This window comes from Euleptes europaea, chromosome 15 (assembly GCF_029931775.1).
Source record: "Euleptes europaea isolate rEulEur1 chromosome 15, rEulEur1.hap1, whole genome shotgun sequence".
NCBI classification, from domain to species: Eukaryota; Metazoa; Chordata; class Lepidosauria; order Squamata; family Sphaerodactylidae; genus Euleptes; species Euleptes europaea.
Genome location: NC_079326.1, coordinates 58,160,725 through 58,449,082, shown reverse-complemented (window position 1 = coordinate 58,449,082; position 288,358 = coordinate 58,160,725). Strand labels below are relative to the sequence as shown.

The 288,358-nt window shown below is 47.1% G+C and overlaps 2 protein-coding genes across 2 annotated transcripts; both read right to left on the bottom strand.

The window, feature by feature from the left end:
• Nucleotides 1–112,218: 112,218 nt before the first annotated feature.
• LOC130487944 (alpha/beta hydrolase domain-containing protein 17B-like) lies at nucleotides 112,219–113,088 on the bottom strand. The gene has a single exon (XM_056861507.1). The coding sequence runs from the start codon at nucleotides 113,083–113,085 to the stop codon at nucleotides 112,219–112,221; it is 867 nt and encodes a 288-aa protein (XP_056717485.1). The 5' UTR covers nucleotides 113,086–113,088.
• Nucleotides 113,089–126,251: 13,163 nt separating this feature from the next.
• Nucleotides 126,252–273,224, bottom strand: CPS1 (carbamoyl-phosphate synthase 1). Its single transcript, XM_056861131.1, has 38 exons — nucleotides 273,099–273,224; nucleotides 261,757–261,866; nucleotides 253,597–253,741; nucleotides 252,202–252,291; nucleotides 250,015–250,071; nucleotides 248,633–248,725; nucleotides 244,368–244,457; nucleotides 242,526–242,654; nucleotides 240,513–240,619; nucleotides 237,907–238,048; nucleotides 233,059–233,136; nucleotides 225,639–225,737; nucleotides 223,719–223,814; nucleotides 219,211–219,400; nucleotides 218,486–218,643; nucleotides 217,643–217,771; nucleotides 212,666–212,810; nucleotides 208,821–209,031; nucleotides 208,130–208,328; nucleotides 204,108–204,284; nucleotides 202,048–202,166; nucleotides 179,950–180,091; nucleotides 176,482–176,547; nucleotides 174,260–174,323; nucleotides 171,791–171,972; nucleotides 170,497–170,691; nucleotides 168,383–168,450; nucleotides 164,066–164,141; nucleotides 158,879–158,956; nucleotides 157,454–157,561; nucleotides 156,659–156,748; nucleotides 148,737–148,907; nucleotides 144,640–144,714; nucleotides 138,882–138,980; nucleotides 130,847–130,906; nucleotides 128,348–128,460; nucleotides 126,575–126,704; nucleotides 126,252–126,350 (listed from the first exon to the last, which is right to left on the bottom strand). Exons 1-38 carry the CDS (start codon nucleotides 273,222–273,224, stop codon nucleotides 126,252–126,254), a joined length of 4,506 nt encoding a protein of 1,501 aa, XP_056717109.1.
• Nucleotides 273,225–288,358: the final 15,134 nt, after the last annotated feature.

Genomic DNA, 288,358 nt, shown 5'->3' with positions numbered 1-288,358 from the left:
ATGCGTGCAGAGTTCCCAGCGAGAAGTGTTTGCCTCCTAGGGTTGCCAACCTCCATGTGGAGGCTGGAGATCTACTGCTATTACAACTGATCTCCAGGAGACAGAGATCAGCTCACCTGGAGCAAATGGCCGCTTTAGCAATTGGACTCTATGGCACCAAAGTCCCTCCCCGCTCCAAACCCCACCCTCCTCAGGCTCCATCCCCAAAATCTCCCAGTATTTTCTCAACCTGGAGCTGGCAACCCTATTGCCTCCGTAGCTCTAAACTGTTCCAATCTACATCTTGCGAGTTAAACTGTACTTGTGTTTTAGGCTGTTAATTCAGAAGCCACAAGGGAACGGGGAAAGAGAGCGGACTTGTGGATCATCAGCCGGTTTCTATCTCTGCCAGGCTCCGGCATATCAAAAGGAATGTGATTCTTTTATTATAGATTAAACAGGCGGAGGTATAAAGGGAACATTATTTCTCTTTAACAAGGCAACAGCCGGCAGGAATAGCCATTAAGTACAGGAACGGGGAGTTATATGAATGCAGTTATCTGTTCCTACATCTCAGGCTCGAAGTTTCTAATTCATATATATGTTTATATAAAAATACTCATGTAAAAAAGGGATGGAGCATATGCCAGGCATTCCTTTCAAAATGTTCTTCTAATAATCTGTGGCCATAAGGGAAAGAAATGTGGCTCTTTTAAAGGCAGCAAATTCATTTCAACACATAAAATATTTTTTAAAAGTTAGAATGGAGTTATCGGTCCCTGATATCAAAGGGCATTTTTGTGTTGCAGGTGCATTGGTCCAGAACAGAATGGGACGCTTTGGAAACTTGGTGCATGAGAGGCAAAAAAACCAACAACAACTGGCAAGTGCCTAGGGTTGCCAACCTCCAGGTGGTGGCTGAAGATCTCCCGCTATTACATCTGATCTCCAGGCAATGGAGATTAGTTCCCCTGGAGAAATGGCCGCTTTGGCAATTGGACTCTATGGCACTGAAGTCCCTTCCCTCCACAAACCCCGCAGTCCTCAGACTCTGCCCCCAAAATCTCCAGATATTTCCTAACCTGGATCTGGCAGCACTACAAGTGCGTCTTGATGAGCAGAACTCAGCCAGGCAAGCCCTATATTGGCTGCACGGCCAGGGGGGCTCCCTTGGCCATGGGCAGCACTGAACTAAACCCTAGCTGAGGTATGGCATGAGGCATTGCTGGGGCTCAGCGCTAGGGTTGCCAGCCTCCAGGTAGTAGCTGGAGATCTCCTGCTATTACAACTGATCTCCAGCCGACAGAGGTCAGTTCACCCAGAGAAAATGGCCGCTTTGGCCATTGGACTCTATGGCATTGAAGTCCCTCTCCTCTTCAAACCCCGCCCTCCTCAGGCACCATCCTCTCTAGGGCAGCCCTTGAACATGGTTATCATATCACCTCTCAGTCTTCTCCTCTTCAAGCTAAACATACCCATATACCCATATCCTGACCAGACAGAAATTCTCTGGGTTAGTAGGAAGGCAGATGTGAGACTGGAGCTCTTTCCTGTCTTGGATTTTTTTTGCAGTGACCCCCAAAAGAGGGGCTTTTCTCTGTTGGCTCCTCATTTATAGCGATCTCATCCCCTCGCCTACCTGCCTGGCATCTGATCTGATCTTCTCGGTTACACTGTTTTATTTACGCAAGCATTGAACTGACAAGATTGGACTGGTTTTCTTTGTTTCGCTTGTTTTGTATGCTGCAATGGCTGGTGAACTAATCATATTTTACCAAAGGGCTATTTTTTTCAATCTGATCAGATTTTATTGATGGGTTTTATATTTCTTGCTCGCCGCCCTGGAGCCCAGATGGCGGAGAGTTGTCATATAAATACCTCAAATAAATAAATAAATAAATAACCCCAACGAATTGTCGTACTAAATGCACATTCATCAGGAACGAAGCCAAATAAATCAAGGCTGTGCATCTGATGTCGATATATTTACATTTCTTTCTCTCCCACCCACCCCCCTTGCAGATTTGTTGCTCTGGGGAAGAAGTAGGAGTCCAAACATTTTATGAAAACTCTACATCAGAAAAAAATACATATCTGATTTGTAGACAGTTCGTGTGTCAGAGGAGGTTAGCTCCCTTTATCCCTCTTCTAGCCACCGCCACAAAAAAAAATACCCAGCGTTGCTGGCGTGAACCAGGCAGCTCCCAATATATCCGTTTATTCCACATTGGCTCAAAGGCTCAAGGCGAGCATAATAAGAACCAAGGAGACAGGTCACACTTCTCTGAAATAGTATTCAAAAAGCCATTGGACTGTATTATTCGAAGGTCTGAGAAACATAATAACGAGTCCTTTCCCCACAACTTTCACTCCATAATAACTTCTGTCCTTAAAGGTTTCTGGGGGGAAAAATGAATAAATGAAGGCATTCTTTTGTTTCTAAGAAATGCCTGTCAACAAAGGAATGTTATAAAAGTAACACTCAAGGTTCAAGGTACAGTCAATCGCATATGGCTAAAGGCTGTTATAAGAGTTAAAAATAATATATATATATAAATCACTGATAAAAGTTACATTTTAGTCAGTAATACTCAAAGGCCTCAACGTAAGCTGAGTTGAAAAAGGGGTTTTAAAAAACGTACCAAGGACAACAGGGTCATTAACCGAGGCTAAAGGACCTCAGAAGCGGCTTCAATTCAATTCCTGCCAGGTGTAAACAGTTGCCCACATCAGTTTAAATGAAGGGCACACCTGTTTGGTTCAAGTGACTGCCTATTGAGAAACTCCCTCACAGGTAGGGTTGCCAACCTCCAGGAACTAGCTGGAGATCTCCTGCTATTACAACTGATCTCCAGCCAATAGAGATCAGTTCCGCTGGGGGAAATGGGCGCTTTGGCTATTGGACTCTATGGCATCGAAGTCCCGCCCCTGCCAGAGCCCCGCCCTCCTCAGGCTCTGCCCCCAATCTCAGGTGCTCCTGGACTCAAATCTAGCTGTTCTTCCGCAGATCAGTGCGGCTTCCCTCTGAAACTATCATTGAATACTGAGTAATCCAACGTCGAGAGACTCAACTGAATATATATGGACGGGTAGATCAACCAAGGGAGGTACCAGGAGATAGAGGTGACCACTGCTCTGGCTACATGATGACCAATCAGCCACAGCATGGTGTAGGGTTGCCAGGTCCCTCCTCACCACTGGCGAGAGGTTTTGGGGGCAGAGCCTGAGGAGGGTGGGGTTTGGGGAGGGGAGGGACTTCAATGCCATAGAGCCCAATTGCCAAAGCGGCCATTTTCTCCAGTTAAACTATCAGCTGGAGATCAGTTGTAATAGCAGGAGATCTCCAGCTGCTACCTGGAGGTTGGCAACCCTAGTGTGGTGAGAGCCAGCGTGGCATAGTGGTTAAGAGTGGTGGACTCTAATCTGGAGAACGGGGTTTGATTCCCCTCTCCTCCACATGAAGCCTGCTGGGAGACCTGGGGCTAGTCACAGTTCTCTATGAACTCTCTCAGTCTCACCTACGTCACAATTATCGCATGTTAAAATGCAGTTATTATGCCAACAAAAGTTTATGTATGTATGTACCTACCTCACAATGTGTCTTTTGCAGGGAGAGGAAGGGAAGGCAACTGGAAGCTGCTCTGACACTCTTTAAAGGTAGAGAAAACCGGGGTATAAAACCCAATTATTATTCTTCACAGACCCTCTGCAAACAGCAAGAAACACACAAGAACTAAAAAAACACCTCTCTGCACTCTCCGCCCATTGCATTTTGTCTGTAGGTTGTGCGGCTTCTTCCCGTACTCTGAAGCTGGTGGATAAAAGCAATCCTTTTTAGGTTTTGCAAAGGAGAGCGAAAAAAGCTTTTCCTAGAATAATTATAAACAGACTGTTTTAATAACTTCCATTGAGTAGTTTGCATCAGGGAGGCTAGAGGGGAGATCATTCTGCGGCTCTGCCATTTCAGGACCCTGAGAGGAAATTTGCAGGGCGCATTAGCATGACAAGCTCGGCAGAGACACAATGAGAAGCACTAAAGCTCCAGGCTCCAGAAAGACACATAAAGATGAGCTTAACAATTACCTGATTCGAAGAGAAAGAGCGATAGCTGTAATGTGGAGCACTGCAGTTACGGGCTGTAAAAGGGACATACAGTGAAAAAGGTAGCAGTTACCCGGCTCTGATAGCACGAAAATGACAAGCATTAGTTATCCGACTGCAAGCAGGACATTTAAGGCGTGATATTATCGTTACCCACGAAGGAAAGAGAGAGGAGACGGCATGAGGTTCTGGTAATGTTACCTGACTCCAGGTGGGAGGAATTATGGCGAGAGTTGCAGATGACTGCAGCTCAGAATTAGACCCGAAGGAATAATCCGCCAAGTTCACAAATCCATTGAGTGTGGTAGGGCCACATCACATGTACACTGGAACAATCCGACAAACTTTAGCACTCCTGTGCAGAATAAGATTCAGCAATGGCCCGCTGCGTCAGAAGCCAGCCCCCCTGAGAAATGTAGCCACATCAGAAGAGTGTGGTTGGAATAGATCAGGGATCCCCAACATGAATCCAGTGGGTACCTGGTACTGCCAACCCCTTTCCTGGTGCCTACCAGGGGAGGGCCATGGCTCAGTGGTAGAGCCTCTGCTTGGCATGCAATTCCCAGCATCTCCAGTTCAAGGGACTAGGCAAGTAGGTTACGAGAAAGACCTCTGCCTGAGACCCTGGAGAGCCGCTGCTGGTCTGAGTAGACAATACTGATGGGAGGGGGCATGGCTCAGTGGCAGAGCCTCTGCTTGGCATGCAGAAGGTCCCAGGTTCAGTCCCTGGCATCTCCAGTTCAAGGGACTAGGCAAGTAGGTGATGTGAAAGACCTCTCTGCCTGAGACCCTGGAGAGCCGCTGCCGGTCTGAGTAGACAATACTGACTTCGATGGACCAAGGGTCTGATTCAGTATAAGGCAGCGTCATGTGTGTACCAGGTGTTCTTAGAAAGTGGGTGGGGGCAGGTGGGGCTTCAGGCCATCAGGGCTTCTGATTGGCCACTGGAGATCTGATTGGCTGTCCAGGTATTTTTTTTAAATTGTTCCAACAACAGCTTCCTCACAGCACAAGGATCTTCACCGCATTACTCCATGTATGAAAGCAAAAAAAGCTACTTTAAACCAATATGTTCATTTTAAAAGCCACCCTGTTAAACAGAGCTGCTGCCTGGAATATTTAAGAGTTACTGTTAGCCTCACTGCCTGACATTGGCAGATGGCTCCGCCTCTTGCGGCAGCCATTTTGTGGTCCCTCCACCTCCATTTCAACCACCACACTACACTGGCTTGTTGGTGTTGTATTCTGTTTAATAAATTATATTTCTGTGTTTTGGGAAGGTGGGGTCTCTTGGGAAGGTGAAATCTCTCTCTCTCTCTCTCTCTTTCTCTTATATATGGTTAGGCTTACCAGGTCCTGTTAGTCCATGGGCGGGAGGTTTCTTGGAGCGTGCGGTGCATTTGGCGCCTGGCACGATGCTCCCACGCATCTATATAACTTCTGGTTTACTCGGAAGTGATGCGGACGCTCTATCAATCTTGGCCGAAACTCTATGGAAACCATAGAGTTTTGGCCGAAGTTGCTAGAGCATCCACATCGCTTCCAGGTATCCCCAGAAGCGACGTAGGCTCGTTGTGCTTGCGGGTGTGCCCGCGGTGCCCGCCGGCCCTCAGCAGGAAGCCCGGTGGATTGGTGGGATTTTACCCGCCACCACTGGGCACTTGGCAACCCTATAAATGGTGGTGGTGGAAGGTGCTGTCAAGTCACAGCTAACTTATGGCGACCTCTCCTTGGGTCTTCAAGGCAAGAGACCTTTGCCTGCCTCTGCACAGCAACCCTGGACTACTTTGTTGGTCTCCCATCCAAGTACGAGGCAGGTTAGCTGCCTTGTTTGGCTGAGATTGGCCTAACCTGGCCCTTCCTGGTCATGCTGTGTGTGTCTCTTAACAACAAATGGTGCTGTAAAACTGACCGTCCCATAGAAGTCAAGAGTGAAAATGTCAACAGCCACCAAATGACTTTGTCTTTTATCTCCGAAGGATGTAATGCTGTCATCAGTTCCACTGAGTTTTCCTGGACTCCTACCTGCCCCAAATCCTTCAATTCAGGGGAATTCAGTGGGCCTCCTCAAACTGCAGAACCACCTTTACTCAACGGGAGCGTTCCCGAGGTTAAAGCCGCCTGGCATTCTCTTGGCAGAGCCCCTGGGCTATGGAGCATCTCATTTCAAGGTCAGAGAAGGGTACCTTTCCCCCCCTCGGGAGCGAGCGGACGCAACAGCAGCTCTCGAAGCCTTCTGGCTCGCCTTCCATCTGCCTCCTGCTCCCCACGGCGCTTGCTGATTGCCAGATTTCGAGAGAAGCTGTTTCACAGGGATGTGGGGAACGCTGCACGGAGATGCCTCATTTGAGAAGTAATGACGGGCATCCATTTACTTACCTCTGCGGCTTGTTTGGTTCACTTGCAAATAAGAACCCCGGAATGGGTAATATTTTGGTTCCTCATCATGCCGGCGCTTCCTTGCCATGGGGAAGGGAGGGGAGGCTGCCGGCACAACTCAAGTGCCCGCTAAAAGCAGATCGCCCCGTGGAGGCTCGAAGTGCCGCCGCGGCTTTCCGTCAGAGGGACCTGCAGAGTAGCATTAATCATCCACTCCATTGTCTGATCGCTCACGCAACCGGGGAAGAAAGTCATACTTCGGTGACCTTTGACAACTGTTGAAATAATCACTGGCAATTTTGACAGCTAACGAGGTGTTGAAAGGGCCGCCACTTTTGCAACAGAGATAGAGAAAAGGATCTGAGGGTCAGAAGAAGAGCAATCTTGCGACGGGGCACGGAATGCGAATTCTCCCCCGTGACCCCCCCCCCAGCGGCTTCTGCAGAACCTGGCCAAGTTGTGTGATCTGTGTAGAATTCCCAGAAGGGTGTTGAATGAGTACACAAAAGCCAAGCCGATGCACATTTACCCAGAAGTCTGCAGTCCAGAACAATAGATGGCCGCCTGATGAAAACAGCAGGGACGCATCTCGCTGTTCCAGGGGAGGGGCCGTGGCTCAGTTTGTAGAGCATCTACTTGGCATGCAGAAGGTCCCAGGTTCAATCCCCAGCATCTCCAGTTAAAGGGACTAGACAAATAGGTGATGTGAAAGACCCTTTTCTGCCTGAGACCCTGGAGAGCCGCTGCTGGTCTGAGCAAACAATACTGACTTTGATGGACCTTGATGGTCTGATTCAGTACAAGGCAGCTTCATGTGTTCATCCCTCTCCATATGGCTTCTCCATCATAGAATCATAGAGTTGGACGGAACCACCAGGGTCATCTAGTCCAACCCCCTGCACAAGGCAGGAAATTCACAACTGCCTCTCCCCTCACACCCCCAGTGACCCCCTACTCTATGCCCAGAAGATTGCCAAGAAGCCCTCCCAGGTTCAATCTCCAGTTAAAGGAACCTGGCGAGTAGGTGATGGGAAAGACCCCGGCCTCAGACCCTGGAGAGCCGCTGCCGGTCTGAGTAGACAATACTGACTTTGATGGATCAAGGGTCTGGTTTAGTATAAGGCAGCTTCATGCGTTCATGCGTACGCACATATATACAAAGGAAGCTGCCTTCTACTGAATCAGAGCATCAGCCCATCAAGGTCAGTATTGTCTACTTAGGCACAGTGCTCCAATCAAATTCAGATTTACCATAAGACAATTTTTATATCACATCTGTTTCACCTCCAGCCTGACCCTTAGAGCCGAACCAAGACCCAAAGGAAAGCACCTTGTTTGCCTACCTGGGCAACTCTACAAAAAGCTGCCATCTCAGGACTCATCTGCTCCTCGAGCTCGGGATGGAAGGTCTTCTTCAGATACCTGGCTAGATACTTATTAGGGGTTTGCAGCAGTGGTCTCAGTCGGTCCTGCAAGATTTCAAAGTAACTGTTTTTAGAAGACGTGGTGTGATATTTACTGTTGGATTATGGCAACAAATTCATGGCCAAGGGGAACCCTTCCTCAATTGCTAGAAAGCAAAGTCGAATTCTGCAAATGTTCTTTTCCCACTATCCTTCTTTGGGATAATTTCATGGTTTATATCTGTAGATGTTATAAATGGTACCTGAGGCACATCTTACGGTGACTGTGTGAGAAAAGAAAAATGAAGACGAAATCGAAAGGCAACCACAGAGAAACAACAAAACAGGACTGTCTCAGGAATCTTGGTTCTGAGAAACTGGCGGGGGGGGGGGGTGTATTTGCTGGAGGTATCTGGACATAAAGAGCAAAGTAACCTCCAAATGTACAAAAATCAGCTTAATGAGGTCTAGATAATCTTTCTCAAGTGTATCTAAACAACCAAATGAATTGGTTTCATTGCCACTGAAGCAACTGAAGATTTCTCGACACATTGGGCTATAATACCTGATTCTTACTCAGTATTTGGTTCCCCCATTCCCCGTGCTTAGGGTTGCCAGGTCCCTCTTAGTCACCAGCGGGAGGGTTTTGGGGCGGAGCCTGAGGAGGACTGGGTTTGGGGAGGGGAGGGACTTTAATGCCAGAGTCCAATTGCCAAAGCAGCCATTTTCTCCTGGTGAACTGATCTCTATCGGCTGGAGATCAGTTGCAATAGCAGGAGATCTCCAGCTAGTTCCTGGAGGTTGGCAACCCTACCTGTACTGCTTTGTTTCAACTGCTGGTATCAGAATAGGGTTGCCAAATCTGGGTTGGGAAATTCCTGGATTTTTGGAGGTGGAGTCTTCGAACAGTGGAGTTTAGGGAGGAGAAGGACCACATCAGGGCATAATTCCATAGAGTCCACCCTCCAAAGCAGCCATTTTCTCTAGGGGACCTGATCTCTGGAGTCCGGAGATCAATTGTAACTCCGGAAGATCTCCAGGTCATACCTGGAGGTTGGCAGCCCTATGTCAAAAGGATCCAAAAACCATGTGCATGCCTAAGTTATAAGTAGGGTTGCCAGCTCCAGGTTGGGAAATACTTGGAGATTTTGGGGGTGGAGCCTGAGGAGGGCGGGGTTTGGAGAGGAGAAGAGCCGTAGTTCAGTGGTAGAGGATCTGCTTGGCATGCAGAAGGACCCAGGTTCAATCCCCGGCATCTCCAGTTAAAAGGGACCAGGCAGTAGGTGATGTGAAAGACCTCTGCCTGAGACTCTGAGAGCCGCTGCCTGTCTGAGTCAACAATACTGAGTTTGGTGAACCAAGGGTCTGATTCAGTATAAGGTAGCTTCATGTGTTCATGAGAGGGGAGGGACTTCAGTGCCATAGAGTCCCATGGCCAAAGCGGCCACTTTCTCCAGGGGAACTGATCTCTGTCGCCTGAAGATCAGTTGTAATAGCAGGAGATCGCCAGCCACCACCTGGAGGCTGGCAACCCTACTTATAAGCCACATGGTGAAAGGTTAACAGAATATTGTCAGAGTGGAATCCATAACAGCTGCTCAGTGTTCTAGAAAGACACTCCCCAAAGTGTGGTTTTGAAAGGACAAATAGGAATCAGCACATTTTAAGATGCAAGGAACATGCCGGTGTCACTCCTCGGCCCTTTCTTCCTGGTCTCATCTGTAGTCCTTCGGCACACACCGCTCCAAAATGTAAGCTAAGAGCCAACTCTTATAGCTGGAGATGTGGTCCTCGCAAGACAACAGTGAGCGTTCCCATGTAGCAATTACTGGAGAACTGTCAGAGACGTCTTCCCCTCCTGCCAGCGAGGCCTTGCCTGCGTCTTTGGTGTTGTGTAAGACGAGGCATCGATTTATAGCGACTGAAATGTTCTGTGCTAATTGTCACTTCCGCTTTGGATAACGCGAGTGATATGTGTACATGCAAGACACCACAGGCAACGTCTGAATATTTAAAAGACACGTAGACTGAGGTGGGGGGGGGGAATGTGTTATCCTAGCAAAGCAGACATTGTCGTCTATCTTGAAAACCTTTCCAGTTATACAAAGTTAAATTGAATTTCAGGGTGTGATGCTAGTTGGCATGCTTTTGTGGAAGTGCATGTCACCAAAGCCAAGAATAATGACTTCCAAATGGGGTTGCCAAACTCCAGGTGGGGGCCTGGAGATCTCCTGAAATTACAAGTCGCAATGAAACCAATTTATCTCCAGACAACAGAGATCGTTCTCATGGAGAAAATGGCTGCTTTGGAAGGTCCCACTAAGGTCCCTTTCCTCATAAGAACATAGGAAAGGCCCTGCTGGATCAGACCGAGGTCCATCAAGTCCAGCAGTCTGCTCACACGGTGGCCGACCAGGTGCCTCCAGGAAGCCCCCAAACAATAGGCATGCTCCCTCTGATCCTGGAGAGAATAGGGGTGCATCGTGACTAGTATCCATTTTAACTAGTAACCATGAATACCAAGGCTCCATCCTCCCCAGGCTCCAAACCCAAATCTCCAGGCGTTTCCCAACCTGGATCTGTCAAGTCTATCCCCCCAATCCCCCACTGGTGGCCAGTTCCCTTGGAGAAGATGGCCACTTTGGAAGGTGGACTCTATGGCATTATACCCCATTAAAGTCCCTCCCCTTCCCAAACTCCACCCTCCCTCAGGCTCCACCCCCAAAATCTCCAGGTATTTCCCAACCTGGAGCTGGAAACCCAATTTATGGTAGTTAAGAAGAAACAAAACAATGGCCCTCAGACTGGAAACGATCCATTTACATTCCAGTTCCCAAGAAAGGAGACATCAAAGATTGCAACAACTATCGGACCATCACATTAATTTCTCATGCAAGTAAAGTGATGCTCAAAATCTTACAGCAAAGGCTGTTACCATATATGGAACGAGAAATGCCTGATGTTCAAGCTGGTTTCAGAAAAGGAAGAGGCACTAGAGATCATATTGCAAATATACGCTGGTTACTGGAGCGTACGAGAGAATTTCAGAAGAAAATCAGCTTGTGTTTCATAGATTACAGCAAAGCTTTTGACTGTGTGGATCATGAAAAGCTATGGCTGGTTTTAAAGGAAATGGGTGTGCCACTACATCTGATCGTTTTGATGCACAACCTGTACTCTGGACAAGAGGCCACAGTTAGAACAGAATATGGAGAAACGGAATGGTTTCCAATTGGCAAAGGTGTCAGACAAGGATGTATTTTATCTCCCTATCTCTTCAATCTATATGCAGAACATATAATTAGGAAAGCAGGATTAGATTTAGATGAAGGTGGAGTGAAAATTGGAGGGAGGAACATTAATAATTTGAGATATGCTGATGACACTACATTATTGGCAGAAAATAGTGAAGATTTGAAACAACTACTGCTGAAAGTTAAAAGAGGAAGTGCCAAAGCAGGACTGCAGCTGAACATCAAGAAAACAAAAGTAATGACTACAGGAGAATTACACAACTTTAAGGTTGACAATGAGGAAATTGAAATTGTTCAAGACTTTCTATTCCTTGGCTCCACCATCAACCAAAAGGGAGACTGCAGCCAAGAAATTAGAAGGAGATTGAGACTGGGAAGGGCAGCCATGAAGGAGCTAGAAAAGATTTTGAAGTGTAAGGATGTGACTCTGGCCACCAAGACTAGACTAATTCATGCCATCGTATTCCCTATTACTATGTATGGGTGTGAAAGCTGGACAGTGAAGAAAGCTGATAGGAAGAAAATAGATTCCTTTGAAATGTGGTGTTGGAGGAGAGGGTTACGGATTCCGTGGACTGCCAAAAAAACAAATCAGTGGGTTCTAGATCAAATCAAGCCTGAACTGACCCTAGAAGCTAAAATGACTAAACTGAGGCTGTCGTATTTTGGTCACGTCATGAGACGACAAGAGTCACTGGAAAAGACCGTCATGATAGGAAAAGTTGAGGGCAGCAGGAAAAGAGGAAGACCCAACAAGAGATGGATGGACTCAATAAAGGAAGCCACGGCCTTCAACTTGCAAGATCTGAGCAAGGCTGTCAAAGATAGGACATTTTGGAGGACTTTCATACATAGGGTCGCCATGAGTCGGAAGCGACTTGACGGCACTTAACACACACAAGAAGAAAATGTGAGTCTGTGATGAGAATAATAAAAATATGCCCTGAACCGGGTGGCACCTCGAGATCTCCTGCTATTGCAATTGATCTCCAGGCGACCAGGTTCAGTTTCCCTGGAGAAAATAATTGCTATGGAGAGTGGACTCTATGGGATTGTACTCTGCTGATCTCCAAGTGGTTTCCCAACCCAGAGCTGGGCAACCCTAGCGGCACCAGTGATAAGGCAAGTTAAGGAGATTTTGGAGGTGGAGCCTGAGGAGGGCAGGGTTTGGGAGGGGAGGGACTTCAGTGGGGTATAATGCCATAGAGTCCACCTTCCAAAGCGGCCATTTTCTCCAGGGGAACTGATCTCTACAGGCTGGAGATCAGTTGTAATAGCAGGAGCTCTCCAGCCAATACCTGGAGGTTGGCAACCGTAGTGGAAATGCAGGGGCTTGTCCAGTGGTGGGGGCAGCCAAAGGCCTGGGCCTGCTAAGTCGGTGGATGGTGGGTGGCGTCCCAAGCACCTCTCACAGGCTCCTCGTCCGCCTGCCCTGCTGCACCTTTCTTTCTGCTGCTCTGCGTGTCTCTCAACTCTAGAGCTGCCAACCTCCTGGCAGTGGCTGGAGATCTCCCTCTGTTACAACTAATCTCCAAGCGACAGAGGTCAGTTCCCCTGGAGAAAATGGCTGCTTTGGAAGGTGGACTGTATGGCGTTATCCCCCACTGAAGTCCCTCCCCTCCCCAAGCTCCACCCTCCTCAGGCTCCATCCCCAAAATCTTCAGGTGTTTCCCACTCCAGAGCTGGCAACCCTATTGCATGCAGTAAAGTTTAGGGCTACTCTGCTCCGCATGCAGACGTTTGGCGACCTTCTCACCCCCTAGAACAGACAAATGACTATTTATAAATTGCATTGAGTACAAAACTCCTGAAAGAAATAAAAAAAAACAGTTTAAGGCCTACCTTGATACAGCAAATACTGACAGGTAAATGAGAAGGGATGTTGACTTTTTAAAATAATAATGCATTATATTCACAACAGCCTGAAGACATACAATAAAAACCTAAGTGGAATCTCACGGTGCCCCTAATCTTGGAGAATTTATGAGGCTGTTGCGTTTTCTCATATCTCGGCTGTAGATGTATGGCTAGAATGATCACCAGTGTTTCGCTTCCATTTAATAAAATGATTGGGAAACCCACTGGGTATTTTTCAAAAGCACATTTAATATAGAGGAACCCATCAATGGTAGCAGAAGGGGGGGGAACACAACAGTGCCTCTGCTGCATAGGATATCAGACACAGAAAACAAATTTAGATCCAGTCCAAAATGCCTGCGCTCCCGCCTGCACCCAGAGCAGCCCATTAACAGAGTCAACACAACCCTCCCTTTTCCTTCCAAACACCTGCTCTTCTGGCATGCTCCAGTATAGCTACAAGTTTTCTTTCGAGGACATGGGAAAAGGGTTCCCAGCATGGTGTCCACGGGCACTACGGTGCCCGCCAGCACCTTTCCTGGCACCCTCCAAGTGTTTTTTTTTAAAAGGGGGCAGGGCTAGGGGGAGCTCATGCCCAGCAATGCTTCTGATTGGCTATGCAGATGAAAAGGCATCCTAGCCCTAGCTTTTGTTGAAAAATTACTGTGTGAACATATGAACATACTTCTACTGAATCAGACCCTGGGTCCATCAAAGTCAGTATTGTCCACTCAGACTAGCAGCGGCTCTCCAGGGTCTCAGGCAGGGGTCTTTCCACATCACCTACCTGCCTAGTCCCTTCCACTGGAGATGCCGGGGATTGAACCTGGGACCTTCTGCATGCCACTGAGCTATGGCCCTCTCTCTGTGCACCCACCTTCAGAGGCAAGGTGGGTGGCAACTGCAGACAGGGCATTTTCTGTGTTGGCACCTCGCCTCTGGAATGTGCCACCCCTTGACGCTCACCTAATGCCCTCTTTAGGTGCCAGGCCAAAACACTTCTTTTTACCCAGGCTTTACTTAGAAGGTTTATCTTATCAGCTCTTTAATGGCCTGCTGCTGTATTATGGATAGTTTTTATGCCTCTTGCGTCTAACGTCTCACACTATTTCAATGGGTTGCGCTACTTATACTGAGCTTTTTAAACTGTAAGCTGCCTCAAACTGGATTCTCTGAAGATGCAGCATTGTGTGTGTGTGTGTGTGTGTGTGTGTGTGAAGTGCCGTCAAGTCGCCTCAACTCATGGCAACCCTATGAATCAAAGTCCTCCAAAATGTCCTGCCTTTGACAGCCTTGCTCAGGTCTTGCAAATTGAGGGCTGTGGCTTCCTTTATAGATTCAATCCATCTCTTGTTGGGTCTTCCTCTTTTCCTGCTGCCTTCAACTTTTCCTAGCACGACTGTCTTTTCCAGTGACTCTTGCCTTCTCATAATGTGATCAAAGTACGGCAGCCTCAGTTGAGTCATTTTAGCTTCTAGGGTCAGTTCAGCCTTGATTTGATCTAGAACCAACTGATTTGTGTGTGTTTTGGCAGTCCACGGTATCTGTAACACTCTCCTCCAACACCACATTTCAAAGGAATCTACTTTCTTCAATGTCCAGTTTTCACACCCATACATAGTAATAGGGAATACTATGGCATGAATTAACTTGATCTTGGTTGCCAGTGACACATCCATTATCTCCCTGACATTCTGTGGTTAGCTCTGCCTCCTGCAGAAGTAGGGTTGCCAGCTCCAGGTTGGGAAATAACTGGAGATTTTGAGGGTGGAGCCTGAGGAGGGCAGGGTTTGAGGAGGGACTTCAGTGCCATAGAGTCCAATTGCCAAAGTGGCCACTTTCTCCAGGGGAACTGATCTCTGTCACCTGGAGATCGGTTGTAATAGTGGGAGATCTCCAGCCACCACCTGGAGGTTGGCAACCCTAACCATTAATCTTGAAACATTCCAAGCTAATCTGTAATTTCCACACCATCCTCTCTCCCTTCAGCCATGAATTCCTTAACCCCCAACTCTTATCTCCTTACCTGATGACCATGTACCCCCCTTACCAAACTATAACATTGCATAAATTAATCCAATTGTAATTTATAACCATGGCAGAAGAATCAAAATTAACTCGCACACTTTATTTCAAATAAATAAATTAGTTCCCCGCAATGCTGAACCTGGTATAGAATACACATCACTATCTTTATCTAAACTGTGTCTCCCCACCCCGAAGGTATCACTTTTCTTAATCACTTTTCTTTTCTTTTTTTGCATTTATCCAGTTATCTCATTCGGTCTGAACCACTCTGACATCTGAGCAGCGCTGATAGCATTTTGCTAGCAGAAAGTTATAAAGCAGTGAATTAAGATGAATGGATTTCTAAACTGCCATCTTGTATTTCATTTTGCATAATGTGGTAGGGCATGGAATTGCATTTGAAAAGTGTTTAAAAAACTAACGGGGTAATGGGACTGGATCACTTGAATCATCCTGGCTGGAACTGGAGGCGTGTGTATGTGTTAAGTGCCATCAAGTCGCTTCCGACTCATGGCGACCCTATGAATCAATGTCCTCCGAAACGTCCTATCTTTAACAGCCTTGCTCAGGTCTTAAGAACAAAAGAACATAAGAAAGGCCCTGCTGGATCTTGCAAGCTGAAGGCCATGGCTTCCTTTATTAAGTCACTCCATCTCTTGCTGGGTCTTGCTCTTTTCCTGCTGCCCTCTTGTCGGGTCATCTTTTTTTCCTGCAGCAGGAAACGTCAGGATGTGACGTCACCCCACGGGTCAGTAATGACCCGGTGCTTGCGCAAGGGACTCCCTTTACCTTTAAATAGGATTGTGCTGTAATGAAATGGTCAGAAAGGTTGCACTGGTAAAGGGTCAGGGACTGCCACACTACTGTATTGCTACCTATCCTGTAAGTATGCTGCAGGGTAGGTAGTTCTACACCACTTAAGGTATTGTGTTCAAAAGCGCATGCTTTGTTTCCGCCCCGTTTGAGATTTCTGTTGGCTTTCGGATATCTGTAATCCAAACCCTGTTATCCTGTTCATTGGGTGTCCTGTCCTGTCGACGGCACTGGTCTCAGAGAGAAAGGCGGACTACAAATGACCAAACAAATAATATAAATAAACAAACAATACACCGGCAGCTAACTTGAAATCTTGCTAATATGAGTTGTCTACCTGTGTCAGCCATGTGAGAATCACAGCTTCTACTCTGCACACTGGAGAAATGCAACTGGCTGTTTTCTAGTTCACAGGATGGCTATGCTCTCTCATGGGATTGTGGATCTAATGTTATAGGACATTTATGCTTGGTAATTAGCAGCGCGTTCCAGGCTGAAGTGCCCCGCATATTTTTTTTTTTTTAGTTTTTCATGCTGAACCGGCATTCAGGAAGTGACTGTGAAGCCGGTGTATACCTGCTTCGCATTTCTTTAACGTGACCGTTTATGTTTGCTCCGCCCCCGCCTCAAAGAATCCCCTCAAGGAAGCATGCAAAAACACAGCTGCGCGTTAGCTATGCAACCAGTGATTGCTAATGGCTATCCAAACGAATGAATGAAGGAGCAGGCAAGTAGGTGTGTGTGTGTGATTTCTCCTTTTGCATCGGGACCGTGAATAGGCATTTTAAAGGTCGCATTTTTAAAACGAGTTTTGAGCGAGCATCAAAATTGACCCTGCATAAATGGCCATAGTGTTTACCTGAGTGGACTGTTCCCACGAGCACATTCCCCCACCCCCTTACATTGGCTACCGGCATACCATGAGAACTGACACACTGATTGCTTTCACCTTGCTAAACCGCAGAGCGCAATGGTAAACTGAGTTTGCTGAGATGAAAGCCTGCGTACAAACACCTTTACAGACTGACAAATGTTTCACCCAGCATAGCCGGCACCTGAGTTGTCTTATCGCCACAATTCCACCTAAAATGATATTTGCAACAATTGGGGGGGGGGGGTTATAGTCAAGGAAACGTCAAAAGAACTTTGAGGACCAAAGAGTTCTAATCACAGTAATGAAATTTCTCAGAGAAACGTCCATATATTTCTACGTCAAAAAACAATAATCAAATTTAATTTAGAGACTCCTTCGTCAGGCAAAACACCTAAGGCATTTTGAAGAACAGCAAATCCATTTTGATAAGACTAGCAAGGTTTTTCATGAGGTGGGAACCAAGTCATAAGTGGCATGTAGGTTAGCTTTACACCATGAAGCATATGAAATTAGCAGACGGTGTACGAAACACTGTGTTAGTGCCTTTGCAGCATTGGATAACATTGTGTATTGTGTTATTATTTCCTAATAAGCTACCTCGCACCCAAGCTTACATTTACATTTGCTATACTGTGACCTCCTAATTTATTTATTTTTAAATTAATCCTCTCCTCCCAGCTCCTTATAGATGGCAAATTCCAATAGTCTTCTTTATTCCCAGGTCATTCTGGAGCCACTTGGCTGTTGCTTGTGTATTTTCTCTCCTTGGCTACACCTACTGTTGTCTCAGGTCTGCTTAGCTGTCCGTGGGGGACCAATCTCCAGTTCCACCCCTCTCCAGTCTATTTCTCCTTCTCATCATTCCCTTTCCAATTGTCTTCCCAGGCAAACCCATCTGCCACCCCAATTAAATGGTCTTCCTGTCTAAGAAGAAGAGGTAGCTTTTATAACATGATTTTCTCTGCCTTTAAGGAGTCTTAAACCAGCTTACAATCACCTTCCCCTTCCCACAACAGACACCCTGTGAGGTAGGTGGGGCTGAGAGGGTTCGGAGAGAACTGTGACTGGCCCAAGGTCACCCAGCTGGCTTCATGCGGAGGAGTGGGGAAACCAACCCTGTTCTCCAGATTAGTGCCCACCGCTCTTAACCACTACACCACGCTGGTTCTCAGGCTTCACTCTGCCTAATCAGCAGACCTCCTGATGCTTCTCCCACCCAATTCCAATCAACTTCAACTCTGACTGTTGTAGGGTTGCCAACCTCTGGGTGGTGGCCGGAGATCTCTTGGGATTACAACTGATCTCCAGGAGATAGAGATCAGTTCACCTGGAGAAAATGGCTGGTTTGGAAGGTTGACTCTGTGATATTATACCTCCTGATGCTTCTCCCACCCAATTCCAATCAACTTCAACCCTGACAGTTGTAGGGTTGCCAATATCCAGGTACTAGCTGGAGTTCTCCTGCTATTACAACTGGTCTCCAGCTGATAGAGATCAGTTCTCCTGGAGAAAATGGCCGCTTTGGCAAGTGGACTCCTTGGCATTGAAGTCCCCCCCTCCCCAAACTCCACCCTCCTCAGGCTCTGCCCCAAAAATCTACAGGTATTTCCCAACCCGGAGCTGGCTACCCTATATTATATCCCATTGAAGTCCCTCCCCTCTCCAAACCTCACCCTCCTCAGGCTCCACACCCCCAATTTCTAGGTATTTCCCGACCCAGAACTGGCAACCCTCTCAGTCAGCCAGCAGTTAACCTGTCAAAACTCCTCCTTTTCTGTTTGAGTTTTGATTTCAAAAACATTGGCTGAGGTTCCTGGAGGTTGGGATTGGAAACCATCCCATCACAGCCTGCCAGGGAACGGAAAGAGGAAATTGCAGGGGGATAGAGGGGATAGAGATGACAATGGGTTTGCCTCCCACAAGTCCTTGCAGGTCCCCTGCCTGTATGACCTGTTTTGACAAATAACTAGTTCTCTTTACCAGAAAGGAGTCGCTGTATTTCGTCATTCCAGCCTTCTTTAGCCGGTCTGAGAGGTCACCTTTCGATTCGAGACTAGAGGAAACCGAAAAAAAGGACTATAATGCATGTATATCTCCAAAGCCCTCAAGTTATTCTCTGAGTATATTCAATATGCTTTTCACAAACTTCGAACAATAAGAAAGGGTTTCTGTCCCCTGAATGTGTTCTGAGATTGTAGGATCCTATACTGATTCTCCTGTCTCTGTTTCCTGTCCATCATATCAGACTGTTTGGGGGAGGGGAGGGTTGCCAGCTCCAGGTTGGGAAAAACCAGGAGATTTGGGGGGCAGAGCTGTATGGTTTTTCTCTATAGAATTCCAGCTTTGTCTGATTCCCCGAGTCAAATTGATGTGTTTGTGTTAAGAGAATCACATTTGTGCACTTTTGCATTGCTGCTGGGGAAAGGTAATTTGATCCAGTAATTTCTGAGCACACACAACAAAACGACTCCAATGAGCGCCACTGGTTGTGCAGACAGAAAGGCCACATTTTGCCTGCATTTTTCAAATTCGAGATAAAACAGGTCCCTGAAAACATGGGCAAAATGCGGGGAAACACAGGGGGAGAGCAAGGCAACCTCTGATGGTCGGAAAAGGCATGCATAATCCAAACAAAGGCCTGAAGTCATCGGAGCAGTGACAGCGAGAGAAGCAGCCATGCATAAAAGTCCAAACTGTGCCTCCCTCTGGCATGACTTTACCTTGATCGCTTATCAAGGTAAAGAGAGCCAGTGTGGTGTAGTGGTTAAGAGTGGTGGTTTGGAGCGGTGGACTCTGATCTGGTGAACCGGGTTGGTTTCCCCACTCCTCCACATGAAGCCATCTGGGTGACCTTGGGCTAGTCACAGCTCTCTCAGCCCCACCTACCTCACAGGATGTCTGTTGTGGGGAGGGGAAGGAAAGGTGATTGTAAGACGGTTTGAGTCTCCCTTAAGTAGGAGAGAAAGTTGGCATATAAAAACCAACTCTTCTTCGTCTTCTTATGGGTGCCCTCATTTGGTGTTTCTCACTTGGCCGTGTCCTCCTGTGTTATTTAGCTATTGTCGGGAAAGTATCTCTTCACTTCCCAAGTAAGAAATAAGAACGCAGAACGCCCCATACCGGATTAGACCCAGATGATGGAGAACATGACACGGAAATCCCATTTCCCAGAGCCAGCTCAGTTGGAATGAATTAGAGTTGTATGGGGACATTCTTGACTAATTCCTCCCTCGTTTCATGAGGGCTTCCCCAGGAGAGATTCCGGGTGTTGGGAAAAGTCAATAAAAATCCGTGCACACAGCCCCTTCTGGGAATTAACACGCCTGCCATGGTTTTCGTGTCGCTGAAAGTGTAAGGCTCCCTGCAATGTAGTTAGTCTTAGATGAATTTGATTCCTCTGTCCTAAGAAAGAGTACAAACACACATTCTAAATTGGGCTTCTTAGAGGCACCTGGTTGGTCGCTATATGAACAGACTGCTGGACTGGATGGGTCTTGGTCTGATCAAGCATGGTTTTTCTTACGTTCTTAAGATGGTTCTTCGCTTTTTCAACCTCTGTCTCGGATACCCATGGAAACTCTGGGGATATCGTTGCTTTTAGAAACTGTGAGAATAAACTGGTCCACACTGGACCAGATGCTGGTTTTCACTTATGCATCGGGATGTGAGATAGTTTTGCCAGCTCCGGACTGGGAAATTCCTGGAGATTTCGCGGGGGAGCCTGGGGAAAGTAGGGTTTAGGGAGGGAAGAAACCTCAACGGGTTATGATGCCATAGAACCCTCCCTCCGAAGCAGCCAGCTTCTCCAGGGGAACTCATCTCTGTCATCTGGAGATCAGCTGTAATTCCAGGAGATCTCCAGGCCCCACCTGGAGGATGGCAACCCTAAAATTGTGAAACCAAACACAGACGCTCTCTCTTGATTTGGGCCATCTGCTTCAAGTTGGACAACTTTATTTTACTATTCCACTAACATACAAAAATTGTGTACCCAACCTTCAATCACTTTTTCCCAAATGATGAATAAATTGATACAATTGGGAAAAAGCAGAATTTGGGATTATATGTAACAGGGGGAAGTGATATATCCATGTCAGAAATCAAATTTGCTGGATTTCCACCGCATCCTTAAATACACCAATATCCAGATTGTGGCTCATGGGAACGCCAGGCAGCAAACTGTGCTTAGAATCTGTCCGTAAAACATATTTGCTTTGCATTCACTCACAAGACACATTCCTGGGAACTATCTTTATTCCCCTAGAAAACATGACAGTTATTTACTTTGACAGATGGCTTCACGTTGTATATTTGTCTGAATCAGAGAATATTTTGAGGAAAGAATGTGTTGTACAACCTGTCAAAATGTTATAAAATACAGGCCAGTATCCATTCTACAGAGTAGACACAGACATTTGAATCCTGGTAAAATGGCCTCCGGCCAAGGGACCTGCCTAAATTGTGTCAACAGGTTCAAGCTGCCAAAAAACTAGGACTGCATTGAATGCTCTTAGATTCAGAAAGATACGTGGCTAAAGCATAGGGGACTGTGGTTTATACTACTGTGTACAGTTTGTACCACCTGTTGCTGTAAGTAGGATCCTATTATGTAATTTTTGCATCATGTTCAGGTATTTCCCAGCCCGGAGATGGCAAACCTTGGTCACTCCTCGCCCTATTCGCTACGTACAATGGCAGTCTTGGGGCCAATTTTGCCAGCACTGGGGCCCATCTGCATGAAGTGTTGCTTCAAGGCTTCCCTGTGGATCACTTTGGTGAAGCGTGTGTTTCTAAAGAGAAGGCTTTTGTCGTCTTCAGAAACAGATCTGTGCACTCGAAAGATGACGGGCAGGAGGGAAACTGAGAGAGAGGAAAAACAGATTTGCATGATAGTGGAAAACTCCTTTGAGTGGAATATGTCCTTTCCTATTAATTAAGTAGTTCCAACGGCTGCATGCACAGTGAATTCCTCGGCACTTCATCGCTCCTCAAGAGCCATCTTTTTTTTAAAAAGTCAGGATCCCATCTGTAGGCCGTGTGTCCTAATCTCGTCATAATTGGATTGTCTGAACAGTTGGAAAAGTACTTCAGTGGGCCGTCGGCTTTTCCGATTGAAATCCCCCCCCCCACTTCGGTTCCCCCCACCCCACTGATTTCAAGCGCCGCCGCTCTCTTCCTCGTCATTCCGAAGGAGCCGCTTTGGGCGCTAATCAGTTTGTTAGCTCGGCTTCCCAGGATGACCCTTGGGTCTCCTTTTGCAGTCTGAGGTTGCAAGGAAGGCGTTCCTCCCGAGCATATTTTCGCCTCTCAAGAGGTCCAGAGGCGTCGCGAGAAATGCACAGGGGCTAGCGAAGCTGGCAGGAGAGGTCTTACCCCTTCCCTTCAGGTTACCAAGCTAAGGCCTAGAGTAGGGTTGCCAACCTCCAGGTATTTATTGAAACTAAAAAATTGTATGTGGTTGCTGTTATACTTAATAAGATGATTAATCATCATTGGAGACAGTATTGGAGCTACTGAGGCTAAAATTAAGGAATAAGTGTGGAAATATGATGACTGTAAGTAACAACTTGAAATAAGCATGATTTGATATTTGATAATATTGTTAATATAGAAGTTTAGATATTTATTGCACAATATTGTAAGATATGTTTATTGGTACAGGAATGGGACTGATGAAGAACTGTGAAACGATCGTCTCTCTAAGCATCGTCACTGTGCACCATCCTTCAGAGAAGATTGTATTTTTGGAATGAATGTGACTGTACTTTTTGTACTTTTTGTAGGAACAGTGTAATTTTCATGTAACATTGGCCTTGTAGTCTTTGTGGATCATTCAAATACACTTATCATAGAGTTATATATAGCCATAGTCTGTGCTTAGTTACTAACCTTAGGTATTGGTACAGAGGTGTCCTTTTGGATTGCTAACCTCCAGGTATTAGCAGGAGATCTCCTGCTATTTCAACTGATCTCCAGCCAACAGAGATCAGTTCACCTGGAGAAAATGGCTGCTTTGGCAATTGGACTCTATGGTATTGAAGCCCCTCCCTTCCCCAGACTCTTCCCACCTCAGGCTCCGCCCCAAAAACCTCTCGCCAATGGCAAAGAGGAACCCAACAACTCTAGGTGACAGAGATCAGTTCCCCTGGAGAAAATGGCTGCTTTGGAGGGTGGACTCAATGGCATTATACCCCACAGAAGTCCCTCCCCTCCCCAAACCCCGTGTTCCTCAGGCTCCACCCCCAAAATCTCTAGGTATTTCCCAACTCAAAAGGCGGCTGAGGGGAGACATGATAGAGGTCTAAAAATTATGCATGGTTTGGAGAGAGTGGACAGGGAGAAGCTTTTCTCCCTCTCCCATAATACTAGAACACGGGGTCATCTGCTAAAGCTGGAGGGTGAGAGATTCAAAACAGATAAAAGGAAGTATTTTTTCACACAACGCATAGTTAAATTGTGGAACTCCCTGCCCCAGAATGTGGTGATGGCTGCCAGCTTGGAGGGCTTTAAGAGGGGAGGGGACACATTCATGGAGGAGAGGGGTATTCATGGCTGTTAGTTAGAATGGATACTGGTTATACTGCATACCTATTCTCTCTAGTATCAGAGGAGCATGCCTATAATATGAGGTGCTGTGGGACACAGGCAGGATGGTGCTGCTGCAGTTGTCTTGTTTGGGGGCTTCCTGGAGGCACTTGGTTGGCCACTGTGTGAACAGACTGCTGGACTTGACAGGCCTGGGTCTGATCCAGCAGGGCCTTTCTTATGTTCTAGTCATGATGCATACTTATTCTCTCCCGGATCAGAGGAGCATGGCGAATATATTAGGTGCTGTGGAGCACAGGCAGGACAATGCTGTTGCAGTCTTCTTGTTTGTGGGCTTCCTAGAGGCACCCGGTTGGCCACGGTGTGAACAGACTGCTGGACTTGATGGGCCTGGGTCTGATCCAGCAGGGCCTTTCTTATGTTCTTACGTTCTTAACCCGGAGCTGGCAAGCCTAGGCTCTGCGATGGGATTCCCCCAGTTGTTCTGCTCTTGAAGGAGAAGGGGAATGCTCCAGCATGAGCACACTTCTTTTGGAGCTACTGGAACGCAGCTACCGAGAATACGAATGTCAATCTTTTTCACACTCTTTTCACGCAAAAGGTTTTAAAAAAAAAAACTTACAGGACCAGCATTTCCAGGAATCTGTAGTCCAGCTTCTGCTCCAGCAGGTCCTCATCCGTGCACCAGGCCAGCTTCTTTATCTTGCGACACATCTGGCACAACAGGTGCAAAACCATGATCAGTCTCCCCTTTTTCACCACACATGGCTCTTTCATGCATTTCCAGGCCTAGTGTAGCTCTACCCACAGGTGGTGGCTGGAGTTCTCCCACTATTACAACTGGTCTCTAGTCGACAGAAATCAGTTCCCCTGGAGAAAATGGCCGCTTTGGCAATTGGACTCTATGGCATTGAAGTCCCTCCTCTCCCCAAACCCCACCCTCCTCAGGCTCTGCCCCCAAAACCTCCCGCCGGTGAAGAAGAGGGACCTGGTGACCCTATTGAAGTCCCTCCCCTCCCTCCTCAGGCTCCACCCCTCCAAACTATCCAGGTATTTCCCAACCCAGAGATGGTAACCCCAAAACCATGTATTAATTCCTGATGACAGCAATCAACCAATGGGAACTCAGTCAGAAAGAGGATCTCAACACTAAAGAATAAACTGTATTTAAACTAGCTTTAAACATTCAAATTTTAATTCCAGCTTTTGTATATTCCTTTAAACATATCATGCCAATAAAGGTATTTGTATTTGGTGAACCATGTATTCTTAACATTAAGGCACCAAAACCATTGATTTGTTTATAGCTTTTGAGAAAAAGAATCAACAACTGAATCCAATTTCAGAAAAATATTGTCTCAAAATCACAAAACAGTATGTTGCGTTATAAACAAGGCTGCCAAAGCCAAGACAGGCCCCTGGGGAAAGATCCTCCTCCCCCCGCCCCAACCATCAAAATTAAGATATTTTTAAAGAAACACAAAATTAAGAATAGAAGTGAGAAAAACCATGGAAAAAACATACACAGAAGTGCATATTTATTGAAAAAGGAAGAGAAGGAATTTACAGGGGGAGAGAGTGGTTGGCCACTGGGTGAACAGACTGCTGGACTTGATGGGCCTGGGTCTGATCCAGCAAGGCCTTTCTTATGTTCTTATGCAATCCAGTCTTTCACTTTAACTCTTCACTTCGTAAGGGTTGCCAACCTCCAGGTAGTAGCTGGAGATCTCCTGCCATTACAACTGATCTCCAGCTGACTGAGATCAGCTCACCTGGAGAAAATGGCTGCTTGGGCAATCGGACTCTATGGCATTGAAGTCCCTCCCCTCTCCAAACCCTGCCCTCCTCAGGCTCCGCCCCCCAAACCTCCCGGTATTTCCCAGCCCGGAGCTGGCAACCCTAAAGGGAGGCCAGCTATGTTGGAAACCATTGCTGCCTCAACCATAAGCAGGGTTGCCTGGAGAGAATAGGGATGCATCATGACTAGTATTCATAAGAACATAAGAAAATCCCTGCTGGATCAAATGAAGGCCCATCAAGTCCAGCAGTCTGTTCACACAACCAGGTGCCTCTAGGAAGCCCACAAGCAAGACGGCTGCAGCAGCACCATCCTGCCTGTGTTCCCACAGCACCTAATATAATAGACAGGATCCTCTGATCCTGGAGCGAATAGGTGTGCATCATGACTGGTATCCATTTATGACTAGTAGCCATGGAAAGCCCTCTTCTCCATGAACATGCCCACTCCACTCTTCAAGTCTTCCAAGTTGGCAGCCATCACCACATCCTGGGGGAGGGAGTTCCACAATTTAACTATGGAAGTTGGGTGAAGAGGAACCCCCTCCTTTTGCTCTATTCTGATGCTCTCTCCTTGGGCACTGGCCCAACTAAAGGCAACCCTGGAGATGGACGGGGAAACCACCCTGGACTTAGACCTGACGGCAGCAGAATCTGACGTGTAATTAATATTCTGGCCATAATTAAAGCTGCATTCATTAATGAGGAGCCTTTTCAGTCCCGTGAATCCCCACTTGAAACGTAAAGCCCGGACTCCGGTTTACCTTACTGTTAGCCGAAAGCCCGTATGCTTACATTACTAAGCCGAAGCTTTGTGAAAGACCTGGTCCCTCCGGCCAAATCCTGAAGATAACTCCCAGCATGAAACAACTCCCATTCAAACCATGGCCCAACTCATGTCTTCAAGAGAAAACCAACCGTGTAACACTGTCATTTAAAAATCACGCATGTCGATTTATCCCACTGCGAGGCACCCGCAGCAGCTGCACATGCGAACCGAGTCCGCGGCCGCGCTCCCGGGCCCACAAGCGTCAGGCTTTGCATAAATCAGCCGTTTCAGCAATTAGGATTTGCCAAGAAATGTCTTCAAAGCTTCCTTGCTGCTAATGACAGATGTGCCGTTCCCACATTTAGTCAAATTTGTTCCTAGGCTGGGCAGCAGCGCCATGCAAGCAACACGGTGCGTTTGCAAAAGAACATTTCTTTGGAACATTTTCCCAAAAGTGCTCTGTTCAGGCTGCACGTTGGAGCTGCCAACAGTCCGATCAACTTGTTTTCAACAGGGGAGGGCCAATTGAAGGGGCAAGGTGGTATAGTCCAGACCCCGGTTTACCCAAGCCCTGTTCACATGCTATGGTGAAAGTGCGTACATTGTACTATTTGCTCTAACCTTTGATATGACCCAGGAAGTCTTTCCTTCTTACATTTTGTCGATCATGGCCCCCACCTTCGTAATTTCCACTCCTACTCTCTTTGATTCCCACTTTAAGAAACTTGAAAACAGCATTTAAGTTTTCGAAAGCAACAACAATATGTTTCAGTATGCATTTTGAGGGCTGTGAGTAGAGTTGCCAGATCTAGGCTGTGGAATACCTATAGATTTGGGGGGGGGGGTTTGGGCCTGAGGAGGGCAGGGTTTGAGAAGGGGAGGAACTTTAATGGGGTATAATACCAAAGAGTTCACCTTCAAAATCAGCCATTTTCTCTAGGGGAACGGATCTCTATTGCCTGGAAATCAGTTGTAATAGCAGGAGATCTCCAGTCACCACCTGGAGGTTGGCAACCCTAGCTGTGAGCTATAGTGTTAGTCTATCAACTGTTTTGTCTGCTAGTTAACTTCAAACTCTACGCCAGGGTCCTAAATTTGCAAGACCTGAGCAAGGCTGTCAAAGATAGGACATTTTGGAGGACATTGATTCATAGGGTCGCCATGAGTCGGAAGCGACTTGACGGCACTTCACACTACGCCAACAGGTGCTTTCCCATTTTTACATCATTTCTGAAACTGCTGTCTTGAATTCTGCAAGAGGCCAGTGGTTCTAATTCTGCAGGGGCAGCGCGCCGTGTGAAAATCAGGGATTCTCCGCTCAGAAACGTCGTCGTCAGGGAAATCACATTGCAGTATTAATGGACTCCCTTTAGGCAGCTCTATTAACCGTCGCGTATTCCTGGGTGACAAAGATATGCATTTTCACGGTAACGGAATCTCTAACAAAAGCTCCGTGATCAATTAACTGTCCCGTTCAATTAGAAAAGAAAGATATCACCCTCCTCCCTTCTGCTGAAGGTGTCCTTGGATACTACCGAGGCTGCAGGCTGTACTCCTTAGATGGTCGCTAATTGTGGCTGAGAGTTAGATCGGCAAAGCCCTCCGGCAGCATCTGAAGAAGTATGGGGGCAGCTTTAGGTCCTGACCACTTTATTAGTCCTGTGGTCTAATTTCCCCCCCCACACACACACACACAACCTTCTTAGTAAAATGGGTTCCTTGTGGCAGAGATGCCAACGGGAGAGGTCACGAGGACTTTACAATTTAGAAAATACAGCAGATGGTCCCCCTTTCCAAGCAGGCACGGGGCCTGTATGTAACCCGGAGCTCAAACTCTCTACTGAACAGCTTAATTTTAATGCCACGGGAACATTGTGGTGGTGGAAAGTGCCATGAAGTCACTGCCGTCTTCTGGTGAACCTAGAGGGTTTTCAGGGCAAGAGATGAACAGAGGTGGTTTGCCATGGCCTGCCTCCGTGTAGTGACCCATGGTGGTCTTCCATCCAAGTGCTGAGAGCCAGCGTGGTGTAGTGGTTAAGAGCGGTGGTTTGGAGTGGTGGACTCTGATCTGGAGAACTGGGTTCAATTCCCCACTCCTCCACATGAGCGGCGGAGGCTAATCTGGCGAACTAGATTTGTTTCCCCACTCCTTCACATGAAGCCAGCTGGGTGACCTTGGGCTAGTCACAGCTCTCTCAGCCTCACCTTCCTCACAGGGTATCTGTTGTGGGGGGGGGAAGGGAAGGTGATTGTAAGCCAGTTTGATTCTCCCTTAAGTGGTAGAGAAAGTTGACATATAAAAACCAACTCTTCTTCTACTACTAACCAGGGCTTAGCTTCCGAGATCCGACAAGATGGGCCTAGCCTGAGCCATCCAGGTCAGCGCCTTTGGAACTAGGGTTGCCAACTCCAGGTTGGGAAATACCTGGATATTTTTGGGGCGGAGCCTGAGGCATGCAGGGTTTGGGGAGGGACTTCAATGCCATAGAGTCCAATTGCCAAAGTGGCCTATTTGGAACATACCAACAAATAATAAGGAAGAACCCCTTGGAGTGTGTGTGGAGTTCCTGTCCCTTGCCCCTGAGTAAACATATGCAGCCTCCTCACACATAAGGTTGCCAACCTCCAGGTGGTTGAGCAAAAAAACACAGCAGACCTGACCAAAACAGGTTATCCAAAGGGACACGTTGTCAACCAATTGTAAGGAATTGCATGCACAAAACAGGTACAAAAACAATAGAAAATACAGTAGAATCATAGAATTATAGAGTTGGAAGGGACCACCAGGGTCATCTAGTCCAACCCCCTGCACAATGTAGGACATTCACAACTACCTCCCCCCGCACACCCCCAGTGACCAGAAGATGGCCAAGGTGCCCTCTCTCTCATCATCTGCCTAAGGTCACAGAATCAGCATTGCTGACAGGTGGCCATCTAACCTCTTCTTAAAAACCTCCAGGGAAGGAGAGCTTACCACCTCCTGTTCCACTGAATTTTCTAACTGTTAGAAAATTCTTCCTAATGTCAAGACGGAAACTCTTTTGATTTAATTTTAACCCACTGGTTCTGGTCTGACCTCCTGGGGCAACAGAAAACAACTCGTCACCATCCTCTCTATGACAGCCTTTCAAGTACTTTCAAGTAGTAGTATTAGTACATGTCAGGACACCAAACTAGTCCTTGCAAAAAGTCCCAAAGTGAGTTCATGTATAGAGCACAGAATAACCGGTTTTGGTCAGTACTGCTGTGTTTTTTTGCTCAGCCCTTATTGTACAGCACATTCTTCGTATTTTGTAACCTCCAGGTGGTGGCTGGAGATCTCCCACTATCACAACTAATCTCCAAGCAATAGAAATCAGTTCCCCTGGAGAAAATAGCTGCTTTGGCAATTGGACTCTATGGCACTGAAGTCCCTCCCCTCTCCAAACCCTGTCCTCCTGACTCTACCCCCCAAATCTCCAGGTATTTCCCAACCTGGAACTGGTAACCCTACTCTCCAGGCTCAGAGGAGCATGCCCATTATATTAGGTGCTGTGGGAACACAGGCAGGATGGTGCTGCTGCAGTCTCCTTGTTTGTGGGCTTCCTGGAGGCACCTGGTTGCCCGCTGTGTGAACAGACTGCTGGACTTGATGGGCCTTGGTCTGATCCAGCAGGGCCTTTCTTATGTTCTTATGTTCTTACTCAGACATCTGTTATTAAACATGGGGCCTTTCGATCACAAGATGTGGCTTCCAAGCTGGCTTGAGTCCAAGTGCCTCTCTTTAGAAAGAGGAGCAGTGCACTGCTGCCCACACGAGATGCGCCGTTTTCTTCGTCGCTGTCGAGATTTGTTCATAGATTTGCACCGCCGTGTTCCCTTTCCTTACCCAGGCGCCGGCACCCACTCCCCACCAACCGGCCAGGCTATCTTTCTCCCTAATTAACTTCATTTGTTCCCCAACATGTGTGCCTCTTCATTATCAAGTGGAGGTTCCTGGGCTGCGTTGACAAGGAAAGGCAGCGTGATGGATGAAATCGGGGGCCAAGACAAAATGAGCCCGCCGGAACGGAGCTAGTCAGCCATTGATCAGGTTGCCCAACGTGTGGATTGCTCTCAGAGATAAAAAACAGAACCATTTTTTTCCCCTTTACAAAATAAGGGCGCTCAGTCGAATCACCCAGGCGTCTTTTTCCCCCCCAGGTGCCGTAATACAAGAAGGCACCCGTGTCCCATTAATTTACAATTTAGAGACGTTAAGGAAATTAAAAGCATAAATCATCTTAAATGGGGCTACACTAAAGTTCAACTCCAGCTATTTCTGCTTACCCCAGTGATTTGAATCCAGGATCCTAGAAGCCCGTGTCCAGCGCCTCTCCCTTGCCTTTAGTATCATGGCTCTTTTCCTGCTACAGGGTCTGCAGCACTTCGCTGTATAAAAAGCAGAAGCAACCCCCTCCCCAATTTCTGATCCACATTCTGTTCCCTTCTTGTCCCAATGGCCGGGTTCCATAGCCTAAGGTAAGGAGGTAGAGAGCTCTCCTTCCCTGGAGGTTTTTTAAGCAGAGGCTAGATGGCCATCTGTCAGCAATGCTGATTCTATGACCTTAGGCAGATCATGAGAGGGAGGGCGTCTTGGCCATCTTCTGGGCATTAGGGTTGCCAAGCTCCAGGTACTTATGCTGTAAAATGAGACACTCAATATAAATCACAGCACAGAGGCTCAACAAGAAGAAAAATAAACCATCTAATGAACAATGCCAAAATCACAAGTGAAATTCAACATAGACACCAAATGCGTAACTCTGAACAGTCTGCTATAATACCAATGGAGTCACAAAGGCACACCGCTAGGATGGGAAGAACTTCACCTGGAGAAAATGGCCGCTTCAGAAGGTGAACTCTATGGCATTAAACCCTCATTGAAGTCCTTCCCATCCCCAAAACCCTGACCTCCTCAGGCTCCATCCCCAAAATCTCCAGGTATTTCCCAGCCCAGACCTGGCAACCCTACTCATAGTCCAACCCCCTGCTCAATGCAGGATCAGCCTAGAGCATCCCTGACAAGTGTTTGTCCAGCCTCTGCTTGAAGACTGCCAGTGTTTATATTCATAGATGGAGAATGCCCGTTGTCTTGCTCTCTGACAACTTATGTTTTCAGTTGTGATCAATGCTGGATTTAAAATTATTTCCATTATAGCTGCTTTTATTGGATTCAGAGTTTTAAAGCGATGTTTCAATGGGTTACAAAGGACTATTAAATGCTGCCCTCCTGTTGTCCTGTTACTCATTGAGTGACCCAATTTTTATTATTTTAGCTAAATTATTGTTTTCATTTATTTGATATTACAAGTCACCTTAAGTGTTTTTTAACTAGAAGGGCTGAAACACAAATCAAATCTTATGAATTAATAAATACCCCAGATCATTAGGAAAAAAATCAGATTCAGCCTGTGACATTTTGCAGACGAAGAGTCCCAGATTCCCACCTGTGGGGCTGGAGGGAGGGATCAGAATCATTTGGTGCCTAAGTCAGAAAGTGTCCCTTGGTGGCGAAAGCATAATAAGACATTTTTTAAAAAATTGGCTCTTTGTACCAGTATTGGGAAAGCTTAAATGTCAAAAAATAAACTCCTCTGCAGCCTGGTACATTTTAATTGCTCAAACAGTTTTCAACGGATTAATATAACCAATTATTCAAGTAAAGCCAGCGTGGTGTAGTGGTTAAGAGCGGTGGAGTCTGATCTGGAGAACTGGGATTAATTCCCCACTCCTCCACATGAGCGGCAGATGCTAATCTGGAGAACCGGGTTCGGTTTCCCCTCTCCTACACATGAAGCCAGCCTGGGCTAATCACAGTGCTCTTAGAGCTCTCTCAGCCCCACCTACCTCACAGGGTGTCTGTTGTGGGGAGAGGAAGGGAAGGTGATTGTAAGCCAGTTTGACTCTTCCTTAAGTAGTAGAGGAAGTGTACCAGCTCTTCTTCTTCTTCCAACTCAACCTTGATGAACACTGGCTTGGCTTCCTGTCTTGAAAACCTCCAAAGACTACAGTCCACAATAGCCATGCAGATTAGCTTTGGATTTCACCCATTAACAGATCACTTCAGGATACAATGGTTCCACATTAACATACCACACCCTCATTAGCACATTATCTTGATACTTACAGGACAATGATTAGCACATTACCTTTGTTACTTTTTGCAGGACAATGATTCAGCTCAAACCCAACCCCTTTCTGACTATATATTACTCTTCCTACACACTTGACACTGAGAGACACTGTCCTTCAGTGTTACTACTCTGAAGATGCCTGCCACAGTTGCTGGCGAAACGTCAGGAAAGAAAATACCAAGACCACGGTCACACAGCCCGGATAACCTACGAGTACCAATGAACTCTGACTGTGAAAGCCTTCGACAATATACTGGCAGTTTACCCCCCTAAAATTTTGACAACGTGCCCAATAAGGCCTCTGGAGTCTAATGTAATGTTGCCAACCTCCAGGTGGTGGCTGGAGTCTCTCGTTATTACAACTGATTTTAGGATTGTCCACTCCAGGTTCAGAGATACCTGGATTTGAGGGTGGAGTCTGGGAGAGAGGGGTGAAGGGAATGTAGGAAGATTAGTAGGGGATAATGCCGTGCAGTCCACTTTCCAAAGCAGCCATTTTCTCCAGTAAAAGTGGAATAAATGTTTTAAATAAATACTTAAGAGATTTATGTAGTCTGGAGCTCGGTTGTAATTCCAGGAGATCTCCAGCCCCCACCTGGAGGTTTTCAATAAGAAACAACAGCATGAGGCTCATATGCAATGTTAAAGTCTTATCTTTACTCTTGAGTAGACCACAATTTTTTACTCTTGAGTAGCCCACAATTCTTTACTCTTGAGTAGACCACAATTTTCCATATAATTAATTCATTACACTCCTTTGCATGAAATAATATACAATTGATAACTATGTACAAACAAGATTCAATACACACGTATAATCAAATCTCTCCAAACACAATATGAAATAACTGCAAAACTTAATGCAGGAAAAATTCTCGTATGGCTTAATTAAGGAGCACAGAGCCCTGTGCCCCCGCCAAGATGGTATGTTGAAAAGAGAAGACTTGGATAGAATCGGAGGAGTCCAACATCCAGATGCCACCTCTAGATTAGTGTGCGTTTCGCCAAAGAGACTGCTTCATCAGTAAGCTGGTCTCCGTATAATTTCCCGACAAATTGCCAACATGCAATGCAGTTTTCACGGTGAATTGCCAGTATTCAACCACTTCAAAGGGTGAGAAGCACCTCTACAAAAAATAACATTTTTTACTATATCATAAGTCCCTCTTAAATTATTATTATTGAAGGACCATCAGAAAAGCAAATCATCATGCTTACCATAAGATTCAGACCACCAAAACCTCAATGGGTTCCCTTTCTTTGTCTTAAGGTTCAGTGGTCTCATTGCTATGGATCCAATTTAATGCTGTTGGTGGCAAACCACTGTCAGCTGCAGAGTCACACACCTAATGCATGAGTCAGGTTATTTCATTTAAAGGAACAGCCATTCAGCATGCCAATAGTACCATCATTCTATTTTGATTAATTTGGAAAGTTATTGTTTACAAAATTATTATTTACAATCTTCTCAACGGGGATGAGGATACTCTTTAAGGAGTTTTAAGGAAATTCTTAAGGAGTTTTAAAGAAATTTAAGGAAAGCCAGAAGGAAGTTAAAGGAAAGTTAGAGAAAACATGACAAGTCAAAATCAGTGTTCAGACCGGCGGGCACTAAAGTTTTTAAAAGGAAGATATATTTCATTTCCTGTCTAAGAAGGATCTTCCGTATGTCCTGCCGACAGAACGGATGTGGTCTGTATTAAAAAATTACGAAAAAAATGCATGTCATTTTTAGTATGCCACTTCTCAAGATAGTGTGCTGTGAGGGGCGCGTCCATGACTTTAGCGCGAATACGTGCCCTATGTAGCCAATGCGTAATTTCACAGGTCTAACTGTGGAACCTATGTACATCCGTGAACAGGTGCATAAAATGGCATAAACCACGTTGGATGCTGTACAATTGCTAAATTGTGTAAGTTTAAATTTGAAATTGGATGAGGTGGAGCTCGCTTGTTTCAACGGAAGACTCAATACACAGACTGAGCATGTGCCACATTTGTGGTGACCAGGTATGTTGACCCCTTGTCTCCCTTTCAAAAAATCAGTTCTAACTAAGTGGTTCCTGGAGGATTCAGTTTTTCTAAGACCAATAAGTGGGGGTTGTGCGCAACCTGGTATGTTATGTAAAATATGCCAGTGTCGGTGCACTATTCTTTTTATGTCATAAGTGAAGTGAAATGATTAAATGGTAAAGAAGCAAAAATCCGAACATTTTGCTGTGGTGTTTCAGTTCGTTTTCTTAGGAGTGACTCCCGGTCTGCGCTGGCTGCTCGTGCTTCAGCGTTGTGTATAATAGAGTTAGGGTAACCCCTGGTTTCAGTCTGACATGAAGTTCACCTGCCGCTTGTGTGAAATCATGTTCATGAGTCGCATTCCGCTTCAGCCTAAGGAGTTGGCTGAACGGTAAATTGTTGCGGAGATGCACTGGATGATGTGATGTGTAGTGTGGTCTACTCAAGAGTAAAGATAAGACTTTAACATTGCATATGAGCCACATGCTGTTTTTTCTTATTGAAAATATCCATTGTACAGCATAGGTAATTTTTTGTATATTTTAGGCCCACCTGGAGGTTGGCAACCCTAACTAATCTCCAGGCAACATCCATTCACCAGGAGAAAATGGCCATTTTGGAAGTTGGATTCTATGGCATTATATCCATTTAAGTCCCTCCACACCCTGACCCCACCCTTTCCAGACTCCTCTCCCAAAATTTCGAGAAATTTCCCAACCTGGAGTTAGCAACCCTCTCTAATGCCATAGAGACCACCTTCCAAAGGGGCCGTCTTCTCCAAGTGAACTGATCTCTGTTGCCTGGAGATCGGTTGTAATCCCAGGTGATCTCCAGCCACTACCTGGAGGTTGGCAACCATAACCAGCACCCATGACTGTAGGGCTGCTAACAATGGGTTGGGAAATACCTGGAGATTTGGAGGGCAGGGTTTGGGGAAAGGAGGGGAGGACCTCAGCAGAGCACGATGCCTTAGAATCCACCCTCTGAAGCAGCCTTTTTCTCCAGGGGGACTGATCTCTGTCATCTTGGGTGGCCAACCTCCCAGTGCTAGCTGGAGATCTCCTGCTATTACAACTGATCTCCAGCCGATAGAGATCCGTTCCCCTGGAGAAAAATGGCCGCTTTGGCAATTGGACTCTATGGGATTGGCGTACCTCCCTTCTCCAAACCCTGCCCTTTTCAGGCTCTGCCCCAAAAACCTCCTGCCTGGCAACCCTACTGTCATCTGAAGACCATTTGCAATTCTAGAAGATCTCCAGGCCCCACCTGGAGGCTGACAAGCCGGATGCCACACAATATCGCAGAAAAATCCTACAGGCTTAAGGTCCGACGGGTTGTTTAACTGAAACCAGCCCAAATTCCACCTGAGCTATAAAGAGCCCCAATTAGCTCCCCAGCAATTAATTTCATTATGAATGCGCCTGAGGGAGAGAGGGCAGCTCTCCAGTTCGGGCCTTTTTGCCCTAGCAACTGTACACAAATAACCCAAAGAATAATTTCTGCTCCAGAGGATTTATTTTTTTTTTGCATACAAGATGCAGCAACAGAACACCAGCGTGATAAAATAAACAGATGGAAAGGGAGCATAAGGTAATCGGCAAGCAATTTTGATTAACTTTCTAAGCCGTTGCAAGCACACACACACACCCCAAAAAAACAGATGTTGAAGCATCGTGCAGATGGAATGGGGGCAAGGACGGCCAATGTCATTCCTTCTTGGGCTGAGATGGAATGCCAAGGGTTGCCAATCGCCAGGTGAGGCCTGGAGAGCCCCTGGAATTATGACTGATCTCCAGACGACTAAGGTCAGTTCCCCTGGAGATGATGCCAGATAGTGAAGGATCTCAATAACTGTCACCTAGGACAGTTTCCAGACATTACAGAACGTTGGAAGTAATTTTGTTAGGATTCAAGCCACTTAATATATTTATATTAAATATATGACATAATTTATAATCTGGATGGTGAACCACCTTTCCCTAACTGCACAGAACAGACACTACCTTATAGATGTATGTCACAAAAACGTTAGCTTGAAGAGGAGAAGACTGAGAGGGGACATGATAACCATCTTCAAGTACTTGAAGGGCTGTCATAGAGAGGAGGGTGCCGAGTTGTCTTCTGTTGCCCCAGAAATTTGGACCAGAACCAAAGGGTTGAAATTAAATCAAAAGAGTTTCCATCTAGATATTAGGAAGAATGTTCGAACAGTTAGAGCGGTTCCTCAGTGGAACAGGCTTCCTCAGGAGGTGGTGAGCTCTCCTTCCCTGGAGGTTTTGAAGCAGAGGCTAGATGGCTATCTGTCAGCAATGCTGATTATATGGCCTTAGGCATATCATGAGAGGGAGGGCATCTTGGCCATCTTCTGGGCATGGAGTATGGGTCACTGGGGGTGTGGGGGGAGTTAGTTGTGAATTTCCTGCATTGTGCAGGGGGTTGGACTAGATGACACTGGTGGTCCCTTTCAACTCTATGATTCTAAGATTCCTTCCCTATAAAACAACATGTCTATGTCAAATGCTGAATGAAAAGAGTCCTTTCATCTGGATAGTGTGTGTGACCCTGTCAAGGTTCTCGGCGTGCTCTTTCATGGTTTCCCCCTTGCGCACTTTCAGGACAATCCTTTCTATCAGGATCTCACTCACAGCTCTGTGGGCCACCAGCGCACCAGGAAGAGCCGGCAGACTGCCAGAGCTTTTGTCATCCTGTTGGTGATGGGATCAGGACATTAGTAATCTTTTCCTTCTTGTTCCTGCAGGACTAACCGATGCGTGAAGATCCCAGTGGACAAGGAAACAGCCACGTATGTTGCAGCCATTAATGGTTTTTTTGATCTGGTGTTTAGCAGCAAGGGAGGCTGACACAACCAATTTACTCTACCCTTAGCAGAGGGGAAGAGTAATTATGGAAGAGGGTAGTAGACTTATCTGTAGACTTTTAGGGTAATGGTATTGAACCGACAATGGGGGGGGGGGAGGCACAAACATCAAACACCAGAGAAGAAGGCAAACATAAAAAGGTCCAATAGCAATGTGGTAGTTGTGTTTTTAGCTAAAAACATTTTGTAGTCAAAAACCTGTGATAGAAAGACCTGATTATTTCAACTGTCTTCTTTGGCTACGCAAGGAGACAAAACTCCTCTGTATTGGAAGGAGAATCCATTTGCGTCTCATTTCAAAAACTCCTCTGAGTAAGATTAACATAGAATCAGAGAGTTGGAAGGGTCCCTACAGGCCATCTAGTCCAACCCCCCGCTCAATGCAGGATCAGCCTAGAGCATCCTTGACAAGTGTTTGTCCAGCCTCTGCTTAAAGATTGCCAGAGAGGGGGGAGCTCACCACCTCCCTAGGGAGCCCATTCCACTGTCAAAAACTCTTACTGCAAAAAAATTTTCCTAATATCCAGCCGGTACCTTTCCGCTAGAATTTAAACCCATTATTGCAAGTCCTCTCCTCTGCTGCCAACAGCTCCCTGCCCTCTTCTCAGTGACAGCCCTTCCGATACTTCAAGAGAGCAATCCTGTTCCCCCTCAACCTCCTCTTCTCCAGACAAAACATTCCCAACTCCCTCAGCCTTTCCTGGTAGGGTTTGGTCTCCAGGTCCCTGATCATCCTCGTCGTCATTGTTGAAAAATGTTGGGAATTTGGATGACTTAAAAAAAAACCTACAAAAATGCTGTTTTTATATTAAAAGTAATTTTTCGTTGCACCTTTTCTGGGTTTGCCCTTTGTCTTCTCTGGCCGAGCCCTCGGCAACCGGCGGCTTATTTGCTGAGCGCTTCGCAGATAAAATCGCTGACTTCTCCAGCTTAGAGGCCACACTTTTGCACACTGCAAATACCAGATGCGGCGACCGTAGCTCCCTCTCGCCGCTGTTGTTTTGGACGACTTCCAGTGATCGCAACCCAATGAGAGAGACAGCTGTTGTCTATCATCTGTTTGCTCAACACTTGTCCTTCATGGCTGAGAACATCTGGTCGGAGGGGAGTGACCGGCAGGCTTAAAGGTAAAGCGTGCCTCGTGGAGACAAAGGTCAGTCACGGGGGTCGCTCTTTTCAAAATTCTCCCTGGGACCTTACCATGGATACCGACTTGCCTTCTGGGGCCAGATTAGGGTTGCCAACCTCCAGGTGGTGGCTTGAGATATCCCGCTATTACAACTGATCTATTACAACTGATCTCCAACTCATATAATATGGGAACAGAAGGCACTTCTCAAAGGAAATTTCCAGAAGGTATTGTTGGAAAACTTCTGTGTTACCCTGTGGCATTGGTGCTGCAAGGTCTCTCAGGGTTCCAGCTTGTTCTTTAAACATCTACCGGAATTTCCTGGCAGAAGGTTTGCAGTTTCTCCTTCCCATGAGATCCAAATAAGCAGGAGATGGGTTGGTTTTTATACCCCAACTTTCTCTACCGTTAAGGAGATTCAGACCGGCTTACAATCGCCTTCCCTTCCTCTCCCCACAACAGACACCTTGTGAGGTAATTGGGGCTGAGAGAGTTCAGAGAGAAGTGCGATTAGCCCAAGGTCACCCAGCAGGCTTCATGTGGAAGAGTGAGGAAACCAAACCGGTTCACCAGATTAGAGTCCACCACTCCTAACCACTACACCACCCTGCGTCAGACACCTTGTGAGGTAGGTAGGGCTGAGAGAGTGCTTGAGAACTGTGACTGGCCCAAGGTCACCCAGGTGGCTTCATGCGTAGGAGTGGGGAAACCAACCCGGTTCTCCAGATTGTCCACAACTCTTGACCACTGCACCACGCTAGCTCCTAGATAGCCCTAAGTAGCAGGCATGCTTCTGACGTTCATCTGAATTTCTTCCTGGATGCCGAGGATTCAATTAAACTGGTCTTGTTTCCCAAATGTAACAGCTGCATGAGAAATTTTCCATTGTTCTATTTCCTTTTTTAAAAAAATTGAGCGCCCACCAAACATGTCACCACAGCAAGCTTCTGAGGATTCAGAGACCGGTTCAAGGAAGGTTCCATGTTCCTGAATGAACTCCTTAATTCTTATCAGTTCGGCTTTGGCGTCTGCGTTTAACCGCCTGCAACCCACGCTCACTGGGGTGCTAAGAACCCTCCCTGAAAGCGTTCTCAGGTCGGGGGGCCTCATTAACACTCAGTCAGTTCATCTAAAGCTGCAACAATCTGTTTACGGCTACCTTTCATAAAGCAGGCATGAAATAAAGTCCATGCTGTGTAATCTAATTTCATACGTGACTGTTGTGTTTCAAATAATGGGCTCCAAATATAGTTCCTGAGTTATGCGTCCCGCTGTGATAGCTTTCTTCATTGGAGCAACACTTGAAGATGCCCTGCTGTAAATAAGCGGGATCAACAGCTGCCCGTAGTCAAGCATTCTCTGTTGTGGCTTCCACCTAGCGGAAAGGCTCCCGCGCTTCTGTTGTTCAGCTGAATGTAAAACAGAATTGCTTAGGAGGGCATTTCATAGAATCACAGAGTTGGAAGGGACCACCAGGGTCATCTAGTCCAACACCCTGCACAATGCAGGAAATTCACAACTATCACCCCCCACACACACACGCAAGCACACAGTGACCCCTACTCCATGCCCAGAAGATGGCCAAGATGCCCTCCCTCTCATCATCTGCCTATGGTCACAGAATCAGCATTGCTGACAGATGGCCATCCAACCTCTTCTTAAAAACCTCCAGGGAAAGAGAGCCCACCACCTCCCGAGGAAGCCTGTTCCACTGAGGAACCGCTCTAACTCTTAGAAAGTTCTTCCTAATGTCTGGACAGAAACTCTTTTGATTTAATTTCAACTCGTTGGTTCTGGTCTGACCTTCTGGAGCAACAGAAAACAACTCGGCACCCTCCTCTCTATGACAGCCCTTCAAGTACTTGAAGATGGTTCTCATGTCCCCTCTCAGTCTTCTCCTCTCCAGGCTAAACATACCCAGCTCCAACCGTTCCTCATCGGACTTGGTCTCCAGACCCCTCACCATCTTTGTTGTCCTCTGGACGTTCCATCAGGGGGACAGGGCGGTAGTACACAGAGTTGGTCAGAAGGGCGATTTCATAAAGGAAACAAGGTTGTAGTTTATTGTACTGTTCAGTTTATGTTGTGTATTCTTCGTACTGCGTTTTCAAATTTTTGTTAATCCAGTTGCATTGCTCATGGGAGGGCTAGTACTGTTTTTCTTTATTGCATCGTTTTTCTATTTTGCTAGGCTTGGGGAGGGTCTACAAGGCTTCCCAGTTGCCCTGTGCAATTTGGGGGGTACACCCTAGCACTCACCCAGTGCTCTCTTGTGGCTGCACTCTGTGGAGGAGGATTCTTGGCAGTGGATAAGTTATCTTCCCTGGAAACTTGGAGGAATACTTGATCAGCTTTCAAGGAAGCTCAGAAAAACCCTGCCACCAGAGGATTACTACAGCTCTGGGCTTCAGGAGCCTCCTTCCCAGCAGCCCCCACTAGTGTTACATTACCATTCATCCTTTCAGTAGTTATGGGGCAGGCATATCATCCCCTCTATACTGGATCATTAGCGAACCCTCCCACCTCATTTAAGAGAAGCCCTATCTACAAGTTACAGTGAAGCAGAAGAAGAAAAAGCAGCAGCAGCAGCAGAAGAGTTGGTTTTATATACCCCGCTTATCTCTGCCTGTAAGGAGTCTCAAACCAGCTTACAATCACCTTCCCTTCCTCTCCCCACAACAGGCACCTTGTGAAGTAGGTGGGGCTGAAAGAGTTCAGAGAGAAGGGTGACTGGCCCAAGGTCACCCAGCAGGCTTCATGTGGAGGAGTGGGGAAACCAACCCAGTTCTCCAGATTAGAGTCCGCTGCTCATGTGGAGGAGTGGGGAATCAATTCCGGTTCTCCAGATTAGAGTCTGCTGCTCTTAACCACTACACCACACTGGCTCTCAGTGAATGCATATACAACAGTACACACTAATTTTAATTTATCTGTGCCTTGAATAATGTTATATTCAACCCATTACAGGTGAATGTGAGATTTTAACCCTACATTTACCCAGGTACTGGTCCCCAGTTTCATTCTTTCATTTTTCCATTCATTGTTTCATTTGTTCGTTTGTTCATTCACTTCATTTATACCTTGCCTTTCTCCCCAAAGCAGCTAATACTGTCCTCTCTTTCTCCATTTTATCATCACCACAACCCTCTGAGGTAGGCAAGGCTGAGAGACCATGACTGGCCCAAGGCCACCCAGTGAACTTCTATGGTATAGCAGGGATTCAAACTTGGGTCTCCCAGATCCTAGTCCGACACGCTCACCACTGTGCCATGCTGGCTGTCATCTGTAAAGTGAACCCTCGTTGGTTCTTTCTTACAAACAGATGCACGTAACAGAGGCAACGGGGCCAGCGATCCAGCCATATAGGGCCGATGACAATATACTGTATCAGGGCGCAGCGCTGCGACTGAAAGGTCCCTCCTCTGTTACTTTGACTTAAAATGATGCTGAGGAAGACACGTGTGGTTTTCCTGAGCACGGCACAGATGTGATTCAGTTGGTAACATTAACATTTGCCTAGCGAAAGAGTTCTTCACCCATAGAATAAAATTTTTATCAATGCTCAACAGAGGATAATTTGGCTTTGGATCCAATTCCCAAATAATTAACACCTCCCCTTTGGGCTGTGGACAAAAGGATTTTGTGTTCAGTTTGTTGACAGACTGATTGGAGAGCAGAGAGGCGACGCCGCTTGACAGTTCCCGCACACAGGCCGCGCGGGGGGGACGGGGACGGAAGGCATCCTGCTATCTGCCCAATCAATTATGCAGACAAAATGAATTCCATCATAATTCTGTCAACAAAATGCTAACTCGCTTAAACTCTTCGCTCGGCAAAATGAATTAACTTAAAATCCTTTTGTCCACAAAACAGATTCAAGCATTTAGGGAAGTCTTGTAAATATTCTCTTTCTATTGGTTTAGTGCGCGTAAGGCAAATATGCGGCTTAACTGATCTTCCCTCTTTCGGGCTGAGAGTGCCGCCGCGGCTTTTCCCTTCACATTAAGTTCAGGCCGGACAGAAGGGCAGCAGGTCCAGCGTGAAATGGCCGAGTGAGCGGACCCTGCCAGGGCATCTGTCCCCCCCAGCCCACTTCTCAATTTTTTTAAAAAAAAAATTAACCACAGACATTTAGCCAATTGAACTTGAGACGGGTTCGAGTTTCAGCCTTCCCTGAGAAATCAGCCTGTCAGTCAATCAAACAGGCATGCTGCAATTCCCAAGTGCGAGTCTGATGAGGCGTTCCTTCGACCAAACGGAGCTGGAAAGAGCAGTTTAACCAAGGGCTGCAGGTAGGATTGTCAGCTCCGGGCTGGGGAATACCTGGAGATTTTGAGGATGGAGCCTGATGAGGGGTATGATGCCATAGAGTCCACCTTCCAAAGCGGCCATTCTCTCCAGGTGAACTGATCTTTGTCGCTTGGAGATAGGGTTGCCAGCTTCGGGTTGGGAAATACCTGGAGATTTTGGGGGCAGAGCCTGAGGAGGGAGGGGTTTTGAGAGGGGAGGGACTTCAGTGCCATAGAGTCCACCTTCCAAAGCGGCCATTTCTCCAGGGGAACTGATCTCTGTCGCCTGGAGACCAGTTGTAATAGCAGATCTCCAGCCATCACCTGGAGGCTGGCAACCCTACCACCCACAGAGCTGTTTGCCAACTAGTTCTGTTACCACAGGTACACCTACCAATATAGCCTCTTGGTTGTCTACTGGCTGGGGGAGGTGTGTGTGTAGGATTGCCAACCTCCAGGTACTAGCTGGAGATCTCCCACTATTACAACTGATCTCCAGCCGACAGAGATCAATTCACCTGGAGAAAATGGTCGCTTTGGCAATTGGACTCTATGGTATTGAAGTCCCTCCCCAGCCCAAACCCTGCCCACCTCAGGCTCCACCCCAAAAACCTCCCACCAGTGGCAAAGAAGGACCTGGCAACCCTATGTGTGTGATTTGTCCCAGGGTCTCCTACTCTTCATCCCTACCTTACCAGTGTTCCACTTTCCCCCGCTGTAAATAGCTGCAAGACCCGAAAGGTATAGAGGCGAGTAGTCAACCAGAAAATAACTCAATAAAACTGAAAGCAAAGCAACCCTTTTGGGGGGGGAAAGTCACACAATGGCCTGGGCATTATGGAGGCATAGAGAGGAGTTGTAGCGCTCAGTGTAAATGACAGCATGGTCACTAGCCAATAGTGCACCATAAAGCTCGCATAACTGTCTTGCATACTGCGCTCCAAACTGCAATAGGCCTCTCCGGGGGAAGACTTACATCTTCACAGCAGCAATAAATGTTATTGCCATTCAAGTCCTGGGCAAATACATTCCATATCCCTGAAAACAGAAATGCTTTCCAAAGGGAAGGCGGTTGGATCCCACAGAACAGATGCTCACAGCTATGCATATGCATCCCTCTGAAACCCTATACAGCATTGTTATGGGGAATTTCTTTTTCCAAATGGCGCTGTTTTCTGAGGAATTTCTCTTTCTAGTTTTCTGTTACACTTCTATGCACCCTTTTTGTAACGTCAATCCTTGTGGGTTTTGGTTTTTTGGGAGGGTAGAAAGTTTCGGGAAGGCTGCCTCTGAGCATCTGCAGAGTAAAATTTGTAATTTTTTTCAGAACTTCCGTTCCTCTCCCTCCTCTCTTTGCATTTCTCTTCGGATCAAAATGGAATTGATTGCAAACAGACTCTAGACTCCTAAAAAAGAGGGAAATAAATGGGATTGTTGGATTTCAAGGAGAAATTGGGTAAAAAGAAATTAGGACAGTTTTCAGAGGTTATGGTAAATCTGGAAGTGACAGTATCGCACCGGAAGCGCACATGTGGTGGGGGGGAGATCCTTCTCCCCTCCCTGCTTCCGCCTGCTGACTATCAGCTAGTCAGTGGGCAGTCCAGGTGAAGAAGAAGAAGAAGAAGGCAGAATCAAACTTAAGGCAGAATCAGACTTAAGGCAGAATCAAACCGGCTTACAATCACCTTCCCTTTCCCTCCCCAGAACAGACACCCTGTGAGGTAGGTGGGGCTGAGAGAGCTGTGACTAGCCCAAGGTCTCCCAGCTGGCTTCATGTGTAGGAGTGGGTAAACAAACCCAGTTCTCAAGATCAGAGTCCACTGCTCCAAACCACTGCTCTTAACCACCACACCATGTTGGCAGGCGCACCCAAAGCAGGGCCTCCAAAGATGCCCAATGCCCATAGTTGTTGCATGTTTCTAATTCTGGGCTCTGGGTCCTCACTTCTTCAGCGTTCGTCTGCAGTAAATACCCGGCTGGCACTGAAAGTTCCAACAGAGCAATGAAGGTTATGAACTTGCTATGTGACTTGAGGTGAAAACGAATGTTTATTCAGGTAACATCTAATATGGATGGATGGCTTCAGGGAGTAGCTCTTTTGATTCTGAGAAACTCCTTGGGACTCAGAAAAAGTCTGGGTTCCCATTCCTGGAGGGAGAATGCAAGGGGACATAAATAAGTGAAAACGTATTTGGAAATCAACACCATGGAGGAGACAAGAAAGAGAAGGGGAGGGGAAACAGTGATCCATTATTATGCATTACATATTCATGAATTTCAAGGTAATGGATTACATTTCTACCTATTGCTTAGCCAATAAATCACGGCTTGATTCCAAAGGGGAAGCATCCGGACAGAAGAGGGGCCTTTCTGGAAAGTAGTTTTGGCAGATGAACAACAATCAGGTGAAGAATTCTGTCCTCCGACCACCTTTTGTTTTGAAAAATGAAGGGGGGGGGATTGGGCCATGGCACCGGCTGAGCTCCAGCTAAGCCTCGCAGACGATAACTAACCCTGATGGAGGGAGGTTGGAGGTCTTTGCTCGGCTTGATTTTCATTATCCTTCCCTGACAGCCAGCAGAGTGTCTATTAACGAGTGCAAAGGAGGTTAGGAAGGAGCGGCGCGAAACCCGGCGGATCGTGAGCTCGTCGGTCGGCCAGCCTGACCTATGAAAAATGTACAACCGCACCGCACATTTAGAGCTGTCCAGCCCATCAAGCAGATCCTGCCAGGGTCGCCGCTCTTCATAAGAGAACATAACAGATTTCAAGAGGGGGGGGGGAGGCCCGGACCAGAATTGCCTGCCCTCCGTTGGGCTCCACTCCGTCTTGCCTGGCCTCCCCGTCCTCCAGTCTCTGGCAGGGCAGTCTTGGCTCCTGCTCCTTCTTCCCAGGACAAATTCCCCTGCTTCACCCACTAGGATTGGGGCATCCTTCATCCTCTCCTATTGGATTCACGACCAGCCAGCCAACGATAAAGGCAAAAATGGTGCCCTTCCCATGAACTGCTTCAAGGGGAAGTACAGTCGGGAAGGTGCGTGACACCAAAGACTGCAACGGAACCATTTCCCGAAACGATGGATTTGTTAAAAGGCAGTTCCTACCGATATGTTGTGATGCTTCATCTGCTGTGCTCTTTTGCAGACGTGGGCTTGTGATTATCAGCAATAAATGACTTCATGTCCTGTGATACATAGTACAATCCTATATTTTTGCTCTGCCAGAGAAGCAGGGCAAGATCAGATAGGGAAATACCTGGAAATCTGGGGGTGGAGCCTGAGGACGGCAGGGTTTAGGGAGGGGAAGCACTTCAAAGCCATAGAGTCCACCTTTCAAAGTGGCCATTTTCTCCAGGTGAACTGATCCCTGTGGCCTGGAGATCAGTTGTAGTAGCAGGAGATCTCCACCCACCACCTGGAGGTTGGCAATCCTATTGGCAACCCTACCTGGGATCATCAGTTAAAGGGGTTCATGAGCAGGTGTGGGGAAAGACTCCCCTCTGCCTCAGACCTGGAGAGCCACTGCCAGCCACACTAGACAACCCAGAGGGAAATGGATGGTCACGTCACCCATGAACAAGCTGCTGACTCACTCGCCACTGAGTTTCCTTCTCGTCACTTTCACTTTGTTTTGGTCTCAGTGCTGCAGAAAGCGAAAAGTGCTGCGGTAGAGCAAAAGAGTCCAGACTCGCACAAAAATTATTCTCCGAGAAGAGGAACCATTTATTATCCCCTGCTCTCACGCCTGCGTCCCATACCTCAGCTTCTTCGAGATTCATTTCAAAAAAAGGAGGCAATAAAACAATCCCCACCACCATTTATATCCCCCTTGGGTTTGTTCGATCGCTTACCGTTGAAAATCCTTGGAGAGATCCTACCCTCAGAGAAAGCACGGTCCCACCTTGCCCTCCGCCAGAGAGGGAGCCCACGCAGCGAGCAAGTTGAAGGAAAACAACTTTCCCCCACCCTTACAAACTGCCTCCTTGATGCCGTTGGATTCTATGGGGGCTCCAAAGGGGTTGTCATGTTCTACGCTCCATCTTTAAGAGCTGCCATCTCCCACAGGAATAGGGCTGCCAGCTCCAGGATGGGGAATTCCTGGAAATTTGAGGGTGGTGTCTGGGGAAGGCCGGGCTTAGGGAGTGGAGGGACCTTGTTGGGGTACAATACCATGGATCCCACCCTTCAAAGCAGCCCTTTTCTCCAGGGGAACTGATCTCTGTAGTCTGGAGAGCACTTGTAATTAGGGCTGCTAACTTCCAGGTGGTGGCAGGAGATCTCCCGCTATTACAACTGATCTCCGGGCGATAGAGATCAGTTCCCCTAAAGAAAATGGTCATTTTGGAAGGTGGGTTCTATGGCATTATACCCCATTGAAGTCCCTCCCCTCCCAAAACCCCGCCCTCCTCAGGCTCCACCCCCCAAATCTCCAGGTATTTCCCAACTAGGGTTGCTAGGTCTCAAGAGCCATATTTGTGTCTTTTCTCTGTGTTCCCACTGTGGCCTTGCATCTTGCAGTTGACCTATGCCTGGATATACAGGATAAATTACTGGTTAGAGCTTGTTTTCTTTCCGGCGAGACTTGTGCCTTGGACACTAATAGATGGCTTTCAGAGAAATTACTGACTTTTGGGTATTCTCCCAGTGGTTTATAACAGCCCTTGGACACTCAAAGCCAAATCCATAATTAAGCGAAGGATTTCAGATACTGAATTTCAACATCATACGTCTCGCCACAAAACATCATTTCTTCAAGGACAAGTTTGTGCCCTCTAATTATCTGGCCAACCTAATCATTCCCTCATTTAGGAAAGCCTTTGCTTTGGCCCGACTCAAGATCCTACCCTCTAGCACTCTTGGAAGGGAGTTTTGTATCAGGATATGCCCTTGTGAAAGAGGAGAAGTTGGACCGCTGGGCGTGTTCTATTGCATCGCCCTTTGTATTGTGATCTTAGACCTGATTTTATCAATCCTATTCTGCAAATACTTCCAGGTAAATCAGAGGAATTGTATGTTTCCTTTCTTTTCCTGGACCATGAGAGTTCTAGGGTTGCCAGCTCCAAGTAGGAAAATTCCTGGAGATTTGGAGGTGGCGGCCAGAGAGGGCAGAGTTTGGGCAAGAAAGGGACCTCAGTGGCAACAATACCATAGAGTCCACCCTCCAAAGCAGCCATTTTACTCCAGGACAGCTGATCTCTCTCATCTGGAGATTAGTTGTTATTCTGGGAGATCTCCAGGTCCCACCTGAAGGTTGAACAGCCCTAAAATGGCCAGATGCTGTACCGCTGCACAGTCTATTGTAATTTTGTATTATTCTAATGTATTATATTTGCTCATTTTAATGTAACGTATGTAACTTTTGATGTAACGTTACTGATAATATGTATACTTTTGAGCTGGTCTTTGACCATAATAAAAATTTCATTCATTCAAGACATTCACATGGACTCCAGACTGGGAACTGATCTTTGAGGGCCAGCGTGGTGTAGTGGTTAAGAGCAGTGGTTTGGGCTCTGATCTGGAGAACTGGTAGGGTTGCCAACTCCTGCTATTACAACTGATGTCCAGCAGATAGAGATCAGTTCACCCAGAGAAAATGAGTGCTTTGGCAATTGGACTCTATAGCATTTAAGTCCCTCCCCAAACTCCGCCCTTCTCAGGCTCCGCCTCCAAAAGCCCCCGCCAGTGGCAAAGAGAGACCTGGCAACCCTAAGAATCGTGTTTGATTCCCCACTCCTCACACTAATCTGGTGAACTGGATTGGTTTCCCCACTCCTCCACGTGAAGCCAGCTGGGTGCCCTTGGGCTAGTCACAGTTCTCCTTGAGCTCTCTCAGCCCCACCTACCTCACAGGGTGTCTGTCGTGGGGAGGGGAAGGGAAGGTGATTATAAGCCAGCTTAATTCTTCCTTAAGTGGTAGATAAAGTCGGCATATAAAAGCCAAGTCTTCTTCTTCTTTGTAGTCTGGAAATCAGTTTTTGTTCCAGGAGATTGCCAGGCCCCACTTGGAGACTGGAAATCCTACTCCGAGTGTATGTGGATTTATCCAGTCCAGATAGGTCTTTATGATAACATTATTGACACTTGCTAAAAAATACATGCAGAATAATACAAACATTATTATTTGGCAACATTTTATATTTCGTGATGCAAAACTATTATCGCTGTTCTTAACACAGAGGCATGATTAATATATTTTAATTTCAGCAGGGAAACCCAGAATTTGGTACTGAGGTTGAATCTGATTCCTCTCTGGAATCTGGATTCTAAAGTTGTATTACTCAAAATTTTGAATTTGTATTTGCTGGTTCTAAAATTTGGAAATTAGTCAACAAACTTGCATTTTGCAGCAACTGAATCTTTTGCTTTCTGGTGAAAACTGGAACGGCTACCTGTTTAACTTTCTCATCACTGGCAACTGAGCTGCTATAAAGACGCTCCTTTACCTGCTATTCTCAAGGTATTTTGCATGCAATATTACCATGTCTGTCATCCTAGACAGAGCAATTGATTAAGATAAACTAGATGCTATCTTCATAGAGAAATGAATAAACATGTAATAGGAGGCCCTGCTATTCATCTGCCTCAGAATATGGATGAGAGAGAATAATGAAAAGAAACAACATGATTAAAAATCCACGATAAGAACATAAGACGATCCGTGCTGGATCAGACTAATAGTCGATAAAGTCAAGCATTAGGGTTGCCAGGTCCCTCTTTGCCGGGAAGTTTTTGGGGCGGAGCCAGAGGAGGACAGGGTTTGGGGAGGGGAGGGACTTCAATGCCAGAGTGTCCAATTGCCAAAGCGGCCATTTTCTCCATGGGAACTGTCACCTGGAGATCAGTTGTAATAGCAGGAGATCTCCAGTCACCACCTGGAGGCTGGCAACCCTAGATCCAGAAAAGAGGCGTGAATATGCCTATGAGAGAGGAAGGTTAAGAGAGCTCTCAATACCTTTTGTTGGGCTCAGCCAACATGGGTTAATGAAGAAAACGTCAGTTTTCTTAAATTGATTGTTTTATCAAACTGATAAAAGGAAGTATTTCTTCACACATAGCACAGTTAAATTGTGGAACTCCCTGCCCCAGGATGTGGTGATGGCTACCAACTTGGAAGGCTTTAAGAGGGGAGCGGACATGTTCATGGAGGAGAGGGGTATTCATGGCTACTAGTTAAAATAAAGACCAGTCACGATGCATACCTATTCTTCATTCTCTCCAGGATCAGAGGAGCATGCCTAATATATCAGGTGCTGTGGAAGACAGGTAGGATGCTGCTGCTGCAGTCGTCTTGCTTGTGGGCTTCCTAGAGGCACCTGGTTGGCCACTGTGTGGACAGACTGCTGGACTTGATGGGCCTGGGTCTGATCCAGCAGGGCTCTTCTTATGTTCTTATTACATTTTAGCTTATTAAAGAGCAGAAATATGAAAAATCTAAGACTTCCCCTGTTCCCCCTCCTCTCCATAAAGAGAGTAGTAAACTCTCTATGTATTTAAGAGCAATCGCAGGGGTGTTGTTGTTTTTTCTTGTGCAACATTCAATGTAAAAATGGCACAAGCTCTCAGCAAAGGAGTCCACCCCACCTTGTCTTTTTTTTTTTTTTTTTTAAGGAAATGTATTTTTGCCCTTGGCTTGCATACCTAGTAGACAGGAAAATTTAATTATTTATAACAATGCAGCTGGTTAATCCTGTTGTAAATTACAAAGAAAATGTTAATTAAAAAACAACTTTAAGATTTAAGCAGGCAGAAGTACAAAGAAAACAGAATAATTTTTTTTAGGCGTGGATCCAGAGCTGGCTCCAACGATCGGCAACTTTGCTCAAAACCCTGTTTTGAAGGGGAAATTAGTCAGTTGCTGGGAGTTCATTGGTTTTCCAATCATGTTCTACAGAACCTGGGGGCTCCTACAGTTGGTTAGAAGGGAGACTGGAACAAGGTTAGCAGTGGGTTGGAAAAACAAAACAAAATGAAGGATGACTTCAAATTGCTTTGTTTCTCCTCGACTTGGCTGAGGCAGAGCTTGAAAAAAAGCACACCCCCTGGAAAGCCCTTGTCCAAGTCATTTCCATCAAGTCCAATAAGATATTGACCACCCAGATCCCAGCCCCCACCAGCAAACCCATCTGTCTCCAAAGCAGGCGGAACAGTGCAAAGCAAAACCAAAGAGAGAGAGAGAGAGAGAGAGCTCTGTAATGGTTCTATTTCTTTGTTTTATAAAAATCTAATCTACGCTGACCTGGATAAACCAGACTAGCCCAATCTCTAGGGTTGCCAGGTCCCTCTTTGCCACTGGCAGGAGGATTTTGGGGTGAAGCCTGAGGAGGGGAGGGTTTGGGGAGGGGAGGGACGTCAATGTCATAGAGTCCAATTGCCAAAGCAGCCATTTTCTCCAGGGGAACTGATCTCTATCGGCTGGAGATCAGTTGTAATAGCAGGAGATCTCTAGCTAGTACCTGGAGGCTGGCAACCCTACCTATCTCATCTCAGAAGCTAAGCAGAGTCAGCCCTAGTTAATACTTGAATGGGAGACCGCCAAGGAAGTCCAGAGTTGCTACGTAAAGGCAGGCAATGGCAAACCACTTCTGTTCATCTCTTGCCCTGACCTGGATGGCCCAGGCTAAGCCCGATCTCGTCAGATCTCAGAAGCTAAGTAGGATCGGACCTGGTTAGTATTTGAATGGGAGACCACTGAGCAGGCCCAGGGTTGCTATATAGAGGCAGGCAATGGCAAAACCACCTCTATTAGTCGCTTGCCTTGAAAATCCCATGAGGGGTTGCTAGCTATAAGTATATTTCCCAACCTGGAGCTGGCAACCCTGGTAGTACCAGATGCATCCTTCCTTAACTCAGGTATTTATGTTGCCATCAACATCAGAATTTCAATTACAATGTTCAGATTTAGAAGTTGTGGTCAGATTTGGGCAAAATTGCATCACAAGCTGAATACTGTGAATTAAATTATTCCTCTTCCTCCACAAAGAAACCCAACCGAGACTAGGCAATGTGATCCAAACTGGTTGTATACGAGAATCGACCCCACTGGTCCCGCCCATTCACACACACACACCCCATGTCTCAGGCAACCGCTATGCAAGTACACAGTTCTGCATTTTCCTTTCTGCTACAGAAAATGATAGCTCAGAATGAAAAGAAGACGTCTCTTTGGATCTAAAACAAGACTATTGTCGGTTTCTATTCCCGGAGAATCAATACTAATCAAGCGTGATTATCAACTCCGAACAGCTGCGAGCCATCAGGCAGGGCTGGATTCAATTGCACTTTAGCGATGACACCGTAAGTCAATACATTCTGAAGATGCTCTTTATTAAAGAAAGGGAAATCTGAGTTTTGGACAGGAAGGTCCTAGGAACTCATTTACGAGACTGGCCTCTCCACATACACAAAGGCACCGCAGGGGGCTAGTTAACCAACACAAGGTATTTATCACTGTCAGCATCAACTTAGCTCACGCGGGCGAGAAATCCACCTCATAAAGCTTGTAAAATGGGCTGCAGAGCCTGCCGCTCTTTCAGTCAACGTCCTCTTTCCCCGTGTACAAATTCTAGGGGGAAAGCTCGATCAACACGGACGGAAACCGAGACTGGGGCATGTTAACTACTCTCAAGAGGAGTGCGGTTTCCACCACCTCTTCATCAATCCATTTATTTGCACTGTAACCCAACAGACTGGGCCTAAGGAAGTCTAGCTCAGGCTTGCCCAGTCTTGTCAGACCTTGGGAGCTAAGCAGGGTTGGGGCTGGTTAGTACTTGGGTCAGAGGAAATCCAGGATTGCTATGCAGAGGCAGGCAATGGCAAACCACCCCTGAATGTCTCTTGCCTTGAAAACCCTATGGCAGGGGTGTCGAACATGCGGCCCGCGGGCTGGATCCGGCCTACGGAGGGCTTTTATCTGGACTGTGGAGCCGAGGCACCTAGTCCCCCTTTCCCCCCTCCCCTGGACTTTTCTGGGCTTCCCAGGGCCCGTGCATGGCCGGGAAGGGCGTTGGGAAGGCTTCTATTCTGCCCAGTCGCGCCGGGCAGCAGGGCCGCATGTGCAGCCAAGGGGGGGAAGGCTTTTCTCTTTTCTTCCTCTTTTTCTGTCACTCGCTCTCCTTTTCTTTCTCTCTTTCTCCCTCTTTTTCTGTCTCTCTCTCTCCCTTTCTTTCTTTCTTTCTTTCTTTCTTTCTTTCTTTCTCTGTCTCCCTCCTTTTCTTTTTCTTTCTTTCTTTCTTTCTTTCTTTCTCTGTCTCCCTCCTTTTCTTTCTTTCTTTCTTTCTTTCTTTCTTTCTTTCTTTCTTTCTTTCTTTCTTTCTTTCTTTCTTTCTTTCTTTCATATTTGTTTATTTATGTGCACATGAGTCGGCCCGACCAAGTGACATTTAAGTCATAGCCGGCCCTCCTAATGAATGAGTTCTACACCCCTGCCCTATGGGGTTGCCATGAGTTGGTTGTGACCTGACCACACTTTCTACCACCATCACTAGGGTTTCCGGGTCCCTCTTCACCACTGGTGGGAGGTTTTGGGGGCAGGCCTGAGGAGGGCAGGGTTTGGAGAGGGGAGGGACTTCAATGCCATAGAGTCCAATTACCAAAGCAGCCATTTTCTCCAGGGGAATGATTTATATCATCTATAGTTCAGTTGTAATGGCAGGAGATCTCCAGCCACCACCTGGAGGTTGGCAACCCTAACCATCACCACCAAGTAGGGCTGCCAGCTCTGGGTTGGGAAATACCTGGAGATTTTGGGGGTAGAGCCTGAAGAGGGCAGCGTTTGGAGAGGGAAGGGATTTCAATGCCATAGAGTCCAATTGCCAAAGTGGCCATTTTCTCCAGGTGAACTGATCTCTATCGGGTGGAGATCAGTTGTAATAACGGGAAATCTCCAGCCACCACCTGGGGGCTGGCAACCCTACCACCAGGGAAGTCTTGGTGACTTCCCTAGACTAGCATCACCACTGAATTTTATACCAAGTGGGACAAATTTGGAGGCCAAAACACCTGTCAGAATGTTGATGGAATCTGATTTACATTTCAAGAGGCATTTGAAAACAACTTGGGGAACCCTGTTCAGGCAAGACACCTACAGGAATTTGGTAAGAAACTGAAATAATCTCATATTCCTGGTATTCTGAACAAGTGACTAGCCTGGCTGTTGGGTCAGCAGCCTATGGGATCTCTTCAAGAATGGCAAGAAGGCAAAAGCTCCTCTTGCTATTCACTGTCCCCAATCCTGTTTAGCCTGTGGGCACTTCTGAAATGTGGCGGGCACCACCACAGAACAGCCGCCATGGGTACTGGGACCAGTCATAAAATGTTAGGAGGCAGCAGGTTCTGAGTGGCTGGTCATGGCGGACAGGAAGGGGATGCCTCCTGGTTTCTTCGAAAGCCCATCCCACTCCAGTGTGGTAGAGAAAAACCAGGACCGACTACCTGATTTGGAGGAGATGCAAATGATCGGCAGATACCATGGCATCAATGAACACCACTTGGGGATCACAGGCCTACAGCCTCTGGTATTTGGTGATACCAAGATATCCGGAACAAAGCCAAAAAAATGCATAAGTATTAACATGGCATATTAAACAGTGCAAAAATTACATAATATTTATTTATTTCTTAGATTTATATCCCGCCCTCTATCCTGGCAAAGGTAAGGCTCAGGGTGGGTAACAATACACACACACACACACACATATGCATACATACACCTATTAGTACAGTCCACTGTCTTTCCCCCTTTATGAAAGCATTCTTTCTGAACTGTGTATGTGAAGGGCTGTCAAGTCGCAGCTGACTTATGGTGATCCTTTATGGAGTTTTTAAGGACAGAGAGATCCTCCCCCCAATGGTACAACAGGATTGTCCCATCTGGCATGTCTGTGCACAAGCATTCTACCATTTCAGTAGTTTCGGGAGGGCTTTTTCAGTTACATATGAGAACCGGGCTTGTTTATGTCAGCTATTCTGTTCCAAGAGGCTGACCCTGATCAGGTGTCCTCCGGAAGGCAAGAAAGGTGAAAGTGACTGAGAAGAGGTAGCAGAAAATAGAGACACAGTCCCCTGGAAAGCAGGGACTGTAAGGAGGAAGCCGTTGAAGCAGTCAAACTTTGGTGTATCCTCTCTGGCTATATTGCTTACAATGGCTGTCAGTGCAAACTCTATATTATCCCATTTTGGATAAATATGGGTAGTGAAATCAAAGTCTTTATGTGTCACTAGACTATAACATCCTAATCACTTACTAGAAGTCGTCACTTATGAGGCGTGAAAGATCCTTCTTCTCCTTGGAACATGAGAGCCAAGGATTTATGTACAATGAGCAATCAAGAACCTCTTATGAATGTTGAATTTTATTCTAATTTTGTGAATGGCCAACTGATCTTTGGCAGGCTGTAATGGGAGCAAAATTTTCCAACATTACCATTTGTGGAATTCCAGAGAGAGTAATTATATGAAATAGACCTCAGTTTGTCTGTCAGTAATTTGCTGAGCTTGCAACTCCAGCACCATTTGAATATGCCACAGTCTCTCTGTCTGCGTTGCAGTCAACCTGACAGCTACTTGGAAGCAAATGTCAAAATGTCCAAGAAAAACTAGACACTCATTGGCCACATTAGCTGTGGACATATAATGGGAGAAGTTCATCATAAAAGCAATCAAATGAAGCCAGAATTAAGTGTGGCCCCAACAAACCACTTTGGGTTAGGAGATTAATATAGGTGTATAGGTGACCAGTAGGTATAGGTGACCAATAGGTGATCCACACATATTCACAGATGTTGAGCCAACCTACAATATATTAAGGAATAGTTTATGAACACATGAAGCTGCTTATACTGAATCAGACCCTTGGTCCATCAAAGTCAGTATTGTCTACTCATACCGGCAGCGGCTTTCCAGGGTCTCAGGCAGGGGTCTTTCACATCACCTACTTGCCTAGTCCCCTTAACTGGAGATGATGGGGATTGAACCTGGGACCTTCTGCATGCCAAGCAGATGCTCTATCACTGAGCCATGGCCTTTCCCCAATAGTGTTTCAGCCTCATGGCCCTCCTTAGCGGAGATGTTCATATTCTGTCCAGGATTAGTTTTCTGTCCCTTTTTGAGTTATGAAGAAACACAGTCTTCATTGGTGAAACTTTTCTTAACACTTCCACACTATGATGTGGGAGGGGCTGTGGCTCAGTAATAGACCATCGGATTGGCGTACAGAAGGTCCCAGGTTCAATCCTCTAGCATCTCCAGTTAAAAGGACCAGGTGAGGTGAAAAACCTCAGCCTGAGACCCTGGAGAGCCGCTGCCGGTCTGAGTAGACAATAGTAACATTGATGGAACAAGGGGATGATTCGGTATAAGGCAGCTTCATGTATACATGTGTTCTTGGTGAAAGACGCCATACTTAGGAAAAGTCTACCTTGCCAGAGCCCTTCAAAGAGCAAAAACATTTTTCTTCCTCCAAAATCCAGTCTCACTGGGCTGAAGCAGAACGAAGCAACGGCTTTGTTTTTGGGGGGAGAAAATACTGAGCAGTTTGTGCGAAGGCAATTTGGAAATGAAAGGAAGGCATCTTCATGAGCAGTTGCCTACATTGGCGCGTCATGGATGCAGTGGGACAGCGGCTTCCAGAGTAGCAAGTGGGCTACCCTAAAGGGAGAGAAGCAATTCTTTCAGAGACTGTGAATGCCCCTAGAAGTGCTGGTGAGTCTTTGTGGGTATATTTTCCACTTCCATCACAATATGTCATCCTGCTCCCGTCCAACCAAGACAACATAAACTCTCTGTGCTCTCTGGCAACGCCAAAGGCAATCTGTTGAATCAAAGGGATGCTGCTATGAATGACTGGCAAAATCAGAACTCCGTACAGAATGGGGATTCCCTTCTGGTGCACTGTTTCACTCCCATATTGGCCCGTCTACCCTGGCTCCCAATCTGTTTCCAGGCACAATTCAAGGTGCTAGTCTTGACCGTTAAAGCCCTATATGGTTTGGGTCCAACATATAGAATCACAGAATCATAGAGTTATAAGGGACCACCATGGTCATAACAACATAAGAACATAAGAAAGGCCCTGCTGGATCAGACCCAGGCCCATCAAGTCCAGCAGTCTGCTCACACCGTGGCCAACCAGGGGCCCCCAGGAAGCCACAAACAAGACGACTGCAGCAGCACCATCCTGGTCATCTAGTCTTACCCCCTGCACAATGCAGGAAATTCCCAACTGCCTCCCTCTCACATGACCAGCGAGCCCTACTCCACGGGGGGGGGGGGGGACCAGGATCCCTGGCCAATCTGGCCTGGAGGAAAAGTGCTTCCTGACCCCAAAGTGGCGATAGGCATTTCCCTGGGCATGTAAGAAAGGGTCACGAGACGCTGACGCAGCCCTTTCTGCCCTCCCTCTCATGATCTGCCTCAGTTCTCAGAATCAGCATTTCTGACAAATGGCCATCTAGCCTCTGCTTAAAAACTTCCAAAGAAGAATATCTGAAGGACCAACTATTCCCTCATGAACCTGCCCGCACACTGCATTCATCTCCGGAGGCCCTGCTTTGGGTGCCCCCTTCTTCTGAGATTAGGCAGGTGGCAACCCGGGGCAGGGCCTTTTTGGTCATGGCCTCACAGTTCTGGAACTCTCTCCTCAGCAAGATTTGTCTGTCCCCTTCTGTTGCTGTTTACTGCTGGCAGGTAAATACTTTTTTATTCTGTTTAGTATTCCCTCAGTGATCCCTCCTTCGTAACCAATGCTTCAATCGCTGTTTTTATGTTTTCTATGTATATTAACGTTGTTTTTAATTGTTTTATTGATGGGTGTTTTTTGGGGGGGAATTGATTTTAATTGTTTTCTAATGTGATTTTATCATGTAAATTGTATACTGTTAGCTGCCTCAGTGGCCCTTGTGAGGGCAGAAAGGCAGGATATGAATTTTGTAAAATGAATAAATAAATAAACTCGATCACATCTGGACCTGCTTTCTGACTCACGCCAAATGCTTCCAGCTTTTGCTATATGCAGCATTTGCTCGCCTGCCCATCTCTGTTTTAAATTGCATGTTTACTGATTGTAGCCGAATGTCATCCAAGGTCCTCTGTCATCAGGATCATGAGGGGAGTGTGCAAAACGTGAATGACCCCTTTTTTGGCCCAATGGCCGGGTTCCGTGATCTAAGGTAAGGATCACACCCAATGTTTTCGAGATTCTAATACAATGTAATCAAACAATGCAAAGAGCATTCCAGAATCCAAGAAAGTGTCCAAATGGTAGGGTTGCCAGATCCCTCTTCGCCACTGGTGGGAGGTTTTTGGGGCGGAGCCTGAGGAAGGAAAGGTTCGGGGAGGGAAGGGACTTCAATGCCATAGAGTCCAATTGCCAGAGCAGCCATTTTCTCCAGGTGAACTGACATATATCGGCTGGAGATCAGTTGTAATAGCAGGAGATCTCCAGCTAGTACCTGGTAGTTGGCAACCCTACTGAAAAAGTAGTTCCCCTTTCCTGCCAGGCAAAGAATTGGGGCAGCTTCTTGACTAGGGCCCAGCACAGCCCAGGAGTAGCTTAGATTTATAAGTAGGGTTGCCAGCCTCCAGGTACTAGGTGGAGATCTCCTGCTATTACAACTAATGGTTAGAGCGGTTACTCAGTGGAACAGGCTTCCTCGGGAGGTGGTGAGCTCTCCTTCCCTGGAGGTTTTTAAGCAGAGGCTAGATGGCCATCTGTCAGCAATGCTGATTCTATGACCTTAGGGAGGGCATCTTGGCCATCTTCTGGGCATGGAGTAGGGGTCACTTGGGGTGTGTGGGGGAGGTAGCTGTGAATTTCCTGCATTGTGCGGGGGGTGGACTAGATGACCCTGGTGGTTCCTTCCATCTCTATGATTCTATGATTCTATTCTGTGATTCCTGACAGCTAAGAGCAATGACATATCTAAACCCCGGCTGTCTGCTAGTAGTCAGCTGTAGCCCAGAGCCTTCTGACCTGCACAGGCATGCACCTCTAAGCAGGAGAATCATATGAGAGCCATTTATAAATAATGGCTGTTCATTATCACTATTAGACAGTCGGTGTCAGAGACCTTACATGTCAAAGGTCCGTTTCAAAAATAAAAAAGGTCAGAAATCTGATGTAGCGCTAGGTCTGTAGTGGAATTTATTTCCCTGGAGATGTCAAGGGAAAACAAAGCAGCGTGTAGCTGAAAGGCACAGAAAACTGTTCTGTTGACTCAGGACTTTTCTTAGTAGCACAGTTTCCAAAGTCGGAAGCACTGCCCAGAATGGGTATGCGCAACCTTGTTAATGATTCTGGGGCTCTACGTGGGACACGCTGAGATACCGGGCAGCGCCGCCGCCACCACCACCACCACCACCACCAGGGTGGCAGTTCAGAGACAATTTAATTATGCTCCGGGATTTTCCAGAGGATGCTTTATTGGCAAAAGCGAAGGGAAGCGTTGGTGTAAAGACAGCGCATACCTTTTTATCTATTGCGTTCGGTAGTAATTTGTGTGTGTGGGGGGGAGTGCAGTTGATTAAAATGGCTGGGCTGACTGTATTAATTAACGAATGCTAGCGAAATACATGGATGGTGGAGGCAATTAGAGAAAGGCATGGAAAGTGTTTGCAAAGTCATACAGCTACAACAGGCTCAGCCAAGCATGCCTAAGGGGAGGGAGACGCTGGCCTTAGAGATCTGCTTTCCTCCCTTCCGTCTTTTTGAAGCTTGTAATGTCCAGCCTGATGAAACGTCCTGGGGGGGCTTGAAAGCTTGTGCAGGATTTTGTGCTAATTTGGTTGGTCCAATAAAAGGTTTGGGAGGGGCTGTGGCTCAGTGGCAGAACATCTGCTTGGCATGCAGAAGGTCCCAGGCTCCTATCATGTTTCTAGTGAGACTTTATGGCAGCAATAACAGGCTTGAACATTTTTGTTACATTCCTCCAACAACCTCTGAAGCTAGAGAGAGGCTCTCAGTTAGAGTTACCAACCACCAGGTACTAGCTGGAGATCTCCTGCTACTACACCTGATCTCCAGCCAACAGAGATCAGTTCCCATGGAGAAAAAGGCCGCTTTGGCAATTAGACATTGAAGTCCCTCCGCTCCCCAAACCCTGCCCTCCTCAGGCTCCACCCCAAAAACCTCCTGCCGGTGGCAAAGAGGGACATGGCAACCCTACACACAGTAGGTACAAGGAAGATGTCCGAAGAATGTGCGTACTAGCAATTCTTTCAAGCAAGTGTTTTGACAAGAATTGACTCTGGAGCATGTAGTCTCACTGGCTCTGTGCTATTTTCCCTGCGTATAGATCTCCGATACATGATTTTCATGACACTGAAAGAGTCTGAATCACTTTAGAGCTCTACCCGTCTACCTGGGGGTTGGTTTGTACAATTGTTGCTCCTTTCACTGATCGATGGTAACTAAATGTTGCAGATAACTTTAAACGAGTTAAAGAGGCTCTGTGGACATAGCTGGGGACAGACAGTTGTGGAGTGGTTGGTGAACTCCAGAAACCACTACGACATGCTGGAGATTGAGGGAACAAAACTTCCCGGAGGTAGGGTCTTACCAGCCACCTTTACTCACCTTGGATTGGGACCTGCAACGATCCTCGTCAGTCTCACCCAGTCAAGTACCATAATCGGACTTTTGGTTTTGTGAATTGTTTTGGAGAAGTTTGGAAAAACTATTTCTCGAGAATTTGTTTAGGTTATCTGACACAATATAGAGAATTAAGCATTGTATTTTACATATATTTATAGCAATTAATACAGTATATGTTCTTTACTTGAACCTTGTGCTGTTTGCTTTTCCTTACTTACCAGTTACAGCATAGGTGTTGTGTTTTTGGATTGTAACCTCCAGGTACTAGCTGGAGATCCCCTGCTATTACAACTGATCTCCAGCTGATAGAGATCAGTTCCCCTGGAGAAAATGGCTACTTTGCCAATTGGACTCTTGCTAGACTGGATTGAAGTCATATTTTAAAATTTAAAAAATAGAGGTAAGGAATGGTTTGGAAATAGATATAGTGATAGGAATACCATCCTGCGGAGGCAGGCAATGGCAAACCCCCTCTGAATGTCTCTTGCCTCAAAAACCCTATGGGGTCACCATAAGTCAACTGTGACTTGACGGCTCTGTCCACCACACCTAAGCTTGTATTAAGATTCACTCACTCCTCAGGCTCTGCCCCCCAAATCTCCCATCGGTGGCAAAGAGGGACCTGGCAACCCTATTTGTGAGATATTTGTGAGATATAGGGGGGTTCACAAAAGTGGGATTTTAATCCTTACATTGATGATAGAACAACAAATGTTTTGGAGAACTGGAAGAAACAAAGGAAGGGTTATGCAGTCACAGTTTAGCCTCATCCTTGGCTATCATTACTGTTGATAAGAGATAATTTGGTAAGATTCCAGTAAAGGAATCAGTGTGAAAGGATTAAAAAATGTTGAAAAGTAATTATGGATTGGCATAGAAGGTTAAAATTTCATGATACTTCAAATGGTTTTATACAAAAAAGAGTTGAAATACCAAGAGGATGTGGCCTAGCATGAGAATAGATTACTGTCAGTTTAAGTGTGTGAATGATGTACACATGAATTCATTGAATACACAATGCATTGCGGGAGGGGTGTGAATGTTCCAGCCATGATTGGAAGTGGTAGAACTACAAAACCAGCGCAAAGTATCAGATTTTGTGGATGTCCACAAAGAGTTTATTCACTCAAACTAGGACTGCATCTTGAATAAAAATTGTAAAATAGCATCTTGAGTTAATCACGCCAAGCTACCCTGGATATTTATTTATTTAAGAAAACATTTATACCCTGCATTTCCCGGCGGCTCAAGGAAGCTTAGAAGTCATAGTTAAAACATAACAATTTAAAAAGAAAAGAAGTAAACCCTCAGAATAAACCCTACCCCCCCCCCAAGAGAGATTCCTGCAGTCCATAATGTGAATAAAAACCGGGCAAATAAAATAACCGCCTAGCAGCTGTGCTAGCTGAAAGCCAATCTCTTAGGCCAGTGACACTCACTCAGTGGCTTGGCTCCCTGACATACCATCTATTGCTCTTCTGAGTACTGTTCACCAATGTGTAGGGTTGCCAGCTTCGGGTTGGGAAATACGTGGAGATTTTGGAGATGGAGTCTGAGGAGGGCAGGGTTTGGAGAGGGGAGGGACATCAATGTCATAGAGTTAGGGTTGCCAGGTCCCTCTTTGCCACTGGTAGGAGATTTTGGGGGCAGAGCCTGAGGAAGTCTGGGTTTGGGGAAAAGAGACACTTCAATCCCATAGAATCCAATGGCCAAAGCGGCCGTTTTCTCCAGGTGAACTGATCTATATTGGCTGGAGATCAATTGTAATTGCAGGAGATCTCCAGCTAGTACCTGGAGGTTGGCAACCCTATCTCCGGGAAGTTTTGTTCCATCAATCTCCAGTGTGCTGTAGTGGTTAGGAGTGGTGGACTCTAATCTGGAGAACTGGGTTTGATTCCCTTCTTCACATGAGTGGCAGACTCTAATCTGGTGAACTGGGTTGGTTTCCCACTCCTCCACATGAAGCCTGCTGTGTGTCCTTGGGCCAGTCACAGCTCTCTCTGAACTCTCTCAGCCCCACCACAAGGTGTTTGTTATGGGGAGAGGAAGGGAAGGTGATTGTAAGCCATTTTGAGACTCCTTAAAGGTAGAGAAAATGGGGTATAAAAACCAACTGTTCTTCTTCTTCTTCCACTGAAACACAGAAACTGTCTAAAGTCTTTCCAAAATCACCCCAAATCAAATGACAGAGCAAAGTGAAGGGGCATCCTCTTGGCTTCTTTCATCCTAGACTTCACATCCTTTCTGGGAAAATGAGCACCGCTGTTAATCAGCGGCCTTTGATGAAACTGCTGATGAACAAAGACTGAAATGAACTCCACTGTGCCGCTCTTCAGGTTCTTAAGGCTGTCCTTGCTGCAGGGGGTGGGGGGGGATGCTTTCAACCCCTGCCTTAACTAGAGGGCAGCCTACCAGAGGATGTGCTGGATTTCTGTTCAGTTCCTCATCTTTGAGATTTACTAAGGCTTAGAAGGGATCACATCTACCCTGAAGGAGAAAGTTTTGGCTGTAGCAAAGAAATCTTGCTAGCCGAGTCCAGAAAAGAAAGCAGGCCCAGGGCAGCTTTGGTTATCACTAGCCCTTGACATCATACTTAATGATTACTACAAAAGAGGTTTCCGGGAGAGTCTCCATCCATAGTCATCCTGCTATTTGCCGAGATTACCTTGCTGTGAAAATCACATCAGTGGCAGATATCGTGCCGAAGTCTGGGGAAGGCAATAGAACCCCAAAGGTTTTCAGAATCTCATAAATCTCCATTGACCACAAGGATAATGATGATGAAAGATCTTGCCTGGGCCACCGTCGCTCCCTCAGCCCTTACCGGAAGCCAAACAGAGCGTGCCGGCCGATCATCTCCTCTCCCAATGCGCAACTTCAAAAACAGAAATGCTCTAGCCAAGATCATCCTTCAGCTTTCTGCTCCAAAATCAGCCAAGAACATATTTCTCGGATAGGTTGTCAACCATCAGGTGCTAGCTGGCTGGAGATCTCCTCCTGTTACAACCGATCTCCAGCTGATAGAGATCAGTTACCCTGGAGAAAACGGCCACTTTGGCAATTGGACTCTATGGCATTGAAGTCCCTCCCATCCCCAAACCCTGCCCTCCTCAGGCTCTGCCCCAAAAACCTCCTGGTGGGGAAGAGGGAGCCTGGCAACCCTACTGTCACTTAATAAATAGGGTATTAGCTTATACACAGAGTTACTAGTCCGATCTGTTAGGAATAATATATCTTGATCTTAGTTCTTCATAAAAACAACATTCCAGGAGCACGTGTGCTAGAGAATCAATTGAACCAGAAGAACACGGGCAGGTCCTTTCCAAATATAGTAGGTTCATGTATCTACTGTGCATAACCATAGAAGGGTTAGAATCCAGTCCAGCAAGAAAAAAAGCTCTTAAGAACAAAGGGTTGTCAAAAATTGGTATTGAAACAAAAGCTATACCTTGCCAAAAAAAAAAAAAAACCCTACTTTTTGTGATGAAAAATGCATAGCACAATCCCCCCCATTACAGACACGCACAATGCTTTGCCACGAGAAAGGGGGATTGGCCTGTGCATGAAAGGACAGCTTGCCACTCCAAATGGACAGTTGTGACTTTAATTGAGGGGATGCACAGCGAGATGCCCCTCCCCGCTCTTGGCAACCCCTTGCTTAATCTGAAGGCTTGGACTGGCCTACCCGCCTGCTGCCAGGATCCGTGCCAGCAGAGGCAAGCAGGCATTCATGTGCAGCTTGCAGACACTGGCTATTTGAGGGGATGTGGAAGAGAAGAGTGATGGAAATTCTGAATTACCAAGCCAGAACTTTCCATGGTCAGTGACCTGTCTTTGTGGACTCCTAGGGCGGCTGGGGAGTCAGCATGGATTTGCCGGTTTATATCACCTGACCTAATATGGGGGGGAGAGAGAGAATTTGCATTCCTCCTCCAAAATTAAGCATCGCTTCCAAAAAGTAATAAATGTGAAATTCAATTGCTGGAACGCAACACCACCAGAGCTTCTCATAATGCCATCCTTTGCAGCCACACAGGGGAAAACAGATTATTAAACTTTTGTGGAAATAAATGAGGACGGAGTTTGGAGAATAAAGATTTTTCCAGCAAGCTTTAACCATTTCCGCCCTTTTAATGACAGGAACTTGTTTTTATTTTCCAGTTCTATCCCCACCCCCAACCTGGAAACTATACAGTGGTGGAAAATACTTTAAAGTTGCAGCTCACTTATGGCAACCCTGTAGGGTTTTCAAGGCAGGAGACGTTCAGAGGTGGTTTGCCATTGCCTGCCTCTGCGTATCGATCCTGGACTTCCTTGGTGGTCAGCCATCCAAATGCTAACCAGGGCTGACCAACTGTGCTTAGCTTCCGACATCTGACTAGATCCCAGAAATGCCACTTCAGGCCATTCTGTTTGGTGGGGAGATGGGACAAGTGTCCCTGCCAGGGACAGAGCTGACTGGTCTTCTTTCTCCCCTCAGTGGATCTCGGGCACCAGGAAAGCAGGAACCACGGTGGCCACGGAAGAAGAAGAAGAAGAAGAAGAAGAAGAAGAAGAAGAAGAAGAAGAAGAGATGTTTTTTATATGCCAACTTTCTCTACCACTTAAGGGAGACTCAAACTGGCTTACAATTCCCCCTCCCCTCCCCACAGCAGACACCCTGTGAGGTAGGCGGGGCTGAGAGAGGTCTAACAGAGCTGTGACTAGCCCAAGGTCACCCAGCTGGCTTCGTGTGGAGGAGTGGGGAAACCAATCCAGTTCACCAGATTAGCCTCTGCCGCTCATGTGGAGGGGTGGGGAATGAAACCTGGTTCTCCAGATCAGACTCCACCTGGTTCTTCAGATCAGACTCCACCGCTCCAAACCACCACTCTTAACCACTACACCACGCTGGAATGGATACTGCTTTGAATCATTCCTCATGCAAGAAATCGTGCACCATTTTGGTTTACCATTGTCATATCATATTTGCCTGTACATAAAGGCTAAGATCTCTCCATGTGCAGCTCGGCTGGAGAGACAGAGAGATGGAAAATAAGATCAACCCAGTGAATTTCCCCTCCCAAGCCCTCACCCTCAACCACTGGTCTCAGGAGCAAAAGTTGTTCCAGCCAATATCAATCACTTAACATGCTGAGGGAAAGAAGTGCAATGTGTCAGCCAAAACTCATCTAGCACCACGTCAGTGTTGTCTACTCAGACTGGGAGTGGCTTCACATCACCTACTACCAGGTCCTTTCACCAGAGATGCTGGGACCTTCAGCACACCAAGCAGATGTTCTACCACTGAGCCACTGAGTTAAATGAAACTGCCTTATACTGAATCAGACCACTGGTCCATCAAGGTCAGTTTTGTCTACTCAGAATGGCGGTGGCTGAGGGCTTCCACATCACCTGCTTGTCTAGTCCCTTTAAGCGAAGATGCCGGGGATTGAACCTGGGACCTTCTGCATGCCAAGCAGAGGTTCTGCCACTGAGCCACACCCCTCTCCTTGGTCTGTTTAACAAGAACAAAAGGCAAAAATGGCTGAGGAACACCATCCGCATCTCACTAGCACTGCAGAGAAATACCCCTAGACTTTTCAACAACAAAAAACTTCAAGTTGTAAAATTATTCATCGGCCAATTGGCAGTTTCTTCCCATTACTAGCACTAGTTTTCCTTCATATTGGGCCATTTTTCTTTGGAGCTTAAACTGTAGCAAGCTACTTTAAAAAATACCCCTGAACTCTAAAAAGACTCTATTAAAGTACTAAATATAATAGTGATTGAAATTAAACACTCCTCTCGTGAAAGCTTTAGAAATTTTACGACACCCCATAAGCAATATCCAGGCTGTTATCTACTTGGCGGTATTTTTGATGCTGCAGAATTCACAATGCGGCGTTTTAAAGGTCAGGGAGCCTCCGTCGGTTTAAAATTTACATGGCATTTTGATTTGAACGAAGCCCTAAAACCGCACCAGCTGAGAACCTGGCCCCAAGGCAGAAGGCGGCAGCTGACTTCCCCACCCCCCCTTGGCCTTATCCCTTGGCTGACTCCTCCGGGCATGCCAGCGAGGGCAAAGTCATCTAAACTATATCATCACATGAGCCCAGTTCTACGGTTGGATTCACTTCCATTAAAATTGCAGTGCCATCATGATCCTGCTGTCTATGGGAGGAAGGAAGGAAGGAAGGAAGGAAGGAAGGAAGGAAGGAAGGAAGGAAGGAAGGAAGGAAGGAAGGAAGGAAGGAAGGAAGGAGAAGAAGAAGAAGAAGAAGAAGAAGAAGAAGAAGAAGAAGAAGAAGAAGAAGAAGAAGAAGAAGAAGAAGATGGAGGAGGAGGAGGAGGAGGAGGAGGAGGAGGAGGAGGAGGAGGAGGAGGTTTTTATATGACGACTTTCTCTACCACTTAAGGAAGAATCAAACTGGTTTACAATCTCCTTCCCTTCCCCTCCCCACAACAGACACCCTGTGAGGTAGGTAGGGCGGACATCCCTTCAGAGGGCCCTGTGGGTAGCCATTTAGCTGTCAATCCTAGTCCTGCCTCAAAACATTTTGCCAAGCCCAAAACCTCGGCCCACTATGCTGGTGCCCAGAATAACTTCCATGTTTTGTTACTACCACACATGTGATGTGGAGTTAATTCCGGCAACAATGTTTTATGATATCTGGATATTCAACAAATAGAAACTTGTGAATTTGTTAGATTAGAGGCTAAAAAATTTCCAATGGGGAAGTTCTGGACTTCATTCCAAGGCGTGAAAAGATGGGATTCTTCAGGAGTTAATTTCCTGTGACCTGGTGAACCTACGTTTTTGACCGTTCTTCACTGCAAGGCCTGAATTAGCTTCTTCTGAATAATAACAGGTGAGCTTTCTATCAAAAATGTCATACTAAACATTCCTGAGCCATCAATTTCAAACAAGACTGGTCTTCTCATCCTTGACATTTATGAGGCTGGCTGCGAAAGAGACAAACCCCTTCAAAAACTAATCTCCCACCCATTATAGACTTCTTTCAAAGTAATAATGATCCAGAGCCTTGGAGGGAATTGGGCCCTCGCTTTTCCTAGTTCCACCCCTTTTGCAGCCTCAGGTTACGGTTGCCACCTCCAGGCAGGGCCTGGACAGCTCCAAAATTACAACTGATCTCCGGAGTACAGAGATATGTTTTCCTGGAGCATACAGCAGTTTCAGAGGGGTGGACTCTATGGAATTATACCCTGTTGAAGTCCCTCCTCCCTCCAAGTCCCTCCCTCCCCAGGCTTCACACCCAAAATCTCCAGAAATTTCTCCACCCATCGCTGGCTGTGCATATTAATACACTAAAATATTTTTAAAACCCCAAAACACCTTTTGGGTATTTTTCGGGTTTTTATTTTTTACCAGTATAAAAAAAGACAGCAATAAAGGGAGTCAAAAAAGCAGATACTCAATAATGCCAAATTCTCCTCTCCTTCCCCCCTTACTTACTTGCCTCTGAATGAATTCCACAACACCTCAATTCTCTGGAGCCCACCCGGATTCTCTTGATCCGATTTTTCAGGTCGGTATTTTTCGGGTTCGGGTTTATTAACTTGAAAAGTTTTGGAAAATCTGGGTTTTCTGGATTTTTCAAAAATTTCTGGGTTTGATAAACGCGAACGAGAAAAATACCAATATTCTTTTCCACACCCCTACTGGCAACCCTACCTCAAGGTGACCAGAGGCAGAGGGTTCATCGTCGCTGAGCTGCCAAGATTGTGGCAGAGCTAGGGTGGACTCTGCTGTTTCAGACAGAAGGTAGGGGTGTCATTTTTTAGCCCTGATGTAGAAACAAAGTTCTCAGCAGGTTAAAAAAAAATCCAGCCCAACACAGAGAAAGTTTCTAGCCGAGCCCCCTCTCTTCTACGCTAATCTTCTATTCAAAAGAGATATTTTTGCAGGCAGAAGTGGTGACGGCCCACTTAGGGTGGCACAGTGCTTCGACCACGTCGTTCTGCGGTATGAGTAAGCTCCAGCCAAGACTTCCCGTTTGGACTCGTGTCCTTCAAGGGACTTGCCATCTGGCAGCTGCAGCGACAGCAGCCCTCACTCCTGCCAGGCGCCGTCTTGCAAAAACCCTGCTGTTTGTTGGCAACCAGATGTGAGCGGGAAGGGGAAAGTTATCTTGAGAAAGGTGAGGAGAGCTACAGAAATGATGCAGCTGTTCTTTCAAGGCCATTTGGAGCCACCTTCAGCAAAGTTTCAGTGTTTTCAGCGCAGAAGTTATTTGTCCGCTGGCAGATGGAGGAATTCAGTGACAGTCAATAAGGCAACTTTGCAAAGAGGCCAAAAGAGGTGTTTTTTCCCCAATCTCGATTAATTTTCTTTCGACAAGTGCAATTATCCTGTTTATCATTTTTCAAGATGAAAAAGAGGCATTTTGGCATGATTCCAGAGCAATGGTCTTTAAATCATAATTACCCTAAATTTTATAGACAACGTTATTGCTATTTTGTACAGCAAAGCTGTATATCACTAAATAATTGGCAACAGATGTGGGCTTCCCCCTCCAAATCTTGTAAAGGATGCATTTGTGTTTTCAAATATATATATATATATATATATATATATATATATATATATATATATATATATATATACACACTCTTAAAAGAAGTCTTCATTTCCAGTTACTTAAGAAAGCTGCAGCTTTTCACCTTAAACTGATCTGTTAAAGATATATATTTTCCTTTGTAGGCGTAACTTCCAATCAGAAGTGCCACAGCTTTCCTGGCATTCATGCTTTTGTACATATTATGGGAGTTCACGCTGGGTTAAATAGGGTTGCCAGCTTCAGGTTGGGAAATTCCTGGAAATTTTGGGGGTGGAGTCTGGAGAGAGCAGGATTTGAGGAGGGGAAGGACTTCCGCAGGGCATTCTGCCCTAGAGGCCTCCTTCCACCTTCCAAAGCAACCATTTTCTCCAGGGGAACTGATCTCTGTTGCCTGGAGATCAGTTGTAATCCCAGGAGATCTACGGCCACTACCTAGAGGTTAGCAATCCTAGTTATTAGTCCAATACGAACACTTGCATTCCACATCAGAGACTGTGCCATGCGTAGGGGTTGCCAACCTCCAGGTACTAGCTGGAGATCTGCTATTACAACTGATCTCCAGCTGATAGAGATCAGTAGCCACTTTGGCAATTGCACTCTATGGCATTGAAGTCCCTCCCCTCCCCAAACCCAACCTTCTTCAGGCTCCGCCCCCAAAATCTCCAGGTATTTCCCAACCTGGAGCTGGCAACCCTAGCCATGTGTGGGCAATGCACTGTTCACTTTCAGTACATAATGAAAAAGGATATGGGGTTTCATGATGTGTTTATGTGAAAGGAGAAAGCTTGATTAACATTTTGCACTTCTTGTAAACATCTATAAATAGGGTTAGGTTACCAGCCTCCAGGTGGGGCCTGGAGATCTCCCAGAATTACAGCTGATCTCCAGACAATTGAGATCCTCTGGAGAAAATGGCTGCTTTGGTGAGGACCCTCCCACTACCTTCTGCATAGGGTTGCCAGGTCCCTCTGTGCCACTGGCGAGGGTTTTTGGAGTGGAGCCTGAGGAGGACGGGGTTTGAGGAGGGGCAGGACTTCAATCCCATAGAGTCCAATTACCAAAGCAGCTATTTTCTCCAGGGGAACAGATCTTCTATAGGCTGGAGATCAGTTGTAACAGCAGGAGATCTCCAGCTAGTACCTGGAGGTTGAGTAAACCAAAATAAACACCTCTGCACTAGTACCAAAGGTAAGACAGACAGTGCAGGAATCCCAGGCAACAATCAACACTGACACAACACTGACACAATATATATATATCCTTGATACATAAAATTCATAATGGAATGCAGCAACTGTGAGCTGATATAGTTGGATATTTATCCCGAAGGGGAGGAGCAAAATTTCTCTGGAAATACTGGTGTGCATCTTGAATTATGTTGATTGTAAGTACACTGACTTTTAAATATTGATCCTTTATGTATATGATAAAATATTAGAGATTTTTTAATTAATTAATTCTTGATATAGGAACGGAACTGAAGAAGAAGAAAGAAACGATCGTCTTCCTACTTTAACTACTATTTATCTACAATTTTTGCTGAGTTCATGCAACCAGCTTATACAGTTATCTTTGGATCTGTGTACCTTTGTGGACTATTGGAATTTATTTGTAAATATTTGTATATATTTTGTTAGTCCTTCTATCACTTTTAAATGCACTGAATACACTTTGACGTTTCACTAGTTGTGTCAGTACCTGGAGGTTGGCAGCCCTACCTCCACATGCTCCACCCCCAAATCTCCAGGGATTTCCCAAACCAGAGCTGGCAACCTTACCTACATGATGGTCCCGCCCTGAACACTCCACAGACACAAAAACTTCACAGGGGAAGATGCCTAAATTTAGTTTCAATCCAAACATTTATGTGCCTCAGTTAAAAGCCTAGATCAAATGAAACGCTTTGGCCTGGCACGAAAAAGAGAGCAGTTGATGTAGCAGGCAATCCTCAAAGGGAAGGGCTTTCCTTAGGGAAGGGGCCACCACTGAGGAAGCCCTGCCTCTGGTTGCCACTCACCTAAGGTTGCCAGCTCCGGGTGTGGAAATTCCTGGAGATTTTGGGAGTGGAGCCTCTGGAAGGCAGGGTTCGGGGAGGGGATTTTATTTTTCAGAAACCTAAAAAGCTTTGTTTCTTAACTATCTCATTAAAACGCCTTCTCCCAACCTTTCAAAGCCAGCTAAGCCGGCTACATTTAGCTTTAGAATAACCTGCAATACCAGGAGGAAATCCTGTCTGGGAGAAGGACAGGTGGGATTCTTCCCGGGCATTGGTCTTCTAAGCCTTTGCTAGCTTTCACAGTGTTTCACAAAGCTCAAGCGGCAATCCAATATTTTTTATTTATTTATTTTTGGCTTCAGGGAGAAAGCGACCGAGGGGAAGGAATTACTTATTTCATTTCTAGGGGCCTAGCGAAGCGTTCAGGAGCATTACGTGAATCTCAGGCAGACGCCTGTTCCATAGACTGTGTGGCATTTGAATGATCATCCTGGATCTTCTATTAACTCATGAAAATATACACGGCTGTCTGCGGGAAAATGAGCAAACCCCAGGAAAGGCGAAGAGGGGGCTTCCTTCAATCGGACTGAAAGGGGTCCCCGACCTTTTTGAGCCTGCAGGCACCTTTGAAATTCTGATAGAGTGGTGGAAACAGAGTGGTTATGCATAACTCTAATAGTAACCCTTCAACGGTTCAGGCAGGAGCTCTGCTTAACAGGAAGCCTTTTAATCTGCACAGCCAATCAGCCAATTTTTGCTGGGCAAAAATCTCGCCTGTCCTGCTAGGGTTGCCAGGTACCTCTTCACCACCGGTGGTAGGTTTTTGGGGTGGAGCCTGAGAAGGGTGGGGTTTGGGGAGGGGAGTGACTTCAATGTAGGGTTGCCAATCTCCAGGTACTAGCTGGAGATCTCCTGCTATTACAACTGATCTCCGGCAGATAGAGATCAGTTCACCTGGAGAAAATGACCGCTTTGGCAATTGGGCTCTATGGCATTGAAGTCCCTCCTCTCCCCAAACCCTGCCCTCCTCAGGCTCCACCCCCAAAATCTCCCACCAGTGGCAAAGAGGGACCTGGCAACCCTACTTCAATGCCGTAGAATCCAATGGCCAAAGCAGCTATTTTCTCCAGGGGAACTGATCTCTATCGGCTGGAGATCAGTTGTAATAGCAGGAGATCTCCAGCTAGTACCTGGAGGTTGGCAACCTTAAAGATGGCTATCCTGCGTGGCTGGGAGTCTTTTAGCAAGGGCTGTTGTGCTGACACAAAGAAGCCCCCGCGGCTTGCTTGCCCCCTCCACCCTGCCAACATCAGCCAGCTGTTGTGTTCATCTCCATGCTCTGAAGCACTGTAGATGCTGTACTCGTGGGAAACAAAGGCACAAGGTCAGGCCTCGCCGGCCACACCACCCGTGCTCCAAAGTGAGCTTAGAAATACTGCAGCTCTTGTCTTTGCATTTACTGGCTTTTCACCTCAGCTGATGCCTAGAAATCTGTGATAAATAGCAAAACAAAAACGACTGCATTGGAGACTGCTCGGTTTTTATTGAATTCCTGGGGTCTCTGTTTATGGCCCGACACCCTCTATTTATCCCAAATTTTAGCTGAGGGATTTTATGGATTTTAAATCATGCATGGGTGTCGTCTTTAATGGTTTATATCCCCACCCTCTTCCTCAGCCCTTCAAAGTAAGGAGCAAGTGTTCTGGTGTCTAACATTAGTAAATTAGCGCCTGTCCTCTTGTGTGCAGAGACCCTTCCTCATTATTTCTGGCGGTCCCAGGGAGTGGTTCTCATGTGGCGCCTGGGCAAAGAGCCTTGTGGTATGTTTTTAACTCCTTTATGGTGTGCGGCCGTAATGACCAGAGTGACATGAACCTTTGCTAAATTGTTTCTGGCACAATCGATACCGCAGCCTCTGTGCCCCAGAGCATATTTACAAGCGTGCTGTCTCAGCACAGCTGAAAAGGAGTTATTCATTTATTCCTTTTGCTGACTTTAGGGATGTAGACTAATCAAACACGCCAGTAATCATCATTTACTGGGCTTCCTGTCTGAGGGAACCTGCAGAGCGGGTTTCATATGAAACACCACGCACAAATAAACACCCCCACCCCACAAAAAAACCAGCCTTCAGTTCTATACTAGTCTTCATTACGGTTGGGCTCCTTCCCCTCCCCAAGCCCCGCCCTCCTCAGACTCCACCCCCAAAATCTCCAGGAATTTCCCAACCCAGAGCTGGCAACCCTATTCCGAGATCTGAGAAGCAGAGGTGGTTGGCCCTTGCCTTCCTCTGCAGGGTCTTCCTTGGTGGTCTCCCATCCAAGTACTGACTACATTGGGCTATACTAGGCCCCTAAGGTTGCCAAGACCCTCTTCACCACTGGTGGGAGGTTTTGGCGGCGGAGCCTGAGGAGGGCAGACTTTGGGGAGGGGAGGGACTTCAATGACATAGAGTCCAGAGGCCAAAGTGGCCATTTTCTCCAGGGGAACTGATCTCTTATTGGCTGGAGATCAGTTGTAATAGCAGGAGATCTCCAGCTAGTACCTGGAGGATGACAACCCTATAGGCCGCCTTCCCTTCTTACCGAGCTATTCCTTTTGAACATAGTCCTGATCTGCCAAAGCCCTGGGTCTCCCAAAAGTAATTCAGAAAAGGATCACATCATTTTCTGTAAATGGGACATACTTTAGACATGGCTTGTCATGTACAGCTCGTAAGGGGACCAATGCTATAAGCCCACTCCTATAAAAAAATTGTCAAAAGCAGTAAATCACCTGGCCTTCTGCTTTCCAAACATCTTTTAATCTCATAAATGTGGTGCTCGTCTACAAAGTGCCTGGGTTATAAATGCATTTAACGATAATAGGTAGTTCATTGCTGGCTTGGAGTTCTAGAGAGGAATGGATTTTCATGGGGCAAGGGGGGAGGGGAAATCCACCAAAGTTGTCCCGTCCATCAAAACCTCCTCCCCGCTTAAGACAAGTCATCACAGTAGATGCGGAAAGTCTACTTAAGTGTGGTAGGATTGCTGTTGCTGTTGTTGATTCCCCCAACCAGACTGTTCATCTCTGTCTTCAGCATGCAGGAGTTTTAACTTGCATAGACAACAAAGGGGGGGGGGGAACGACGACTCAACCTTACAAGTACAGGGAGCCTCAAAGGTTGAACTGGAAATTATAAAAACCTCCAGGTGGCGGCTGGAGATCTCCCGTTATTACAACTGATCTCCAGGCAACAGAGATAAGTTCACCTGGAGAAAACGGCCACTTTGAAAGGTGGACTCTATGGCATTGAAGTCCCTCCCCTCCCCAAACCCTGTCATCGTCAGGCTCCACCCCCAAAATCTCTAGGTATTTCCCAACCTGGAGTGGCAGCCATAGACAGAGCAGGGGTTAGGATTGCCAACCTCCTGGTATTAGCTGGAGATCTGCTATTACAACTGATCTCCAGCCGGTAGAGGTCAGTTTCCCTGGAGAAAATGGCCACTTTGGTAATTGGACTCTAGGGCATTGAAGTCCCTCCCCTCCCCAAAATCCGCCCTCCTCAGGCTCCGCCCCAAAAACCTCCCCCTAGTGGTGAAGAGGGATTTGGCAACCGTAGCAGGGGAGTTTCATTCTGCTGCCACTGGGATTATGTACCCTCTATCCATGTCTGGAAGGGGGATTCATCCCTAATGGGAATGGCCACAGTTGGTCAGAGAAAGCCCTTTGCATATGCTCAGGTTATTATGAATCCAACAACCACCCTGCAGAATCAGAACAAAGGTTTGTCTAGTCCAGCACCTCACTTTCCAAATTTGCAAACAGAGCAAGTAGACAACAGCCCTTCATCCACCAGCTGATATTCACAGTAAATAAATCATAGCTAGTCATTAGCTGGTAATAAACTAAAAGTCTTAATTTTGCTTTTGGAGGTATGTCCTGCAACAGGGCATAAGTTTAGTGTGGGGAGGGTCTTTCAAAAAGCCCTGAGAACTGCAGACCAAGTAGAACCACACGTCCTTAGGCTCTTTCAAACGTCCGGCTGCTGTGGGAAATAACTACCACAGGCTGCGTGATTTATTTATCACAGACAGCTTATTCAATGAATTTGGACGAGTTAAAAAGCAGAGGCAAATTAATTACCTGGCCTCATTATTTAAAGACTCCAACATGTTTTTTCTGTCCAATAAAGTTTGAAAAGTTACTCCGCTATTAATAATACTTCTACAGTGTAGCTTTTGTGAAAAGTAATAAAGGTCTTCCAAGTTCCAGCATTGCAACCTGTTCAGCAAAGTCGGTGGTATGAGTAATGGGTTTTATTCCCTCCTCCTACTCACACCCGCATTTTCATTTTCTTCCTGGGGGCGGGAAGGGCAGAGAATAAAGAACTCATTTGTGGTCATTTGTGACTGCATTGTTATGGCAATGCCTTCTTCCTTCGTAATTTCATTTTCTGTATCGTTTATATAGCAGGCAGAGAGAGGAGGCAGCGTGGTATAGCCCCGTCTCATCAGGCCTCAGAAGCTAAGCTTGGTCAGTACTTGTGTGAAGAAATACTTCCTTTTATCTGTTTTGAATCTCTCACCCTCCAGCTTCATCAGAGGCTTCCCCCTTCTGTGGTTTGTAAATATGCCGGAAAACTGACCTTATCAGGAAGTCTGGAATGGCATGAGAATAGGGTTGCCATTTAAGACACTGGAAAAGAAGAAGAGACCATTTGTACCATGCTGGTTTCCCTGGGACTGACATCACATTCTGCCTTCACTGGCATAAGTTGGAGTTGGAGGCATGCCCATCTTGTGGGCATGGAGTAGGGGTCACTGGGGGTGTGGGAGGGGAGGTAGTTGTGAATCTCCTGCATTGTGCAGGGGGTTGGACTAGATGACCCTGGTGGTCCCTTCCAACTCTATGATTCTAAGGGTTGCCAGGACCCTCTTCTCCACCGGCGGGAGGTTTTCGGGGCAGAGCCTGAGGAGGGCGGGTAGAGTTGCCAACCTCCAGGTAGTAGCTGGAGATCTCCCGCTATTACAAATGATCTCCAGCCGATAGAGATCAGTTCACCGGAGAAAAGGGCTGCTTTGACACTTGGACTCCTTGGCATTGAAGTCCCTCCCCTCCCCAAACCCCACCCTCCTCAGGCTCCACCCCAAAAACCTTCCATGGTGCTGAAGAGGGACCTGGCAACCCTAAGGGGGGGTTGGGCAGGGGAGGGACTTCAATGCCATAGAGTCCCAGTGCCAAAATGGCCATTTTCTCCAGGTGAACTGATCTCTATCGGCTGGAGATCAGTTGTAATAGCAGGACATCTCCAGCTAGTACCTGGAGATTGGCAACCCTAATGATTCTATTATTTTTAGTTGTTGTTTGTGCCACTGCGCTTTTGGTCAGCCTCAGAAGCAGTTTGGCCCGTTTTGATTGAACCATTTCTCTTCTAAGTAAACACCCACTGTCTTTTTTTTTCCCTGAGCGTGAAAGTATATGAGCAGCAGCAAAGAACAAACAACCTCCAAATGGATCAAGACACACATGACACACTTGAAGCTGCCTTATACTGAATCAGACCCTTGGTACATCCAACTCAGTATTGTCTACTCAGACCGGCAGCAGCTCTCCAGGGTCTCAGGCAAGGGTCTTTCACATCACCTACTTGCCTGGTCCCTTTAACTGGAGATGCCAGGGATTGAACCTGGGACTTTCTGCATGCCAAGCAGAGGCTCTGCCACTGAACCACGGCCCCTCCCCATGAACACAGGAAGCTGCCTTCTACTGCACCAGACCCCCCTGGGTCCACCCAAGTCAGTGCTGTCTACTCAGACCGGCGGCGGCTCTCCAGGGCCTCAGGCACAAAAGGGCCTTTCCCATCACCTGCTTGCCTGGTCCCTTTAACTGGAGGTGCCGGGGATTGAACCTGGGACTTTCTGCATGCCAAGCAGAGGCTCTGCCACTGAGCCACGGACCCTTCCTATGGCTCTCCAGGGCCTCAGGCACAAAACGGTCTTTCACATCATCTGCTTGCCTAGTCCCTTTAACTGGAGGTGCCGGGGATTGAACCTGGGACCTTCTGCATGCCAAGCAGAGGCTCTGCCACTGAGCCACGGCCCCTCCTCATGAACACATGAAGCTGCCTTCTACTGAATCAGACCCCTGGTCCATCCAAGTCAGTGCTGTCTACTCAGACCAGCAGCAGCTCTCCAGGGTCTCAGGTGGAGGTCTTTCACATCACCTCCTTGCCTAGCCCCTTTAACTGGAGGTGCTGGGGATTGAACCTGGGACCTTCTGCATGCCAAGCAGATGCTCTACCACTGAGCCACGGACCCTTCCTATGGCTCTCCTGGGCCTCAGGCACAAAACGGTCTTTCACATCACCTGCTTGCCTAGTCCCTTTAAGTGGAGACACCGGGGATTGAACCTGGGACCTTCTGAATGCCAAGCATAGGCTCTACCACAGAGCCACAGCCCCTCCCCATTTTATTTCCTTATTATATTAGTTTACAAAGAATGAACTCAAATTGGGTACAAGCACATTTATTTATCCTCCTCGGCATACAGCAGCCCTCCGGCCTTTTTTTTTGGGGGGGGGGGTGACATAATTGTCCCGCTTCCATCCGGTGGCTACAGATGGTGGGTTCTGATTGTAATCAGGCCTCCCATTCCGCCACCTCCAGGGGGTCCGGGATACAGAGGCATTCAGACCATCGGGACGGCTCCTTTCGCCTTGGCAACGGCAGCGTCACCCCCCCCCCCGTGCCCCTAAAAGCCCTTTCTTGGCCGTAGTGGCACTCCAACAAAAATGCCCGCACATTCCTCAGCATCCCTAATGGACTTCTAAGCGATGCCTTCCCCTTCCCCGGACTCAGGTTCAGGCCCATTTCTCATCGTGCATCCTGATTTATTAGCATGGGGGGCGGATGATCAGCACCGCATTGTCTATGACACCCGCTGAGCCCCTCCCTGCTGACTTCTGCCAAAGCCTGATTTCGATGGAGATACTGAACTAACAAAAAAAGGAAAATCTAATGGCTTCTTCCCTCCACCCCTTCCCTCCTTCCCCAGCTCTGATTCATGCCTGACACTGAGCTTATATCTCCCGCTGACGAGCATTAGCAGATATCGGTGTGTCTGAGGGAAACAATTTTAGATCTTATCGAGGAATTTTGCTGAGCCACTTTGGCCGCCACCGACACCCATAAACCTGTCCCTCTTCCCCTGCGTAACTTACGGCCTCCTCCTCGCAACGCCTCCCTTCCCGCCTTCGCTTTCGAAGGACGGTTCCTCTCCCACTTCGCCATCCTTCCTGCACCTGGCAAAGAGAGTCATAGAAAAGAATCATAGGTTTGGAAGGGACCACCAGGGTCATCTAGTCCAACCCCTTGCACAATGCCGGAAATTCACAACTACCTCCTCCCACACACACACACACAGTGGCCCCTACTTAGGGTTGCCAACCTCCAGGTACCGTTAGCAAAAAAAATCAGCACAGGGCTCTTATAAATGAATCAGCTGATAGAGTTCAGTTCTCCTGGAGAAAATGGCTGCTTTGGCCATTGAACTCTATGGCATTGAAGTCCCTCCCCTCTCCAAACCCCATCCTCCTCAGGCTCTGCCCCAAAAACCTGCCGGTGGTGAAGAGAGACCGGGAACCCTACTCCACCCCCCAAATCCCCAGGGGTTTCCCAACCTGGAACTGACAACCCTAGCAGGGCCTGGCAACCCTACTCGTACTCCATGCCCAGAAGATGGCCAAGATGCCCTCCCTCTCACGATCTGCCTAAGGTCATAGTATCAGCATGGCTGACAGATGGCCATCTAACCTCATCTTTAAAACCTTCAGGGAAGGAGAGCTCACCACCTCCCGAGAAAGCCTAAAGCTCCCCATTAAAACGTGCACCTTCTAGTTCACACACGCACAAAAGCGCACGGCTCGAGTCAAGGCGCGGCTGTGCTCATCCCTTCTCCGCCTCTCCATTCCCTCCCTGCTCACGGCTCGCCTTTGTCAGGTTTGTTGGCCTGTGACTGACAAGCAATTACAATAAGTAATTTCATTTCTGTGGAAGATAATAAAACGTGATACCATAACTACCCACAGAGCCTCAAAAGTATTTATGTTCAGTCTAATAACCTGGTGCGATGCTGTTAATCTTGACAAAGGGTGCCTGCAAGGTGCCGGGGAACCGGGGCTTCGTATTCTTTCACTGTTTGCGGAGCCTTCCGCAGGGAGAGCTGCAAGCTGTTAAAAGGGGGGGGGGGGCTCCAGTCTAGTTTTTAATTACATTTAGTTTATTAACTGCACAACCAGATGCAAAGGCAATCCAGGAAACTGCCACACCTCATGAGAGGAAGAGGAGGGAGGGAAGGAAGGAAGGAAGGACGGAGAGAGAGAGAGAGAGAGAGGAAAGAAGTTTCCTTAGTCAAATGCTACATATGTAGGGTTGCCAGCCTCCAGGTACTAGCTGGAGATCTCCTGCTATTACAACTGATCTCCAGGCGACAGAGATCAGTCCCCCTGGAGAAAATGGCCACTTTGGCCATTGGAACCTATGGCATTGAAGTCCCGCCCCTCCCCAAACCCTGCCCTCCTCAGGCTCCACCCCTAAAATCTCCAGGTAACCTTAAGGAGTGGGCTGTTGGCCATAACACTCAAAGGTCCCATTCCATTGAAGGTATGCCTGAGATCTATGTATCATAGGTAGGGTTGCCAACCTCCAGGTGGTGGCTGGAGATCTCCCACTATTACAACTCATCTCCAGGTGTCAGAGATCAGTCCCCCTGGAGAAAATGGCCGCTTTGGAAGGTGGATTCTATGGCATTATACCCCATTGAAGTCCCTCCCCACCCCAAATCCTGCCCTCCTCAGGCTCCACCCCAAAAATCTCCAAGTATTTTCCGATATGGAGCTGGCAACCCTATTCATATGATTTCTGGCCACAGAAAGTGGCTGATTGTTCACACCCTCTGAGGGTCCTGCAAGATACTCATAGTATGCTTTTCAACATTTTTTGTGTTAAATCCTCACTACCTCTTGTGGAATCTTAAGTGCAGATTTTATTTTATTTTCCCTCATCCACAGAGCTCGAATGCCCTGGGATGGGCATACTTTTACTACTTTTCTATTTTGTAGGAACATCTGTCCATTCCTCATGGTCTACAACCCTTATACATTCTCTCCGATCAGCCCCTTGTCCAGACACAATATGGCCCATGCTCACAAAAGAACATAAAATTGATCAAACACGGAAACATGCCTAGAAGAAAGCATGAACATTAAACCGTTTCAACTACGTGATGTACGTCTGGGAATGAAAATCTGACACTTATTTTTAAAATGCTATTTATGATGGGAAAACCACTGAATTTTAGAGTCGAGAAGGATTATTTTGTAGGACATCGGGAAATAATGGAGCCCCATGGCGCAAAGTTGCAATCCTCAAAGAATTATCATCAAGGATTCCAGGTGTTGTTGTGCGGAAGGGTGGGAGAGAAACAAACTAAAAAAAGGTAAAAGAAGGGAAAGTAAAGCTGGAAGGGAGAGTAGAAAAGGGAAAAGCAAGCGGGAGAGAGGGGTAGATCCTCACAGATCCCCCACTTGTGTCTTCCTATGATTAGGGTTGCCAGGTCTGGGTTAGGAAATACCGGGAGATTTTGGTGGTGGAGCCTGAGGAGGACAGGGTTTGGAGAGGGGGGGGGACTTCCGTAGGGTACAATGCCATAGAGTCCAATTGCCAAAGCAGCCATTTTCTCCAGGGGAACTGATCTCTGTCACCTGGAGATGAGTTGTAATAGTGGGAGATCTCCAGCCACCACCTGGAGGTTGGCAACCCTACCTATGATACATAAATCTCAGGCATACCTTCAATGGAATGGGACCTTTGAGTGTTATGGCCAACAGCCCACTCCTTAAGGTTACCTGGAGATTTTAGGGGTGGAGCCTGAGGAGGGCAGGGTTTGGGGAGGGGCGGGACTTCAATGCCATAGAGTCCAATGGCCAAAGTGGCCATTTTATCCAGGTGAACTCTGTCTCCAGCTGATAGAGATCAGTTCCCCTGGGGAAAATGGCCGCTTTGGCCACTGGACTCTATGGCATTGACGTCCCTGCCCTCCTCAAACCCCGCCCTCCTCAGGCTCCACCCCAAAAACCTTCCAGAGGTGGCAAAGAGGGACCTGGCAAGCCTAACTACAATACAAGCTTTATCCTTCTTTGCTCATTCTGTTAATAAACCATGCTGTATTCCCCCTAGTTGTTAAAAACAACGTTTGCTAGCAGTAGCTTTTCCTTCTTTCAGGCTAAACACGGGTATTTGTGACATCTGTCCTAATCATGGTGTCTAGCTGTGACACACCCGACTCCTGCATATGCAACAGCCCAGAATATAAAAGGAAGAGAATATTGAAACCTGACACGCCAGAAAACCTGACGCGCCATATGGCAGATTTCGGAGGCGCTGGGCACATTAAAATTCCATAAATCAGCACTTCCATGATAACAATGGATAGTAGCAACAGAGAAATGCCCCAGTTAGCTTCTTGTACCGTAAAATGAGATGCTCACTTGTGAGTGGCTCTTTTTAATAATGAAGCAGATAGACCACATTTAGGGTGGCGAATGCCGTTTGTCAGGCCGCTGGTTTCTGAGACTCATCATGAGCCGTTTAAGTGATAGCTTACTCGTAGGGTTTTAACTAAAAAGTATGCATGGTTTGGAGAGAGTGGACAGGGAGAAGCTTTTCTTCCTCTCATATTACTAGAACGCGGGGTCATCTGCTGAAGCTGGAGGGTGAGAGATTCAAAACTGATACAAGGAAGTATTTCTTCCCACAATGCGTAGTTAAATTGTGGAACTCCCTGCCCCAGGATGTGGGGATGGCTGCCAACTTGGAAGGCTTTAAGAGGGGAGTGGACATGTTCATGAAGGAGAGGGCTATCCATGGCTACTAGTCAAAATGGATACTAGTCATGCTGCATACCTATTCTCTCCAGGATCAGAGGAGCATGCCGAATATATTAGGTGCTGTGGAGCACAGGCGGGACAATGCTGCTGCAGTCGTCTTGTTTGTGGCTTCCTGGAGGCACCCTGTCAGCCCCTGTGTGAACAGACTGCTGGACTTGATGGGCCTCCTGGGTCTGACCCAGCAGGGCTTTTCTTATGTAACAGAGCGTGGTTTTAAAGCAGCTGCAGGTGCCCGTCCCTGTCTTGTATCAGTTCTGGCCGCATATCAACACATTTGCCCCACCTTCCCCTCTATATGGGCCCGCATTAGGGTTGCCAGGTTCCTCTTCACCACCGGCGGGAGGTTTTGGGAGTGGAGCCTGAGGAGGCCGAGGTTTTGGGAGGGGAGGAACTTCAATGCCATAGAGTCCAATGGCCAAAGCAGCCATTTTCTCCAGGGGAACTGATCTCTATCAGCTGGAGATCAGTTGTAATAGCAGGGGATCTTCTGCCACCACCTGGAGGTTGGCAACCCTAGCCCGCATATGTCACCAGTTGGGGACAAACATAATCACAAGCCCAAACAAATGGCTTATCCAAATGGCCAAGAGGTAAATCGGAATAATGCAGAGATCTGAACTCATTTCTAAGGTAAACATCCGAACATTTGCAGTGTGAATCGCACATAAGGAGCTTAGAGGAAGGCGCCCAGGAGGTGTCGCCTCGTGAGTGATTGGAGCAGTGTTTTAGTTGTTTGCTGTTTACAGATATTTTCTCAGCCTTTTGAATCTAAAGGTCACTTATTATCATCATTCAGCTGTTCACCCCACCAGGGAATCACCCCCTTTGGATGGCTCTGAATGGAGTTTTCTGCGAGCGACTTTCAAAAGAGAGGCATTGTTTTCCGGCAGAACCCGTGCGCACGTCACCTCTTTTGAGGGCCTGAGGAGACGAGACATAAGAAATCTATGTAACAGTCTCCTGACTTTTTAAAAATGAAAACTCTGTTCCCTGCCCTTCTCCCAAGGGCGAAATAAGATCTATAAACAGTTTCTTCAAGTATAATGGTTTGTCCAGCCGGCCAACAGGGGTCTTATAACAGGTTGGGCACCAAAAAAAGTTTGCAGAGAATTTTGAACAAACAGTGCAGGAACGTCTGTACCAATGACTGTATTCCCCCAAGTCTTCGTCTGATGGAGAAATACCTAAGACCTGTACCAAAGTTACAGTGAACATGCGTACATGCTTCCTTCACCTGTCTAGGCCTGTAGATGCATGTAGAGCCAATTTTCATTCACTTTACAAATGAAACCAGGGACCAGCACCTGGATAAATGTGGGGTTTAAATCCCATGTTCAGCCGTACATGCACTGAATGTAACATTGGCACACACCCAACACACATATAAAGAAAAACCAAGTCTACCCTGTACACAGAGTGTATGGGTGGTTACTGTAACTTGGGAACAGGGCTTTCATCTATGGGATGAAGCAAGGCTTCTCCGTTGAAGCAAAATGTTCTTTGTCCAAGGAAATCTCATCAGAAGGGGGTCATTGAATCCCCACCACTGAATGTGCCACCCTACCCAACGTTAAGGGTGTAGTTTTGCTTAGGCTGTGGCGGAGAGTTTCATTTCTTTTATGCACTATATGGCCTTTTATGCAGGGACGTTTCCCTACAGTCACCCCCGCCAACTGCTTTAGGGCTTCCTTTTGATTATGTACGCCTTTTCCGACTGTCAGAGGTCGCCTCTCTCTCCCCCACGTTTTGCCTGTGTTTTCCAGATGCTGTTTTAGCCAGAAAGACGGCCCTGAAAACAGACCCCGCCTAGGGTTACCAACCTCCAGGTTCTAGCTGGAGATCTCCTGCTATTACAACTGATCTCCAGCTGATAGAGATCAGTTCACCTGGAGAAAATGGCCACTTTGGCCATTGGACTCTATGGTATTGAAGTCCCTCCCCTCCTCCGGCTCCGCCCCAAAAAATCTCCCGCCGGTGGGGAAGAGGGACATGGCAACCTTCCCCCTCCCCTGCCACACACACCCTCCCTCATCACACACCCCTGATGGAATGAGGACTTCCAGGGACAGGCAACTCACCTTCTCTGGAATTTCTCTCCCTTTGTCCTTGATCCTGTGCATGATTACTTAGAAGTAAGTCCCATTGGCCATTTATGCCTGGCCGTTTCCTCGCGGTAACCTTGCCGACTACTTCGGGGCTTCGCTTTGATTATGCTTGCATTTTCTAACCATCAAAGGCCGCCTCACTTTGCCCGTGCGTTTCCATGATGCTGGCTAAACATGCATCCAGAACACAAGGGCAAAATGCGCGGAAACAAGCGGGGAGAGCGAGGCGACCTCTGACAGTCGGAAAATGCAAGCATAATCAAAACACGCCCCCAAAGTAGTCGGCAGGGTGTCCGCGAGGAAACAGCCAGGCATAAATGGCCATTGAGTGCAATGGGCTTACTTGGAAGCAAGGCTGAATCAGTTCACAAATACAATTTCCTTTTAGCTAAATGCTGCATACCCTCTCTTCTTAAGTCTGCTGGGGGGGGTCTCATCCACATAATAGAGAGGAACTTCAAACAGACCCCCCCACACACACACACACTGCTGGAAAAGATGTTACTTCGCCCCCCATTATTATCAGTTATGGGTGCACCTCCCCAAAATCCTTTGTTTTACATAGACCCAGAGGCTTAGGAGATCATCTTCCAAGAGGGTTACTAGGTCTCCCCGGCCACCGGTGAGAGGGAGGGGTTGGGTTGCCATCTCCAGGGTGGGAAACTCCTAGATATTTGGGGGTGGAGACTGGAGAGTAGGGTTGCCAGCTCCAGGTTGGGAAATACCTGGAGATTTGGGGGTACGGAGCCTGAGGAGGGCGGGGTTTGGGGAGGGGAGGGACTTCAATGCCATAGAGTCCAATGGCCAAAGTGGCCAATTTCTCCAGGCGAATTGATCTCTATCGGCTGGGGATCTGTTGTAATAGCAGGAGATCTCCAGCTACTACCTGGAGGTTGGCAACCCTAGCAGTGAAACATCTTACCACAATTGGCTGAGATTTTGTGAGGGCAAAGAGTGCTCATGAACATCCTGCCTGCACAAAGTTTTCAGAAACGTTCAGGTAAGCAATTAAAAATACATCAGAAGAAAGAAACCATCCAATGATGCGCTCGAACCATTAAAAGACGAAGCAGTGTTTAAGAAGGATCGGGAAAGTATCATAACGCTGTATTAATTCTTTGTGTCGGCCTTCACTGCCAAAAATCTTAGACTAGGGTTGCCAACCTCCAGGTGGTGGCTAGAGATCTCCCACTGTTATAATTGCTCTCCAGGCGACAGAGATCAGTTCACCCGGAGAAAATGGCCACTTCGTAAGGTGAACTCTAGGGCATTATACCCCACTAAAGTACCTCCCCTTCCCAAACCATGCCCTCCTCAGGCTCGACCTTCAATTGCTCCAGGGATTTCCCAATCCATAGCTGGCAACTGTGTCTTAGACCGTTCCCTGTAAGCTGTTTTTTGAGTGAAAAACATCTGAAGATGTGAGTTAAATAGTAGTGACAAGAGATAAAGTTCCAGGGCTAATTCTCACAGTCAAAATTAACAAATCAGCAGGTCCAGGTGGCACACCACTGGCCTCTTAAGGAACCCAGATGTGAAACTGCTGATCTCCTAATAAAACAGCCGGCACCAAATCAAACGCAGCTGAAATGATTCCGATTGTTTGGAAAGAGACCCGCAAGGGCCCAGGAAACTACAGGCCAGATAACTAACATCTGTTCTGGGTAAATTGGTATAAAGCATTATTAAAAATAGAATTGTTAACCATATAAAAGGATGAGGGTTGCTGATGAGTAATCAGGATGATTTCTGCCAAGGCAAATCCTGCCAACCAACTGGTCAGAGTCCACTGAGAGGGTCAGCAAACAGGTGGATAGGAGTGACAAGATTGACACTTAGGGTTGCCAACCTCCAGGTACCAGCTGGAGATCTCTTGCTATTACAACTGATCTCCAGCCACTGGCGGGAGGTTTTGGGGGGCAGAGCCTGAGGAGGGCGGGGTTTGGGGAGGGCAGGGATTTCAATGCCATAGAGTCCAATGGCCAAAGTGGCCATTTTCTCCAGGTGAACTGATTTCTATTGGCTGGAGATCAGTTGTAATAGCAGGAGATCCCCAGCTAGTACCAGGAGGTTGGCAACCCTCCCTAATTGATCCAGGGCAGACACAGAGAGACCAGAAAAGAAGGTAAGATTTTGTGACAGAATTACTTCTAAGGAATATGGAAGGGGAAACGAAAACTGCCAGGTCGGCAGGTATTTTGAGAACACAACACTGCAGAAGTAGAGCTGCCCCTGCGGTTTTGCCTAAAGCCAAAACTGAAGTGACCTTATGGAGGCTAAACATGTAACAGGTTCCAAAAATCTGAGGCTCGGGTCTCGGGCAGCCTGCTAAGTTATGGCTAGATTTCACCCGGTGCAAAATGTAGAGTGAATTTAGGGATTCTTCCTCAGGCAAAATATCTACGGAGGTTGAGGGAGGTCAAGAGCATTTTGCTAGGGGGACGGCCCACAAGAAGGGTCTACACATCTTTCTGTAGAAGAGCAGACAGCTGAGTGGACCTGGAAGAGAACAGCAGAGGGCTGGGCAGAGATCTAAATCTGGCAAACCCTGCAGGGCATGTGTGTGTTTTTTTTTAAAGGAGGGGAAAAAAGAATTTCTAGTTTCAAACAAACCAAAGGCAAAAAGAGGCTCTTGGATAAAATATGTCAGGATAATAGAGATGAGAACGTGAGCAATATCACTGGGGCAAAAAAAAAAAAAAGATCTAAGGAAACGATTAGCTATTTAAAGAACCGATTAAATGGAATCTAATTAGGGCTAACCTGGCCTTTTTCCCAGAGTTCATAAAGCTATAAAAAGAACCCTTTGGGGGCCGATACCGCTGAAAGTGTGTCTTATATAATCAGGCCATCGATGTAGCTAACCTTTTCCTGCCGTGTTTTGGCTTGTGTGTTCGGCGAGCTCTTTATACGGATAACCTTTTTCTTATTACTTAGGCTGTTGTACATGACTCACGCACTTCCTTTTCCAGCCAACCCAGATCCCAAGTTGGAAAATGGACCACAGAGCGTTCCCGCAACTAGGGCCGAACAGAAAAGCTTCTCCGGCAAGACCGGAACGGGGCTGCCGTTTACACCAGGTATCTGTCCAGTCCTACAGGAGCTCTTACTCAGACTTCTGGACTTCCAGCAGCACTGTCAAGTGTGGAATGATCTTGAAATATGGGACTCCATTGTATTCTGCACAAAGACTGAAGCATGTGCTAAAAAGGTAATCTGTCTCAACTTTCGTTAACGTCATCTACAGACAAAGGAACCCATCATGTGGCCGGTGAGCTATTCTATTACCAGGGGAAATTCTATCATTAAAAGGGCTTCCCAAATTCAAAAAAACTGAAAGACAAATTAGACAATGTATAGAAGACAAGACAGTCTCCAATTTCTATTTTATTTTGCTTAAAAGCAGCATTCAAGGCTACAGTCCAGAGCAGACAGGGCTGCCAGGTCCCTCTTCGCCACCGGCAGGAGATTTTTGGGGTGGAGCCTGAGGGTGGGGTTTGGGGGAGGGGAGGGACTTAAGTGGGGTATGACCAGTTGGCTTCATGCGTAGGAGCGGGGAAACAAATCCAGTTCACCAGATTAGCCTCCGTCGCTCATGTGGAGGAGTGGGGAATCAAACCCGGTTCTCCAGATCAGACTCCTCCAAACCACTGCACCACACTGGCTCTCCATGCCTTCCCAAACCTTCCTATTTTCCTATTAGAATGCCATCCTGTGGAGTGTAATATAAAATAACTGTGAGGGCTGAAGTTACAGAAGGGAGCATTGGTTTCTCTTCAAAGAGAAACAAAAGAGAAATCCCCCTTTTAACAGTTAAAAGAGATAATAAGATAAATCAATGGATATATCTTTTTTTTTTTTTAATAAAGTGAATACTGGAAAAAGAAACTCCTCTCCCCATAACAATTCAAGTCTTTCTGTATCTTTTCCCCAAAAAGGAAACAAGGAACTTCCACAAACTAAATATGAGATAGGGAGAAAGGGTTAAGTCCTCCCTCTTCTCCACTGAAAGGGAACCTGCTTGGCAGGGGTTTCTTCTTTCCACACCAGCACCCCTGCCAGAGTAGCAGGCTGACTTTCTTCAGTGGTGGGTCTACATTTTTGGGACCCTGAAGCTTGAATTGTGATGGGGGTCCCTTTGCAACCAGCAACAATTGGGCAACATCCAGCAAGGTCCAAAGGGCCTTGCTGCCTTTGCGAGGACCTCGGGGTCCAAATGGCAGAGAACAGGGTGGTGGGGTGGAGTCCTTGAAAATGGGCCATACAGTGAGCCCCTTCCCACCAGCAACGAGGTCTGTGTAACAACTGTTATCTTCTTCAATGGGGTTGTTCTATAGCAGATGTATTGGCTCATTTTATAATAGAGAGGTAGAAGGTCATCAGAGGGGGGCTCGTTTGGATAAAGAGGTGAAAATCAGATTTTTTTCACGTTAAAATGCACAAGCGAGACGAGTGCAGCCTGAATTGATAATTTAGATGTCTATTTATGGTTCCGATTGGCTCTAGCCTCAGGGCTGAGCTATGGAACGATTAAGCCATGCACCAACGAAAGATTCAAGGACCCAGCTGCCAAAATGTAGGCAACCCTACCAGGAGGTACTGGCCAGCCATCTCCTGCTATTACAACTGATCTCCAGCCGATAGAGATCAGTTCACCTGGAGAAAATGGCCGCTCTGGCAATTGGACTCTATGGCATTGAAGTCCCTCCCCTCCCCAAATCCCGCCCTCCTCAGGCTCTGCCCCAAAAACCTCCCACCGGTGGCAAAGAGGGACCTGGCAACCCTACCGGGAGGCGAGTAATACACAGACAGATTCCCCCCCGCCGAACTCCAGCCCAAATCAGTCGGAGCTGAAAGTATGAAAGTGCTAAAAGTCCCCTAACTTTACAGTGCTATATTCTATATTCTATATTCTCAGTATTCTTTAAAGGACCAATTAGAGCCAGAACATGTGAAGATCAGGATGGCCAGGAGCAGGAGACGCTACATAAACAAATCGTTCCTTGAATGCAAAGGAAAGTCCAGTCTACAGAATCCTGACACTCCGCTTTCATTTTGAAAAGGACAAACATTTCTTGCAGTTATCACTTTAGAGTTCAGCAAGGCAGGGGGGAAACTCCACAAACGGCAAAACTAAACAAACAAACCGCTAGGCATTTTGAGAGCATTTGATGTGGGAATTTTTATTATTCATAATAACGATACTAACATTTTCAGCACAGGTTGTTTTCTATATTTACTTCATTTCTATCATGGCTTTCTCCACCATAGGGACCAAAGGGGTTTACATTGTTCTCCATTTTATCCATTGCTTCTGGGTTTACCCTCCTTCCCTCATTGGTTGCCAGCTCTGGGTTGGGAAATACCTGGAGATTTTATGGGCGGAGCTTGAGGAGGGTGGGGTTTGGGGAGGGGAGGGACATCCATGGGGTATAAGGGCCATGGAGCCCACCTTCTAAAGAGGCCATTTTCTCCAAGTGACCTGATCTCTGACACTTGCAGATCAGTTGTAATAGCAGGAGATCTCCAGCCACTACCTGGAGGTTGGCAACCCTAGTTGCCAGCAACCCTTGTCCCATCAGCATCTACCCTAGCGCTCCCATGCACTGAGCTATAGGATAATAACCAAAATAAAGAATACTCTTACGCTGTTCCAATATGACAAAAGTTACAGCACATATTATAAGCAGTACAAATGGTTATTAAGACACATTAAATATATATAAACATATAACATTTACACACAAAGGCAAACGTTTGCCTTTGAAAATTCTTCTTGCAAAAAGAAAGAGTTAAGAACTTCAAAACCTTCATATAAACTGTTTATTAACTCACCTGTGGCTCTAGTGAGGTGCTTCTGTAAAGAAAGAAAGAAGAATCACTACATATTTACTTACAAACTTAAGATTTGTTAAACAGACATTATACATTGTATGTTAAGTGTGTATGTGTGTGTAAATGTTCTATGTTATATATATTTAATGTGTCTTAATAATTGTTTGTACTGCATATAATATAGGCTGAGCTATAGGATACCTAACAAGATGGAATGCATACTTCTTCTGTGGAAAAGAGGCCACAGAGTTGGATGCCTGGGATGACTCTGAATGCAAAGATCTTCCTCTGATGTGGGTTGGAGGACACAGGTGAGTATACTCTCTGGGCTGATGTAACTTTGTGAAAACCCCTGCCACATGGTTGGTGTTTTCCAGGCCCGTTAATCTCAGATTACAGCCCAAAATCTGGAAGAGCAGGTGGAAGTTATGCTGCAACCACAGACGATTGATTTAAAAGAAAGGGAATGAGACAAATAGAAAATTCACCAGCTAATGCATTCTCCACCTATTAAAGCCAGGGTGACCTAGCAATGCCCTTGATGCTAAATTTATACTGTTTCAGTTATGGCATGTTATGTGATCATTCTGCAGCAATGAAGAGAGCAAAGAGTTGAATAAGAAGATTTTGAAAATTAGCTGATGCCCACAAGACTACATCTCCCCACCATCATGCGCCTCACCTATCCGAAAGTCCATATCCTAGCTGATTGGGATAGCTACATCATCTTTCTTCCTCCTCCTCAACTGTTAAATAAAGTTTATTTCCCCTGCTGTTGCCTGATTAAAGAACTGTCTCTGAATAATGGACTCCCTATAGAGTTGCCAACCTCCAGGTACTAGCTGGAGATCTCCTGCTGTTAAAACTGATCTCCAGCCGAAAGAGATCAGTTCCCCTGGAGAAAATGGCTGCTTTGGCCATTGGACTCTGTGGCATTGAAATCTCTCCCCTCCCCAAACTCCGCCCTCCTCAGGCTCTGCCCCCCAAAATCCCCCGCCAGTGGCAAAGAGGGTGCTGGAAAGTGCCATCAAGCCATAGATGACTTATGGTGACCCCGTGGGGTTTTCAAGGCAAGAGACGCTGGGAGGTTTGCCATTGCCGGCCTCCACATGGGCTGAGAGAGTTCTGAGAGAAACTGCAGGGAAACTGAACTTTGATGCCTGGAGATCAGTTGTAATCCCAGGAGATCTCCAGCCACCACTTGGAGGTTGCCAGCCCTACTACTGAGATAAAACAACCAATTCAAACACATAAATTGTTTAAATAAATAAAAAAAAACCCACTAAGGTTGCCAGCTCAGAGTTGGGATATTCCTGGAGATTTGGGGGTGGAGCTTGGAGAGGGCAGCTTATGGGGAGAGGAGAGAGGCCTTACAGGGTATAATGCAATAAAGTCCACCCTCCAAAGCATTCCTTTTCTCCAGGGGAGCTGATTATCTCCATAGTCTGGAGATCAGTTGTAATTCCACGAGCTCTTCATGTCATCACTACAGGATAGTTTAACACCTTGACTTCAAGTTTCAGCCATTCCAGTTTTACTAATGTAATTATGTTTAGTGCTTGGCAGTCTCCTAGATCTTAATTAGCCACTGATGGATAAGGTTGCATCTTTTTTTCCAGAACTTTCCAATTAATAGTTTAATTGCTAGCCACATATCGAAAACAGTATCTCTTATTCCCCTTTTAATAACTCAAACAAGCCAATAACATCAGGATCTGTGAGAAAGGACACTCCAAAACATAGCAATAACCGCCAAATGTATTTACCATGCTGGCCGCCGTCTCCAGCATCTGTTTTGGGGTACATTGTACATTTAAAAACATGTTGGGAGTGTAACACAACTGTCATAGCAACACAGATGCTTGCCCAGCCAGGAATGTACGACTACATGAATGTGTTTCAGTGTTCATTGTGTTCTAGTACTTTCATCTATTAATTAGGACCATGCAGTTGGATGGTAACTATTCAAAATCTAAACTGAATGCACCCCATTTTCTAATACAGTAATTAATTTCTATTGGCAACTTAACATTTGGAAATTATCTGGAAAAGCCATTAATCTTTGGTATTTCAGTATCTCACTGATTTGTTTTTCATTGAATGATAGCCAAAAGAGGGGGACACTGTGAATGAGTAGGTATAGTTAGGGGTGCCAAGTCACTCTTCACTACCGACAGGAGGTTTTTGGGGTGGAGCCTGAGAAAGGCGGGGTTTGGGGAGGAGAGGGACTTCAATGCCACAAAGCCCAATTGCCAAAGCAGCCATTTTCTCCAGGGGAACTGATCTCTATTGGCTGGAGATCAGTTGTAATAGTAGGAGATCTCTAGCTAGTACCTGGAGGTTGGCAACCCTAGGTATAGTAAGTGACTGTCAGGCATCAAGACCAACCAGCAGAGTGTATTGATATCACCACAAAAGAGAACTGTGCAGACAAAAAAAAAGTGGGTGACCTTCCTACTCACGAACAAGTGATGATGTAGCTGAGTATAGATCAAGAAAATAGAGATGAAACCCCTCTGTTGGGAGAGGAGTCCCAGCATGAGGGAGGAAGGGTTGCCAACCTCCAGGTGGTACAAACAAGAAGAACAGCACAAGCACACATCTCCCACTATTACAACTGATCTCCAGGCAACAAGAGATCACTTCATCTGGAGAAAATGTCCGCTTCGGAAGGTGGACTTCATGGGATTATACCTCACTGAAATCCCTGCCCTCCTCAAACCCCGCTCTCCTCAGGTTCTACCCCTAAAATCTCCATGTATGTCCCAACAGTGAGCTGGCAACCCTAGAGGTAGTGCAGCCCATGATATGTTGAAGGTGTATTGTTAAGGAGAATGCAAAAATAGTCAAGGTTGGAGAAAGTGGCTGCACGGGTCCCAACTTGAAGAATGGGCTAGAGGGCCAAACAGGCACCCTTCACATTCCTCCACCTAGGAAAAGGGTCCCTTCTAGTTTATCTAGTCCAGCATCCTATCTCACACAGTGGCCAACCAGTTCCTCTGGAGGTCCAACAACAGGGCAGAGAGGCCGAGGCCCTCATAAGAACCTCAGAAGATCCCTGCTGGATCAGACCAGTGGTCCATCTCGTCCAGCACCCTGTCTCACACAGTGGCCGACCAGTTTCTCTGGAGGTCCAACAACAGGGCAGAGAGGCCGAGGCCTTCCCCTGATAAGAACATCAGAAGAGCCCTGCTGGATCAGACCCATCGCCCATTTAGTCCAGCATCCTGTCTCACACAGTGGCCAACCAGTTCCTCTGGTGGTCCAGTAACAGGGCATAGAGGCCGAGGCCCTCATAAGAACCTCAGAAGAGCCCTGCTGGATCAGACCAGTGGTCCATCTCGTCCAGCATCCTGTCTCACACAGTCGCCAGACATTTCTCCTGGAGGCATACAGGGCATACAGGCTGAGAATAAAGACTTTGAATCTGTTTTCTTTATTTGGGTAGCGAGCTCCCTCCCTTTGTTGGAGTTTAAATTCCCCCTGTCATAGTGCATTCTCTACCACATTTCTGTCTTCATGGAATACTACCAACTTGAGCTTGCAAGAGCACTTGTTTGAGGAGAGCCCACCCTTCACTTGCTCCTCTCCCTTCCAGCATTCTTGCCATGGAACGACTCTCCTCATGCCTCTGAGTCCATTAAAGTCTGTCTTCATGACATCTACATACATGTCTGGCTAGGATCTCCCGTGGCTCCTGACAACAACAGGCATTCTAGGAGGAATTCAAAGATAATAGATGGATAAGATTATGTAAAAGTGTGATTATTCATTAACAATTCATAGAAGTCAACGCAATTAATTCTATTGTTTTAAAGAGTTGTGTATATACATATATTATAAACATTGAATATATACATACATATAACGAAAAAATATGTATGTAATATGGGGGATGTCAATTTTTACTTTTGCCCCCGTTCAAAAAATGTAAATCCGGCCCTGGTTCTCTTACCCCCCATGAAGCTATCTTGATCTCAAAGATGCTGGTCTCTGAAGAGCCGCAACTCTTACAATATTTATTGCATTTTAAGTCTCAGTTCCACCCTTGATCTTTCAGAGAGAGAGAAAAAAAGATCTCAGAGGAGAGTGATGGAAAAGAGGGAGGAAAAGACGGCCCTTTGTTCTGCGGGTGTTGCTGAAATGTAAGCAAGAAGGTGAACAAGGACACCCAGTTTCCAAATTTAAATGTGAATTCATGAAGGAAAACTAAATTATTACTGTGCATTCCTGAAAGGGGGGGGCGAGTTGGCTTAGGGCAATTACGCCATCACGGAGGACATCCACTGGCCGGGCGGCCTTTAGGCAGCTTTCAAACCCCCTTTGCCCCTTTAGTCCCCATGGACAGTAGCCACTGATAGACCACTCCTCCATTAATCTGTCTAATCCCCTTATAAAGCTGTCTATGATGGTGGCCATCACTACATCCTCTGGCAGCAAATTCCACATTTTAATAACTCACTGTGTAAAGGGTCAGTGTAAGACAGCCTATGTGGTGTACTGGTTAAGAGCAGAAGACTTTAATCTGGAGAACCGGGTTCGGTTCCCCACTCCTCCACATGAAGGCTGATGGGTGACCTTGGGCTAGTCACAGTTCTCTCGGAACTCTCTCATCCTCACCTACCTCACAAGGTGTCTGTTGTGGGGAGGGGAGGGGAAGGCAATTGTAAGCCACTTTGAGATTCCTTGAAGGTAGAGAAAAGTGGGGTATAAAAACCAACTCTTCTTCATCTTCACCCTTGGTTTTCACCATCCTGAATAATTTTGTGTCATCTGCAAACTTGGCTACTACACTACTCACCCCTAGTTCCAGATCATTTATGAACAAGCTAAATAGTACCGGCCCTGGTAACTCATTCTTAACGGCAACTCGAAGAGTTCGGTTAGGTTCTCCCTCTGTGACCAACACTTGGTGATCTTCTAAGATGCCAAGTTGCCTAATGCATATGTGGCAGAAGGGGATAAGAGAGAAGGTTCTCAGTGTTTAAAGGTGTTTTGAAGACACGGCTCTTTTGGAGGGATCCAAAAGTGATAGGAAGAAAGTAGTTTCTTTTGAAATGTGGTGTTGGGGGAAAGTGTTACGGATACCGTGGACTGCCAAAAAAAAAAAAATCAGTGGGTTATAGATCAAATAAAGCCTGAACTGACCCTAGAAGCTAAAATTATACTGAGGCTGTCATACTTTGGTCACATTATGAGAAGACAAGAGTCCCTGTAAAAGACAATCATGCTAGGAAAAATCGAAGGCAGCAGGAAAAGATGAAGACCCATCAAGAGATGGATTGACTGTAAAGGAAGCCAGTTTGCAAGACCTGAGCAAGGCTGTTAAGGATAGGACATTTTGGAGGACATTGATTCATAGGGTTGCCACGAGTTGGAAGCGACTTGACAGCACTTAACACACACAAAAGTGTTTCTGGTCATTTTAATTTTTTTCCTTCCCCCAGAAGGAAAACGTCAGGGAAAGCAGTTTGTTAATTGGACACGGAAATGGCTACCGGAAGCACTGAGATTCTCAAGGATCAAATCTGAAAAATCTCAGCCAAAGCCTACAATGCATCTCACTGCCAGACATATTTTAAATAGTAAAAAGAAGAAATCACGTTTTCTTCCTTTTCCTGCCTTTCATGATAAATATTCCTCTTTCTCCAATCTTCTTTGCCTGTAACAATCACCCCTAGCTGACACTTCATTTGATTTCTGTTGTGTTCTTAAAACACTGCTAACTTTGCTTCTTACCATCTATTTTATTTATTTTTTCAAAAATGAAACGAGTCCACAACCACGTCGCCTGCACAAAACTCCATTCCTGTCGAAGTTATCCTCTCCGTCTGGCTTATTTTTTCCTCTGTCCAACTCATTTCTAGTTTCCTTTCCTGTGTGTGTGTGCGTGCGCGCACAAGTGAGGGTATGTATAGACTCCAAATGTGGCTTTGGCTCAAATGAGGGTTCTGGCCCATCTTGCCAAGGTCAGGCTTTCTATCGTGATTTTTTAAAAAAGAGTGATTATTTAAAACCCTGGCTTTGAAACACTCTCTGTCACAGTAACACCATCGTCTTAAAGCTTACGAGTGAAATGTCCCTCCAGATTCTCTTCCCCAGCTCTGGCCAAGAGTTCTTGATTTAAAGTTGCATTTTCAGCAGAGTTACCGGAGCCCTTTCCCCCCTCATCCTTTCCTCTGCAGAAACTCAGCCCTGGGCAAGGAAAGTTATCCTCCGACCTTCCTCACTTTCAGCCAGATAAATCTTGTAAACAAATGCCAGCCTCCTGGACATTAGAGGCCATCCAGCGGAGCAGTTCGGCCGGCTTTGATTTTATTACCTGCTGACGGGATGGATTTCTAGAGGCACCGATGGAGTCGGCTTTATTCCCCTGCAAACTGGATAAACAAACCACCGTCCCCCAGGTCTTCATCTAAGCGCACACTGGGAATCTTCCACTGGGTCGCTTAAATGGAAAGAGAGCGGGATGGGATAACTGTCAACAGGGCACCATAAAGCCATTACTGGCAGCAGCGTGAAACGGATGCGGAACAACTATTAAGTCAGGGAACAGCTTCCAAACATCAGTTAAGGAACGCAAACTGTTGGTACTTAAGCCATCTGGTTCTCATTCTGGTCAAGTTCTCAAATGCTCTTCTTTTGTTATTATCGCGTTTACACATCTTCGGATACATAGGGCACATTCGAGGTCTCAATTGGCTCTGACGCCCTCTCAAAGGGAGCCTTTTGAGGTCTCCAAGTAAGGAGCCCCCCCTCCTTCCCCAAATTGCTGCCTCAGCTGGGACACCATCCTTGAGGACAGGTAATTCTGCTGCATGCTGGCAGCGGCTGAGCCATGCCTCATACAGAGAGGAAGCAGAACGCCAGAAGGAGGAGGCGCGCGCGCTCACCAAGCCGTACATCATGCAGAGTTTTATGCTGGGCTCACAGGAGTTGTTAATTTTTTAATTTTGTTTCTCGTGCCATCCTAACAGCTTTCCCACTATAAGGTCATAGTAGGGACTTCCACACTGTACGTACAATTTTGCTTTCGATAACATGCAGTGGCAGCTCAGATATATCTGAGCCAAGCACTGCAGATTAGGGTTGCCAGGTCCCTCTTCACCACCGGCGGGAGGTTTTTGGGGTGGAGCCTGAGAAGGGCAGAGTCTGGGGAGGGGAGGGACTTCAATGCCATAGAGTCCAATTGCCAAAGCAGTCATTTCCTCCAGGCTGCTTTGGCAATTGGACTCTATGGCATTGAAGTCTCTACCAGCTGGACATTATAAAATTATGCCCCCCAAGGTCCCTCCTTTCCCCAAATGCTGCCCTCTACAGGCTCCACCCCCAACAATCTCCAGGTATTTCCCAACCCGACCCTCCTCAGGCTCTACCCTCAAAAACTCCAGATAGTTCCCAACCCGAAGCTGGCAACCCTAGCTGCCAGTCTCCAGTTGGTGCCAGGAGGTCTCCTGGAATTACAGTTGATCCCAGGACTACAGAGATTAGTTCCCCGGGAGAAAATGGCTGCTTTGGAGGGTGGACTCTATGATTATACCCTGCTGAGGCTCCGCCCACATCCTTTCCCAAGTTCTACCACCAGATCTCCAGATTTCCCAGCCAGGAGCTGGCAACCCTACAACTTGATGGTATCATGATGGAGATGAGAGTCAGACCAGGGACGTGCTTATCCATGGTCCAACTCTTGGTCAACCCACTCTACCAGTTCTTGGTAAACTTTCTTATATCCCATAGCAGAAGCATTAATTACTCATACCTTTAGTTTAGCTTCTCTCAAACATTTTCACTAAACATGGACTGTACAATTGTAGATGGTCTTTTGTCAAAGAAGCGCTTGTGAGGTTGAAGATTCCAAGTGAAGAAGCAAATAAATACCCAACAAGGAAACAAGGAAAGGCATTTCAGGTAATGTACTTTAAGAATGATTGATGATACGGTATTTAAATTTAGTAAATGAGTGAAACTGCAGTGGCATTATAAAACAAGTGGTGGAAGCTATTTTCTCTTTTACAATAAACCAAAAATCCATATCTCTCTGAATGGAAAATGTCAGCTGTGTTTTGTATTTAGTCCTTTTCCAATGGCGCCTGTTTTTATATTGGTCTTGAATACATAGGGGGTTTGCGGGGCCGGATCGTCCGATCAATCAGGGCATCAGCTACCTCGTATCCAAAGGTGGGGCTTGGTGATTGCCGCTCATTTCCCAAGGTACCAGTTAGAGTTTCAAATGCGCTACTGAGAATGAAAAATGAGCAAATAAATTAGACTTGCCAGGGCCCATCTCACCAGTCAAAGGAGCAGGCGAGGAGAACAAAGAGGAGAAGTGCAGGCTGACCTTGCTTTCTCATTGAAGGAAGATACTTGCCCAAAAAAGGACACATTGCTTTTATCTTCCACGGCACACAAGCTGTCCATTTTTATGCACAATGTAAGCAGAGAAATCATAAAATCATAGAGTTGGGAAGGGTCACCAGAGTCATCTAGTCCAACCCACTGCACAATGCAGGAAATTCACAACTGCCTCCCCCCACACTCCCACTGACCTCTACTCCATGCCCAGAAGATGGCCAAGATGCCCTCCCTCTCATGATCTACCTAAGGTCATAGAATCAGCATTGCTGACAGATGGCCATCTAGCCTCTGCTTAAAAACCTCTAGGGAAGGAGCGCTTACCACCTCCCGAGGAAGCCTGTTCCACTGAGGAACCGCTCTAACTGTTAGAAAATTCTTCCTAATGTCTAGATGGAAACTGTTCTGATTTCATTTCAACCCGTTGTTTCTGGGGCAATTGAAAACACCCTCCTCTATATGACAGCCCTTCAAGTACTTGAACATGGTTATCATATTCCCTCTCGGTCTTCTCCTCTTCAGGCTAAGCATACCCAGCTCCTTCAACCTTTCCTCATAGGACTTGGTCTCCAGACCCGTCACCATCTTTGTTGCCCTCCTCTGGACACATTCCAGCTTGTCTACATCCTTCATAAATTGTGGTGCCCAAAACTGAACATAATACTCTATGTGAGGTCTAACCAGAGCAAAGTAAAGCGATACCATGATCTGGACTCTATGCTCGGTTATGCCTTCTGCCAGGCCTCAGTTGGACAGGCAGCCCCAATAACGTACGGTAACCAGGGATTTGTTTGTTTTTCAACCTTCTGAGGACCTTTTAATGTTAGAGGTCAGTAGAAAACATCAAGATGGTGCCAAATGCAAGTAGACCGCAGCTCTGAAAGTTGGACTGTAGTGATGGAGGGAGGCATGCTTTAAAAAAAAATTAGTTCTACTTGTCCCACTAGGGTTGCCAACCCAGGGAAGCCATGTTAGTCTGTCTGTAGCAGTAGAAAAGAGCAAGAATCTTGTAGCACCTTAAAGACTAACGAATTTTATCACGAAAGCTCATACCCTGCCAGAAATTTTGTTAGTCTTTAAGAAATGAAATCATGCCATATTTATAGGGTTGCCAGCTCCAGGTTGCGAAATACCTGGAGATTTGGGGGGTGGAGCCTGAGGATGGCGGAGTTTGGGGAGGGAAGGGACTTCTATGGGGTATAATGCCATAGAGTCCACCTTCCAAAGTGGCCATTTCCTCTGGGTGAACTGATCTCTGTTGCCTGGAGATCACTTGTAATAGTGGTAAATCTACAGCCACCGCCTGGATGTTGGCAACTAGGGTTGCCAGGTCCTTCTTCACCACCGGCGGGAGGTTTTTGGGGCGGAGCCTGAGAAGGGCGGGGTTTGGGAGGGGAGGCCATAGAGTCCAATTGCCGAAGCGGCCATTTTCTCCAGGGGAACTGATCTCTATCGGCTGGAGATCAGTTGTAACAGCAGGAGATCTCCAACTAGTACCTGGAAGTTGGAAACCCTGTTGGCAACCCTACATATTTACCTCCTAACTTTACAGTTTCTTAATGCTAAACACCACCTCTTAATATTCAGAACTATATGTACACTTTTTGTATTACAACTTTCCATGCAGGGTCTTCGCTGTTTCTATCCATGGGCCAACGTTGGCTACTAAGTGGAGTGGAGACTGTTCAGTTCACTCATCAGTGTAACAGACTCAAGCAAGCTGGAATTGCAAAGGTGGTCGACAAGCCAATTAACCTTGTGTAGCGGCATCTAGATAAATGTGACACCGTGGCGCTGATAGTTAAATGAAGAAGGATCGGGCTGTAGCCACTGCTGATTAGCTTTCACGGAGCTCCACCAAATTCTGTCGGATGCAGATCCCTTCCTGCCTGAAACGTGGAAGAAAATCGCTTTTCAAACATATCTGAGATTTGTTGTGCTTTACCAAATAGCTTCCTCTCGCCGCATAAATGGACGTATTTCTACATTCCCTCTCCTCCAGCTTTGCCTCATAGAGACTTTTTAAAAAACGCATCCTGCAGTATCAAAAAAAAAAAAATCCTCTCCTCCAAAGGGCAATTAAACCCCATTACCCTTCAAGAAAGCCACTCAGGCAAGACGGTCACTGACAGCCTGTGAAATTGTCATCAAATAATTGTCGGAAGGTGGCTCAGACCTTCTGTCACTGAGCACCCAGCCCCATTCCACTCCAAGCCCTGGCAGTTTTGGAGAAGAGACCTCGAAGGGGAGAGCAGCGTGGGAGTTTTCTTCATGCCCCGTCACAAGAAATCTGTTGGGAACTCCCAATGGGATGGAATATTTATTTTCCTTTTATGGGTAGGAACAACGAAAACATTAGTCAGTGACGAGAACGTGCTGGTGCCCGGAGGGAAGAAGAGGTACAGCCGCTTACTTTGGATTTGAAAAGAAAAATGCAGCCACAGCAGAAAAGGGGAGTTTTAGCTACAACCTGCCAGCGTGGTGTAGTGGTTAGACTGTTGGACTGCTTTCTGGCCAACCCAGGTTCATAGAATCATAGAGTGGGAAAGGACCACCAGGGTCATCTAGTCCAACCCCCTGCACAATGCAGGGAATTGGACTACCTCCAACTACCTCCCCCCCAACACCCCAAGTGACCCCCTCCTCCATGCCCAGAAGATGGCCAGGGTGCCCTCCCTCTCATCATCTGCCTAAGGTCATAGAATCAGCATTGCTGACAGATGGCCATCTAGCCTCTGCTTAAAAACCTCCAGGGAAGGAGAGCTCACCACCTCCTGAGCAAGCCTGTTCCACTGAGGAGCCGCTCTAACGGTTAGAAAATTCCCAGCTCTGTCATGGAGGCCTGCTGTGTGACCTTGGGCCATTTGCTCACTCTTGCTGGGTGACCATGAACCAGTCACAAGATTCTCAGCCTAACCTACCTCACAGGGTTGTTGCGAGGATAAAACAGGAGTGAGAAGGATTATATAAGCTGCTTTGAAAGCCAGTGTGGTGTAGTGGTTAAGAGCAGCATTCACGTACACTCTGAGCCAGTTCTCTGGTCATCTGTAGGGTGACCAGAAATGCTTATGGGGCTGCTATGGACAGGACAGGCTCACAGGGTTGCCAGTCTTTGGGTGGGGTCAACCTGGTGATATCACAGAATTGCAACTGAGGACAGAGATCAGTTCCCTTGGAGAAAACAGATCATTTGGAAGGTGGGCTGAGGTCTCTCCCTTCCCTAAACCCTGCCATCCTCAGGCTCCACCCTCAAATATCCAGGAGTTTCCCAACCTGATTCTGTGAACTTAGGCAGACCATGAGGGGCAGGAAGGGTTGTGTCACTGTTTGGCTCTTGTGGCCCTTTCTTGCATGTCCACGGAAATGCCGATCGATCACCACTTTAGAGTCAGGAAGCAATAATCCCCCGGGCCAGATTGGTAGGGTTGCCAGGTCCCTCTTCGCCACTGGTGGGAGGTTTTTGGGGTGGAGCCTAAAGAGGGTGGGGTTTGGGGAGGGGAGGGACTTCAATGCCATAGAGTCCAATTGCCAAAGCGGCCATTTTTTCCAGGGGAACTGATCTCTATCGGCTGGAGATCAGTTGTAATAACAGGAGATCTCCAGAACAAGACTGGAGTGATATGGTCCCTGTAACCCACTCTAGTCAACACTCTGAACCAATGGCTGTTTCCAGACAGTCTTCAAGGGCAGCCCCACATACAGCACATTGCAGTAATCTAATCTAGATGTTACCAGGGCATGCCCCACAGTGGCAAGGTCTTTTCCTCCCAGATTGATAAGTATTTAGCGTGAGCAAGTTTTCCACACAGAATTTGGATTCTGGTTTCTGAACATTCGGCACTCTGGGAAAAGATGCTGACAAGATGCAAACTTTGCCATAAATGTTACATTTTTAATAGGAATGGAAAGCTAAAATAATATCTCCCTCATATATACTGCATATTTTCGACTCTTCCTAAATTAAGGCAAGAGCCAAAGGGCAGCGTTTGAGGGAGTTTGTTTCCAATTGTGCCATCAGTTATTTATGAACATATGAATTTTTTACAATATGTATGAGCCACTCCAACAGTGCCGGGTTAATGTGTAACTGACCTAACCGAAACTCAACGGACTGGATCCCAGGCCACAGAATTGGCAACTCCCTGGGCAGGGATGCCGGTTCTGTCGGAAAGACCTCTGCTACCCGTTCCTGATCACCTGGCGGGATCATCCTTACCTGAGTCACATGGTAGCCGCATATTACCACATGACTCAGGTAATAGGCGAAAGGGACTGTGGTGTGGATACAGCTGACCGCTTAGCCACACATTGAACTACACAGGTGTACAGCTAGGGTTGCCAGGTCCCTCTTCACCACCAGTGGGCGGTTGTTGGGGCAGAGCCTGAGGAGGGTGTGGTTTGGGGAGGGGAGGGACTTCAATGCCATAGAGCCCACTTGCCAAAGCGGCCATTTTCTCCAGGGGATCTGATCTCTATTGGCTGTAATAGCAGGCGATCTCCAGCTAGTACCTGGAGGTTGGCAACCCTACAGGGAGAGGATACCATTCTAAATCTGCTCCAGTTGCTCATGGGGAAATCCAGTTAAAGAAGAAAAAGACTAGAAAGCAATGGGTTCTTGGATCTTCCATCCCAAAAAAGTTTGGTTCATCAATATAGACTCAAAGATGGAATTTAGCAAGAGCCTTCCATTCTCACTGCGAGGCAGCAAAAGGCATTTTGAAACTCTGCTTCATTACCCCTCAGAGACAAAAATCACTGTACCATCCAAGTGCATTCTAAGTCCATAAACCCTGGAATAAAAACCCTGTCCTCCAAGTGCAGCCATGGCTTGGTTTCCCTCACATATCCCATAAAACAAGATTTGGGGTGGGAGCGGTAGCAACTTTACATATTTGTAAACACACAAATTGGGCCAGACATAATTTGTAATACTATTTCTCCACCGGGAGCCAAAGGAGGCAAATGATGATAATCGATCAAGCACGGGGGAAGCCTCCCATTTGAATGGGAGGGAGCTGAGGACAGTGTTTCTCCCCACCTCTGGCATGTGTACTGAGAGTCAGAAAGAGTGTTGCAGTGGTTAAGAGCAGCGGTCTCTAATCCGAAGAACCGGGTTCGATTCCCCACTCCTCCACATAACGCCTGCTGGGTGACCTTGGGCCGGTCACAGTTCTCTCTGAACTCTTCAGCCCACGCGGAGGCAGGCAATGGCAAACCACCTCCGAATGTTTTTTGCCTTGACAACTCTACAGGGTTGCCATGTCAGCTGTGACTTGATGGCATTTTCCACACCTGGCATGTTTAGAGTTACCAACCTCCAGGTAGTAGCTGGAGATCTCCCGCTATTACAACTGAACTCCAGCCGATAAAGATCCGTTCACCTGGAGCAAATGACTGCTTCGGCAATTGGACTCCATGGCATTGAAGTCCTTCCCCTCTCCTCCCCAAACCCAGCCCAGCTCAGGCTCCACCCCCCTCAGGCTCTGCCCCCCAAATCTCCAGGTGTGTCCCAACTTGGAGCAGGCAACCCTAGGCATGTGCCACATTGTCTACTCCATGGGCCTTCAATCCACACTCTGTCCACACACAATTTTTCATGATCAAGAAATACATGTGAAAATTAGCTCATCGTGGTGTAAATATTTTCAGCCCCTCCAAGATGGTGAGTTGATTCTTCCTCAATTGCTGGCATCTCCATATGAGAAAAGGGAAGTAAAATCATAAGCAATGTAACCACAGACAACGGCGATCCGATTGGGAGGAGATACAAAATCACTACGAGAGAAGGATTTCCATGAAAGAAGCACCATGTACACAAGTGATGAAAAGAAGTCTCACCTTGAGCTCTTGTGTGACCAACGTCTGTGCCAATCCACACCTGGAGCACGTTCTTTCGCATATGGAAATGCTTTCCATGTAGGAGTTTTTTAACATTCCCATTGCTTTCTAGTTTTTTTCTTCTTTAACTGGATTTCCTCATGAGTAACTGGAGCAGATTTAAAATGGTATCCTCTCCCTGTTAGGGTTGCCAACCTTCAGGCACTAGCTGGAGATCTCCCGCTATTACAACTGATCTCCAGTCGATAGGGATTCAGTTCCTCTGGAGCAAATAGTCACTTTGGAAATTGGACTCTATGGCACTGAAGTCCCTCCCCTCCCCAAACCCCGCCCTCCTCAGGCTCTGCCCCAAAAACCTCCCACCAGTGGCAAAGAGGGACCTGGCAACCCTCCCTCCCTGGTGGCCACATAAGGCTAGGGTTGCCAACTTCATTTTGGGAAATTCCTGGAAATTTGGGAGAGGAGCCTAGGGTGGATGGGATTTGGGGAGGGGAGGGATCTCATTGGGGGATAATCCCATGCCGTCGACCTTCCCTAAGCTGCCATTTTCTCCAAGGGAACTAATCTCTGTAGTCTGGAGATGAGGTGTAATTCTAGGAGATCTCCCCACCCACCTGGAGGTTGGAAGCCGATCATGAGGCTCACACAAAGTAGAGGAATTGCATCTCTACAAACCAATACAGTTTTCTACATGGAAATGCCCCCCTCTTGGTTAAGGTTACCAGGTCCCTCTTCTCAACCGGCTGGAGATTTTGGGGGTGGAGCCTGAAGAGGGTGGGGTTTGGGGAGGGGAGGGGCTTCAATGCCGTAGAGTTCAATTGCCAAAGCAGCCATTTTTCTCCAGGTGATCTGATCTCTATCGGCTGGAGATCAGTTGAATTAGCAGGAGATCTGTTACTACCTGGCAGTTGGCAACCCTACTCTTGGTGCTTGTTCTAACTTTTAGGGAGGATGAGGAAATGACATGGAAATTCTCCTGTGTTACCTGCTGGGTTGAGAGAAACGTTCAGTTTTTCTTTCCCCAGCAAACATGGCTACTCTTTCATGAAGGGGGGGGCAGTAGTTGTTTTAAAATCATGTGTATTTTCTGCGAATTCCCTTTGATTTCTTCTCTTCTCTTGGTGTGTTTTTTTCTCCTTTCCTAAGACACAGGGGGTATTTCAAAATGTGAGGGGAGGGGGCTTGTCCCGCTTCGCTCTGTTTCTCCAGAGCCATTTTTGGAATAATATCCTCACCGGAGAAGTTTTGGTTTTTGAAGTTTTTGCTCGTGCTGTTTTTCCCGTCTTTCTAAAAAGCCTTTTTTCATTCTTATTCTCGCAGGAGTCCTTGGAGTGGTGACTAAAATAAATTCTGTCTTGCTGAAGGTTATGTCATACGTACTTTTTATTCCGGGGGTTGATCAGGCTCTTCAAAGCTGCGGATGGCCTCAGATCTGCTTATTGCAGAGGATGCTTCCCGTCACCTCCTGCTCCTGCCTGGCAGCTGAGTCGCGGGGGCGGCCTGGCTACTTAGCCGGCGAACTCTTCAACGCCGACAGCAAGTCTTTGAGGGGAAAGTTATTTCTCCAGGAAGACATTGCTCCTGACGGTCAGCGTGAGCCGGGGCCTGCACGTCTTCCAGGCAGGGTGCAAGGCACGTCGCCATAACTCCGCTTGTCTATTAAAACGACCGGAAGAGAGAGAATTTTTAAAGAAGGCGAAATTGGCCTGCCAGAAAGCAGGGCTTCTGGCAATCCTCACCCTCCCTGCCTGCTGTGACCCCGGTGGCGGGTCTACTATGAAACTAATGAAACTTAAGCTTCAGGGCCCCTAATCCCAGAAAGGGTTGCCAACCTCCGGTAGTGGGAACTCAAAGTACACCTTGTGCTGATGATCAAAAAGTATTGTGAAGAATCAGCACTGTTGGTCAAATGTCCAATATGCTAATATGCCAATATAATAACCATTTAAAGTTCAAAATAATTTTTATATAGGTAAGTATTTTTTAATGCTATTGCTTTTGCTACGTTGATACAATAATGTGGATACAGGATACAGAGATATCAGTTGAAAGTCCAATTCATCAACAAGATACACAATTGTATCACAATTGTATCAATTTTCACATATACACGTGTTCAATCAAATGCACCATTGATGCCACTGGATTCCATAAGAAGATGGGCTTCCAGTATTTATACCCATTTCACCTATTCAGGCTTCATCAATCCAAGAAATCCTTGGGTGGCTGCAGAGCAGGGTGCTTTATCCAAACACGAGTAGTGTTCCTCACTTTTTCAAATGGATGTCATAGTAAGTCATCTAGGGTTGCCAACCTCCAGGTAGTAGCTAGAGAACTGCTATTAAAACTGATCTCCAGCCGATAGAGATCAGTTCCCCTGGAGCAAATGGCCGCTTTGGCAATTGGACTCTATGGCATTGAAGTCTCTCCCCTCACTAAACCCTTCCCTCCTCAGATCTGCCCCAAAAACCTCCTGCCGGTGGCAAAGAGGGGCCTGGCAATCCTAATCCCGGAGGGGCCCTGAAGCAACTTTTTTTTTTTATGAGTGAATTTTTCAACAAAACCGTTGAGAGTTTTTTAAAGTGCTTGTTATTAAAATAAGGTTATTTTAGTGATAGGATCATAAGCCAATGGGTTGAAGTAATATTGACCTTAGAATATGCTCTAATACCCATTTCACGTGGCCTCAAAATGTCCCTGTAATTGGTCACATTTCAACTTTTTCTTGGGGGGCTTGCAGCGCCCGAACGCCCAGCTGCATGGGGGGGCTTGCTGAGCTCACCAGAATCTATTCATAGCCTGCATTTGGGCAGCTGGATCTTCGAATCCTTCGTTGGTGCGCGGCTTAATAGTTCTACAGCTCAGCCCTTAGGCCAGAGCCAACTGGAACCATAAAAGGACATCTGACTTCTCAGTTCAGGCTGCACTCGTCTCGCTTGTGCGTTTTAACACCAACAATCAGATTTTCACCTCTTTCTCCCAACGAGCCCCCCCTCTGATGACCTTCTACCTCGCTATTAGAGAACGAACCAATACAACTGCCAAAAACAACCCCACTGAAGGAGATAACAGGTGCTACCCAGACCTCGTCACTGGTGAGAAGGGACTCACTGTACGGCCCATTTTCAAGGACTCCACCCCACCACCCTGTTTTCCACCATTTGGACCCTGAGGTCCTCGTAAGGGCAGTAAGCCCCTTTGGACCTTGTTGGACGATACCCTATTGTTGCTGGTTGGGAAGGGGCCCCCATCACAGTTCAAGCTTCAGGGTCCCAAAAATACACGCCACTGTGTAACCCTTGGAGTTGGGGGCTCTCTGCCACACATCCTCAGGTAGCTCCCTTAATGCAAAAGACATGCAAGAGCTCACTTAATTGCCCACGAGCTTCTTAATTCTCAGTGCAAAATGAGAATTTCGGCATCACTGGGGCATAGGGTTGCCAGATCCGGAATGGGAATAGGGTTGCCAGGTCCCACTTCACCACCAGTGAGAGGTTTTCAGAGCAGAGCCTGATGAGAGCGGGGTTTGGGGAGGATAGGAACTTCACTGCCATAGAGTCCTATTGCCCAAGCGACCATTTTCTCCAGGGGAACTGATCTCTATCGGCTGGAGATCAATTGTAATAGCAGGAGATCTCCAGCTAGTACCTGGAGGTTGGCAATGGCAACCCTAGGTAGGAAATACCTGGATATTTTGGGTGTGAAGCCTGAGAGGGTGGGGTTTGGGGAGAGGAGGGACCTCAGGAGGATATAATGCTATAGAGCCCACCCTTCAAAGCAGCCATTTTCTCCAGGTGCTGCTGCTGCAGTCGTTTTGTTTATGGGTTTCCTAGAGGCACTTGGCTGGCCACTGTGTGAACAGACTGCTGGACTTGATGGACTTTGGTCTGATCCAGCAGGGCTAGGGTTGCCAACCTCCAGGTACTTTGAAAGTAATACAGCACACTTGCTCAACTCTTATTCCAAGCAAAAAATAAATAAATCTTTTCAGACCACAATCTTTGTCTGTTATTTGTCAATGAGTTCAAAGCACAACAGTGTTCACATTACACTTCCAATCATATATACTTATAGATGAAACAAAGCAAAACAAAACACAAAGAAAAACCTTTTTGGTTATTATGTTAATTTCAATGAAACCACAACACAGCACTTCCAATATCATATACAAGTAAATCAAATCAACAAAATATAACCCAAATGTTCCAGTCTGTCCTTAAGGTCATCGAATCAGCATTGCTGACAGATGGCCATCTAGCCTCTTCTTAAAAACCTCCGGTGAAGAGAGCTTACCACCTCCCGAGGAAGCCTGTCCCACTGAGGAACTGCTCTGTTAGAAAGTTCTTCCTAATGTCTAGACGGAAACTCTTTGAATTTAATTTCAACCCGCTGGTTCTGGTCCGACCTTCTGGGGCAACAGAAGACAACTCGGCACCCTCCTCTCTATGACAGCCCTTCAAGTAATTGAAGATGGTTATCGTATCACCTCTCAGTCTTCTCCTCATCAGGCTAAATTATCTATGCTTGTGTTGCTACTGCTTGCTTTTTCATAGTTTAGGGAAAGTTATTAAAATAACTGGTTTCCTCTCATAAGAACTGTTCCTCTTTTCACCAGCATGGAAAACAGCCAGTGGTGCCTCCTGGAATATAATTTGTCCCAGAATTAAGAGAAGGTTCTGATTCAGATTCTCTTGTTCACGCCCATTTCCTATTAATGTAGCAAAAGCCCCAAACACTTTGGCTGATCTGCTGAATCGGATGCAGCTGCGGAGCTGGGGGGGGGCAGCAGCGGCAGCTTTGTTCTATGGAGGCAAATGATCATTTGATTATCTTATCTGCAGCTGAATGGCGCCGATTTTCAATCAGTGAATTATCCCAATGGGGGATCAAAGCACAGCCTTTAGGAAGAAGAAACGGCATTTCAGCAGCTTTTTAAAAAGCTGCTAAAAAAAACTGCTGGAAAAAGACAGGAAGAATCAAAAATGCATCTGGGTGGGGGAGGGGGTTTCCAGATTAATTTGATCAGATGCAACCTTGCTCAAGAAAGCATACATTTTAAAATTATGTTCAATTTTATGAATTTAAGGCGGCAGTTTATGGGTCAACGTAATCAAGTATATAATGTTAGTAAGGTCCTTGCACCCCTCCCCCGATCACACGTCACTCCATTTTTAGCCCTTCTGGTGTAAAAAAATTTTCTCTGCCACCATCTCCTCAGAGTAAGGTTGCCAACCTCCAGATGGGGCCTGGAGATCTCCTGCTATTACAACTGATCTCCAGCTGCTAGAGATCAATTCCCCTGGAGAAAATGGCCACTTTGGCACTTGGACTCTCTCACATTAAAGACCCTCCTAGGGTTGCCAGGTCCCTCTTCGTCACCGGCGGGAGGTTTTTGGGATGGAGCCTGAGGAGGGTGGGGTTTGGGGAAGGGAAGGACTTCAATGCCATAGAATCCAATTGCCAAAGTGGCCATTTTCTCCAGGTGAATTGATCTCTATCAGCTGGAGATCAGTTGTAGTAGCAGGAGATCTCCAGCTAGTACCTGGAGGTTAATATGAATAAGACAGTAGTAGGCAGAAATAAACGAATAAGATAACAGACAATGGATAGCAATCAACGAAACAGCCAAGGCTGAAACTATTTTTCAATGAAAATAAATATACAAACGAGGCTAAGCAACCGAGGTTACGAAGGAAAGGAAAAGAACCAGCTAAAAAGCTGTTAAAGGGTGCAACAAAATTCATATAAGTCATAGAGTCATTTCTTAGTCAATTTCAATGTATCTTCAGGCAACGGAGATGCAGATGGTAACGCGGCTCTGGATGTAGTCCAGCGTTTTCGCTACAATAGTAGCTTCATCAGCCTGATATAAAAATGCATACATACAATAATGCAAGTCAACCTCTATAATAAACTACAAAAATTCTAATATGAACATGCATAAATATATAAATATATAACTTACCAAAAGGCTTAATACAGTAGAGTGAGTGATTTGCACAAGTACCTGGAGGTTGGCAACCCTAGTCCCAATTCAGACTGTGGCCGGGGAGGACAGAGGCCTGGGATTTCATTCTTTTCCTTAGCTGAGATGTCTCTCTGTGCAGGAGTGGTTATTTGTCCCATTGGAGCAAATATACATGTTGCCTCTATATAGGGTTGCCAGATCCCTCTTCGCCACCAGCGGGAGGGTTTTGGGACGGAGCCTGAGGAAGACGGGGTTTGGGGAGGGGAAGGACTTCAATGCCATAGAGTTCAGTTGCCAAAGCAGCCATTTTTCTCCAGGTGATCTGATTTCTATCACCTGGAGATAAGTTGAATTAGCAGGAGATCTCCTACTACTACCTGGCAGTTGGCAACCCTACCTCTATACAGTAGTAGAAAAGAGCAAGAGTCCAGTAGCACCTTAAAGACTAACAAAAATATTTTTCGGGCAGGGTATGAGCTTTCGTGAGCCACAGCTCACTTCTTCAGGTACAGCTGTATCTGAAGAAGTGAGCTGTGGCTCACGAAAGCTCATACCCTGCCAGAAAATATTTTTGTTAGTCTTTAAGGTGCTACTGGACTCTTGCCCTTTTCTACTACAAAAGATCAAGTCCAAGATGAGTTTTTACCAAGTTTCACTATCTGATGCTAGAACTGTTAATGTGGCACTCTATATGTCACCCTTATGTGCGTGAGTAGAAACATTTTAACTGGCCATAATCTCCATGTCAGACGAAGCCACCTCTTTGTAGATAGTTCTGCCATATGTCCTTTTCTGAGATGCTGGCGACCACCTGCAATTTTCTAGCACAGCACATGGAAGGAGACGGCACCACACCGAGCGAATCTCATTCATTCCGCATGATTAGTCCTCGATATCCCCGTACAGATGTGAACACATATGGCTCCCTTCGTCACCACACTCCTCATACAAATAAGAAAGAAACTTTTCTGTTAACTTTTGAGACTCAGATTGACAGAACGGGATCCTAATTATCCATGCTTGTTACCTTCCCTCCTCTTTTCAGCTGTTTTTTTTAAATTAGCACATGCCGTTCTGCCAAATTCTGTAAACTAGGAGAGAGGGGAAAATAGCATTACAATGCTTATTCATTGCAAAATTGGCACTCGGAAAAAAATTGCAGAGGAAATTAGGCAAAGGCTGCCTGGTGCTGTTTGCAATAGGCAGAACCAACTCTGATGTAACTCCAGAAGCCTCATGTAGGAATGAAGCCCTCGTTCCTACTTCCTTTTATTTTCTCTTTTTAAACAGGTGGATCCAGCCAGAGTTGGATTTGGGAACAACTTCCAAGGAAAAAGTAGCAATGATCTTCATGTAGATCAGGGGTCTCCAACCTTTTTGAGCTGGTGGTAGGGTTGCCAGGTGCCTCTTTGCTACCAGTGGTAGGTTTTTGGGGTGGAGCCTGGGGAGGGTGGGGTTTGGGGAGGGGAGGGACTTCAATGCCATAGAATCCAGTGGCCAAAACGGCCATTTTCTCCAGGGAAACTGATCTCTATCGGCTGGAGATCAGTTGTAATAGCAGGAGATCTCCAGCTACTACCTGGAGATTGGCAGCAATAGCCGGTGGGCACCTGTGAAGTCCTGACAGAGCCTCTGCCACTCATGCGGAGGAGTAGGGAATCAAACCCGGTTCTCCAGATTAGAGTCCACCGCTTCGAACCACCGCTCTTAACCACTCCACCACGCTGTTTTTACTATGGTAATAGAAAACACCATCAAGTCACAGCTGACTTATGGCGACCCTGTAGGGTTTTCAAGGAAAGAGACATTCAGAGGTGGTTTGCCATTGCCTTCCTCTGTGTCATGACCCTGGTATTCCTTGGAGGTGTCCCATCCAAATACCAGCTGGGGCCGACCCTGCTCAGTTTCCAAGTTCTGATGAGATTGGGCTAGCCTGGGGTACTCTGTTGACAGGACATTTTAAAAAGAATCAGCATTTTGTGCCTGTTTTTGCAGAGTGAGTGGCCAAATAGTATGCTTGCCAACCTCCAGGTACTAGCTGGAGGCCTCCGCTTTGGAAGGTGGATTCTATGGCATTAAACCCCACTGAAGTCCCTCCCCTTCCCAAACCCTGCCCTCCTCAGGCTCCGCCCCAAAAATCTCCAGGTATTTCCCAATCTGGAGCTGGTAACCCTACCAAATAGGCATTTTTGGCTATCGATCAGCCAGGAAAAGAGAGAGGCAAGATTAAGAATAAGACATGAAAAAATAATAAAACATCTGTTTTGACTTGTTCCCTATATTATAGGGCCTGTAAAATCCTGTGGGTGTTTCCATATCCTTTCTTTTTCCTCCAGGTGCTCTTTGTACTCGACAACTGCTTCAGTGGCTCCTGTGCATCAGAGTAAATCACAATACACCCTGAGATGTTTTAATAATTTTATATACACTTGTTTGATATGCTAAAGCATTTGGTAACGCTTTTACAGCATCTGATTTTACATAACTAAAATTTCACTTTCCTCCCTATAACCTCTCTACATCTTAAGAAAGACTTACAAAGTGACGTGTGGTCTAAGAAAACTTGCACAAAATATACAAACCACACAAGCTTGCCTATCATTCATTGTTCCAGTTAACACTGGTTTTAAAACCTTCATTAATCCTGTTTATAAATCATTGCCTGGACATTTATGAAGGCGACTGGCCTGATTTGAAAACAAAACCATCAGGTTTTACATTGTGGTTACTAAGTTGTGCAGTTCTGCAACAAAATTCAAGAGCGATGAACGATATGACGCTGTTTACAAATCCAGCAGTTCCTCTGAAACAAACTGTTTCAGCCTTTCATAATACTGTCTGTAAAGCTCCACGTTGTTGTGCTCTGCTCCTTCTACCCACAGTGGCTCCACAGGTTTTTGGCAGCGTTCAAATAACGGCAGGCCGTGTGAGAAGTCGATCACTTCATCATCAGTCCCGTGAATTATTAACACCGGAGACGTTATTGTAGAGATTTTGTCAATGTTTGGGAATGCATCAAACCAGTAGGTCTTCTTGATCTTAGGGAATGCCAGGCGCACCCCTGAGGTTAGAGGCGCATGGAGAATGACAGCCGCGCTTTCATGACGAGCCGCAAGATCCACGGACGGCACCGTCCCTAGGCTTTGGCCATAGATGATCACATTTTCAGGGCGGATTCCATATCTCGTTTTAAGAGCTACCCAAGCAGCTTCGATGTCGGCATACAGGTTCTTCTCCGTCGGCTTTCCGGAACTTGCTCCGTATCCAGAATAATCGTATGAAAATATGTTGCACTTAATCCGGGAAGCCAGTCCTACATAAAAGCTGCTCATCTGACCTAAGTCAGCAGCATTCCCATGAGAGAAAAGCAAGGTATACTTGGCCTCGGGGGAGCAACGCACGAACATGCAGGCCATGCGGTTCCCTTTGCTGGTTTTCGTCAGGAAACATTCCAGGGCCTCTTTTTCCCTGGGAGAGTGCTGCCAGCCTGCGCCATCAGAGAGATCCAGAGTCCAGCGACTCCCGCTTCCGTCACACCTCAGGGTGTAGGTGGGCTCTGGGGGCAAAAATGCCAGCTTGGAAATGATTTTGCCCGGCCACGGGGGGCAGCAGAACAGGCAGCAGAGATTCCTCAAGGAAAGCCTGTCCATTGCCACAGCACTTCTCTTGCGCTCCTGCAAGAGTGCGCAGCTGTGGCTAAGTGCCTGGTCGGGCGGCTGCGCACTTGTTCGTCGGCTCACAGGCAAACTGAGTGTGCAGCTCGAAGGTCCGTTGGAAAGCTTGGAAGCCCTTGGTTGGCGCTGGGCAACCGCCTTGGCTGGCACCCCTGGCAACGGCGGAATGGTCAGCTTGCAGCTGAGAGAGGCGCCATCTCCTTCCAGTAGCATCGGCACAGCCGAGGGACATGTAGTTAGCTGACACCCATTGGCAAGGGTAGGGTTCCCAGCTGCCCGCTAGTGGTGGGCAAGCACCCTCTGATTCATGCTACTTCCTGCCAACACTTAGCTGGTTGGCGGGTGGTAGCAGGCTGGCAAAAAGGGGGGGGCATCTGTCTCCCCTGTATGTTGACATGAACACATGAAGCTGCCTTCTACTGAATCAGACCTCCCCTTGGTCCGTCAAAGTCAGCATGGCCTACTCAGACCGGCAGCGGCTCTCCAGGATCTCAGGCAGAAAAGGGTCTTCCACATCACCTACTTGCCTGGTCCCTTGAACTGGAGGTGCCGGGGATTGATCACCTGGGACCTTCTGCATGCCAAGCAGATGCTTTCCCATTGAGCCATGGCACAGCCCAGTTTTGTCACCTCTGTGAGAAGGAGGGCCAGGTGATGACAAAGGGGACAAAACAAATGAGGATGGACCCCACAGGAAATCCTCCTTCCCTCAGTCCCCCTTCAGCTCCACTCAGACAAGCGATATCATCTGTCTCATGGCCGAGGGGGGTGATTTCTCAACATGGTCACTCCTCTTTTAACATGACAAAGAAACGAAACAAGGCCCAAACCCCAACTGCCGCAGCAGCTCCGGACACCTGCTGCCAAACCAATTATGCCCTGTCTGCAGAGATAAATCTTGATTTCACGTATGCGTGCATTATGTTGCTCAGGTTTCTGGCGCGCTTAGCGTTGTTTAGTAGTCCCCGAGCGACCACAATTAAAGAATGCAATCCCATCCAAGTGCCCATCAGCATGCGAGCCGATAAACACTTTTAATAAGTACGGCTAATAAAACCCAGTTTATTAGCCACCTTTTTGTGATATTTTCTGCAGCCACTTCTACCCTTCATTGACAAAAATAAATCCTCCGCTATTCGGGAGCCAGCGTCATTCACTCTCTTGTAATGTGGCAAGTAATTAAATCCTTATAGCAACAGCAGGGGTTTCATTGCCTCGCAGAAGCACGTCTCCATGTGCATTTGACTGATCCAGAGAGATAATGTCCCATAATAGCGCCACAACAAAACTTTACTTCAAGATCTGTCAGCTGGACAACGCAGAGCCCCTTCCACTCCTGGACTGCCTTTCCCTCACCCTTCCTTCATCTTTTTTTTAATTCAAAATTTTATTTTCATATCTATAAAATACAAACGAAACATACACTACATAACACCAAAACATGCACAACACAATTCAATGCAATATACCAAAACATTCTTTGCAAGGGTGAGCTTAAAACATATGATTTCATTATAAATTCTATCTTATAATATAAAAGTCTAGTATAATGCTATTGCTAACTGCCTTTTATGATAACACACAAATTAGGGTTGCCAACCTCCAGGTACTAGCTATCTCCTGCTATTACAACTGATCTCCAGCTGATAGAGATCACATGGAGAAAATGGTCGCTTTGGCAATTGGACTCTATGACATTGAAGTCTCTCCCCTCCCCCAAACCCCGCCCTCCTCAGGCTCCGCCCAAAAAAAAACCTCCCACTGGTGGTCTCCTGAGGAGACCCTTTCTTCCCAAGGAGGTCTCTACACAACAATGTATAATCTCTCGGCCTAGCCTACCTCACAGGGTGCAGCTACAGCAAATACGGTTACTTGTTAGCCAGAGGAAGAGTGAAATGTTCCTCAGTAACGCCAACGGATGCCTTGCTTGGGCACGGGGAGGGCAGAGGAATCCCCCCCCCCGCCACAACCACACAGCAGCCAAGGTGCATTTTACACATTGTCTGGAAAGGCCTTTTGCAAAGTAATACCCAATTACTTAGAGCAAAACGAAAATCCCTTCTAAGAGAGCATTCTGCTCTTTATTTCTTCACGTTGCTTGGCTTTTTGCCCAGAAAAGAAAAAATCCAATGTGTCAAGAAAACTGACTTCACCGAAACCGAGACAATCTGTGCAAAGAGGAGAGACTTTTGGTGGTTTTTTTTGGCAGGTTTCTGAAACTGACATAAACATCTCCTCCATGGGGGCAAAAATGCTCCCATGACAGCCGTTGGGAACTGCACTGCCTCAGTCACTATGAAACAACGGCTGTCTCCTTCTCACTTGCCTTTTCCAGCCGGCGGTGAGGAATGAGCATCCCCTTGTCTCTCTGGAGGGGAATCTGATCTGCAAAGAAGGCCTCGGCATCGATCTTCTGCATTAGCCAGCCTGCCTCAGCCAACAGGATCCCAACAAACCCACGGTGCACCGGAGTGCGGCCACTGCCACCACTCACCCCTTGGCCTGGTCCAAGAGTAATGAAACGCTTTCTGCAATAAGCAAAGGCCCCTTCGTCAATCTTTGCCAGTGCAAAATCTTGTCAGCTGGGCCTGTAAATCAGTCTCGGTTAGCATCACCAGCTCTTGAAATAGAAGGGATCTGGACATGGCCCTGACCTTAAGATCATGAGAACATAGGAAAGGCCCTGCTGGATCAGACCCAGGCCCATCAAGTCCAGCAGTCTGCTCACACAGTGGCCAACCAGGAGCCTCCAGGAAGCCCACAAGCAAGACGACTGCAGCAGCACCATCCTGCCTGTGCTCCACAGCACCTAATATAATAGGCCTGCTCCTCTGATCCTGGAGAGAATAGGTATGCATCATGACTAGTATCCATTTTTTACTAGTAGCCATGAATAGCCCTCTCCTCCACTAACATGTCCACTCCCCTCTTAAAGCCTTCCAAGTTGGCAGCCATCCCCACATCCTGGGGCAGTTCCACAATTTAACTGTGCATTGGGTGAAGAAATACTTCCTTTTGTCTGCTTTGAATCTCTCACCCTCCAGCTTCAGCAGATGACCCCGCGTACTGGTATTATGAGAGAGGGAGGTATAACGCCATAGAGTCCACCCTCTGAAGCAGCCTTTTTCTCCAGGGGAACTGATTTCTGTAATCTGGGGATTGGTTGTAATTCTGGGAGCTCTCCAGACCTCACCTGGAGGCTGGCAACCCTAGTGTCGCTGCCTATTGTCACCTGCTACCTTGGATTTCCCTTGGGCATCCAGGAAAAAATGTCATCCTATCCCAGCGGGGCCTTGTTGTTCCGTATGGGGCGGGGGGCCCTGAGCGATTTGTTGTACAGATGGGAGAGCTTCCCTCCGAAACACTGCAGCCGATAGGACAGGCGAGTGATTACTGGTAATGAAAAAGGAGTGTTAGCTCAATAAAACTCACCGGCATCAATTAGTTTGGGGTGACAGTTGATGAGCCGTAATTTGGTTGGAGTTAAAGGTGAGCATAAACCTTTTCTTTTTTATTTACTGCATGACCTTCCTCAGCTCACGGCAGCTGACTGGACAAATGAACCACCAAACAGGAATGCCATTACCATCGTAAATAATGAGTGAGTGGGAGGCGGCGAGAGAGACGGAGCATCTCCCTCCCTCCCTGACGTGACTCCGTTTGTTGCCTGGGCATCGGTTGTCATGTTCTGTTGGAGGTCGGGTTGCCAACCTCCAGGTGCTAACTGGAGATCTCCTGCTAGTATAACTGATCTCCAGCCGACAGAGATCAGTTCACCTGGCCGCTTTGGCAACTGGACTCTATGGCATTGAAGTCTCTCCCCTCCCCGAACCCCAGCCTTTTCAAGCTCCTTCCCAAAAACCTCCCGCCGATGGTTAAGAGGGACCTGGCAACCCTAATTACAACTGACCTCCAGCTGATAGAGATCAGTTCCCCTGGAGAAAATGGCCGCTTTGGCAATTGGACTCTATGGCATCGAAGTCCATCCCCTCTTCAAACCCCACCTCCTCAGGCTCCGCCCCCAAACCTCCCACCTGTGGTGAAGAGAGACCTGGCAACCCTACCAGGCAGCGACTCCATAATTCTGATCATCACTGTTTTCCTCATGGTTAGGGTTGCTGGGTCCCTCTTCACCACCGGTGGGAGGCTTTGGGACGGAGCCTGAGGAGGGCAGGGTTTGGGGAGGGTCTTCAATGACATAGAGTCCAGTTGCCAAAGCGGCCATTTTCTCCTGGTGAACTGATCTCTACTGGCTGGAGATCAGTTGTAATAGCAGGAGATCTCCAGCTAGTACATGGAAGCTGGCAACCCTCCTCATGGTAAGAAAAAGTAACCATGGATAAGGCATTCCTGAGCCACAAAATGATCCAGTGATCATTAATTGCATGGAAGAGAGTAACGTCAACTGGCTCTGTGAATATCCCTTTGACTTATTTGGTATGTTATATTCCAACTTGCTAACTTCCCTCACAGACCTCAAATTAATATTTTTGTCAGTCTCTTATCTACAATGTGTTTTTAAGAAACCAAAATAGAAAATCCGATCTGGGTCTAATCTATTAATTTCTCACCACAGGATCTGCCTCGTAATCCTTCTAAGGATTCTTCTTATCCCGCCCCCTCCGGGCAGTTTTAGCAGCTTAATTGTGTTATTAGAGGAATTTCGGCCTGTAATTGGGGTGGTTTAGGGGAGTCTGACTGATGTTCAACTTGAGGATTTTGTGCCCGTGAAGAATCCATCCGTACCGGAAACGATGCACACAACCCGTGGCGACAACATTTTCTGCTGGAAAGAAGCTTAAGTGGTTTCTCTATGCGGGCCTTGGTCGTTCAAGCTGCTGACCTCTCTGCTGATATGCCTGAAAGCTCACACTTTCCCACTCGGTCTGCAACACAGCAGAGAAGGGCTACAGCCACCTGGATCTCATCCTGCTGCCTGCGTAGATCCGATCTCACCGTGGAAATCATCTCATTTTGAAGAAGAAGAAGAAGAAGAAGAAGAAGAAGAAGAAGAAGAAGAAGAAGAAGAAGAAGAAGAAAAAGAAGAAGAGTTGGTTTTTATATGCCAACTTTCTCTGCCACTTAAGGGAGAATCAAACCGCCTTACAACCACCTTCCCTTCTCCTCCCTACAACAGACACCCTGTGAGGTAGGACAGGCTGAGAGAGTGCAACTCGCCCAGATATCTGCAGATATTTCCCAACCCAGAGATGTATTTCAAAAATACTTTCAAAAGTAAGCATTCAGGGGATTTAAATTCTGTACCAGGACACTTGAATTCATATCAAAATTAAGCAATTGTCCTTATAAATTTATATTTTATCCTTCTTCATCTGAAAGGGTGCTGTGCAGATTACAAAAATCCAGAATTCTGGGACTCTAAGGCAGAAACCCTCCAGTCTCCTGAGACTTAACCAAGTACTGGTCCCTTACATACAAACATGTATTTATTGGGGATATGTGTTAGATAACATAGCAAAGTTGCAGTCTTAATAGCTTGGTATTGCGTGCCGTAAATAACCTCCAGAGAAGTATATTTCAAAAAGGTAAAATTTACATTTATTGAGGTAGATTCAATTCACATCCACGTTGCAGTGGAAAAGAGGGAGAGAAGCCTAATCTAAAGAATACGATTCCCTATCAAAAGTGACCAGCTAGTTCACCATCATGTGTGTGCAGGTAAGACGGCATAGCTTCTACAGGAGAGACATGTAGATGCATCCTGCTCCTTGCAGGTCCGTGAGAAAAAGAGAGAGAACGCAAAGGGCACAGGAAGAAAAGGAAGAGTAGAGAAAAGCTTCCAGGTTAGACAAAGGGAGGCAACCCGTTCATTAAGAAGACAACATATACACATCTAGAGTTCTGTAGTGCCCCCAATGTCCTGGCATGATGAGTCACCTTAATCTAGGGTTTCCAGGTAACCCTGACAACTAGTGGGGGTGGGAAGGACTTACCAGTAGTGGAGGAGACCAGCATCTCATGTCATTGCCACCAACATGGCGATGTCACTTCTGGCACACACCGGAAATGACATCATCATGTCGCTGGTGACGCAGGGATACTCTGGGATTTGGGCAAAAAGGTTATGGTAGAAGCCATTTTTACCATAGACTTTTTGCCCAAATACCAGAGCATCCCCTCATTGCTGGTGACATGATGACATCGCTTCTGGTGCAGACCAGAGGAGACATTGGCATGGGGTAGGAAAGCCAGTGTGGTGTAGCGGTTAAGAGCGGTGGTTTGGAGTGGTGGACTCTAATCTGGAGAACCGGGTTTGATTCCCCACTCCTCCACATGAGCGGCCAAGGCTACTCTGGTGAAGCGGGTTGGTTTCCCCACTCCTACATATGAAGCCAGCTAGGTGACGTTGGTCTAGTCACAGATCTGAGCTCTCTCAGCCCCACCTACCTCACAGGGTGTCTGTTGTGGGGAGGGGGAGGGAAGGCGATTGTAAACCGGTTTGATTCTTCCTTAAGTGGTAGAGAAAGTGGGCATATAAAAACCAACTCTTCTTCTTCTTCTCGCTACCAATAAGGCCTCCGCTGGACAGCTGATCAGTGTTGGGGGGGGCGCTGGACCTGGGGCAGGGAATCTCTACCCTACCGTACTCCAGCAATATTTACAGTTGTAAGGGCTAAAAATTTGCTTTAAAAAATGAAATCTGAGGTGTTTAGAAGCAGAAGTCTCTATCCTGACTATGTTTTTCTGCTTTTGCGCAGAATCACAGCAAGTACACCACCCTGACAATAACTCGGTCCTTGGGACCACGACTATCCATCGCCACCAACGACATGGGAAGAGGACAACCTCAGCCAGCGCCTCCACCAGGCCAACCGGCCCGGTTCCCTCGGCACCGTAGGGCAACGCAGGAGCACGAGGGAGAGAAAGAAGGCCGGAACGAGCTAATGCGGAATGGCAGCTTTATGCAGAACGGTAAGCAGGGGATTCGGTCGTGTGGGCATAGCCGGCAAGTCTATAATAGGATTTGAATGACTTCATAAATTTACTAGATTCGCCTTTTTTCAAGAAGAGAGGTCACAGCGCCTTATTAAGATGTATGGCTTTCCCGCCTTGTTTGCAATGGAGAGCAGCGTTATTAAGATGTATAGGTTTTGAAAGCAAATGCTGTGGAAAAGGCGAGAACCTCTCAGGTGTGCCTCTTGCTGAGGGACATCCTCCGATTCAATGACAGCTTCTTAAACTGCCACCATCACTCAGGATTAAGCCCAGTCCCACATGGCCCACACCTGTGCTCCAAGCAGGCTGGTGCTTTTCCATTTCCGCTCGCAACAGGCATTTCCCAAGCCATGAGCAGAAAATGTACCTCCGAGCGAGCAGAGCGCTGTGAACCGTCCAAGGCTGTCAAGGAAAGTGGAAGAACGTCTGCTGCTCAAAAACCAGGTTTGGGTGGAAAACGTACTTTCTGTGACCTAAAATTAATTTATGGGATTTGCTGCCCCAAGATGGTCACTAGCTTAATTGCCTGGCGCTGAAGGGAAACTTTCCCTTGGTGTAGTGGTTAAGAGCGGCGGTTTGGAGCGGTGGAGTCTGATCTGGAGAACCGGGTTTGATTCCCCACCTCTTCCACGTGAAGCCAGCTGGGTGACCTTGGGCTAGTCACAGTTCTCTTAGAGCTCTCTCAGCCCCACCTACCTCACAGGGTGTCTGTTGTGTGGATGGGAAGGGAAGGTGATTGTAAGCCGGTTTGAGTCTGCCTTAAGTGGTAGAGAAAGTCGGCATTTAAAAACCAACTCTTCTTCTTCCTCTTCCTTAAGATAAAAAGGACTCGGCCGTGTATACAGATCAAGGGGGAGGGAGTGCGCCTCAGTGGTAGAGCCTCTGCTCAGCATGCAGAAGGTCCCAGGTTCTGTCCCCGGCATCTCCAGATAAACGGATTAGATAGTAATGATGTGAAAGACCTCTACCTGAGACCCTGAAGAGCTGCTTCCAGTCTGAGTGGACAATACTGACCTTGACAGACCGAGGGCCTGATTCAGTATAAGGCAGCCTCATGTTACTTAATGCAGGCTAAGTCCCCAAGCTAGCCTGATCTCATCAGATCTCAGAAGCTAAGCAGGGTCAGCCCTGGTTAGTATTTGGATGGGAGACCACCAAGGAAGTCCAGGGTTGCTGTGCAGAGGAAGGCAATGGCAAACCACCTCTGTTAATCTCTTGCCTTGAAAACCCCATAAGGGGTCGCCATAAATCGGCTGACGGCACTTTACACACACAAGTCTCCTGGCTGCTGTTAGCTATTATTCTAAAAATGGAACCTGAGAAGGAAGATTACCTCTGCATATCAGTTGCTGAGAGGTATAAATGGGAGGCTAGCTGGCAATCTGACAGCAAGGCTGATTCTGTGAAGTTAGGCAGATCATGAGAGGGAGGGCAGGAAGGGTTGTGTCAGTGTTTGGTTCTCGAGACCCTTTCTTACATGCCCTGGGTAATGCCGATCACCACTTTGCGGTCAGGAAACAATTTTCCTCCAGGCCAGATTGGCCAGGGATCCTGGAGGATTTTTTTTTTTTACCATCTTCTGGGCATGGAGCAGGGGGTTGGACTAGATGACCCTGGTGGTCCCTTCCAACTCTATGATTCTATGAAACAGGGAGGGTTGCTGCCTTCACAACCTGTTTCTGAGCTTTCTGGAAGTATCCGATGGCGCACTTTTGGAAATAGGATGCTGGAACAGATTGGACCCTCTTTATCCTCCTGTGCTGTTACTCCTGGTCTTACGAATAATGGGGAAATGGAACAACTTGCTTGCAAAAAACATGCAATCCTCTTCCTTGGAGCCTTTCAAGAGAAGGCTGAATAAGCACCTGCCAGGGATGATTTAAGTCGAGGGAATCCTACAAATGCAGGGAACTGAATTTGATAGCTACCAACGATTCTGATGTGTGATGGTTCTGCTTCTCCCCCTCACCCCCCAACAGATGTAGTATATATCTATTTCAAGCTGACCAGGAGATTTATGAATTCTCCTTCTGTTGTGTTGAAATAAGTGATGTTGCTGAAGTTCATGATCTGGAATACAAATTTCCCCATCCTGTAATGCTCAGATGTATTATGAAACAAGTATCATTTCTTTTGAGAAACTCCAGGCGTACGTGGGAAACAAAAATCTTTCATCGCAGAGCTAGGCAGAAAGAGACTGCAGGCATTGGTTCGTTCCAAATCCTCCTGATTTCCATCTGCTGTATCTTCTAGCACACGTAGCATAGGCTGGCACACCAACTGTAGAGATTGCTTTGCCTTGCCGTTGTTATCCGTACCCGAGAACGGTGGTACTCTGTGGGTTGTGCGCAGTCACATTCACAACTGTGTGTGTCGAGTGCCGTCAAGTGTCACCTGACTTATGGTGACCCCAGCAAGGGGCTTTCCCTGAAAGTGACTAAGCAGAGGTGGTTGGCCATTGCCTTCCTCTGCAGAGTCTTCCTTGGTGGTCTCCCATTCAAGTATGGACCCTGCTTAGCTTCCAAGATCTGAGAAGCAGAGGTGGTTGGCCGTTGCCTTCCTCTGCAGATCAAAACCCACCACTGAGCTCCTGTTCTAGTGTGACGTTCGTAATCTTAACTCGGGATGACTTTTTACTTGGACGGTGATATCCAACCCTTAGTCTAAGTCAGGAATAATTTAGTTCTGATCAGGTCCCCTGGAAAATTGCCACAGTGACACCTGAGGGGGCCTTGAAGGTGCAGTGAGAGGGAAGGGCCGTGGCTCAGTGGCAGAGAATCTCATGTAGAAGGTCCCAGGTTCAATCCCGGGAACCTCCAGTTCAAAGGACTTGGCGAGAAGGTGATGTGAAAGACCTCTGCCTGAGACCTTGGAGAGCTGCTGCCAGTCAGAGTAGACAATACTGACTTGGATGAACCAAGGGTCTGATTCAGTAGAAGGCAGCTTCATGTGTTCATCTGCCATCCATTTGGAAGGTCCCAGGTTCAATCTGCAGTATCTCCAGCTAAAAGAACCAGGCAGTAGGTGCTGTGGATAGGGTTGCCAGCTTCAGGTTGGGAAATACCTGGACATTTTTGGGATGGAGCCTGAGGAGGGTGGGATTTGGGGAGGGGAGGGACTTCAATAGGGTATTAATGTCATAGAGTCCACCTTCCAAAGTGGCCATTTTGTCCAGGTGAACCAATCTCTGTCGCCTGGAGATCAGTGGTAATAGTGGGAGATCTCCAGCCACCACCTCGTGGTTTGTAAGCCTACTCACCACCACCATCCCCCCAAAGAGTGATAAAGACAGAACCTTTAGAAGTGGAGCGTAGCAGGGAAGAGGATGCGACAAAGAGAATTGACAGTTTCGTTTTTTGAAATACGCATCGATCCCAACAGCTGCAGATACTTGAAGTCTTTTCTGAGAACGCTCCCAGCATTCCTGATGCATGAGAGGATCATGGGATGCAGAGACAATCAGAGATCCCTATGGGAAAAGGGAGGGGCTCGGGTCTCTCATCAAAACAGAAGCCAAGGTTTCTCTGCAACCTCCTTGCACTGTTTGACACAAGAGGGGAAGGGGTGGAGAACAAACCTTTTCTTTTCCTGGAGTCAGACCAAAAAAAGAAGAAACGGACACAGCAAGCAGCGAGAGCTTTGCCATTGGAGGGCCTTTGGCGGAGTGTGTAATTAAAGGGGTGATTACATATGGCTGGCGCATTGATGGCACCTGTGCCAGCGGGAAGCTTGGCACATGCAAGGAAATGGTAATACCGGTATGCAATTAGCAAGCATTTAGTGTGGATTCAATCCCTGCTTGCCGCTCAGCTAATTTCCCTCTTTCATTGTACGAGAGGCTCTGGACACTGCAGAACGGAGGCTGGAGTACCTGCAGCTGCCGAGGTGAATGAAGGCAGGGCTCCCCGCGCGCTCCGTCTTCCAAGCAAGCTACACCAGCAGTTTCCAAAGAAAGTGGGATGGAAATCCAAGGACGCTCCTTTGCACAGCTGGGCCCGGCGTGCTCAGCAGATGGAAGAGCAACCCTGATGGGCTTCGGAGCACCTTGACGTTAATTATGGGAAGCCCATTTCAGGCGGACCAGGGCTAAGATGCTAATATACACATCTGGAGGCCGAGGGAGCATTTCCTGATGGCATCAGCACTCCACGTGCCAGCTCAGCGTGTCGATTCAGAAGTCAGGCCTGCTGTCATCTGCGCGGCTTCCTGAGGCCGTGGCCCTCTGGCCGCTTCAGACTCACGCGACTTGGTTACTTCTCCGTGTTCAAAATCCCCCCCGCCCAGAACTACCATGTGAGGGAGAAGGATTATACACATGCCTTCTTCCAGACATGCTAGATCAGGGGTGTCAAACTCAATGGTTACGAGGGCCAGATATGACATAAATAGGGTTGCCAGGTCTCTCTTTGCCACTGGCGGGAGGTTTTCGGGATGGAGCCTGAGGAAGGTGGGGTTTGGGGAGGGGAGGGACTTCAATGCCATATGCTGACCTTCTCTCCCAATTAAGGAAGAATCAATTTGGCTCCCTCCCCTCCCCCACCCCACAACAGACACCCTGTGAGGTAGGTGGGGCTGAGAGAGCTCTAAGAGAGCTGTGACTAGCCCAAGGTCACCCAGCTGGCTTCATGTGCAGGAGAGGGGAAACCAACCCAGTTCTCCAGATTAGGGTTCACCACTCATGTGGAGGAGTGGGGAATCGAACCCGGTTCTCCAGATCACCACACCAAACCACTGTTCTTAACCACTACACCCTGCCAGCTTTGATGCACGTGTACTGACAATACAAGTTACCGGGACAAGTCCAGTCAACCTGACTGATGTGATCGAAAGGAAGAATGAAGAATTTTTGAATGCCAATTCAGGTCCCTCAGCCTAGGCTAGTAATAGCAGCATGGGAGTATCAGTCTGCCCTTAGAGGCCAAGCAAGAAGGCAAATGCTTCATTCCAATTATTTGTGTATTTTCTTAGCACCAGATTGTCCTCCAGTCTAAACTTTCTGAGGTGAATTTTTGGGACTGGCAAAGCAGAAGAGTGTCTCGTGGCGGGCCCCCTGCGTCGGGTAACGCGCCAAAGTCAGGACCGGCCTCAAAACTGTAGGTCGATTAGGATGGAGAACAAACAGGGGAAAGAGGCACCTTATTACTGTGATCTGCAGTCACCGGAAAGCTGCGAATTGCCGTTCTCTTCACTTGAAAGAGTCCCTGTCACATTCATCATATTCAGTAGCAAGTGATTGTGGTATCGCTGAAGTAAATCAAGCAGGGGAAGGCTGATTACTGGGAAGGAGAGGGCAGGAAAGTCTTCAGAATGAGCTGTGGTAGAAAGGAAATAGATGAAGAGGATCTGACGGTTTTGAAGTAGACTTTCATCAGGATTCGTGAATGCATCCCTGGTGATGAAGGACAGATATCGGAAAAGTGCAATCGTGGACACAAAGGCCTTTCCTGCAACAAAGGCCTTTTATGCAAGGCTGTTTCCCTCGCGGTCACACCCCCCCCCCACTGACTACTTTGGGCCTTTGTTTGGATGATGCATGCATTTTCTGACCATCAGAGGTTGCCTCGCTCTCCCTGAGTGTTTCCCCCGCGTTTTCTGGTTGCTGTTTAGCCAGCATCTAGAAAACGCAGGAAAAGGGTACAGAAACACATGAGGAGCGTGAGGCAACCTCTGAAGGTCGGGAAATGCATGCATCATCAAAACAAAATCCTGTAGTAGTCAGGGGGTGACCATGAGGGAAACAGCCTTGCATAAAAGGCCAAAGACTAGAATTCACAGAAAGAGTTATCAACTTTTTCTCCTGTCTGGAGGGAGTCAACATTTCCTAGAAAATTATGAGTGAGGAAAAGGGTTTGTTGGTTAAAATGTAATGCAATGTTGCTAGATCTCATGATCTATCATCCGCTTCCCCCACCCCCAGTCTTTGATTTGTTTGATCACATGACTAGCCTATATTTTGTTTCCCCCCAAAAAATAAGCAAGTGAGGCAGGATTTCAATGCTCAGAAACAACACAAAGACGATCGGGGGTGCTTTTTATTCTCGCACGCTTCAATGTGGGCCAGGGAGTCTACTTGATCTGGACAAAACAGGCATCTGATCCAGGTCTGAATGTGCAGAACGGGGCTTCAGCTCAGTCGTGAACCGGATCCTCACTTCCATGTCAGGGGGAACGGGGCGCTCGCTCTTCTATGCAGCCGTGCCGGCGTCGAACTGTCTGTAGTGGAAGAGGCTTTTGCAGTCCAGTTTTCCAGAGTGTTCGATGGCTTCCGTGAAGAGCTTTGCCACCTGAAAGCCAGAAGAAGGAGAAATTGAGTGATGATCCCAAAAGACCAACTTATGCTTATCCTGACAGCGTTCAGACTGTCATCATGAGCCTGGGGTCGTGGCTGACAGAGCAGGGCCCAAATTGGCGAGTGGCTGCAGTATGAAAACTGTGGGCCGCCAAAAGCTATTGAGGGCTTTAACAGGGGTCTTCGCCACAGACGGGCTGGAGACGAGGACAGAGATACCTGCAAATTAGTGAGGAGCGAGATGCCTCTGTCCACCGCTGTCCTGCGGATCAGGTAATTGTCGTGGACAAACTGCGTGTTGTGATTGGAGAGATTAATGACCAAGTCTATGCTCCCATCCTTCATGAGCCTGGACATGCAACAAACAAAATGTAAGAATAAAACCGACAACGCTCAGGAAATCAAAACCGACACGTGTTTTTCAATATCCCATCAGCACAGGTATCTTTGTACTCAGTAGGCAATTTTCTCCCTCTTTAAAGTTAGGTCCAAAGGCATTAAAGCACCTTGAAGCTACCTGCTTACAAACCTGATACAGAAATCCAATCTTACAGGAAAACAGTAAGGGACAGAAGCACAGCGGCAGGTTAAAGTAGACTGCAGACGTGCCAAGCTCGCCGGACCTCTTTTTGCCCTCTTTCCAGGCACAAGATTTCACTGCCACTGCCGCCACAACTCATACAGCAGCAGATAAAGCTAATCCACAGGATCGGTGAGTCAGATCCTGCTCAGATAGGCTGGGGAGGGAAGCACTAAAAATGACAGCCACACGAACAGGAGCGGCACACATTCAGCATCGCTCTCAATCCAGCTCTTGATATGATTTTAGTGAACAACATGGAGGGGGAACTTAGCTCCTTGGTAGAATGACCTGCCCGGGTTCAATCCCTGGCAATTCCAATTAAACAAGAGGAGGAGGAGGAGGAGAAGAGGAGGAGGAGGAGTTGGTTTTTTTACCCTGCTTTTCTCTACCTTTAAGGTGTCTCAAAGCGGCTTACAATCTCCTTCCCTTCCTCTCCCCACCACAGACTCCTTGTGAGATAGGTGGGGCTGAGAGAGTTCGGATAGGACTGGCCCCAGGTCACCCAGCAGGCTTCATGTAGGAGTGGGGAAACCAACCCAGTTCACCAGATTAGAGTCCACTGCTCTTAACAACTACACCACGCTGGCTCTCAAGAGCTCAGGTGGCAGGCGTTTCTCACTCGATACCCTGGAGAGGCGTGGCCATCGCTGGCTAGAAGGAACAAAGGTCCAACTCAGGGCACACCAACATCAGGATGCTGCGAAACATGTCAGTTAATTAAGACTCTGGCCCTTCAGCCATCTACCTCCGACAGATGCCTTTCTCTGTTCAAACAAAAGCTTCCCAGGGTATGAGGGTGTTCCAGCTGCCTCCCTGGCATAAATAGCTGCTCATGTGAAGCATGAAAATAAAAGCTTGTGATGAGTCAAGAAGAAGAGTCATAACAATACACAGGTTGGATCTGCCAGGGCTTGGCTCACGCAAGTCGAAGGGTCATCTAAACAGGCAAATGAATCAGCAAGAAGACTGTTTGAAAGAGCTCTTGTGTGCCAAAGAGAAGTTAATTTTCCAGTTGAGACGAGGGCCATTTCTGCAGGGCTGTTTCCCTTGCGGCCACCTTGCCGAATGCTCCGGAGCTTCGTTTTAATTATGCACGCCATCGCCTCACTCTCCCCGCATGTTTCCGCGAGTTTTGCCTGTGTTTTCCGGATGCTATTTTAGCAAGAATCCGGAAAACGTGGGCAAAACATGCAGAAATGCATGGGGAGAGCAAGGTGACCTCTGACGGTTGGGAAAGGCGTGCATAATCAAAACGAAGCCCCGGAGCAGTTGGTGGGGGTGACTGGGAGGGAAACAGCCCTGCATAAATAGCCTAGGGCAAAGTATCTGGCCTGGGACTTTCCCGGATGCCCGAGATGACTTTTCCCCCAAAGTGCCTTCATTGACTGTAAACTAGGTGAAGCGCTTACTGTTTGGCTGAAAGGAGTGTGGGGTTCCGGCTTTCCTGGGATGGCCACACTACGGGAGATGCCGCGATGCCGTTGGCATTGAGCCACTGCGATGTCGCTTCTGTAGCATAAAGCTGCAGAGGGGAGAAAAATCCTTCATTGCATAAATCATCACTAATAACGCTCTGACGCTGGCTTTGTTCTGCAAGGGTCTCATCCATGTGCCTGGCAAAGTCAAGAAAATGCATCACGTTGACTTTTCATTAACAGGTTCAGGCCCCGTACATTGTTCACACCTCCATCAGGGGTGAGAAGCCAGGCTGTCAAAGTACCATGGCGCGGGCCGGTCTCTCTACTGTCCCTGCTGGACTGGGAGCACCAGGTTTTGCAGTGTAAACCACGCTGCCTGCCAGTCTTCAAGCTCATCACCACCGTCACTCTCTTGCAATGATGGAAGTGTACCTATGGTTATCATGTCACTAATAGTTGGCTCTATTAAATTGCAGCTGGATTCCAAAGTGCCCCACCTGGTTCCCCACCACCACCCATTTTTCTGCAAGAGTTCTTTAAGAAGCAGAGGGGAAAACCCAGGTTACTAGCAGCTAGCTAAACCTGATAAAGTTTTTTCTTGACAGCAAACCATTGTTGCCTTTTACCCTTAAACCTGCTTCTCTCTCAACCGCTGAACGTTCAGTGAGCCCACTGAGATCTACACAGCGGGTTTCCAACTGCAGCCACACGGGCCAACTGGGAGGGCTCTGCGCCGGGGGAGGGGCCCAACGGGGCTTTGCTGATGCCAAGTCACAAGGTTGTCTGGGCTGCTCTGGCCTATGTCCAAACCGGGCAAATCAAATCACCTTAAGAGACAAATCTCAGTTCTTGGTGATCTTCAGCAAAAATCACAGGGGCCCCTTCTGTAAGGAGCTTAGATATACATTTATTACACCTATCCTCCTCCCCCAAAAAAACAAAAAGATCAGAGGAATTATGTACCTCCTGTCTTTCTTTCTATTCATCCATCTGTAAATCTATCCATCTATGAATCTATCTATCCATCTGTCTGTCTATGTGTCTGTCTTCTGTCTGTCTGTCTGTCTGTCTATCTATCTATCTATCTATCTATCTATCTATCTATCTATCTATCTATCTATCTATTCCATCCATTTATCTAATCCATCCGTCTGTCTGTCTGAGGAATTATGTACCTCCTGTCTTTCTTTCTATCCATCCATCTGTAAATCTATCCATCTATGAATCTATCTATCCATCTGTCTGTCTATGTGTCTGTCTTCTGTCTGTCTGTCTGTCTGTCTGTCTGTCTGTCTGTCTATCTATCTATCTATCTATCTATCTATCTAATCCATCCGTCTGTCTGTCTGTCTGTCTGTCTGTCTGTCTATCTACCTAATTATCTAGTTTAATATTCTAGCTAGCCTAATATTCTAATAGTCAGGTATAGCCCAATCTGCGGGTATCTAAATCTGCAGCTCAGGCCCATAGTGATACAAAACAGATTTTCCCGCAAACTTGGGGGACTCTCCCCTCCACCGCCCAGTTTGCAGAAAAATCTAAATGCTTTTTTTTAAAAAACGGGGTTTATATCCCCCCCAAAGACAAATGTGTTGTCTGCGTATGAGCAGATGCCGCACCTACCACCTCTTCTTTTTGTGATGGGGGGGAGGGGAGGTGGTCAGGAAGTGTGGTGGTCCTGACGGTATCGCTATTGGTGTATGGGGGGTGCCAGGAACTGCAGCCGTCATGGCAGCGTCACCCTTGGTGGTGTGTGTGTGTGGGGAGGGGAGAAGGCTAAGAAAGGGGAGAGATCCCCCCCAACTATAGTGGGTCTCCACTTGTATATTCTTATATCCACTCTACTCATGTATGTTTTATTCGGCTAGGCCATGACTGCAAACATGGAAGCCAGTGATGAGGAGTTGGAATGGGGAACATCTAGGGTTTCCAGGTCCCTCTTTGCTACTGGTGGGAGGTTTTTGGGGTGGAGCCTGAGGAGGGTGGGGTTTGAGGAGGGGAGGGACTTCAATGTCATAGAGTCCAATGGCCAAGGCGGCCACTTTCTCCAGGGGAACTGATCTCTATCAGCTGGAGATCAGTTGTAATAGCAGGAGATCTCCAGCTAGTACCTGGAGTTTCACACCCCTAGAAACGTCACAAGGTGATGGCCTGATTTCATTGATTAGACAGTGCAGGGGAAGGAAGGCTAGAAGGAGGCGGCGCTGGGGCTGTTGCTTTAATTGTCTCCCCCCTTGGTTCTCTGTCATGTCAGTCTCCGATAAGCAGTCTTTGCACTGCGCATCTTTCTTGCTGCTAAAAGATAAGTTCCAGAGCATCTCCCACGCTGTGTGTGTGTCAACCAGTGATTCCTTTTCACATACAAAGGCAAAAAAAATCCCTGTAAGAGCTTGAAGATCATGCTGCTTTGTTTGTTTTTAATTCCCCCATCTCTCCCTGCTCCCCCCCAGCAGGGACAGCCTCCAAGGTTTCATACATAAAACAGCCTACCTTAAAGCCTCGCTCCTGCAGCCGCCCAGCTTCGTCAAGGAATTGGGGACGGAAGGAACGCTGCAAGAGAAATGAAAGAATCTGGGTTGCAAAGCCAAGGTTGGAGGAATCGACACCCCTCCTTTTGGCAGACCTGTTTGCAGAGTGGATTTTTCATCACGCGCAGTAAAGCTCTGCTATTATAGTTAGGAACGTAGTAAAGCTCCATGTTAGTCTCGGACATCTCCCTCTTCTTGAGAGCGAATGTCACAGAAAGCTATAAAGGGCAGGAGCTTTATTGTGGTTGGCAAGTTATTGTAGATTAACAAGCTTCAGAGCCACCTTTTGCTGTGAATCCGGAGTCTATATCTCACCAATAAGCTGGATTTCCCGAGGTCTTCACACAGCAGGCTGCCACTCAGGGCTTTATAGCCAGGGAATGTGGTTTACTGGGCTACAAACGTCAAAATTCGCAACCAGTGAAACAAAATTTTGCAGTCCAGACAAATTAGGCAAGATGGTCAGGTCTGCATAAACATTTATTCCTCACTAACAACGTCTACTGAATTACTCTGGGGAGGCAGAATTTGGAGTTCTGTTTCCATTTTTGGCCAGAGTCTGGGTGGCAATGGCAAAGCACTCCATTTTGGGAGCATGAGCTTTAGAGAAACAAAGACCCCTTTCATCATTTAGTGGTTACCCAACTTCTGACTAGCCAAGGGTCAGGATTTCATAAAAGCATTTCCCCACCTAGATCTGTGGATGTGATCCTGGTAGAAATCGCACTCACCAGCCATCCTTGAAAGTTTTGTGGTGGAAAATGAATCAATCTACAGCCTCAAGGCCTACAGACCGTGGCCAGAACTTCAGGGAAAGCCACGTCTGGGTTCTCTACGCTAAACAGAAAATACAAATATCCACCATGACGGCCCTGGCAGCTTCCCAGCCGCGAAATCGTTCTGCCTTCTGTCCGGGGGTGCCGGCTCTCGCTACAGCATTACAAACTTCTATCAAACATGTTATTGAGCGCTCGTGACATACGATTTCGCGGCTGGGAAGCTGCCAGGGCCGTCATGGTGGATATTTGTATTTACTGTTTAGCGTAGAGAACACAGACGTGGCTCTCCCATAGAAGTTCTGACCACGGTCTGTAGGCCTTCGAGGCTGCTCAGATTGATTCATTTTCCACCACAAAACTTTCAAGGATGGCTGAGAGTGCGATTTCTACCAGGATCACATCCAACATGTTCTAGGTAATTAGGCTTTGAATACAGGCTCAGACCCTTGGCTGATGTATAACCCATTGATTTTTACAGAGCTGAACCGATTCAGTTAATACTAAAAGTGGCTGAGAATTTCCCCAACCTGCTTCGTGTATCAAATGCAGGATTACAAAGCAGCTCTCTGGCCCCTCAGCTGAACTTGAAAGCAAGTGAGAGTAACTGGAACAATTCCGTTGCAGGGAAACCCAAATTCTACACTTAATTTATTTCTAAAAATATATCCCACACTCTCAACCTGTACAAAGACTGTCTTTGGTCTTTTATGCATGGTTGTTTCACTCGCCGTCACCCCTCCGACAACTTCGGGTTTTTGTTTTGATCATGCATACCGTTTCCGACCGTCAGAGGTTGCCTCCCTCTCCCCCTGCGTTTCCCCACGTTCTGACCATGTTTTCAAATTCGAGATAAAACGGATCTCTGAAAAAGCAGGGGAAATGTGGGGAAACGTAGGGAAAGAGCTCACGAAAGCTCCTGCCCTGCCAGAAATTTTGTTAGTCTTTAAGGTGCTACTGGACTCTTGCTCTTTTCTATTGCCAGCGACAGACTAACACGGCTGCCCCTCGGGTTCTAATCATTGTGTCTCAAAAAGGGTATTCTAGGTGCTGGGAAAGGGATGGAGGAGGCCCACCAAAACGATCAGGAGGTTGGAGCGGTTTCCCTACAAGGAGTTTGGGGCTTTTCAGTTTAGAGAAAAATAAGACTAAGGGGCAGGAGACTTAAGGAATTTTTTATAGCGTGGAGAAAGTGCACAGAGGAAACCTCCCCTGCCCCCCGACAATGCTAGAACCTGTTCTGGGAATCCAATGGAGTTGTGGCCAATAGATTCAGGACCCACAAAATAAAGGTTGTCTTCACACATCGTGTAATTTACTAATGGAATTCACTTCCACAGGCTGTAGTGATAGCTACTGATAAAGATGGCTTTAAAAGGGGATTAGATAGGGTTGCCAGGTCCCTCTTCACCACCGGCGGGAGGTTTTTGGGGTGGAGACTGAGGAGGGTGGGGTTTGGGTTGGGGAGGGACTTCAGTGCCATAGAGTCCAATGGCCAAAGCGGCCATTTTCTCCAGGTGAACTGATCTCTATCGGCTGGAGATCAGTTGTAATAGCAGGAGATCTCCAGCTAGTACCTGGAGGTTGGCAACTCTAGGATTAGACAAACCCATGAAGGACAGTTCCATCCATTGCTACATGAAACCTCCAGATTCAGAGGCACTATCAGTTTGAAAACCAGGTGCTGGAGGAGGGGGCTGAACCTCTTTGCCCTGTCTGTAGGCCTCCCAAGGGCATGCCGGACTAGATAAACCACTGGTCTGATCCAGCATGGCTACTCTTACGTTATTAGAAAAGCAAAAAAAAGGAGGGTCACTCTTTAAAGTAGCACTAGGCCAAAGGATGTCCATCCTATGACTAACACATGCATGCAAGGATCTCTGTAGCACAGAACGCCCCAAACCTTTTGAGCCTGCGAGCGCCCTTAGCATTCTGAGGTAGGGTGTGGGGTGCAACCACAAAACAGAGAAAGACAAGACAGAGAAAGCACCACAACAATGCCCCCCCTTAGTCCACGGACACAAAGAATACACACAGTGCAGGGGTAGAAGGTCACCAAGAAACGGGTCTGTTTAGCTGCAATCCAAAAATAAAGCGCTCCTTGAATGCTCTTGGCATTTTCGGAAGCTCAGCAGTTCCGCACCACAGATGTAAGGCAGATGCACTTTCCCCAACAAGGATTACTAAATAGCCCAATCAGGAAAGGGAGTGAAAGGAACTATTCAGCTAATGCTGTTTAATAGAAAATGCAGGGTGCAAGCCAAAGCCCTTTCATTAGCATCCTGAATTCCCCCAACCCTCTTTTTTTTCTCACAAAACAGAGTCATCAGAACTTTCTGGTGTAGGATCATTTTTGAAAAATGTAGAGATCTCCATGGACACAGTAGAAGAAGAAGAGTTGTTTTTTATACCCTGATTTTCTCTACTTTGAAGGAGTCTCAAAGCATCTTACAATCGCCTTCCCTTCCTCTCCCCACAACAGACACCTTGTGAGGTAGGTGGGGCTAAGAGAGTAAGGAGAGAACTGTGACTGGCCCAAGGTCACCAAGCACCAACCCGGTTCTCCAGATTAGAGTCTGCCACTCATGTGAATCATAGAGTTGGGACCACCAGGGTCATCTAGTCCAACCCCCTGAACAATGCAGGAAATTCACAACTACCTCCCCTACACACACACACCCAGTGACCCATACTCCATGCCCAGAAGATGGCCAAGGTGCCCTCCCTCTCATGAGCTCCCTAAGGTCATAGAATCAGCATTGAATCAAACTCATTTCACCAGATTAGAGTCCACTGCTCATGTGGAGGAGTGAGGAATCAAACCCGGCTCTTAACCTCTACACCAGGGTGCCATCCAGACTGGATAGGATGCAGAGGTATAAGTGTGTCCTTCAGTAACCAACAATTTCTGTAAGGGCAAAGCATATTTAACTTCCTCTGGGCTGCTCCCACTAATGTGTAAAGGCCACTACAACAGAAGTTTCCTTTGTGATTGTTTTACAGTCCGTCATCTAACATCTGATGCAGCGGGGCCCTTCACACCGCAGCTTGCAGAGAGCCACTCTCAACATCAGACCCAAGAGCCACATTTCCTTCCATCCCTGGCAGGAGGCCTACACTTCAGGGGGCCTCTTGGCTTACCTCTGGCAGCAGAGGCTGTTTCCAGGTGGGAACCACCTGCCAACCCAGGTATAGGCCCTGGCCACTTTCCTGTAACATGGAGCAGGTGCCACGTTGGGGAGCAATGCTCAGAGAAGCTCCACACTGCATGTCAAAGAGCTACATGTGGCTCCTCAGTGTATCCACAGCCCATCCACAAAGCCTCGTTTAGGCCCATCCAGTCAATGGAACAAGGCTTATACTCCCAAGCATTTCTGCTGGGTCACTCAAAAGAACATAAGAAAGGCCCTGCTAGATCAGACCAAGGCCCATCAAGTCCAGCAGTCTGTTCACACAATGGCCAACCAGGTGCCTCTAGGAAGCCCACAAGCAAGACCACCTGCAGCAGCATTGTCCTGCCTGTGTTGCACAGCACCTAAGATAATAGGCATGCTCCTCTGATCCTGGAGAGAACAGGTAAGAATTCATGACTAGTAGCCATTTTGACTAGTCACCATGGATAGCCCTCTCCTCCATGAATATGTCCACTCCCCTCTTAAAGCCTTCCAAGTTGGCAGCCATCACCTCATCCTGAGGCAGGGAGTTCCACAATTTAACACCACAGGTTTCCCAAGCTGTAGCCCGGAACTCTAGCCACAATACAACACTACTAAGTTTTCCAAAAGTTCTGCTGAATTGTTCACTCTACAATATGCCAGGATGATTTTATTTTTTAAGAAGAAAGAAACTGCAACCTTTCTTCAAACTGTATATACCCCCCTCTCCACAACAGTGAATCCAAAAGGGAGAAAGGTATGAACAAAATCCTGTAAGTTCATAATGCAGTTGACCTCCTCTAATGGCACTTCTCTCCCCTTCCCCTGACCTCACGACTCTGCAGCCAGAGGGAAAAGAGAGCTGCTCATTCATCATCAGCCGGGGGATTATCCGGAAGGGCCTGCGATTTGACTGGCCATCTCCTCGCAGGTCAAGCACAACACCTCCCCTGTGATTTATAGACCTCTTCTGTAGCGGGACGGCCTCTTCTGCCCAGTGGAGCAGACCACCGCCAAAAAACACTTCGGCAAAAGCAGACCTGGCTTTCTGGCAGACTCTGAAGGGACCCTTTTGAGAAGAACAGAAGAGGGTTTTGACTTATGGTACAGGGAAGCCTCACTCTGTATTAGAAGAGTTGATTTCTATACCCCGATTTTCTCTACCTTTTAAGGAGTCTCAAAGCGGCTTACAGTCGCCTTCCCTTCCTCTCCCCACAACAGGCACCTTGTGAAGTCGGTGTGGCTAAGAGTGTTCGGAGAGAACTGTGACTAGCGCAAGGTCACCCAGCTGGCTTCCTGTGTAGGAGTAGGTTTGCCAACCTCCAAATACTAGCTGGAGGTCACAACTGATCTAGCCGACTAGCTGCTATTACAACTGATCTCCAGCCGACAGAAATCAGTTCACCTGGAGAAAATGGCTGCTTTGGGCAATTGGACTGTATGGCATTGAAGCCCCTGCCCTCTCCAAACCCCACCCTCCTCAGGTTCTCCCCAAAAATCTCCAGGTATTTCTCAACCTGGAGCTGGCAACCCTACGTAGGAGTGAGGAAACCAACCCAGTTCACCAGATTAGAGACTGCCGCCCATGTGGATGAGTGGGGAATCGAACCCAGTTCTCCAGACTACAGTCCACTGCTTTTAGCCACTACACCACACTGGCAGGGATGTACAAATAAATAACAAACTCATTAATTACCAAGTAGGACCCAAAGATTCTCTCCTTCCAAGTGTTCCTTATATTGAGAGAACATGGCTGCCAGGGCCTCCTCCCCCACCGCTGATCAGTGGGTCAGTAATGTGGGTAGGGCTGGGCTGGAGTGACTGTGATACCGCCAATGACGCAGCAACATCAATTCCAGTGTGCACCAGAAGTGGCTTAGTTGTGTTGCCGGTGACATGGGAAGCTGTGCTACTTGGCCTCTGTTAACCTGTCTCTTCCTTCTCCCCTGAGCTCAGCCCAGCTGAAATCTCCGTGCAGAAGGCAAAACATGGGCCACAGGAAGAATGGCATCTCTCACAGCCAATCACAAAGCAGTGTGTAAAGAGGCGGGGGTGCAAATGCTTCCTGCTTCCTGGGGGCTCTTCCTGAGCAAAAGAAAGGCTTTTTAAAACGGAGAGTTGGTTCCCCTCCTGCTTTCTTTCATTGCTCCGTTTTTTGTTCTTAAAATGCTTTTTTATGCGGCAATTGGCTTTTGGGCTGGGGAATCTTCTCTCACAGTGAGCACTGCGAAGTAAGCCAATTACAAAGCAGCATTTAAAGGGGCGGGACTTGATTTGAGCTTGGAGACTGCTGGTGCCAAGATTCCCAACGGAAAAGTGTGGGTCCAGCCAGCACCGAACCTCGGGTAAAACTCCCATGCTTAAATGACCTATGAGAGAATCATTCTTAAACCATTTCAATCGGTAGTGTAGACTTGCCCAGTCAGTAATAAAGAAGAGCTCTGCTAGAATAGGAACTTGGAGGGCGGGAAGGCAGCATGGTATAGCCCGACCTCATCAGATCTAGGAAGCTAACCAGGGTGGGTACTTGGAGGGGAGACCACCAAGCAAGACTCTGCCGAAAGAAGGCATTGCCAGACCACCTCTGCTTCTCCCTTGCCTTGAAAGCCCCTTGCTCGGATTGCCATATGTCAGTTGCAACTTGATGGCATGTAGATACATAGGGATTTGGACCAGAGTATGCTCAAGTCCTTTATCCATGGCCGAAAACGCACGGCTGTTTTATCCGGCGATTCTCCCTTGAATGTTGTGAATTTTAACATGCAAGCTTGTCTCCCGCGCGCATGATCAACCCTCCACCTTCCGCAACTCTTCCGGGTTTTGCAATTGGTGCACTGTGCCAATATAAATGTAAGCTTCACGGCAGTTCCTAGGGTTTGCCAGTGAGTTTCAGCACCCGGGCTGACTCCCTGCTGGGAGGCTGTGGAGGCAGCAGCAGCGCCGGCACTTCCCCCCCCCCCGAACCCTGCGCCCTCTAACCCCCTGCCCCGTGCCTTCACCTGGACGGCAGAGCGGTGGCAGCTTGTAACAGCTCCTTCGCACCATGTGTTACCTTTTCTTGAATGCGAGATCAAAAAAACTGAAAATTAACATGGCCAAGGAGCTCTGAACCATGCGTTAATGGCACATGACAGCACCCTTTCTTCCACATGGATGATGGGTCAATAAATGCTAATTTGCATGTGAGCCATTAAACATTTCCCAGGCATCCTGAACTGGCCCCAAATGACATTCCCCTTTCAACCTTTGTCTTTCACCCTTCTTCAGACTGGCTTCCTCTTGCTGGAAATGGGTGGGCCCAATTCCCACGCCGCGTCTCAGCGTCTGTAATAATCACTCACAGACTGGCAAGCCGGTATTGTTTTTAATTATTTTCTTATTGACTTTATGCAGGGCATAAGCTTATTACAAGCACAGCAGGGGGATTGAGAAAGGCCATCCATTGCTTTTATGAGACCCCTCGCATTTTCCAATCTTAGATGCGGTGACGGATCATTTGGGGGAACAGACGTGCAGGCCTGGAGGAGATTTATGAATGTCTCACTCTTCTGTATCTCCTGCAGCTTGTAATTACCCCGAGGCAGAGAAGAAGCATTGCGGGGAGAGGGGCCTCTCGCATTTATTTCAGGGGTATTATTTTTTTTTTTGCCTGCTTACTTTTATTGTTCTGAGATGCATATTCCCCTGCCTTATTTAGAACTCCAAATGCATCAGGGTGTTCTTTGCATTGTAGATGTCTCCCCCCTCCCCTCATAAGACTTTCAGCCTGAGGTAGCTATATTATGAATGACAACTGGTCGGGAGACAATTGCTTTCCATGACTGAATGTATGAAGTTTGGAATCGGTGACATTCTCAAAGTTGGTCACTACAGCCTGCTTAAATTTGCCTGAACAACTGAGCCTACTATGGGCCTACGCTGACTGTGCATGTAGCATAAGAATCGGGCCCTCCTGCATGGAAAGGGTATGATCTGCTTTTGAGCAACGGCTCTTCCCCACCCAATTCGTTCCAGCCGGTAAGCCACTAGATCACTCCTTTGTTGTGTTTTGTTACTGCAGTCTCACCTGGATTCCAAGCAGGATTCCTTTCTGCGGCACCTTAAATCCTGTCGACAGCATTGCCTTCATAAAAGCAGAGTGAATGTTTTCTCCAAAACAGGCCACCTAAGGGGGGAGGGGAGGATAATGAAAAATGTAATTCTGATTTGATCAAGGAATCCAAAGCAAAATGCAATCCCCATTTTGGAAGGAAAAACCCCCAAATGTTCTTTTTTAAGGGAAATGCAAAAAGTAATTCCCATTTCTGAAAAAAAAGAACAAAACGTTCTTCTTTAAGGAAAGCCCAGTTATCTCTCGTTTCTGACCCAGCAGGGAAATGGCAGATAAGCACTGGCAAATCCTGTATTTTAATTAAGCAGTAAAGAAGGCGTAAGCAATGCTTTACTCTCAAATAGCACACCATGGAGCACCAGAAATAGATCCTGCTAGGAATTATATGGACACCAAACACAGCGTCTGGTTCACGCAGTAGGCATGTTCTCAACAAAATGTTCATAACACTTAACATTTAAATAATAGCAAGGGCTGGAAATGCAACACTTAAATCAGGGCTACAGCCTGCCATAGGTTGCATAGTGTGAACATCTAGACGTTTCCGGAGGATCTGGGAAACTCTTCAGGGCATCTAAGCCCAGAAACCTCGGCTGCAAAAATACAGAAAGGAAAAACCTGGAGATCAAATAATATCTAACATTTTACTAATCGTTCCCTAGGAAAAAAAATGTTTTGCAGTATCAGGACAAAGCTAAACATCGCAAGGTCACATGCGAGCATGCAAATTCTCCAGAGCTCTTCATCAGGCCGGTTGTTCAGCACACAAAAAACAAATCGGGGTATGTGCGTGTGAGAGAAAAAGGACTATGTTTATCTTGGAAAGAAGGCAACTAAAGGGAGACATGATAGAGGTCTATAAAATTATGCATGGGTTGGAGAGAGTGGACAGGGAGACGTTTTTCTCACTCTCCCATAATACTAGAACACGGGGTCATCTGCTGAAGCTGGAGGGAGAGAGATTCAAAACAGACAAAAGGAAGTATTTTTTCACACAACACATAGTTAAATTGTGGAACTCCCTGCTCCAGGATGTGGTGATGGCTGCCAGCTTGGAGGGCTTTAAGAGGGGAGTGGACATATTCATGGAGGAGAGGGGTATTCATGGCTGTTAGTTAGAATGGATACTAGTCATGCTGCATACCTATTCTCTCTAGTATCAGAGGAGCATGCCTATTACCGGTATTTTGGGTGCGGTGGGATGCTAAAAGATCAACATACATTATCTGATCAGGACAAAAAAAAAGAAAAGAGGGAAACAATATACTGAAGAACCATACAGAAGAGATTAAAGGATGACAGAGCCCTTCAGAGAAGAATATTTTGATGAAGAAACTGCAGTAAAGTGAAAGCTACACTCAAAACAATTGGAAGAAACAAATCACCAGGAGTAGATGGGATATTTCAAGCTTCAAAAACTGAATCCATCAAAATCTGAACACAAATATGCCAGCAAATATGGAAAACAAATCAATAACCCACAGACTGGAACCACTGAATCTACACAGCAATTCCAAAAAAGAAGATGTCAAAGATTGCAGCAACTATCAGATAGTTGCATTCATTTCCAGCACAAGCAAAGTGATGCTCAAAATGTTACAACGAAGACTCTTACCATATGTGGAACAAGAAATGCCAGAGATTCACACTGGATGCAGAAAAGGAAGGGGCGCTAGAGAGCATATTGCAAAATTACAATGGTTACTGAAGCATGCTAGAGAATTTTAGAAGAAAAACAATTTCTGTTTTATAGATTGCAGCAAAGCTTCTGACTGTGTGGATCATGAAAATCTATGGATGGTTTTAAAAGAAATGGGTGTGCTACAGCATCTGTTTATTTTGATGGGCAATCTGTTCCCTGGGCAAGAGGCAACTGTTATGAAAGAATATGGAGGAACATAATAGTTTCCAATTGGCAAAGGTGTTAGCCAAGGATGTATTTTATCACCCTAGCTGTCCAATCTATATCATAATGAAAGCTGGATTAGATTTAGACAAAGGTGGAGTGAACATTGGAGGAAGGAACATTAACAATTTGAGGTATGCTGATGATACCACATTACTGGCAGAAAACAGTGAAGACTTGAAACGATTACTGCTGCAGGTTAAAGGAGAAAGTGCCAAAGCAGGACTACAGCTGAACATCAAGACGACAAAAGGAATGATTACTGAGGAATGACACAACTTTAAGGCTGACGATGAAGAAACTGAAATTGTTTAAAAAAAAATTCTATTCCTTGGCTCAAAAATTAACTAAAAGGGAGACTGCAACCAAGAAAAGTGAGATTGAGTCTTGGAAGGGCAGCCATGAAGGAACTAGGAAAGATCCTTAAGTGTAAGGAAATGTTGCTGGAGACCAAGAGCAAGATAATTCATACCTTGATATTCCCCATTACTGTGAATGGATGTGAATGTTGGACAATGAAGAAAGCTGAGAGGAAGAAAGTGGATTCATTTAAAATGTGGTGGTGGAGGAGAGTTTGACAGATACCCTGGACTGTACTCATGGGTTCTAGATCAAATCAAGCCTGAATTCTCCTTAGAAGCTAAAGTGACTAAACTGAGGCTGCCGTACTTTGGTCACATTATGAGAAGACAAGACTCACTGGAAAAGACAATCATGCTAGGAAAAGTTGAAGGCAGCAGGAAAAGAGGAAGACCCAACGAGAGATGGACTGAAGAATCCCAAAAGAAATGGGAATGTTATTTTGATTATGTTAAATGGAAAGGATAGATTGTTAGATATAAGGATCAGCTTATAAAATTTGCTATATAGTATAGAAGGAATTTATTATCTAAAATGTAGAATATAAGAACAATGTATAAGATGTTTGAAATGTAAGATGAAATAGACTCCCTGAAGGAGTGCAAACTGTGTGAATGTATGTGTATATAATGTGTTTGTTTTTTCTTGAAAATGTTAATAAAATATCTTTTTTTAAAAAAGAGATGGACTGACTCAACCAAGGGAACCCCAACCGTCAGTTTGCAAGACCTGAGCAAGGCTGCTAATGATAGGATATTTCGGAGGTCAATAGTTCATAGGGTCACCATAGAAGAAGAGGAGTTGGTTTTTATATGCCAATTTTCTCTACGTTTTATGAAGAAGGAAAGGGAAATACCATCTCAAAAGCATAAGGTGACATTACCATCATCAACCATATCAGTGGTCAGTAATTTATATTTAAAGAAAAATCCACTTCACATTTTTGCTGTACATAGAGTTGACAACTGCCTGGAGAAAGAGAAAATATCCTGTCCCTTTCATAGAGTCCTGATGGGATGTCATTCACCTGGCAATGCTGTTTAACACCACCTCACAAAAAAAACCCTTCAGCTGCCCATTTCCACATGGGAAGCTGGCATTGAAGGGACATGACATTTTTCCGCAGGCCTGCTGGCAACCCCTCACCTCACGGCTTCCACAAATTCACACCCACCAGGAGTTCTGTATTTAAAATACATTTGTAGATTAAGTGACTGTTTTACCAGTCGGAAAATTATTACCCTCTATTCACTTGTAAGAAAGACCTTCACAACTCTCCTGCTTTATGGCAATTGTGAATATGGATCTTTCTAACTCATAAAAGTTAATAATCTCTCTTTTATGACTAAACTATTCTCTCCCTTCATCTAATGCTCAGAAAACCAATCTTCAGCCCTTGGCTAAACTACTTTCCTTTCACTCATGAAATCAGAAAGCCAGAAGGACGATCAGGTTTTTCTCTCTCCGCTAACTAGCTTGAAAGCAAAACGTGCAGCAGTTCTGAGCGCAACTACAATTTGAAAGGCAGAATAATAATAATAATAATAATAATACTTAAGAGAAAAGAAGCAGCAATATTCCAGTGCGGTTTCAGACATGAAACTGCCTCATACTGAATCAGACCCTTGGTCCACCAAGGACAGAATTGCCTACTCAGACTGGCAGCAGCTCCCCAGGGTCTCAGACAGAGAAAGGTCTTTCGCATCACTTACTACCTCATCCTTTTGAACTAGCAATGCCAGGGTGGCATTCTGCATGGAGCCTTCTGCATGCCAGGCAGAGGCTCTACCACTGAGCCACAGCCCCATCTCGACACTATTCAGTAGTATGACACACATCATTTAACAAGCGATCTCTCTGTATGAAAGCTGAAGAGCTATTCTCTCTCCTGCTACACCTATGCGCTTTTCTTGGGAGTAAATTCCTATTGAATTCAGCCGTGCTGACCTCTGAGTAAAACAACGTAGGACTAGGCTGCATGTGTCACACAAAAAAAATTCTAGATCCCAATGTAGTAGAAAAGAGCAGGAATCCAGTAGCTCCTTAAAGACTAGCAAAATTTCTGGCAGGGTCTGAGCTTTCGTGAGCCACGGCTCACATCTGTGTGAAGTGAGCAGAAGAAATGAGCTGTGGCTCATGAAAGCTCAGACCCTGCCAGAAATTTTGCTAGTCTTTAAGGTGCTACTGGATTCCTGCTCTTCTCTAAAACAAATTGTAGATCCTTGTGCATAAATGTGTTAGAATCGCAGCGCTCCCTGTGGGGAACTCATTTCCACCGGCAGTTAATGTTCCTCTGGGACATTATGATTATTGCCTTTCATGCACACATATATTTACTGCCATCTAAATTGAAAGCAGGGCTAGTGGTAGCTATGGGGCACCAAGGAAAGCAGCGCGGATCTTTTCTCCTCGTTGTCTGTACTCATGGGCACATGCGCGCATACTCACACACAGATAGATGCACACATGTAAATCCCCTGAAGAAGAAAGTGTGCTGCAATTCTTAAGGAGCAGAGATGTGAACAATCAGAAGAAGAAGAGCTGGTATTTATACCCTGGTTTTCTCTACCTTTAAGGAGGCTCAAAGCCGCTTACAATCTCCTTCCCTTCCTCTCCCCACAACAGACACCCTGTGAGGTAGGTGGGGCTGAGAGAGTTCAGAGAGAACTGTGACTAGCCCAAGGTCACCCAGCAAGCTGCATGTGGAGGGGCGGGGAATCCAACCTGGTTCTCTAGATTAGAGTCTGCCACACTTAACCACTACACCACACTGGCTCTCAGCCTCTTTATTTCTGCACCCTAATTTAGATGGTTTCAGGGGGTAACTGTGTTGAGATGCAATAGAAGAGCTACTTGGAGACCAACCAGATTTTCAGGGTATGAGCTCTTGCCTTGAAAACCCTACCACAGGTCACCATAAATCAGATGTAACTTGACGAGAGAGAAAAAACATGTACATTACATTTCTCTTTCCAAAGCAGATTTATTCTCTGAGGAGAACTGCGGGGAACCATTTAAGCACAATAAGATCTTTCCACCGTAGCCTACCCACTTAGGGTTGCCAGCTGTGGGTTGGGAAATTCCTGGAGATTTGGGGGGTGGAGCCTGGGAAGGGTGGGGTTTGGGGAGAGGATGGACCTTAGTGGGGCATAATCCCACAGAGCCAACCCTCCAAAGCAGCCATTTTCCACCGGGAACTGATCTCTGTCATCCAGAGATCGGTTGTAACACCAGGAGTTCTTCAGGGTCCGCCTGGAGGCTGGCAACCCTGTACCCACTAGTCAAAATCATCTTACTAGTTCCAGAGGATCCTAGCCAGTGAGCTGCTATACAGTAGGAGTCTCTTGTGAATGACAGTGGGGAAGTGAGGAGGAAAAACATGCAGCCCTGCATTAGTTTGAGGCGACATACTGATGCTGTGAGGGAAAGTTCCTAAAAATTAGATACCTCCCCAGTGGATGCCATTTCACATCGGAGAACAGGATCCACATCCCTCAGGCGAGGCCAGGAGAACATCGGAGCCTGGCAAAAAAAGGAAAGAAGGGGGGGGGGGGAGAACAGATTATTCACTCAGTAAAACTGTGACTTTCACAATCTCTGTCTTGCTGAAATGAGAAGCAAGAAGGGGATTTGGCTCATTGTGGTAGGAACAACCGAGATTCTTCTAGAGCAGGCGTGTGCCATCTTTGACCCACCAGGCAAAATTCAGACCCTCCCAGTCATCTATTGCCACTGGGCAACAACACAATCGCCTTTCACCTGCACCTCCAATCGGTAGCGGCAGCAGGACATCCCCTAGGCGTGCCTGGCGGCTGCACCCCACAACCTGCATCAGAACCGGTGCTATAACAGTTCAAGCAAGTGGCCCAACCACTTCAGGGTCTCCTTTTAAGAAAGGAGAGAAATCAGTGACTTGTCTGTACATTTTAGAAGAAGAGTTGGTTTTTATACCCCACCTTTTCTCTACTTTTAAGGAAGAGGAAGAGTTGGTTTTTAGATGCCGACTTTCTCTACCACTCAAAGGAGATTCAAACGGGCTTACAATCACCTTCCCTTCCCCTCCCCACAACAGACACCCTGTGAGGTAGGTGGGGCTGAGAGAGAGTGACTAGCCCAAGGTGGAAGAGTGGGAAATCAAACCCAGTTCACCAGATTAGCCTCCGCCACTCATGTGGAAGAGTGGGGAATCAAACCTGGTTCTCCAGATCAGAATCTACCTCTCCAAACCACCGCTCTTAACCCCTACACCACGCTGGCTTCCCCTCCCCAACACAGACACCTTGTGAGGTAGGTGGGGCTGAGAGGGTTCGGAGAGAACAAGCCCAAGGTCACCCAGCAGGCTTCGTGTGGGGGAGTGGTCTGGGAGAGCCGGTCGTTGAGGAAATTAATCTCCCAGATCAAAGGGCCCTACTGGGCTGACCTGACGGCCAGCTTCAAGCTCAGGGGGAAGACATGCGCCTCTTATGCATGGCTGTTTCCCTTGATGTCACCCCTCCGATGACTTTTGGATCTTTGTGTTGATCACGCATGCCATTTCCGACCGTCAGAGGCCGCCTCACTCTCCCCCTACATTTTCCCACATTTTGCCCGTGTTTTCAAATTCAAGATGAAACAGGTATCTGAAAAAGTGGGCAAAATGCGGGGTAACGCAGGGGGAGAGCGAGGCGGCCTCTGATGGTCACAAACAGCATGCATAATCGACACAAAAATAATGCCCTTTCAAATCCACTTTCAATGTACTTTAACAATCATTTGCAAGTGGATTTCAAGTTCACACAGTAAAATCCACCTTCAAAGTGCAATGAAAGTGGATTGAAAGTGCATTATTTGGGTGACACGAAGTCTGCGGAGGGGTGACGGTGAGGGAAACAGCCACGCATAAAAGGCCACAATCTCCTAGGGGCCCTCCTCATTTTGCCTCCCCTGCCTATCAATACTCACAATGCTGGCTGGGTTATCATTCCTAGAGACCAGGTGGAGAGAAGAGAAGATGAAGAGGAGGAGGAGGAAAAGTCCTGCAATGTTAGTAATTGTGTTGAGTATCCTCTCTTGAGGCTATGGTAAGAGAACGCAGGAATCTCTTCCTCATCCTCTTCATGTCCAGAATAATAAAACTCATGGCGTTCTCAGCAGCGTACAGGAATAAGTTCAGACTGGCCCCAGTCTGATGAAGAAATGCCTTCTTTTGCCTTTCAGTAGGGTTGCCACCTCTCGGTTGGGAAACACCTGGAGATTTGGGGGATGGAGCCTGGGGAGGGAGGGGTTTGGGGAGGAGAGGGGAGGGGAGGGGAGAGGAGGGACCTCATTGGGGTATAATGCCACAGAGTCCACTTTCCAAAGCAGCCATTTTCTCCAGGGGAACTGATCTCTATCGCCTGGAAATCGGTTCTAATTCCAGGTCCCACCAGGAGGTTGACAACCTTACTTTTTCACAAGTTTGACCTACAGCTAGATATTTGGAGGTAACTGCTTTACCTACGGGGGAAGCTATACCATCTCAGAAAGAAGTCAGGATCACAGTATTCAACTAGAGCGCCGCAGGGGAGGGGAATACTCATTCCTAATGAAGAGCTTTCTCTTCAAAAGGTTCTGGGGGTTCCCTCAGGACCCATCTGTAGCCTTTTAATTATTCTTGACATTTTCATAATCATTCCTGCCGTAGGGATCAAACAGCATTTTGTCATCACCTAAAGGGATAAACTCTGCGCCTCCGATTTCCATGCAAATGACTAATGTCAACTACATAGAAATCACAGGGCTTCTTTTTTTTTTAGAGTAGGAGGAACCTTGACCAGAATCATCTCTCTTTCCTGTCCTGAGGGAGCGACCCTGCAAAAACCAGGCCTGGACTGAGTATTCTGGCTCACAAAACATGCCGGAATACACAAAAATGCATATTTATCACTTTCTGTGCAATCCAAACAATTCACTGGGGTGGGTTTTTGATGAGTTTATACTCTTCCCCTTGCACTCTAAACAATGTACTTCAAGACATAACCAGGCAGATTTGTAGCTCAATAGCAGATCTGGGTAGCACTGTGTGTGAACAACATCTTGTGGTACGGGTGGACTGTAAGCTGAATGTGAGCAGCCAGTGTGATGCAGTGGCAAAAAAGGCTAATGCATTCTTGGAATGCATCAACATAACATCCAAATCACAAGATCTCATAGTCCCTCTGTAAACTGCATTGGTGAGGCCGCACCTGGAGTATTGTGTGCAGTTCTGGGGGCCTCACTTTAAAAAGGAGGTGGACAGAATGGAGCAGGTGCAGAGGAGAGCGACGAGGATGATCAGGGGCCTGGAGACCAAGCCCTGCCAGGAAAGGCTGAGGGACCTGGGAATGTTTCATTTGGAGAAGAGGAGGTCGAAGGGGGACATGATTGCTCTCTTTAAGTATTTGAAGGGCTGTCCCTTAGAGGAGGGCAGGGAGCTGCTCCTGTTGGCAGCAGAGGATTGAACTCACAACAGTGGGTATAAATTATGGGCAGAAAGGTATCGGCTGGAAATGAAAGGGTTTTGTTTGTTTGTTTGTTTGTTTTACAGTGAGAGTAGTTCAGCAGTGGAATGGGCTCCCTAGGGAGGTGGCGAGCTCCCCCTCTCTGGCAGTCTTTAAGAAGAGGCTGGACCAGCACTTGTCGGGGATGCTCTAGGCTGATCCTGCATTGAGCAGGGGGTTGGACTAGATGGCCTCTAAGGACCCCTTCCAACACTTCGATTGTATCAGCGACTTGAAAAACTTGCAATTCTCTGAGCCAATCTCAGCCCACCGTACCTCTGTTGAGGTCTGTCAGGCTGGTGAGTGCCACCTCAAAATGGCTGCCACAGGAGGCAGAGACAAACAGTACCTGGTACCTCTCTCCTCACACCTCCTGGGAAGACAGAAAGCCTGAAGGGGCAATGGAACCACACACTGGCTAAGGAAAACCCTGGTGTTTACCAGTCCTCCTGATCCTCTGTGGGAAATCCTTTCATTTCAGTGTGGGCAGCCAATAGCAAGCTCTGCCTTACAATGGCCCTACCTTTTCTGACAAGTTTGGTCAGCCCCAAGGGGAAACCCTTGTGGACATCATGATTTGGGTTGCCAACCTCCAGGTGGTGGCTGGAGATCTCCTGCTATTACAGCTGATCTCCAGCCAATAGAGATCAGCTCACCTGGAGAAAATGGTTGCTTTGGCAATTGGACTGCAATTGGCATTGAAGTCCCTCTCCTCTCCAAACCCTGCCCTCCCCAGGCTCCACCCCAAAAACCTCCTGCCAGTGGCTAGGGTTGTGAACCTCCAGGTATTAGGCTGGAGATCTCCTGCTATTACAACTGATCTCCAGCCGATAGAGATTAGCTCACCTGGAGAAAATGGCCGCTTTGGCAATTGGACTCTATGGCACTGAAGTCCCTCCCCTCCCCAAACCCCACCCTCCTCAGGCTCTGCTCCAAAGATCTCCAGGTAGTTCCCCACCCAGAGCTCATAGGTGCCACATTGGGTAACTCTGATCAGGCATATGGGCCAGACAGCGTTCATTTTTCTGCAGGCTCCTTTGAGCATACCTTGATGCCCACATAGTCTGAAGGGATCATGGGTTTTTCCAGCCCAGGAAGGTCAGACTCATGGATTATTTCCCCCGTCATCACTTTTGTGGCTACGTCGATGAAGTCCAGACCGAGAGACTTGGACACAAACGGGAACGAGCGCGAGGCACGCAGGTTGCACTCAATCACCTAAAGAGAGCGGAGAGGCATCGTTAAGCCCGCTACGTTGGTTCTGAAGAAAGAGAAAGCATCAGCGTAGCATCAGCCATTAGATTCCAAACATCTCCTGAACTTAGTGCTGTCTTAATGCCTGAGTTGTTATTACTGCAAATACTACAATACTACTACAAATATTACTCTAGAACAGAGGTCCCCAACACTGCCTGGCAGGCACAGCCACAAAATGGGTGCCGTAGCCTTCCTTCAGTTACACAGTGAAGATCTTTGTGCTGTGGCAGCAGCTACTGCCAAAGCAACGTTTTTAAAAAATGTGCACGGCCAATCAAATCTCCAATGTCCAAACAGAAGTCTTGCTGGGCAAAAGCCCCAACCTGGCCCCACCCTAGGGTTGCCAACCTCCAGGTACTAGCTGGAGATCTGTCAGGCTGCTATCTCGGTTTCGTTATTGCCTCTGTCTCTGTGCTGTATTGTCTGCCCCCCAAGGTCGCATGCCTAAGCCTGGGAACTCAGCTCCTGGGAAACTGTATTCCTGCGTGTAATCTCCCACCTTTCCTGCCTTATAATATCTCCCAGCTAGTGAGCCTTTCATAGCTGTCATTTTATTCGTTTGCACTGTATGCCTATTTGATCAGTAAAAGCCATCTGTTTGGACTCTATACGACTTTGTGGTGATTTCTGGTTCTGTGGGCCAAGGGCTGACATTATGACAGCTATCGCATATCTTCACCGTTCTCCTAGCCAGGCTGGAGCCCAGGGGGGTTCGCCTGCCACTTGGATGGGAGCTGTGCAGCTCTCCAGGTGATCTACTACCCTGGAGCCCTTCTCAGAGGACCCTACTCTGTTACAGGACTTAATCGCTGAACTTTTCCGGACGAACCGAGAGGTTTGCCGCTTGAGGGGACTGGTACACGCGCAGTGGCAATCTCTTACAGGACGTCTCTGGATGTTAACATCGGAGGATACTGATGCTCGTTTAGATCTTCAGGACTTGGATCAATTACTGGACGATGCCCGATTGGCGACTGAGGATTTACAAATATTAACTGGACTTTTGGATAATCTTATTTCTCGACAAACTCTTTCTACCATGGCGGGAGCCCCGCCGGAGGGTTTTTCCCTGATCCCGGATGCGGCCAGCTGCCAGGCTGAGGCCAAGCGAGTCGCTATTAGCACCGCTCTTCTCCTTGTGGAATGTACAAAGGATACCCCGGTAGCCACCTTGGCTCAAGTTTTGACCCCGACGTTTGGAGCCGAGGCATCCGCACTGGCGGTTCGAGTACAACCTCTGCTGGGCGGGGAACCTGACCCCATACTCTTGCTCCTCGAGACAGAACTTTTGCCGCGCATTACGGCAGAGGCTGCCCTAAGGCTTGAGAACGCCAAAGTTCTTGCGGATCAGCAAGCCGCCGAAGCGGCTAGGGTCGCAAGAGAGAGAGAGGCGGCGGAAGCAGCCAGGGCGGCTGCAGCAAGGAATCAGGCGAACGTGGACACGCGCCCCAAGGACTATGTACTGGGACTATCAGGTCTAACTTTTTCCCCGGCGTTTGTCCCGTCGCGTGCGACCCAACGCGCACGCCGTTTGGCTGACCGACGTCGCGACTCAGATGAGTCTGAAGACGAGGATTTATATGGGGATAGCTCTCAATGGGCCACGAGCTTCCGAACCAGTAAGCCTCATCTTACTGGGGGCCCAAGTGAGGAGGTTCATCTTTTACGAGCCCAGAATCGGGAGCTCTCCGACCGTGTTGATCAACTCCAAGAAGTAATGGAACTTATGCTTCACGAGAACAGGCAATTACAACAAACCCTGATAGCTCAGAGACAGCCCGTTCCGATACCGGGTCAGGGGGTACCCGTACAACCACCCGCTAATGTGCCTGCTCCACCCTTACCTCCTGGAGCTCCTGTTGCTCCTCCGCCCGGACCACCCGTGCAACCACCTGCTAATGTGCCTGCTCCACCCTTGCCTCCTGGAGCTCCTATTGCTCCTCCGCTCGGACCACCCGTGCAACCGGGTCAGCCCGCGCCCGGCCCTTGGAAGCAACTCAAATTGAGGACTACGTATGACGGATCTATTGAGACTTTGCCTTGTTTCTTGCATCAAGTGGACAGTTATATGCGAGAACAAGGTCAATTTTTCCCCACGGAAGATAGCCGGGTGCGGTACGTAGCTTCCCTCCTGACAGGCAAAGCGGCTGACTGGATGGTCCTCCAGTTTGACACCCGCTCTCGTGCGATTCGTTCCCTCAACAACTTCATGACTGCCCTGAGAAGGAGGTTTGAGGACCCCTTCCTGGGAGAAAGAGCCAAAACGGAACTCTTACAATTAAAACAAGGCTCTGCTACAGTTCGGGAATTTGCCGATGAATTTCAGCGACTGGCAAGTAAAATTGTAGGTTGGCCCGAGACCACCCTAATCCATCATTTCAGGGAAGCCTTGCATCCTGACATTCTGAACTGGTCTTACATGCGGGGCGATCCCGATACCCTCGAAGGCTGGATTCTATTAGCCGAGGAAGTGGAAAGCCGCCGCCGCTTTATTTCTCTCGTCCGTCAAAAGCACAAGGAGAAGGGCACCCAAAAGCCTCAACCCAAGGCACCACTGCTCGTTCCACGAAATCCCCCACGTCCGCTCCAGGAACGTGAAGCCCGATTTCAGAGGGGTGCCTGTCTTACATGCGGAGAAATGGGCCACTTTGCAGCCGTTTGCCCACGCCGCCAGGAATTATTTCGTCCCAGCACGACAACCCGCGCCCGAGGTCGTCCACCACGCAGAGGCACCGCGGCTACCCGCAGCGCAGCTCCGGGAAGGCCCACACCCTCTGCACTCCATGCCGGGGACCCAACCTCCCTGCCTGCTTCCAACGACCCCGCCGGGTCTCGGATTACAAGTGCCCCATTGGGGGACAGTTTCCCCTCTTCGGATGAGGAAAACCCTTGGATTTCTCCAGCCTTAAACCTGGAATCTCCCCTCGACTTGTCAAAAAACGGCTCCGGTCTGTGGTGAATGGAGCATCTCCACAGACCTCTCAGGATCTTCCTATCAAACCGAATGCTCCTACCAAAATCAAAGAAGTGGACTCCACCGTCTACTTAGATGCAGTTTTACAACAACTTAACGGAGGTCCACAAATCCCCGTCAAAGCACTAATTGACTCCGGTTGCTGTCGCACTCTCATAAGCGAAGCCACGTTTGCTGCCCTCAGAGCCGACTCAGAGGCTTTACCCGCCCCCGTCCAATTTGCTCAAATGGACGGGAGCCAATTCCAGGGGGGTCCAGTTGATCATCGCACCATAGGGGTGGCAATGGGAATTGGTTCCCACTGGGAACAAATAGACTTCACTATAGCCCCTATCCGATTTGAAGTGGTCTTGGGAATTAACTGGATTAAAGGACATAGTCCCAGTATTGATTGGGAAACAAACACTATTTCTTTCGCTAGTCCCACCTGCGACCAGCATCGACAAAACTTTGCTCTGCCATTTCCGCCCGTCCCAGCGTTAACCTCTACTGCCCCAGTACCACCGGCTCTACCCGCTGTATACCGGGACTTTGAAGATGTCTTCGACCTTAAGGAATGTGATGCCTTACCCCCCCACCGGGCCTCAGACTGTGCGATTGAAGTAGTAAAGGACTGCACATTAACCAAAAGTAAGATTTACCCTATGAGCGCTTCCGAGCGCACTGTCCTCCGGGACTTTTTGGACAAAAACCTCGCCAGAGGGTTCATTCGCCCTTCGAATGCCCCAAACTCGGCCCCCGCGTTTTTCGTCCGGAAAAAAGAGGGCGACCTTCGCCTGTGCATTGACTTCAGAAAGCTCAATGCGGTTACCCAGACCAACGCCTATCCTATCCCATTAATATCGGATATTTTGGGACAATTACAGGAAGGCCGTGTGTTCTCTAAATTAGACTTGGTGGAAGCCTACTACCGAGTCCGTATCCGCGAAGGAGATGAACACCTCACTGCCTTCTCTAGCTGTTTCGGAATGTATGAATTCCTTGTAATGCCGTTCGGATTAAAAGGGGCCCCGGGGGTCTTCATGCAACTCATCAATGAAATCCTACATGACCTTCTATATCGTGGGGTGGTGGTCTACTTAGATGACATTCTCATTTATTCGAAAACTATGGACGAGCATGTGACTCTGGTCAGAGAAGTTCTACAACGCCTGCGTAACCATCAACTGTTCGCTAAACTAGCTAAGTGTGAATTTCACCAAAGCAAACTCACGTTTTTGGGATACATCATCTCCCACCAAGGTCTTCGCATGGACCCCGCCAAAGTCCAAGCCGTCCTCGATTGGACTCCCCCCACCAACCGGAAGCAAGTACAGCAATTTCTGGGATTTGCAAACTTCTATCGGGGATTCATCCCTAACTTCGCCCAAGTGGCTCTACCCATTACGGACCTGCTGAAAACTAAAGGAAAAGTAAGCTCAGCTGCCTTGCCCTCCGCAAAAATCCTATGGACTGAGCAATGCCAAGCCGCCTTTCTGGCCCTCAAACCCCTCTTCACTTCGGAGCCGGTGCTACAGCACCCAGACCCAAATCAAATGTTCATTGTGCAAGTCGATGCTTCCGATGTAGCCATGGGAGGGGCTCTCCTCCAGCAAGGACCGGACGGTCTTCTTCACCCTTGCGCTTACTTTTCAAAAAAATTTGCGCACGCTCAATTAAACTGGCCCATCTGGGAGAAAGAGGCCTCTGCAGTTCATCATGCACTGACTTTATGGCGGCAATTCTTGGAAGGGTCTAAAGTACCCTTTGAAGTTTGGACCGATCACAAAAATCTAGCTGCCCTCACGGGGTCCCATAAGCTATCGGCGAAACAACAACGGTGGGCGGAGTTCTTTGCTCAGTTCCGTTTCACCCTGAAGCACGTCCCTGGGAAGCAGAACGTTCTCGCGGATGCCCTCTCCCGTTTACCACAATATCCGGTAAAACTCGAAAGACCCACCAACTCTCTGTTCACCCCTATGCAACGTGGAGCCCTACCTATGCTGGCTGTGCAAACCCGATCCCAGCATCAACACACCTTCCCTGACTCGCAAGCTCCGCCAGCCCAACCGGCTGCCCAGCCGCCACCGCAACAGACCGGAGTTCCCGCCCCTCCTACCCCTCCGACCGCTCAGCCGCCTGCAGTCTGCGCGCCGCCACACGTAAGCACTAACCCTATAACTATTTCTCAGATCTCCAGGACCGACGGGGGGGCTCCCTCCAAACTCCCCATCTCCGAATCCTTTTTAACTGTCCTTCGGGACCAGTGCCTTTTAGAACGTTCCGCTCATACCCTACCTCCTGGTGTTTTGGAACAAGGGGGGTCCTGGTACAAAGACTCAAAATTGTATGTACCCAAAGCTCTCCGGAAGGACGTTTTACATTTAGCTCATGGAGCCAAAACAGCTGGGCACTTTGGGTTTCTGAAGACCCTTCACTTATTGCGCAGACAGTTCTGGTGGGGGGGAATGCGTTCCGACATTGACTCCTTCATCCGCAGCTGTCCCGTTTGTGCCGCTGCGAAACGATCGCAGGGCAAACCCCCGGGACTGCTACAACCTCTTGAAACGCCCAGCAGACCTTGGGAAGTGATTGCTATGGACTTCATGACTGATCTCCCTCTCAGTGGGGGTAAAACTGTGTTGTGGGTTGTTACTGATTTGTTTTCTAAGCAAATACATTTGATTCCATGTGCAGGGATCCCCTCTGCTCAGAAACTGGCTCGCCTCTTCGTGACGCATATATTTCGTTTACATTCGTTTCCGCGTAAAATAATTTGTGACCGCGGAAGTGGTTTCGTTTCTAAGTTTTGGAAAGCTTTCCTCAAGTTGGTGGGGGTGGAACAGGGATTGTCTAGTGCATACCATCCTCAAACTGATGGTCAAACTGAACGTGTCAATGCTGTACTCGAATGTTATTTGCGTTGTTATGTTAACTACCACCAGGATAACTGGGTGGAACTGTTACCTTTAGCAGAATATGCCTACAATAATGCCATGCATCAATCCACAGGTTTTAGCCCGTTTTTTGCTGTGTATGGACAAGATTTCAGTCCCATCGTTCCTACTGATGATGTAGAGGGGGAGGGGAACCCCGACATTGCCTCCTGGGCACACGCCCTCCGTACCACTTGGCCCTGGCTCGTTAGCAACCTCGACCGGGCCAAACGTAAATACAAAGCGCAAGCTGACAAACATCGCTCCCCCGGGGGTGATCTGCAAGTGGGTGCTTTGTTTTACCTTTCCACAAAAAACCTCCGTTCCACCCAACCGTGCCATAAACTCAGCGCCAAATTCATTGGCCCTTTCCCCATTACTCGGGTCATAAACCCTGTCACAGTGGAACTGGCTCTCCCCAAATCCTTGAGGCGTGTGCATCCTGTTTTCCACATAAGCCTCCTCAAACCCCATGTTGCTTCTCCACGGTGGCATCCGGACCCACCGCCTGCGCAACCCATCATGGTGGGGGGGGAAGAACACTTCGAAGTCTCCAAGATCCTTGACTCCCGTGTTCACCATGGCACTCTCCAATATCTAGTTCGTTGGAAACATTTCCCCCCTGCCTATGACGAATGGGTGCGCGCACGGGATGTCTCCGCCCCCGACCTAGTCGACGCCTTTCACATTGCTTACCCGAACAGGCCAGCCCCCTTGCGAACTGGGAGGGGGCCTTGAGGGGAGCAGAATGTCAGGCTGCTATCTCGGTTTCGTTATTGCCTCTGTCTCTGTGCTGTATTGTCTGCCCCCCAAGGTCGCATGCCTAAGCCTGGGAACTCAGCTCCTGGGAAACTGTATTCCTGCGTGTAATCTCCCGCCTTTCCTGCCTTATAATATCTCCCAGCTAGTGAGCCTTTCATAGCTGTCATTTTATTCGTTTGCACTGTATGCCTATTTGATCAGTAAAAGCCATCTGTTTGGACTCTATACGACTTTGTGGTGATTTCTGGTTCTGTGGGCCAAGGGCTGACAAGATCTCCCGCTATTACAACTGATCTCCAGCTGATAGAGATCAGTTCACCTGGAGAAAATGGCCGCTTTGGCAATTGGACTCTATGGCATTGAAGTCCCTCCCCTCGCCAAACCCCACCCTTCTCAGGCTCTACCACCAAAACCTCCCGCCAGTGGGGAAGAGGGACCTGGAAATCCTACCCCACCCACTTTTTAAAAACACTGGGCAGGCACCAGAAAAGGTGCGGGTGTGCACCATGTTAGGGACCCCAGCTCTAGAAGAAGCACATCCAACACGTGGAAGAGGGGGCCGAGGAAATGCCTAGCCATGGGGCAAACCCATAGGTGCGACTCTTCAGGAGAGTGAGCTTGAGCAGAACAACCTCCCCTCTCCTGGCACTGATGCAGCCCGTGAAAAGAAATGTCCTCACCCCTCAATGGGGTGGAGACTCTAACAGTGCAGTCCTAAGTAGAGTTACACCCTTCAAAGTACCTTGACTCCAATGGACTTAGAAGGGCGCAGAGCTGTTTAGGACTGCACTATCTGGCACCTGGCTGGCTGGATGCTGAGACCGGGAGCTGTGCCCTGGGGGGTCCCATAAGGGGCGTGAGCAGTGGCACAGAAATAAACCAGCATTGCTCAAGTTCGAGGCATCTTCCCCTACGTTTGTGCGCTTGCCTAACACAACCCCACAGGGTGCAGCAGAGAGCCACAAAAGGCTCTGCTACCTTTTGCCAGGCGTGCATCACGAAAAGGGGGGTTGGTAGGAAATGCTCATTGAGTTAAAAAAAAACGTAAGGAAAGGTCTTACCAAGACATCGTTTCCCCGGATGAGAAACTGAACATTGAATGGTCCAGAGATAGCAAAGGCCTTTGCAATCTTTCTGGTTGCAATTTTCACCTGTGAAAGTAGATTGCAAACATATATTCATTCATGCAACCAAGTCACAGAACTGAAATGGAGAAAAAAGTTACTCTCCCATGGAAAGGGGCTGAGTGCAGATGTCCTTCTGCCAGACCCCTAGAAAATCTCCAGCTAGAACGGTTTGCACGTATAGCCCAATGTGAGTGTAGTTGTTAGAGTGTTCAACTAGGATCTGGGAGACCCCGGTTCAAATCCCCTCTCTACCATGAAAGTTGCTGCTTTGGGCTGGTCATTCCCTTTCAGCCTAACTAAACCCACAGGGCTTTGGAAAGGAACACCAAAGCTCCCTGAAAAGACAAGGATAAGAATGCACTTGTTAGACAGAAGAAGAAAAAGAAGAAAAGAAGAAGAGTTGGTTTTTATATGCCGACTTTCTCTACCGCTTAAGGAAGAATCAAACTGGCTTACAATCTCATTCCCTTCCCCACAACAGACACCTTGTGAGGTAGGTGGGGCTGAGAGAGTTCTAAGAGAGCTGTGACTTGCCCAAGGTCACCCAGCTGGCTTCATGTGGAGGAGTGGGGAAACCAACCCAGTTCACTAGATTGATAAAACGTAATTCAAGGGAGCTGCCAGATTCCACCCCAGTGGGCTGGCCATATTTGCTGCTTAAGAAGTTTTCCCAGCACGTATCTTCGTTGTGCGCTGACGTTGCGCTGCCCATCCTGGCAAAACACCCACCTTCTCCAAAGCTCCTTGGCTGATCGTCTGGACAGGAAACATCACAGTGGCATCTCCCGAATGAACTCCAGCATCCTCCACGTGCTCAGAGACAGCATGACAGATCACCTGCTCAAAAAATGCAACACATGACAACACACTTCTAGGGTTACAATGACAACAAGAGAACATAAGGACATAAGAAAAGCCCTGCTGGATCAGACCCAGGCCCATCAAATCCAGCAGTCTGTTCACACAGTGGCCAACCAGGGGCCTCTAGGAAGCCCACAAACAAGACGACTCCAGCAGCATTATCCCACCTGTGTTTCACAGGACCTAATATAATAGGCATGCTCTTCTGCTGTAGAGAATAGGTATGCATCATGACTAGTATCCATTTTGACTAGTAGCCATGGATAAGCCTATCCTCCATGGACATGTCCACTCCCTTCTTAAAACCTTCCAAGTTGGCAGCCATCCCCACATCCTGGGGCAGGGAGTTCCACAATTTAACTGTGCATTGTGTGAAGAAACACTTCCTTGTATCTGTTTTGTGCTCTGAACAACTGTAAGTGCCACCAAATGCTAGTTATGCTGCATTCCAGCTTGTTCCTGCCAGGCCCTGGCACACCCTTTCAGCGCCCACTAGAATCGAGGCCTCTGGGCATACAGTGCCACTCAGCAATGACTGAAAACTGCCCAGCATCTGGGCCGACCCATCACGGAGTTCAGGTCACGCTGCAAGCTCAGCTGCGATCAATAACTATTGACTGTCCTGGAGGAAATCATGGACTATCTGACGAGTCCTCTGCAGTAAATCTTGTCCCTGAGCAAAGGTTCGCTGAGAAGCCCATTGCAATGCGGAAAGGGTGTCCATTATCTCTATTCGACTCGAAGCCCATTGCAATGCGGAAAGGGTGTCCATTATCTCTATTCGACTCTATCAGTTTCCTAAGACAAACCAGGCATCTCTCCATAATGCAGCCAGGTAACAGGAGAAAGATACCAAGCAAAGATCACCTTTATTAAATACATTACCAACAATGTACTTATTCTTCTGTACTATTTTTAAAAGCCTAGAAAAGAGGCAGTTTTAACACTATGAAGCTTTTTGTTCTTTGGGGTGGGGGACATAATAGAAAAACAGAAGATTTCTCAGAATTAATTCTAGGGAAGGGCAGCTGTGTTAGCCTGTTGTAGCTAAATTACTCTGCAATCTGGTGGCATCTTAAAGACTAACCTTGGGGTGCTACCGGACTCCTTTAAGGTGCTACCAGATTCCTGTATCATTTTCCTCTCAGAATTTCAGAAAATATTTTTTAAGATATTTTAGATGAGCTGTGAAGTTCCTTGATCTAGAGCATTAAATTAAACATTTAATAAAGTAAATAAACATTTAAGAAATCCGGGGGGGGGGGAGCATTATTTTAAGAAATAATTTTGTACCTTTCCATTCTTTGCAACAGCATCCATTTCCACCTCTCGAGCTCCCTCAATGAATTTAGTGAGTACAACAGGGTGTTCCTATTACCATAAGGAGATAGAAAAATATACATCCGGTATGAATATCTTTGACATCCTGATAGGGACTGCCATAAATTCAAAATCTGGAAATACTGAGGGGAAGGGGACAAGGTGAAAAAATATATATTGTAGAACAGAATTTCCTTCCATCTTAAGAGCTAATAATAGGAACTGTTAGTCTCTTATAGTGTCTGGCACAGAATCGGGTAACCATGAATAAGAATGTTTCCCATCTCTAAAAACAGCAAGTCTGTGGTCCTCCTGGCTGTCGAGTTAACCGTAGAAAATGAGTCATAAATGGCTGGTTAGATTGTGAAACTCTAGGCCAGAAATGGTGAGGGTTGCCAGCTCTGAGTTGGGGAATACTTGGATGTTTTGGGGGCGGAGCCTGAGAAGGGCGGGGTTTGGGGAGTGACTTCAATGCCATAGAGTCCAATTGCCACAGCGGCCATTTTCTCCAGGTGAATTGATTCCTATCTGCTAGAGATCAGTTGTAACAGCAGGAGATCTCCAGCTACTACCTGGAGGTTGGCAACCCTACTCCCCCTTTTGTTTCTCTGTTTCATCAATTGAATTTAATGTATTCAAAAGGTCAGTTTTGACCGAATTGTCCAGAGAAGCTCATGAGTGCCCAATTATTTCTGTTGCATTTTCTGCCTTAGAGGCTTCCAGGACAGTCCTCAGTTGCAATCTTGGCCTCCTTTTAGACACCACTTTCCATTGTAGCTTTGAGGTGATTAAAGGTGCAATGAGGGTATTTTTAAAAACCCTGCATGAAAAGACTCCCACCTGTTTCATTATCTCTCTTTGAGACATTATCATTGATGGTATTGGTGAAGGTCTAAAGGTGAGTAACACTTTGCACAGCCCTTTGGGGCTATTTAGAGTTTCCTTTGAAAGGAGATCTATGTCTTTAATGGGAGCTAGATTGTAGTCCAGTAGTACCTTAGAGGGAGGGAAAATGGCATGATGTAGATCGATCTCATCAGATCTCGGAAGCTAAGCAGGGTCATCGTTTGGACAGGAGACCTCCAAGGAAGTACTTGAAGGGCTGTCATATAGAGGATGGTGCTGAGTTGTTTTCTGTTGCCCCAGAAGGTCGGACCAGAACCAACGGTTCAAATTAAATCAAAAGAGTTTCCATCTAGACATTAGGAAGAACTGTCAGTGTGTCTGAGGTTGTCAGGTCAGAGGTTGCCTTTTGATTGTCTTCTGAGTCCTTGCGTAGCCATGCTGGGGCTGGCCCGTACAAGCGGTCAGGCTCTTGACATGAGTTCGGCCAATGTTTGCGTTTTGCTTTGATGTACATTTGCTCTGTTATTCCCACACTTCCTGTTCCATTCCCCCTCCCTTGCCTTGGCCTTGAGCGGCTATCGAGCAGCGCCGGGTTTAGGCTCCATCTTCCCCTCACTGCCAAGCACTGTTGTCATTTCCCAGGCCGTTTGAAACTGCACCTGTGATGTAATCATGCTTTTAAGTTATGCCTCATAGCCTGGCTCGTCATTAGCAGCTTTGAACCTGCAAGTTGCCTAGCTGTACCTGTTGCTTCCACAATAAAGTTTACCTGCTTCTGACTTAGCTGTCTGAGCGAGTGGCTTTTTGGGAATTGCCCAGGTTGGCTGGAGAACCTGACAAGAACTTTCTAACAGTTACAGTGGTTCCTCAGTGGAACAGGCTTCCTTGGGAGGTAGTAAACTCTCTTTCCCTGGAGGTTTTTAAGCAGAGGCTAGATGGCCACCTGTCAGCATTGCTGATTCTATGACCTTAGGAAGATCATGAGAGGGAGGGCATATTGCGCATCTTCTGGGCATGGAGTAGGGGTTGCTGGGGTTGTGTAGGGGAGGTAGTTGTGAAATTCCTGCATTGTGCAGGGGGTTGGACTAGATGACCCTGATGGTCCCTTGCAACTTTATGATTCTATGCAGATGAAGGCAATGATAAACCACCTCTGCTTCTCACTTGCCTAGAAAGCCCCTTACTGGGGTCACCATAAGTTGGCTGTGACTTGATGACACTTTATACACAAACAGGACCTTAGAGATTGGGGTGGGGGGGTATAAGCTTTCAAGAGTCAAAGCTTCCCTTCATTGGAAAGTTTTGACCAGGTTCATGCACATTGATAAACTCGAACTGAAAATAAACCCGAAAATAGCCATTTCAGTAAATTTTGGGTTCAGGTTTACCGAATGCCAAAACCTGGGGAGAAAGCCAAAGCCAAATTGACCATTCCTGAAAAGAACAGGTGTTTATTCGGCTTTTTCGGGCTCAATGGTGGGAAAGTTTGCCGGGCTCCTCCATAGAGAAGCATAGCAAAGTTCGCAATAGAGAATCTGACAGCGGCCACTTCAGTATTCCTTCTCTATGGAGGAGGATGGGGGTGATCCCTTCCCAACCCCATAAAACTGGACCCTCTGACCCAATCTTCACCAAACTTAGGGGTTCAGGCAAGGAGAGTCCCTCACAGCTACACTGCAAATTTAGGGGTTCTAGCTCAAAAAATGCCCCCCAGGAGCTTTGCAAAAATCTTGTTGGTCTCTAAAGGGGCTACGGGATTCAAATCTAGATGTTCTACTGCTGACCATCACGGCTACCAACTGAAACCATCTTCAGGGTAATTATCACATTTTTCCAGCATCACCTTCCAACAATATTCATAGAAACCATCATTGTATTTTCTCATTCAGTGGTTCGCTTTGTAACATAATGCCGGTATCTCACCACCGCTGGCGTGGTCCTGCTCAAGGAACCGTGCCAGCTGGAAAGCAGGTCTGGCGCCATCCAGGAGGTCAGGCACAGAATAAGGAGACGGTGAGTCTTAACACTGTTCCTGATTCTCAGCACAAAATCACTGTGTGACACCGGGCAAATCAAAGCGCCGAGATTTCTAAAAGGGATGGAGCTCCCAGCTGGGGGGAATGAAATGTCCACAAGTGATTGGTACGGTCGATGCTGAGCTTCTGAAAAGCAGGCCTTTAAGTTCCTTTAATTGAAGTTGCGGGCACATTTTCGAAAATGGAGTTCTGAGAACACGAACATCCCGTCCTAAAAACGTTTGAGATTCCTTGTTGTTGTTGTTGTTGTTGTTTTTAAATCATCCTCATGTTCTCCTAATGTACTAATGCGTGCTGCCTGAGAGTCATAGGGGCACATTTTACCCACAGCCCAACGACAATCTGGCCCCCAAGCATAAATCAAGCTACGATAGGGGGACAGATCTCCTGCTATAGTGGAAATGTTCCCAGTCTGGGCCCGGGCCCCTGTTCCTCGGTGCAAAGAGGTCACAGATGGATAATCTGTGGTGGCAGGCACGGTCAGCTGGAGGTGACATGCCACACCTGTGGGTGGACATGGAGATTGAAAGACAGCACATTGCCAGTAATTGTTATGAAAACCCCATGTCTCACCTAGACAACCTCTGCTCTCCACTGGTGGTACACATACCCTTGATTGAAAACAGCTGGCTTAGCATATATTTTGCTTGTGTTTTTATTCAGACCACCCTTGGCATTCTGAACTTCCTTTTGGTTTCTAACCTGAAATGCAAAAGTGTTCTTCTATATTTGGTTGCCTTTTATGCGACTTGGTAGTAGAATTTATTTGAGTTGCTCAATCAGAATTCAGATTGTTTTGAGTGGGCAAGATGCCTTCTCTCAGGCCCTGTTCACAGGGCAAATTCCCGAACTGGCAAACAAGTTTCCTGCATCTGACAAACAGTTGTTTACTCATTCATTCCTCATCACTCTTCTACAACTTCTCCAATTTAAGGCATGGAATGAGAGGAAGGAAGGAAGGAAGGAAGGAAGGAAGGAAGGAAGGAAGGAAGGAAGGAAGGAAGGAAGGAAGGAAGGAAGGAAGGAAGGAAGGAAGGAAGGAAGGAAGGAAAGAAAGAAAGAAAGAAAGAAAGAAAGAAAGAAAGAAAGAAAGAAAGAAAGAAAGAAAGAAAGGAAGGAAGGAAGGAAGGAAGGAAGGAAGGAAGGAAGGAAGGAAGGAAGGAAGGCAGGCAGGCAGGCCAGGAATATATGATTTGGAAAAAAAATTAAAAATGGATCAAAGCTGCAAAATATATTTTGAATTTGAATCTGCTACGAACAACTGACCGAAACCAATAAACAGTGTAGCTTTGAGATGCTGTATGTATATCAAGGGCAAAGCCACTGGTTGTAATCAAGCTGGCACGAATAGCTAAGACTTCTACATTTCCTTTCTATTAGCAGAGGAATTCTTGGCATGCACAAGTGGAAATTTCCATACAAGCATTATACAAGAAAAATGGAAGTCCCTGAAGCTACTAATGTCTAGATTGTGTCTATTAAGTTATCTTCTTTCATTCCAAACATATAAAGGTAACCTCAAAACTTGAGCTATGCAACAACACTGGGAGGGGGGGATAAGAAGAGAACACAAAATTCTAATGCCCTTCCACTCCAATTAGAAAGATGTCTCAACCTCAGTCCATTACAATTAGCTCAACATTTACTTACTTCCGGTTGGGTTAAAGGGATGATTGAGCTTGAAAGGTAACATGCAAGAATTCCTGTTGGCGTGCAAGGAAAAGTGAAACATTGGTTCTTGTAGGTTATCCGGGCTGTGTAACCGTGGTCTTGGAATTTTCTTTCCTGACGTTTCGCCAGCAACTGTGGCAGGCATCTTCAGAGTAGTAACACTGAAGGACACTGTCCTTCAGTGTTACTACTCTGAAGATGCCTGCCACAGTTGCTGGCGAAACGTCAGGAAAGAAAATTCCAAGACCACGGTTACACAGCCCGGATAACCTACAAGAACCAATGAACTCTGACGGTGAAAGCCTTCGACAATATTTTAAAAGTGAAACAGTTTAAGAGAAAAGTGGGAGACCACTGTCAAAATATGTTCTGATAAAGACGGAATCAGAATGTGGTAAAATACCAGCGTATGGATATTATTTTCTGCGCATGCTAGTAAAATAGGACACAAGAGGGAACGCTCCAAATTACCTCCTTTTCCAAACAAAGAACACCCACCACCCCAAGAAACATTTGAGGAAATACTTAATGGAAAAATCAAATGACTGAGAGAGCTGAGGTAAATGTCATGAATGCGAGGTGAAGGAAATCGTGGTATATATAGTACCTGTGAAACTCTGGTTGCCTCTGCCAAGAATTTCTTCATCTCTTTTTCGGTATATACTACATTCATTGCTGAGCCACTATGAGGGAAGGGGAAACATTTTTTTTTTTTAGTTAAACATGATGCCAAATATCCAAGTTCTCGCATTCAGAACCTCTCTTCCTTTCCGACCAGTGGTCCTATTCTTTCTGAAGCTGAATGGACCATCCCCCGAAGCAACCAAGTGCTTTCCGTAGCCCCAAAAGCACCCCCAATAACATACTTAAGCAGGGGTCCCCATTATGGTGCCCATTTAGGGTTGCCAACCTTCGGGTACTAGCTGGAGATCTGCTATTACAACTGATCTCCAGCCGATAGAGATCAGTTCCCCTGGAGAAAATAGCTGCTTTGGCAATTGAACTCCCCTTCCCAAACCCTGCCCTCCTCAGGCTCCGCCCCAAAAACCTCCCACCGATGGCGAAGAGGGACCTAGCAACCCTATGCTCATGGGCACCATGGTTGCCTCCGACACCTTTCCTGGTGCGCGCCAAGTGTTTTTAGAAAGTGAGCAGGGCCAGGTGGAGATTTTGTACAGCAGGGCTTCTGACTGGCCATTCGGATGCCAACCTCCAGGCGGGACCTGGGAATCCCCCAGAATTAGATCTTGTCTCCAGACTACAGAGCGCAGTTCCCCTGGAGGAAAGGGGTGTTTTTGAGGGTTGGGCGCTATGACACTGTAACCCACTGAGGAATTTCCAGGAATTCCCCAGCCTGGAGCTGGCAACCCTATTCTGGCTTTGGCCGTGTTATCCACATTTATCTGGTTTGTTCACTCAGTGATCAAGGGACTAGAGCAACTGCCCTATGAGGAACAGTTAAAACGCTTGGGGCTGTTTCGCTTGGAAAGAAGGCAGCTGAGGGGAGACATGATAGAGGTCTAGAAAATTATGCATGGTATGGAGGGGACAGGGAGAAGCTTTACTCCCTCTCTCGTAATGCTAGAACGCAAGGTCATCTGCTGAAGCTGGAGGGCGAGAGATTCAAAACAGAGAAAAGGAAGTATTCCTTCACACAACGCATAGTTAAATTGTGGAACTCCCTGCCCCAGGATGTGGTGATGGCTGCCAACTAGGAAAGCTTTAAGAGGGGCGTGGACATGTTCCTGGAGGAGAGGGCTATCCATGGCTGCTAGTCCAAATGAATACTAGTCATGATGCATACCTGTTCTCTCCAGGATCAGAGGAGCATGCCCATTATATGAGGTGCTGTGGAACACAGGCAGGATGGTGCTGCTGCAGTCATCTTGTTTGGGGGCTTCCTAGAGGCACCTTGTTGGCCACTGTGTGAACAGACTGCTGTACTTGATGGACCTTGATCTGAACCAGCAGGGCTTTTCTTATGTTCTTATGAGAATGTCGGGGCAAGTGGAGAAGTTGGAATGGGGGTGAGAAGTCCTGAGATACAGCTGCTTGCTTCAGGCCATCTCATGAGTTCATGGGCGAGGGAGGATTTGAACCGGGGACTTTTTCGCCCATGCCACACATTGTAACCACAGTGCAATCTGGCTACAAAGCATGTTGGATATAAGGTGGGCCGCATGCCAAAGGCCTTCAAGAGAAGGGTCTATATTCTTTGGTAAAAGTGCCTCTTTCTAAATATTTTAAATATGCAGAACTTTATGTTACTTGTGTATGATACTTAAAACCCCAACAAAATGGGTTTTCAAATGAAGCACTTAATGAAAAGCTTCAATTAATTAAACCATGACGGCCTTTTGCACTTCTCATGGCTACATTATGTCAGAAATCTTGTTTTTCCGGGATAAATGTCATTTCGGCTCCATTCAATGTCAGGGTTGCGTCCCTCAGATGGATAGTTTGCTTCCCCTTTTTATTATCAGGCTTCGACTCTATTTCCATTTACACTTGCAAAGTGTGCTCAGCAAATGCTCTCCCTCTTCCTACCCTCTCAGCTGTGAATAAGCACTTCACCACATTAAGCTTTGGAGAGGCAGTATTTAGAACATCCCAGCGCACAGATTCAATTTGTTTACAGTTCTCTTTGTTTTGATTTGACAGCTATGTCCTGAAAGAAAAGCCACTGCCGCAGCACGCCTGACATAAAAGAGTGGCAAAGAGAAAAGCGTTGTCACCTGAACGTGCATTATCGGAAGTCACTGTCAACACGAAGCAGGCGTTCCTGCCTTTCTCAGATATTACAAGAAGAGACCGGCAACATGTGTGCTGTTTGGGTTTGCGGGATGGCCTCCAAAGTGGTGTTTTTGGAGTAATTACTCCCAAGGACATTGAGAAGATGGACAAGAATTACAAAGGGAAATGTTGGAAACGCAAAAAGATGGACGGTACTTTTTATCAGATGTGGTGGACGTGCAAAAAAAAAACCCCAAAAAGTACTGGAAAGAAATACATGATGAAATCCAGAAAACCTTAAAGATTACATTTCCTATTGAAGCTAAAAGTATGTTACTGGGCATTTTATCAAAAATATTCCCAGAACTCTGGAAGAACTGTTTAGATCAGGGGTGTCAAACATAGGGCACGGGGGGCGGGGGCGGCCCCTTGAGAGCTCTTATCCGGCCCGCGAGCCAGCTCAGGCAGACACACACACCCCATCCCGATCTGGCTTGGCGAGCCTGCTGCGGGCTTGCTAGTTGGGGCAACCACCACCCCCAGTCCCGATCTGGGCTGGCAAGGCCTGGCCCGGCCTGACCAAGTGACATTTATGTCACATTTATGTCCAGCCCTCGTAACAAATGAGTTCGACACTCCTGGTTTAGATATATGATAACGCCTACCAGAGTAACTTTAGCAGCAAAGTGGAAAGCAGAAGAGGGTCCATCTACAGAAGATTGGGAAAGTAAACTGGCTGAATATGCAATCATGGTGAAACGGAATATGCAATCATGGTGAATTAAAAGAAATCGATTAAAGAAGTCCAAGATAAATGGAAACTATATTACTTATAATAATCTTTAAAATTAATCTTGATGATATATAATGAAAAGGATCTTGATAATGTATAGTAAAAAGGGTCAAAAAGGAACCAAAACTTTAAAATGGGGCGGGGGGGTTCTCTCTCTAGAAATATATAACAATCATTAATATAGTAAGTGGTTTTATCAATTATATTCTGTATGTCTATTCTGATCTTATGATAATTTGATTCTATAATAATGTTCAATTTCCATACTGTGTTTAATAAGTACTATATAGAATACTTATGATTTGCCTCAAGGTTAATGGAATGATCTGTCATACTATTATTATTACTATTAATATACTATATATTGTCTATAACAAAAAGTGCTGAGCTATTGTGTATTTCATGTAATAGTACTGTCTTATACTTTTGTATTTTATATTCTGATGTAATGATTGCAAATTCAACAGCTGTCAAGATTTGATTTTTTAAAATCTATGTTTGTTTTCTCTGTGTTTTTCATTTTCAGCATTCTGTTTTTTATATACATATCACTATAAAAATAATTTAAAAAACAAAGTGGTGTTTTCATGAATGAGTAATATTTTTATTTCATTTATAACACATTTTTCTCCCCAATGTGGACCCAAAGCAGCATTCATCATTTCCCTCTCCCCCACTTTATCCTCACAACAACCCTATGAGGTAGGCTAGGCTGAGAATGTGTGACTGGCCCCACGTCCCTCAGAAAGCTTCCAGGGAAGAGTGGAGATTCAAACCTGAATCTCTCAGATCCTCATGTACAGTTGGAGTGTGCACTGATTTCCCCCCCGGTATTTTTCAGGTCAGGGTTTAATAGACCCGGAAATTTTTTAAAAGTCCTGAAAGAGGCAAATTCTTATTTCAACCTTCCCCAGAAAATTGAAAATTTTCAGGTTAATAAACCCGAACCCAAAAAATACACTGGTGTTGAATATTTGACTGCCTCTGGATGTGAACGTTCCCTTGAGTCACCACAGCTAAAAGCCATTGATGGACCTCTCCTCTAACTTTCTTTAAAAACCATCTGTTTTTGTGGCCATTACTACCTCCCCTGGCTGTGAACTGGACAATTTAATTCCTCGTTGAGTAAAGAAATGTCTCCTTTTATCTGTCCTGAATCTACGGTCCGTCTCCTTCATTTCGTGTCCATTTCATGGAGGACATGTCCATGAAGGAATACCAGATATGAAATGGGGAGGGGCTTGCCATGTGCTTGGTACCTGAACATGGAACACAACAGCTACCTTGTCTCTGACTCTGGATCTGTCAAAAGTGCAGCCGTCCAGACTGCAAATGGTGTGGTTTCTATACGCGGACTAGCACCATGCCCATCTCCTCATCCTGATGAAAATGACTTACCTCAGAACGTAGGAAGGCCTCAGCAAACACGGATAGCCGACCAAGTTTGCAAATTCAACAGCATCTTCCTACAAGGCAAAGGAAAAGATTTTGTTTGCTGAGAACTCCCAGATATTGTACCATCTTTAGAAGCCAAACATGCATATATTCCCTGCCTGCCTTTCACATCGATCATTTACTTCTTTTGTTTTTCTTGTAGGATTTTCTGGGGGGGAGGGGTTGAGTGACAACCCCACTGGAATGAGAAGTCTGGACATGTCACACAGCAGGTTATTTGCAAGGAATCTTGCAAACAACAATGTTGCAGGAGGTCTGCTTAATATCCTGCATTGCTCTGAGAAGAAGAAGAAGAAGAAGAAGAAGAAGAAGAAGAAGAAGAAGAAGAAGAAGAAGAAGAAGAAGAAGATGATGACGACGACGACATTAACAATGACAATGACAATGATGACTTGGTTTTTATATGCCAACTTTCTCTACCAGTTAAGGGAGACTCAAACCGGCTTACATTCACCTTCCTCTCCCCTCCCCACAACAGACACCCTGTGAGGTAGGTGGGGCTGAGAGAACTCTAACAGAACTGTAACTTGCCCAAGGTCACCCATCTGGCTTCGTGTATAGGAGTGGGGAAACCAACCTGGTTCACCAGATTAGCCTCCACCGCTCATGTGGAGGAGTGGGGAATAAAACCCAGTTCTCCAGATCAGACTCCACCGCTCCAGACCACTGCTCTTAACCACTACACCACGTGACCCACAATTATTGCTATGTGACCCAAAATTATTGCTATGGAACCACCCTAGATGGCTGTCTGTGGATGCGCCAAGGATAGTCTGTGTACGTGTCCAACAGTCTTGTCCTCTTTGCACCATTCCCTTGATATCCCTTGAATGTTCTCAACGAGGAAATCCTGGAATCTCCAAGTTCTCATCTAATGGAGCCTAAAACTACCCATTACCCAGAGTTCCAGAAGTCTGTCTTTCCATTGTGGGAGACATACATGTGGAGAAAGGCTGCTTAAGACTTTTCTCTTCACACCCCCCCTCCATCCTTGGCTGGGGAGGGAAACCCACCTTGGAAAGGCTGATCCTATGAGAAAGATTTAAATAGTAATTTCCCTGCTTTTTCTTTCCTCTGTTCATATGAAGCCTGCTCTAGTCTCTTCCAGATTAAAAACAAAATCAATTTTAGGAATCACAAAACATGGCTTAACATACGGTTTTAGCCTTAAATTAAACATACATGCAGTTTTAGTCTTAAATTAAAAGGTAGCAAGACCAACAAAAGGCAGTCTTTCCCTTCAGAGGAATCAAAGCCAGCCAAAAAGATGGCAACAAAAACCCTCCAGGATCCCTGGCCCACCTGGCCTGTAGGAAAATTGCTTCCTGATCCCAAAGTGGTGATGAATTGGCATTACCCTGGGCACGTAAGAAAGGGCCATGAGAGACAAACACTGACTCATCCCTTCCTGTCCTCCCTCTCATGATCTGCCTAAATTCACAGAATCAGCAGCTACAATCCAACCTAAGACATCTGAGCATCTGGGATGCACAAAATTCAGTGTGTTCCTCCAACACTCCAAAGAACAAGAGCCCACCACCTCCCGAGGAAGCCTGTTCCACTGAGGAACCGCTCTTACTTCTCGGCATGCCAGTCTTCAGTGTGCAAGAATCTTTGGTTCCATCCAGAAGAGGATTCACTTGTGTGAGAGGGGCCATGGCTCAGTGGCAAAGCCACTGCATGGCATGCGGAAGGTCCCAGGTTCAATCCCGGGCATCTCCAGTTAAAGGATCTGGCAGTAGCTGATATGAAGGACCTCCGCCCAAGACCCTGGAGAGCCACTGCTACTCTGAGTAGACAATACTGACTTTGATGGACCCTGTCACCCAACTTTGGGAGGGCAGATTCATGTCTTTATGTTCATGTGTGAGTGGTACAGTCTGAGGTGGCACAGCCCAAACACAGACTGACCACCTCCATGAAAAACAGATGCTGCTTGCTTCTTTGGGATGGAGATCCCTTTGCCTTCACAGAAGGGTGAATGAGCTCTTTCAGTTAAGAAGACAATGGAAACAGGGGTGCATGTTCACTTCAAGTAAGCACATGTGTCTACAAACCAAAGAATCCACTGCTCTCCAGGGTGCCTGAGCCACCTGCAGCTCATCGAGAACAGCCGAGAAGACAGCACGGTCCTCCGCACGGTCGATCTGCACAGGGTCAGTGCCCATAATCTTTACCCCATTCTTGCAAAGGGGCACAGCCAGATTATTTGGAATCTGACCTCCCACAGAGATGATGCAGCCGTCACACGCCTAGAGGGAATGACAGAACAAACCATGAGACCAAAACAATCCAGTTGACACATACGAACACATGGGAAGCTGCCTTAGACTGAATCAGACCCTCGGCCCATCAAGGTCAGTATTGCCTACTCAGGCCGGCAGTGGCTCTCCAGGGTCTCAGGCAGAGGTCTTTCCCATCACCTACTTCATAGAATCATAGTTGGAAGGGACCACCAGGGTCATCTAGTCCACCCCCCTGCACAATGCAGGAAACTCACAAGTACCTCCCCCCTACACCCCCAGTGACCCTTACTCCATGCCCAGAAGATGGTCAAGATGCCCTCCATCCCATGATCTGCCTAAGGTCATAGAATCAGCATTGCTGACAGATGGCCATCTGGTCCCTTTAATTGGAGATGGCGGGGATTGAACCTAGGGCCTTCTGCATGCCAAGCACATGCTCTCCCACTGAGCCACAGTCCCTCCCCAACCACCTCTGTGCCTCTCTTGCCTTGAAAACCCTACTGAGTTGCTGTAACTTGGCTGCAACATAGTGGCCCTTTGCAACAAAACCACGCAGCGGGTGGGACTTGGGAGTCCAGCTGTCAGCGGCAACATGGCAAAGCCACATGGCTTTGTGAGCTCTCTGCAGCCTGTTGCAAAGGACAAAGGGGGTGAGGGGCCTGACTTCACAAGGCACAACGTCCGCAGGTGTCCCCTCCTGAATGCCCTTATGCCTACGTTTAGCATTTGAAAAACGGCGTTGGCTCCGGCGACGCTGTCCCCGTGCATAAAATTAAGCATGTGTGTAATTGCCTTCACAAGCACAGGTTAAAACACGGCTTGGCAAGGGCAAAGCAATTGGAGCCATAAATAACTGTGAAATAAATTAAATTGGCTTGTTAATATTGGGCAATATGGCACCTTTGGAAAAAATAAGTCTCTATTATTTTGGCATTCATTACTGAGCAGGCGGCTGGGAAGGGAGAAGGCCGCGCAAAACATTCTGCCAGGATCCAAACAGGCAGCGTCAGGAGGTGGCCAGCCAAAGGAGACAGCGGAGATGACTCTGTGGGTTTGAGAAGCTCTCGGTTTCCTTCCTCGCAAGGCTGTTTGGATTTCTTTTTACCTCCCGCTGGTAGATGTCCAAGATTCTCTCCAGTGACAGTTCATCAAAGTAGAGCCTGTCACACTCGTCGAAATCCGTGCTCACTGTCTCTGGGTTGCAGTTCACCACAACAGTCTTTCTGCGGAGCTGGCGCAAGGTGCGGATACAAGAGACGGCGCACCAGTCGAATTCTACGCTGCTGCCTGCCGGCGGGAGAACAAAGCCAGAGGAAACTTTAAAAGGACACACCGTGTTGCAGGCGGGTTTAAAAACAACAGCATGTGTCAAGGTCAGGGCAGGAAATCTAATTGCCCAGGTATTAGTATTGGCCAAGAGGTTTTCGACCGTATCATGGGCACTGGCCATTAGTGAACAGTTGTACAAACATCTTATTAGGAGGAATGGCTCTCTGCTATAACTGTGCGGCTGCCCGGGGAGGGGGGTTAATGGATCCACTGAATAGTTCTTTCATAGAACTACGGATCTGGTTTAGCAGTTCATCGGTCTGGCTGGGAATCACTCGGAGAAAATGTCTTTTCCCAAGAACGGCTAAAAGACAAGTAAGGCTTAGAATCATGGTTGAAATGAGGGGATGCTTTCAAATTTCTCATCCGTGCTGATTGGCTCGAAAGGCCCCCATTTTCTCTCTTGGGCAAGTAAGAAAACACACCCATCTTAATTTCCACGGCATTTTCTGTTTCCTTGCCCCACATTTTCTCCATAAACAGATGCCACTTTCCCAACGCTATTTGTTTGTTAATTGAGCATAAATTGTGCATAAATGGCATAAAATAAACCAATAAATAAGAAACCCCAGCAGTGAAAACGAGCAGAACAGAAAGGTTCACAATGGCCGTTTATGCCTGGCTTTTCCTCGCAGTCACCCTGCCGACTACTTCGGGGCTGTGCTTAGATTGGGCATGCCTTTTCTGACCATCAGAGGTCACCTCGCTCTCCCTGTGTGTTTCCCCATGTTTTGCCCGTGTTTTCCGAATTCATGTTTAGCCAGCATCCAGAAAACCCGGGAAAAACGCGTGGAAATGCTCAGGGAGACCTCTGATGGTCGGAAAAGGCATGCATAATCAAGGCGAAGCCCCGAAGTAGTCGACGGGTTGACTGTGAGGAAACAGCCAGGCATAAATAGTGAATGACAACATGCAAAACAGAATGAACCAAAAGGGCCCCTCTACAGTCCCTCTTTAATCCTGGTTTCAGACCCTGTTTAGCTCTGACTGGAGGCAGCAACAGTACGCAGCAAGAGCAACACCGAACCACGTTTAAGGGGGGACATCTGCCCTCAAGAACTGGGAAGGTGGGAAGAGAAATCTCTTGGCCCACTTGGTGGTGGTGGAAAGTGCTGTCAAGTTGTAGCTGAGTTACAGTGACCCCTTCATGTGGTTTTCAAAGCAAGAGACGTTCAAAGGTGGTTTGCCGTTGCGTGCCTCTGCGGAGCGACCCTGGACTTCCTTGGCATTATATAATAATAATGGCATTATACCCCACTGGGGTCCCTCCCCTCCCCAGACCCCGCAGTCCCCAGACTCCTCCCCCTAATCTCCAGGAATTTCCTAACGCAGACTCAGCTACCCTAGACCAACCCCCCCAAGTCTAAAATCTCTCGCTGATGCTTTGCTCGCCAACTCACAAAAGTTCCTGCTCGGAGGCCCCGTTTTTGCATTCATTTGTACAAGGAGACAACATTTGCTGTCTCCTTGTACAAATGAATGCAAAAACGGGGCCTCCGAGCAGGAACTTTTGTGAGTTGGCACTAGGGTTGCCAGGTCCCTTTTCGCCACCAGCGGGATGTTTTTTGGGGGGAGCCTGAGGAGGGTGGGGTTTGGGGAGGGGGAGGGACTTCAATGCCATAGAGTTCAATTGCCAAAGCGGCCAGGTCCCTCTTCGCCACCAGCGGGATGGTGGTCTCCCATCCAAGTACTAACCAGGGCCGACCATGCTTAGCTTCCAAGATCTGCTTAGCTTCCAAGATGATGAGATAGGGCTAGCCTGGACCATCCAAGTCAGACCATCCACGTCGGGGCACACAGGTGGGAGAAGGGTACTGTCAAATCGCGCCTGACTTATGGCGACCACTCATGGGGCTTTCAAGTCAAGACGTTCAGAGGTGGTTTGGCGTTATACTGCCTCTGTGTAGCAAACCTGGACTTCTTTGGTGGTCTCCCACCCATGTACTAACGAGGGCTGACTCTGCTTAACTTCTGAGATATGACAAGATCGGGCTAGCCTGGGCCCTCCAGGTCAGGGCCTTGGCCCGCTGAGCATCCCTTAATCATGGTCAGAGTTGTCGGTAGTGGCCCTTCCTAGCTCTTTAAATTGGAAATTAGGTCTGGGGGTATGAGATGCGACACTCCAGTTTCCTGTGCCAAATTCCACACAATGTGAAGCCTTCCTGCAGAAGAAGGTACACAAGAAACGACTTTCAACGAGAGCCTCTGGGCAGGGGGAAACCGAAGAGCAATAAGGAAGATTTACCGATGTGATACGGTCCACAGCCCAGCACCATCATTCCGTGGTCATCAAATTTTACATCGTGCTCCTGGAATAGAACACCATAAGAAAAGTCGGCGGGAATGATTTTCAACAGGGCCCATTGTGCTCGTGCGAATAAACCATTTATGCCACACAGTTCTTTATCCAAGACGGAAACCTCTCCAGGATGTGAAAGGAGCACGATGCCTGTTCAGATATGCTACGAACTCGTGCTTTATTTGACTATGGTTAGTTTGTGAAACCAGGATCCAGATCACAGGCATTCATGCAGATCCTCAACAAATCCTTTTGTCTCCTCTGCTGCAGCTGGGGAGGGCTGTGCTGGGGGGGGGAGAGGAGGGGCATGAGCCCCTGGTGGAGGGCAGAGGAGGGGAGGGGGGCCCTGGGAAATTTCTGTCTGCCCTTGCCACAAAAAATGTGGAGGGGCCTGCTCTCTGGCCAGTCAGAATTGTGCCCCAACAGTGCTCCCAAATCTCCCAACGTCATTTTATCCATTCCAGGGTTTTATCCATTCCAGCCTCCAGACTTCCGCTACTGTCAACCTCCAGATCTCCCACTATTACAACTGATCTCCAGACTGCAGAGATCAGTTCCCCTGGAGAAAATGGCAGCTTTGGAGGATGGACTCTATGGCATTATACCCCACTGGGGTCCCTCCCCTCCCCAGACCCCACAGTCCCCAGGCTCCTCCCCCTAATTTCCAGGAATTTCCTAACCCAGACTCAGCTACCCTAGACCCACCCCACCCCCCAAGTCTAAAATCTCTCGCTGATGCATTGCTTGCCAACTCACAAATGTTCCTACTCGGAGGCCCCGTTTTTGCATTCATTTGTACAAGGAGACAACATTTGCTGTCTCCTTGTACAAATGAGTGCAAAAAGGGGGCCTCCGAGCAGGAACTTTTGTGAGTTGGCACTAGGGTTGCCAGGTCCCTCTTCGCCACCAGCGGGATGTTTTTTGGGGGGAGCCTGAGGAGGGTGGGGTTTGGGGAGGGGGAGGGACTTCAATGCCATAGAGTTCAATTGCCAAAGCGGCCATTTTCTCCAGGTGAACTAGGCTTGCCAACCTCCAGGTGCTAACTGGAGATCTCCTGCTATTACAACTGATCTCCAGCCGATGGAGATCAATTCACCTGGAGAAAATGGCCACTTTGGCACCTGGACTCTATGACATGGAAGTCCCTCCCCTCCCCAAACCCCGCCCTCTTCAGGCTCCGGCTCAAAAACTTCCCACCGGGGGCAAGAGGAACCTGTCAACCCTAAGGTGAACTGATTTCTATCATCTGGAGTTGTATCTGGAGTTCTATCAGTTGTAACAGCAGGAGAGCTCCAGCTAGCACTTGGAAGTTGAATAAATAAAAAATACACCTCTATACCTAATAATGCTCTACACAATCAGTATAGGCTAAGGCAATTGTCACTATTAACAAATACACAGCAACATAAGTTTCAATGCAATAGCATATAATGCACAATGTTTCCAATAATGAATTACACTGGAATAACAAAACAACGTGGGAAACTTTGGAAACATTGTGCATTATATGCTATTGCATTGAAACTTATGTTGCTGTGTATTTGTTAATAGTGACTTAACCTATACTGATTTTGTATGGTGTCTGGAAGTTGGCATCCCTAGTTGGCGAGCAATGCATCAGCGAAAGTTTTCAGACTTGGGGGATTTTCATGACACTACTCCTTGCTGATAAATTGTGAGAAACAAGTTGGGGGCAGGGTACCCAGTATGCTCACAAATGGATTGCATCCCCTAAATTAGATCCGGTAGCGAGAGGCCCCGGATCAGAAAGGGGGGGGAATCTCCTGCATTGTAAAACAGCCAGCAAAGCCTTACATCGCTGGCATTCTCATTGGTAGTCTGCAGGAAGGAGCACGGTAGCTGTTCGCAGATACTGGGATTTAGGGAAACAAAACTGTGGCACTGTGGGTAGATTTTCACCGCTTCTATCCATGCTCTATCAGCGCAAAAGGACTTTTAACACCACCAGCTATATTTTCACCTTCTCCATAACAATCGTCGAAAAACATTTCCACCTGGACTCCGGTGGGATTATGACTCTGCCAGCCGTGTGAAACCAGAGCTGTCTCTAGACCGACGGAGTCTGAGCTGCAAGGTCAATAGATACTAATGGGAGAAAATACATCATAATACTCGGTTGCTCGCCGGTAGTAAACGGTGGCGCTTACCTGGCCATTATAAGTGACATAGAGGTAATTAGTTACAGCAGGGTATTCTCCTGCCAGGGTGTCGATCTGCAGAGGAATGAGGAGGGAAATTATCAACGCACACTCACAACTCCTGGGGATTTCATGCTCACCCTGATGCCTTCTGCTTCCCTCCTGCCAAAGTGCTCATCATGGGTCATGTGCAGCAACCAACAGTTCGGCATTATCTATTTAAACCTTTGAGTTCATCTTTGCCAATTTAATAATGTTAAATTGTGTAACTCCCTGCCCCAGGATGTGGTGATGGCTGCCAACCTGGAAGGCTTTAAGAGGAGAGTGGACATGTCCATGGAGGAGAGGGCTATCCATGGCTACTAGTCAAAATGGATACTGGGCATGATGCACACCGATTCTCTACAATATCCAAGGAGATAAGGCGAATGAGCCTGAAGGGAAATGGGGGAGGGGGGAATCTTCTCAGGTATGCCCAAGTCCTTCAGCACATCCAAAGCGACTATTGTAGGGCTGAGCCATTACATAATTCCTGAATACTATGCAAATAGTCCACATGCCACCTGTAGCCCAATCCTATGCATGTGGAAGTATGACCCACTGAGTTTAAAGTGTTTACTTCCAAGTAAGTATACAAGGGCTTCCAGCCATGGGGTATGTGGATAAGGCTTTTTTTGTGACCTCTTGCTGTTCCCATTTGGATTTGCTGTTCCTTGTTGTGGCATCTGGACAACCCCTTTTTCCTTCTTCCTCTTCAGGATACTTGGCACAATATCGAAGGGAGGCCTTATTACTTAGAGTAAGTATTGGCCAGGCAGAGAGAGTTTCCTCAGTCAGTCCCATGTCGACACTGTGAAGAACAGGCATCCAGGAGAAATGTGCCTTTGTCTGTCCCAAGAAGGACAACTTTTCGAAAGGCGGGTGATTTGACGAAAGGACTGAGGGCATTCTCGCCGGTTCCGCAAAGCTACAGGAGCAAAAAACTGACCCATACATAAGTGAAATCTGATTTGGACTGTAGAAGAAAGCCACCCAAAAGGTGGCGACGGCTGGGAAAACGAGAGGTTAAGCTCCAGAGGGGCCCTTCCAAGAGCAGTCAATGGCTTAAGAGCCAGTGTGGTGTAGTGGTTAAGAGCGGTGGTTTGGAGCGGTTTACTCTGATCTGGAGAAGCAGGTTTGATTCCCCACTCCTCCATATTACTGGTGGACGCTAATCTGGTGAACTGAATTTGTTTCCCCACTCCTGCACACGAAGCCAGCTGGGAGACCTTGGGCAAGTCACAGCTCTCTTAGAGCTCTCTCAGCCCCACCTACCTCACAGGGTGTCTGTTGTGGGGAGGGGAAGGGAAGGTGATTGTAAGCCAGTTTGAGTCTTCCTTAAGTGGTAGAGAAAATCTGTATATAAAAACCAACTCTTCTTCTTCTAAAAACAACCACAACGGTTGTCAGAAATTTCCCATCCATATCCCTCAATCCAACAGCAAAAAGACGATGGAGCACCCACGGAAGTAAACGTGGCTCCGTTGCGCATACCAGATGAACGTATCCTGCTAAGCATTATCACAGAATACCAAATGAACTTGTGGTGATGAGGCACTTAAAATAAAGAATGGCCCAATAAAAATTTATTCCCAAGAGACAGAGGGAAGGAGCTACACGTTTCACGGTCAGGCAACGTGATGGGGTCACCACAGCCATTTCCATGCTTTCCTGCCTCTCGGCTTTAAATTAAGGCAGAGGAAGGGTGGACTTGAGGCAGCAAGCTGGCCTTCTCCCAGGCCCATGCGAGGTTTCAAGTTCATGCCAGGACACGTGCTTGGACTTCTGGCTGTTCGCAAGAGAGAAGAGGGCGGGCAGCTTGCTCGGCATCCTCGGGAGCCAGGGTTTGGCGATCCAGCCACTGGGCCAGAGAATTTCCACAGGATCTCAGGGAGGCCACTTAGAACTAGGGGCTTCCCTATACACTGGACTTACTCCTGATTTTCTTGGGAGTCGATCCACAAACACTGGGATCTGTTTGGGCACGGTTCACCGGCACGTCTGCCCTCCCTCTGCATTTTCACAGTTGTGGAGTCAGTCAATTTTCTTCTGCACGTGCCTTCAATAATTAGGGTTGCCAGGTCCCTCTTCACCACTGGCGGGAGGTTTTTGGGGCGGAGCCTGAGGAGGGCGAGTTTTGGGAAGGGGAGGGACTTCAATGCCATAGAGTCCAATTACCTAAGCAGCTGTATTCTCCAAGGGAATTGATCTCTGTTGCCTGGAGATCAGTTGTAATAGAGGAGATCTCCAGCTAGTACCTGGAGGTTGGCAACCCTATAAATAATCAGGCTTTTCCAGGGAGGATGCTGTTGACATTGGGGACATCACAGCCCCCTCCTTTTATTTCTGCACCTGCTTATATTGAGAAACTGATCCCTTGCCAGGAGGCCCACGGTTGAGGGCAGCAACAGTATGTTATCATAGCTGGCCTCCCTCCCCCCTAGGGTTGCCAGGTCCTTCTTACAAGAGAGGAAGAAAAGCTTTTCCCTGTCCACTCTCTCCACACCAGGCATACTTTTATAGACCTCTATAGAGTTCCATAATTTAAACTTTCCCCGAGATAGACAGCGGCACTTATTTTTCAAACCTACTGAGATATATTAAACGATTTCAGAGATCTGTTTGTTGAGTTTGCACTTGTGATCCCAGGCAGGGAATAGCTCATGCAGCTTTTGGGGATGACTGCCAGAAAAGCCTGTCCTGCTTCTACCCACGTGCTCCCAGCCCGAGGCAAGGGATGGCGTCATCCGCATGCACCGCCACTGGCTGGGAATGAAGAAGATGGAGAAGTAGATGGAGAAGGAGGAGGAGAAGAGTTGGTTTTTATGTGCCGACTTTCCCTACCACTTAAGGGAGAATCAAACCATCTTACAATCACCTCCCCTCTCCACAACAGACACCCTGTGAGGAAGGTGAGGCTGAGAGAGCTCTAAGAGAGTTGTGACTAGCCCAAGGTCATCCAGCTGGCTTCATTTGCAGGAGGGGGAAACCAACCCAGTTCACCAGATTAGCCTCCACTGCTCATGTGGAGGAGTGGAGAATCAAACCCGGTTTACCAGATTAGCGTCCACTGCTCCAAACCACCACTCTTAGCCACTACACCACGCTGCCTCTCAAAGATCATGCTTGGTGCACACTGAAGACATTGCCTCGTCAATGATGCAGGACTGGACTTTGTTTTCTCTAGTATTATCTTCTCTCTCTTTCAAGCAAATTCGCCCTGCTCCTCCTTTTCCAAGCCTCCGGGGAAAGGAAGGATAAGATTAAGTATAGTTTGAGGCAGTCAGTAGTTCTCATGTTCTCTCTAGGCTTCTTTGCCTATGAGTCCTCAGAACCCTTGCCAGTCCGTTTGGCTGACCCCTGGCTACTTTTCATGGGAAGAGCCTACAAGCCTAGCCCGGATTTCCAACAGCGGGTGAAAACTGCATGCAGCCATACCTGTTTCACCCACGGCGTGATGTTCTTCTTGAGCCTCAAGTCCCTGCTCTGTGTTTCCGTCACCCCCAGACATTTCCCAATCTGTTTGTCGGAGAAGCCGATCTGCTTGGCTTTCCTCAGGATGTCTTCTGGAATGGACTCACTGGAAAGAGCATTAAAAATGTGTTGCAGGTACCATTTCCGATGATACATTTCTCCAAGGAGTTCAGAGCAGCAGACACAGATCTCTCATCCACTATTCTATCCTCACAATAAAAAGTGACTGGCCTGAGGTGGCCCACTGAGTTTCATGGCCAACAGGGATTTGAACTCATGTCTCCCTCACCCTAATCCATTAACCGCTGCAGGAAATTTACTGCACAGTGCAGGAAATTCACAACTACCTCGCACCCCATACCCCCAGTGACCCCTACTCGATGCCCAGAGGATGGCAACAAAAACCCTCCAAGATCCCTGGCAAACCTGGCCTGGAGGAAAAGTGCTTCCTGGGGCGATTGGCATTTCTCTGGGTATGTAAGAAAGGGCCACGAGAGCCAAACACTGACACAACCCTTCCTGCCCTCCCTCTCATGACCTGCCTAATTTCTAAGGTTGCCAGCTCCGTGTTGGGAAATACCAGAAGATTTTGGGGGTGGAGCCTGAGGCAGGTGGGGTTTGGAGAGGGGCTTCAATGCCATAGAGTCCAATTACCAAAGTGGCCATTTTCTCCAGGGAAACTGATCTTTATCGGTTGGAGATGAGGTGTAATAGCAGGAGATCTCCAGCCACCACCTGGAGATTGGAAACTCTACTAAGTTCACAGAATCAGCATTGCTGACAGATGGCCATCTAGCCTCTACTTCAAAACCTCCAGAGAGCTCACCACCTCCCGAGGAAGCCTGTTCCACTGAGGAACCGCTCTAACTGTCAGGAAGTTCTTCCTAATGTTTAGCCGAAAACTCTTCTGATTTAATGTCAACCCGTTGGTTCTGGTCCGACCTTGTGGGGCAACAGAAAAAAACTCTGCACCATCCTCTCTATGACAGCCCTTCAAGTACTTGAAGATGGTCATTATATCACCTCTCAGCCTAAACATACCCAGCCCCTTCAACCTTTCCTCATAGGACTTGGTCTCCCGATGCCTCACCGTCTCTGTTGCCCTCCAGGTGGCTAAAGGGAAGCATCCCCCTCCTTGACATGCACAACTACCATTCAAGGACCGGTGACTGATGACTACTTCCTAACGTAAGCAACTTCTTACACTCTAACTCTATGACTTTACCATAGCGTTTTGTCTGATTCCTAGAGCGTCCGATTGACAGCACGTCCGTGACAAGACACTGCTTCCGGGTATCCCTGCTCCCTCTCCTCTACCGCAGGTCACCAGCCATCGCCATGTCTGACCTTTCCACTACTGAACTCAGGGCTTCTCCCCAGCAGGCCGGATGCAGTTTTCATCTCCTCCATTCCCGTCCTCCCTGCTCCCAAAAAGCAGTCTTTTGGGGCACTGTGGGGGTTACCGCATTATGTATTCCCAGCGATGTATTAAGAGTTTGAAAATGTTATAAAAAACATCGCTTTAAACAGGTTTTTGAATGTCACGGCTAAAAAATGGTTGGAAGACGTTTTCACAGCTAAAGGGGAGAAACAAAGTACGAACAGTATTTTTTATAACAGTTTCAAACTCTTAATACATTGCTGGGAATACATAATGGGGTAACCCCCTGTGTTTCAGACAAACCCCCAATAGCCGGTGCATATTTTCAGCTCCTCTGCTACCCCTTCCCATTAATAGCCTGAAGAGGAGAAGACTGAGAGGGGATAGGATAACCATCTTCAAGTACTTGAAGGGCTGTCATATAGAGGAGGGTGCTGAGTTGCTTTCGGTTGCCCAAGAAGGTCAGACCATAACCAACGGGTTGAACTAAAATCAAAAGAGTTTCCATCTAGAAATTAGGAAGAGCTTTCTAACAGTTAGAGGGGTTCCTCAGTGGAACAGGCTTCCTCGGGAGGTGGTGAGCTCTCCTTCCCTGGAAGTTTTTAAGCAGAGGCTAGATGGCCATCTGTCAGCAATGCTGATTCTATGACCTTAGGCAGATCATGAGAGGGAGGGCATCTTGGCCATCTTCTGGGCATGGAGTAGGGGTCACAGGGGTTTGTGGGAGGGAGGTAGTTGTGAATTTCCTGCATTGTGCAGGGGGTTGGACTAGATGACCCTGGTGGTCCCTTCCAACTCTATGACTCTATGATTCTAATAAGAACAAACTTGCTTGGGTCCTTAGCTATTAGCAAGCAAGAACTGAATCAGGAAAGAGGAAACAATTAGCAAATAAGACTCCTTTTCCCTTTGAATCATGCTCCATGTGTGTTTTAAAAATAAAACTATCTGAATGGCCATGCTATTTTAGGGCTTGGAAGAAGTACAGAAATTATCTTGATCAGGCAAAGGCACATTCGAAGCTCCGCAAACCAGGCCTTCCTCCTCCCTCCCCCCTCCAGATCAAGAATAGCTGCACTTTAGAGAACCAGAACAGGATGGTGGGAACAGAGAAACCATAGTGGGCCGTTGCTCTGAGCACCCAGCAGCCACACTGCTCAAAGCACCACCGAACACCTGCCGATCTATAACGCTGGCTATGCAAAAGCCAGTCTTGGAAGGAAACCAGTACTTAAAGACCCTTCGGAAATGGGATATAGTGTGCTGGAGGAGCAGGCTCTACCTTCGTTGACCAAGTGAAGAGAGGAAGGCAGGAAGGGAGGTTCTGCAGAATGTCAGCATTTCGCCCTGCAGATGCCCAGAGGCAAGCACGGCCTTCCCAAACCTTCCTATCCTGCTGCTAGACCACCGCCCTGTGGTCCGTAACTGGGGTTGCCAGGTCCCCCCTCTCCATTGGCGGGAGGTTTTGGGGGGTGGGGCAATTGCACGTGCACACGGCTGTGTGTGATACGATCGCGTCCCTTCCGGGTTTACCCCCAGAAGTGGCGCATTGCCGTGGCCGCTTTGGCACTCAAACCCCCCAAACGCCAGGGGCAGAGCCTGAGGAGAGCGGGGTTTGGGGAGGGGAGGGGCTTCAGTGCCATAGAGTCCAATGGCCAAGGTGGCCATTTTCTCCAGGGGAACCGATCTCTATCGGCTGGAGATCAGTTGTAATAGCAGGAGATCTCCAGCTAGTACCTGCAGGTTGGCGACCCTACCTGGCCTCCCTTTCCCCTGTCCTCTATACCCTTCCATCTGATAAGTGTTCCAACTGGGGACTCCGATTGCTTTCCCTGGGCTCACCGAGGGCCCCATGACGATTTATAGTGCCAATCAATTTTATTAATAATAATTTTATGGTATACTGAGTTAGCTTTTAATTTATACATTTGTATGTATTATGTTTTATGATGGTTAGCCGCTCTGAGCCCAGCTTCAGCCGGGACACAGTGCGGGATATAAGACCAATTAAAAAAAATAATGATGATGATGATGATAATAATGAAACATCGGTTCCTCTGTTGCAGCAGTAGCTCTCTATGATCTTGTGGCACTTGCTGGTACTTGAATTGCCAGCTTGGAACACATGAAGCTTCCTTCTACTGAATCAGACCCTCGGTCCATCGAAGTCAGTATTGCCTACTCAGACCGGCAGCTGCCTTTGGCCTTCAACTTGCCTCCTTCGGTCCCAAAAACCTCCCTCTGGTGGCAAAGAGGGACCGGGCAACCCCAGTAGAGGCACAGCTGAGCCCTTGAAGGCAGAAGGAGGCAGGTCGAAGGCCAAAGGCAGCAGGAGAGTGGCTGTGGCTCAGTGGTAGAGGATCTGCTTGGCATGTAGAAGGTCCCAGGTTCAATCCCCGCCATCTCCAGTTAAAGGGATCAGGCAAATAGGCGACGGGACCCTGGAGAGCCTGAGACCCTGGATGGCCTGCCTGAGACCCTGGAGAGCCGCTGCCAGTCTGAGTAGACAATACTGACTTCGATGGACAGATGGTCTGATTCAGTAGAAGGCAACTTCATGTGTTAATGTGTTCCAAGTGGGCAATTCAGGTACCAGCAAGTGCCACAAGATCATAAAGAGCTACTGCCACAACAGAGGAACCAATGGCCATTTATTCATGGAAGGTTTTGCCTTGGATTTGTCACTCTATAGATGCACATTTTCCCCATCTGAATTCTCAAAACTCTGCATGGCGGCTTATTGTTGAGTTTTCAGAATTCAGATGGGGGAAAAGTGCGTCTAAAGAGTGGCAAATCCAAGGCAAAACCTTCCATGAATAAATGGAGAATGTTTCCTCCAAAAAACCCCAAAACCTCTCGCCGGTGGACGAAGAGGGACCTGGCAACCCTAGCCCCTGTTCTCTGTCTCACTCCTCCCCACCCACACGCATAAACATTCCTCCCCACATTGCAGCTGACACATAACCTTTTATGCACACCCTTCAAAACCCTCCGTAAGGTGGCATTAAGGGAATGGCACCTTATGGAGGGTTTTGAAGGGTGTGCATAAAATGCCTGAAACCACATTTAAAGCACTGGAATTCTAAGAGGCGGCGATTAACATCTTTTATGCCGTCCCGCTCCCGATATTTGCTGCCACAAAATGACAGTTTGAAGTTTTAAGAGAGGGAGAAAAAAATTGTCTTCCAGCGAGACAATCAACCTTTTACGCACTGCCATAATCGCTTAATGGCGAGGCTGCGCCGCTCGCTTCCGAACAAAATGAAGTCTCCCGGGTTTTCCTGTTTATAAACAATAAAGGCGATTCCCTCCACACAATCCCGCCTTCCCTCCCTCTGTTTTTTTGGCTTCCAGGGTGGATTTTCGTTGCAGGGTTTTTTTGTGCATGTGTTTAAAATCCTAGCCTGTCGCTTCTGAAACTCCATCCCCCTCCACGCTTCTTCTTTAATAATAAACGATAAAAGGAAATGGAATAAATCCCCCTTAATGAGGAAATTTTCACCTGGCGCAGAGGAACTGGGGAAATCTATTAGCTGACTGGCGGAACACTTCTAGCATGGCAATTGCCCGGGGAGCTCCAGAGTTTCCGCAGGGCCCTCACGTCCCCTTGACTGGCTTTCCTCTGGTCTGCTGGCTCATGAGTAATACTATACCAATGGGCTTTTGGAAAGCACCCTCTCCCCCATGCCATTGAGCTAGGGTTGCCAACCTCCAGGTACTAATCCAATCAACCTTTATTGGCATATACCCAGAAACATAACATTAAGTAAAGGTAAAGGTCCCCTGTGCAAGCACCGGGTCATTCCTGACCCATGGGGTGACGTCACATCCCGACGTTTACTAGGCAGACTTTGTTTTACGGGGTGGTTTGCCAGTCGTCTTCCCTTTACCCCCAGCAAGCTGGGTACTCATTTTACCAACCTCGGAAAGATGGAAAGCTGAGCCGACCTTGAGTTGGCTACCTGTGATCGAACTCAGGTTGTGAGCAGAGTTTTTGACTGCAGAACTGCAGCTTACCACTCTGCGCCACGGGGCTCCTAACATAACATTAGCAGTGCACAAAATTCTCTGTCCATTCATTTTCAGTTTAAATACAGTTTAAACTTTGGGCCTCCAGGTGCTAGCTGGAGATCTCCTGCTATTACACCTGATCTCCAGCCGGTAGAGATCAGTTCACCTGGAGAAAATGGCCGCTTTGGCAATTGGACTCTATGGCATTGAAGTCCTTCTTAAGAGCAACAGGAATGGGAGGAATTTATCAGGATCTCTAAACAACTGGAATGGGTTGTTGTTGGTGGAAAGCTGCAGCTGACATATCCTTGTAGGGTTTCCAAGGCAAGAGACGTTCAGAGGTAGTTTGCCATTGCTTGCCTCTGCATAGCAACCCTGGGCTTCCTTGGTGGTCTCCCATCCAAGCACTAGCCAGGGCCCACCCTGCTTAGCTTCCGAGATCTGACAAGATTGGGCCATCCTGGGCCATCCAGGGAATGTAATACAGTGCTGTTATTTCTGAGCCTTACTGTTGGCAACATGGTCCCAGCACAGGGTTGCCAGGTCTCTCTTCACAACCAGTGGGAAGTTTTTGGGGCGGAACCTGAGGAGGGTGGGGTTTGGGGAGGGGCGGGGCTTCAATGCCATAGAGTCCAGTTGCCAAAGCGGCCATTTTCTCCAGGCCAACTGATCTCTATCGGCTGGAGATCAGTTGTAATAGCAGGAGATCTCCAGCTAGTACCTGGAGGTTAGGAAGTCAGTACAGGAGCGAAAAACACATATAGGTGCAAAGACTGTTTATATGCTACTATAATACACACATAAATACACAAGGTGAACAACACATACAATCATATGTTGCCAGCTCTGGGTTGGGAAATACCTGGAGATTTTTGGAGCAAAGCCTGAGGAGGACGGTGTTTGGGGAGGGGAGGGACTTCAGTGTCATAGAGTCCAATTGCCAAAGCAGCCATTTTCTCCAGGGGAACTGATCTCTATCGGCTGGGGATCAGTTGTAATAGCAGGAGATCTCCAGCTAGTACCTGGAGGTTGGCAACCCTACGTCAACAATATGTTCCCAGCACAACAAAAAGCCTTTGTGCACATCCGCACACCTTGGAACAACAGCAGCTAGACTGAGGTCGCCTGGCAATGTGTTCAGTTTGATTTTGAAACCAGCATTGCTGGCAAAGAAAGAGAGAGAGAGAAGTCACTCTCTCTCGCTCCTTCCTTCCTTCTGCCTGCCAAGCCTGCTCGTGAGAGGTTCATGTCGGTTTCCTCGATTAGTTCTGACGTCTCACCAGATCTAGAATAAGCTGCAATTACAGTAATGAGACCGGGGCAAATATTGTTTGTCTCCTTGCCTCAAGGAGACAGGCTGTAACTGCTTTCCTCAAGAGGAGCCGGATTCAAAGATGACTAGTCAGGAGATGTCAAGAGCCGTTACAGGGATGGGGAGACGCAAACCAGCTGTCCGCGCTCTCGGCCTACGTGCGCATCGTGAACGTGGTTGAGGCCGGGGTCACACAGAGCGAGACATGTCGAGACGCAAAGAGGCTAACCGCTCTTACCTCAAAGCCGTGGGGGACACAAACAGATGGGACCGCCGAGCTCAAAGGGCACAACGGAGAACTTCAATGCAGCCTTTTCTCAGAAACACCCCCTTCTAAATTTGGGCAGGGGGTTGGCTAGATGACCTTGGTGGACCCTTCCAACCCTATGATTCTATTCTATGAATCAGTGGGCATAAGAAGGTTGTGATACCACTTAGGATGGGACAGGTGAAGCCTCTACTTCGTATCGCACAGTATGAAAGATCCTTCTAAGGTAGGGTTGCCAACCTCCAGATACTAGCTGGTTATCTCCTGCTATTACAACTGATCTCCAGCCGATAGAGATCAGTTCCCTTGGAGAAAATGGCCACTTTGGCAATTGGATTCTATGGCATGGAAGTCCCTCCCCTCCTCAAACCCTGCCCTCCTCAGGCTCCGCCACAGACAATACCCGAGATTGCGGGGTTCCAATTTACCCAATTTTTTTTCCTGAGCAGTAGTGTGGTGGGGCTGAGAGAGTTCAGAAAGAACTGTGACTGGCCCAAGATCACTTAGCAGGTTTCATGTGTAGTAGGGTTGCCAACCTCCAGGTACTAGCTTGAGATCTTTTGCTATTCCACTTGATCTCCAGCCAATAGAGACCAGTTACCCTGGGGAAAATGGCTGCTTTGGCAATTGGACTCTATGGCATTGAAGTCCCTGATCTCTCCAAACCCTGCCCTTCTCAGGCTCCGCCACAGACAATACCCAAGATTGCGGGGTTCCAATTTACCCAATTTTTTTTCCTGAGCAGTAGTGTGGTGTCAGCAATCTGCTCTTCTACCTGCTTCGAATTCCTGACTTGGTTCAGAAAGCTGTGCCCGGCTGAACAGTTTGCTGAGGATTTCCGTATGCATCTTTTTCCCCCTCTCACAGGTAACGGACACAGTGCAAACGCATATGCACAAGGGTGAAATCTCAGTGCCAAGAGGAACCCTAATATAACATATAATTGCAACAAAATTCCTTTTTGTGCAGTGATTTAAGATCGTGGGGGCATATCAGCAGTTCTGGGCATCTGTAGCTTGAATTTTTCATCCAGGGCAATCCATGTGCATGTAATTCTCTCTTCACTACAGGCTTGCTAACTTCCAAGCGGGGCCTGGAGACCTCTCAGAATTACAGCTGGTCTCCAGATGTTGTCCAGAAATCTGTTGTAATCCTGGGAGATCTCCAGCCATCACCTCGAGGTTGGGAACCCTACTTCTAGTCATGATGCATGCCTATTATCTCCAGGATCAGAGCAGCATTCCTATTGTATCAGGTGCTGTGGAGCACAGGCAGGACAAGGCTGCTGCAGTTGTCGTGTTTGTGGGCTTCCTAGAGGCACACTGGTTGGCCACTGTGTGAACAGACTGCTGGACTTGATGGGTCTTCTTGGTCTGATCCAGCAGGGCTTTTCTTATGTTTCGGCTTTAAGAGGGGAGTGAACATGTTCATGGAGGAGAGGGCTATCCATGGCTACTACTCAAAAGGGATACTACTCATACCTATTCTCTCCAGGATCAGAGGAGCATGCCTGTCATATTAGATGCTGAGGAATACAGGCAGGACAATGCTGCTGCAGTGGTCTTGCTTGTGGGCTTCCTAGAGGCACCTGGTTGGCCCCTGTGTGAACAGACTGCTGGACTTGATGGGTCTTGGTCTGATCCGGCATGGCCTTTCTTGTGTTCTTATGAATGAAGTAGAACAGGCTTCCTCTGGAGGTGGTAAGCTCTCCTTCCCTGGAGGTTTTTAAGCAGAGGCTAGAGGGTCATCTGTCAGCAATGATGATTCTATGACCTTAGGCAGTTCATGACAGGGAGGGCATCTTGGCCATCTTTTGGGCATGGAGTAGGGGTCATTGGGAGGGGAGGTAGATGTGAATTTCCTGCATTGTGCGGGGGGTTGGACTAGATGACCCTGGTGGTCCCTTCCAACTCTATGATTCTATGGTTCTAAGTAAATAAATTTTGGGATGACCGGAATCTAATTAGACCTTGGCGTAATTTCTCAAAATGTAGCAGCCCTTGAACGCTGGCTGGGCCTGCAAATGGAACAGATGTGGTGACATTTTAACAGGAGCAACCATTTCAGTTCCATGCCCTTCACCCGCACAGCATCTCTCTCCTGGTTTTAAAAGCCGGTCGCAGTTGTTTACCCGCAGATGGATTTTGTGTCACCTCCGCCACCTCTGGCTCAAGTCCCTGGACACTGAGCAAATGTATATCTGAAATACATTTGCCGGATCAGCTGTTTTGCCCCTCTGAAGCCAAGGACCCTTTCTTACAAGAGAAACCCACAACAAAACATTTCCTTTGTGTGCTTTTCTGAAATTGCCGGGAGTCAACAAGGGAGAGAGAGGACTTGCAATCTGTCGATTAGCCCAGGGAATGCAGACTCTGATATTCAAGTGGAATTTGCACTTGATTCCTCAGAATCTGTTCCTATCCTGACCAATGAGTTTATATCTGCAGCCCATCTTAGCCCAGTTCTCCCACTGATTTTGGAGGTGCATGATATTTTGCATTTGACACAGCCAGACAATTAGGGTTGCCAACCTCGAGGTGGTGGCTGGAGGTCTCCTGCTATTACAACTGATCTCCAGCCGGTAGAGATCAGTTCATCTGGAGAAAATGGCCGCCTTGGCAATTGGATTCTATGGCATTGAAGTCCCTCCCCTCCCCAAACCCTGCCCTCCTCAGGCTCCACCCCGAAAAGCCTCCCGCCGGTTGCGAAGAGGGAACCCTACAGACAATTCAATTTACTTTCCTCTTTTGCAATCATTATCCCCCCCCCCCAGTCCCAATTTATTATTGTTTTAGTGCACGGCATTAAAAAAAAACATATTATGTAAGAAACATCTCTTTTTTTTGCTGCCATCATATCAGTATATACTCAAGTTATTGTAATTTATTTTACACCCCGAGTCCCAGCTAAACCTTGCCATGGTTTCCAGGATCGCTACGCATGAGAGTTTAATGAGTTTTGAGGCGGAAAGAATAGCGCGATCCGTGTGCTTTTAGCTCGCTTCTGTTCAGAATCACCTGCAGGTGTACCTCTCAGTCTTCAATTACTTCTTGTCTAGGTGCAAAGAATTCCACAGCTAATGCCAAAAACAAAGAGCTGAAGGGCCATCCTTGACACGTCCTTCTAACAAGGTATACCACCCCCCCTTTTTTTTTTTTTGCAAAAGAGTTATTGTGAGGCTCTCGGAGTTCAAGTTTGCGAAGGGCTGAAGGAACACCCACTAGAAGAAGCTCGAACAGAGTCAGCGCAGAGCCTTCTCCCACGAGCGGAAACGGTATGAATAGGAGGCCTCTCTTTAGTCAACCGACAGCAGCACTGAAACCCGGCCACAGAGCAGAGTTGCTCCGGAGGGGCAGAGGGAGCCGTGAACTGTCCCTCACCACAAAGGCTATCATCAGTGCCAATAAGGCACTCATTTGGTTCTGTGTAGATTAATAGGGTTGCCAACCTCCAGGTAGTAGCTGGAGATCTCCTGCTATTACAACTGATCTCCAGCCGACAGAGACCAGTTCCCCTGGAGAAAAATGGCCACTTTGGCAATTGGACTCTCTGGGATTGAAGTCCCTCCCCAAACCCTACCCTCCTCAGGCTCTGCCCAAAAAAACTCCCGCTGGTGGCGAAGAGGAACCTGGCAACCCTACGGATTAAGGAGGGGCAACCAGGAGGCACCGGGAGACTCCAGCCAGCAGTGCCGCCTGGCCCTTTAAGGGGACAACCTAAATGGAAGACGGTGGTGGTGATGCCTTGGGACTGTTTTGCAGGACATGTGGTACGGGTGGGGGCTTGGCTTCTGGCTAGGGATGCCAGCCTCCAGGGGGGACCCAGGGATTACCCGGAATTACAGCTCATCTCATGAACACCTGAAGCTGCCTTATACCGATTCAGACCCTTGGTCCATCGAAGTCAGTATTGTCTACTCAGACCGGCAGCAGCTCTCCAGAGTCTCAGGCAGAAAAGGGTCTTTCACATCACCTACTTGCCTGGTCCCTTTAACTGGAGATGCCGGGGATTGAACCTGGGACCTTCTGCATGCCAAGCAGATGCTCTACCACTGAGCCACGCCCCCTCTCCAGACTACCAAGATCAGTTCCCCTACAGAAAATGACTGCTTTGGAAGGTTGACTCTATGGGTAGGGTTGCCAACCTCCAGGTACTAGCTGGAGATCTCCTGCTATTACAACTGATCTCCAGCCGATAGAGATCAATCAATTCCCCTGGAAAAAATGGCCGCTTTGGCAGTTGGACTCTATGGCATTGAAGTCTCTTCCCTCCCCAAACCCTGCCCTCCTCAGGCTCCACCCAAAAGACTTCCTGCCAGTGGTGAAGAGGGACCTGGCAACCCTATCCTCAAACCTCACCACCACCATGACATGTTCCAAATATGTTTGCCTTACACATTGTCATTTTCTATGCTACGGTCCCAGAGGGGGGGGGAGGAGGAGGAGGAGGAGAAGGAAGAAGATGAAGGTTTTTCCCTGTTTTTCTCTGCCTTTAAGGAGTCTCAAAGCTGCTTACAATCGCCTTGCCTTCCCCTCCTTACAAAAGACACCTTGAGAGGCAGGTGGGGCTGAGAAAGTTCAGGAAGAACTATGACTGACCCAAGGGGTCACCCAGCTGGCTTCATGGGGAGTAGGGGAATCAACCCAGCTCACCAGACTAGTCCACTGCTCATATGGAGGAATGGGGAATCAAACCCAGTTCTCCGGATTAGAGTCCACTGCTCTTAACCACTACACCACGCTGGCTCTCTGGAAAACTGTGTGTGTCATACTGTGGGTACATGCTGGCAGACAGACAGATGCATGCATTGCTTTTTCTGTGCAAATGTCCAACCTCTTTAAATGTCTTTATTTCTGAACACTGTCAGTACTTTTAACTGTGCACTTTAGGCTAGCTTTAGTGATGGACAACATCTGTATTCTTAGAGGTCACTCTGCAGTATAGGACCCAAATTATAGTTTTGTCCCACAAAAGTATTATGGCCTGGTTCTCAATAAAGATGCGGATATCTAAAACTAAGAGCTTCCAAGAGTTCAAGAGTGTTCACACCTATGGGAACATTTTCATCTTGCACGTGGGTTTCACACAGCATCAAAAAGACAAATATAAAACTACAGTATGCAATGTGAAAACTTGAACATGGAATCATAGAGTTGGAAGGGACCACCAGGGTCATCTAGTCCAACCCCCTGCACAATGCAGGAGCTCTCCTCAGGCTCCACCCCAAAAATCCCCAGGTATTTCCCAATCTGCAGCTGGCAACTCTATCTGGAGATCAGTTATAATTCCAGGAGATCTCCACACTCCACCTGGAGACTGGCAAACCTACCAGCTAGTCAGACCAAGTGTGGATAGATCAGACCATGCACAATACCATTTCTTTAAACTGTAATCCATTTAGAAGGACCCCAGAAGGTCGGACCAGAACCAACGGGTTAAAATTAAATCAGAAGAGTTTCCATCTAGACATTAGGAAGAATTTTCTAACAGTTCGAGCGGTTCCTCGGTGGAACAGGCTTCCTCGGGAGGTGGGGGGCTCTCCTTCCCTGGAGGTTTTTAAGAAGAGGCTAGATGGCCATCTGTCAGCAATGCTGATTCTGTGAACTTAGGTAGGGCTGTCAATTCGGTTCGGCCCGAACTGAAAATCAGCCGAATTTCCCTTGATTCGGCGGTTTTTAGTTCGGACGGATCCGAACTCAAAACTGGCGGGCAACGGGGGGGGGCCGAATTCAGCGAGTTCGGGAGTTCGGCGAATAAATTCGGCCAATTCGGCCGTCAGTAAGCAGCATAACCGTCAGTAAGCAGCATTCTCCTCCCCCGGCCAATCGGTGGCCAAGCTGGGTCTTCTTCTGGCCAATCAGTCAGGATTGAGTGCTGGAGGAATCAGCTGATGTGCGGCCGGCCGGGGAAAGAGAGAGAGAGAGGGAAATCCTCATGTGTGTGTGAGGGGGTGCTTGTGCACATTCGCTCCTTTCCGTGGCTGCAGGGGGCGCATTTTTTGGGGTACCGACCCCAAACTTTCAGGGGATATTCAGACAGGTTTTTTTAAGAGACCACCCAAGTTTTGTAAACATTGGGTCAGGGGGTCCCGAGATATGGGCTCCCCCCCTTTTTTCTTTCCATGGCTGCAGAGGGCGCATTTTTGGGTGTGCCGACCCCAAACTTTCAGCGGAGCATCAGACTAGGCTTCTTAAGATACCCCCCAAGTTTTGTAAACATTGGGTCAGGGCCCCCCGAGATATGGGCTCCACCCCTTTTTCCTCTCCCCCCTTTTCCATTTTCGTGGCTGCAGGGGGCGCTTTTTTGGGGGTTCAGCCCCCAAACTTTTGTCATAGCTTCAGAGAATCCCTCTTAATAGACCACCCAAGTTTTGTAAAGATGGGTTCAGTGGGGGCTGAAATATTGGCTCCCCCCCTTTTCTCTTTCCATGGGGGCGCATTTTTGGGTGTGCCGATCCCAGACTTTCGGCGGAGCTTCAGTCAAGGCTTTTTAAGAGACCACCCAAGTTTTGTAAACATTGGGTCAGGGCCCCCCGAGATATGGGCTTTCCCCTTTCCCCTATTGGGATGAATGGATCACCCTCGAGAGATGCATACATATGGATCTTATATTGGATACAAATGGAATCCTATTGGATTACCCAGCCTCCCAGCCCCTCCTGCTGGAACAGAAGACAGCCACAGTAAGACCCCTTTGGGGGCTTTAATCTATATTTTTTCTTTTCTGTGTGTGTGTGGGGGGGAAAGCAGAGTCTGTGTGTGTGTGTGGGGAGGGAGCAGTTTCTGTGGGTGGGGGGGGGAAGCCAAAGGGGGCTTTTGCCGGTTCTGCCTGGGGTGTGTGTTCCCCCTCCAGTCTCTCTCTCCCTGGTTTGAGGGGCTTCATTTTTATTCTTCAGGTTTTTCCTCATTCATAAGATCAGTTAGGTTATTGATGCTTGCTCAAAACTGGTTTTCAAATGGTGACTTAAAGAATGCATCTGCCTGGTCCCAAGTCCAATGCAAAAGGAGACATTCCACCCCCTCCTGCTCATTATGCATAGCTAGCTGCCTCTGTCCCTTTCCATGGTATGCAAACTCCCAGGTGTCAGGTGTTGCTATGCACTGTTGCAAAGGTTTTGCATTGCGTGCTTGTGTTGCTTTGCAGTTGTATTGTTTTGCAAAATTCTTCACACCTGCCCCGCCCTTTGCATATTTGCAAAGGGGTTGCTCTGCAGTTGTGTTGCTTTGCAAAGTTCTTAGCACCTGCCCCGCCCTTGCTCTCATCAGCTGTTTGTCGGGCCGGGAGCTTTGTGCTTGGGCGGCAAGCTCTGCAGAGAGATCCACATTAAGGGTGGGGGGGACCCCTTTCAGGGCCCATATCTCAGCCCCCCCTGACCCAATCTTTACAAAACTTGGGGAGTCTTTCAATATACGTCCTTTGAAGCTCTGCTGAAAGTTTGGGACCTCTAAGCCCAAAAATGCCCCCCCCCCAGCCGCGGAAAGGCGCGGTTGTGTTTTTAATGGCTTTATTCGGCCGAATTTTTTTCCCGAACTTTGAATTCCCGCCGAATTGAACGGATCCGAAGTGGGGGAGTTCGGACTTCGGCACGTACCGAACCCACAAGGGCCAAATTCGGCCGAATCCGAACTGTACCGAATTTTTTTTTTTTGACAGCCCTAAACTTAGGCAGTTCATGTGAGGGAGGGCATCTTGGCCATCTTCTGGGCATGGAGTAGGGGTCGCTGGAGGTGGGTGGGGAAGGTAGTTGTGAATTTCCTGCCTTGTGCAGGGGGTTGGACTAGATGACCCTGGTGGTGCCTTCCAACTCTATGATAATATGATTCTATGAATCACACTGTGGTCTCTTTATCTGCCTAACAGATCTAGCCAAATAATGCATCTGTTTTTTTACAGGGATTATATGTTCCAGAGGCACAATTCACGGCCCAGTCTGTAGGCACTTCTGTAATGCAACCGCAACCAATTAATAGAAATTGTAATAGAAGAACCACACTGCAGCTTGCAGAGATGCACGGCAAGCAGCCAGGAAGTCGCCAGGGTGCGTTTGGTCGCATTAAAACATTGCTCAGAGATCTGAAATCAAAGTCACAGGGGGTTATTTTCAAGCTGCAACCCGTCCCACAGTGGGGCAAGATCCACACGGGGGAGCAGGAGTAGACTGGGGACTGGAAAAGGGCTCCGGGGGCTCGCGCAAAAGGTGCCAAGACCCATTTCCATCACTCAACCAGCTCTCCTGGGGCCCTCGCCGCGGAGGTGCCGCTTGATGTGGTGTGGGGGACTATCCCCTGAGCAGAAGTCACAGCACATTTTCATCCCCCCTTCAAGTATTCACTAATGTAAAAAGCCATGAAGGGCCTGGAATTCTGTATTTTTAGGGGGTTTTTACTTTCATTCGTTTGCCTTCCTGACATCTACTCCGCTTTTTGGTGCAAATTCTTTTGGACTGTTTAGAAGAGGGGAAACAGCCAAGGTTTTTGTCAACGGGTAGCTGCAAGCAGCAGAATAACTTTGAGTTAAAATTATAAGAAGGAGGGGAAAGAGGACAGCGGCTCCAATCTCTTTCCCTAGAAAACCTGTTCCCTAAAGTTGAAAACGATCATCCTAAGTAAAAAAACGAAACTTCTAGAGCCAGCGTGGTGTAGTGGTTAAGAGCGGTGGACTCTAATCTGGAGTACCGGGTTTGATTCCCCACTCCTCCACATGAACGGCGGAGGCTAATCTGGTGAACCAGGTTGGTTTCCCCACTCCTCCACATGAAGCCTGCTGGGTGACCTTGGGCTAGTCACAGTTCTTTCCGAATTCTCTCAGCACCACCTACATCACAAGGTGTCTGACCCAGCACGGTGTAGTGGTTAAGAGCAGTGGACTCTAATCTGGTGAACTGGGTTGGTTTCCCCACTCCTCCACATGAAGCCGGCTGGGTGACCTTGGGCCAGTCACAGCTCTCTAAGAACCCTCTCAGCTCCACTTACCTCACAAGGTGTCTATTGTGGGAAGAAGGGAAGGTGATTGTAAGCCAGTTTGATCCTCCTTAAAAGGTAGATAAAATTGGGGTATAAAAACCAACTCTTCTTCTTCTTTTTCGTCTTCTTCTTCCTTTCAGAAGTGTATTGTTTAAGCCGTGAAAGGAAGAGGTGTGAATGGTTCCACAGCTAACTTCTTCCATCAGCGTGAGATGGTGTGTTCAACAAGTCGCCATCAGGACCTCGCCTTGTGAGTGCAGGATGACTATGAACTACCAAAAATGTGCAGGCGAGGTGGGGTGGAGTGGAGACAAGGAACATGCTGTAAGGAAACACACTGTTTCTATTTGGAAACCCCAGTTTCTGACATGGGTTCTTCATGCTCTGGATGAAAACGCTGTTTTATCCAGACCAATGATATTCAGTAAAGTGACTACACTTAACATTTATGCCTTTCTTTCATTTTGCATCAGTTGCACACAAATGGCACAAAGTGGTATATAAAAAAGTATGTGTCGTGTAAAATGCCACCACTAAAACAAACTTCCCACCAAAAAAAAGATAATTTGGCTTGCTGTTTCGATGCCCAACATTTCCACTTTCTGCTGAATATTGCATCCTCGCATGAAACTCCCACAGGGCTTTCCGAGTCTATGGCCTTTTACGCACGGGTTGTTTCTGCTGGATATACTGCTCTCTTGATGCACTGTATTTGCAGCTGCATTCTCATACCCCTCTGCACTGGGGCTTTTCCCCTGGAATTAATTCCCAGGTTTACTTGGGGTTACTTGGAGTAAATTTTTGCATGTGGCCAGAAAAAATGCGGAGCATCTGAACCAATGGGGGTGGTCACTGGTGTCATTGTTGTTACATGGTTTGCCAACCCCCCCTTTTCTTTTTGATCATGCAAGCAAGCGTTCTAGTAGTAGATCGCTAGCAAAAAAAGCATGTGTGCATGAGTCCCTTTCCCCTGCAGATACTGCTTTGTGATTGGCTGTAGTGATTTTTTTTAAAACACATCACCAGCTCCTCATGTGGAGGAGTGGGAATCAAAACTGGTTCTACAGATTAGAGTCCCCGCTCCAAACTCCCCCCAAAAATAAAAATGGGCTGGGGGTTGGTTGAAGATGATGTTAAATGGAGACTGGATAAATAAGTAGCCACATAGGCCATTTCCTTTCCACTCTGGCAGTGGAGAGGTTGTGGGGACCCAACCTCAACCTCTTACTCTTCCCGATCCCACACCCATTTACCGAGCAGTGGCTCCCACTGATTTTAGCAAGGCTTCATCCCCCAGAGCCTAGGCTTGTGGTATCTTGGACAGAAGCCATTTTATATGAGAGTGACTTCATGGCTATCCTAAAGAGGACGCAATGTTAAGGGGAGGGTGGCAAATCAGCCCAACCAGACTCGAAACAAGCTAGTCTTTTCAATCCAGCCAAGGTCTGCCCCAGAATCTTAGGCACTGAAACTGACCAACTCTGGCCATGAAACTGACCACACTTGACCTGGTTAAACCAATAATGATAACCTGGGCACAAACCTTGGGACATGATATACATATGCATAAATGGGAAAGACTTTGGTCGAAAGATATGAAATACATTTATTCACAATCTTTGAGAGAGAATATATATAAAATGATTTACAGATGGTATTTAACACCCAAGAAATTAGCCAAAATGCATGGAAATACGTCACCAAATTGCTGGAAATGTCAAAAAGAAGTGGGTTCTTTTCATCATATTTGGTGGTCATGTGAGAAGGCTAAGAATTATTGGAATATGATCTATAATGAACTAAGGATGATATTACAACAAAACATTCCCAAGATACCAGAAATGATGCTGCTGAGCATAATACCAGATACCATAGTGACCCAGAGATCTTTTTTGATGTATGCCACTACTGCTGCCAGAATGGTATACGCTAAGAGATGGAAAATGTCTGATATACCAAACAAATCAGAGTGGATAGAAAAAATGAAGGAACTAGTTGAAATGGCAAAACTTACAGTGTCAATAAATCAAAAAGATGATCATGAATTTGCAAATGAATGGGAGGCATGGACAAACTATTGTAGAAATGAACTTAACTGTGATATTAAGAAATATATTTTGATCTGATTCAGAGTTGATATAGTGGATATGGACGTTTTGTTATAATAGAATTAGATAATATAATACAAAGAGAGAAACAATGTTAAATGAAGAGTCAGAGGAGGGGAGAGGGGAAGTTAAAGAAATGTACATTTTGATAAGAAAAGGAAATATGTTTACATTAAAATTAAACAATGGATACGTGTTATGGAATGTAAAATGATTTTGAAAAAAAAATAATAAAAAAAAAAGAAACTGACCACACTTGCTGTAAAACTGACCGAGATGGGGGGGCAGCTGAAGAGGGCAAGTTAAATGGAGAACGGCAATCATTATGTGGTTGGAGAAATAATAAGCAACCCCATAAGTCTCAGCATCCCATCGCTAGTCCTGCATTCGCAAATTTAAAAAAAGATGGCTTCAAGGGGAGGGGTTGGATGAGGGGGAAAGACAAGTGGGAGGGAGAAGTGAGAATGTGGGAGTGGGAAGAAAAACCTGAATTAACAACTATGCACAGGACCAGCAATTGATTTAGGATCGAGGCAGGCATTAAACACGGGCTAAAACAGCATCCAGAAAACACGGGATAAACGTGAGGGGAGAGTGAGGCAACTTCTAAAGGTCGGAGAAAACGTGCATAATGAAAACAAAGCCCTGAAGTAGTCAGAGGATGATGGCGACAAAAACAACCTGCGCATAAAAGGCCTACATAAGCAGGGGTTCTGTTTAGATGCGCCCTTTCACGCTCTAGGGCTGCACCAGCCAGGGGCTCAAGGCTTTGCTTGTACACCCTGTGAGGAAGAGAAAGTGGGACAACAGAGGCTCAGAGACAAACACTTGGATTGTGCATGCTGGCAGGCAGGTTACAGGACTGTGGAAAGGGAATACAAGCAGAAGCTGGCTCACGACAATTGATGCCTCCTGGCATTCCTCTTGATCAAGACCTCCACCCCAATGAGCCGTGGTTTGTCATGATACGCTGGCATCCAGCTAGGAGCCGGAAGAGCACTAAAACATGAACTACCATATGTGTGAACTGCACATTTTAACCCTTTCATGAATCCAACGTCTGTCACAGGGTAATAGTAAAGAGCAAAATTCGCTATATAAAATGGAAGAAAAGCTACTGTGTATATCCACCCTTGCTAGGAAAAAGCTGAAGGCAGCAGGAAAAGAGGAAGACCCAACAAGAGATGGACTGGCTCAATAAAGGAAGCCACGGCCCTCATTTTGCAAGATCTGAGCACGGCTGTCAAAGATAGGACATTTTGGAGGTCGTTGATTCATAGGGTCTCCATGAGTCAGAAGCGGCTTGATGGCACTTAACACACACATATATCCACCCTTAGTCGTCTGAATGTCTAACAGTGCAATATGAAGTACAGTTACACCCTTCTAAGTCTATTGAAATCAGAGTGGTTTTTTAACCTTGGTCAGGATTGGACTATATGCCAGCCTAGTCATATCTTGAACACATGAACACATGAAGCCGCCTTATACTGAGTCAGACCCTTGGTCCATCAGAGTCAGTATTGTCCACTCGGACCAGGAGTGGTTCTCCAGGGTCTCAGGCAGAGAGGTCTTTCACATCACCTACTTGCCTAGTCCCTTGAACTGGAGATGCCAGGGATTGAACCTGGGACCTTCGGCATGCCAAGCAGATGCTCTGCCACTGAGCCACGGCCCCTCCCCTCCTCCTCTTGATTATATCCAAAGGAGATAGTGAGGAAAAACTGGTTCGTTTCAACATCAGTGACTACCAAGCACATGCATTCATTTGCTTTTGAGTGAAATCAGGCAAACAACAAAACATAACAAGGAATTTAGAGGGAAATTACCGGCTGTATCTGAAACTGTAACTAATCAATTGCCACCTTTCTTCTCTCCTCCCACTGTCATTTATGCTTCTGCTTCGCTAGCATTCCAGCGGACTTTCTGGTTGAGATGAGAGCCGCTCAATTAAAAATTTACAGATTGTCAAAGGAGCAGAACAAAGATTAGCTGAAAGGCTGCTTCATAACCAAATCACCGGAGCCTTTCCGCCAAGTCCCTTCCCTGCAATTTGGCCTACAGTGGGTTTCTAGCACCCTCGCGTGGCTGAACGGCAGAAACCGCCGGCACGGAGAACTGAACCGGGGCGAACCGTGAAGACAATAACTCAAAGAGGAGGCTCTGCCGGCCACGTAAACCGCAAAGAGAATGCCCGTGTCAGCAGAGCAGGGGCCGGGCGACTGACAAACAGCCTTGATCTGCAATTTACTGCCATCCATCGTGCTTTACTTAATACAGTCACATTACGGAGTGAAGCCAATTTATATTCCAATGCTCTGAGAATCATCGCTTCTGGAAGAGAGGAGGGTCACATTGCAACATATGGGCAGTGCGCTCAGCAAGTTGACTGTGTTTTGTTCATGCTGGGATTCTGTGCTATATATATATATATATATATATATATATATATATATATATATATATATATATATATATATATACACACACACACACACACACACACACACACAAATATGTAACTAGAGGAACTCCAAGTTTTGCCAGCCAAACAACAACCCTCAAAGACTTTTAATTATGCCAGCTCTAAAACTATTCTCTAAGTGGTTGGACTCAGAGTAGGGTTGCCAGGTCCCTCTTTGCCTCCGGCGGGAGGTTTTTGGGGCAGAGCCTGAGGAAGGTGGGGTTTGGGGTGGGATGGGGCTTCAATGCCATAGTCTAATTGGCAAAGCAGCCATTTTCTCCAGGTAAACTAATCTCTATCGGCTGGAGATCAATTGTAATAGCAGGAGATCTCCAGCTAGTACCTGGAGGTTGGCAACCCTAACCTAGAGGTACATTTTTGCTAACAGAAGGGTGGTGATTTTCAACACTTCCTGTCGAACTCCAGACCCACAGTTAGCATTGCCAACCTCCAGGTGGTAGCCGGAGATCTCTTGGGATCACAATTGATCTCCAAGTGACAGAGATCAGTTCCCCTGGAAAAAATGGCAGCTTTGGAAGGAGGGCCATATGGCTGGCACTGTCTTGTGCTGTCTTCTCTCCCCCCCCACACACACACACACACACGGCTTTTTAAGTCCCCCACACACACATTTTGTGGGGAAATTCTGCCTGCAAGAGGTGTGGGGACAAATTTGTGTTTTGCAGACAGAAATCTGGAAAGGATTGCCGTGCCAGTCACCAAACGAAGGTGGCCCAAAGAAACCTGTGGGAAAGTCAAGAGTTTGGCTGCTGCGGGGGAAGCTTTGGAGATGATGTTCAGATCCCCGGATGAAGCAGCATCGTAACGTGGAGGGCTCATCATATTATTCATAAGCCACTTTCTTTTCCACTGCACCATCAGCTGCTTCAGGTTCTTCTTTGTTCCACTGACAGGGAACAGCCCCAGGTGGGGGCTGGAGATCTCTTGGAATTATAACTGATCTCCAGGTGACAAAAATTAGTCCCCCCAGGAGAAAATGGCTGCTCTAGAGGGTGGACCCTACGGCATTATACCCCACTGAAGTCCTGGTCCTCCCCATACTCCATCCCCAAGTCTCCTGGAGTTTCCCAATCTGGATCTGTCAACTCTAGCCCCCTAGCCCCCACCAGTGGCCAGGGGTAGGGTTGCCAGGTATCTCTTCGCCATCAACAGGAGATTTTTGGGGAGCCTGAGGAGGGTAGGGTTTCGGGAGGGACTTCAGTGGGGTATAAGGCCATAGAGCCTGCCTTCCAAAGCGGCCATTTTCTCCAGGTGAACTGATCTCTATTGCCTGGAGATCAGTTGTAATAGCAGGAGATCTCCAGCTAGTACCTGGAGGTTAGCAACTCTAGCCAGGGGGCACCTGGATACCCTAAAAAATGAGCATATGGACAGGACTGGAAAATGCTGTTTTTCCCCTCATAGTGCATATTTAAAAAGAAAAAAAGGGAAACACTTTCGCAAGGCAGGGCAACCCTCTTGGCAACTCAGAAAATATCGAGAAGATTGCTGTACACAGAGCTGTTCTCAAAACAAAGGCGTTTGGTATTCTTACCTGCTTAGGCTTTTTAAGTCCTTCTCCATCGTCACAATGTCACGCATCTTATAGATGAACCATTTGTCGATGAATGTCAGCTTGTGAATATCCTCCACGGGGACATTGTCGTGCAAGGCCTATCAATAGAGAGGCTGATCAGTTACTGCTATCTTCTATTGGTCATTTATGCCTGGGAGTTCTTTGCTCGCTGGACGGTTGGAAAAAAGGCGGTTAAGGGGAGACATGATAGAGGTCCATAAAATTATGCCTGGTGTGGAGAGAGTGGACAGGGAGAAGTTTTTCTCCCTCTCTCATAATCCCAGAACGCGGGGTCATCTGCTGAAGCTGGAGGGTAAGAGATTCAAAACAGAGAAAAGGAAGGATTTCTTCACACAAGGCATAGTTTAAATGTGGAACTCCCTGCCCCAGTATGTGGTGATGGCCGCCAGCTTGGAAGGCTTTAAGAGGATATGTTCATGGAGGAGAGGGGTATTCATGGCTACTAGTAAAAATGGATACAAGTCATGATGCGTACCTATTCTCTCCAGGATCCGAGGAGCATGCCTATTATTTTGGGTGCAGTGGAACACAGGCAGGATGGGGCTGCTGCAGTTGTCTTGTTTGAGGCTTCCCAGAGGCACCTGGTTGGCCACTGTGTGAACAGACTGATGGACTTGATGGGTGTCGGTCTGATCCAGCAGGGCTTTGCTTATGCTCCTTTGCTCTTATGTACCCGTGTGAAACTATCATCTAGACCTAGTTTGTTTTTCCTCCACAGGGCAAGCGGTAACTTTAGTGGGAGGCAATTTGGATTGGGGAGCTGGTGCCAAATGCGAGAGGGGTGAAAAGCCCCCTCCCCAATTGCCCCGCCCCTGCTCACAGTAGAAGCTCCAGATCCCAGATGTCGTGAGTGCTGCTTCATGACCAAAGACTCTGGCCTTCCTTCCATTTCTAAGAAAGCAACCTCCTTCATCCAGGATGTGAAGCAAAGCTCAGCATTTTGAGCGCTTTGTTATCCTCGACATCTCTACTGCCTCTCCTTTCCTGCACAGCCCAAGAAGAGCTGCAGCCGCAGATGTCTTTTAAATGCAAACAGTCATTACTTCCATCAGCTCAACCCCTCCAATTGACATATCCTGATGGCGAGGAGGGCTGAAGAAGGCGTTTTGACTAGATGTGCAACATGAGGGAGACAGGCTTTGCACTAATAGGAATAAATTGTTCATTCTTTAAGTGTCGGGACAATGTTTAGAGGCTTCTGACTGGAGCAGCTCCAGCCGTCTAAGATATATTTTAACAAGCAGGGAAAGCAGGACTTCCCACCCCCCTTATGACACTGATTTGAATAATTTCATTCTCCAAAAGAATGAGTGTCGGTTCTTCTTAGACTGAAATATCAGGATTGAGACAACAAAAAGACCTTGCATAACGGTAGAGTGAGAAAAAAGGAACGTCAGTCTTCTATCTCTGTTTCCCCCCCACCCCACCCCCATTTATACTTCTTTATCAGGTGAAATGTCATAAAGCTGCTGCCATAACCAACCATTACCTGGTCCCCTGTAGTAGTAGTGGAGGAGGAAGAAGAAGAAGAAGAAGAAGAAGAAGAAGAAGAAGAAGAAGAAGAAGAAGAAGAAGAAGAAGAAGAAGAGGAGTTGGTTTTTATATGCCGACTTTCTCTACCACTTAAGGAAGACTCAAACTGGCTTACAATCACCTTCCCTTCCCCTCCCCACAACAGACACCCTGTGAGGTAGATGGGCTGAGAGAGCTGTGACTAGCCCAAGGTCACCCAGCTGGCTTTGTGTGGAGGAGTGGGGAAACAAATCTAGTTCACCAGATCAGGGTCCACTAGTCCAAACCACCACTCTTAACCACTACACCACGCTGGCTCTCCCTCAGAGCATGGCAATGTGCCATGCTCTTAGATCAGCTGTGAGCACTAAATCCAGGTTATCCTGATCTTGTCAGATCCCAGAAGCATGAGCTGGAATTAAGGCCCTGACCTTGTGTATATATTAATGGTGATGAACGTTCATATAACTCAGCTGCAACCAAACGACGGGCTTCTCAAACAGTACCTTGGCAATGGCGTGCACGCGTGTGCTGGAAGGTTGCGCCAGCTCCTTCCTGAGATCCACATTAGAGGACCAGTCTTTGTTCATTGGCAGACGGGACGTGAAGCCGTCAACAGAGTGGTGGCACATCCTTAAGGCCTTCTGGAAGCTCTCCTCAAAGGTACGCCCGATAGCCATAACCTGTGAAAAGGAAAGCTCCTTTATCAGCACGCATGAGAGAGGCCCTCTCACTGAGGGTTTTCACACATGCCGAACAATACACTTTCAATCCACTCTCAGTGCACTTTGCAGCTGGGTTTTACTGTGTGAAATGGGAAAATCCACTGCATAGATCAGCATGCTTGAAAGCACTCACGGGAAGGACACCTGGAATATGTGTCCTTCTAGGAAACAGCTTTACCGATAAAGCAAAACAGTTAATTCACAGATATGCGGCACACTGCAAAGAGAGGTGGAAGGCTGGTAGCCAGCATGGTGTAGTGGTTAAGAGTGGTGGTTTGGAGCAGTGGACTCTGGAAAACCAGGTTTGATTCCCCACTCCTCCATATGAGAGGTGGATGCTAATCTGATGAACTGGGTTTGTTTCCCCACTCCTACGCATGAAGCCAACTGGGTGACCTTGGCTTGCAAAACCATCCATTAAGAAAACAATGATGGTTTTGCAAGCAATGTAAACAAATATGGATCCAGAGTAAAAAAAACACAACATTTATATATTTGTTGATTCATTCAGCAGAATTATAGGCTGCTTTCCCAGCATGGTGTAGTGGTTAAAAGTGGTAGTTAGAAGTGGTGGACTCTAATCTGGAGAACCAGGTTTACTCTGGATCCATATTTGTTTACATGGTTTGTAAAACCATCTATTAAGAAAACATTATGGTAGACAATTCCTCCAGTGTTCAGCCTCATCTGTAAGGGGATGACATGAATGAGTTTTCTCTGGAGGGAGGGAGAAAAGGCAAACGACAAACGATGCTAAACTGGGCCTCAGATGTCAAAATAATTCAGCCAAAGGGATTCTTGAAAGACATTAGGAAAATCGAAGCAAGACAATCCACAAATATATAATTAATTGTCGCACTTTGGGTAGCTGATGGGTAATTAACTAATTAGCTGGATAATTTGCGCATTTTGCATCACTCCATTCCGCTTGAAACCTGGAGATGTCAACATGGTTCCAGAAGGTTTCAAATTAAGATCTTTCAATGGCAGGCTCTTTTATTGTGCATCCTATTTGGAGAAGACCAATCCTAAATGAGCCTATCAATTCTGAAGGAAAAGTTGTCTAAGGAAACATAACTTTCTGAATTACAAATAGTTTGTAGGCATTTAGCAGCAGATGTAGCAGATAACCGAATCTGCCAGTTTTGATTTTTCAGTTTAGTTCTTCATGTTGAGAATCTTCTGAGTCCATGCATCTTGAGAAAAATATGTAGAAACTTCATCCAACTTTACCACGCTTAAGATTTCCATATGTTGGCATCACACCTAGCTTCTACCTGCAGACTTAGGTCATACAGCCCAGACAGGCCTTTACCATTTCAGTGACTGCTATGAATTAAGTAGGATTGCCCACTCCAGGAAGGGAAATTACTGGAGATTTGGGGGACGGAACCTGGGAGGGCGAGGTTTGGGGAGGGACGTCTGTAGGGTATAATGCCACAGAGCCCACCCACCAGAGAAGCCGTTTTCTCCAGGGGAACTGATCTGTATAGTCTGGAGATCAGTTATCATTCCAGAAGATCTCCAAGGCCAAGCTCCCCAGTTCCCCTGGAGAAAATGGCTGCTTTGCCACTGCAAAACACACACACACACACACGAGAGAGAGAGAGAGCATCTGAATTGCTTCCTTGATTCAGAAAGCATACAGCACAGAGTTTAGGGTTGCCAGGTCCCTCTTCGCAACCGACAGGAGGATTTTGGGGTGGAGCCTGAAAAGGGCAGGGTTTGGGGAGGGGAGGGACTTCAATGCCAGAGAGTCCAATTCCCAAAGCGGCCGTTTTCTCCAGGGGAACTGATCTCTACCGGCTGGAGTTCAGTTGTAATAGCAGGAGACCTCCAGCTAGTGCCTGGAGGTTGGCAACCCTAACAGAGTTCCAAGCAAACCATTTGGTCCCACCTGTTAGTATTCATGGCCAAACTAATAAGGGTGTTTCTCTGCATGTATTGCTTTTCTAAAACTGGTACACACTGCAAGTGCAGAACCTCAGATGGATGGAGTCTATATCCCATTTCTTTTCTACTTTCTGTTTGGCAGTAACAACACAGCAGATATAGCACTCGAGAGACCCAAAGGCAGTTTTGAGGGTCTATATACCATAGTTAAACTGGTTTAACAGTAATTTCCTCACCCGCGGGAACCACGGGATCAGTAGTTTGGAGAGGGATTGCTACGCATTTCTAACAGAATTCTTGCCACCGCTTCCAAGCTACAATTCCCATAACTTTGGAAGGGGAAGTTGAGGCAGTTGACGGCTATAAAGCTAATAGAAATGTAGACGTGTCCTTGGTGATTTGTTTGCACAAGGTCTACGCTGGACCTTTGGTGTAGTGACTGAGCCATAAATCTGGATTTTTGCCTTGTAGTCACCAGAGGGGCTTAGGCAAAAAGCCGCTTCCTCCAGCCTCGGCCTACTGAGCCTGAGATAGGAAAATAACAACGGTGACCGACAGTCCAGGATTACTGTAAGGGCTGAAGAAAGATAATGCATTTGAAGCACTGTGAAAACTCTGTACAAATGCTAAGTATCATTAGACGAGCGCTGTGTTTTTATTTTATTGTATTGAGGGCAGCTGCAAGTTTTTCCAGTATTATTGTTGCTGGCTTCCCCATCCTCTCCCCCCCACCAACTTAGTTGGGGGCTTCTGCCTGGCCTGGGTTTTTCAATTTTACTATTGCCATCTTGTTTTATTCGTTGCTGGGAAGTTGATTTTAAATACTTTTTAATCAAGGTTTTTATATTAAATGTTGTGACCCGCTCTGAGCCCGGCTTGCCAGGAATGAGGGCGAGATATCAATGTGAGGAAATAAATAGATAAATAAACACGCCACATCGAACAACAAAACTGGACAGAAACCCCTCTCCGGTACAGTTTTCACATGGGAATATGGCTCGGGGGAGGAAGCAGACTTCCTCCCCTCGGTCGTGGTGTCATTCCAAGCCTGCTGGGGCTCCCCTGTTGACTGTTGTGTTTTTTTAGATGCCACTCCCCACAGCTGCTGTGTGGCTGAAGGGAACAGGAATTGGGGAACTCAGACCCAACTCTTCAGAAACTATAACGTTCCCTTTGGCATTCCTGGGACAAAGAGGCTGGAAGAAAGACAATTGGCAAGAATCCTTATTGTGCAATCCTGAAGGGAGAGGTGGGCAGAGCCACATAGGAGCCAGCGTGACCCCAGCGCTGGTACCCGTGCCACTTGCGGCATACAAAGGGGCACGGACGCCGCACAGGGTGACTTACACTGGCTCCAGGGAACGACATGGCAGCACGAGTCTCATGTGCCAGCGCTGCCTCCCCGGCAGCGTTTTTCTGGCACAAATGCTCGTGCTGACATCCAGGGGGGCCCTCCTGGGAAAGGGTTGCCAGGTCCCTCTTTGCCACTGGTGGGAGGTTTTTGGGACGGAGTCTGAGGAAGGTGTGGTTTGGGGAAGGGAAGGACTTCGCCATAGACTCCAGTTGCCAAAGTGGCCATTTGCTCCAGGGGAACTGATCTCTATCAGCTGGAGATCCGTTGTAATAGTGGGAGATCTCCAGCTAGTACCTGGAGGTTAGCAACCCTATTCCAGGAGCAGAGCTGCCTTACACAGCTTCCAAAGCCCTTTCGCCTTGGGAATGCACCATTTTGCAGGTGTCGAGTTACACCTTCAAAATAGGTGGCGTAGCCCCGCGAAATTCAGTGGGAGAGTTTCTTGTTTTTTTTTAACAAAGTCCTTTTTTTATTTATTTATGGACTCCCAGGAGGCTGCGCCGTCCCCGACTGTCAACTAACTACCCCCCCCTTAGGATTGGGCTTCCCAACTCACCTCGCCCACACTCTTCATTGAGCTTCCGATCTTGCTGGAAGCACCTTGAAAGCGGTCCAGATCCCAACGGGGAACCTTTGTGACGATGTAGTCCAGGCTAGGCTCAAAACAGGCTGTTGTCTTCCCTGACACCACGTTCTCGATTTCCGGCAAGGGGATCCCAAGGGCAATTTTGGCAGCGATAAATGCCAAAGGATATCTGGCGTCAACAAAGGCAAAGTTCTTTTTAAAAACGGAAGAATGTTCCAGTGGGTGGTTTGCAGTATATAGTGAAGACGTTTTATCCTTAAGAATCTCACACTGCATTACAAAGCAATCATTCAGGGCACACTAATGCCTTTTTAGCACCATCTATATCAGGGGTGTCAAACAGAAGTCCCAGGGGCCGAATCCAGCCCCTTGAGAGCTCTTATCCGGCCTGCAAGCTAGCCATGGAAACCCCACCACCACCCACCACCCCACTCTCGATCTGGGCTGGCACATTCTGCTCAAAGATAGATGCACAGGGGGGCCTTTCTGACCACCCCACCATAGAGAGTGGGGGGTCAATGGACTGTTTCCAAAATGCCCTTTGCAGAGCGGCACATTGTTTACATGAGTGAAGCTGTCGCAGTGGAGCACCTAAGGAGAGCCGGATACTTCCCTGGTATCGTGTACCTGGTTTGGATCCTCTCCAAGTTTCTCGCCTTACCCTGTGGCCTTCGACGCTAAGGCGGAGCTCCGAGAGAGCCTGGCATTGACTTCAATGATGCAGTACTCCAGAGAAGTGGGATGTAAGGCGTACTGGATGTTACACTCGCCAATGATGTTCAAGTGGCGGACGACCTTGATGGTCGATTCCCGTAACATCTGCAACTCTTTGTTTGAGAGTGTTTGGCTGGGGGCCACCACTATGGAATCTCCTGCGGGTTAAAGTGAAATAGTCAAAAGCCCTGATGGGGGGTAGCATCTGCTCACCAGTGGTGCTTAGCTAGCCTACTAAGAGAGCCAGCGTGGTGTAGTGGTTAAGAGCGGCGGACACTAATCTGGAGAACCGGGTTTTATTCCCCACTCCTCCACGTGAAGCCAGGTGGGTGACCTTGGGCCAGTCACATTTCTCTCTGAACTCTCTCAGCCCCACCTACCTTCTCACATGGCCTTTGGGCTTCATTTATAACCCCACCTTTCTCTCCCCCCAATGGGAATCCAAGGGGGCTTACGAAATTGTCCTCCATTTTATCTTCTCACTCTTATCTTCACGACAACAAACCTGTGAAGTAGGCTAGGGTGAGAGTGTGTGACTGGCCCAAGGTCACCCAGAAAGCCTCCATGGCAGAGCAAGGACTGGAACCCGGGTCTCTCAGATCCTAGTCTGACGCTCTAACTGCTACAACCCAATAGCTCTCATATGACATAATTAAACATAATATAGATTAGAAATGAATATTAACCAGAAGAGTTGCTAACATTTGTTTTACTGTAATTTCAAGGCAGTTTATGGCTGCCGCTATCCAAAGTTAATCGAGTTTCTCGACCCATCCTGAATTCCCCACCTCTTTTGACAAGCGCACACCCAACCCTGGCACCGCTGCAAACAGCTGCACTCTGTATTCTTAGGAGTCAATTGTGCTTGAGCACCAGACCCATGTTTAATTCCTTTTTTTATCCTCCCGCAGCTGTCAGCAAGGCTACTGATGCTGTAAACACCACTCATCCTCAATATACGAGCTTCCAATGAAGGTTGAAGAATCTCATTCACCAGACATTCTCAGAGAAGAAGTGTGACCAGTTGGAGATTTTAAGACACGGGATGTGACCCACTCAGCCAGGAATCCTAGACACACTTAGCGGGGAGGAAGGGCTACCATATACAGTATGTTTGATCATGAGTTGTCTTCAGGTTCACCGCTTTCATCTGAGTCACACCTGTCAACTCCAAGATGAAGGGAGCTTTGTCTCTTGAAAACTCATATCCCGAAAATCTTGTTCATCTTTAAGGTGCTTCCGGACTCAAATTGAGCTGTTCTACTGCAGACCAACATGGCCAAGCCTCTGAAGCTCCAAGAATGAGGCTTTAAAAGTTTCAGAAGCTGATTTGACAGATAACGGGTGGCATGGGTGAAGGAGGAGGGCAGCGTGGTGTAGTGGTTAGGAGCGGTGGACTCTAATCTGAAGAACCGGGTTTGATTCCCCACTCCTCCACATGAAGCTGGTTGACCTTGGACTAGTCACAGCTCTCTTCGAGCTCTCTCAGCCCCACCTACCTCACAGGGTGTCTGTTGTGGGGAGAGGAAGGGAAGGAGATTGTGAGCCAGTTTGATTCTCCTTAAAGGAAGAGAAAATGGGCATGTAAAAACCAACTCTTCTTATTCCTACCCACCCCCCAGCCTTTTCCCTAAGCCTAAAGAACCCCCAAGTGGGAAGTTGTTCACATAACTTTGGAGCTGCAAGTTCTCGCACGACTCCACCAGCAGTTACAAAGTTGTGTGGAAAACTTCCCACTGGGAGTTCCTTAGACACAGGAAAATAGCTAGGGGGTGGGAAGGGACCCTTCCTCCACCCATGCTGCTCACCCTCAGGAAAATCAGCTTCTGAAACTTTTAAAGACACATTCTTGGAGATGGCGTGTGACTCTGTTCAAAGCAATGAACATGGAGACAATTCATAAACAAATGTTATCATGTCCTTATCCTTAATTCTCAACAAACTATGAGGTTTTGATTTTCACATTTCAGGTTTTTGGGTGTCCGAATACTCATCTGTCTGTGGTCATTCATGTACACACTTACATAAAATGCAAAAATCACAAGATTAGGAATTGGGCCCATGATGCACAAGCAGAAAGGGAAAGGTACTTAGCACGGGACCATTTGAGCACAATGGCTGCAGCAACACACAGCACTTTAATATAATTTTTAATTAAAGAACATTGTGCATCTGAAGCAACGGAACATACAATTTAATTTAGTTTGGAAATTGTACTAGAAGAAATGGTGGAGGCAAATGCTATCAAGTTGCTGCTGACTTATGACAACCCCGTAGGGTATTCAAGATGAGAGACTTTCAGAGGTGGTTTGCCATTGCCTCTGCGTAGCAGCCTTAGACTTCCTTGGTGGCCTCCTATTCAAGTGAGGGGGCCAGATGCACCTCATTGGGGAGGTTGTTCCATAATTGCAGGGCTGCCACTGAAAAGGCCCTCTCTCGTGTACCCACCAGACCAGCATAGTGTCCAGATCATGCGAAGTGATAGTATCGCTTTACTCTGCTCTGCTTAGACCTCACCTAGAGTATTGCGTTCAGTTTTGGGCTCCACAATTCAAGAAGGATGTAGACAAGATGGAACGTGTCCAGAGGAGGGCAACGAAGATGGTGAGGGGTCTGGAGACCAAGTCCTACGAGGAAAGGAGCTCAGTATGTTTAGCCTGGAGAAGGGATGACTGAGAGGTGAAATGATAACCATCTTCAAGTACTTGAAGGGCTGTCATAGAGAGGATGGTGAGGAATTGTTTTCTGTTGCCCCAGAAGGTTAGACCAGAACCAATGGGTTGAAATGAAATCAAAAGAGTTTCCATCTAGACATTAGAGCGGTTCCTCAGTGGAACAGGCTTCCTCGGGAGGTGGTGAGCTCTCCTTCCCTGGAGGTTTTTAAGCATAGGCTAGATGGCCATCTGTCAGCAATGCTGATTCTGTGACCTTAGGCAGATCATGAGAGGGAGGGCATCTTGGCCATCTTCTGGGCATGGAGCAGGGGGTCACTGGGGGTGTGTGGGGGGTAGTTGTGAATTTCCTGCATTGTGCAGGGGGTTGGACTAGATGCCCTGGTGGTCCCTTCCAACTCTATGATTCTATGATTCATGCTGACTCTCTATGATCCTTTGGTAAATGGGATAGTCAGAAGGGGCCTCTCCCCGTGAGCATATGGGAAAAGACGGTCCTTCAGATATCCCGGTCCCAAAACATGTAGACACCTCACCATCTTCGTTGCCCTCCTCTGGACAAGTTCCAGCTTGTCTACATCCTTCTTGAATTGTGGAGCCCAAAACTGAACGCAGTACTCTAGGTGAGGTCTAAGCAGAGCAGAGTAAAGCGATACCATCACTTCGCATGATCTGGACACTATGCTGGTCTGGTGGGTACACGAGAGAGGGCCTTTTCAGTGACAGCCCTGCAATTATGGAACAACCTCCCCAGTGAGGTGCATCTGGCCCCCTCACTTGAATAGGAGGCCACCAAGGAAGACTAGGGCTGCTACGCAGAGGCAACACCTTGAACTGGGCTTGGGAGAGGATCGGTAGCCAGTGTAACAGTTGTATTATTGGGGTCACCTGCTCTTGATAGCTGGCCCTGACTGTCGGTCTAGCTGCAGTATCCACCCACGGAGCATGATTTTCTTTCCTTTCCCCCTCTCTCACATTTCACACTGCAGGGGAACAGAGGAGGCAAGAAAAATCATATTCTATGGGTGGAAATCCTTCCAGCCACGGAAGTGCTGTGCCCAATGCAAGCGTGTGTCTTCGTGCCTTTCCAGTATCCTGCAATTAATGCCAGCGGCCCTACCTGTATGGACTCCCATGGCATCGACGTTTTCCATGTTACAGACTGTGATGCAGTTGTCAGCAGCATCTCTCACCACTTCGTACTCGATCTCCTTCCACCCCACAAGGGATTTCTCCACCAGGAGTTGGCTAGTCATGGCAAAAGCCTTGAGGGTTGAAGGGGCAAGATAAAAAGAAATGTTTCATTAAGCACACAAAGTTGAATTCTGGAAGCCAGATTGGTCCATCCTTAGAAAAGTAAAATAACCCCCTTGGTACTATCAGTATATCTAATTCTCAACATGGCCCCATCTGTGGATACTTAAATCCGGAGACTGGGACCACAAACAGACCAGTCAGGTCTTTCTACAAATCTGAGAAAAGCCCCAGGTTTGCAGAAAAATCTGAAATCTTAAAAAAAAAAAAATACATTGGGGGATTAAAAAACCCAAATAATAGAAGCAGCAACCGCTCCTTTAAGAAAGGAGATCTCAGTGGCCTTATGCTAGGCAACCATAACAATATTGCCAACCTTCAACCCTTGGTTTCTAAATAAAAGGCAGGGGGAAGGGTCTTTGCCGGAACAATTTTAACCGTCCAGTCCACCCCTGCTCCACTTGCCTCCACACAGCTTGGGAGCCTTGTCCGGGATGGCAGTGGTCATCACACAACTCACCTGCACTACTTGCTTCTGTACAACTTCTGCAACTTGACCAGACTTTTCCAAGGGAGAGGCTCCCAGGGGAGTGAAGGAAGGAAAACGGAGAGGCAGCGTGGTATAGTAATTAAGTTATAACTAGGATCTGGGAGACCCAATTTCAAATCCCCACTCTGCGATGGAAGCTTTCTGGGTGACCTGGGGCCAGTTCTGCACTCTCAGCCTAACCTACCTCACAGGGTTGTTGTGAGGATAAAATGGAAGAGAGGAAAATGATAGAAGCTGCTTTGGGTCCCCATTGGGAACTAAGGTGGGGCATAAATGAAGTTAAATAATAAATAAAGCTGAAGACTCAGGGGACAGATAAAAGTGAACGTAAGAACATAAGAAAAGCCCTGCTGGATCAGACCAAGGCCCATCAAGTCCAGAAGTCTCTTTGCACAGTGGCCAACCAGGTGCCTCTAGGAAGCCCACAAGCAAGACGACTGCAGTAGCATCCTGCCTATGCTCCAAAGCACCAAATAGAATAGGCCTGCTCCTCTGATCCTGAGAGAATAGGTATCCATCATGACTAGTATCCATTTTTACTAGTAGCCATGGATAGCCCTCTCCTCCATGAACATGTCCACTCCCCTCTTAAAGCCTTCCAAGTTGGCAGCCATCACCACATCCTGGGGCAGGGAGTTCCACCATTTAAGTATGCATTGTGCAAAGAAATACTCTTCTTTATCTGTTTTGGATGTCTCACCGTCCCGCTTCAGCAGATGACCCCGCGTTCTAGTATCATGAGTGAGGGAGAAAAGCTTCTCCCTGTCCACCCTCTCCAAACCATGCATAATTTTATAGACCTCTATGGTGTCTCCCCTTAACCGCCTTCTTTCCAGGCTAAACAGCCCTAAGCGTTTTATCCGCTCCTCATAGGGCAGTTGCTCTAGCCCCCTGGTTGTTGAGTGGGAAGGAGAGAAGGAAACAGAGAAAGAGGGAGTGGGAAAGGAGCTGCTCGGATGAGGAAAAGAGGAAAAAGGATACAGGGGGAAACCATGTGACCCCTGAAGTTCCCACGGGTTCCCTGCTTGTATATTTATGTTTCAATACAGTTAGAAGAGTTATGCAACCAATATTACGAGCTTCTCTATTAGGAAGGCATTGACCTTTTCCAAGAAAGGCCCAGAGATGCCATCAGTCCTGCCGGATGCTTGTTTTAGGAAAATGCTGTACAGCTTCTGATACTATATTTGACAGTGGTAAAGTAGAGATTCTCTCCTCCCCCGTTATTTACTAAACCGACCCCTTTACAAGCAGGTGAGGCATTTATAGAGTACCTGCTACTGAAAATGGATCAATCCACCAAAAAAGATGAACTTCCTCTTACTGATTTGGACAGCAACGTCCCCGGAAAGATTACTTCTTTTGCTTTTCTGACAGCGGACGTGCAGGAGAAATGCTTTGAAACTAATGTAGTGGATTGTTTTAATGACAAATGTATGTGCATCTATATTTATCATTTTTCCCCGAACTGTAATTTTGTGGTGACTTATGAACTAAACAAATGAACCTACTTCTATACCAAAGTAATCACCAAGTAGATATTACTCATCATTTGCTATCTCATTGCCTTCTGCATGATGGATAGTTTTAACAAGAAAAAAGGGGGGACTGGGAGGAAAAACATAGTGAAAGAGAGGTGGAAAAGGGAAAGAGAGCTATCTGTGTTCTCTGTAGCCAGATTCTTACTTTAAAGCATAGGCTTTGTAAACCGGAGGAGGAGGAGGAGGAGGAGGAGGAGAAGTGGCTTTTATATCCAATTTTTTCTACCTTTAAGGAGTCTCAAATAGGCTTACAATCACCTTCCCTTCCTCTCTCCACAACAGATACCTTGTGAGGAGAAGAGTTGTTTTTTATACCCCGCTTTTTCTCTACCGAAAGGAGTCTCAATAACCAGCTTACAATTGCCTTCCCTTCCTCTCCCCACAACACACACCTTGGAGGAGGAGGAGGAGGAGGAGGAGGAGGAAGAGGAAGAGGAAGAGGAAGAGGAAGAGGAAGAAGAAGAAGAAGAAGAAGAAGAAGAAGAAGAAGAAGAAGAAGAAGAAGAAGAAGAAGAAGAAGAAGAAGAAGAAGAAGAAGAAGAAGAAGCAGCAGCAGCAGCAGCAGCAGCAGCGGGGTGACCATGGGGAAACAGCCTTGTATAAATGGCCTATGTCTTACTTTGGCTTACTGTAGCTTTTTAATGAGAGAGTAGAGTTAGATGCCTCTAGATCATGGGTGTCAAAATACGGCCCGCTGGCCAGATCCGGCCTATTGATGGCTCTTATCCAGCCCGCGAGCCAGCCACCTCCCCCCCTCACCAGTTTTAAGGTGTCAGTTATCAAAGACTGTTAAATAAAATAAAATATTGTCAGAGTGTTATTGTTTTAAGCATATTGTATGAAAGCTCATACTCTGCCAGAAAATATTTTTGTTAGTCTTTAGGGTGCTACTGGACTCTTGCTCTTTTCTACTGTTTTAAGCATGTTTGTAATTTAAGTTAAAAAAAAGTAAAAAATAATATTAATTGGTATTGCCTGTGTCTTCCATAAAGTTTGTATCTTCAGTACCAGGCATTAAATTTTATGGTACGCATGACCCAGCCCAACCAAGTGACATTTATGTCATATCTGGCCCTAGTAACAAATGAGTTCAACACCATTGCTCTAGATGTCTTCAGTTTTTAAGGAGAGTACCAAGGATCTTTTAGCAGTAGAGTCCCTGAAGATGTCTAAGTGTCACTGAATTTGAAGGAACCGCTAAGGACAGAAACCCTTTGGCCCAGTGTGAGATTTATCCTGTCGGTACTTTCTTTCAGCCCAATGCAGGACTGAACTTTGTGACATTCCCACCCCCAACTCCAATTTTAGTTTCTAAGAGCAAAGGAAAATATCAGCTATTATATTTCTTCTTGACCCAAATTGCAGAACCATTTGCTCAAATTAGGAGCCATTTCCAGCCCGAACCCAATATCACTTTAATCATTCGCATTACCCAAGTCAATAGCAGGCAAAATGAAGGTGGATCATTTGAGAGCATCAAGATATTTTCCCCCCCCCCGGGGGGAAATAAAACCCACCGTCTATAACCGGACAAGTCTATGCTAAAAACAGGGGCTCCTTCAACATGGGCAGCCTGTGTTTATTAATGACTGACCTTGGAGTGATTTCTGGTGACCCAAATGTCCAGATCAGCCATGTTTTCTTTCCTGAATCTAACCACAAACTACATTCACTATTCTTGAACCACAGTGTCATGATGTTATTGTGCGTATAGAAGTAGTGGGGCCTGATGTTCCTCTGCCTCCTTTCTACAAGGAAACAGAAATACCGGGGGGGGGGGAACTCTGCTATTGGATCTCAAGACAGGAAGGCTACTTCTAGGGTACGGAACATGTCTGACCCACTTTTATGGCCCATATCCCAGACAGCCATATCAGCAAACAACATTTGAGGTCCTGAGGATGACGGAGACATTCTGCATGGACCATCTCAAGGAAGCAAAGATTAATACTGGGGAGGTGGAGGAAGAACCTCCCAGAGAACTGGGACCCCCTCATCTTCTGAGTCTGATGAGGCCCACATCTGGCCCACAACTCCAGTCACCGATGACTCCTCTCCACAAACTCCCTCAGGAAACCTTGCCTTCAACACCACGTCAGCCCCAGAGACGGAAGGAGGCCTCACAGCTTCATCTTGGCCATCTTCTAGGCATGGAGTAGGGATCACTGGGGGTTTGGGGGGGAGGTAGTTGTGAATTTCCTGTTCCAAGGCAGATTTCTAGGGACAATTCTGGCCAATTTAGGTCAGAGAAAAGGGAGGGAGAAAGTTTTATTTCTCCTTACACACACAAAGCCAGCCATCTCTCATAAAGTCGCCCTCTTTGCTCTAGCAGCAAAGAAAATTTGGGCCAGGTTGGCCCAATGTAGTAAACACTGAACTGCAAATCCCATGGACAGGAGGGTGATATCACCAAGTCTTAATTTCAAGTTCTCTTTGGTTTTGGTTATTATTTTAAAGTCTGTTAGTTAAATTCCAGTTAGTTTGTGAGATTTTAGATCATTCTTTTTTAGATTAAACTTGTAAAATACTATCCATAGGACATTGTTAAAAGTTAAACAATGTCCTATGCATAGTATTTTACAAGTTTTGATGGTTCTAAGACACATGCTTTTTTCCTGATATTATTATTGCTTGTTATCTGGACTTATTGTGTTTTCAGATTAATTTTTGTAACAGCCTTTGGCCATACGCAATAAAGTTGAACCTGAACCTGAATCTCTGAGGCCACACTCTAGGCAAGAAATAACAATACCTTGGTCCCCAGATCCATCAGCTCTTCCTTGTCATGACATAAACCAGATCCTAGTCCACCTAAGGCGTAAGCAGAGCGTATCATGACAGGATAGCCAATTTTTTCTGCTGCCTCCAAAGCATCATTCACCTATAATAAGAAAAGAGCACAGGTCATCTAACGGCAATGAGGACTATGAACATTTCTAAATTTGGCTGCAGCTAAGAGACCCATCACAAGCCCCGTGGCACAGAGTGTTAAGCTGCAGTACTGCAGTCAAAAGCTCTGCTCACGACCTGAGTTTGATCCCGACGGAAGTAAGGTTCAGGGAGCCAGCTCAAGGTTGATTCAGCCTTCCATCCTTCCGAGGTTGGTGAAATGAGTACTCAGCTTTCTGGGGGTAAAGGGAAGATGACTGGGGAAGGCAATGGCAAACCACCCCGCAAACAAAGTCTGCCTTGGAAACGTCGGGATGTGACGTCACCCCATGGGTCAGGAATGACCCGGTGCTTGCACAGGGGACCTTTACCTTTAAGAGACCCATCAGGATGATCCAGATCAAAATTAAGCAGATGATGAGAGGGAGGGCATCTTGGCCATCTTCTAGGCATAGAGTAGGGGTCACTGGGGGTATGGGGGGGAGATAGTTGTGAATTTCCTGCATTGTGCAGGGGGTTGGACTAGATGCCCCTGGTGGTACCCTCCAACTCTATGATTCTAAAATGTAACACGTTTCAAGCAGCATTACAGGTACAGCTCAGGTGAGTGGCTGTAGCTCTGATACCCTGATGGGAGGGCATAGACCAGTTTCGCCCAAGTTTCAGACCCTTTTGGGAATGTTCCCTTAAATTTAGCTTGACGTACCGAATCCACAGCAAAGCTGGGCGCAATCTTCTCATTAATTTCATTTAGCTTGTTGGAAAACAGCTGCCGGTCCTCTGTGGCCATGATGGATTCAACAGACGTTCCAAGGACTTTCACGCCGTACTCTTGCAGAACGCCGCGTTTGAACAGCTCCACTCCTGTATAAAAAAAGACCCCGGTTAGGACGGACAAAATAAAAGGAAGGGGGAATAGAACCATGTGTGGGAAACACTCTGGCTAGCAGGGACCATCACCCATGGATCTGAGGCCCAATGTACACATTCACTGTGTCAGCAATCCTCTTCCAAAAGTGGGAAAAGATCCCCTTTCCCCCACCCATGTAGTGTATTGTGTGATACAGCATATTGTAACATGTGAAGTGACTGTTCCACTGGAAGCGCTTTGGGCAGAACTGCACAGTCATAAGAACATAAGAAAAGCCCTGCTGGATCAGACCCAGGCCCATCCAGTCCAGCAGTCTATTCATACAGTGGCCAACCAGGTGCCTCTAGGAAGCCCTCAAACAAGATGATTGCAGCAGCATTATCCTGCCTGGGTTCCACAGCACTTCATTTAATAGGCCTGCTCCTCTGATCCTGGAGAGAATAGGTATGCATCATGACTAGTATCCATTTTTACTATAGCTATGAATACCCCTCTCCTCCGTGAATATGTCATAATTCTCAACCACCAGTGAAGGCAAGACCATTCCTACCCAGACTCACCGCAGTTGAGAGCCGTCTGCCCACCCATACCAAGGATGACCCCATCCGGCCGTTCTGCTCGGATGACCTCAGTCACAAATTGGGGGGTGATGGGAAGGAAATAAACCGCATCCGCTTGCTTCAAGCCCACTTCGTTGGTCTGAACTGAAGCGATATTGGGGTTCATCAGAACGGTTTTCACGTTTTCTTCCTGGAAGAATAACGTTAAGCACCAGCGCTTCAGTAAGCGTATTCTGTGCAGCAAAGAGCAAATAAATACATAGAAAGGAAGCCAAGAGAACCAATCTTCAGTACACCAACTGGGAGACCCTTTGAAACAAAGGGAGCCTGTTCTTCCACCTTCATTTGTGAAGAACTGGGATGCCCCAATCATTCATCTTCTTTTAGAAATCGATGCAGAATGCTACAGCCCCAAACACATTTCAGTTAGTGATGACTAAGTTTCATATATGGGTGTGAAAGCTGGACAATGAAGAAAGCTGATATGAAGAAAGTAGATTCCTTTGAAATGTGGTGTTGGAGGAGAGTGTCATAGATACCCTGGACTGCCAAAAAAACAGACAAGTGAGTTATAGATCAAATCAAGCCTGAACTGTCCCTAGAAGCTATAATTACTAAGCTGAGGCTGTCATACTTTGGTCACATTATGAGAAGACACTGGAAAAGACCATCACGCTGGGAAAAGTTGAAGGCAGCAGGAAAAGAGGAAGACCCAATAAGAGATGGATTGACTCAATAAAGGAAGCCACAGCCCTCAGTTTGCAAGACATGAACAAGGCTGTTTTGGAGGACATTGATTCATAGGGTCGCCATGAGTCAGAAGTGAATTGATGGCACTTAACACACATACATACACACAAGTTTCATTGAAACCAATGGAGCACATAACTTATGATTAATTTAAGTCCTACCACTTTTAATGGGACTTGGTGGTGCAAAGTGCCATCAAGTCACAGTGCCCTTGACTCCACACTTTTTAGAAAAAAACCACACAGATGAGGATCTAACTTTTTTTGTATTATGGCGTTTTAATAACACGCATAAATATGATAGATCTGATGTGGAATTGATACTCAAGCACCAGGAATCTAAATACATACATATGATTGATTCACTATACCCTAAGGGGCTGAATACATCTTTAGATTTGGCATGCTACTTGTAATGATATCCTTATGTGTTGTTACTGTGTATACCCTCTGGATTGCTGTACTTATTATGGGTCTCTGTATCTTTAAATCATGTTGTTCTTGGATCACTTAGAATCATATGATTAGATTCTTTAAAAGTGTCGTGTTAACATGGCTACTTTGCCAACGCGCAAGCACGTTATTAACAGCTAGCGTGTCAGTATGATACTATTTATACTTTCATTGATTCTGCTCTTTATGCCTATTTGCGTTGTATATATGTTTTGTTTAATTTGTATAGTGGTCCCTGAGGAAGGCTTTAGCCGAAACAGAAAGGTTACCGGACTTCTGTAGAAGTTGAAGTTGAAGTGGACTTTACCTCTTGGATGGAAAGGAATACAACATCCTTCATGAAGATTTTTGAACTGAAAACGAAATTTCTTTAGTTGTGAATGGGCACTGTCCCTGTACTTTGCGTTATAAAATATTGTTCTATATGTAAGGATAGTGGATATGTTATCTTAATACCACTATTAAGTACATAAAATTTGTTAAGTGCATTTTGTTGCTGTTTTCGTTTACCAACCTCCAGATACTAGCAGGAGATCTCCTGCTATTACAACTGATCTCCAGCCGATAGAGATCCGTTCACCTGGAGAAAATGGCCACTTTGGCCATTGGACTCTATGGAATTGAAGTCCCTCCCCTCTCCAAACCCTGCCCTCTTCAGGCTCTGCCCCAAAAAACACCCGCCAGCGGCGAAGAGGGACCTGGCAAACCTAACCTAATTAGAACTTTGGTCAGGGCCTTTGGGAGCCTACAGGATCAGCCACCCTCTGAGACCCAACCCTGATGGCCATGTAAAGACAATACAAACATTTTACTTAAAGTTGCTTTTAAAGTGTAGAAGGTGTGGTGTTCACCGTATTGTTTTGCGGACACCAGAGGATGTAGGCCTCCATGGGGCATGCCTGGATGTCTGGGGAAGGCAGGTGCCTTGAAAACCCCATCAGTGGTTGCAATAAGTCAGCTGCGACTTGACAGCCCTTTCCATCAACACCACCACGTAACCCCACCAGGGAAGGGGGGGGAGAGACAAAAGAAGCAAGAAAACATTTTCTCCACCTTCTGAATCTCTTCACTTCTACTGTCTCCCCACTCATACAAGTGGAGGGGAGGGTCTTTTGAGGACACAGCCTTCCACTTCCCCAGCGATTCTTTACACTGTATCATGTGCACTCCTGGGTACCGGTGGTTATAGTGTCAGGGAGGAGGAGTTAGGCTGTGTCCAAAACCCAACTCAAGCACTGCTCTCATTATCTAGGATCAATGCTAATTTAATGTTAATGCTATATTACTCCAGCAAGGAACACAAATTTACAAGCAACCTCTGTTCGGACACGCACCAGAGAGAGCAAGATAATTGTGGTCCTTGGGTGTGAATTCTGGAGTACACTATTAATATTGCTGAAGAAAGAAGGGTCGCCAAGTAATCTGTGCACCATATAACTTGACAAATTCATGAATCTATTTTCGGGGAAAACATTCTAATGTAAAAACCGCGGGCCCATTTTTCAAATGCAAATGTGCCAGCTGGTAAAAAATGTGCCGCTCTTCGATTTCTGCTCCCTGCTCTCTCCATGGCCATCCTTGCAAACTGACACCAGCTCCCGGGGCCTGTTGGTGTTTGGCTGTGTGTTGATGGTTGCGCTGAGCTGTCTTCCAAGCTGTGACCCCACACACACACATTAAAGCTGGTCCCCAATGAACAAAATGGAAGTCAAATAACCGTCCTGCGATGCTTTGCTCACACAAACGGGCCGGGCTTCACACGCTTATTGTAAATGATGCTGCCAGAGGGAAGGTCACCGTGAGCCGCGGTCGCCTCTGGAATGGGTGATTAGCCCCCCAGATCAAGGCAGCTGGCGGGAGAAGGAAGGTCACGCCGGCAAGACTGGCTGGGAAATGGAACTTTTCTCAAATGTGAACGAGGCGGGCCAGAGACACAGGGAGCATCTCTTTTAGGAGACAGGCTTTCCTTTAGAAATCAAGACAGTCTTTGTACAGGGAAGCTGCCTCCAATCTATTTCCCCTTTGGAGTTGGTATTTCTTGATAGCGTCACAGTCTAGCAGTGCTTTAAGCAGGCTGGCCGCAGTCTAGATTTGTAAGGATCCATGCTACAGAACAGTAGTACTCACTCCGTGGCTCGAGTAGACCCAAAGTCGCAATTGCCATTTACCGAAAGAGCCAGTTGACTACTGAAGAGCCAGTGTGGTGTAGTGGTTAAGAGTGGTGGACTCTGATCTGGAGAACCGGGTTTGATTCCCCACTCCTCCACTTGAAGTCAGCTGGGTGACCTGCCCAAACATATCTGTACAACAGACGTGCTGTCTAGTGATGTCAAAAGTGTTGTAAAGTCACAGCCGACTTATGGCGACCCCGTAGGGTTCTCAAGGCAGGAGACGTTCAGAGGTGGTTTTGTTGGAAGTGAAGGACTTTGCGCTGTCTCTTAACCTCAGACTCCAGAGGGGGACAAGACTAGTGAGTCAGAGAGATAGAGGGGACGAGACACTGGGGCATCCTTTTCTCTACTGCTCTGACCTGTCCCTTTGATGTGTAGATTGCTACTCTCAGGGAAACTTCCTTCCTTCCTGCTTCTTCCTCACATCCTCACACACGCACTGGCCTTCTTCTCCATCTTGCCACCATGAGGGACGGACGCAAGTCCTGGATCTCCCTCCATCCTAGTTAGTTAGAATAGATAGGCAACTATACTTTATCCTATCCAGAAATGGATTTCCTACAATAAATGCAGTAGCGAAGCCCTCATAATCCAACAGGTTTACTGTAGTAAACTAGTATGCTTTTGATCATAACATCCAGTTTTTGGAAGGTTATAAGAATGGCTAACAGTTCACCGGGAAAGCACACAGTACAATGGAAAGTCTCCCTCACATTTTGTGCTCTGGTTCACATGGGGACTCGTTCCCGGCCATTTTTTATTACCTCACTTTAAACATTTCTCATTCCCCCAGTCTAGGAAGAGAACAACAGAATTTGACAGAAGATCCCAATCTGAATACAGCAAATAATGAATCTGTTTTTCACAATATGTCAGAGAAACAAAAGCACAAGCCATTTACAAGAACTGTATTGGTCACATTTATTAATAATGGGATCCCATAGCCAGGCAGGATAAGAAAAGTTCTTTGCCCCAACTGACTAATGTGGCCAGTTCTTCCAGTACCTAATATGTATACACAGTACAAATTAAAACCACGCGAAATGAGTAACTTCACAAACAACCATCAGCCGCTACATGCCGGGGCCAGAGATGATGGTGGAGGACATTAAAATTTCCGTTTCCACAATCTCACCTTCATGGCCTTGACAGCCTGTGATCCGGAATAATCAAATTCTCCAGCCTGACCAATCGACAAGCCACCAGATCCCAAGATCAGGACTTTAGAAACCTGAAAGTAAGCAGTTAGATCAGAGTCCAGGAGCACCTCAGAGACCAAAGAGAGTTTTTTGGTATGAGCTTTCAAGAGTCAAAGCTCCCTTCATCAGACACGAGTGGGAATGGAGATCTCTGAGACCTTTTATCCCACTCAGAAGGTGGGAGAGGTAAGGCAAAGAATGCTTGTAAAGGATGTAGGGGTACCATGCATATGGTAATCAGCTTGATTAGAGTGGAGGGGGAAGTTTGGGTAGGGTTGCCAACTTCCCGGTGCTAGCTGGAGATCTGCTATTATGACTGATCTCCACCCGATAGAGACCAGTTCACCTGGAGAAAATGGCCACTTTGGCAATTGGACTCTATGGAACTGAAGTCCCTCCTCCTCAGGCTCCACCCCAAAAAGCTCCCGCCGGTGGCAAAAAGGGACCTGGCAACCCTAGTTTAGCGGCAGACTGTTCTACTGCAAACTGTACTATCGCAGACCGACATGGCCACCCTCTGAAATGGAAAGTAAGCACTAGATCAATATAAGAGTGGCAACGTCAAGTCCAGCGTCGGCCCTCAGGGTAACCGGGGGGGTGGGGGCTGAATCCACACCAGTTCTTCCTTTCACATTTTTGTCTGGCACCAGGAAGGGCCTCTTCATCCCCTTCTTTTCTCCTGGGCTGCTGACTGCATGTTTACTGTCCACATGCCACAACCAGACAGGAATTATTTCGCACGTTCTTCTGTTATCTGAAGGAAAAGCCACCGGCGCACCCTTTGAATAAAGGCCCACTTGCAAGAAGATTCTCAGGAACTGACAGGATTAGCAGTGTGCTCAAGGCACATGTGCCCAGTGGAGTATGCGTTACCTGCCTGCTTGAAGAAATAAGGCCACATTGGGGCCTTTTGTGCTTTAGCAAACTAATAAGAAGATCAGGGCCCTGGAGACCAAGCCCTACGAAGAAAGGCAGAGGGAGTTGGGAATGTTCATTCTGGAGAAGAGGAGGTTGAGGGGGGACATGATTGCTCTCTTTAAGGATTTGAAGGGCTGTCACTTAGAGGAGGGCAGGGAGCTGTTCCCGTTGGCAACAGAGGATCATAGGACTCACAATAATGGGTTTAAATTGAGGATGGAAAGGGACCATCTGTATATTAGGAAAAATACGTTGCAGCCAGCTTATGGTGACAGAGCGATCCTAGCAGTGCTACACCATTCCAGGCCCACTGGAGTCAATGGGCATAAAACGGTGGGACTCCGCTCAGGATGGTGCTGACTGTGCCCTGTCCCACAGGGCTGCCACACTGCCTTTCTGAAGCATGGTGTGCCATGGCTCGTGCACACTGCCAACTGACGCTCTCCCTCACAGGGGTGGGCAAACTGCTGGGCCTGAGGAGAACCTCTAGGATTCTGCCTAGGGTTGCCACCTTCCCGGTGGAGGGGGGGGTGGAATTCTCCTGGAATCACAACTGATCTCCAAGCCACAGAGATCATTTCCACTGGAGAAAATGGAAGAAGAAGAAGTTGGTTTTTATATGCCGACTTTCTCTACCACTTAAGGAAGAATCAAACCGGCTTATAATCGCCTTCCCTCCCCCTGAAACTGCACAAGGCACATGACTCTCCTAATTCCCTCTGGGCCGCTATTCCATAACGTGGGACCGGCCCCGGACAAAAAACCCTCACTTCCATCCCAGAATTCCAAACTGGGAGGAGTAACCAAAGCAGGACTTCATTTTCCTGCAAAGTCCCAGGAACTTGTTCTGCATTCTGCATTCGGCCTCCTCTCTTTCAATAACAGCTGCCGTCGCTTGGTGATTGATGGCTGAACAAAAAGCACATTAATAAACTGACCTCAGCTCTTGAAGTCCCGGCGGTGGCCTTGGGTAGCACTGAAGCGACGCTGGTGCTTTTCCCCTTCTTGATCAGTGAAATAAATGAATCAAATAAAAACTAGGGAAAGTAAAGAAAATGAACATCAGCATCAAAAGAAGAATAAGAAGACTACACATGTATTTCAGAAAGGTAATCTGGTTAAAATACTCCAAAAGAGCCAAATCCTTCTTGCTTGTAAGGGGTCTTTTACTGCTATCAGATGTGCCATGTTCATTCCAACTACTACATAGTTCCTGTGTTGTAAAACTGTGCTGCTATGACCTGGATAGCCCAGGCGAGCCTGATCTTGTCAGATCTTGGAAGCAAAACAAGGTTAGCGGAGTGGCCGTGGCTCATTGTTAGAGCATCTGTTTGGCATGCAGAAGGTCCCAAGTTCAATCCCCGGCATCTCCAGTTAGACCAAGCAAGTAGGTGATATGCAAGACCTCTGCCTGAGACCCTGGAGAGCCGCTGCCGGTCTGAGTAGACAATACTGACTTGGATGGAGCCAGTATAAGCGGGCTTCATGTGTTCATGTGTTCAAAGCTGGCCTTGGTTAGTACTTGAGTGGGAGGCTGCCAAGGAAGTCCAGGTCACTACGCAGAGGCAGGCAATGGCAAACCACCTCTGTTAATCTCTTGCCTTAAAAACCCCATGGTCCTGGGGTCGCCATGAGTTGGCTGCAATTTGATGGCACACAATGAGTGGCCTGACCAGGCTAGCTCGACCTCATCAGATCTTGGAAACTAAGCACAGTCAGCCCTTGTTAGAATTTGGATGGGAGACTGCTCCCCCCACCCCCGAGGAAGTTCAGGGTTGCTATGCAGAGGTAAGCAAAGGAAAACCACATCTCTGGCCTTGAAATCCCTACGGAGTCACTATAAGTCTGCTGTGACCTGATGGCACTTTCCACCACCAAAATAATGCTTTGTGTGTCCCACCAGAACACAGGGTAACAGTTAGGAAGGTTCTTTGTCATGTGCTCTACCTGGCAGGATTGGGAAAAGGGCACGGGATCCCACATAGCTCCCCTTTTGTTTTTGAGGAGTCAAAATAAAATCAAATATTTAATAATACAGGCAAAGAAAAAGTTATGTTAAAGGGTATCTGGAAGAAGAGAGGTGAAAGTTTACGATTTGCATCCTTAAACACTAAGGACCACAGGCTATCCTACTTTGGTCACATTATGAGAAGACAAGAGTCACAGGAAAAGACAATAATACTAGGAAAAGTTGAAGGCAGCAGGAAAAGAGGAAGGCCCCATGGGGTGGATTGACTCAATAAGGAAAGCCAAGGCCCTCAGTTTGCAAGACCTGAAAAAGGTTGTTAAGGATAGGACGTTTTGGAGGACATGGATTCACAGGGTCGCCAAAAGTCGGAAGCAACTGAATGGCACGTAATACAAACATACACATCTTCTTCCATACAACAAAAGTGGTATCAGTATCAAAAGTCAAAGTCAAAAACCTTTAATGGCATAAAAAGAGCATAGAAAGAGCATGTTAAAATAGTACAATACTTCTCTAGTTCAATATAATACAATAGTAGAGTTCCACTATAGGCACCAAAGAACACAAGCAATTGGCACAGCTATTACTTGTCAGTGTTAAAATCAGTAGCTAAAATTTTGCCAAATATTCGGCAACTGCTTCTGTAGAGTTGGGGGACATCCGCTAGTAATAGTTGGGTAGTCCTATTCGCTGGGCCAGGGAGATTCATAATGATTGGATCTATGAAATGATTTCTTAAACCGGAGAAAAAAGGGCAAATCAGTAAGATGTGAGTTATGGAATTGGGTTTGAGGTGGCAAAATTTACATAACCTGTCTCTAAATGGGATATTGTGGAATCTCCCGGAGAGAACTGCTGAGGGAAAGATGTTAAATCTGGCAAGCATAAAAGCCCGCCGATGAAGTGGATTAGTGAGGTTTTGTGTGTAGGGGGCACGTCCGGGCATATAAGTCGTCAGTCCATGGAAACAGGGGGAACATGTCATAATGGGGCCTGCATTTATGATCTGTTTTTCAATGTCCCTAATTCTTTGCCGGATGGTGAAGAAAATTTGAGACTCACCACAATTATTTAGTGAGTCTAAATTAATTCCTAAGGAATTAATTTTTTGCCGAATGAATTGGTACCATGAGGAGACATAGGAATCCCTTAGCATGTCATGCAGTAATGTGGAAAGATCAAAACGGAAGTGAATACGGAGCCACAGCTTAACGTTGGCGGTCCAGGCTCTTGTAGACAGAAGGTGGAGGCCAAGCTCTTTGCAAAGAGTGTAGAGATTAATCATGTTGGGCAACCCTAATGTTCGTCGTAGGAAAGAAGCCAAACTACGGTCGACATCCAAGGTAAGAGGCTGGATCCAAACAGGGATACTGTATAGTAATTGATTAGAAACTTTCGATGAGTAGATCTGAATAGCTGCAGGGATAAACTGATGTCCTTCTTGGTAGTGGAATCATGTCACCGCTTGAGATTGGCTTCTTGCTGCAATAATAGCTGCTTTCCGGTGGTGTGACCAATTGAGATTGTGGTGAAAAAGAAGGCCCAAGTATCTAAAGGACTTAACTTGTTCAACTGGGATGCCATCAATTTTCCATGTTTGGCCCTTCCAGGTTTTAGAAAAGATCATAATCTTAGATTTCTCAGAGTTAATGATTAAGTCATTCTGTGAGCAGAAGACGGAAAAGGCAGATAAAAGCCGTTGAAGGCCAATTCTAGTTATGGATAGGAGAACAGCATCGTCCGTGTATAGCAGGAGGGGGACTGGTGAGGAATTAATCCTGGGTGCAAGATTTTCAGATGTGGATAAATGGGATGGTAAATCCGTCATGAGCAGATTAAATAAGGCGGGAGCAAGTAAGCAGCCCTGCTTCACTCCTTTAGAGATGGGGAATTTCTCAGACAACTGGCCGCTTTTATCCAGCCTAACTCGGCAAGTGTTCCCCGAGTGGAGTTTCCATATCAAGAAAAGTAAGCGTTGGTCCATCCCTAGTCTAGCAAGTTTATCCCATAGAAGGCTTCTGTTAATATAGTCAAAGGCCCCACGGAGATCAATGAAAGCTGAGTAGAGTTTGCCCTTCAGATGAGTGGAGTACTTTTCTACCAGGAAGGAAAGAACAATGGCATGGTCCATGGAAGAGTGGCCGTATATGCTTTGGTTAACAATGAGAATCCACAGTTAGATGAAACTAAATGAAGAAGAAGAAGAAGAAGAAGAGGAAGAGGAAGAGGAAGAGGAAGAGGAGGAAGAAGAGGAGGAGGAGTTGTTGTTGGTTTTTATATGCTGACTTTCTCTGCCACTTAAGGAAGGCTCAAACCGGCTTACAATCACCTTCCCTTCCCCTCCCCACAACAGACACCCTGCAAGGTAGGTGGAGCTGAGAGACCTGCAACTAGCCCAAGGTCACCCAGCTGGCTTCATGTGTAGCAGCGGGGAAACAAATCCAGTTCACCAGATTAGCCTCCGCCACTCATGTGGAGGAGTGGGGAATCAAACCTGGTTCTCCAGATCAGAGTCCACTGCTCCAATTAACACCTACTTAATCAAATCAGCCATGAGAGCATGGCACCATAATGATGAACAAATGGATTGTGGCATGAGGTGTCATGGTCCAAGTCCATCAGGTGCATTCAGAGTGAGGGCCGCAATACATTTGCTGGTGTTTAAGGTGACACAAGGCTCTTGGTTGTTCTGCCTGCAATGCAGTAACACGATTATCCCTCTGGAATTTGCCTCTTTAAGCCGTTGAAAGTCTCTCTAATTAGGTTGCGAACCTCATTTATCTAATGAATAATTAACCTAATTAAGAGGTTCACGCTTTGTGTTTTCTCACAAACCCTCCAAATACCTGAATAAAAATCTAATCCAATTAACACGGAAAACGCAGATCAATGAACAGCCGCTGCTCCGTGGAACATTTTCATATCATTTCCATATAAACTGTATTCCTCGTACGTTCCAGTTGACGGAACATCAGAGCTTTACCGGGAAACCTAACTGTGGATCATTTGTGCGCCTAACTGCTAGTGGTAGAAACCATGACAAAAACAACAGCAAAAGCCAAAGGGTAAATGTAGAAACCACAGCAAACCTTCTGGGAGTCCTGCTCATGAACCCAAGAGACCAGAAGTCACTCTTGCTGAGCCCAAGTTTAAGAGAGGAATGGACATGGAAGAGAGGGCTCTCCATGGCTACTAGTCAAAATGGCTACTAGTCATGATGCACACCCATTCTCTCCAGGATCAGAGGAGCAGGCCTATTATATTAGATGCCATGGAACACAAGCAGGTCAATGCTGCTGCAGTTGTCTTGCTTGTGGGCTTCCTAGAGGTGACCTGGTTGGCCACTGTGTGAACAGACTGCTGGACTTGACGGGCCTTGGCCTGATCCAGCAGGGCTTTTCTTATGTTCTTATGGAGAATAGGGCTATCTTTGGCTACTAGTCAAAATAGATACTAGTCATGATGCATACATATTATTTACAGGATCAGAGGAGCATGTTAAGGTTGCCAACCTCCAGGTACTAACTGGAGATCTCCTGCTATTACAACTGATTTCCAGCCGATAAAGATCAATTTACCTGGAGAAAATGGCTGCTTTGGTAATTGGACTCTATGGCATTTAAGTCCCTCCCCTCCCTAAACCCTGCCCCCTTGAGGCTCCGCCCCTAAAATCTCCCGCTGGTTGCCAAGAGGGGCCTGGAAACCCTAGGTGCTGTGGAACGCAGGCAGGATGGTGCTACTGCAGTTGCCTTGTTTGTGGTCTTCCTAGAGGCACCTGGTTGGCCCCTGTGTGAACAGACTGCTGGACTTGGTGGAACTTGGTTGGATCCAGCAGGGCTTTTCTTATGTTCTTATCACCTGAAACCTGGTCCTATATTAACTGGAGATGCCAGGTATTAAACGTGGGGCCTTCAGCATGCCAAGCAGAGGCTCTTCCACTGATCCATGACCCCACCCCAAGGGGAAGGAGTTGAGGGGAGAAAACATGGGCAGGGGGAAGGGGAAGCCCCCTTTCCCTTACCTGATGCTCCTCCCCTGAAAACCTCCCTCTGCTACACATATTGCTTTGCAGCCATTCATCAAGGATCAGGATTTCCAGACTCTGGCCTGCTGCTGAACCTCCAGTTTGGCCCACAGAGTATGCCTGTCTATAAATCATACGTAAATGTTTGCCTTTCAGTCCTTCTGTAGCCGGTGCTATAAGTCTGGGAAAGGGAATCTGCAGGGCGTTTGTTCAGTTCCTGGCTTTGTTTGGCAGAACACAAACTTCTTGCCATTGGGTAAATCCTGTTTCTTCGTTTAATTAACCACCCAAAGCAACTGACGGCAATTAAAATGCAATTGTTTCTGCGCATTCTTTCTGCCTCATCTCCGCCGAGCGCTAAAGATGACGTCGACGGGGCCTGGGGTGCCCCCGCTTCCTTTTCACACGTCCTGATGCTGTCTACTCATGCTTGTGGAACTACCAAGCACATCACTCTGGGGACTGCCGAGCGGCGCCACAGAAGGGGAAGCCAGCTTCACTTCCAAAAGCTGAGAGCCGGAAAGCGTTCGTGTGGATCAGTCTGTTGACGTAGAGCTCGGCTGCTTCAATAATATGTAATAGTTTTAAAATGCACTGCAAACTGAAATGTTGAGTCGAATCATAGAGTTGGAAGGGACCACCAGGGTCATCTAGTGCAACCCCCTGCACAATGCAGGATATTCACAACTACCTCCCCCACACACACACCCAGTGACCCCTACTCCATGCCCAGAAGATGGCCAAGACGCCCTCTTCTACAACCTTCTAAGACAATCAACTTCAACGGACTCTGTTTAGATTTGTGCTGAAACTGTGGTAAATTGAGTGTGGTGTAGTGGTTAAGAGCGGCGCACTCTAATCTGGAGAACCGGGTTTGATTCCCCACTCCTCCACATGAAGCCTGCTGGGTGTCCTTGGGCCAGTCACAGTTTTCTCTGAACTCTCTCAGCCTCACCTGCCTCACAAGGTATCTGTTGTGGGGAGAGGAAGGGAAGGCGATTGTAAGCTGATTTGAATCTCCTTTAAAAGGCAGAGAAAATTGGCATATAAAAACCTCCTCCTCCTCCTCTTCTTCTGCTTCTGCTTCTGCAAGAGACTCCCTGCTGTGGTTTCTACTATTTAAGACCCATGATGTAAACACTGCAGTCTCCTCTGGAGTAAAGACGATCTTCTATGAGAGTTGCCAACTTGCTCCTTTGCAGATGGCTCCTCATTAATTATTGCTACTGCCTAAAGAACAGACCACTTGTGTCCTGCCAGCAATGGACATCAGGTTTCCAGGGGCTCCCAGGCCCAGATTGAAACCATCTCCAAGATTCAGCTACATTAGACACGTTCAAGCCATTCTCAAGACTGCCCGACACACTCTGATAGTCCATGGCTGAATGCTGTCCTGCCCGTAGGAAATCAGCCCGTCAGGAAGAGTTTCTCCCAAATGTGCTCATTCCTTCTGCACAGGAAGCTCCATACACGAAGCTCGTTGATATATTGAGCACCACTCAAGCACACAATTCCCACCCACCCCCACCTCGGCTTGGCAGAGGGGCCCCACAGGTCCAGCTTAGAATACCAAGCACTTCTCATAGGTGAGACACATGAACACGTGAAGCTGCCTTATACTGAATCAGACCCCCCTTGGTCCATCAAAGTCAGTATTGTCTACTCAGACCAGCAGCGGCTCTCCAGGGTCTCAGGCAGAGGTCTTTCACGTCACCTACTTGCCTGGTTCCTTGTACCTGGAGATGCCGGGGATTGAACCTGGGACCTTCTGCATGCCAAGCAGAGGCTCTACCACTGAGCCACAGGCCCTCACCCTGAAGGATGCATCACAAAGTTGTGTTTCATTTGATGCAATTCTCTTCTACCACAGCATATAACAGTCAGGAAGAATACACCAAGAATACAAGGAAGAATATACCAAGGATTGGAGCAGGATAAATTTCAAAAGGAAAACATGATGTTGTTTTCCAAAAATGCCCAAGGGTCCCAAGAGAGTGGTAATCTTACTCTTCGGCCATTTATGCACGGTTGTTTCCTCATGGTCACCCTGCTGACTACATCAGGGCTTTGCTTTGATTATGCTTGCATTTTCTGACTGGCAGAAGTCGCCTCATTTTCCCCGTGCATTTCCACGCATTTTCTGGATTTGTGTTTAGCCAGCACCCAGAAAACCTGGACAAGTTGTGCGGAAACGCACAAAGAAAGTGAGGCAACCACAGATGGTCGGAAAATGCAAGCATAATCAAAGCAAAGTCCCAAAGTAGTCAGTGGGGTGGAAACGGCCATGCATAAACGGCCTCCCACAAGCATTTCTTCAGTCAGCCCCGCTCTGGCTCATTTAATCGGGACCACCTCTTTACTGTACCTGTGTGTCTGTTGGGCCCGGGTTGGCTTCTGGGTAGAACTGTACTGTGAAAACCGGCTTGGTCTCATGCATGATTCCCTGAAGGAAAAGAAAAGGAAAAGTTGTCGTATCAATTTCCCACCTTGGAAGCACATGGCAACGAAAGGGTTGCACTTGGGGAACCTTGCAAGCAACAGAGATTCAAGAACTCGTAGGATTTAGGGACAGAGTTGAAACCCATGACTCTCCAGGTCTTCAGACAGGGTTTTAGCCACTCAGGTTTTGAGACATTCCCACCCACACCCACACCCACCCTGTGAACAACCTAGAATCATCCCACTCCCTTTTGTGCAGGCTTTGAAACTCTGCATTCCCAGCACGTCACAGAAAATGGCACACGGCTCTTCCTACAGATTTAATAATAGCACAAGTAAAGGAAAATGCGAAGCAGTAAAAAAACAAAAACAACAGAAAAATTAACCCTGGAGAGCAAAATAACAGCTTTGACTGCTCTCTCCTTCCACTTGGGCAGTTGAATAGAATCATAGAATCATAGAGTTGGAAGGGACCACCAGGGTCATCTAGTCCAACCCCCTGCACAATGCAGGAAATTCACAACCACCTCCCCCCCACACCCCCAGTGACCAGAAGATGCCCAAGATGCCCTCCCTCTCATGAACTGCCTAAGGTCATAGGATCAGCATTGCTGACAGATGGCCATCTAGCCTCTGCTTAAAAACCTCCAGGTAAGCTTACCTCCTCCCAAGGAAACCTGTTCCACTGAGCAACCGCTCTAACTGTTAGAAAAATCTTCCTTACTTCTAGACAGAAACTCTTTTGATTTAATTTCAACTTGTTGGTTCTGGTCCGACCTTCTGGGGCAACAGAGAACAACTCTGCACCCTCCTCCATGTGACAGCCCTTCCAGTACTTGAAGATGGTTATCATATTCCCTCTCAGTCTTCTCCTCTTCAGGCTAAACATACCCAGCTCCTTCAACCTTTCCTCATAAGACTTGGTCTCCATTAGCCAAACTCACTGCTAGACCATACCATTCTCTATGTCATGTGGGTGTAGCCCACTCTCTGAATCTCAGCACACCGGTGCGCATGTGCATTTGTAATACAATACAAAAAGCTGTCTCAGGTCAAGAATCAGGCAATGCTGATTCTATGACCTTAGGCAGATCATGAGAGGGAGGGCATCTTGGCCATCTTTTGAGCATGGAGTAGGGTCCAAAGCAGGTTTAGGAAAGATTGAGGAAAATCCAGGGAAACCGCTGGAGGGGCACAAACGTACTACCTTGTTGTGGGACAAGCAAGAAAACCCCTCACTTCCCAACAGCATCGATGCTGGAGCAAAAAGACTGTGTGGAAACGGCCTCAGGGGCAGGAAGAAAACTGACCCTCAAAGTGAACTCCAAATTAATCTGAGACTGACTGGATTAATGTGTGTAAAACAGTCCCCTACTGAGAGTATAAATGTAACAATCAAGGAAAATGTTGATCAGATTGTTTTTTCCACGGCAGCGCATCCCTGCAAGAATCAAAAGAACATATGGAGTAGTTGATGGTAGGTTTCAGAGATGTCAATCAAATGGAGAGTGTAAAATTATCAGCAATTATTGGACAAAAGTCATTAGAACCATGCAAAAGAAATAACAGGGTATAGATTAGTAACTGCATCAAAATTAGCTCTCTTAAATGATACCAAATGCTGAGTAAGAAAAAAATACTGAGTAATATGCAAACAGCTTCAAAAATGCTCACTGCTTTGAATTTGAAAAGCAGGAACAAGCCCTCCCTGCAAGAGGGACAGCAGAAAGTTTTGCATCCTGTGAAAAATAAGCCAAGAGCAACTCCAATATTCATGAGAGATTGGCAGATCTTATTTGTTTGGAATATTAGGAATACAATGGAAGGGAATTTGAATGCAGACTTTATCAGCGTTGCAAGTTAAAAGCGATAGAGTTTGGCTTCAATAAGTCAAGTGCTAGAGGCAAGGAAAAGCTTGTTTAGATTTTGTTGAGACATTTTTACATAAATGATATTTTCAGGCTTGTAACATTCTTTGGGATGATTTTTTCCCCCAAAGCAACAGATCTACAGGATAAAGGGAAAGACAGTTTTGGGAGGATCCAGATGCTCGCCATGGCGATGGTACCCGGAAGTCCCCCTCACTGAGAAGAAGAAGAGTAGTTGGATTTTATGTCAGCTTTCTCTACCTTTTAAGGAGAATCAAAACGGCAGTTCGGAGTGAACTGTGACTAGCCCGAGGTCACCCAGCAGGCTTCATGTGGAGGAGTGGGGAATCAAACCCGGTTCTCCAGATTAGATTCCACTGCTCTTAATAGGGTTGCCAGGTCCCAATTCACCACCGGCGGGAGGTTTTTGGGTGGAGCCTTTGGATGGTGGAGTTTGGGGAAGGGAGGGACTTCAATGCCATGGAGTCCTATTGCCAAAGCGGCCATTTTCTCAGGGGAACTGATCTCTATTGGCTGGAGTTCAGTTGTAATAGCAGGAGATCTCCAGCTAGTACCTGGAGGTTGGCAACCTGAGCTCTTAACCACTGCACCACGCTGGCTCTTTTGGGCAGAAACAACCTGCCTTGGTTTCCTCTAGTGGCACTTCCAGGCTCCACAGTTTCCTGGAGCCCTTTGCTGGTTCACTGTGAAGACTAGTTCTGACATAACTTTTCCTGGTGGTGGAAAGGGTCCTCCTCAAGTCACAGCTGACTTATGGCAACCCTTCATGGGGTTTTTGAAGCCTAGAGATGTTCGGAGGAGGTTCGCCACCGCCTGGCTCGGCAAGGCAGCCCTGGACTTCCTTGGTGGTCTCTCATCCAAGTACTCATCAGGACCGACCCTTGGCTACCAACCTTCATTTATTTTTCTACCTGGTTGGCCACTGTGTGAACAGACTGCTGGACTTGATGGGCCTTGGTCTGATCCAGCAGGGCTCTTCTTATGTTCCACACTGAAGACATGTTATAAATTCACCCGTTCATTATTATTTTTAAAGAACAACTATTTTTATTAGGGATGCTAACTCTGGGTTGGGAAATACCTGGAGATTCTAGGGGTGAAGATTGGGGAGGGTGGGGCTGGGGGTGGGGACTTCAGTGAAATATAATGCTGTAGAGTCCACCCTCCAAAGTGGCCATTTTCTCCAGGTGAATTGATCTCTGCCTCCTGGAGATCAGTTGTAATTTCAGGAGATCTCCAGGTAAGGTTTCCAGCTCTGGGTTGGGAGCTGTCAACCCTACCCCAACCCAAAGTTGGCAACCCTACCTCCCCAATTGGGCCCCAGTTTCCATCTGCCAATCAGTCTCCCGCCATAAGCAGGCAAATGGGAATCCTAGCCTGTGATCTGACCAAGCGGTATAACTATTCCAGCTCAGTAATATCTCTGGGGGTGGATGAAGAACAGAGATGTGGGGGGAGAGTGAGAGTGTGGCAGGTGGCTATAAATGCATTCTTCTCAGGTGCTGTCAGAAAATACATTCCCAAGAAAAGCGGCACTGGCAGGTGTGCGGGAACGCAACCTGACAACACTACGCAAGCGCCCCAAGGAGAACATGACTAGAATGTAGAATCTGCCACTTCAGCATCACAAGTCCACGTCTTCCCAACAATATTGTTCCCCAACTGGGCTTCTACAGACTCTATTTGGAGTGTGTCACCTGAAATCTTTGCCAAGGATAGACCACACCACAAGAGTCTCCCTTCTGCTCTTTGTCTTTAAAGGTACCAGCAAGTTTCACTTAATCTGGAAACTGAGTTGAATAACTGGTAGATTTCTTTTTAATTTCCCAAGAGAAAAACCACTTTTGTTTGTCCCAGCATGTCTCACTGCGACCTGAGCTCTGTCAGGACCAGGGCCCTGCGGTCATTTTCAAAACCTCTTCCATTCTACTTGAAAACGGTTACAAACTGCACATGGGGCAGGTGTCCCCTGGGCACAGCTTTTTCTCTCCTCCCAGTACTTATGTTGTTTCTTCTTGGGGGAACGGTTGTTTTATTTTTTCTTAACCTGCAGCCTGAAGAAGAGGTCCCTGTAATTTTCATTGCGGGTTGTCTTACTCTCCCAGTATGGAATAAAGCGCCCTGACCTGGATGGTCCAGGTTAGCCCAATCTTGTCGGATCTTGGAAACTAAGCAGGGTGGGCATGGTGTAGTGGTTAAGAGTGGCAGACTCTAATCTGAAGAACCAGGTTTGATTCCCCACTCCTCCACATGGGCGGTGGACTCTAATCTGGAGAACTGGGTTGGTTTCTCCGCTCCTTCACATGACGCCAGCTAGGTGACCTTGGGCTAGTCACACTCTCTCAGCCCCACCTACCTCAACGGGTGTCTGTTGTGGGGAGGGGAAGAGAAGGAAATTGTAAGCTGCTTTGAGTCTCCTTTAAAAAAGTAAAGAAAATTGGGATATAAAAACCAACTCTTCTTCTTGGTTAGTACTTGGATAGGAGACCTCCAAGGCATACCTTGGATTGGGCAGGAGGTTGAACTAGATGGCCTCTTTGGCCCCTTCCTACCCTATAATTCTAAGGCATACCAGAGGTGTGATGTGGAGGCAGGCAATGGCAAACCACCTCTGAATGTCTCTTGCCTTGTGAACCCCATGAGGGGTTGCCGTAAGTTGGCTGCGACTTGACGGCTCTTTCCACCACCACATGGAATAAATCCCACCACCTCTCCAGGAATTAATCAAAGAGAAAGAGCTGGCGGTGGCCTAAGAATTCCAGAAGTGGGATTCAAGAACAGGAGCAAGTTCTGTGGAGGAACAGATCAGCAGACGGTTCATCTCCCCTGTCTTATCACATCCTTCACAGGTACCCAGAGAGAGAGAGAGAGAGAGAGAGGCTCACCTCATTTGTTTGATCGTTGGCATTCACAAAGAGAGGCTTCCAGCCAGGAGGGAGGGAGCGGCTGTCAATCGCATAGCCATGATTCTGAGCAGTAATGAAAGCCTGTCCATTTATCATGTTCACAACTGGTTGGTTCTGTCCTCTAAAGAGAGATGAGCACATCAAGAGCATGGAGAAGGGATGGGTTGGGGAGGGAGAGAGGAGGGGAGGGGTGTGAAGGGCAAGAGCAAAGAAGAAGAAGAAGAAGATGATGATGATGATGATGATGATGACGAAGAACAAGAAGAAGAGGAGGAGGAGTTGGTTTTTGTATGCCGACTTTCTCTGCCACTTAAGGAAGGCTCAAACCTTCCTTAAGTGGCAGAGGAGGGGGTGTGAAGGGCAAGAGAGAAGAAGAAGAAGAAGAAGAAGAAGAAGAAGAAGAAGAAGAAGAAGAAGAAGAAGAAGAAGAGTTGGTTTTTATATGCCGACTTTCTCTACCTTTTAAGGAGAATCAAACCAGCTTACAATCACCTTCCCTTCCCCTCCCCACAACAGACACCCTGTGTGGTAGGTGAACTGAGAGAGTTCAGAGAGAACTGTGACTAGCCCAAGGTCACCCAGCTGGCATCATGTGGAGGAGTGGAGAAACCAACCCGGTTCTCCAAATTAGAGTCTGCCGCTCATGTGGAGGAGTGGGGAATCAACCCCGGTTCTCCAGATTAGAGTCCACCACTCCAAACCACGGCTCTTAACCACTATACCATGATGGCTCTATTTACACATTAAATAATGTGCCGGGGCATGTAGAAGGAACATAATGCACTGTGCATTACTGCTAGGGTTTGCTAACCTCCAGGTAGGGATTGGAGATCTTCTAGCATTATAGCTCATCTCTAGACTACAGAGATCAGTTCCCCTGGAGGAAACAGATGCTTTGGAGGGTAGACTCTATGGTATGATACCCCACTAAGGTCCCTGCCCTCCCCAGGATCCAGCCCCAACCCAGAGGTGGCAACCCTAATTACAGCTACGGAGGAGACAAAGGGGAAAGGTTTAAGGCTAAGAAAAAGTTATCTCCTCAGAGCAAATCACACCAGAACAGCCCGGCTGGAAAGAGGTATTCAATGCCATCATGATTTATTTTTGGTGGGGGGACGAGGTCCAAGTAGGTTTTCCTCAATGGGGAGGGGGTTTTCACACTGACAGCCAGAGAATCACACTCTTCCACTGGTTGGATTTTAAAAGGACAACGATTGGGGAAACAATGATACAGCAGCCACTGTTTTTGTTTTAGTGGGTGAGGCTACGGCTCAGGGGTAGAGCACCTGCTTTGCATGCAGAAGGTCGCAAGTTCAATCCCTGGCATCTCCAGTTAAAAGAACCAGGCAGTAGGTGATGTGAAAGACCTCAGCCTGGGACCACAAAAAGCAGCTGCCAGCCTGAGTAGTAGGGTTGCCAGGTCCCTCTTCATCATCGGAGGGAGGTTTTGGAGTTAGAGCCTGTCGAGAGCAGGGTTTGGGGAGGGGAGGGACTTCAATGCCATAGAGTCCAATTGCCAAAGCGGCCATTTTCTCCAGGGGAACTAATCTGGAGATCAGTTGTAATAGCGGGAAATCTCCAGCAAGTACCTGGAGGTTGGCAATCCTACTGAATAGACAGAAACCATAGAGTTTTTTCTGCGAGTGCTAGAGCACAGACAGACACACACACCCAGTACATTGCCAGAACTTCTGCATAAACCGGAAGTGACATCATCGCATAGATGATACCGATCGCTGCCCCCAACCCCACCTCCGGAAACCTCCCACCGGTTGCAAGGAGGGACTTGGCAACCCTAGGTCTGTGGAGGGGGGGGAGAGGGGCACAAAATCTATTGGCCTTGCAGGGCACAAACTGCAAACATCAGTGGGATGCAGAGGGAGGGGGCACCATGCAGAAATCTGCCCTCACTCCCCGCCCCCCGTTATCCCCAAGCCCTGTGCAATTGTTCAGCCTTTAGCAGAAGACACAGCTAACATATTGCCCAGTTTTCCCTTCAACCCACTCCATCCCTCTCTTCTCAAACCAGAGGTGCTGATCCCTGCATTGAGCTAGCACAATAACCTGCAGCAATAGGGTTGCCGGGTCCCTCTTCGCCACCAGCAGGAGGATTTTAGGGCAGACCCTGAGGGGGGCAGGATTTGGGGAGGGGAGGAACTTCAATGCCATAGAGTCCAATGGCCAAAGAGCCCATTTTCTCCAGGGGAACTGATCTCTCTTGGCTGGAGATCAGTTGTAATAGCAGGAGATCTCCAGCTGGTACCTGGAGGCTGGCAACCCTACATAGCACGGGGATGAAGAGTGTGGCCCAGGCGCAGGGCACAGAGGGAGGTGGGCATGCAGTCCCTTCCTCCAAACTGCAGCCTGCTTACTTTACACAATCCAACACGACAGGTGCTTGATGAGGGCAGAACAGAAGCACGGTGTCAGGTATCTGATTGATTCCCAATTCTAATAGATTATCCACCACCACCCAAATTCCAAGATTGGCAGAAGGAGGAGAGAGGAAATGAGCAGGCATCTCGGTTCTCGCGTATGCTGTAGCCACATGCACAGAGGTGCGCACGGCAGCAGTGTCTTCGCACCTGTTCGCCATGGGCATTTTGTAGGAGGAGGTTCCAGCGGCTAGGCCAGTTATGAGGTTCCCCAAACTGATTCCAAACAGCGGCTCTTGGCGATCACTCTCTAGAACCTGGATGGAAGGAAGCCCCCGGCAATCGACAGTGACTAAGAATAGGATTCTATATAGGGGGAAAACCTCAATTTTTAATGTTTGGGAAGTATTATTAGAAATATAAAACAATGATTAACATTATGTTAATCATAATCTCATGTGTAGCAGTGGATTATAATCTGGAGAACCAGGTTTGATTCCCCAATCCTCCACATGAAGCCAGCTGGGTGACCTTGGGCTAGTCACAGCTCTCTTAGAGCTCTCTCAGCCCTACCTACCTCACAGGGTGTCTGTTGTGGGGAGGGGAAGGGAAGGTGATTGTAAGCCGGTTTGAGTCTCCCTTAAGTGGTAGAGAAAGTCGGCATATAAAAACCAACTCTTCTTCTTTTTCTTCTTCTTTATAATTCATTTTAAATATATCAATCTAAGGATAATTATTGCATTGCCTTTTACTACATACAGTTCATTATATTGCTGAAGGTATAAAAAAAAGAATAGGATTCTATATAGATGAATAACAGCATGCAAAGGTAACAGTACATATTTTATTTACCGTACTTCATTTATACCCTGCCTTTCTCCTCAATAGGGACCCAAACCGGCTTAAATCATTCTCCTCTCCTCCATTTTCTCCTCACAACAACCCTGTGTGGTAGGTTAGGCCGAGAGTGTGTGACTGGCTCAAGGTCACCCAGAAAGCTTCTATGGCACGAGAGGGGATTTTTATCCAGGTCTCCCAGATGCTAATTCAACACTCTTAACTGCTGCACCATACTGATTCTCATTTTCTGCATATACCGGTATTCAATGTTTTAAAAAGCTAAATTCCTTCACAAACCATATTGCATGCTTCTGTTTAAAAATTATGGGGCAGGACAATATACACCAGCACAGTTTTTTCTCTCAAAGAGCGGCAGTGATTGGGCAAAGTGCACGTAGAATCATAGAACTGGAAGGGATCACCAGGGTCATCTAGTCCAACCCCCTGCACAATGCAGGAGATACACAACTACCTCCCCCCCACGCCCCCAGTCACACCCAGTCACCCCCAGTGACGCCATGCCCAGAAAATGGCCAAAAAAATCCTCCAGGATCCCTGGCCAATCTGGCCTGGAGGAAAATTGCTTCCTGACCCCAATTGAGAGGGAGGGCAGGAAGGGTTGCATCAGTGTTTGGCTCTCGTGGCCCCTTCCTGCCCTGCCTCTCATGATCAGCCTCAAAGAATCAGCATTGCCGACAGATGGCCATCTAGCCTCTGCTTAAAAACCTCCAGGGAAAGAGAGCCCACCACCTCCCGAGGAAGCCTGTTCCACTGAGGAACCGCTCTGTTAGAAAATTCTTCCTAATGTCTAGACGGAAACTCTGATTTAATTTCAACCCGTTAGTTCTGGTCCGACCTTCTGGGTCAACAGAAAAAAACTCTGCACCATCTAAATGTGATTGACTTCTCTGTCTTAAGTGTTCTTAAGTTTAAGGCACAAGAGTCTCTGGCTTAGATTTAAAGATCTTACTGCTGTTGGACCTCCAGAGGAACCAGTTGGCCACTGTGGGAGACAAGATGCTGGACGAGATGGACCCTCACTGGCCTGATCTGGCCAGGGTCTCCACTTATATTATTACTGCTCATACAAAGAGAGTGGGGTTCACCGGCTTCCCCAGCTACATCCCCAAAATGTTTGCTCAAGAGGGTCAAAGGTGAATCCAGAATGACTTTGGGGGGGCACAGGGGCTGTAAAGCCATCAGTTCTAATGTAGAATAACAAAAGGGGAGGTGTTCATCGATACACAGAGGGCAGTGTAGGGGCTGAGATTTAAAGCATGCATGTATCTCCAAGCTCTAAGCCGCTATAGTGCAAGATGGGAAATGAGGTTTGCAGGAGCGCAATACGTTGCTCAAGAGAGGGATTCCTTGCATGTGAGCTACCTTCCTGACGTTCTCAATGAGCTCTTTGGCTTGGGCTGGATCCCCAGGTCCACCGGAAATGAAAAGTCCATCATAGTCCATCTTGGTGAAATCGTGATTCCAAGGAACCAGATGCACCTCGGCACCTCTCTGGGAAAACAAACAAACCAGGTAACCAAACTTGTGGCATTAATGTCATCTAGATTCGGTGATGTTGAAGAAGGTAGTGTAAGAGAGCAAAGCGTTGGGTCTGAACCCAGCAGAGACAAATTCCAGTCCCTGCTTTGCTTATGAAGCCCGGTGGGTAGCTCAAGCATCCTACAATCTCCTACCACATACTCCCAGGAGACCAACAAGCAGCGGGTGTGATCAGCCTTTTTGCCATTTTTCCCATGAGCCCAACTACTTCTGAACATGGACGTTCCATTCAGCTATCACAGCTGACCATTTTGGGCAGAGGCAAGAAGGAGGAGGAGGAGGTTTTTATACTCCAATTTTCTCTACCTTTAAGGAGTCACAAACCAGCTTACAATCGCCTTCCCTTCCTCTCTCCACAACAGACACCTTGTGAAGTAGGTGGGGCTGAGAGAGTTCAGAGAGAACTGTGACTGGCCCAAGGTCACCCAGCAGGCTTCATGTGGAGGAGTGGGGAAACCAATCCAGTTCACCAAATTAGAGTCCACCGCTCATGTGGAGGAGTGGGGAATCAAACCTGGTTCTCCAGATTAGCATCCACCGCTCCTAACCACTACACCACACTGGCTCTCATCAGCTATCTCCACATCTTGAGGCCTTCCTCATACCACCATCTTTTAGCGAATGAGGAAAGAACACTTTATTTATTTATTTAAATGTAAACCTTGCATAGAGAGCAAGCATGGCGAAATGGTTAAGAGCTGTGGACTCTAATCTGGAGAACCGGGTTTGATTCCGCACTCCTCCCCATGAAGCCTGCTGGGTGACCTTGGGCCAGTCACAGTTCTCTCTGAACTCTCTCAGCCCACGCGGGGGCAGGCAATGGCAAAACCACCTCCCAACGTCTCATGCCTTGAAAACCTTATGGGGTTGCCATAAGTCAGCTGTGACTTGATGGCGCTTTCCACCACCACCACCAAACCTTGCATATAGGTGGCAACAACATTCAAATCTCAACGACCTCCTCCAGGGACTCAAAACAGATATTCAACGGAACAGGAGACAAGATCGAATCCTGTGGCACCCCAGTGACTAAAAATCATGAGTTGGGACAGCAATTTCTCAGCACCAGCTTCAGAGGCCGGCCTGCCATGAAGAAATGGGCCCACCGCAAAATGTTTCCTCCCAGCCATAAGGATACTGTGGTTGATGGTACTGAACACTTGTGAGACACGCCATTTTCTGGCATAGATCATTCGTCAGGTCAATGCAGTCTATGGTCCAAATCCAGGTGAGAAAGCAGAGTGATACAGGTCTACATAATAATCTTCCAGGGATCTCTGGGGTTATGTTGCCAGCTTGTGTGGTCACTCAAGTAACTGTTCTGTGAACCTAATGGAATATATTGGGAATATTTTCTTCTGGATTCATGCCTACTGGATTTCTGTATGGCTGACCTATGCAGGCTAATGGAATGAACACTCTCTACACATATCCAAAGATTTCTTCCTCTTTATGATTGCCATTCCCCTAGTCTGAAAAATGTATCAGACAGAATGAGACACACCTGCCCTATTTTTTTGTTAAGTGAACTCCCAGTCCCCTGATCCCATCTCTGTTTTTGGTACCATTGCTCAAGCTGTAGGTAGCCACGGCATCAGTGAAAACCAGCGCCGAGAAGCCCTTTGCGAGATAGCTCCATAGAAGAGAAAGCTGTTGAGGATTTACCTTGATGAGCAAGCGAACAGCGTTGTGCTTTAGTCCACAATCCACAGCTATGACTTTTATTGGATTCCCTTTGCCATACACTTTGATGTCCTGTCAATATGAAGAAATGAACGAGTGAACATGTGAAGTTCTGTCCCACTGAGTCAGACCCCTGGTCCAGCATGGTCAGTGCAGTCTACTCAGAGAGATGGTGGGGGTCCAGAGTCTCAGGCAGGGGTCTTTCAAACCGTGTTTGTTTATTTGAAGAACGTTGGTGGTGTACGACTTCCCCGGCTGTTTCCCTCTGCCACTGATATTTGGAATGAGAAGGCTGCTGCTGTTGGAGATTACAGTGGCTGAACAATGGCGATAGATCCCTTACTCATCCATTCATCTAATTCCCTTTTAAAGCAATCTATGCCAACCACATCTTATAGAATCATAGAGTTGGAAGGTACCACCAGGGTCATCTAGTCTAACTCCCTGCACAATGCAGGATATTCACAACTACCTCCCTCCCACCCCCCCAGTGACCCCTACTCCATGCCCAGAAGATGACCAAGATTCCCTCCCTAAGGTCATAGAATCAGCATTGCTGACAGATGGCCATCTAGCCTCTTCTTAAAAACCTCCAGGGAAGGAGAGCTCACCACCTCCTGAGGAAGCTTGTTCCACTGAGGAACCGCTCTAACTGGTAGAAAATTCTTCCTAATGCCTAGACGGAAACTCTTTTGATTTAATTTCAACCCGTTGGTTCTGGTCCGACCTTCTGGGGCAACAGAAAACAACTAGGCAACATCCTCTATATGAAAGCCCTTGTGGTGGCCAATTCCATAGGTTCATTGAGTGAACAAGTACTCCACCCTAAACATGCGGCTAATAAGTTTCACTGGGTGAACCAGATCATAGCAGGATAAGACAGGGAGAAAAATGCATCTCTGCCCACTCTGAACACATCAAGCCGCCTTATACTGAATCAGAACCTTGGTCCATCAAGAGTCAGTATTGTCTACTCAGAGTAACAGTGGCTCTCCAGGGTCTCAAACAGAGGTCTTTTGCATCACCTACTGCCAGATCCTTTAACTGGAGAGGACGGGGATTGATCTGGGATCTTCTGCATGCCAAGCAGATGCTCTGCCACTGAGCCACAGTTTTCTCCAAGCTCTACCGACAGTGGGATCCTGTGGTTCCCTCCCACTACGAGGAATCTTTACCTACTTGCCTGGTTCCTTTAACTGGAGATGCCGAGGATTGAACCTGGGACCTTCTTCATGCCAAGCAGACCCTCTACCACTGAGCCCCAGCCCCTCCCTATGGCTCTCCAGGGTCTCAGGCAGGGGTCTTTCCCATCACCTACTTGCCCAGTCCCTTTAACTGGAGATGCAGGGGACTGAACCTGGGACCTTCTGCATGCCAAGCAGATGCTCTGCCACTGAGCCACGGCCCCTCCTTTCTCCAGAAACTGGTTGCAAAAGCAGGCAAAGCGGAGAGCTGAACTGCAGAAATGCTTTCAGCTGCTGCACTGGAATAAAAAATGAAAATCCATCCTGTCTAACCTACCATTGATAAGAAAACGCCTCGATGTTCCTGCCTCTTGATTTACATGAAAACAGTTCTTTGCTGGGACATCGATTATCATGTCCTATAATTACCACCAATGAAGAGCTTAGTTAATTGTCAGCTTTATTTGTGACGTGACTTTATAAGCCTATAAAGCGAAGTTATAAAGATAATGAGATCACAGGAGTTCTGTTAATCTTTCTATATCTCTTTTATGGATGCTATTTTCGGCTTTTTTATGGCAATCCCTTCTCGCTAATGGCAGGCGGGATCAACAGCAGCCAGTCGCTGCCGCTTATTTATTCTGCAAAATGGTGAAAACTGAAACTCAGCGTTAGATCTCGATTACAACAACAGTTCGTTTTTTTTATTCTACACAGACCGAGTCTTCTATCCGAAAACTAGCAGCAAACATTTAAATCAAGAGAGGGAAAAGAATCAAAAACACACCACAAAAGATAAAATGTGCACAACTTGAATCATTAGGGAACAATCCAGATCTAGTCTATGGGGCTTATTCCCAAAGTGTTTTTAGGATTGATCTGTAGGGCTGTCAAAAAAAAAATAATTCGGTACAGTTCGGATTCAGCCGAATTTGGCCCTTGTGGGTTCGGTACGTGCCGAAGTCCGAACTCCCCCACTTCGGATCCGTTCAATTCGGCGGGAATTCAAAGTTCGGAAACAAATTCGGCCGAATAAAGCCATTAAAAACACAATCGCGCCTTTCCGCGGCTCTGGGGGGGGCATTTTTGGGGTTAGAGATCCCAAACCTTCGGCAGAGCTTCAAAGGACGTTTATTGAAAGACTCCCCAAGTTTTGTAAAGATTGGGTCAGGGGGGGCTGAGATATGGGCCCTGAAAGGGGTCCCCCCCACCCTTAATGTGCATCTCTCCGTAGAGCTTGCTGCCCACGCACAAAGCTCCCAGCCCCGACAACAGCTGAGAAAATTGCAAAACAACACAACCTTGTTAAACAACACCTTTGCAACACACAACTGAAACCTCCCCCCTCAAACCAGGGAGCGAGAGACTCGAGGGGGAACACACACCCCAGGCAGAACCGACGAAAGCCCCCTTTGGCTTCCCCCCCACCCACAGAAACTGCTCCCTCCCCACACACACACAGACTCTGCTTTCCCACACACACACACACATACACAGGAGAAAAATTATAGATTAAAGCCCCCAAAGGGGTCTTACTGTGGCTGTCTTCTGTTCCATCAAGAGGGGCTGAAGAGGACTTGTAAATAATCCAAGATGATTCCAATTAGGCACGGAACGTTTTGCTCTGGAGATGCACAGGATCGGCTGATCCATTCATCCCAATAGAGAAAAGGGGAAAGGGGAAAGGGGAAAGCCCATATCTCGGGACCCCCTGACCCAATGTTCACAAAACTTGGGGGGTATCTTAAGAACACTGGTCTGAAACTCCGCTCAAAGTTTGGGATCTGAACCCCCAAAAATGCGCCCCCTGCAGCCATGGAAAGAGAAAAGGGGGGAGGCGATATTTCTGCCCCCACTGAACCCATCTTTACAAAACTTGGGTAGTATCTTAAGAATAACTGTCTGAAGCTATGCTAAAAGTTTGGGGGCTATATCCCCCAAAAAGCGCCCCCTGCAGCCACATAAATGGAAAAGGGGGGGAGGGAAAAGGGGGAGAGCCCATATCTCGAGACCCCCTGACCCAATGTTTACAAAACTTGGGGGGTATCTTAAGAACACTGGTCTGAAACTCCGCTCAAAGTTTGGGATCTGTACCCCCAAAAATGCACCCCCTGCAGCCATGGAAAGAAAAATGGGGGGAGCCCATATCTTGGGACCCCCTGACCCAATGTTTACAAAACTTGGGGGGTACCTTAAGAAGCTTCATCTGAAGCTCCAGTGAAGGTTTTGTGTCTGTACCCCAAAAAATACGCCCCCTGCAGCCACAGAAAGGAGCGAATGTGCACAAGCACCCCCCACACACACACGAGGATTTCGCTCTCTCTCTCTCTCTCCCTGGCCGGGCCGCACATCAGCTGATTCCTCCAGTACTCAATCCTGACTGATTGGCCAGAAGAAGACCCAGCTTGCCCACCGATTGGCCGGGGGAGGAGAATGCTGCTTACTGACGGTTATGCTGCTTACTGACGGCCCCGAATTGGCCGAATTTATTCGCGAACTCCCGAACTCGCTGAATTCGGCCCCCCCGGTTGCCTGCCAGTTTTGAGTTCGGTTCCTCCCGAACTAAAAACCACCGAATCAGGGGAAATTCGGCTGATTTTCAGTTCGGGCCGAACCGAATTGACAGCCCTATTGATCTGATAATTTCCATTAAAGTTAGTAGCCTTTGAATATATTGTTAGACCATTTTAAAAAAAGTTTTCTACATTATCTGTGGCTTGGATTTTAATGGCTTGTTTTTTTATTGTGGTTATTAATTGTCAGCCACTTTAAGCAGGACTGTGAAGAGGTGGCATAGAAATGTTCTAAATAAACATTGTTTGCCACTTCACAGAGTTTTATGTGGTTGCAAGGATAACAGCTTGACACAGCGCTGCAGTTTTTAACGGCAGCTCAACCTTCTTCTTCATCATGTCTATTTCCACAATAATATCCACTAGCTCTTCCCTGACTCTACTTTTCTATTATCAAAAAACTCTTTCGCAGCTCCATTTCAAGTTGATTTTATAAACCTCCCCGCCCCCTCCGTAAGATAGAGTGCCTAGAAGGAAACACAACCTTTACCTTGGTTGAAACTTCAGCAACCAAGTTTCTCTTGTTTGGATCCAAGAATTCCACCGGCTGACCCTCAAACTCAATCTTCCCGAGAACAGTTCCCTGATGGAAATAAAAAATTAAACAGGTGAGTGCCGGCCAGAAAGACAGGTGGCACCAGGTACTAATGAACAAACTCTCTTAGGAACTGGAACAACCGCCCCCATGTTTTGGTCTGACTTCTTTGTAACCAGGTTTTCTGTCTAAATCAAGGTTACAGAAACTTCTCAGCCCGAATACAAAATGAAACATGCTGTCAACCTGTGAAGGGGGGGGGGGAATGAGGGTTGTATTGCCCCCCAGGGGGCAGGGGGGCAGCAACAGCTTCTGCTTTTAGGAGGGACTGGACCATTGCACAAGAGGTGGGCAGCAGGCTACCTGTCGCACAACCTGAGCGCAGTGAAGAACAGAGAATCATAGAATCATTAGAGTTGGAAAGGGACCACCAGGGTCATCTAGTCCAACCCCCTGCACAATGCAGGAAATTCACAACTGCCTCCCCCCCCCACACACACACACACACATACCTCCAGGGATTCCTACCTGCCCAAAAGATTATTTTAAAAAACCCTCCATGATCCCTGGCCAATCTGAGAAGACAGCAGTCTAAAGCTGACTCACCACCCTCCAAATGATAATTTGTAAGATCATCTAAACTGATCTGTAGAAGTGCCTTTAAATTGGTTTGTTAATAAAAGACATTTTTGACCGATTGTACCCCTTGGGGAATTCTCGCTGTAGGTAGGGTTGCCAGGTCCCTCTTTGCCACCAGCGGGAGGTTTTTGGGGTGGAGCCTAAGGAGGGCGGGGTTTGGGGAGGGGAGGGACTTCAATGCCATAGAGTCCAATGGCCAAATCGGTCATTTTCTCCAGGTGAACTGATCTCTATTGGCTGGAGATCAGTTGAATTAGCAGGAGATCTCCAGCTAGTACCTGGAGGTTAGCAAGCCTAGCTGTAGGTTGTGGTCCACCATGCTTTGATGCAACTAGAGATCTAGGCACTTGACACAGCCTAACCTGAGTCTGAAAAACATGTCTGAAAAACCTGAGTCTGAAAAACAGACTCAGCCTAACCTGAGTCTGAAAAACCACACTGGAAGTTGATAATCTCCAGGGCAATTTTACTACTCCATCTGAAAACTGATCTGCAAAGTACTGACCGGGGCTTCATTTGTGTCCAGAAATGTCTCTTTCCTATCTTTTATGACTAAAATCCAGCATGAAGAATTGTTCTTAGTGTACTCAGAAGTTTGATTTTAGTTGGTCCTAAAAAGAGTTTTTGTTATATTTTGTTAGATTACGAATTTTTCCCCCTAATGAATCAAAACAGCTTCTTGAATTTTTTTTGTCTACCTTGTCTCGAATTATCTTGGAGAGCATCCTGGTATCAATACCGTAAAGAGCCGGGACCTGGAAGAAAGAAACACAAAATACAGGCGGTGAGAAATTAGACTTGGAAATGTACTTTGTGGAAGAGAACACTGCAGATGCAGGCTTCGGGAATGTCAACAGCAAAACTAATATTGATCTCCACGGGGACTATACATCAAACACCAAATGCCAATTTTTTATGCTCAAAACTCCATCTGATTATTCTGTCCCGTCAGAGCCGCATGGCAAACACTCTGTCTCATCACCCGTAACTGTGAGAGCTGATCTTTACCTTACGCATGGCTTTCTGGCAAAAAACAGTGTTCACCTGGGGAGGATTTGTGCACGCATAATATTGACCATATGAAGCCATGTCGTGATTTCCACGTACTTCAACAAGAACTGGGTTGTTAGTGCCAGTACAACTGCAAGTCACTCCTGTTCAGATGTTATCCAAGGATCATTTCTGAGGAAAACAGACAGGGAGGGGCCATGGCTCAGTGGCAGAGCCTCTGCTTGGCATGCAAAAGGTCCCAGGTTCAATCCCCAGCATCTCCAGTTAAAGGGACTAGGCAAGTAGGTGATGGGAAAGACCTCAGCCTGAGACCCTGGAGAGCCGCTGCCCATCTGAGTAGACAATACTGACTTTGAAGGACCAAAGGTCTGATTCAGTATAAGGCAGATTCATGCAATAGGACCAGTGCCACTTTGTTTATAAATATTTTTAAACCTTTCACGCTCATCTAGATGGCCACAGGGGATCTCAAAAAAGTTTACACAACAAACCATAAAAACAGCAATGAAACACCCGCACACAAAAAGCAAATGAACAGAAGCGTAAAACAAAGGGTTAAAGCACATCTTAAAAACCAGCACTTACAACCATCTTTTCCAAAAGCCAATACCACACAGCCGTAAACACAGGCAAACATTTGAGTGCTGAAACAAATCAGTAAAACAATACATGTAAGAACAAACCAATCCACAAATGCCTGCGAAAATACAATTGTACCTACTGCCTAAAACTGAAGAGTTTGGTGCCAGAGGTGGACACTTGTAGAGAGGAGGGCAAAAGGACGAGCTCTCCATGCAGCTACACCCACACCCAAACGCCTCTTCCATCATTCTGGACGCAGTCCAAGTGCAACTGAACACATTGACCCTCACAATTTCTCCTCAAAAATCCAGGGGATTGCAATTTTGGAAAGGCACCGAGGCTTCTCTGTGAAGAGATTGCTCGTCCCACAGAACAAAAAATTCCAGGACTACCCAGGAAGAAGAAGCAACTGTTAAGCCAGTATAGATCTGTAGTGGACTCTCTGCATCCACACAAATCAGCTACCTTGAGCCATGAGGAAAGGTAGGATAAAAATATTAAAATATATAATCGGCAGGGCTCCTGCTGAGAAAAAGGAGCTCCAACGGATCAACTAGTTGAGGAAAATATAGCCTACCGTTCCAAGTGCTATCAATGATGCCAGGAAAGAGGAAGAAGAAGAGTTGGAGCTCCAGTTTTCTCTACCTTAAGGAGTTCACCGCTCATGTGGAGGAGTGGGGAATCAAACCCAGGTCTCCAGATTAGAGTCCGCCGCTCATGTGGAGGAGTGGGGAAACCAACCCAGTTCTCCAAATTAGAGACCTTAACTACTACACCACGCTGGAAGTTGATAATCTCCAGGGCAATTTTAGCACAAGGTAACATCTACTACGATATTCCTTACCTGTGTGTGACACCCAGATCAGCACCCAGGAGGGTGCCGGGTGGTTTTCTGTTGCCCCAGAAGGTCGGACCAGAACCAACAGGTTGAAATTAAATCAAAAGAGTTTCCGTCTAGACATTAGAAAGAATTTTCTAACAGTCAGAGCAGTTCCACAGTGGAACAGGCTTGGTGGGAGGTGGTGAGCTCTCCTCCAGAGGTTTTGAAGCAGAGGCTAGATGGCCATCTGTCAGCAATGCTGGTTCTATGACCTTAGGCAGATCATGAGAGGGAGGGCATCTTGGCCATCTTCTGGGCATGGAGCAGGGGTCACTGGGGTGTGGGGGGTAGGTAGTTGTGAATTTCTTGCATTGTGCAGGGGGTCGGACTAGATGACCCTGGTGGTCCCTTCCAACTCCATGATTCTATGATCACTCAGCTGGGAGTTCCTAGATGCCTAAGTGTTCCTCACCTGTTCCTGTTTCAGCCACTCCCCGAGGGTCTGGACTGCCTGCCAGTGACTGTAGTCGTTGCTATAATCCAGCACTAGCAAACCTGAAGCCTGTGAAGAATGACAGCACAAATGTCACCAAGAGAAGCAATTGTAAAAGACTTAAATTTTAAAAATATATAAATGATCCATAAAATAATTCTATTACAATCCGAAGCCAACCCTAAGACTAAAAGAACAGAACGTGAAACTCCACGGTATCCCAAAGAACGCCCTCTGGATGATTCTGGAAATGACCTCCTATCATTTATGCCAGGGGTATCAAGCTCAATTGTTACGAGGGCCGGATATGACACAAATGTCACTTGGTCGGGCCGGGCCAGGCCTTGCCAGCCCACATCAAGAGTGGGGTGGTGGTGGCTGCGGGCCGTCTTAGCAGCATTCTAGGCCCCCGGGCAAAGCCGTGCCCTGGGGGCCCCTACCTACACAACCACTCACTGGAATAAAAATAGTCAAAAAGGGCAAGAGTCCAGTAGCACCTTAAAGACTAACAAAAATATTTTCTGGTAGGGTATGAGCTTTCGTGAGCCACAGCTCACTTCTTCAACCCCCTGATCTGAAGAAGTGAGCTGTGGCTCACGAAAGCTCATACCCTACCAGAAAATATTTTTGTTAGTCTTTAAGGTACTACTGGACTCTTGCCCTTTTTGACTACTGCAAACAGACTAACACGGCTACCCACTGTGGAATAAAAATGTAAGGGGTCGATAAAATTAAAGACATGTTTATTGGTACTTCCAACAAAATCAGTGTTTAAACATTAAAAAAAAAACATGTTGTGCAGCAAAGTCTAATCAACACAAACATTTGAACAATATAACATGATATTTATAGTTTATAATATGTACAGTTTAGTATAGTATTTGTTTATTCATTGACAGCAAGCCTCCACAGCACAAGGATCTTCGCTGTGTGACTGAAGGTAAGCTGTGGCAGCCATTTTGTGGCTGGCTCTGCCTCTTGAGGCAGCCATTTTGTGGCTGGCTCTGCCTCTTGTGGCAGCCATTTTGTGGCTTGCTCTGCCTCTTGAGGTAGCCATTTTGTGGCAGCCATTTTGTGGCTTGCTCTGCCTCTTATGGCAGCCATTTTGTGGCTTGCTCTGCCTCTTGAGGTAGCCATTTTGTGGCTGGCTCTGCCTCTTGTGGCAGCCATTTTGTGGCAGCCATTTTGTGACGGTGCCCACCATGCGTTGTCAGAACTCCCAAGGTACCCACAGGCTCAAAAAGGCTAGAGACCCACTGAGTTAGAAAATGAATGCCAAGGAAGCCAATATACTCATAAACGTGTGTCACAACCCGCAATCTCGGTGTTGGCGTGTGGGTGTCTGTTGAAGGTCATGCGATTGCCGCTGCTTACCTTGACACCGTCTGATTCCAAGAATTTACTGAGGCCCATTTCATCCAAAGCTGCCGGGTCGGGGACGCCTCCATTGCCTATGATGGGATTAACCAGTGTGAGAATCTGTCCATGGTAGCTGGGGTCAGTCAGACTTTCTGCGTACCTGAGTTACACACAACAGGAAATTATTCTCGTGAGCGAGGATATAAAAGCCAACCGAAATGAGAGCTCCCTGCCAGAGCAGCCGGCGCAAAGGCTGGGGAGAGGATTGAGAAGCTATACCAAGACTCGAAAGGTCTGCCACACTTTCATAATTCTTAAAAAGGTAAAGGTCCCCTGTGCAAGCACCGGGTCATTCCTGACCCATTGGGTGACATCACATCCCGACGTTTCCAAGGCAGACTTGGTTTACGGGGTGGTTTGCCAGTGCCTTCCCCAGTCATCTTCCCTTTACCCCCAGCAAGCTGGGTCCTCATTTTACCAACCTCGGAAGGATGGAAGGCTGAGTCCACCTTGAGCCGGCTACCTGGAATCGACTTCTGTTGGGATCAAACTCAGGTCGTGAGCAGAGCTTGGACTGCAGGACTGCAGCTTACCACTCTGTGCCATGGGGCTCCTTCATAATTCTTACGGACTGCATATTTTGGGAGTACATCGTGTAAACTGATAGGAAGAAAGTAGATGCCTTTGAAATGCGGTGTTGGAGGGAGAGTGTTATAGATACTGTGGACGGCCAAAAAACCAAATCAGTGGGTTCTAGATCAAATCAAGCCTGAACTGACCCTAGAAGCCAAAATGCCTAAACTGAGGATGTCGTATTTTGTGAGCAACTGTGCATGTGACAAGACCCACAATTTGGGTTAAGAATTCATATCAAGCCACTCAAAATATTAGATAAAATATTTCATAAGGTCTATTTCCAGATGTGTTTTTATAATTTTATGCATTTATGACCATTGGTCGTTTACATTGTTATATCCACTGTGCGTAAGAATTTTATAACTGTTTTTTATATGTAGCTTGTATTCCAGGCCCTGTGTTTTTAATAATTTTACTATGTACACCTAGAAATAAATGTAATGATTTGTTATATTGTTTAGTTTGTAGCTCAACCTTTGAAGCTCTGTCCACTCATTTGGTTGTGGTTTTTTCCTTTTTGTTGTTCTATTGAACTGATCTCTGTTGCCTGGAGATCAGTTGTAATAGCGGGGGATATCCAGCCACCATCTAGAGGTGGCCACCCTAGATGGCGTGGCATCCCTTGGGAGCTTCTGAGGGCAAGGGCACACAGTGTTGCTTCCAGTCACTTTGCTGAGAGGTAGGGTTGCCAGGTCCCTCTTCGCAACCGCCAGGAGGTTTTTGGGGCGGCGCCTGAGGAGGACGGGGTTCGGGGAGGGGAGGGACTTCATTGCCATAGAGCAGTGCTCCCCAACCTTTTTATCGCCGCGGACCGGTAAATGTTTGATAATTTTTCCGTGGCCCGCTTGTTTTGATTTAATAATTTTAATTTAATTGTATTTAAACATGCCTTCAAAATAAAATACAGCTACACCAAAAAATGAATATAAAGTGATTTATTTTATTTAACTCACTAGAATGCCAAATCAATGAGAACCCTGAGCTTGTTTCTTTGCAACGAGATGGTTCCATCTGGGGGTAATAGGAGACAATGACAACTGTGAAATATATATATAAATCACAAAAGATGACTGTGCCCCCTTTCAATACAGAGATGCCAGCGTTCCCCTTTCAATACAGAGATGCCAGCGTTCCCCTTTCAATACAGAGATGCCAGCGTTCCCCCCTTTCAATGCAGAGATGCCAGCGTTCCCCCCTTTCAATGCAGAGATGCCAGCGTTCCCCCCTTTCAATACAGAGATGCCAGCATTCCCCCTTTCAATACAGAGATCATCGCGCCCCTTTCAATGCAGAGATGCCAGCATTCCCCCTTTCAATGCAGAGATGCCAACGTGCCCCTTTCAATACAGAGATGCCAGCGTGCCCCTTTTAATACAGAGATGCCTCGGCCAATGGCGTGAGGTTTGCCTTTCGGCCAATCAGGAAGCGGGAGGCCCGCTCCCTGATTGGCCAGGAGGAGCATCAGTATAACAATGGGCGGGCTTGGGAAGGCGCAATGCTCTGCGCCTCGGCCGCCCGCCACAGTGAAATGATTTGAAGTTCCTCGGGCGGCCCGGTGCCGATTGATCCACGGACCGGCACTGGTCCGCGGCCCGGGGTTTGGGGAACACTGCCATAGAGTCCCAAAGTGGCCATTTTCTCCAGGTGACCTGATCTCTATCGGCTGGAGATCAGTAGTAATAGCAGGAGATCTCCAGCAAGTACCTGGAGGTTGGCAACCCTACTATAGGGTTTTTGAGATTGCGTGATGTGATTTCTGGTTATGCAACTGGAAGTGATGTCACCTGCTGCTGCTACATCACTTTTCCAGACAAATTTCTCCCACTGTTGCCTCTGGCAGCAGCGGAGTTACAGGAACAGGGGACAGGAAGATTCCTGCTGTAGTAGGAAACGTGGTCCCCCTAGTCAACAGCCTGGGAGTTTCGGGCGTAGGGCAATATTCTGCCTATGATAGCAAACAGATAAACAATTGTGAATAGTTTTAGAACTGGCTAATTTTATTTCCGCTATGGGCATACATCACACTGGAAGAGGATGAAGTATTCCCCGTGTGTTGTTTGCCAAGCGCATGGCATTCTTCAGGATGATTTACACGAGGCTAAACCTAATTTATTTTGTTGTTGTTATTTAAATTATATATAATTGAAAAGTAATACAGTTTTTTCAAATATCAGCAAGTCGCAAGAGGCATTTTTATGGAACGCCAACATCGCTGCAAAAAAGATGAATTGTCGTGCACTGGAAAACTCTTTAAATAATCCAGAATGGTTGCATGCTGATACCGACAATTGAGTGTGCGGGCCAATTGAGAGGAATTATGTGTCAGATTAAACAATTGGCGTAAAATATTCCAGAGTGTTATGTTTTGCTTTCTGAATATGTATATTTTGCCACAGACTAAAATAAATGAGCTCCTTAGTTTTAATGTATGGTTTTCGTAAGCCTGGGACATGCATAAATATGCACAACCAGGTTTCAATTATTATAAAGTAATCCTATTAAAGTCAGTTGGGCTGCTCTGAAACAAGTGAGTAATGGACCGCAGCCACAGAATCTAGTTGAGTGCACTTTTACAGCTGGAAATTGCTACCGCAATAGATGATAATGATATAAAAATAATGATAATGATATAAAAATATAAATATACACTTGCACTTTCTAATTTCTGCCTGATATTTTATTGCACAAAGGTTCTTCGGTAAAGCAGATTTCAACACAGAAATGTTGTACTATGCCTGGCAGTGTGTGTTAGAATGAGCCGAGCTACATAAAACCCAATAACTCATGGAAAAGCCATTTTACCTGGGGTTCAGCAAGTACATTGAATCATAGAGTTGGAAGGGACCACCAGGGTCATCTAGTCCTATGATTCCCTTTTGACCCCATGAAGAGCTAGTGCTTTTCTGTCATCCTTCAGATTAGATTTTCCTCAGAGAAGCTTCTGTTTCCCTCCCCAACAGTGGTAGTTCACCTGTGAAATGATTCACTTAGCACATGATCATCTTATCATGAAGCCTTCCAGCTGTGAAATATCTGCATTCCAAAAAGAGCCTGATTACAAAGGGGGTTATTAAAAGAATAAAAATAGTTTGCTCAGCAGTAGATCAGACATGGATTTTGGGAGAGTGTGCGTTTGCCATGGCAGCTGTCTTAGGTTTGGTGGGTAGGATGAGGAAGAAGGATGCTGAGTTGCTCATTGCTGGAAAGTGTTCTTGCTCACCTGGTGGGAGGCGTGAGAGTGCAAAGTGCATTGAACATATAAGCATTGTTTTAAAATCCCAGGGTCCTTCGGACAAGACTAGTTGAGAGCCAGCATGGTGTGGTGGTTGAGAATGATGGACTCTAATAAAGAGAACCAGGTTCAATTCACCACTCCTCCACATGAGCGGCGGGCTGTAATCTGGAGAACTGGGTTCGATTCGCCTCTCCTCCACTTGCAGCTTGCTGGGTGACCTTGGGCCAGTCACAGTTCTCTCTGAACTCTCTCAGCCCCACCTACCTAACAAGGTGTCTGTTGTGTGGAGAGGAAGGGAAGAAGACTGTAAGCTGGTTTGATTCTCCTTAAAAGGTAGAGAAAGTCAGCATATAAAAACCAACTCTTCTTCTTGGTGATTACTGGACAAGCAGACTCCAAATTTGTAATGGTTCCCTTCTGCCAAGTGAGCAATCTTCCTTCAGAAAAGGCTAACCACTGAAATAAAATCCCTTGAAAGATTCCTCATAGTGGGAGGGAACCACAGGATCCCACTGTCCATAGAGCTACCTCTTGCACAACCTGAGTGCAGTGAAGAGCAGAGAATCATAGAATCATTAGAGTTGGAAAGGGACCACAAGGGTCATCTAGTCCAACCTCCTGTGCAATGCAGGAAATTCACAACTACCTCCCCCCCACACCCCCAGTGATCCCTACTCCATGCCCAGTCTTCTGGCCAAGGTGCCCTCCCTCTCATCATCTGCTTAAGGTCATAATCAGCATTGCTGACAGGTAGCCATCTAGCCTCTGCTTCAAAACCTCCAGGGAAGGAGAGCTTACCACCTCCCAAGGAAGCCTGTTCCACCGAGGAACCACTCTAACTGTTAGAAAGTTCTTCCTGATGTCTAGACGGGAACTCTTTTGATTTAATTTCAACCCGTTGGTTCTGGTCTGACCTTCTGGGGCAACAGAAAACAACTCGGCACCCTCCTCTATATGACAGCCCTTCAAGTACTTGAAGATGGTTGTCATATCACCACTCAGTCTTCTCCTCTTCAGGCTAAACATACCCAGCTCCTTCAGCCTTTCAGGACTTGGGTCTCCAGACCTCTCACCATCTTTGTTGCCCTCCTCTGGACACGTTCCAGCTTGTCTACATCTTTCTTAAATTGCTGGTACGTGCAGATACTGAGGTCACTTGGATGACTTTGGGTTTGCTAGCCCATAGGTGACTGTAATGTTTAGCCTCTTTCTGAGTCCCCTTATATATATAAAACACCTGTAAAGGCGCCTCTCTGTGGTGTCTGAAGTGACGTGTGTTCTGCTACCGCCTTGCCTTCCTTAGCGTTCCCTACTTATTTTCGCGGCCACCAAACTTCTTAGTTGAGCCCAAAGAACAGGGTGGCTTAGTTATATTCGGCAGATTGTCAGAACAGTCAGAACATGGGGTGGCTCTGAGGTAAAAGAGGACTCTTCACTAGTCTAAATAAAACAGTTGTTGTCCCTTAAATATAAATAGAGTTTATTTAGAAGTTTAACAGCATAACCATTTCAGTAGACTCACAGAATTATAGAATTACAGAAGCATAGAGTTGGAAGGGACCACCAGGGTCATTTTTCCAACCAATTGCCAGAGCAGCCATTTCCTCCAGGTGAACTGATCTCTATCAGCTGGAGGTCAGTTGTAATAGCAGGAGATCTCCAACTAGTACCTGGAGGTAGGCAACCCTACCTATTCAGGCCGAAACGCATATGATCCTGTATTGGTCATTTAAATTGGTCATTTATATTGAATGTATCTCAACTGTGTATGATATTTTTAGTTGCAGCTTGCATTCCAGGCCCTGTGTTTTTAACAGATTTATAGTGTACTTCCCGATGCGTGCGATTACTAGGCTCCCAGTTATATCTGAAGAGGCCTAATGGCATTGTTCAATTGTTGTGGGTTTTTACAAAAATGGGAGCCACTCCACATGAAAACAACCTCAAAGAATGGTCGGCAAATAAATAAATACAGTTTCTGTCACTGAGCCTCCACTGCGGAAGGGGAATTAATCCATCAGGTGCCGTTTGGTTTTTGTGATGTGACAAGATTTATTGCCCATAATCTATCACAGGGAAGAAAACTCGGGTGCCCTCCATCATTCTGATCTATATTAAACAGCTGTTTGTTGGCAGGTATATTAACACAGCTAGTAATTAGTGCTGTCAAAAAGTATAAATAATCGCCTTCCAATGCAAAACCTTGCAAACAGACACCCTGTGCTATAATTCAGTGTGGAACGGCTTAAGAGCTCTTCTTGTGTTGTGGTTGTTGGGGTATACCAAGGCTAGAGTTTGTACAGGATCGTGTGCCTGTGCTAAAGCAATGCTCAGTCTTGGCCTACACTCTTGAGCCTAACTTACCAAAGCTCTTTAAAAGGTCTCTTACAAGACAGAAATCTTAGCTCTGCAACTAGGGTTGCCAACCTCCAGGTACTAGGTGTAGAACTCCTGCTATTATAACTGATCTCCAGCTGATAGAGATCAGTTCAACTGGAGAAAAGGGCAACTTTTGCAATTGGACTCTATGGCATTGAAGTCCCTCCCCTCCCCAAACCCCGCCCTCCTCAGGCTCCGTCCCAAAAACCTCCCACCGGTGGAAAAAAAGGAACCTGGCAACCCTATCTGCTACCCACCATGCTTGGTATGTTGACGTGACTCATACATTTCTACAGAGAGTTAACAGAGTCATAGAATCATAGAATAGAATTATTGAATCATAGAGTTGGAAGGGACCACCAGGGTCATCTAGTCCAACCCCCTACACAACGCAGGAAAGTCACAACTACCTCCCCCCCCACAACCCCAGTGACCCCTACTCCATGCCCAGAAGATGGCCACAATGCCCTCCCTCTCATGAACTGCCTAAGGTCATAGAATCAGCATTGCTGACAGATGGCCATCTAGCCTCTGCTTGAAAACCTCCAGGGAAGGAGAGTTCACCACCTCCTGAGGAAGCCTGTTCCACTGAGGAACCACTCTAACTGTTAGAAAGTTCTTCCTATAGTCTAGAGAGAAACTCTTTTGATTTAATTTCAACCCTGTTGATTCTGATCTGACCTTCTGGGGCAACAGAAAACAACTCAGCACCCTCCTCTCTATGACAGCCCTTCAAGTTCTTGAAGATGGTTATTGTATCCCCTCTCAGTCTTCTCCTCTTCAGGCTAAACATACCCAGTTCCTTCAACCTTTCCTCATAGGACTTGGTCTCCAGACCCCTCAGCATCTTTGTTGCCCTCCTCTGGACACGTTCCAGCTTGTCTACATCCTTCTTTACCTGCAGTGCCCAAAACTGAACACAGTACTACAGGTGAGGTCTAACCAAGTCATTTTACCTGCGTCATTCCAGCAGCAGCAGCAGGAGGAGGAGGAGGAGAAGGAGGAGGAGAAGGAGAAGAAGTTGGTTTTTATATGACAACTTTCTCTACCACTTAAGGGAGACTCAAACCGGCTTACAATCATCTTCCCTTCCCCTCCCCACAACAGACACCCTGTGAAGTAGGTTAACTTGCCCGGAAGAGATGTCAGCAGACAGGCAAGAATTCTATATTATTACATGGCAGGGAAGCCATAGGCAAGCGAAGAGAAAGGTACAGTGAAATTTTGGAGAAAGCGTGGGATCATAGCGAGGGGGCATGGCTCAGTGGTAGAGCATATGCTTGACATGCAGAAGCTCCCAGGTTCAATCCCCAGCATCTCCAGTTCAAGGGACTAGGCAAGTAGGTGATGGGAAAGACCTCAGCCTGAGACCCTGGAGAACAGCTGCTGGTCTGAGTAGACAATACTGACTTTAATGGACCAGGGATCTGATTCAGTATAAGGCAGCTTCATGTGTACTTTAGGTTCCAATTTTGGGGAGGGTCTGTGGCTCAGTTGTAGAGCATCTGCTTGGCATGCAGAAGGTCCCAGGTTCAATCCCCAGCATCTCCAGTTAAAGGAACCAGGCGAGTAGATGATGTGAAAGATCTCAGCCTGAGACCCTGGAGAGCTGCTACCGGTCTGAGTAGACAATACTGACTTTGATGGACCAAGGATCTGATTCAGTATAAGGCAGCTTCATTTGTGCATGTAAACCCAGGGATAGAATACAAATACATTAACCACCACCCCCCAATAGCTACAGGTAGAAAAAAGCAAGATTTTGGGGAACAGCGTTGCAAGTATGTGAGAAGCAACCCCCCCACCAAATTCTCTGCATGTTTTGTAGGTCCATCATCCCATACCCTGAAATAAAAGTGGACAGTGTTTTATTTGCCCTGAAAGAGCATAATCCTCAATATGACATATTGATAATTTTCCCTTACCCAGCAAGGCCGGTATTGAACACAACTTCCCCAGCAGTAGAGGATGGATGACCAAAGGAGTAGCCCTTCATCTTGGTTCCATCTTCCAGCACCAAGTTGGCTGTCTGTGCCTAGAGAAAAATAGCCCATGAGACAAAATGTTGACATGTGTGCAGTGCCTTTGACGTAATGCCGTCTTCTGTTTACCCAGATTCAAACCCCAAATTGGGCTGGCAGCGGGGCCTGCTCTTGTGAAAACATAGACAAATAGGTACAAAGACAAGAACTAGGGGTATGCGCTGGAAAAATTATCATTTTAATTCCGTATCGTAATTAAAGAAAGGAAAGGTGCATATGGGTTATAAGAATCCTCAGAAATGTTGTTGTCGCATCGTGAAAACTCTTAGTTTTCTATTTTTGTTTTCATTAAGATTGGATAGCTCCCCTTTGTTTTCCATGTACTGAAAGGGCATATTTTCCTGAGCAGATATTTTTTCATAAAATGGTATCGAAATAGCAGGAAACTTGCTCCACTCTCTCTTCTAAAGACTACCCAAGTTTCAAGTGAATTGGACAAAGAGGTCCAATTTTGCAGACCCTTGAATAAAGTGCCTCCCCCAGCCCTCCTCTCTTAGTGGGGAAAAGTGTGAAAATTGCTGGTTTTCTGGAGTTGCATTTTTTAAAAAACCAGACTTAGTAACTGCCCGTAAAAGAAGAAGAAGAGTTGGTTTTTATATGCCGACTTTCTCTACCACTTACTCTAAGGAAGACTCAAACCAGCTTACAATCACCTTCCCTTCCCCTCCCCACAACAGACACCCTGTGAGGTAGGTAGGGCTGAGAGAACTGTGACTAGCCCAAGGTCACCCAGCTGGCTTCATGCGTAGAAGTGGGGAAACAAATCCAGTTCACCAGATTAGCCTCCGCCGCTCATGTGGAGGAGTGGGAAATCAAATCCGGTTCTCCAGATCAGAGTCCACCACTCCAAACCACCACTCTTAACCACTTCACCATGCTGGCTCTCCAGAGTGTATGTCGGATGATCGTGTTACAAAGAAGCCTACCTCTCCAAACCTAAGCAATGAAAAATGTGCTGTTACCCCATGGGAAATGTGGGTTGTCCTACAGGTAGAGACTGCTGGATATGCAGACAATAGGGGTCTCAATGCAGAGATGAGACCATGACCCGGGATGAAGGGTTTAGACTTGCTAGGCACTGGGAAGACCTTTGGGACAAGCTGGCCCCGTACAAAAGAGACTGCTTCCACTTGAACTGACTGTTGCCACTGAATATCAAAAAGGTTGCAGAAAGGCTTTTAAACTAGCTGACAGGAGCTGGAGCGTCCAGTCTAGGATTATGGGTTAACAAGATTGAGTGATCTAGATGGGACAGGTTTCAGCTCGCAGTGCCAGGGAATGACAGCCATTGAAAGGGACCACAGGGCCACAGGGGGAAATGCGCACACCAAGGTTGCCAGGAGAAGGAACCAAAGTCAGGGCAAATAAAGTACATGCAAGATGCCTCCCAGGCAAGATAGGAGAACTAGAGTGCTTGGGGTTAAACGAGGACACAGATACAGTGGATCTAACAAAAACCCAAGAGGGTTGGGGAAATCAGGGCTATTCCTGGATTATGATGTATAGGCAGAAGGCAGAACAGGACAGAACGTATTGGGGGTGGATTGGCTCTATATGCCACAGCAAGTATAGAATCTAATGGACTAGAAAATTCGCATTGACTGCCCTATAGAATTGTTATGGGTGGAAGTAGCAGGACTTCAAAGATAGCTTAATATTGGAGACAAACTATCCATCTGCTTGTCCAGAAGTCTGATCTTGAACCACTGAGCCACGACCCCTCCCCTAAAAACAAACAAGTCGCCTAATCCATATGGCATGTGCTGAAGACCTTGAATCTTGCCCAGGGTCTTCCCTGCTCTCTATTTTTGGTTAGGCATAGGGTTGCCAACCTCCAGGTGAGGCTTGGCGACAACTGATGTCCAGACATCAGTGGTCAGTTCTGCTGGAGAAAATGGTTGCTTTGGAGAATGGACAGTACGGCATAGTACCCTGCTGAAGTCCAGTGCAGTACGTATGGTGGTGGAGATTTGTTTCCTTGCCTTGCTGCGTCTTGTTCACCTGCACAGAAAGCAAGCTAGATTCTACCTAGGGTTGCCAACCTCCAGGTACTAGCTGGAGATCTCCTCCTATTACAACTGATCTCCAGCCGATAGAGATCAGTTCACCTGCAGAAAATGGCTACTTTGGCAATTGGTCTCTATGGCATTGAAGCCCCTCCCCAAAACCCACCCTCCTTAGGCTCCACCCAAAAAACCTCCCGGCAGTGGCAAAGAGGGACCTGGCAACCCTACCCTAATTAGAACTTTGGTCAGGGCCTTGAGGTGTCTACAGATTCAGCCACCCTCTGAGACCCGACCCTGAAGGCCATGTACAGACAATACAAACATTTTACTTAAACTTGCTTTTAAAGTGTAGCAGGTGTGGTGTTCACCGTATTGTTTTGCGGACACCAGAGGATGTAGGCCTCCATGGGGTATGCCTGTCTGTCTGGGGAAGGCGGGTTGTCTACGCAGGAGGAGGGAAGGGCTTGGGGGAAATCAGTGAAAGTTTTAGCAGACCCCCCTGGGGTTGGTAAAGTTTCAGAACTGCTGATCCCTCTCCCAGCCTCAGTTCCTTGTCTGTAAAATGAGAATAGTATCACAGGATTGCTGTCAAGGGAGAACATAATAAATATCTAGGCTGGCTCATCTGTAATATTTATTATGTTCTGTTCGCTTACACCCGCTGAACTCAGTGGGGCTTATTTCTGAGTAAGCATGGCTAAGATTGGGGCGCGGGGGTGCGATTAACTTGCTGAGCAATTTTAGTAAGCACGGGAGTTGCAAGATCTGCCCTTCGAACTCTACCCAGAGGGCCGCCTGCCACACAGGTGGACGGCACCCAGGCTGAGTATATTTCGAGAGAGGCAGAAATTTCCCCGTTCTTGATTTATCACAATCATTATTTAAGAACAGATTTGTTTATGCAGCGCTCCTAAAGCAATTATTTGGACTCAAATTGCAAGTGTGGGCATTATCACACATCCCTCAACAGATATGCTGCTCTTTCCTGATGCAAAAAAAAAAAAAAAAAAGATTTACAAGCTATTAGAAAAGGGCCACTTGGGCTAATCAACTCTCTGTCTCAGAGATTTCAGTTTGAAATGGAATTAAAGAGGCCTTCATCCATCTTCGAGTAGCAAAAGTATGACTTAGATCCCAAAGCAAAGTCTCCTTTGTAGAATCCTATTTGAGAAATTGGGGTTCTCTCCTCTCCCTCCATCATGCTTGACAAAACAGGCAATATGCTCCGATATATTCCCTGACCTGGATGGCCCAGGCTAGCCCGATTTCATCAGAAGCTAAGCAGGGTCAACCCTGGTTAGTACTTGGATGGGAGACCACCAAGGGAGTCCAGGGTTGCCACGCAGAGGCAGGCAATGGCAAACCACCTCCGTGTGTGCCTTTCCTTGCAAACTCTACAGGGTCGCCATAAGTTGGCTGCAACTTGACGGCACTTCCCATCACCATTCTGATACTTTTATTTTCTTCAGTATAAATATTAATTAATAAAATAATCTGTTGAAGGGAGCTTTGGCTCTCGAAAGCTCAAACCCCCGAAAATCTTGTTAGTCTCTAAGGCGCTACTGGACTCGAATCCAACTGAAATGAAAGCATGCTGTTGTTATGTCTGGGGTTCTATTCATATTCGATTTAAACCGTCATGTTCACAAGTAATAGGGTTTACTTTTGCATTGCAACAGCATGTAATAAGGAAAAATTTACAGTAAGAGTTGTTTGACAGTGGAATGGGCTCCCTAGGGAGGTGGTGAGCTCCCCCCTCACTGGCAGTCTTTAAGCAGCGGCTGGACAAGCACTTGTCAGGGATGCTCTAGACTGATCCTGCATTGAGCAGGGGGTTGGACAAGATGGCCTGTATGGCCCCTACCAACTCCATGATTCTATGAGATCGGTGTAATTCTGGGAGACCTCCAAGCCTGGCAACCCTGACTCACAGGTCCCACAAGCACATGCTGGCATGAGACACATACTACCAGTTCCGCTGGTGCCTTTTCTCTGTTCCTGTCAATGGTTCTTCTTGCTCTGGAGGACTTCCCAGCGGATCGTGCCCTTCACCCTAGCCCTTTGAAATGATCCTCCCCAAACTGACTCCCTTCAAGCCCACTCACCCCTTCAGCTCTGCCTCTCCCCTTCCAGTGGAAGAATTTGCAGATTAATTTTCTGCCCGCTTCAAATATATCAACGGAGTCCTTTTATAGTGTGCCTCAAAGAGGTTTTTAAGGCAGCATTCAATATTTTTCTCCTCCTTTAATTACATTTTTTTCGTTTGCTCCCATTGCTTTTATGGCTGTCTCCCAGTCCTCTCCTCTGCCCAGTCGGCTGTGCTGGTTACAAGCTCCCTATTTATTGCTGTGCTCAACCTGCTCTTTGTAGCGCCCCCGCCCCTCAGCTTCTGAGGGTTCAGATGCGCATGGAATGAGCCAGGCTTCGTCGGGAGAGGCATCTGTGCATCTCTCCACAAGCAGGGAAACTTCACAGCCGCCGAACCCCATTCCTAGAGAAAGCCTCTTCTTACATATAGCCCCCCAGGGCGAGCGATTTATTAGAAATCTTTGCTGCCTTCCCAAGGTACTGGCAAAATCTCTTAGATTAAATGTGAGATTGAATAGGCGACTGGATTTATTAGCACCATATGCAGAACTGCACAGCTGGGTATAAACTTGGCAGAATTAGTGTAAAAATTGTAACTAGTGACTTTGTTACTTCTGTCTTTCTGCCAGCCGAGTTTTCCTGGTAGATCCTGTGTGTACTGCGTGTACTGTGTGCTTCTTCTAAGTTGTTTTAGGAATGCAGAAGGTGGGGGAGAGTACCCCTAGGCTGCGAAAACTTTATTCGAGTTAAAGACATACTAATATCACAGAATCATAGAGCTTGAAGGGGCCATACGGGCCATCTTGTCCAACCCCCTGCTCAAAGCAGGATCAGCCTAGAGCATCCCTGATAAGTGCTTGTCCGGCTTCTGCTTAAAGACTCCAGTGAAGGGGGAGCTCACCACCTCCCTAGGGAGCTGATTCCACTGCTGAACAACTCTTACTGTAAACCAAAAATTCCTGATATCTAGCCGGTACCTTTCTGCTCGTAATTTATACCCATTATCACAAGTCCTTGCTGCCAACAGGAACAGCTCCCTGCCCTCCTCTAAATGACAGCCTTTCTAATACTCAGAGCAATCCTGCCCCCCTCCCCAACCTCCTCATCTCCAGAGAGAACATTCCTAAGTCCTTCAGTCTTTCCTTGTAGGGCTTGGTCTACAGACCTCTGACTTTTAGTTGATGTGCTCTTTAATTCAGGATTAAGGAACCCTGTGTCGAAGAAGAAGAAGAAGAAGAAGAAGAAGAAGAAGAAGAAGAAGAAGAAGAAGAAGAAGAAGAAGAAGAAGAAGAAGAAGAAGAAGAAGAAGAAGACTTTCTTTACCACTTAAGGAAGAACCAAAGTGGCTTACAATCGCCTCCCTTCCTCTCTCTACAACAGACACCCTGTGAGATAGGTGGGGCTGAAAGAGCTCTAAGAGAGCTGTGACTAGCACAAGGTCACCCAGCTGGCTTCATGTGTACGCATGGGGAAACCAACCCAGTTCACCAGATTAGCCTCCGCTGCTCATGTGGAGGAGAGGGGAATCAAACCTGGTTTTCCAGATCAGGGTCCACCTCTCCAAACCACCGCTCTTAACCACTACACCACGCTGGCTCTCAGTAGACACCTCACAGCAAATCCACCTCACCTCACACACTTCAAGGGGACAGTGAACCTAATATTGAGTAATATAAAAGGAGGGTGTGGGTGGGGACTTGTTATTGGTGAAGTGATACACAACACCATCACAAGAGAAAGGCCTGGTCCGGGGTTATGACACCCGTCCCTTGATCTGGATCTCCAAACTGTACATCCAGAAAAGACTCACCTACGTGTCACCTGTCCTCGGCAGACCAAACGGTGGCTCTCTTCTGCCCTCTAGTGGTTATAGGAACACAATTCCAGACCACAGTCTCTCATTCCTCCGGTCCCTTCTTTGGGCAGGTTTGCCAACTCCAGGTTGGGACATTCCTGGAGATGGAGGGGGGAGCCTATGAAGGGTGGGATTTCGGGAGGGAGACCATCAGGGGTTGTGTTGCCATGAAGCCCACCCTCTGAAGCTGCCAGTTTCTCTGGGGGTAATGATCTCTGTACTCAAGCAGTTGTAATAACAGGCAATCTCCAGCTAGTTCCTGGAGGTTGGCAACTCTATAGAGACGGCTGCACATGACTTGGGCAGGAAAGGCCAGATTCCAGGTTTAACGTTTCATTGAGAATGTAGGGGTACAATTTGCCACTTTGAGGCATTCCGCAGTTCCCCAGTGGAACAGGCTTCCTCGGGAGGTGGTGGGCTCTCCTTCCCTGGAGGTTTTTAAGAAGAGGCTAGATGGCCACCTGTCAGCAATGCTGATTCTATGACCTTAGGCAGATGATGAGAGGGAGGGCATCTTGGCCATCTTCTGGGCACTAGGGGTGGGGGGGTAGTTGTGAATTTCCTGCATTGTGCAGGGGGTTGGACTAGATGACCCTGGTGGTCCCTTACAACTCTAGGATTCTATGATTCTTTATCTTTTACCACACTAAAGAACTGGTAATTGCTTTAAGATTATGGTTGCCAACCTCTAGGTGAGGCCTGGAGATCGCCAGGAATTACAACTGATCTCGAGTACAGAGATCATTACCCCCAGAGAAACTGGCAGCTTCAGAGGGTGGGCTTACATGGCAACACAACCCCTGATGGTCTCCCTTCCCAAATCCCACCCTTCATAGGCTCCCCCCTCCATCTCCAGGAATGTCCCAACCTGGAGTTGGCAAACCTGCCTAAGATCCCACCACTTTCGTTTGTTCTGGCGCAAGGCATAGAGACGTAGGGTTGCCAGGTCCCTCTTCGCCACTGGCAGGAGGTTTTTGGGGTGGAGCCTGAGGAGGGCAGGGCTTGGGAAGGGGAGGGATTTCAATGCCATAGAGTCCAATGGCCAAAGCGGCCATTTTCTCCAGGTGAACGGATCTCTATCGGCTGGAGAGCAGTTGTAATAACAGGCGATCTCCAGCTAGTTCCTGGAGGTTGGCAACCCTATAGAGACGGCTGCACATGACTGCTTTTTTCACTGTGGTTAGATGGCCATCTGTCAGTGGTATCTGAAGTGGTATTTCAGTCAATCAATCAAGTTTTATTTTGATACAATATCAGCTCTGAATAAAAATCAAAGTTGGGTTTAGAAAGATAAAATAAAATAATAAAAGCTGATGATTCTGGGAATGATGATTTGAAGAGGAGGAGGAAAGAACTTCTGTGGGGAAGGGTTTTCAATTAGCTGCTTACCAATCCCAATTTGGCTACTTGAAAAGTGGTATTTAAGCCATTCTTCATTGTGATAGTCTTTAGCTGTGGACCTGGAAATATTACACATCCCATCATTTCTTTGGAGACTAAAGTATGTCTGTATCAGGCATTTGCAAAGCTTGTTACATTTTGCCTCTCACATTAGGTCAAGGAAGAAAACAACAGTGATTCAGAGAAGACTTGCTGATGCCTCGTCTCCAAACAGGAGCGTAAGCAGATCAATGAAAACATATTGATCTGTTATTGGGTAAAAACTGGGCAGGTCAGTATGTTGCCTGTGGGTCAAAGAAAGACATACACCAACGTCCGACTGGGCGGGGGAGGGGGAAGACATCTCTAATGACTCCTGGGCATTGTCAAGGCCTCCTCCTTAGAGTTGCCATACCTCCAGGTACTGAATACAACATTAGTTAGCCTTCTGTACCAAGTAGATTGTAACAATTAACAGCAGGAAGGCAAAGTGCAAAATGAATACAAAACTTTACCAAAGTGCAGGGTAACAATATATGGTGACAAGTAATCAACAACACTGGATATAATACAACCCCACAAGAATGTGGGTGGTGAAGAGTCTCAAAAGTATCCAGACAGAATGTCCAATTCCAAAAAATAGACATGATGTGGAAACTGTGGTTACATTTGAACATGAGAACAGGCTACAAAGCAGTCCATGTTGTTCCTGAGAAAGATTTTTAATATCGAAACAGGAGAATACCGGATCCCAGTAGATTGGCTGTTTCACAGGAACTACGGCTATTCACAAGATTTATGAACTACTTAGCTCATTACAAGATGGAAAACTAAAGACACAGTTTCCACTTCTACAAAGCTGCATCACAGCAAGAAACTCAGGTGCAAAGTACTCTGATGCTACAGCTCCATGCCAACCTCCAGGTGAGGCCTGGAGTTCTCCTAGAATTAGAGGTCATAGAATCATAGAGTTGGAAGGGACCACCAGGGTCATCTAGTCCAACCCCCTGCACAAGGCAGAAAATTCACAACTGCCTCCCCCCATGCCCTTGGTGACCTCTACTCCATGCCCAGAAGATTGGGGGGGGGGGATCTCCGGGATCCCTGACCAATCTGGCCTGGAGGAAAATTACTTCTTGATTAGAGTTGCCAACCTTCAGGTACTAGCTGGAGATTTCCCACTATTACAACTGATCTCCAGCAGATAGAGATCAATTCCCCTGAAGAAAATGGCCCCTTTGGTCATTGGAATCTATGGCACTGAAGTCCCTCCCCAAACCCCACCCTCCTCAGGCTCCACCCCCAAAATATCCAGGTATTTCCCAGCCTGTAAGAAAGGGCCACAAGAGCCAAACACTGATGCAACCCTTCCTGCCCTCCAGATGACAGAGATCAGTTCCTCTGGTAGGGACAGCAGCTTGCCATTATAAACTCATGGAGCTTCCTCCCTGCTTCAAACTTTGCCCACCCCCGGCATCACCCCCAAATCTCCAGGAATTTCCCAAGCCAGAGTTGGTAACCCTAGAACAAAGACAGAGGAGGCAGGAATCTGGGTCTCTCTCCTGCACACCCTCTCTGATAGAGACATCAGGCCCGTCACCCAACAGTTTGTATGGGAACCAGGCAGACGTGAAAAATCAAGCATGGCTGACCCCCTCCCCACACATGCACACACACCTAGTTCCGCGATGGCAACCCTGACTGGGAAACAGGAAGCTTTGTCTGCGAGCAGCGAGGTGCAGAGAGAGGTCTGCCAGCCACGGAGGCTTCTATGGCTCAGGCAACCAGGGCGATAAGTTCCTCCGATAAGAGGCAGTTAACTTTTGCCTCCTGCTATCAAACAGTCATTCATTTATTCATGCATTCTGCACGATGCCTAAAGATGCCAAATCAAAGAGCACCACAAACCCCACTGCTGTTCAGGGCATGGCGTTTATCGGCCTGCTAGATGACCTCGTCGAGGGGAAATGGGTCGCAGGAAGGCTGTATCTCGCCCAACTCAGCAGCCATAAACGGGGGGTGGGGGAGGTAGAAGAGAGACTGAAGGTACAAAGGATCTGGTACGCGTAAAGAAAATAAGTTGTGTCCTATGTCCTATGAGGAAAGGTTGAAAGAGCTGGGTATGTTTAGCCTGGAGAGGAGACAACAGAGAGGTGATATGATAACCATCTTCAAGTACTTGAAGGGCTGTCATAGAGAGGATGGCGCAGAGTTGTTTTCTGTTGCCCCAGAAGGTCAGACCAGAACCAACGGTTGAAATGAAATCGCAAGAGTTTCCGCCTAACATTAGGAAGAACTTTCTGAGAGTTAGAGCCGTTCCTCAGTGAAACAGGCTTCCTCAGGAGGTGCTAAGTGCTCCTTCCCTGGAAGTTTTTAAGCAGAGGCTAGATGGCCATCTGTCAGCAATGCTGATTCTATGACCTTAGGCAGATTATGAGAGGGAGGGCATCTTGGACATGGAATAGGGGTCACTGGGGGTGTATGGGGGAGGTAGTTGTGAATTTCCTGCATTGTGCAGTGGGTTGGACTAGATGACCCTGGTGGTCCCTTCCAAATTTATGATTCTATGAACTCAACTGAGCAACTTGCAACCCTGAAGGGTTACCCTGTGGGTGATAACAGAAAATATGTCATGCCATGCCATCAATCCGTAGACAACTAATCACAAAAAGCGAGGATGAAGTGAAACAAATCTTCATGTAGGAAAATTGTGGTATAAAGAAATGTTAAAGAACAGCCATGTGATCAAACAAGCCGATGGCACTATCACGAACGTGGGGTTGTGTGGCATGCAAATGAACAAGGCACGAACATGTAGAACAAACAAGTTACACTTTCCAATGGCATTGCCAAAGAAAAGAACATAAAGGAAAATTTCTGACAAGCAGGAACAGCAAAACAACATCAAGGATGGATTACTATACGAAGATCATGATCCACCATGTTGAATTTAAATCTACTCTTTTTCATTAATTAAAATGAGCAGAGCATTGGAACGAGCAACAAACATTTGAGAAGCATGAGCCCCAAATCTCAAGGAGTTTCCCAACCTGGAACTGATCTCTATTGGCTGGAGATCAGCTGTGATAGCAGGAGATCTCCAGCTAGTACCTGGAGGTTGGCAACCCTATGCTTTTACCATGAAAAGGCCAGACACAAAATAAGAAAGCATGACCTTTTCCAAGGCTCTGACTTGCATCCCCTGTGCCTTATTTTCAAACTTAGTCAACCTGAGTGGGGCTAACAAGAAGCAACTGTGGAGCGCCAGACCATAGAAGAAAATCCTGACCCATCGGCGCTGTCCCTTTAACTCTGGCTGGGCCAACTGGACATGGTTCTATTGGCAGACAATTTCTTAAGTAGCACTAGTGCATTACTCGAATTCCCTCTATAAAATAGAGCATCCTAAGCAACCAGCTGACCATACAGTTGCACCATACGAATTACAACTACTGTCCCGTATGTACAAAGCAAAAAGGTACCCAGAGGTCCAATAGTCCAGCAAAGGTGTTGAGAACAGGGTTAAAGTTAATCAGACAGGATTGGGTTTGGGTTTTTTCCCCCCCGCTCCTTGGCAAAGATACTAATCATGTCAACCAACCACTGCACTTGAGTGTTTTGAAGACCTCCGGTACATTTTCCCAGTGTTTGCAAACCTTCAACTTCCTAAGGAATTTATTCTATAGTTTACAACTCAGGGTACACACAATTATTTGCTAAGTCAACACATCCTTCAGCCAACTTGCCTTTAATAAACTGGAACTTAGAACCCTAGTTGAGCTCAGGTATTTGCTTGCGCACCACAAGGTTATAATCTGCAGCCGGCTACCCCTCAGCATGTCACATAACGGAGGAGAAAGAGAGAACCCGTCAATTAACAAGAATCCCACAGTTACCTTCAAACTCAGTGATCGGATGCCAGTTCTTGAAAAGGGCCAGTTGTGGTGAAAAGCCCTATGGAAAACACCACATCCACCCTTCAACGTTTTCACCATTCTGCAAGTTGTCAAAATCCTTGTCATCTCGAAGAAAGGACAGCTCGGGTGGGGGTGGGGGGTTGTCCAATGACGGGCAAGTTCAAAGCCACCCAGTTGTACACAGAAGCAAAGTTGGAGGAGCGGTCAGGGTGCTGACTTGAGGGTGCACCGTTTGCTTTGCGTGTTCATTCATTCTCCCATTAAAAGGGTCCAAGTTGACTCCACCTTTTCTCCACCTCCTGGTAGGTGTGTGTTCTGCCGTGCTCAGAAGCAGAGGAGCTGTGATTCCCTTCAAGTTGCATCTCAGACCAAACATCAAAATTGCCCCTGCTGGAAAGGAGTGAGAACAAGAGGGACCTCCAGGGGCCTGGAAACCCAGCCCTGCGAGGAAAGGCAGAGGGAGTTGGGAAAGTTTTGTCTGGAGAAGAGGAGGTTGAGGGGGGACAGGATTGCTCTCTTGAAGTATCTGAAGGGCTGTCCCTTCGAGGAGGGCAGGGAGATGTTCCTGTTGGCAGCAGAGGGTAGGACTCGCAATAATGGGTTTAAAGTACGGGCGGCAAGGAACCGGTTGGCTATCAAGGGGGAAATTTGCAGTAAGAGTTGTTCAGCAGTGGAATGAGCTGCCTAGGGAGGTGGTGAGCTCCCCCTCACTGGCAGTCTTCAAGCAGAGGCTGGACAAACACTTGTCACGGATGCTCTAGGCTGATCCTGCATTGAGCAGGGGGTTGGACTCGATGGCCTGCATGGCCCCTTCCAACTCTAAAATTCTATGAATGTCTACTTCAACTCAACTAGCTGTTCCAACTTTTAAGCAAGGGAGATCCACTTGGGGCAGCCATTCTGGTAAGACACAGTCTGTAACTGACATTTCAGGGAGATGCTTAAAGTAGGTAAAACAACCCATTCCACAAACCCACTCTGAGCCTGGCTTGCCAGGAATGAGGCCGGGATATAAATAAGAGGAAATAAAATAAACAATTTGCTACAAAAGACAAGCCTCCATCATCATTATTTTTTATCTGCTCCCAACTTTCAGCCACAATCTAGTGCAATGGAAGGAAATTCCACCTTGAAAAGTAACTCAGGATTACAAGAAAGAAGGTGGTTAAGGGGAGATATGATAGAGGTTTATAAAATTATATATGGTATGGAGAGAGTGGACAGAACGTGGGGTCATCTGCTGGAGCTGGAGGGTGACATATTCAAAACAGACAAAAGGAAGTATTTCTTTACACAAGGCATAGTTAAATTGTGGAATTCCCTGCCCCAGGATGTGGTGATGGCTGCTAACTTGGAAGGCTTGAAGAAGGGAGTGGACATGCTCATGGAGACGAGGGCTATCCATGGCTACTAGTCAAAATGGATACTAGTCATGATGCATACCTATTCTCTCCAGGATCAGGGGAGCATGCCGAATATATTAGGTGCTGAGGAACACAGGCAGGATGGTGCTGCTGCAGTCTGCTTGCTTGTGGGTTTCCTAGAGGCACCTGGTTGGCCACCGTGTGAACAGACTGCTGGACTTGATGGGCCTGGGTCAGATCCAGCAGGGCTTTTCTTATGTTCTTAAATACTTTCCCTTTGAGATAAAATTAAGTGGGGGGGAGGAATGGAAGTCTTGTTTTGCTTTACATTTTAATAAACCAAAGTGGGTGGGGGGAGTTGCTACCTGGAAGAAATCTTCTTGGGTTTCGATCATCCTCAGATAAGGAATCTGCTTGCTATAACTAGAGTACAAAATGAACAGTGTTGGCAAAAGAGAGTAACTGTGAGCTTGCAGTAACTGTAATCGATCAGATACGTCCACTTAAGCCACCTGCACTTAAGATATTCAGTGTGCATAAACTTGTGTTATGAGCCTCCTGAGAACTGTAGAGCTACACTGACAGAGCACGGCCCCAATATAGTAAATGCAAGTTCTGCTTTGGGGAAACAGCTCCATTCTGCCTTAGATAGTGCACAAAAAGTGATGGTTCTGGATGCCCACCGGTCAGCATGGGAGCAAGCATGGTGTAGTAATTAAGAGCGATGGATTGGAGCAGTGGACTCTGATCTGGAGAACTGGGTTTGATTCCCCACTCTTCCACATGAGCGGCGGATGTTAATCTGGTGAACCCTCTCCTCCACATGAAGCCGACTGGGTGACTGTGGGCTAGTCACAGCTCTCTTACAGCTCTCTCAGCTCCACCTACCTCACAGGGTGCCTGCTGTGGGGAGGGGAGAGGAAGGTGATTGTAAGCCGGTTTGAGTCTTCCTTAAGTGGTAGAGAAAGTTGGCATATAAAAACCAATTCTTCTTTTTCTTCAGGTTTCATAGAATCTTAGAATTGGAAGGGACCACCAGGGTCACCTAGTCCAACCCCCTGCACAATGCAGGAAATTCACAACTACCTCCCCACACAGACACCCAGTGACCCCTACTCCATGCCCAGAAGACGGCCAAGATGCCCTCCCTCTCATAGAAGGTCATAGAATCAGCATGGCTGACAGATGGCCATCTAGCCTCTGCTTAAAAACCTCCAGGGAAGGAGAGCTCACCACCTCCCGAGGAAGCCTGTTCCACTGAGGAACCGCTTATACGGCTGCATCATTGCAACCTGGAAAAAAACAGAAGAATCCTTGGAGAAGTGGAGGTTCTGATGGAAACCTGCCACAATGCTGATAGAAAGCCAATATTTGATCAACTGCAGATAGCTTCTGTTTCTGCTGCTGGTATGTCTCCCCGCTGGCCAGCTAATTGGTGGCAGGGGGCAGGGCCCGAGGGATTCCCCACCTCCAGAGGGGTGGGGGCTGGCCACCCTCGAGTGTCACCTGCATATTGTTGACAATGCAGCCCAGATCTCCCGATGATCCCTCACCCAGCAGATTCAAGCAGATATTAAAGAGCACAGGAACCTTGTGAGACCCGAAAGGCCTGAGGATCCTGGGATGTCACAAAAGTGGTTCCTGCCAAGGTCAATCAGGAGAAATTAAGAGCACTCACTGAGCCACATGCGCCTGCAGAGGAAAGGCTAGAATGGACATGAACACACATGAAGCTGCCTTCTACTGAATCAGACCCTCGGTCCATCAAAGTCAGTATTGTCTACTCAGACCGGCAGCGGCTCTCCAGGGTCTCAGGCAGAGGTCTTTCCCATCACCTACTTGCCTAGTCCCTTGAACTGGAGATGCTGGGGATTGAACCGGGGACCGTCTGCATGCCGAGCTGATGCTCTACCACTGAGCTCCAGGCAGCTCCTCCCAGTGGCCCTCCGGGGTCTCAGGCAGAGGTCTTTCCCATCACTTACTTGCCTAGTCTCTTTAACTGGAGATGCCAGGGATTGAACCTGGGACCTTCTGCATGCTAACCAAAGGCTCTACCGCTGAGCCACGGCCCCTCCCCTAGGGGCTCATGCCATGCGTTCTGAGCCTCACCCGTTTACAAAGGGGCCAGGAGAACCTTCCACAATGCAAAGCCTGGCCAGGGAGAATAGACTGGTCTTTGACCTCTGGTATACACAGCGTTGCCAACCTCCTGGTGGTGGCTTGAGATCTCCTGCTATTACAGCTGATCTCCAGGCAAAAGAGATCAGTTCACCTGGAGAAAATGACCCCTTTGGAAGGTAAACTCTATGGCATTATACCCCACTGAAGCCCCTCCCCTCCCCCAAACCCCACCCTCCTCAGGCTCCACCTCCAAAATCTCCAGGTATTTCCCAACCTGGAGCTCACAACCCTAGGTGTACATGAAAATGTGAAGTGAATACTAAGCGTGAATAACACTGATACTATTATCTTCTGAGCAATTAAAAGAGGGAAAGGGCCCCAGCACAGTTTAATATTGCCCGAGAAAGAAGTGTGATAAAAGATTTGGGTGATGAAACCAGAAGTCAGTAGGAGAGAGACAAGCAATTCACAAACGTTTTTATGGCTGTGTAGCGGCTCTAAACATCGCTGCCATATTTTTCTTTTGCCTTAATATTTATGATATTCATTTTGTTTTTGGTTCCTAGACTACAAAGCATGCCTTCAGATTTTAAAAGTTATGTTGGATAATAATCTGATATTTGGCAAGTGACCGGTTGATGGATGTTTTGGATGAGGATATCCACAAAGTTGGATACATTCTGAATGCAAAATTCGGTGATGTGCTGCATGCGGTCCCAATGTTTTTGCCCTCAACTTCCAACGTTCATGGTCTCTCTTCAATCTTCTCAGTTCGCCGTATGGATTTATCTCTTTTTCTCTGTTAGCAATCAGCTGTCAGTGATAGAATAAAGGAGCCCTCGCCAAAATAGAAAAGGTGCACAGAAGCAGTCCCCCAGGGATGCTTGGGCTGAGTGCTAATCCACCGGGGACTGAGTTCCTGTGAAGAAGGTGTGGGGAAGCCCTGTTTGCCAGGAGTAGGGTTGCCAGCTCCGGGTTAGGAAATACCTGGAGATTTTTGGGGTGGAGCCTGAATGGGCAGATTTTGCTATGGCTCTCTTTGCCATGGCTTCAAAAATTTATGGAAATTTTACATCTTGACTTGGGGGTCTCCCATCCAAGTACCACCCAAAGCTGACCCTGCTTAGCTTCCAAGATCTGATGAGATGGGCTAGCCTGAGCCTCCCAAGTCAGAGAGGACTGGCGGGGGGCACAATTCTGGGGCTGCTGAGAAAGTCATGCAAATTGACTTTGTATGATATTATGGTCTGCACGGTACATGGGTAGGCGCATAGGAAACTTTGTCTGAGCTCACAGGGGGACTCTCAGAAGAAGAAGAGTTGGTTTTTATATGCCGACTTTCTCTACCACTTAAAAAAGAATCAAACTAGCTTACAACCACCTTCCCCTCCCCACAACAGACACCCTGTGAGGTAGCTGGGGCTGAGAGAGCTCTAAGAGAGCTGTGACTGGCCCAAGGTCACCCAGCTGGCTTCATGTGTAGGAGTGGGGAAACCAACCCAATTCACCAGATTAGTGTCCGCCGCTCCAAACCACCGCTCTTAACCACTAAACCACGCTGGCTCAGCACCCCTGGTTTAAAATGATTGCTTTAATTCATGTTGTACTGACTGCGGATTTCTCTCATGGCCTCTGGCTGCCTCGAAACAGAAGCTGCAGCTGATGGACAGGCGGGAAATCTTTCAAATGAATCAACGAACGAGCAAATAAATATGCTGGAAGCTGCGGCCAATTGCCACTTGCTTGTGCACAGCCCACACAGAGGAAAGCCCCTAGGTAAACTCACCGCTTCTATACGAAGAGTTGGGGTGGGGTGGGGGGGTGGGGAGATTTTTACAACAAACAGTGCAAATGGGAATTTAATATTAGTTAAACTTTAGTCACCCACCGCCTAGTGGGATACATAACAGCCGTGTTTGTCGCTGCATTCTTTCTTTCTCGGGATAGTAGAAACTCTCTTCCGATATGTTTTTTTTCCTGTGCTGGATAGAATTCTAACAGCGCAATCCAGAAGAGGTAGGGTTAGGGTTGCCAGGTTCCTCTTCGCCATCGGCAGGAGGTTTTTGGGGCAGAGCCTGAGGGTGGGGTTTGGGGAGGAGAGGGGCTTCAATGCCATAGAGTCCAATCACCAACGCAGCCATTTTCTCGAGGGGAACTGATCTCTATCGGCTGGAGATCAGTTGTAATAGCAGGAAATCTCCAGGCGCCACCTGGAGGTTGGCAACCCTAGGTGGAGTTATCAACCTCCAGGTATTAGCTGGAGATCTCCCGCTATTACATCTGATCTCCAGCCGATAGAGATCAGTTCCCCTGGAGAAAACGGCCGCATTAGCCATTGGACTCTATGGCACTGAAGTAGGGTTGCCAACCTCCAGGTATTAGCTGGAGATCTCCCGCTATTACATCTGATCTCCAGCCGATAGAGATCAGCTCCCCTGGAGAAAAAGGTCGCATTGGCCACTGGACTCTAGGGCTTCGAAGTCCCTCCCCTCCCCAAACCCTGACCTCCTCAGGCTCTGCCCCAAAAACCTCCTGCCAGTGGCGAAGAGGGACCTGGCAACCCTAAGAAGAGGGGGTAGCTGTGCCATGTCTGGGTACGGCACAGCCACGCAGCAGCCATGCCACCTTCGAAGCAGCTTCCTACGCAGTGGCCAACAACTCAACAGGGCAAATGTGGGCGTTCCCATGGCAAAAGGGCTCAGGGAGCTGACTAATGCTCCCTGCCCCGAGCCGCCTCCTTTGGTGGTGCGTGAGTCCCTGCGTAGGAGGTGCGCTGGTGTGCACTGCCACCATGGCTGCGCCAGCACCCATGAGTGGCACCATCGTGCTGCCTTCTGGCACCAGCGCCAATACTCCCTATGCCAGCGCAAGTGGCATTTATGCCGGTGCCAGGGTCACGCCGCCCACTCAACACTCCCCCCCCCTTGTGGGTTGCACTGTTGGTCTATTTCTCCTTGCAGGATGCAGGGTCTACGTTCCATCCAAATACAAGAGAGATAAGGGCCCTCCTCTTATCTCCAGAGGAAAAGAAAGAATCAAGGTCTCGTTGATAGGTCAAATTCCACTGGCAGTAGGATTAGTGGAATCAGCTGACACATAAGAGACATGGAATACAGCTTAAGCCGCTAAAGTCCCCAAAATTGCTTAGTTAGACCAAAACAACAAATCCTTATTCAAGAACAGCAATAGCTTCACCTAGCGAGAGGTGGAACGACAACTATGAGCAAGTTCTCAAGACCCCACCGCCGCATTAGAGGACGCTGGTTGAGTGGATGAGTGACTTCATCAACATACATAGAAACACCGTATGGATTGCTTGGACATGAGGCCAACGCATAACAGAGCCTACATTCAATGCGCCCCTGGGAGCCCTTGTGTACATTACCAGGGCAGCATAAGAACTGCTTCCTTTCCCTAGGTTCAACAGCCACCGGCTATCCATCAATCACGTCACCCTTTAAAAAGGGGAGATAGAATTTAAATTTTCCTTGACACTGTAAAGAGAAAAGTTGCCACATCTCTCACGCAATTTATGGTGAGGGGTCTGGAGAGCAAGTTCCATGAGGAAAGGTTGAAGGAGGTATGTTTAGCCTGAAGAGGAGAAGACTGAGAGGGGATATGAGAACCATCTTCAAGTACTTGAGGGGCTGTCATATAGAAGAGGGTTCCAAGTTGTTTTCTGTTGCCCCAGAAGGTCAGACCAGAACCAACGGGTTGAAATGAAATCAAAAGAGTTTCTGTCTAGACATTAGGAAGAATTTTCTAACAGTTAGAGCGGTTCCTCAGTGGAACAGGCTTCCTTGGGGAGGGTGAGCTCTCCTTCCCTGGAAGTTTAGAAGCAGAGGCTAGATGGCCATCTGTCAGCAATGCTGATTCTAAGACCTTAAGCAGATGATGAGAGGGAGGGCACCTTGACCATCTTCTGGGCATGGAGTAGGGGTCACTGGGGATGTGGGGGGGGGAGGTAGTTGTGAATTTCCTGCATTGTGCAGGGGGTGGACTAGATGACCCTGGTGGTCCCTTCCAACTCTATGATTCTATGAACTGCTTCTGTGCAACTTCTTTCTGCACTAGTGGGGCGATACCTGCATGTCTAGAACCACTCGCACAAGGGCAATCCCATGGGTCCCCCCACAAGCCCAACACGCGGTCACGGCAGCAGCCCACAAAAGGGACGTGAAATAATTATGCAAGCGAGATTCTTGCTCTGGTCCTGTGACTGGGTCCAAAAGAATCATCTGTGCTAGACAAACCCTGTGAGAAGAACCCCTCCACAACCGTCTCTGTCAAATGGGTTCTCCTGCATACGCTGCCCCCTCGCTACGGCATCCAAACATTAATAAGATACAACAAGTCCATCAAAAAGGAAGCGGGATTTTAAAGTGGACTGAGAGCTTTTTCTGCCATCTAGGAAGCAAATTAGTAAACTACACACCCGAGGTGATGCAACCACCGGTAAACAAACAGTAATTCCGCACAGAAAGGCAAAAACCAACAGAGGCATGACCATCCTTCTCACCTTTGTAAAGTTTCTTCCTGACCCCAGATATGGTCATAGCCAATAAGGCTGCTCCTTTGTACCACACACCAGATCTTTTGCAGTTCATAGGATCTGAACATTTACCTTTCATTCCCCCACCACCCCGCCCCAATTTTTTTTTCACATTTTAACTGCATTGGAAGTCCCCGGCAGCTTTTTGGAGCTGTCTTGATCCCCCCCCCCCGAAACAAAATCTGTTATAAATAAAATAATTGCAATAATGACCATTAGTTTAATTGAAAACCAAGTGCATTCTGCTTTAACACTTTGTGTGACCTTTCTCTCCCGATACCCGCTCATCTTGGAAACGAGGACTTTACTCAGGAAAGAAAATCAGATTGGAAACATTCTGTATGCAGGGCTTAAAAAAAAATAGATATCTGCCCTGAGGCAACACAATCCCTTTGTTGCTTTAAGAACAATGTGTCCTTCCCACATCTGGCTCAAGGTCTGTACAATTTTATTTCTTTTCCCTTAAGTCAGTGTAAGTTTTTGGAAAGCTGTAATGAAGGGGGAAAAAAACTTTGTTTGTTTGCTTTAGTACAGAGAAACAATACAGTCGTGCCCTTGACTATATTTTCAGTAAATGGGTATTTACCTGTAATGTAAATTTACCTGTGGCCATGAATAATGTATTAGCCGAGATTACTCCAAGTTAGGGTTGCCAACCTCCAGTTACTGTACAAAGAGGCAGCACGTGGCTCAAAATAATAAACATCAATACCAAAAAACAACAATTGTGTTTGTCTTACTGTCAAATGTATTGAAAAGGACCACCAAAACAAATAAAAAGGGTGTCAAAAAACACACACAATAGCCTCGCAGTGTGTTTTTTTTGACACACTTTTTATTTGTTTTGGTGGTCTATTTTCAATACATTTGACAGTAAGACAAACACAATTGTTGTTTTTTGGTATTGATGTTTATTAATTTGAGCCACGTGCTGCCTCTTTGTACAGTTACCACTATTTTCAGCATAGGTTCCTTCAACCTCCAGGTACTAGCTGGAGATCTCCTGCTATTACAACTGATCTCCAGCTGATAGAGATGAGTTCCCCTGGAGAAAATGGCTCCTTGGACCATTGGACTCTATGGCATTGAAGTCCCTCCCCTCCCCAAACCCCACCCTTCTCAGGCTTTGCCCCAAAAGCCTCCCGCTGGTGGTGAAGAGGGACCTGGCAACCCTACTCCAAGTGGGGTTAGAAGATGTTGGGCGAGGGGTCCGGTTCAGGAAATCCTCTTATTTCACTTTCCTTTGTACTAAAAGCAAGAACAGAAATGGAAAACTGGGGAAATCCATGAGGATCCTGACAAAACAGATTCTTGCAAATGGGCTTCTGTTCCCTGGCAAGGGAGGTTGACAAGAACATGTTTATTTATTTACTTATTTATTGTCCTCATTTAGACCCTGCCTTTCTCTCCAGTGGGGGCCCAAAGCAGCTTATATCATTCCTCTCGCCTTCATTTTATCTTCACAACAGATAACTCAGGCTGAGACTGGCCCAGCATCACCCAGCAAGCTTCCCCTGGTGGAGGGAAGATTTGAACCTGGGTCTTCCACATCCTAGCTGAACTAGGGTTGCCAACCTCCAGGTAGTAGCTGGAGATCTCCAGCTATTACAACTGATCGCCAGCCGATAGAGATCAGTTCACCTGGAGAGAAAATGGCTGCTTTGGCCATTGGACTCTATGGCATCGAAGTCCCTCCCCTCCCCAAACCCCGCCCTCCTCAGGCTCCGCCCTAAAAACCTCCCGCAGGTGGAGAAGAGGGACCTGGCAGCCCTATAGCTCAACACTCTAACCACTACACAAAGCTGACCCTTTGATCGTGGGGGTAAATGTCTGAAGAGGTTGCACAGCAATGACACCCTGAAATAAATAAACCACTGGTTCCCAACCAGGGGTCCATGGACCCCCAGGGGTCCGCGAGAACTAAATTAAGGTCCGCGAAACAAAGTTATAAACCCATAATAAATTAATATTTTCAATTAAAAGTTCTCTATTATAAAAATATATTCAAATATTATTCTAATGTTTAACTAACAGTTATGATTAAAGTTTATTTTCAAATTCTCCGAATTTTTATTTTGAACCTTGGGGTCCCTGCACCGAACAAAAAAGTCCTAATGGTCCCTGGTCAAAAAAAGGTTGGGAACCACTGAAATAAACACACGTGCACAAAATAATTTACATCAGAGGTTACATCAGAGTTTCTGGAGAGTCCTAGACCCACCCTTGTCACCTCCAGGTAGCTCTAGGAATCGTCAAGAACTTCTGGTAAATAGTGGAGGTCTTTCTTTCCTTTTTTTGCTTTTCTCCTGGGGGGCTGCCCCTCCCACGACCCTCCTGCGGGCACTGCCTGGCAACCCTACCTGTAGACCACAGCGTGTGATGAAACAGCCACATACACTAAAATCCAGATGTGATTCCTCCATCTGAGGAACCCTTATTGTACACTCTAAAAATTATGTAAGTACAAAAGATGCATACATTTATTTCAGGATAAAATCTAATACCACATATAACACATTTAGGGCATTACAATAGCTAGGGTTGCCAGGTCCCTCTTCGCCACTGGTGGGAAGTTTTGGGGGCGGAGCCTGAGGAGGGTGGGATTTGGGGAGGGACTTCAATGCCATAGAGTCCAATGGCCAAAGCAACCATTTTCTCCAGGTGAACTGATCTCTATTGGCTGGAGATCAGTTGTAATCGCAGATCTCCAGCTAGTATCTGGAGGTTGGCAACCCTAGCAATAGCCTACCAAATTGACATACTCATATAACACAGTAAGACATAAAATAACACAATTATACTGTGACCATCATGCTAGGAAAAGTTGAGGGCAGCAGGAAAAGAGGAAGACCCAACAAGAGATGGATGGACTCAATAAAAGAAGCCACAGCCCTCAATTTGCAAGATCTGAGCAAGGCTGACAAAGATAGGACATTTCGAGGACATTGATTCATAGGGTCTTCATGAGTCGGAAGCGACTTGACAGCACACACTCTGACCATACACGTTTCAGCCATACAGCCTTCTTCAGTGGTCTAAGCAATCAACATTCCAGACTCAAAGATATACATTTATTTTAAAAAATCTTTATATATGTGGTATTAGATTTTATCCCGAAATAAATGTGCACATGTTTTGTACTTACATAATTTTTAGAGTGTATAACCTTGGGCCTTGGATTTTTACTTTTATTTATATATATTTTTACCTTTGGGGTACTTAATTCTGGTGTTTAGGGTTACGTTCCCCCGCCCTTTGTTGCTGGTGAATCCTTGTAGTGTACAGTATTTGAGTAGAGCCCTTTGTGGGTTGAATATTTCACGCCATCTACTTACAGTGTCCTTTTGGGTTCCCTGATATCCATGGCGCGACTTTCCAATTAACCCCTTGCCCAATTTATTTTCCAGCGCCCAGGAGAAGGCAAAAAAAAAATCGCGACATTTTTGTTTGCTCTCTTTTGTTGCCCCAGATAAAGCACATAACAGGCTGATGCCGAGGTTCGCTGTGCATACATCCAGCTTGTTGGTTTAACTTACAGATAAATACACAGTAGGCAGAGATGCGCCTCGGGCAAGAGGCAATTGTTTAAATGGGACAGCGCATTCTCGCTGCATACATTCCCATTACCCTGCTGTTTACCAGGAGAGGAGGTGAATTTTGATCTGCCGGTAAAATGTTCTCGGGTGGGGGGGGGGATGTAACAAATCTACTAACTCAGCTGAAATGGCTGTTCCAGTTTTTAACCTGAGAAATTCATCTTTGTCCCCTCGCGGAAGAGTTTTAACGTAGATAGGTAGAGCGACCTTGTGTATGTGAGGATGTTCATGTGACTCTCACATGCTCCCTCCAAGGATTATGTTATGACATTCATTCCAAATCTCTCTCTCTCTCTTTATCGGTGGCTCTCCAGGGTAGGATTCCAACCTCCAAGTGGTGCCTAGAGATCACCTGGGATTACAACTGATCTCCAAGTGACATAAATCAGTTTGTTAAGTCGGCGTGGGAAGGATTCACGAGATCAGAGATGGAGTTCAACAACACAGCTTTATTTGATTTCAGCACAGAACTAACTTACACACTGAACGTGCCCTGCTTATATGCCCCCCTGGCCACCTGCGGCCACTCCCCCCCCCCCGATCCGTGCTAGGGGGGAATACCCTCTCGGTGACCAATGGGACATGCTGGCTTAGGGCCAATAGGATCCGTTTGCTTAGCCAATAGGGCGAGCAGGGTTTAGGATCCTTCATGCGGAAGTCAAGCTCCTAAATCTTCCCTTGCTTACTACCCTACTAAATACATACACATGAAGTTCACCTGGAGAAAATGGTCACTTGGGAAGGTGGAATCTATGGCATTATACCCCACTGAAGCCCCTCCCCAAACTCTGCCCTCCTCAGGCTCCACCACCAAAATCTCCAGGTATTTCCCAACCCAGAGCTGGAAACCCAACTCCAGGGTCTCAGGTGGAAGTCTTTCCCAACATCTATTGCCTGGTCCTTTTAACTGGAGATGCCAGGGATTGAACCTGGGACCTTCTGCGGGCTGAGCAGATGCTCTACCACTGAGCCACAGCCTTCGGTCCTTGCATAAAAAATATAAACTCAATAAATAAATGATGGCATGGAATTGGAAGATTCTCCCTCCCTTCCCCCCACTCAAGATCCATGAAAACCTCCCTCTTTCCTCGTGCCACCAGGAATCCTCCTCCATGGCAGAAGGCAAGGCATTTACTACTCACCCTGGGGCTAGAGAGAGGACCGTCTTGCCTGAAAAGAAGCAAGACCAGCACGGCGCACAACGAGTGGTCAGGCGGGTCACCTCAAGAGCTCCGACAATACGGGTCCTCTTACCAACCAGTTTTCTGGAGCTGCTGGTTGACAGGACTCCTTTCTGCGGTGAAGGAGGGGCAGGCAGCCGTGTTCTGCTGAAGGCATCTAGAGGGAAATGGAGATTAATTCGGCTACTGTAATTAATTTGGCTACCCTCCTCTCTTTTGAGGTGCCGGGCCAAAACATTACATTCACTAACCGCTTGATCTTTTAAAACTGTTTTCAACAATCTGCTTCTAGCCCGAGGACTCTTTTACAAGGACCATCTCCGGCCGCTAAACGTTCCACACTGTTTTTTCCTTGGTTTTAATCGTTTCCTTGGTTTTAATGATGTTGTGCTTTTTAATTAATTAATTAATCAATTAAGTTTTACTTTGTGAGCTTGTCTGGAGTTAGTTCTCTGATGAGGCGGCACAGAAATGTTCTGGATTGTGGGTTTTGTGTTAAATATATTTATTATGTATTAGTATAATGGAATGACCATGTACGAATGTTTTAGAAGAAGAAGAAGAAGAAGAAGAAGAAGAAGAAGAAGAAGAAGAAGAAGAAGAAGAAGAAGAAGAGTTGGTTTTTATGTGCCAACTTTCTCTACCATTTAAGGGAGAATCAAACCAGCTTACAATCTCCCTCGCCTCCCCACAACACGCACCTTGTGAGGTAGGTGGGGCTGAGAGAGTTCAGAGAGAACTGTGACTAGCCCAAGCTGGCTTAATGTGTAGGAGCAGGGAAACCAATCCAGTTCACCAGATTAGCCTCCGCCGCTCATGTGGAGGAGTGTTGAATCAAACCCAGTCCCTCCAGATCAGAGTCCACCACTCCAAACCACCGCTCTTAACCACTACCCCACGCTGGCTTATGATGTAAGCCGCTCTGGCCGTGATAAAGCGGGATATAAATCCAAAAATAAATAAAGGGGTAAAACACAATGGGCGAAAACGCATGGTCGCTTTATCCTCCTTTAATCCCTGTTTCAGCCAGGATTCAGCCAGGATCGAATGCATGCGTTTCACCTAATGTGCATTCGATCCTGGCTAAAACAGGGATTAAAGGAGGATGAAGCGACCATGTGTTTTCGCCCAATATGTTGCACAGCACAGCACAAGCATCTTCAAGGTGTGACTGCAGGTGAGATGTCTCTGCCTCCTCTGCCTTTTGTGAATGTGCCCATCACGCTGTGTCAGGATTCCAAATTTGTCCCGCAGGCTCAAAAAGGTTGGAGACCCCCAGTTTCGGACTCATGCGATGGCAGCGCTTATTTCAACAGTGAATGTTTCCGATGCACGAGGTTCTATGTGCTACGACGCCACTGGAAAGAGGACCTCCCCCACCGCCCGAACACGCTCAGAAAAGTGTGTTTCAGCGCACATCGCTCCTCGAGGGGGCCCGGCAGCCATCTCCTGGAACTGAGCTCCTGGCAGGCGCCTGAATTACAGGTGGCTGTAATGGATCAGCTCCAGCAGGCGCATCAGCAATCTCTCACAAGGCACCCACAAAACACATCCCGCTTTAATAGAAAAAGGCTATTTATATAAATCAGCAGTGGAGATAAACAACTCGGCCGTTTGTGCTCAATAACACAGGGCTGGAGAACCTCAAATGTTGAGACTCTCCCATTTTCTACATTCTGTATATATGCTGAAATCACTCGATCTCCCCGCTCTATTTTAGCTGTTGGTTTTCACATTTTGTATTTACTGTTTTATTTTGTGTGCCACCATTTATTTCCTAGGTTGTTGTGACTACATTTTTGTAGCTTATTGTTGTATTAGTTCTTGTTTTGCTTTGTAGTTAGATATTGTCGTTAGTTCTTTTTAGACAGCCATGTGTAATTAGTTTGTTCCTTGTTGTATTTATTAGTATACAGTCCCCTTTACTTAAATTATGCATTTACTTACCCTAAACAGTTTCCCAGTTAACCATTTGTATTCCCTTTTTTGGTTTAATAAATGAGCATTAAAAAAAAAACCACAGGGCTGTGGAGCGTGGCTGCAAACACCTCCAAAAGAGTCAAAACGCCCCAGGGCTACAAAGGATTTCAGCGCTCCAAAATGCAGAGGAAAATGCATTCCTCGGAAGAGTCTGGCACCACAGCCTGTTTTCTGCATATTTTACGTAAACCTCTCTTGCTGAGGAAAGGAAGTTCCCTCCTCCTCAGACGATTTCTTCATCTTCACGGGCCTCCAAAGCATAGCAGCAGCCTCACTGAGTCCCCAGGTGTCTCCGCCACACAACTAAGAGAGACTCAGATTCAGCCCTCCGACACAGGGCGGGATAGAAACGATCCAAATGCATAAATAATAAGAATCCGCAGATTGGGAGCTGCATTTTCACTAAGCGCAAGTGCTTAAACTGTGCCATCCGTGCGCATGGACT

What these genes read in the sequence shown, in the direction of transcription:
- LOC130487944 (XM_056861507.1), bottom strand. Translation starts at nt 113,085, where the DNA reads ATGGACAGGCTTTCCTTGAGGAATCTCTGCTGCCTGTTCTGCTGCCCC.
- CPS1 (XM_056861131.1), bottom strand. Translation starts at nt 273,224, where the DNA reads ATGACAAGGATTTTGACAACTTGCAGAATGGTGAAAACGTTGAAGGGT. An exon ending in TCACGCCGTGGGTGAAACAG is followed by an intron (nt 176,548 to 179,949) that starts GTATGGCTGCAT and finishes ATTCCTCTGCAG; the next exon opens with ATCGACACCCTGGCAGGAGA. An exon ending in AGGCCTTCCTACGTTCTGAG is followed by an intron (nt 164,142 to 168,382) that starts GTAAGTCATTTT and finishes CTTCCCTCATAG; the next exon opens with TGGCTCAGCAATGAATGTAG.